The sequence below is a fragment of the Eschrichtius robustus genome, chromosome 6 (genome assembly GCF_028021215.1).
Source record: "Eschrichtius robustus isolate mEscRob2 chromosome 6, mEscRob2.pri, whole genome shotgun sequence".
Lineage (NCBI taxonomy): Eukaryota > Metazoa > Chordata > Mammalia > Artiodactyla > Eschrichtiidae > Eschrichtius > Eschrichtius robustus.
In genome coordinates this window covers 99,276,231-99,564,588 of record NC_090829.1, presented here as the reverse complement: position 1 = coordinate 99,564,588, position 288,358 = coordinate 99,276,231, and the positions used below count along the sequence as shown (strand labels likewise).

At 39.3% G+C, this 288,358-nt stretch overlaps 1 protein-coding gene and 1 pseudogene across 3 annotated transcripts; both read left to right on the top strand.

Moving 5' to 3' along the window:
- The first annotated feature begins 129,924 nt into the window (after positions 1 to 129,924).
- Positions 129,925 to 287,824, top strand: COL8A1 (collagen type VIII alpha 1 chain). 3 transcript variants are annotated; one of them, XM_068546868.1, is made up of 5 exons: positions 130,002 to 130,105; positions 167,331 to 167,385; positions 231,471 to 231,590; positions 280,060 to 280,390; positions 283,219 to 287,824. In XM_068546868.1, exons 4-5 carry the CDS (start codon positions 280,063 to 280,065, stop codon positions 285,126 to 285,128), a joined length of 2,238 nt encoding a protein of 745 aa, XP_068402969.1. In that variant the 5' UTR covers positions 130,002 to 130,105; positions 167,331 to 167,385; positions 231,471 to 231,590; positions 280,060 to 280,062; the 3' UTR covers positions 285,129 to 287,824. The 3 variants fall into 3 exon arrangements, with proteins under 3 accessions (XP_068402970.1, XP_068402968.1, XP_068402969.1); XM_068546869.1 differs by lacking the exon at positions 167,331 to 167,385 and having other exon boundaries at positions 129,925 to 130,105; positions 283,222 to 287,824; XM_068546867.1 differs by lacking the exon at positions 167,331 to 167,385 and having other exon boundaries at positions 129,925 to 130,105.
- LOC137765791 (mitochondrial fission regulator 1-like pseudogene) lies at positions 226,645 to 227,610 on the top strand (annotated as a pseudogene).
- Positions 287,825 to 288,358: the final 534 nt, after the last annotated feature.

Here is a 288,358-nt window from a genome sequence, read left to right as displayed (position 1 = left end):
AAAATGGCAGTGCCAGACCCAAAGAAAAAATAATAATGAACTGAATTAAAATTTTCTAGACTCTTTTATGCTTCTTAGCAGCACAATCACCACCATTTAGCATAACATGTGTAATATATAACACACACATATACATACACATGCATACATATTATAGACGTATATGTTTACAGATACAAAAATTTTTTTCCTGTTATTCCTTTTTCCTTTACCCTCATCACTCAAGTCTATGTTGGGAATAAAAATGTAGAATTTTCACATATCTATGTAGGTCTCAAGCAGTGAGAAAATCTCATTCATGAGTTTTTAAAGTATAAATAATACCATGACTAGGATTTTGTAGTCATATGGGCTCTGTCTGTACAGTTCAACTAAATATCCTAAAATTCCTTTTGGGGAAAATTTTTTTGGTTGTAATCAGAGTTAGTCTGACACCCAGGCAAAGGAGGCAGTTGTGACAATCGCATTTCTTCATTTATTTGACAATTACATCTAAGTGTCTTCATTATTAGACATGTTATTATTCTTTTTGGTTAAGCACAGTATTCCGCCTATAAATTTCTTTAACAAACAGAGGTCCCAGAGAAGAAGTAAGCCATTAAGTTCTAAAAGCTGAATGACAATGAGTTTGTCTGTGTCTTTCCTACCCAGCAAGAGGACAATGAGTTTGTCTGTGTCTTTCCTACCCAGCAAGAGGACAGAAGAAGAATGGAGGAACCTCAAATACACACCACAGTGGTCAAGGGGAAGAGGTGAGGGGGCCAGGAAAGGAAGGGGACAAGAAAGTGAAGTCAATAGACCACACCTCTCACAAATTCCACTTTTCTTTCCACCTTTGCTCCAGCAGACCCTGGCTTTCATAATGACCATTCCCAACGCATAATGATCAGCACAACACAACTTGGTAGAGCTGATTTTACCTCAGTGATGATCAAAATAAATCTTTTAAAAACCATTAAAAGGGATTTCCCTGGTGGCACAGTTGTTAAGAATCCGCCTGCCAATGCAGGGGACACAGGTTCAATCCCTGGTCCGGGAAGATCCTACATGCTGCAGAGCAACTAAGCCTGTGTGCCACAACTACTGAGCTTGTACTCTAGAGCCCATGAGCCACAACTACTGAGCCCATGTGCCACAACTACTGAAGCCCACACGCCTACAGCCCTTGCTCTACAACAAAAGAAGCCACTGCAATGAGAAGCCCACACACCTCCACAAAGAGTAGCCCCTGCTCACCGCAACTAGAGAAAGCCCACATGCAGCAACAAAGACCCAACGCAGCCAAATAAATAAATAAATGAGTAAGTAATAAGCAAATAAATCTTTTAAAAAAAAACATTAAAAAATGGCTTGATCTCCTCATTTCAGGTCATCTTCAGGAGAATACTAAAGAAACTCCCTCCTGTTGATCAATACGTTTGTTTTTAAAGAAAATTCTGAAAACTGCCTCTCCATTAAAGCATCTGCTATATCATAGATGTGACTCCATGTGGCTTTGTATGAGTGTCTCACAAATACCACCTCCTCCATGAAGCCTTCTCTGATTCCACAACAATGCTCCCTCATCATCACACCTTCAGGCTCTTCTAGGGCTCTGTAAGCCCTTCGCTTAGCACTTCCTTCTCTCAAATGAATCATTCAAATTCATCATCCCAGCTAGAGAGCCAACTCTTACATTCCCAGCATCTAGGCCAATACTTGGCACAATGATGGCATTTGAGAAGACTCCCACACACGAATGCTCAAATACCAAAAGACTTGTTACATTTTAAGTGTATGTTCTTTGACTATCTCTTTAGACTATGAGTTCCTTGGCAAATACATTTAATTATAGGATAAAGCTGCCCAGCAGCGATGCTTTCTTCCAAGTGTCTCCTTTTGGATTACCCGAACTTATTTTTCCTTCATAACTTAGAAAATTTTCAATCTGTTACCTAACCCTTCATAAATAGTAGGTGATGAGCCGGTACCACCAGGAAGATAGATTAGATGACTAATTTGGAATTTTCCTTCTTCACAGAACCATTTTAGAAGCATTAACAAGTAAATATTATATTAACTGGCAATTCAGACAACAGTTATAATTTTAGTCTTGTCAGCACTGCCTTCATTTCATTCTTGTGAAAATATCAGTGTGTTTGGGGAGATCTCAGGGAAATGAATCAAACCTGTTTAGCCAGAACAACTCAATCCTCCTTTCTTTTGAGTCCACATCCTTTTAGTCTGTGGACCAATGTCGAGACCATTTCCCTCCTGCAAAGGAGCCTGCCTTTGCCAAGCCAAACAGAAGTCACAAAGGCAAACAGAGCGGGTGCCCCGGCTCAGCCTCCAGGCCCTACCTTTGATGATTAGCAACAGGCATCTTCCCGGTCCTTCTGATACCTTCCACGTTATGCTCATCGACCTCCCATGGAAGTTCCAAGTTCTTCGACAAGAGCTCATGGAGACCAGTTGGATTCTCTTGAAGAGTTTAAATTTCTCCACCCTACCTAGTCAAGAAGAAATTCAGAAGTTATGAAAGTTCTGGAATCAATGGCTTCTTTTTTATGCAATCACTGATTAAAACAGCAAATATGTTAAGTGCCAATAAATGTCAACGTTCGTTTTGAGATAGTATTGTATATTTTAAGTACATGTAGTAGGACTGAAACATATATGCAATAACCCAGATATACCCTACACCTTTTGCTATTATATCTAACTCATCTCGTCTTTCTCTAGAAACCTGATTAAGTTGGTGGGGGGGGGGGAAACCTTCTCTTCCAAATTAAAATTATTTCCTTTGGGTTAATTCAGTCAACTGTAAGTTTCTCACTTTTTTAGTTCCCCCCACCTGGCTCTACCTTCCAAAGGTGGCATCTAGGTGCAGGGGAGTCTTACATGTCCTTCATTGCTGTTTTCTTCCCTCTGTAGCACATTGTGCTTGATCTCGTCTTGTCCCTAGGAATCCTCCTACAACATCTGTTGAGATGAAACTGCTCCCTGGCATGGCACCACTTTAACTTCTGCTGATTCCTTGTCCTGATTCAGTGCTTAGGTGTCTCCTCCGCAAGGCATACAGAAATATTTAGATCCCATAAAGGCCACACCTAGCCTATAGGTTACGAGCGCATCAAGTCTAACCTATCTGCCTTGATAGGCAGTACTTACCTAGTTGGCACAATAATGCTCCAATACATGGAGAAAGAAACAAATTCTCTAAGGAACTGACTTCAATGTTTCTTGTCTGGGAAGTAAGGAGCAAGCCCCCCTACACCGGGAGTTTCCCAAAACTATCTGGGTGTTTCTGCTTCTCACTTCCATTTCTTGGGGTTTTCTCCAAGAAAGGAAAACTAGCACAATAATATCTGACTTCTTGTTTCTCTTCCTCCTACCTTCCGGTCTCCATGGGAAAACAAAACAAAAGAAAACACAGAAACAAAAAACCTAAGTACCCTGGTGGGAACGTTCCTTGCAACAGACTTCAACATTTCTATACAATGACTTATAATAAAACTCTATGAAGCAAGTGTGCCAGGCTTGGTTTTTGATATTTATAGTGAGAGAGAATTAGAAATTTAATAAATTCTCTTGCTTCTCAAGAAAACTAGATTTCAAAACCATTCTATTACTATGGACTAAAAAAGTCATTTTTGAGACTCATCCCAGGGCAAAAAAAAAAAACAACTTTATAGCTAGTCTTAATGACAGATAGCCTTCAGGAAAAGATGATTTTAAAAAGAATGAAAACTACAACTGTTATATATATTCAAAATATTGATATACCTTTAGATGTTTTTCTGATAATATGAGAAACAACAGACATGTTACACTAAATCACACCGTCTCTACAATGTGGTCTATTCTAGAGAGTTGATCGACGGAAATGAGACAAAGAAAGGCATGACAAACTCCAAATAAATATAAATAATTTCCCTAAAAGCATTTGGACGTGATGTTTTAAAGCAAAACTTACAGTTTAAAAAACGAACAAACCGAACTGACGTATGTACAGCCTGCCATGTGCCACATGGTAGAGAATGAATAAAGATCACAATCGTAATCATTTTCATTTTCTTGCTTGTTCCCTGATGATACTATTCCCTTATTCCTTTTTAAAATACCTGTCTGTCTGTGTTTCTATCTATCTCATACACACATACCCATACAAAGATTTATCTATATCCTATACTAACAGCAAAGCAATGATAATACTTTGCTGTTTTCTAATTTTTTTTTTTTTTTTAGATCATAAGAGATCATTTATTCTATCAACTGATCTTACATTAGACTTCATTGTATACGTTGAGTCAGAAGAGGGCTGTTTTCTAATTCTTTTATTTATTTATTTATTTATTTATTTATTTATTTGCTGTTTCCTAATTTTTTTTTTTTTTTAGATCATAAGAGATCATTTATTCTATCAACTGATCTTACATTAGACTTCATTGTATACGTTGAGTCAGAAGAGGGCTGTTTTCTAATTCTTTTATTTATTTATTTATTTATTTATTTATTTATTTATTTGCTGTTTTCTAATTTTTTTTTTTTTAGATCATAAGAGATCATTTATTCTATCAACTGATCTTACATTAGACTTCATTGTATACGTTGAGTCAGAAGAGGGCTGTTTTCTAATTCTTTTATTTATTTATTTATTTATTTATTTATTTATTTATTTATTTTTGGCTGCATTGGGTCTTCGTTTCTGTGCGAGGGCTTTCTCCAGTCGCGGCAAGCGGGGGCCACTCTTCATCGCGGTGCGCGGGCCTCACTGTCGCGGCCTCTCCCGTTGCGGAGCACGGGCTCCAGATGCGCAGGCTCAGTAGCTGTGGCTCACGGGCTCAGTTGCTCCGCGGCATGTGGGATCCTCCCAGACCAGGGCTCGAACCCGTGTCCCCTGCATTGGCAGGCAGACTCTCAACCACTGCGCCACCAGGGAAGTCCCTCTAATTCTTCTAACAAACGTGAGAAGAAGAGAAAGCATTTGTAACCTCATATATAGATAATAAAAATGAGATTCAATAGGTTTAGGTAACCTGCCCAAAGTCACTCAACCAGCAAGCTGAGACTTAAATCTAAGTCCTTTGACACTGAGTTGGCGACTTCTTCCATGCACCATTTTACATCTCCTTGTTACCAGAATCTCTCCAAGGAATGGTCTAATTTTCCCCCAATGCTCCAGGGAACATGTGGGTCAGAACTCTGGATATGTAAGCCTAAAGGGACAAAGTTAGATACCCTATTCTAGTATATTCTGTATACTGCTGCCTACCAAGTTTGACACTTGTTCCCTAGTTTTCTTTTTTATACTAATAAAACTGTATTTTAGTTGGGGCCCTTTTCTGCAGCAACACATGAAGTGAAGGCAATCTGTCATGGACCGTGGGAACCAGGACAAGCCTAGGGATGGTGGACCGACAGGAGAGGAGGGTCCCGGAATGTCATCCTGTGGAACCATCCTGCCAGTCCGAACTGCTTAACCCTAGACTGTTAATAAACTGAGAAATAAACTTTAATCTTATTTAAGCCACTTTTATTGTTGGTCTCTCTTAGATGAGCAGAACTTGTACTTTAACTAATGTGTTTATCTTCCCAAATCACTCTTTAGCATATGTTCATATTTAGAAATCACTGACAGTTTTCCATTGCCTACAGAGTGATATCCGAGCCTGGCAGTCAAGGGTTTCACAATCAGGCCCCCACCTACCTTCCCCTCATTATTTCCACGACTTCTTTTCATTCCAGCCAGAGTGATGGACTGTTTCTTGACCATGCCTCCATTATCCCTCCTCCCCAAAGACTCTCTCCAATGAATCCTAATTTCTGTTTAAAACCCACTCTATTCTTGCAGTGCACTGTTTACAGCCCACCTTTGAATCCACAGTATTCAATGCCCAGAAAATGCTTAATAAAGATTATTTTGCTGAAAAAGAGAAGGCAGAGGAGGCTCTTAGAGGAAGGAGGAAGAAAAGGAAGATATAAGAAGAAAGAGTAGGAGAAGGTGAAAAGAATGGGGAATGGGGGATTATTGTGTTTTGTCAATGTCCATAATGATGGAGTAGTATAGGTGATGGGTTCAAAAAAGAAACTTCAAAGCTTTGAAAGCATGGAAGGAAACCCTGTGGCCATAAGCATGTTTTGTATTTTTCATGAACTTTCTCTTTATTATTTATTCCTTGGGAAAGCAATTAGGCAAATAAGAAACATTTTAAAAATTGGTTTCCATTCATTTACTGAGCTATTTTCTCCTCATGTAGAGTAATTTGAACACACCACAAATTAATTTTCTCTCAATGCTGCCAAAATGTCTTAGAACATTTTAGGATATTCAGAGGGGCTATTTGAAACTGTATTTGTTTTTCAGGGCAATCTTACTGAAAGTGAAAATCCAAGCATATTGGTATATTTAAAAGAAATGCCATTCTGTTTTCACTTAAGACTTTGGGAGTTGTTTTCCCCAAGCTGTATCTAGGCAGCATATTAAATTATCCTCCTTTTCAAGAAAAATTTATTTGGAATATTGAAAAAGGTAAGGTAGGGAGAATTAGCAAAAGAGTCCTATGAAAAAGTGTCAGTTCATTTAAAGGAAGATTACATAAGATGGTGGTTAACTAAATGTTATTAACCTCAACCAAGGTGTAAAATAATACTGAACCATTGAAATTTTTCTTCTGACTTCAGGTTTCCATATCTTTATCCCCAAACCTGTATTTATAAGTATTCCAATATTTTTGAAGAGTGTACCCTCATGGTGATTACTATACTGAACGGTGTTTCCTCCAGTATTCCCCAAGAGCAAAGGTAACAAGTGAACCTCGCGGTATCGGAGAAAAGTACTATCTGTCTCTACACACAAAGAACAGTGTTTCTCCTGTCAAGCACTGGACCCAAAGCACCTGCTTGTGCATCTCCTTGGTACCAGACAGAACTTGAGGATAAATTTAGCCTGAAGGTATTGAGAACCAGCTTGAAGGAGGGCCAGGGTGATCTTCTTGCTCTCAGTGGCCAGAAAAAGGGCAAGGCCTCTGGAGAGCAGGACTCAATCTACACGTTCTGTTATGCAGATAAAAAAGTCTGTCACAAAACCTTTAAACTGGGCTATTTGTATTCCACCCAAAGATAGTATCATCAAGAGCAGATTGAAGTCTGCTTTGGATTTGTATTTTCCAGGCCCCCTATATTGTAAAATGGTTTACTAAGATAAAAAATCAGAGATACAAATACCTGACACTCTCTTCTTTACAAGACTAAAACTAGGACTCATTTTTAAATACCAACAACTCTTGTAATGATACACAAGTTACTTTTAGAATAACATCTTACACTTGCATCACATTTTATATTTCACATTCATTATTTCCTAGTGCATTATTTCTGTGTGATTGTCTTGTTAAATATTTGGAAAATGTGTCATTCCAGGTTGCCAATATTTATATTTAATACACATTTAATTCAACAAGCACTAATTGGACACCTATTATCTTCCAAATTCATGTCACACTCTAAACACATTTACTAAAATGAGCCAAAATGTTTTTTCATCACAACCTTAGATAAATGGATCCATTATATCACAAATCTCGTGTCTATCACATTAATAAACTATACTTCCCTATATAACATTTTCAGTAAAAGAAAGGAGGTTAAGAACATACCTAAATCAAGCAAGCTTTGGATAACTAAGATTTTCTTTGGATATGGTTCTATAAACTGGGGTAAGCTTAAGTTTTCTCCTTGAAGTAGCTGCCCATTTTCAATCACCAAATATGTTCTAGAAGAGCTCTGATGTCACGTTCCATGTAGATTAGCAAAACTATATAGTAAAAAGGGATAGGCAACACTGCTTTCTTTTACACAAGGGAGTCTTCTCCCCTGATACTTTGGATGTGCATTAATCTGCAGATGGTTCCCACCGCCAGAAGCTATCCTTATGTGCCCTCAGCTTTTATAACTACTTGCTGCCCACTCTTCTTGTTCCACAGTCACGCCTTAAGGTCTTTTAGCCAACTTTTGCCTCCCAGTTGACTCTTTCCCTGGAATACACCCTAGTCTCATCTTTTTCTCCTAGATAATCTGCTCTTCTCCATAGACAGTATGTCCAAACAACTCCAGTGACTTTTCCAACAACGCACACACCCTCTTAAATGGATGTTTTACTCATACAATCATGATGCTTTTGTTTCCATCGGATTCTCTGTATTGGAGAGTTTGGAGAGCAGTGCCCTGGTTTTTAAATCATAGGCTTAAGAACTAGGATTTATTGGATGCTTGCGTTGTGCTAGATGTCATGATAGGACTCTCGTTTAAGCTCCATTACAATTTGTGGAGGCCCTTCTCAGTCTCACAATATGGATGAGGAAACATCCTCAGACAGTTAAGTGACTTGCCTAAATGGGTTGCTCATGGTGGGGCAAATGTAGCCTTTACCAATGTTTCAGCATCGTTCATGCTGCAGCCAGGAGACCAATGCCTGTACCTGGTAATTCAATAGAGGAAGCTTATCATGGGGTATTTATTCACAAAGGTGTGAGAAGAGCCCAAAAGAGTAAACATTGGAAGGGAGGCAACCAGGAATTTCCAGGTACAAGAGTCTGCTATTATCCCCAGAATTGGCTGGACAAAAGGAGGGAGTGATGTAACCAGAGTTCAGGAACTGAAGACACAGTAGAAGCTGAAGGCAGCTGGCTCAGACAGCAGAATTTGGGGCCATGGAAGAACAAGCTGTCTATCAGGAGCTGGAGCTTCACAAGGGACAGTCACTACTAAAGATATCCTTGAATCAGAGAGGTCGAGATAAGTACCCTGGATTATTCCTTCCTCTATACCCCCTGCCTCCTGCCAGTGGCTCCCAGTTCCACTACCAGGGAGTAGCTGACTGGTGAACAAGTCTTGGAAATAACAAGAATAGCATCTCTGCAACACAGAGAAGGGAGTAGAGGCAAGACAGGAAATGGTTTTGATAGTAATCAGGCAACAGTCTACCTGACTCCAAAGTCCATGCTGACTTCACTAAGACATGACTGATGCCCTCCTTTATTTGCATCCAATATTGATCACTGAGTACAGCCTGCGGCTGTAACAGACAAGCCATCCACTTATTGACTGAATACTGTCTTTTCTTCCTCCTAAGCATTGACAAGCACCTCACACAGCGACTGGAACATAATGGGCACTCAGTGACTATTGGTCTTTCATTCTCTCTCAAATTTTGACTAAGCCAATCAAATTATCTATGGTAGTGTAAAAATAAACCTAAGACAAGTATCTCAAGTAACTAAATATTAAGAAGAGACATAATCCTTTCCCACAATTCAAGGAAGGTAAGAGAACAGCATAAATTTTCAATTTTGGCCTTCAGGCGACATTATTTCATGAACTTCATTGCTAAGTGGCTCCATGGCTCAGATGACCAGAAGTTCACCACGCAAGCCAAGAAGCTGTCTAGGTAGCCTGGGAGGTCTTAGGAGAGCTGACTGTCACTCACTACTTGGCCCCCACTCGCCTCTTCCTGAAGGGAAGAAAATGCCAATGGCACTTTAACGCTGGTGAAAAGTCACTTGAGCAGCCTCTTCACTGCACCATTGATATTATGTTTGGAATTCATTACTTCTCAAGTGTCCTCTATTTGATCTATTTCACATTCATAAGGAATATGAAATCCAAAACCAGTACAGACTAAATTACACTCATTACTTGATCTTAAAAGTAATTCCCTAACATATGGAAGAGGGAACATTTTGGGAAAATGTCAGTGGGTCTGGAACATCAGAGTGACAAAGTTCCCATTGCTGGATACTCACTCAAACATATTTAATCCCTTTCATTATAAAAATTACATGAGAAATTTCACAAGAACCATCTTACTAGCAGAATTCTAGGTATTTCCTGTTCCCAAGGGCAGAGAAATACTGCAAAACCAACATTTTTTTTTAATGACATTTCAGTGCTGTCTTTCTTGGCTGAAAACAGAAAAAGCAAGAGACACATAAAAATGAAAGGGGAAAAAAAAGTTAATTAAACATTTTGAGACTTTAAATAGTTGGTTTTTATGTTAAGCCTCTAATCCAATTTGTATTATCCAAACAAGTTTGCCCATCCCTGGTGACAACATCATGAAAAAATTAAAATAAATACGTCTGCTTCGTCTAAGTTTAATTCTTCCATGATTACTATAATGAGAAATAATTATTACCATTTCAGTGGGAATTCTGAGCACCACTTGACTGAACTGTTTGGCTGTTTATACATTTCAGAATAAAATTTTATCTGCTCCTACTCATTTGGAATACAGTCTTAGATAAACTCATTCGAGCTGGTGGCAACTTCTAATATTTATTAAAGTCTGTGAAATGAATTCACGTTGAATATGATCTTTTGGTCTGAAAGCTGAGTATCAAGCCAGCATAAACTTCAAGTCTTCTGGCAGGAAAGTAAAGAACGTCTCTCAGTTTCAGACCACCATCCCCCCCAAACCCCACCCCAAGCACACACACGTGTTTTCCTCCATCATATTACCCAGAAGGCTGCTATAAGAAGAGTGAGCTGACTCTTGGTCTCTTTTGCTCTCAAATCAATTCTCCTCCTACCCTAGGCTGCTCTGAAACAAGGAGGTGCTGCCCCCTGCAGGCTGCTCCCAGGGTTCTCCGCTGGCTCTGGCTTCAGTCAAGGAGAGTAGGGAGACTGGAAAGCAGGGGAAAAGGAACAACCTGGATATTTCTACTTCAGGCTACATCTCCCGCACAGCTTCATGGCAGGAAATGCCAGCTGCAGTTCAAAGTTCCACTGCATGACCCCAACCCCTGGGATCCCATAAAAATCCTACTGTACTATATAAATGTAGCAAATCAACATGTTGCGCATACTAAACTTACACAGGTTATATATCAATTATATCTCAAGTTTTAAAGAATACTCTCCTTTTGTCTCTCATGTTATGGCTTCCTCCGTTGCTAATCTCTGGGTTGCTACTCTATCTCCTATTTGGTTTCTCCGAACTTCCATCATATATTAATCAATTTGCCCTATTCAATGCCCATTTTTTTTTCTATATTTTATTTTTACAAGAGATAAATAGACTGACACCAAGCATTGTACATGGATGACCACAACAAAAGCAACAATGATTGCAATTACCAAACATGAAACACACTCATACTATGTCATAATATTGACATTCAGTCCAGTAATCCTCCACTGTAACAGCTCCTTTACTTTGCAGTGAAAATTGATTTGTATATTCTTTGCCTCTGAGTCCTTGTTGGATTTTTTTTTTTAATTCAGACAGAAAGTCACAAAAATTATACTCATCCTCATCAGTTCACTCAGTCCCATGTAATTAATTTTTTTTTCATCTTGATCTTTTGTTAGCACTTTTATGAGTTCATCAGTTTTTCATTAGAGTTCTGAAAATTCAGTTCTGCTTATTCATTCAGTTCAGCAGTACAGTCAGTTACCAGAAACCTGTACTTGTCAGTCAATGCCCATTTTTTAAAATACTTTGAGTGGTTTCTATTTCCCTGGTTGGATACTTACTAACATAAATAGTTTAAATCAAAGCTGAAAAGAATTATAACCCACTATGTTCTATAACCCCTCACAGAGGCTTCATAGAAACCAAAACCCTGAGAGAAAGAGAGAAGAGAAGAGAAGAGGGGACAGAAAAAGAGAGGAAAGGAGGAGAGAGGAGAGGTAGGGGAGAGTGAGGAGGAGAAAGGAGAGGAGGAGAAAGGAGAGAAGTCTCTCCCCATGTGCCTCTACTGGCTTCAGTGGTGTTCTCTGTAGAGATTACTATCTAGGTCTTTTTCTTTCTTCATCATTTACTCCACAATGGAAGCAAGTCTGGCTGATATTGGCCATGATATTCCCCACTTCCATGGCAGATTCTCTATACTCTTCCTGTAATCAGAACAATCCAGGTCCCCCAGAACACAGCAAGGATAGGCATAATCCATGGCTGGCTGATCCATCCAAGGTTCTGTATCCAAAGCTATCCCCGCTCTGTCCCTCCTTCTCCTCCAAGATGGAGAAGATCTTGGAGTAGCTAAGAACTTCCCCGAAACTTCAAGGGGAAGTTCAATTGCTTAAAGTTACAGCATGATACATCCCCAGGCCTCAGAAGCCTCACTTGTGGCACTGCTAACCCTAAGAACTCCAGCATGCCTGTCAAGGCAGCTGCCTCCAGAAGCCCCCAAGCTTCCTGTCTGCAGGGCTCAAGAGAATTCCTCTCCAACTCTGCACGTCACTTTCCACCTGAGCTCCAAGGAAGCTCCACCAGCCAGAATCCCCAAAGCTTGAACAGCCAGTTCTTTGGTGCTCACTTCTCTAAGGATAGGAATTGCAAACAGTCCCCTGAACCAAAGGGGAGTAGGTCGTGCTCATCAACATTGCTTCGCTCTTCCCTTCCTCAGACCTACCTCATCTTCCTCCCACTTCAAAATGAAACAACAGTGACAGGGGATATTAAGAAATGTAAAAAGTTCCTCCGCAGCAGTGAGTAATGGAGAAGGGGGACGCTGTGGGACGTTATATACGATCCAGCCTCTGACCTCCGTATAATCCTGCATACTGAGAGAGATGAACTTGTAAATACAAGTGGTAAATGCTAATACAGCTCTACATACAGAGAGCTGTGGGCCCACATGGAAGGGAAAAGCCAGGCCAGTGCGGAGGCGGGGAGGCAGGGAGGGCACACCTCTGTCCTCACCCCCTGCTCCAGCAGACTTGTAGTGAACACTGAGGGTTCACAGAATATCAGCATGTCTAAGATTCACGTAAAGATCACATTTACTTTAGCCACAGGGATTAAAGGAATTCAATTACTGTTTCATTTTTCTCAGTTCTCTTTCAGGTTTTTGTTGTCATTGTTTTTACGTGTGTTCATTTTTCATAAAAACCCAAGTTCTATGGAGAAATTCTAAGTATATTTACTGTGAACAAATGTTCTTATTGCCAAAATTTCTTGCTGTGAGAAGAACTATAAAGTAGAAAGAGTATCTGGGAAAAGAGAAGCTAATTCTGGATTCATGGGCCTAATAATTATCTTCATACTGATCTTTTACAAGATCCTCTGATTTCCTTTTTACTGGTAGGCATTTCCACTTTTTAAAATGAAGACATTAATATTTATAACTTACTCCTGGCTGTGTTAATTAGATACAGTAGCATGAACACCCAGGCCTTATAAAGCCAACTGGCCCTAGTTTTTCACTAATCAGTTAATTGTGAGATTTAGCACTCATAGACTAGTAGCTGCACTTTGATTCAGTGAATTCTTTTTTGTTATTATTATTCCCATTGATGCTGCAAAATTCCACTGAAGGCATAATCGTTAACAAACACATAGCTAGAATGTTTTACTCCTTAGCTGCATGTACATTTAGCTTATGAGAAAGAATGATACTCATAGTAATGTGAGGAACTTCCGGAGGGGTCTCTATGAGCCTAGATTTCCATATTAGTCCTTGTTTGGGGGGAAAAACAAGTCTAGGTTGCATACTTGAAATGTTTTCAATTGGCAGCTTCACATGCCAAGCTAAATCAGCTTTCTACTTCCCTGGTCAAATCTCTGAGATTTGTAAGGACAGTGGACTTTTTCAACTGGTCAGCCCCTGTATGCAGTCAGATGTTCCTGTCCTAAGCCTTAAGTAGGCTCACTTTTACAAAATTAGCTGCCTAAACCTTGGAAGTCTTTCGTTCAGTGGGTTTATGTGGGCTCAACCTCCATCATGCAGCTTGGATTGGGGTGCTTGAAAAATCATACCAGGGTCTACTCTGGGCCTGTGAGTAAGCCCATTCTTCATATTAAGACCTGTACTACTAACAGTGTTATGAAAATTAAACATAATAAATAAGAAGTAAAAGAGTTGCTATTATCATTAATAGTAGTATATATTATGTTTCAAGTGGGAAAAATAAACAGAATTCTATTAGATAATGGTACAACTGAGAAAGGAAAATATGCAGGTGGGAACTTAAAGCAGACAATCTTGATGCTCAGGCTTCACCCAGGTACCAGCAGAAATTTTATGGCCATGTTTTGGGAAGTCTCTGACCCTCCCACGAAATGCAAAGGACACACTATTGAAACGATACATTAAAAAGGAGTTTGGGATTAAAATATACATACTACTATATATAAAATAGATAGCCAACAAGGACCTAATGTATAGCCCAGGGAACTATACTCAATACCTTGTGATAACCTATAATGGAAGAGAAGGTTAAAAAATAGGAATATATATATATGTACAACTGAATCACTTTGCTGTACACCAGAAACTAACACAACATTGTAAATCAACTGTATTCAGTAAAAATTTTTTTAAAAAGGCTCTGCAGTTGAAGAAGGTATGAATATCATGTAACTGTATACCTTTAGCCTCCAATTTGATCACGTACAACAGCAGCTTTTCACTAAAAAAGAGGAAAAAGAATCCCCCGTGTTACTGATGGAGGAAGTGAGGGCTGGCCAGGGTGTGGACAAAGAGTGGAAGGAAACACAAGGCAGCACTTACACTCCAGCTACGTCAAAACCAGGGGTCAGTCATGCAGCTCAATATCAAAAAAACAAACAACTCAATCCAAAAATGGGCAGAAGACCTAAATAGACATTTCTCCAGAGAAGATATACAGATGGCCAACAAACACATGAAAGGATGCTCAACATCACTAATCATTAGAGAAATGCAAATCAAAACTACAAGGATATATCACCTCACACCAGTCAGAATGGCCATCATCAAAAAATCTACAAACAATAAATGCTGGAGAGGGTGTGGAGAAAAGGGAACCCCCTCGCACTGTTGGTGGGAATGTAAATTGATACAGCCACTATGGAGAACAGTATGGAGGTTCCTTAAAAAACTAAAAATAGAACTACCATACGACCCAGCAATCCCACTACTGGGCATATACCCTGAGAAAACCATAAGTCAAACAGAGTCATGTACCACAATGTTCTTTGCAGCTCTATTTACAATAGCCAGGACATGGAAGCAACCTAAGTGTCCATCAACATATGAATGGATAAAGAAGATGTGGCACATATATACAATGGAATATTACTCAGCCATGAAAAGAAACGAAACTGAGTTATTTGTAGTGAGGTGAGTGGACCTAGAGTCTGTCATACAGAGTGAAGTAAGTCAGAAAGAGAAAAACAAATACTGTATGCTAACACATATATATGGAATCTAAAAAAAAAAAAAAAATGGTTCTGAAGAACCTAGGGGCAGGACAGGAATAAAGACGCAGACGTAGAGAATTGACTTGAGGACATGGGGAGGGGGAAGGGTAAGTTGGGACAAAGTGAGAGAGTGGCATGGGCATATATACACTACCAAATGTAAAATAGATAGCTAGTGGGAAGCAGCTGCATAGCACAGGGAGATGAGCTCGGTGCTTTGTGACCACCTAGAGGGGTGGGATAGGGAGGGTGGGAGGGAGATGCAAGAGGGAGGAGATATGGGGATATATGTATATGTATAGCTGATTCACTTTTTTATAAAGCAGAAACTAACACACCATTGTAAAGCAATTATACTCCAATAAAGATGTTAAAAATAAATAAATAAATAAAATTAAAATGGGCAGGCTGCTGCTCTAATGCTGAATAAATAATTAATTAATTAATTAAAAAACAAAAAAGAAAAAAAAAAACAGGGGTCAGGCCCCACAAGAACAACAATATTTTGGAAGGACTGACAGTTGTCATCTTGGTATTTAATCAACTTTTTTTTTAATTTGCTTTGGCTGATTTTTTAAGCCACCTTCCTACTTTATTCTTAATTCTTTTTCTTCTTGATCTTAATGGGTATTTCTGTAAATCATTTACATTGATATACATAGTTGTGGACTGTGTATATTAGACAAGGATTATAAAGGGAAAAAAGTGTGAAAGTGCTATGACCTCCTTGCTCTTTTGACCTTTCTGACAACCGTGCACACCTTCAAATAGCTTTCCCAGGCACATGGCTCTGAACTCAGTTTAAACTCAAAAAATGCTCCTGGAACCTCTGATGAAATTAGGACCCACTCTGCCCTCCTCCATCATTACATTTTTTTGAAAGGGGATTATAATATTTTCCAGCTTTGATGAAAGCTTCCCATTATTACAGACCGGCGTTTCTGGTGGAGATTAACAAACGCTGGAATTATCCTTCAGCTCCCAGCGCAGGTTCAGGTTTGAACTCTGTACAGCAGCTTACAGTTTGGCAGCAGAAATGACACCATTGAAAGAAGTGACCATGGACCACAAACAAAACATTAAATTATGTTCCCTGAGGCCATTTCTGAGTTTTCAAATTTTAATGAGTCATTCATTCAATTAAGATTATTACAGCTACAGAGGTTTCATTACTAACATGTAACCAAAAATCTCATTACCCATCAAACCTATAGTTTCCTCCAGATGAATCTGAATCACAGTTTCAAATGTGTCTGGGCTTTCTGCTGCATGAAATAGGGCATTTACTAGGCCAGTCTCTGTCCTATGTTGGGGGAGGGAGGGAAACTGAGACAGAGATGAAAGAGCCATCAAAATGTCAAACTTGAAAATATATTGGCCAGAGTGAAAAGCACTCAGGTGGAACAGATTTAGCTACATGGTAAAGCTCATTTCAATATGTCAAAGACCTATGGGAAAGTTCAAGACTAAAGACTATGGACAGATGTTCAGAGCCAAGAAGTGCCTGTTCATGTAGACTGTGAGCCATAAGACCATACATTAATTACATTTAGATAACTTGAGGTCAACTGGAAAATGAGCTAGCTCAATCTTGACTAAAACTGACCAGTTATCTGAAGAAAAAAAATGAACAAATATTTTAGAAAAAGAATGAACTCAGTGTTCCCACTGAGTCAATAGCCTTAAACGTTTTCAGAAAGTCCTTAGACAGCAATATCACCAAACATATACTGATTCTCTTTTTACATAAATAATTAAGCAAAATTCCAACTGAAATGGGACTTAAATATGTCTGCTATTAGGTAAGCCCAGGGATGACCATACTACTAAATAAATGGCTTAGAGGTAGGGTTAACGAAGTACAGTCCATGGTCCACCAGCATCAGCAGCGCCTGGGAACTAGTTAGAAATACAAATCCTAGGGCCTCACCCTGAACCTACTGAATCAGAAGCTCTGAGTTAGGCCCAGAAATCTGTGCATACAACATATCTGACAACCACTGGCCTACACACATACACTTAGAGATTGCAAAGTAAGGGTGCTTCTACCTCTATTCTTTTCTCTGAAACTGGCTGAAAAGAACAGTAAGGAACAAAAAGAAGGAAATTCCATTTTAAATGATAATAGTTACTGTAATATGAAACCAAAAACTATGAGGAATACAGTAAGATTTGGATTGAACTGAACATAATAGATGCATACCTTAACAGACCTCAGGCAGGACATGGAATTCTACAAAGGAAGGAGACACAGCCCTAAGGCACCTGACCAGTGATTTCTTATTTGACACAGCAAATTGTGGAGAGTGACAAGCAACGCAGGACCAAATGAGGAATAAGACAAGCACACCATGTTTGCAACTAGTAGGGTGGCAATATAGCAAAGAGAAATGGTGGGTGAAAACTGGATGCTGTTCAAAACTGGCAAAGTAAAATTAATAAACACAAATTCCCAAAACATTGCTTCACTGCACAACAGGCAAACTGAACATCCCTGAGGGAAGTAAGCAAAATTCTATTCCCTGGCAGATATTTTAGAAAGAGAATTGAGACAACATGACCATCATGAAACTATCTGCTGCCCCAGCTTACTCCTCCAGCTCCTTCTCAGACTGGCATTCAGCACACAGCTAGTCCTGAAAGAATGGCCCCATTTAAAGGTGAGAAAAATATCAGAAAGGAGCTGGCATAAAACCAATATATACAGGTAACTTAAGAAAAAAATTTTTAAGTAAAATAAAAGAGGTACACAAAAATCACATGCAACAATTATAGAAGAAATAGATGACTTCCTCAAATAATACTTTTCAGTGACACTGAAAAGTTAAAGAAAATAGAGTCTTTTTGAAAAAAAGTATTTAGAACAAGAGAGAATGGCTCAAAGAAGATAGGCAAATAGAAGGATATTACAAGTGAGCTGGCAGAATTCAGCAAGCAATTAGAAGAAATAAATATGACTTATTCAGATATAAAGACCACTTCAGAAGCAGAAATTTTCATAATAGATGCCACCAAAAATACAGACTGACTAATGGAGGTCAGACTCAAGAAAATTAAGCAAAATGAACAAGAATAAAGAATTAGAACTCATTAGAGAAAAGAATTTTAAAGAAATTAAATAGATATGGAAGACAAATAAGATCCCACATGTACATAAATGATATTCTCTATGAAGAAAAGAAAACAAATTAGAAAAAATTTAAAGTTGTATTAGAGGAAAATACATTCCTAGGTTGTGTTCATAAAGAATAAAGTTTGAATTTGGAGTAAAAAGTGTTAAATTAGTCTAAGAAAGGGATTTCATGATGAGGAAGTATACAGTCTACAGTGAAGATCTACAATCCTGAATCTTTAAGCATCAAATTATATAGCATCAAAATGCACAAGGCAAAAACTGAAAAAGTAAAAAAAAAGAAATAGACATAAAAGAAATAGACATAAATTAACGGTAATAAAAAAATGTATACACAGTCCTTAACAGATGATTTAAAATAAGTACCAATATAGAAAAAACTAAAATATAATAATAATGTGGATGTTGTATATATATACACATAAAATTGAAGGAAGTAAATTTTAAAGGCGCTTGGAAAATGTATTAAATTTGGCAGTGTAATAGTCCCAAAAGAAAATCTCAATAAGTTCCCCAATGTGATATAGCATAGGCAAGGTTTTATAACCACAATGCACAACATTAGACATTTATAATAAAAATTAATCTAGGGGCTTCCTTGGTGGCGCAGTGGTTGAGAATCCGCCTGCCGATGCAGGGGACACGGGTTCGAGCCCCGGTCTAGGAAGATCCCACATGCCGCGGAGCAACTAGGCCCGTGAGCCACAATTACTGAGCCTGCGCGTCTGGAGCCTGCGCTCCGCAACAAGAGAGTCCGCGATAGTGAGAGGCCCGCGCAGCGCGATGAAGATGAAGAGTGGCCCCCGCTTGCCACAACTAGAGAAAGCCCTCGCACAGAAACGAAGACCCAACACAGCCATAAATAAATAAATAAATAATTTTTTAAAAAAATTAATCTAAGTTGAACACCTTAAACTTATATAATGTTAGATGTCAATTATATCTCAATTAAAAAAAATAATAATAAATTAAGTTTGACACAAACAGAAAGGATATTTTCAAACACTTAAACAGGAAATCAAAACTGACATAGCCAGATCAGGAGACTGAGACCTTGAAGGTTCTTGGTTCCAATATGCAAGGCAAGGCCACCAGGTTAAAGCCTTTAGAAATCGCTTCAAAAATAAAATACGGAAATAAATAACGTTACAAATAATAACATTTATATATGAAATTAATTCCTGTCCTATGTACAAATAACAACTCACTTGAAATTATAGGAGACGGAAAATCTCATTTTCAATAGCAATTTTTTCAGGGTCCAGCTAGCAAAAATTGAGTTCTGCCATATAATCAAATACAGATAATTTAATAAAGAACAAATTGTGAAGGTATTAGAATAGCTGAAACAGCAAACAGGGGATGGTGTTGCCTAAAAATTAGTAATAGCACAAAGCTGCTAATGACCCCAGGCTGGAAGGACAAAGGGAGGGAATGGTGTTCCTAGAGTCCAGGATGTAGGCCCCCCAAGGACACAGAAACTCCGACAGGACTGCCTATTGGAAGCTAGGGCTAAAAAGGTAGCTGAAGCCACCAGGAGGAGCACAAGGATGGGAGAACCACCCTAGCTTCTTACCCGCTCCTTCCCTTCATTATCTTTCCTATGCCTCTCACTGGACAAACTTAAATGGAAGCCAACTGGCAAGATTTACATGGTCATGGTAAATCCATGGGAAGAGGGAGAAATGGACCTGAAAGCCAATAGACAAAAGACTAAGCACAGTAACCAAAATATTAAAAAAAAAAAAAAAAGATTAAGAGGAAAAAAAAATTAGCTCCATTTCCCGCACTTCACTTAAAGGCCCTTACTAGGAAATATGTTATAGGCAGTGCATGTGCTTATTTAACTATTTTTAAATATAAAAAAGGCATATTACATAAATCATTGTATAAATAATATATAATAAAAAGTGAGTTTCTCTTTCATTTTATACCTGCAGTTTCTCTCCAGAGGCCATTTTAATTATTTTGTATATACTTGTGGAAATTTTTCATACATATATATGAATATTTTTAAATACCCACAAGCGTAGTATAAATATTATTCTTCCTCTGGTTTCATTTTTACTTAACAATGTATATTGGAAGCCTGTCATAATTCATTTTTTAAAGTCTCCATTTGATGAAGAAATAAGCTGTTTCCAGGTTTTCGTTGTTATGGACAATATATTATAAATGTGAAGGAATGCTGATAAAACTTCTTGGCTATCATCTTTACACGTCTGGTATCTGATTCAGTAAGCACATGTTGGGCCAGGGGCAATACGGCTAAAAGTAGAACCTAGGTAGGATATGGGATGTAAAATTAAGTCACTGGAACACAGAGCTCATTTCATATATATCTCACAATGGATGTTACTTGTGATTCATACACACACGTATGGGAGGGTTCAGAAGGACATGCAGATGTGACCAATACGCATATCTTTACCCCCAAGGCAAGAGCACATACCAATGTTCTTATGCTCCCAAAACTAAATAAAACCTGATCCTCTCTGTTTTGGCCAAGCCAATGCACTTGCCTCTGAAAATTTTCAGGTTTTGTGGATAGCTTGGCTAGGTGACCTTGGACAAGGCCTCGATCTCTGTGGCTCTCAGTTTCCTCCTTATTAAAATGAAGGTGTCTATCCCACTCTCAAAAATTTAAAAATTCTACTCTTCTCAGCTCTTGCAGTTACATTTTCAAGAACAAAGAACAACAACAAAAAATACCGCCTTTCCTTTTTTCTTTTCTTTAAATAAGTTTCAGAGTTAAGGGGAAGAAATCTTGGGAACTCATTCCCTAATATTTTAGGATTTTTACATTGGCCTCTTTCTGTAATCCCTGTATTTTCCCTTTGATCCTTGTGAAGCACTATAGGTTCTTTAAATGTCCTCCCAGCAAAGAAATTAAAAGAATAAAATATTGGACAGAGAGCACGAGGGTGAATCTGTTGAACAATACCATAAATTTTGGGGGGGGAGTTTAAACTTTTTCTTCTATATTAGAGTATAGTTGATTAACAACGTCATGTTAGTTTCAGGTATACAACAAAGTGATTCAGATATACACATACGTGTATCTATTCTTTTTCAAATTCTTTTCGCAATTAGGTTGTTAAGAATATTGAGCAGAGTTCCCCATGCTATACAGTAGGTACTTGTTGGTTACCCATTTTAAATACAGCAGTGTGTACATGTCAATCCCAAACTCCCTAACTATCCCCCCCTACACTTCCCTCCGTGTAACTGTAAGTTCGTTCTCTAAGTCTGTGTGCCTGTTTCTGTTTTGTAAGTAAGTTCATTTGTATCATTTTCTTTTAAGATTCGTCATATAAGCGATATCATATATTTCTCTTCCTCTGCCTGACTTACGTCACACTGAGTGAAGTAAGCTAGAGACTGTCATACCATAAATTTGGATTGCCGTTGCTTCTTCAAAAAGAATAAATTATAACACAGCCTTAAAGTAAAAGTTCTATATTCAGTCAACAGTAGTCAACAGACCATGTGATTAAGGCAGTAGAAATTGCCAAATTTCAGAAAAGATCACAGAACTTTCAAAGCTAAGAGAGTTTACTGAGAATACATAGATCCCAACAGACTATCAGGAAAATTATGAACATTTGGCCTTTTAAAGCTTTCAGACAACTTCTGAAGGAAGTTGTTTAATTTCCAGTGACACGTAATTCAATTAACAATAAAACCAAAAATTTAATCAAATATGAAATTAAGATGAAATTCTGGTATTCTTCAACACATCTCAAAATATTTTTATCAATTCTAAAGGTAAAACTGCCTAAATTACCAGCATGGATTATGAAAAACAATGTTATCATGCTCTTAAACACCACTGCCAAAGGACAAAGGTAATCCTGAAGAATCTTTAGACTAAGAATGTGAAAAATGCAAAGACTCAATCTGACATGTTGAACAAAAGTGGTAATATAGATTTGCTTTTAACAATAAAATATTCTTGGTTTAAAAATTGTGTCTAGGGCTTCCCTGGTGGTGCAGTGGTTGAGAATCTGCCTGCCAATGCAGGGGACACGGGTTCGAGCCCTGGTCTGGGAAGATCCCACATGCCGCGGAGCAACTAGGCCCGTGAGCCACAGCTACTGAGCCTGCGCGTCTGGAGCCTGTGCCTCGCAACAAGAGAGGCCGCGATAGTGAGAGGCCCGCGCACCGCGATGAAGAGCGGCCCCCGCTTGCCGCAACTAGAGAAAGCCCTCACACAGAAACTAAGACCAAACACAGCCATAAATAAATAAATAATTTTAAAAAATAAAATAAAATAAAATAAAAATAAAAATTGTGTCTACGTGAAATACAGTGTTTTCCCTGGAAATAACACATTAAATAAGTATCTCCATTAAAGAAAGGTGACATTTAGCTTAGATACATTCCAATGGTATATTATTGAGCTAGAAAAGCTAGAAAAATACTGTGAGGATATAGAGTTGGCAATCCCAAAGGAACATTTCATTAATTTAGCCCAAGACAGTCAGGAAAGTTTCTACATAATATGATAAATTTTAAATAAATTTTGAAGAATAAGATGTGGACCCCGTCATAGAAGAGGGAAAGGGCATTTCAGGAAGAGAGAATGGCAGGTGCAAAGGCACTGAGGCATGTTTGGAGAAAAAAAGGGAAAGATTAGTATAATTTCTGGAATGTAACGTACATGGATAGTAAAAGGAAACCGGGCAGGAACGTAGTGTGGGACCATAATGTACTGTGAAGTTTGAGGTATGCTCATACACCCTGCATTCTTTAATAAAAAGCAACCATGCTGAACTATAGACCCATACAGCACATTAATGACCACATGTGAGAGAGGAAACTGGAAAATAACCATCAGCTATGGCAATGACTCAAACATTCTCGATTTCTGTCTGCAGAAGACCAGCATGCAAGGAGACATCAGGAAGTATACATCCTTTTTTTTTTTTTTTAAACATCTTTATTGGAGTATAATTGCTTTACAATCTTGTGTTAGTTTCTGTTGTACAACAAAGTGAATCAGCTATATGTATACGTATATCCCCATATCCCTTCCCTCTTAAGCCTCCCTCCCACCCTCCCTATCCCACCCCCCAGGTGGTCACAAAGCACCGAGCTGATCTCCCCATGCGATGCAGCTGCTTCCCACTACGGATCTATTTTACAATTGGTAGTGTATATATGTCCATGCTACTCTCACTTCGTCGCAGCTTCCCCTTCCCTCAACCCCATGTCCTCAAGTCCATTCTCTATGTCTACGTCTTTATTCCTGCCCTGTTACTAGGTTCATCAGTACCATTTTTTTTTCAGATTCCATATATGTGTGTTAGCATACGGTATTTGTTTTTCTCTTTCTGACTTACTTCACTCTGTATGACAGACTCTAGATCCATCCACCTCACTACAAATAACTCAGTTTCGTTTTTGAGTAATATTCCATTGTACATATGTGCCATCTCCTTTATCCATTCATCTGTCAATGGACATTTAGGTTGCTTCCATGTTCTGGCTATTGTAAATAGTGTTGCAATGAACATTGTGGTACATGTCTTTTTTTTTTTTTTTAAACATCTTTATTGAAGTATAATTGCCTTACAATGGTGTGTTACCTTCTGCTTTATAACAAAGTGAATCAGTTATACATATACAATATGTTCCCATATCTCTTCCCTCTTGCATCTCCCTCCCTCCCACCCTCCCCATCCCACCCCTCTAGGTGGTCACAAAGCACCAAGCTGATCTCCCTGTGCTATGCGGCTGCTTCCCACTAGCTATCTATTTTACATTTGGTAGTGTATATATGTCCATGACACTCTCTCACCCTGTCACCTCTCACCCCACCCCCTCCCCATATCCTCAAGTCCATTCTCTAGTAGGTCTGTGTCTTTATTCCCGTCTTGCCACTAGGTTCTTCATGGCTTTTTTTTTTTTTTCCTTAGATTCTGTATATATGTGTTAGCATACTGTATTTATTTTTCTCTTTCTGACTTAACTTCACTCTGTATGCATGACTATTTTTAAATTATGGTTTTCTCAGGGTATATGCCCAGTAGTGGGATTGCTGGGTCATTTGACAACTCTATTTTTAGTTTTTTAAAGAACCTCCATACTGTTCTCCATAGTGGCTGTATCAATTTACATTCCCACCAACAGTGCAGGAGGGTTCCCTTTTCACCATACCCTCTCCAGCATTTATTGTTTGTAAATTTTTTGATGATGGCCATTCTGACCGGTGTTGCCTCCTTGTACTTTTGATTTGCATTTCTCTAATAATTAGTGAAGTTGAGCATCTTTTCATGTGCCTCTTGGCCATCTGTATGTCTTCTTTGGTGAAATGTATATTTAGGTCTTCTGCCCAGTTTTTATTTGGGTTGTTTGTTTTTTTGATATTGAGCTCCTTGAGCTGTTTGTAAATTTTGGCGATTAATCCTTTGTCTGTTTTTTCATGTGCAAATATTTTCTCCCATTCTGAGGGTGGTCTTTTCATCTTGTTTATGGTTTCCTTTGCTGTGCAAAAGCTTTTAAGTTTGATTAGGTCCCATTTGTTTATTTTTGTTGTTATTTTCATTACTGTAGGAGGTGGGTCAAAAAAGATCTTGCTGTGGTTTACGTCAAAGAGTGTGTTTTCTATGTTTTCCTCAAAGAGTTTTATAGTGTCTGGTGTTGCATTTAGGTTTTTAATACATTTAGAGTTTATTTTCGTGTAGCATGTTAGGTAGTGTTCTAATTTCATTCTTTTACATGTAGCTGTCCAGTTTTCCTAACAACACTTATTGAAGAGGCTGTCTTTTCTCCATTGTATATTCTTGCCTCCTTTATCAAAAATAAGGTGACCATATGTGCGTGGGTTTATCTCTGGGCTTTCTATCCTGTTCCATATTGATCTATATTTCTGTTTCTGTGCCAGCACCATACTGTCTTGATTACTGTAGCTTTGTAGTATAGTCTGAAGTCCGGGAGCCTGCTTCCTCCAGCTCCATTTTTCTTTCTCAAGATTGCTTTGGTTATTTGGGGTCTTTTGTGTTTCCATACAAATTGTAAAATTTGTTGTTCTAATTCTGTGAAGAATGCCATTGGTAGTTTGATAGGGATTGCATTGAATCTGTAGATTGCTTTGGGTAGTATAGTCATTTTCACAATATTGATTCTTCCAATCCAAGAACATGGTATATTTCTCCGTCTGTTTATGTCATCTTTGATTTCTTTCATCAGTGTTTTATAGTTTTCTGAATACAAGTCTTTCACCTGCTTAGGTAGGTTTATTCCTAGATATTTTATTCTTTTTGTTGCGATGGTAAATGGGAATATTTCCTCAATTTCTCTTTCTGATTTTTCATTGTTAGTGTATAGGAATGCAAGAGATTTCTGTGCATTAATTTTGTATCCTGCAACCTTACCAAATTCATTGATTAGTTCTAGTAGTTTTCTGGTGGCATCTTTAGGATTCTCTATGTATAGTATCATGTCATCTGCAAACAGTGACAGTTTTACTTCTTCTTTTCCAATTTATATTCCTCTTATTTCTTTTTCTTCTCTGATTGCCATGGCTAGAACTTCCAAAACTATGTTGAATAAGAGTGGAGAGAGTGGACATCCTTGTCTTGTTCCTGATTTTTGTGGAAATGCTTTCAGTTTTTCACCATTGAGTATGATGTTTGCTGTGGGTTTGTCATATATGGCCTTAATTATGTTGAGATAGATTCCTCTATGCCCATTTCCTGGAAGTTTTTATCATAAATGGGTGTTGAATTTTGTCAAAACCTTTTTCTGCATCTATTCAGATGATCATATGGTTTTTATTCCTTAATTTGTTAATATGGTGTATCAAATTGACTGATTTGCATATATTGAAGAATCCTTGCATTCCTGGGATAAATCCCACTTGATCATGGTGTATGATCCTTTTAATATGTTGTTGGATTCGCTTTGCTAGTATTTTGTTCAGGATTTTTGCATCTATGTTCATCAGTGATATTGGTCTATAATTTTTTTGCGATATCTTTGTCTGGTTTTGGTATCAGGGTGAGGGTGGCTTCACAGAACGAATTTAGGAGTGTTTCTCCCTCTGCAGTTTTTGAGAAGGATTGGTGTTAGCTCTTCTCTAAATGTTTGATAGAATTTGCCTGTGAAGCCATCAGGTCCTGGACTTTTGTTTGCTGGAAGATTTTTAATTACAGTTTCAATTTCATTACTTGTGATAGGTCTGTTTATATTTTCTCATTCTTCCTGGTTCAGTCTTGGAAAATGGTATCTTTCCAAGAATTTGTCCATTTCTTCATGGTTGTCCATTTTATTGGCATATAGTTGTTTGTAGTAGTCTCTTAGAATCCCCTGTATTTCTGTGGTGTCTGTTGTGATTTCCCCTTTTTCATTTCTAATTTTGATGATTTGCATCCTCTCCCTTTTTTTCTTGATGAGTCTGGCTAAGAGTTTATCAATTTTTTTTATCTTCTCAAAGAACCAACTTTTAGTTTTATTGATCTTTGCTATTGTTTTCTTCATTTCTATTTCATTTATTTCTGCTCTGATCTCTATGATTTCTTTCCTTCTACTAACTTTGGGTTTTCTTTGTTCTTCTTTCTGTAGTTGCTTTAGGTGTAAGGTTAGGTTGTTTATTTGAGAGGTTTCTTGTTTCTTAAGGTAGGATTGTATTGCTATAAACTCCCCTCTTAGAACTTCTTTTGCTGTGCCACATAAGTTTTGGGTTGTAGTGTTTTCACTGTCATTTGTTTGTATGTATGTCTTTATTTCTTCTTCGATTTCTTCAGTGATCTTTTGGTTATTTAGTAGCACACTGTTTAGCCTCCATGTATTTGTGTTTTTACACTCTTTTTCCTGTAACTGATTTTCAGTCTCATAGCATTGTGGTCAGAAAAGATGCTTGATACGATTTCGATTTTCTTAAATTTTCTGAGGCTTGATTTGTGACCCAAGATGTGATCTATCCTGGAGAATGTTCCATGTGCACTTGAGAAAAAAGTGTATTCTGCCACTTTTGGGTGGAATGTTCTATAAATATCAATTAAATCTATCTGGTCTATTGTGTCATTTAAAGCTTGTATTTCCCTATTTATTTTCTGTTTGGATAATCTGTCCATTGGTGTAAGTGGGGTGTTCATGTCCCCTACTATTATTGTGTTACTGTTGATTTCCCCTTTCATGGTTGTTAGCATTTACCCAACCTATGTCAGGTGCATAAATATTTATAATTGTTATATCTTCTTCTTGGACAGATACCTTGATCATTATGTAGTGTCCTTCCTCATCTTTTGTGACATTCTTTATTTTAAAGTCTATTTTATGTGATATGAGTATTGCTACTCCAGATTTCTTTTGATTTCCATTTGCATGGAATATCTTTTTCCATCCCTTCACTTTCAGCCTGTATGTGTCCCTAGGTCTGAAGTGGGTCTCTTGTAGACAGCATATATATATGGGTCTTGTTTTTGTATCCATTCAGATAGTCTGTGTATTTTGGTTGGGGCATTTAATCCATTTACATTTAATTACATTTGTTTTTGTGTGTCTTTTTCTTCTCTTGTGTTTCCCACCTAGAGAAGTTCCTTTAGCATTTGTTGTAAAGCTGGTTTGGTGGTGCTGAATTCTCTTAGCTTTTGCTTGTCTGAAAAGCTTTTGATTTCTCCGTCAAATCTGAATGAGATCCTTGCTGGGTAGAGTAATCTTGGTTGTAGGTTTTTCTCTTTCATCACTTTAAATATATCCTGCCACTCCCCTCTGGCCTGCAGAGTTGCTGCTGAGAAATCAGCTTATAACCTTATAGGGATTACTCTGTATGCTATTTTTTGCTTTTCCCTTGCTGCTTTTAATATTTTTTCCTTTGAATTTAATTTTTGTTAGTTTGATTAATACATGTCTTGGTGTGTTTCTCCTAGGGTTTTTCCTATATGGGACTCTTTGCTCTTTCTGGACTTGGGTGACTATTTCCCTTCCCATGTTAGGGAAGTTTTCCACTATAATCTCTTCAAATATTTTCTCAGACCCTTTCTTTTACTCTTCTTCATCTGGGACCCGTATAATCTGAATGCTGGTGCATTTACTGTTGTCCCAGTGGTCTCTGAGATTGTCTTCAATTCTTTTCATTCTTTATTCTGCTCCTTGGCAGTTATTTTCACCATTCTGTCTTCCAGCTCACTTATTCCTTCTTCTGCCTCAGTTATTCTGTTATTGATTCCTTCTAGTATATTTTTCATTTCAGTTATTGTGTTGTTCATCTCTGTTTATTTGTTCTTAAGTTCTTCTAGTTCTTTGTTAAACATTTCTTGTATTTTCTCAGTCTGTCCCTCCATTCTATTTCCGAGATTCTGGATCATCTTTACTATCATTACTCTGAATTCTTTTTCAGGTAGATCGCCTATTTCCTCTTCATTTATTTGGTCTTGTAGGTTTTTACCTTGCTCCTTTATCTGTGACATAGTTTTTTTGCTGTCTCATTTTCTTTTTTTTTTTTTTGATGGGTGGGATTGTGTTCCTGTCTTACTGGTTGTTTGGCCTGAGGCTTCCAGCACTGGAGTTTGTAGGCTGTTGGGTAGAGCTGAGTCTTGGTACCAAGATGAGGACCTCCAGGAGACCTCACTGCAATGAATATTCCCTGGAGTCTGACGTTCTCTGTTAGTCCAGTGGTTCGGACTCAGAGCTCCAACCGCAGGAGCTTCAGCCCAACCCCCGGCTCCTGAACCAAGATCCCGCAAGCCGTGTGTGGTGGCGAAAAAAAAAAGAAAAAAAGGAGCAAAACGATAAGAAAGAGTAAAAAATAAAATTAGACTAGAAAAGTAACAGATATGTTAGAAAGAATATAAAAATGAAAATATAGATGAAACAACTGGAAGATAAAACAGAACCACCACAGTAAAAAAGAGGAGGAAAAAAGGGCAGAAAAGGTCTTGGCTGTGGGGGGCGGGGCTTAGGCAGGTGTGGGGTTTAGGCGGTGGGTGGACCTACGCTTAGGACCACAGGGCTGGAAAAGGCCCTGCATGGGGTGGGGGTGGGGCTTAGGCTCAACACAACATAAGGGCCCCAGGCGTGCCTCTGGCCTTGGAGGGCAGGGTACCCAGCCTGGGAGCCCAGCAGGCTTCCTGGGCTCCAGTAGAGGGGGCAAATGCCCTCCGTGCCTCTCCTGCTCCTCTGGTACTGGAGGGTCCCTCCGCCTGCCTCTCCTGTTCTCCCCCAACCTCCCTCCTACAGCCCCAGGACCCACATGGCCCAAAGGGGGCTTTGGAAGGTGGGGACCCGGCCTGGGAGCCCAGGAGGCTTCCCAGGGCTGAGTGGGTGGGGGAAATGCCCACTGCACCTTCCCCGATGGTGCAGTCCTGGAGGGTTCCTCTCCCACTGACCGCCTCTCCTCCTCTTCTCCCCCTCCTCCATCCCTCCTACAACCCTAGGACCAATGCAGCTCTGAGGGGGCCTCTAAGGGCTTAGGACCTGGCCCAGGAGCCAGGCAGGCTTCCTGGGCCGATTGGGCAAGGGAAATGCTAGGCACGCTCCCCCCTGCTCCAAGCCCTCGAGGGTCCCTCCAGGCATGGGAACCCCTCCCCCCTCCAAGCCACCCCTCAGGGGTGCTGGTCCTGTCTGGTCTCCCCTTCTCCCCCGTCTCAGTCCCCCAGCGTCCTACCCGGTCACTTGGGGGTTCCTCCCAGGAGTCAAGGTCCCCCACCAGCATCCAGCATGTGCCCGAGTTGTGGGGAGACGTGAATTCCACATCTTCCCACACCGCTACCTTGACTCCACCCCTCAGGAAGTATACTTTCTTTACATCACGTTAAAATCAGCAGAACCTCCACACTTCTGGAATCTAAAAAACACTAGATCTTGGATGAAAACTAATGGGATAAAAATGGTTTTGCTAAATTCATGTCCTGGAGAGTTACACATATTTACAACAGTTAATGAATGTGCATCCATGAAATACATAGATAACACAGTATTAGAGAATCCCAGAGCTATCAGAGTTCCAAGGCCCCTCAGTTTCTGAAACCAAAAAGCAGTTTTGACTTCTTTTAGAATCTGTGGTTTCTCCAAATATATTTCTCCCTTTCCCTACCCTACTGGTATATTTACTGTTACCCATACATATCCTGGGTTACCCATACATATCCTGTTACCCATACATATCCATTTCTGTGCTCATACCATTCTCAACATCCTCTTCATCCAATCTGCCCATTCAAATTCTACCCATTCCCTCTCCCCCAGTTCAAGCATTTCTGAGCATGTATAAAAAGCAAGAAATGTGTTTGATGGTATACGGTGGTGTTAAAACAAGAGGAATGTATCAAATATATATTGAACACCTAGAACACACCAATCACTGGGCAGAGTTTCAGATAATTAATTTTATGTAATCCTGTGTCAAGAACTATCAATGCTTAGAGTCTAGACCCAAATGCCTGTCACTTTCCTTTCTAGAGATTTCAGTCTCATGCAACCATGTTTTCTTCCTCTCCTAGCCCTAATATTATGTTTACACTGGATTTATTAATATCCTTATGTTTCCTTATTTCCTCTATAACATTTTTTTCTTCAAATACTCCTTATCCCTTACTGATACCAAACTTTCCCCCAGGTAGTCTCAAAGCCCTAAATATATATAATTAAGGAATACAAAAAAAAAAAAAGTATCATTGCCATCATTATGAAAGGCTCTTCTGACTTGGTTTTTTCACCTAACCAAAGAAGAAATTTTCAGGATCATTTATCTAGTCCTTCTCAGATATTGGGTAATAAATAATAAGAATTTTTGGCACAAAAAAGAAATATAAGGCATCAAATCAGGAAAGAGGAAGTAATGTTATCACTATTTGCAGATGATATGATTTCATATATAGAAAACCCCAAAGACTCAACCAAAAAACTGTTGGGACTGTTCAGTATAGTTTCAGACACAAAATCAACATACAGGAATCAATTGCATTTCTATACAGTAATAGTGAAACATCTGAAAAAGAAGTAGAGAAAACTAGCCATTCACAGTAGCATCAAAAACAATAAAATACCTAAGAATAAATTTAACCAAGGAAGTGAATGATCTATACAATGAAAACTACAGAACTTTGCTGGGAGAAATTGAAGAAGATACAAACAAATAAAAAGACATCCTGTGTTCATGAATCAGGAGAATTAATACTGTTAAAATGACCATACTACCCAAAGCCATCTATAGATTCAATGCAATTTCATCAAAATACCAATGGTATTCTTCACAGAACTAGGAAAAACAATCCTAAAATGTGTATGGAACCATGAAAGACCCCATATAGCCAAAGAAATCCTGAGGAAAAAGAACAAAACCAGAGGTGTTATACCTCCTGATTTCAAACTATCCTACAAAGCTATAATAATAGAGACAGTATGGTATTGGCATAAAAATAGACATATAAACCAATGGAACAGTACAGAGAGCCCAGAATTAAACTCCCACATATGCAGCCAACTAATATTCAACAAGGGAGTCAAGAACACCCAATGCGAAAAGGATGGTCTCCTCAACAAATAGTGTGGGAAAACCGTATAAATACATGCAGAATAATGAAATTGGACCCTTATCTTACACCATTCACAAAAAACTCAAAATGGTTCAAAGACTTAAACCTAAGACCTGATACTATAAAACTGCTAGAAGAAAAGATAGCAAAGAGGCTCCTTGACTTTGGTCTGGGCAATTTTTTTTTTTAAGTATGACACCAAAAGCACAAACAACAAAAGCAAAATCAACAAATGGGACTATGAAACTTAAAAGCTTCTGCATAGCAAAAGAAACAACAAAATGAAGGCAACCTACAGAATGGGAGAAATTTTTTGCAAACCATATACGTATCAGATAAGGGGTTAGTATCCAAAATTTGTAAGGAACTTATACAACTCAATAACAAAAACAAAAAGATTAAAAAATGGGCAAAGGAAATAGATGGTTTTTTCAAAGACAATATGCAAATAGCCAGCAGGTACATGAAAAGATGCTCAACATCACTAATCATCAGGGAAATGCAAATCAAAACCACAGTGAGATATCACCTCACCCCTGTTAGAATGACTATCATCAAGAAGAAAAGAAAAGAAGGATAAAAGGGAACCCTTGTACACTGTTGGTGGAAATGTAAATTGGTTCAACACTGTGGAAAACAGTATGGAGATTTCTCAAAAAATTAAAAATAGATCTACCATATGATCCAGCAATTCCACTTCTGGGTATATACTCAAAGGAAATGAAAGTGATATTTTGAGGAAATATATGCGCTCCCACATTTATTGCAGCTTTGTTCACACGAGCCTAGATATAGAAACAACCTAAAAGCTCATCAACAGATGAATAGATAAAAAAAGATGTGAGATATCCGGCCATGAGAGAGGAGAACATCCTGCCATTTACGACAACATGGATGGACCTTAAACACATTACGCCAAGTGAGACAAGTCAGTAGAGGAAGTCACATACAGTATGATATCACCTGTAGAATCTAAAAAAGCCAAACTCATAAAAACTTAGAATAAAATGGTGGTTACCAAAGGATGGTGGCATGGGGAGATAAGAGAGATGTTGTTTAAGGGTACAAACTTACAATGAGTAGTAAATAAGCCCTAGAAAGCTAATGCACAGTACAGTGAGTATAAACAATATTATAATCATCGAACTTACAAAGAGACTAGAACTTAATTATTCCAACTGCTAAAAAGAAAGCATAATTATATAACATGCTAGAGGTAGTAATTATCACTACAATGGCAATCATATTACTGTACATAAATGTATCAAATTAACATGCTGTACACCTTAAATTTACATAATGTTACATGTCAAATGTATTTCAATTAAGAAAAAAGAATTCCCCTAAAATTCAGTGTTATCAATACGTAATGACCCCAATTTCTTAGAAATGGTGACTCAGTCACTTCTTAAAGAAGGAAGAGAACACTAGCTATCTAAGAAGTGGGACACTCAAATCATGATATTAATATTACACTCCCAAGGACAAGACAGTCATTAGTTCAGGTCTTTCACACTCCAAGTATTTTCCCTGCTGGGTAAACTGACAGTCCACAGGGATTCATTCAAACTATGAATGGGACTCCAAAATATTAAAATTAACATCAAAGTTCAGCTGGTTATGGTCAAGAGCTTACTGAATATCAACTCCTGCATTTTGGATGATGAAACTGGGCCATCTCAAACTTCAAAAACGGGGTGAGTTAGGTCTTTAGAACACCAGTGTTTGCCAGACAGAATTTGTTTCAAGGACTTGATTGCAAAATCCTGTCAAAAACCAGAATCTGGTCTCTAGAAAATTATTAAACTCTGTTTATTCTAGAGTCACATGAAAGCACATTTCATGAAAAAAATATTAGTGTTAATAAAAATCAGATAACAAGTTGTTCTTTGGAGACTCTGGCGTGAACCATATGAATCTACAGTATTTCTGCAACACATTGGCTGTGGAGAGGTCCTGCCTTATTTTGGTCACTGTCATCATGACTCCTCCACTTTTCTGTATTTTTAGAGACTGAAAGATAGCTATGAGAATTTTTCCATATCAAAACCCCAAACCGGTGAAATGTAAAAATTGACTTGAAATTTATGTCAAGTTTGAAGACTGTTAGGCAACAAAAAAGATAAAGCTAATAAAAGCGAGCATTGGATTGGAAGCAAAAATGAAAAGAAAGACATTTCCACACTCTCCACAGTCTCAAGAAATGAAAGCAGCTGAAATGAGAACAATTCTCCTTTCTTACCCTTCAGAGACAAAGTGGCAGGAAATTGTGAGATTCCTCCCAGAGCCCCACTTGCGAGGAAGCCCATTTAGCAAATGGTATGAGTTGTGGGATCTGTTGTTATTGGTTTTCTTCCCTGGGAACACAGCACACTGGGATTCAGCTGTACCACAAAACGGTCTTCTAAACCCTCAGACTTGTCAAGCGCAGACTGAGCACTACTCCTTACGCATTTGCAAAGGGCCATGACTCTACTTTTTGGCTCACTCATTCCTGGCACTCTTGAATTGCTAGGAGAAAGCTTTAGAACCTATCAGTCAAGGTGTTCGGTGTTACGGGCCACCATTAACTCGGCCTCCTAACATCTGTTCTGTGGTTTCGTTGCATAGAGAAACTGAAGCCCTAAAAACAAAAGTGACAGGTCAGGAACAAAGCCATGAAGAATCTTTAGGGAGTGAAGCACCCAAAATACAGCCCCCATCTTGCTATTTACCAAAATTAGGTCACGCTTTTCATTCTTGACAAAATTTCCTCTAAATACCAAAAGGGGGGGAAAAAGACTCCAAAATAATGTACTATAACAGAAGGACAAAGAAAACACTTCCCAAATGTATCTCTCTTAGGGGAGGTAGATTTTTTTATTGTACATAATATCTAGTTTTTGTTGAGTGCCTGCTATGTGCCAAATGACTCTAAGTATTTTACATGTATTAATTTATGTCATCCCCACAATAAGCCACAATAAATCAGTTGTTAGATATCAGTAGCATCTCTATTTTACAGGTGAGAGAACCGGCATGTCATATGTCTGAGGTCCCAGAACTAAAAATAGCAGAGCTGCGACTTGAACCCATCTAGGCTGGTTCCAGCACTCAGGTTCTTAGCCATTAGATCATAGTGCCTTTCATGCTTACTAAAGCTTACAAAGCCAAACAAAGAAATAAACATCAAATTCAGAGGTTTAAAAACCTCCTGACTTTTGTGTACTGGTAATTACTCCCACAGGAATCTGTAATATCCAGTTTCTCTTCTGGACTCCATAACTGGGCACACAGGCCAACTAAAAGGTGCAGAAGGCATCTTTGGGCTCTTTCTCTTTCACAGACTCTGCATCACTGTGCCACAGCAGGCAGCAAGAATGCTCACTGTGCTTCCCAGGCGTGTGTGAAAGTGAGGAGAAAGGAGTTACTATGCCACTGGAGCAACCAATCTCCTGTTGATAATAAGCTCAGGGAGTCAGGAATTGTGTCTCTTTGGTTCACTGCTGCATTAAGGTTCTTCAGAGAAACAAAACCAATAGGAGACGTGTATGTGTATATATATACATATGTATAGTTCACATACATATATCCTATTGAAATATGTACATACATATATATGGAGATTAATTATGAGGAATTGACTTATGCAATCATGGAGGCTGAGAAGTCCCACAGTCTGCCTTCAGCAAGCTGGAGGAAAGTTGGCGATGTAATTCTAGTACAAGTCCAAAGGCCTGAAAACCAGGGGAGCCAATGGTACACATCCCAGTCCAAGGGCAGAAGACTGATATCCCCATCCAATCAGACAGACAGAAAGCAAAAGGGGTGAATTCCTCCTTCCTCAACCTTCTTGTTCTACTCAGGTCCTCAACAGTCTGGATGACGCCCACCACACTGGGGAGGGCAAGCTACTTTACTGAGCCCACCGATTCAAACACTAATTCATCCAGAAACACCCTCACAGACCCTCAGAAGTAGCGTTGACTCTGAGCACCCTGTCGTACAGCCAAGGTGGCGCATAAAATTAACCATCGCAACTGCTGTATCTCCAGTGCTAGTACAGTGCTTGACCTGGAGCAGACATTCAGTCACTATTTGATAAGTGAGTAAATTCAGTCATGTGTGTTTATGTATCACGTGATGTCCATATATGATTATCTGTGACCATATTATGCACATGTATCTTTATTTTATTATGGAGAGGATTTTCAGTGATTGTGGGTTCACAGAAAACATAAATATTACACTTGGTGAAGTGCCTAAATGGGAGCAGAGAAGATTGTGAACACTACATTTTTAAGGGAAGAAGGAATTCTGCTTCAATCTAACTGAAATAAGCCTGACACAGATTGTAGACTTAAGGGAAAATGGTAAAATGTAATATAGATGATATCTCTTTAAAGCATTTTTAATAAATTAGGGGCTCAAAATAAATTAGAGGCTCTCATTATAATTTATATCTGCCAACTATTTATTAGAAAGATTTACTTTGGTAGATATCATTTTTATGATACCATCTTTACTGCCAACACAGTTTTGAAAAATATAGTCAATTAAATAGGATAATGATTCCCATTGAAGACTGCACCAAAATAGTAAAAAATATATCAGTTGTATTTCATCCAGAACAAAAACAGATTAAATTTACCTCATCCCTGGATGTGGTATTTGGCCCAAATTGCATTTTTGCAGCAGGGTGGAGTTGAGATCAAAAACACCAGAAATATTACGCATTTAATGAAAGCCAATCTTCTGGCAACTAGGCTAAGCACTGTTCTGTCCTATTTCTGAGGAATTTTGGTCATATCCCAGATATCTAAGAAAATTCTTTATTCTTACAGAACTGTAGACTCAAGAAAGATGAACACTATACCTGCAATAATGTTACATTTAAATGCCAACTGTGTTTCTTCATTTGCTGAAATAAAAGTACCTATGAATAAACCAACAGAAAACATGATATATTTAAACCCTCCACTTTTAAAATGAACAGCATAGATGTCTTTCCGGAAAAAAGAAAGAGGGTAATTATCGCCTGTCAAAACTAGCAAATCATTAATTTTTTAGAGCTAAAAGGGGACTTTGGAAATAATCTAGTCTCATCTTCTGGTCTCACAAGCAAAGAAACTAGGATACTAAAAGGTACAATGATTGATTCATAATCTCACAGCTACTGAAGGACAAAGCTGAGACTGAGACCCAGGTCTTCTATGCATACTCCATTTTCCATTGTTCCATGCTGTCTAGCTACAATGCTGCACTGTCCCACCCTCGGTAGATCTCCTTCAGTGGCTTGCTATACCCAGCCCATGGTGAGGGTTCTGGGACTGCAGTGAAGATGCAATGCAGTGCCCTGGAAGCCTGGCACCAAGTGTCCTGGAGTCTCTTTATAGTTGTTACCAGCACCATCACCTGGCGACCTTGATGAATGTGTGGAAGTTTGGTTTTCTTACAGTTGTGCCATTCACTTGTGACACCCTGGGTCAAACACACATCATGACCATATTTATTTTGTGCTCTTATATAATACAAAGAGTTTTCTAAGACACTTACCTAAAAGGCATCTTTCAATTTAAATCATTTCAGCTTTTGGTGGTGGTGTTTTTTTTTCCTGAGTAGCAAGGTTCACTATATTCATCCAGGAAACCTCTCTTAACACACTCCCCTCTGTATACTTTTTCTGCATCCTTTTTTTTTTTTTTCTTTTTACATAATATCTCGGACTTCCCTCGTGGCACAGTGGTTAAGAATCCGCCTGCCAATTCAGGGGACACGGGTTCGAGCCCTGGTCCGGGAAGATCCCACATGCCGCAGAGCAAGTAAGCCCGTGTGCCACAACTACTGAAGACTGCGCTCTAGAGCCCGTGCTCTGCAACAAGAGAAGCCACTGCAAGAAGCCCGCGCACCGCAACGAAGAGTAGCCCCAGCTCATTGCAAATAGAGAAAGCCCGCGCGCAGCAACGAAGACCCGACACGGCGAAATAAATAAATAAATAAATTTATAAATAATATTTCGTCTAATTTTCATGGAGCTTGTCAAATCTATGATACAGCAGCACATATAAGAGGCAAAGTCAAAACTCTGGTGCGACAATGGAGCTGCAAAGGCTTGTACTGATTTCCATGGTGTACCTCATCCCGTGATCCAAACTGAACCACCAATCCCCAAACCAGGAGGGTTGATCCTCACGGTGTCAGACCGCTAAGGTAAGCTTTGTCTCCACTAATTTCCTGCCCATCTAGCCTGCAGATGCCTGGTTTCCCTTAGTGCTGGCCTGATACTAGGCATGTTCCTGTCCATGTGTATCATTCCATTGGGGTGATACACCCCATTCCCATCTGGAAAATAAATTCCTTGTAGAATAAACGTGTCCATTCACTTGATCCCCTTCATACTACAATAATTTGAAGATTAATAGGTATTAAACAATTCGCAATAATGTATGTGATTATAATGAGGAAAGTCCCGCAAGAGGTAGAAGTGAATCCCAACACTTTTATAATTGTTTATTTTCCTAGAGCTGATGGATGCACCACTTAGAGATGTAAGAGGCTGGGCAGCTGAGGTAATCATCAACATAACTGCTTCAACCCTTGGTTTTGTTTGAGCTCCAGGAGTCCAATTCTGGGAACTGAGGGACTTAGATTATGATACCAGCCTGGCTTCTGTGTGCTTTTACGCAAGTCCCTTCATGATCACATGCAATGAATATCCGCCAAGAGGACATAACATCTGCTTTCTCTCAAAAATCCCATGTAATCTTTGGAGATCAATGGGAGAAAAGTATCTGGAGCATGGTGCTATCAAGACTAGTATTGTAAATTCCTAGTTCTACCTATTGCATTTTAATAGAAATTCAAGTTTCATAAAGTACAAGTTATTGGTAAGAGAGACTGGAGTGACATTTATAAGTCCTTTATGTAATGTTTTACAGTTTTGCACATTATAATTCAGTAATAAGAGGAAAAAGAAGAAACACTGCGTATTTTCTCTCATAATATGCAGAGTAGCATATTTTCTAAATAGAATTCTTAGGAGAAATTGCCAATTTCTATTTTTATGAAATGACCTTAGCCATAACCCATTCTATAAATGTAATATTTAATTATATGATTATTTCCATATTATTAAAATTATTGACAATAATGACAAATAATTCTCCAGAATATTCTAGCAGAAAACTGTAGAACTTCACTCTCTTTTTTTATATACTCAAATCTTCATCCACTTTAGTTATTGCTCTCATAATTTACAACCCAGAATAATTATTGTGATTCTGGTTAATTCTGTACTTTTCTTCTATCAAGATCCCACACAGTAAAAATTGCCAAATCTTTTAACTTGGTAGTATATTTTCAAATTTCTAAACTGTTTACAAAAATGCAAAATAAGCACTTAATATGCAGAAATATCTCAAAAGGAATTGCAGCTAATTCAGGCCAACTCAAAAGAAGAGCCCCAGAGTATCTTTACCTGATGTGAGTTTGAGGCTAAGGAGGAGGAATTGTAGTGATTGGAGTGGAGGAGGGGAGTTGGTCTTTATAATTATCTGAAATCCTTCTTATGAAATACCATCACTACCATTTCTATAATGTGCCAAATCTTGTACTGAGCCCTGTACATGGAATTTCCTCACTAAATTTTCATAATAACTCTATGGAATAAGTTCTAAAGAAGCTCTAAGAGGTAGGTCACACAGTAAGCAGCAGAGCCAAGTGTTGAACCTAGGCTTTTGAATCCAAGATCAAGATCTTAATCTCTCAGAGAAGGTAGGTGGATAGGTAAAGGCAAAAGAGGGGGCGTATTCTATTCTTTGATAAAACTTAATTACCTGGATCTGACATCTACATGAGACAACGGAAAACTAAGTGGTCAATTTCATATAGGCAATGTCAAAAGAAGTACAAATGACTCTGAACATGAGAAAATGTGTTGAATCTCTCCCTACTAATATCAGGAAAATGCACATTTAAACAGCAATGCATTATCTATTTTTTCATCCATCACTTTTGGATGCAAGAGTTACAAACAGTAACAATACCTGGTTTAGGTGAAGAGGCTGGTAAATGGGCTTTTCTCTCAGGTGCTATTAATTGTGACTGACACCAGGTAAGACTTTTTAGAGGAAATTGACACTTTCCATTTAGAAGGACATTTGACATTTTGCATAGAAAGAAAAAATTTGAGTATGAAGGATAATATTTTTAAATGTTTACATATTTTCCCTGCATTTTCTCTCACACTTTTACTCTATGTATTTCTGTGTTATCTTAATCTTTTCTAATAAGAATATACTCAGATTATCCTTGTATAATTTAAAACATTTAGACTAATAATTAGATCATGAGGGTGCAGTCAGTTGAAATCGTAACTACTTATTTACCATATTCTTCTCTAACCATCCTGTTTTCTCTTAACTCTCAGGAGATTTGGGGAAGGTGCCAGCTTCCCCTTGTCCTGGCAATCTGGGATGATGTTATCACAGTTCCTTCACTCTGCCAACCCACAAAATCCCACAGCCTGCCCCTCCATGTGTGTTCTAAGTTGAAGGAAAACATTGATTCTGAGTTCCTTTTCTACTGAAACATAGATTTACCCACAGCAGGAGCCCCTAGCAATACTCATTTCTCTGCTGCTGTGACAAGGCTGGGGGGAATTTCAGGCTTCTGACCTACGTGGTATCCATTCAAGGTCTGGGACCACCCACGTGCTTCAGGGAAAGAGCCCTGACCCCAGATCGGCATGCACCTGTGCTGTGTAACCCTGTCTCAAAGCTGGCTTCTCGTCTACCTGCTATGCTCTGAACTTTGCAAGGCCCACTCCTTGCTGCCTGACCTCATTTCCTCTGACTTAACCTCCTTCTTGTCAAGTACCTGCTTGCTCCTCCCTTCCTTTGGCCCTCAATACCCTTGACCATGCTATCTACAGTGTCTGAAAGATCTTCCTTCTCCGCGAGCTTTCCTGGCCACACCTGCCCTTGAGAGCCTGCACACCCTTGTACTCCGGACTGGGAGTTCAGTGACCAGTAAGTTAAACAAACACAAAAACAATGTGGGAAACTGGCAGAAGGCTGCCAAGTGCCGATTTTGCCAAGTGGGCCGTCAAAAACTAGAAACACCGTCTATTATCACCATCATTTTGTTAAAGAAAGGCATTTTAACACTAAAAATGAGAAAAGGTCACAATCTCAGAAAAATAAAAATGTTTCTCAAAGAACAGCAATTAAGCAAGCTTGGGGAGAAACTTGAAGTGGAGAAGGGGCACATGACCAGAAAGAGTAGGCAAATATTAGAAAACACCTTTCCTGTTTGTCTGGTACAGACGTCCCTCTTAGAAGCCAGAGCAGCCCACCCACCACGCCTTCCCTCACATCTCAAGGTCATTTGAGTGAGTTCCCCAGGCTGCCTAAGCTGAGGAGTCATACTAGCCACTCTTCTCTCTTAGAAAACGCCATCCATCCAGAGTTGGCTGTAGGCCACACTGGGCATATCCAGCAAAATGAAGCCCACCCACGCCTGGAGTTTACTGCCCCCCCCCCCAATCCAAAGGTACCACACAGATTCTTCTTTATGTTCTATAGCCTAGGATACTGCAAGCTCCCCTCAAAAAGAGTCTGGTAGAGTTCTTGTCATGCGGAAAGGCTCTGGAGGTGTAGGGGAAAGCCCCAGCAGAAGAGCTTGGGTGAAACTAGACAGTGTATCTACAGTGCTCATTGTGTCATAGACGTGCATCTGTCCGTGGAAAGGTTTTTAGGGCAATCACTGGTATGTGCTCCAGTGTAAGACTCTAAAATCCAAAAAGTAGATATTATGTGAACATAATTCTTGAAATGCAAGTATTTTCTTATATTTATTAAAATCCATTTTAATATTCACCTTGATTACTCATGACAAATTTGTTCTAAAATAAATGGCTAGGGCTTCCCTGGTGGCGCAGTGGTTAAGAATCCGCTTGCCAGTGCAGGGGACGCGGGTTTGAGCCCTGAACCAGGAAGATCCTAGATGCCATGGAGCAACTAAGCCCGTGTGCCACAACTACTGAAGCCTGCGTGCCTAGATCCCCTGCTCTGCAACAAGAGGAGTCACTGCAATGAGAAGCCCGCACACCTCAACAAAGAGTAGTCCCTGCTCGCCGCAACTAGAGAAAGCCCACGCGCAGCAATGAAGACTCAACACAGACCAAAATAAATAAATAAATAATAAATTAAATAATTTTTTAAAAAATCAATGGCTAAGTGGCTAAATGAACTTAAAAAAAAAAAAAAACAACTAAATGTTTAGGTTCCAACTATTTTGATCTAAACTGCAGCAGTAGAAGTATCCTAACCCTCTCAGTCCTCAGGGCACCAAATCCCACAGTTCTTATCAGAAAGCAGTAAAAGGAAATAGAAGGAACGGAGTTAGGCCCATGGCCAAAGCTTTAGTTATGAGAGAGAACTGGTCAATTTCAAGCCATACTAGGGCATCCAGGAAGGGCAGATTGCACAGATGCCCAATTCCTCATGTACCAAGGAAATATGATCAGTTTTTACAGTGATATGGTTGATTTGCTCCAGTAACATTTGGTAGTCGACACATTGCCTTTCACCCAGGTTTATTGCTAAATAATACAGAAGCTAGAAGGAAATGTAACAAGAAAGTTGGGAAAGCGAAATGTGGTGAAGTCAGGACACACACACACACACACACACACACACACACACACAACACATGCCTTTGCAGTTTCTTCTATCGCTGTGAACATGACTGCCATTTCTATCACCATCATTAATTAGAATAAAGAATTCTTAAAACTTGCTGCACCATTCATCTCTAGAGCTAAGTAGGATTATTGCAAGCTTTCCGCCCAAGTTTTCTAAAAGCCTAGCTGATTAAAAGGCATTAACATTTATATTTTGCCAACACTAATTATACTCATTGCTGGTAAATGTTTATGTGATAACCAAGACCAAACAAGAGAGATGCAGAAAAGCATAGTAAATATAACATTCATACATAAGGGGTACCTGGCAGTAACTGAAGTATCTGTTTCCTCATTGGCAGAGGAAGGAAGTTAACTCATGGACTTCAAGGCACCTTCTAGATCTAATATTTTATGGCTTTGATTAGCAAACAACTTTTCAGAAGGCATCTACTGAATAACACGAAGTTCAAAATCCTTCAAAGGCTGATTATAAATTCTCAGTACTCCATATTGTGTTTTTATCTTTTTTCCTTTTTATCAGGTACTCATTTCTCATTAATACTGCTAATCAAAGAGGAAAGAAAGAGAAGTTCTCAAGTCAAATTTGATGAAATCAGAAGTTGAAGTTCTGAGATTATCCACAGAATTTTCCACATACTTAAATTCTCTGAAAATACCTCTTTCTTCAGTGGCTTTCAACAGAAAAGAGTTAGCTATAGTTAAAACTCTACTAAGCTTAAAGCTTCCTTGCAAAGGCATCTGGGAAGGAAAATGCTGGCCTAGAATGCAATGAACCTCTCTTGTTAGGGACCCCACTGCAGCTGGCAATCTGGATACTAGTGTTATTTGTGATAAGAATGAAAGAAACCAACATTTTTTTCTTTGAAAAACAAAACAAAACCAGAAGCAATGACTTGCAAGTTTATAGCAAGCTTATCTCCTTCAGTTCAGAAAGAGTTCAGTATTTGTTTGACAACTAAGTGTTACTTTTCACAACTGTAAAGTTAGATCAACAATTTTCTTGGCATTCATGACACTGTAGGTAAAAGAGCCTGTGAAATTAACTTTTCAGGTTTTGAAACTGATACATCAACATTTAGAAAGATAAAGCATTTAATGAGTGCTTTGCCAGCTCATTTAAAGTCCATTCCCAATCATTACTCTTGATTCCCCAAGTAAGGAAACAGAAAGAAAAACAGAATAGTATGTTCAGAACAGAACTGAATGCTATTGGGAATAGGGGTTAAATACACACAACATTTATTTTTACCATTATTTACCACTACCATTCCTACTATTATTCATGTTGTACATTAGAGTTAAGTAGTTCACAAAGTGCTCTCACATATTTTTTCTCATTCTTACGTGACCTCCCCAATCCTTTGATGTAGATACAATAACAAGTATTCAGATATGTTAATTTAGCATCTATTATCATTATCATCACCATCACCATCACCTCTACTATCAGTAGAGTGAGCACTTACTATTTGCCAAGGTCTACACTGAATGTTTTATGTGGATCATCTCGTTTAACCCTCACAACAACTCTATGCAATTGCTGTTATTATTATCTCAGTTTTACAGATGAGAAAACATGGTTGATTGGGGCCTAGAATCTGGGGCTTCTGAGTCCAAGTCCAGTGTTCTTTCCACATTGTTTTAATAATATAGTTAAAGAAGAACAAAGAGAATGCTAAAGTTTCCAGTTCATTTCATATCAGTTTCCTTCAGACAAAAATAAGGCAAGAAAGGGACCACGAAAAGAAAGTTAAATTTGCAGCCTCTTCCCAAAATAAATACTTACAAAAATGCAGCAGGCAAAAATATTTGCCAGACTCTGGAGCTTTTGTAAATTGCAGTAAGGTTGCAATTCCACTATACTAGCAGCTAAATGCAAAATTCTACTTTTAAACCTGCTACTGACCAAAAAACAAACAAAAAAGCTATTAAAAAAGAAAAGATAGAAGACTTTGTTGAAAAGCCTGACAGTGTGGGGTGGCCGAATGTGACTGACAAAGCTCTTGTTTCCAAACCACCCTGGTTGCAGCTTGGTTGGTCTTTGGCTCTAGCAAATTCAACTTCTACTCAGCAAGTATTTAATGAGTGCCTACTGCATGTTTGATGTTGAGGGATATGGTGGTGAACAGGACATTTATTGTTCCTGCCTTTCTGGAAATTATGAACCAGAGGCAAAGACAGATGTGAGAGATTATTTATAGTATAGTAAGTTCCACAACAAAGGATTCATCCTAGCCTTGGGAATCAGCGGAAGCTTCCCTAAAAAAAAGGACATTTAGATGAAACCCAACAGAATGTTAGAGATCATCTGATAAAGAAGTGGCGTGAGGACTCAGGGAAGAGAGAATCCAGGGAGCAGAAATGGGGGTCATTCACAAACTTGGAAGGATATTTACATCCTCCATGAGATGAGGACGGTTTCCGAGGTTTCCATAATCTACTCCAGGGCGAAGGTTCAGAGGAGTGGTTATATAGGACCCTACACACACAGACTCAGACACACACACACACACAGAATATATGTATATGAATATATATAGTCCACCTTTAAAATATTTCCCTTACTTAGCCAAGAATTCCCACATGCTTAAGAAACTAGCCTATAACTCCCTTACTCTGGAAGGAGGCTGAAGGAAACACACTGATAGTTTTTCAGCTAATTACAGCAGTGATTTTATCAATGTCAGGAAAAAAAAAAAGGTATTCATTCAAATGGATGTGAGAAGATAAAATGGCGATAGAAAAAGAAAGATGATTGGGGTAAGGATGTAAATATAGAAAAGGAAGGAATACCCTAAATGAAATAGAACCACAGTAATGAAAATAAAAATTTTAATATGATGAGCTCTCAGTTACCTGCCTCGGGCCTGAAGAATTGACAACTCATTATTCATTATTCCCAATTTATACCACACTTAGTACCACAAGAGAAGACCGTACAGTGCAGCAGATTTACTTTCCTATGTTCTGGTTAGGTTTGTTAAGTTTGTGAATGGAAAGTGAATACACTAGAACCCTTGATTCTTTTCCTTTACTTCATGTGTCAGCTCCCTGGTTCATCTGAACACTCACATAAGTGTTAGTTTTGGATTGTTAAGGACACCAGCTAACAGGATAAGAAAGCACCCCAAAGAGTACTAGGAAAGGAGGAAAATGACAGTTTTCCAGAGGTAATTCATGTGCTAAGTATTCTCTATATGTCCATCCAGATACACACATCAATCTTTTCCACCTTGCTCTGTGCTTAAGAGGTTGACCTGCATCAAGGCATCCCCTTGGGCTTCCAACTGACTGTGGTCAACAGGAGGTACCAGTAGGAGATCAGAGGATAGGAGACCAGTGAGACTGAGGTGCTTCCCCATCCCTGGTTGGTTTTTATTAACTTTGCCCACAACGTTGAAAATAGCCCCTCCGTTAATCGCTCCTTTATGGCCTAAGTTCAATGTGCCATCCCTTTCTTCACGCCGCCCGCCACCACCACCCCCGCCCCCAAAATGGAAAAAGACAACCTAGTTACCCAGAAGTGCAATTCAAGTTTAGGGCAAGCATAATTGACAAGGAAATGGTATATTCATGAGATAATATGTTAGAATAAGAAACCCAGCTGAAAACATCTTTGGGGTTATGTCCATCAATTTTTCTTTCATATCAAGGAGAGAGAGAAATAACACTGCATTGGGAGGAGATGAGAAAAGGGACAGCTAGAACCATTTTACACAGTGATTCAGGATAACCATCAAGGGATGGAACAATTGGAGGAACTATTTGGAAAGAGTTGATGAGAGGTACACTGGACTTTTCTGTAGCATCCAAAAATAGTAGAGCCTTCCAAACACTTACCTGTGCAAATCTCCAGTGCCCATTGCCCTCTTCATCCAGGCTAAGGTAAGCCCAGCCAGGATGACCTCAGTGGCCTTTTTCTAAGCCTTCTTTCCAAAAATGAATATTGTATAAGAATATCTAACAATTTGGCAACAATTTTATTAAGTTACAGACCTCAGGCTGCTAATAATATAAGGAGAAAAGAACTTCTTATCTCTTTACTACCACTGTGGTAAAGTTCTACTGGCTTTCTCTTAGCTATATGCATTAGGGGAATACAAACTTAGCTAAATGTCAGGTACTAACCAATAAATGAATATCTCTCTCTCTCTCTCTGAGAGGTTTAAACCAATCACCAAATGTTTCTCTCTGCTTCTTAGGTGAAAAAATATATATTACATTATTCCAGATAAAGCTGCTCATTTTAATTTCTGCCATCTTCCTGTGTTGCTCCTTCAGTAACAATGACAGCTAAATTATTTTTTCTCGGCTCAGGAGTAATGTGTTAGGCTTCCTTTTTAGTGACAACAATCTTTTTGTTGCCAAATGCTTCATGTCTTAAATAATGGCTTGAATCTTGGCTGCAATTATAAGATAAGATTTTTCTCATAACGTTTTCACAATGGATTTTCATCAGCTCCTTTTAAAGGAAATTAAAATTTGCATTTGACTTCAAGCTCATGTATCCAAAATTGGACACACCATTGGCACATTCAGACATGGTATTTAAAAAGGAATAAAACTTGCTTTATAGGGTTTTGTTTAATATTTTATCTCTAAAGAAAAAAAGAGAAGGGAAATCTAATTGAAGTTCATGAAGAATCAACAGAGGTTGAATGGCAGAGTGACTCAAAAGTGAAGATAATAATTTCTGTAAACATAGGGTGCTAACTTCTAAATATGCCCAAAAGAAAATCTATTTACCTTCCAAATTTTCTCAGTAACATTTGAGATCCAGACAAGATGGCTATAAGCAGATTTGATGTAAAACAGAATACAAATCACCATACAACAAAGGCCACAATAGCAATAGGTTCCATACAGTGAGTAACACCCTCATTGCTCAGCATAGACAACACAACAACAGATATGGCCTAATAAAAGCAAGATGTCCCCAGGAACTAGGAAGAAACTCCTTTCAGGCAAAGTAGTCAGCTCATTTTTTCCAGAACCCAAACTGGGATTTTGCATAACCTGAGAGTAAACATCCCTGACGCCAGAACTTGAGAAATACCAAACTCCAAACTTGTGGAGAAGTGTTTATCCCTGATTCTGGATTCCAGATCCCTGGCTTGCCCCAAATGTCTCCTTCCTTTAATGCTGAGCAAGTGCTTCCAGCTTTGATGGTAGGGGAGATTTGCCCATATGATCGTCTCAGATAGGAGAAAACGTTTAAAATGAGACAATGGTTAATTCAAAGGCAACATCTGTCGGAAATATGATTGCAAACTAGGAAAGCAAGTTGTCTATCAGGAGACAAGTGATTCATAAATGTTTCTGGCAGGGGCTCACACAGATGGAGTCGTGCACACATGCTTTTTTTTCCCAGTGGGATTTTTGCCTAACAGAGTAAGTGATTGCAGACCTGAGTATGCATTGTGATCGAAAGCAAATGTAATAAATTTTCTGATCAAATCTCCATTGAATCTCTTCCCTTGTGATATTCCCCACTCTGGCTCCTTCCCTTCAGTAGGCTTGGGGACGTTCTTGACTGAAATGTTTGTGCAGATGCAAATGTTGTGACTTCCCTCCTGGCAGGGATTTCAACCCTGACAGAATACAAGGAAAAGAAAAAGCCCATGTCTACTTCCCAGCAGCTCTAGAAAAAATGCCATCAATCCTGTTTGGGCCAAATGAGGTGTGGGAGTTGGTCTCTAGAGTGAAGACACCACGCACACAGAACCTGGAATGTTAGAATTGGGATCTTAAGGCTCACAGCCCAGACTTCTCATTATACAGAGACTAAGACCCAAGGAGGTCAAAAAGGCGCGCCAAATGTCTCATAACTAGACAATGACAGAACCAGGGTTATTAATCCAGCTCTCCTGATTCCAAGTTTAGTGGGCTTTTTCTCCAATTTAACATATGATTTTTTCATTCATGAATTCATTTATACATCAAATATTTTTTTCAAAGCCCACCATATTGCAAGCAATATTCTGAGCGCTGGAAAAAACAGGAAATAAGAAAGACAAAAATCTTTACCTTAATTAGCTTACATTCTAGGGGGAGAAAATACAATTCAGAAAAAGAAATAAATATATAGTATGTCAGGTAATGGTCAATGCTCCAAAGAAAACAGACAAAGGTCAAAGGACAGAGAGTGATAAAGGGCAGCTCTTTAAGAGAGGGTGATCAGGGCAACTCTCTGGGGTGATATTTGAGAGCCTGAATAAAGTGAGGTTGCAAACCACACAAATAGCTGAGGGAAGAACTTTCCAGGCAGAGAAGAATGAGTACAAAATCCAGGGAGCTGGAATGAACTTAGTGTGCTTTGGCGGAGGTAAGGGGAGGTTGCATGAACTAACTGAGGGGGAACAGTGGAGGTGAGGTCAGAGGAGCCACTAGAGGGCTGATCTTACTTAGATTTTTTTAAACAGATTATTCTGGCTGTTAGGTGAGGAACAGACTAAAGAGAGGGGAGAGAGAAAGAAAAGATCAGGGAAGCCAATAAGGAGGAATCTCCTTAAGACAGAAATTAAATTCGTTGAGAACAGGGATTTTTATTTGGCTTGTTCATTGCTGCAAAATCAATACCAAGAATAGTGCCTGGCACACATTGGGGGTTTAGAGGTATTTGCTAAATGAATGGATGCCTGAGAGGTAAGACCAAGGAGAAAGTTGACAGTGGCTTGGACTAAGACAACAGCAATAGAAACAGTGAAAAATGGATGGATTTAGGGGATGTTTTGAAAGTAGAAGTGACAAGAAAAGGTTCAAGATTGGATAAGTATACTTAGTAAGAAAGAACTCAAGAATGACCCCTAGGTTTTTGCTTTAAGCCCTCCGGGTAGATAGTGGTGACTTCCCAGGGAGGAACAGATTCAGTGGGGAAAATTAAAAATTCTGTCTTCATCATGTTACATTTGAGCTGTATATTGGTCTTTCAAATGGAAATGTTGGGTAAGCAGTTGAATAAAAGTGTCTGGAGCTCAGGGAAGAGATTAAGGTTGGAGATAGAAGTGGATGCGCTTAAAGCCGTTGAACAACATAAGGTCACCCAAAAGATAAGTATACATGGGGAACTGAAGGGGTCCAGGGAGCCCTAGGGCATTCCAGTGTTTCAAAGTGGATAGTGGAAGAAGAATCAGCGAAGAATTTTTTCCCAAAAAGAAGTAATACAGGCAAAGAAGTCTGAAAGAGGATAACCAGAAACTGAGGTGCCCTAGAAACCAAGTGATAAAAATGTTTCAAAAGAAAGGAGTGACGAACTGTTTCAGTTGTTCCTGAAAGGTCAAGGTGAGGACTGAGAATTACCTATGGGATCTGGCCACACTGAGGTCATTGGTGACACTAAGAAGTGCAGTTTCACTGGCATGATGGGGACAAACCCTCACTGGAGTGAGTTCAAAGGAAAGGAGAGAAAAGGAGGGGGAGACAAAAAATAGACAAATTTTCTAGGAAATTTGCTACAAAAGGAATAAAGAAATGGGGAAGAAATTGGAAGAGGATGAGGGGGTTGAAGGAGGGGTTTTTTTGGTTTTTCGGATGAGAGTCATGACAACAAGTTTGTATACCGATAGGAAGATCCAGTAGAAATGGAAGAATTCATGCAGGAGAGAAATGGGATACTTGCAAGAGAACAGTCTGAGTTAGACAAAAGAAAACGGGTCCAATGCGCAAGTGGAGGACTTAGCTTTAGAACAGAGCTGGCACAGTTAACCTGGAAGGGAGGAAAGGCAGTAAAACACTGGGGCAGATATGATGTGGTGGTAGAAAAGAGAGGAAGTCCTGCTCTGATTGCTTCTTTATTACCAGTGACATAACAAGAAAGGTCATCAGTTGAGAACATGGAGAAGGAAGGAGTGTCTGCAATTTAAAGAAAGAGAAGGTGAGGAAACAGCTGTAGGAGATTGATTCCCAGCAAGGCGCTCTATGCAGCACCAGCATAAAGTAGAATAGCCTCAGATGAATCAAATACAGTCACCGAGGTGCCAGAAATTGAGGGACACTCTAGGAGCCAGGTGTGGGCAGTTAAGGAGGAAGGGGGTGGATCCAAATAAGAAAGAGGTGCAGAAAGAGGAGGCAGGAAGTATTTTAGACAATGTTCTCCTAACTCAGAAATTTGGAAGAAAACACTAAGATGAAATAGATCAACGTTGCTCTTCGTGGAGATGCAAGTATCAAAAAGTAGTAACAGGGGCTTCGCTGGTGGCGCAGTGGTTGAGAATCCGCCTGCCAATGCAGGGGACACGGGTTCGAGCCCTGGTCTGGGAGGATCCCACATGCCGCGGAGCAACTGGGCCCGTGAGCCACAACTACTGAGCCTGCGCGTCTGGAGCCTGTGCTCCGCAACAAGAGAGGCCGCGACAGTGAGAGGCCCGCGCACCGCGATGAAGAGTGGCCCCCGCTTGCCGCAACTAGAGAAAGCCCTCGCACAGAAACGAAGACCCAACACAGCCAAAAATAAAAATAACTAAATAAATTTTTTTAAAAGTAGTAACAAATTTATTTTTGTGAATTCAGGAGGAAAACATTTTTCACTGAAAAGCTTTAGTTCTTTCATAGTTCTTTCTTGAATAACTAATCATGAAATAATTAATATAAAGCCACACTGTGAACCAGCAACCGTGTATCCATAGTATTACTCCATTTAATTATATAGTAATACATCTTGTACAGGACAAAAGATTAATAACTTGTTAAGTTGAAACAATTACCTAATAATAACAGTAATAATGACAGAATTATACGTTCTCTCAGAGTGCTTCAGTGGCTAGGAACCGGAAAGACTCATTTAATCTGAAGAGTTCTATTTATTCTCTATGGTGGTTTCTTTTTAGCTGCCTGCTTCTTTTTTTAGTGGAAGGTTTTGATTAATTCCTCCTTCTGTTTTATAAATGTCTCTCAAGTACAGTTTTAGATAGCAAAGCAGTTCAAATCTTTGAGTAGTTTGAAGGTTTTCTTTTTCCTTCAACACTTCTAAAGCACTTAAGTTCCAATGTGAGGTCCAAAAAAAGCAATATAAATAGCTTAGCAACTTTGGACCTCCTTTGGGTTAAAGGAACCACCACATTGTCATTTTCAAACTGGCTTCTCACACCACTTTGTGAGGGAGGGGATTAAAAAACAAACCACACACACACACACACACAGTCGTAGTTTTTTGGGGCTGCTTTAACAAAAATATCATAAACTGGGTGGCTTAAAGAGCAAACATTTATTTCTCAAAGTTCTGGAGACTGAGAAGTCTCAGATCAGGGTGCCAGTATTGTCAGGGACTAGTATACCTGCTGACTTCTTGCTGGGCCCTCACATGGTGGAAGGGGTGAGGGAGTTCTTTGGGGTCTCTTATAATCACATTCATGAGGGTTCCACTTTCATGACCTCATCACTGATCCCAATTACCTCCCAAAGACCTTACCTCTTAATATCATCATATTGGAGGGTAGGGTTTCAACACACGAATTGGAGGAGCAGGGGACAAAAAAACATTCAGCATGTAACACATACACATACACACGCACACGCATCTTGCAGCTTTTTTTAAAAAATTCACAGAGGTTTAGGACAAGCCTTTGCCTCTCCTTTAGATTTCATTGCAAGGAAGTGTCCTCATAATTATTTTTGTTTTTATTCTGACCTTAAAATGAAGTTTATATTTAAAACATCTTGTGCTAATTCAGGCCTTAATAGAATGTTTTCAAAGTGGTTCAATGCCTTCTACTAAGTTAAAACTCTTTTCTGCCTTTCAAAATCTCCTTCATTCCCCCTGTTTAATTTCTTTTACCTTTTTTGCTGATCCACACTCCCATTGTGTTTCTGGAGGAACATCATTACACACACAAGATGGCACCTTCATGCACCCACTTGGATTTCTTTGGGTGAAGCAGAAGCCCTCTTGTCCCATATAGTTAAGACTACATCTAGGTGACTACTCTTTTGAATGAGCTGAATTCAGCAGGAAAGAAAGACAAAAGGAATATTGTTCTATAATGTTCACTCTGCTGTGATCAATGCCCTCTATCTAAGCTACTGTAACAAAGTAAGTCACACAATATGGGGGCTAATCAGGAATCTGAGCAAACCAGGACTAGGTGATGTAAAGGCTTGAGAGTCCAACTGAGATGCAAAAATGGGCCTGGATTGGGACAATTAGCCAATACAAAGTCATGTAACATGAAGTAAAAAGCTCAGTCTTTGGAGTGAGGCTTATATGTTCAAGTCCTAGCTATACAATTTGATGGGTGTTTAATCTTTAAAATGTTATTCAATTCCTCTGACCTTAACTATAAAATGGGGATAAAAATGGCCATACCTCAGAGAGTTGTGAGCATCAAAAGAGATGATATACATAAAGCAATTAGCATATACAAACATGTGTTATGCTTTTGTTGGCCTAGTTTATAAAGAAGGAAATGGATCTCCGTTAATACTCAAAACAGTCTTATGAGGTAAGCTCTATTATTACTATCTCTATTTTATAGACAAATAAATTGAAGCACAGAGAGCTTGAGTAACTTGCTTAAGGACACACAGCTAATCAAAGCCACAGACAAAAATCTAAACCCAAGCAGTCTAGCTCTGGAGTCTGTCCTCCTAACCACTACAAAAAACTACCTTGCAAAGTTCTTTGTTTCAAAGGGTCTGTTTGAAATGGGAGTTAAATCTGTGACAGGAATTAGTCAGTAGGTGGAAAAGAAGAGGATATAGCAACAATGATGCCAGGCAGAAGTCAACATTAGGACACAGATAGGCAGTACTTGCTGTTATGGATGATATGTCCGTACAAAGACAGACACCAGAAAGTAGGCTAAGAGGCAGGAAAGACTGGAAGAATCTTTGGGGGGGACCCACGTCTATCTGGTGTCCAGTGCTCATAAGGTGAAGCTTCAAAGCAGGGAATAGACATGGAGGTAAGGCTTCAGCTACAAGATATGTGGGAAGAGATGCCGCCATATTGCCCTGAATCCTAACTCTGATTGGTGGGGAAAGTGACTTGGTACACAGAAGACAGCTATAGACCTTAAAGAAAGACAAATCAAAGCAAGGACTGGTATCATGCATTCCAGGGCACCATCCATAGGATTTGTTGAGACCACCCCCATCAACAGCAGAAGATTTTATACTTTGTTTCCAATGATTAGAACTTTATGATGATTGCAGATGTAAGATATTAGTCTGGATGTGCTTGGCTGAGTTTGCTTAATAGAAGCATGACTCATGGCTCCAATTAAGACATAAAAGATTATGCTGGTTTGGGGGTTCTTTTTTCTAAACCTCTGAGTGTCTGCATCTTTTTGTACAACCTTCACCCCTCTTCTTAAACCAAAGCAGTAGCTTGAGGTTGTGGAGATGTAACTAAACTAGTTTTACCATGGTTCTGACCTCTCTAAGAGGCTGTTTTCTTCAATGGGTTACTGGATACATGGCAAAAAATCCCAGGATCAGGTTGTATCTGGTTTCCTTCATACAGTCAAATTAGTATTGGGATTCTCTCTTGATTACCTACAAAGGGGCTAAAAAACAGCAGCCAAACAGGACATCTTTACCCAGTTCAGATTTATATCTTTATACTGTTCCTCTTCACTCCTTTCTTCTCTCTACCCGTCCCCTCCTGGTCTCTTCTCTCCTCAGGTGTCTCTAGATGGGACTCACCAAGACCACCAGCCTATTAACACACAACTTCTTCCTGTTCCCTGTAGGGCAAAGGAGCTGTGGGCAGTCAGCACCAAAACTAGGGACAGCTCCTTTCCCTGGGGCTTCCTAGCCCGGTTCCCAGTTGTGGTCTTACTGCAGGACGGTAGCTGGTAGCTAGGAGGTTCTCTGATCTCCCACCCTCATCATGGCTTTTAGTATCAGAGTCTGGCTGAACCGTTAAATTTGTCTTCTGCAATATTTTCAGATCTCTCATGGTCCAATGGTAGATAAATGGAGTCAATAGAGATTCACAGGAAACATGCAGTCTTAGCATTTGCAAATCAAAGACTCTTCACTGACATTTGTTAATCTAATAAATCTCAGATGCTGGGTACACTTAGAATTACAGAAGGGGTGGGAAAGGAATAACAACTCCACATCAGCATTTCAGAGTCCATCCTGATCTGAGTTGAACTTGCTAGGCTGGACTCCTGGAATACCTCACTGCCTCTAGGTCCTCACCAACTTCTCTTGATGCTTCCATAAACTTCCAAGAGGACAGACTGACTGTTCCAGCACAATGTGGACAAACCTTAGAAGCTTGAGCTAGCAGTTCTAGAGTTATTTGAGCATATTTCAGGACATGTTCTCTGAGATATTTTAGACTGTCTCAGGGATTACCATCTCAGGTTCAAAAGTCCTCTGTGGGCATCCAGAGGACTGAGTTGGAATGTCATTCAAAAACAAGGAATGTTACATTTTGCAGAGCCCATGTGTGGTGGGGAAGCTTAAGGAGCCAGTTAAGACTCTATAGGTACTAGAAGGTACTCTGAAAAGTATTCTTATTTGGGAACACTGGTTTCTCCAGGTATAACACAGAGTATTGAATTGTGGCAGGGCAGTCACTAGATTTTTCAAACTACCTGTCCTTGCTCACAGAGAAATTCAGGACCTGTCAAAATGGAATTCTAAGCATATATTTCTCCTTTATTAACATAATAATAAAACACTTGATTCTTCACAGACTCTCATGTTTGGGTCTAGCACATCTTTGTATATATTTTTAGGGGGAAGTAAGCAAGAGCTCAGCTGGTATGGACTTCCTAGGCTAAAAACACTTTCTACAACAAATGGCTTTCTCAGATTCAATGTGTTCAGCAGAGACTATGCAAGACAATGCTAAGTGAGCAGATTGACACTTGCCCTCAAGTGTAACAGCAGATTCAGTTAAGTGAGAGTGTTTAGAGGAATTCAGAACATGAGACTCTAGGTCCATCTGTGCAAGAGTGATAAGTGAGTATGTAGTTACAGTTGCAAGGACTCAGTGATATGAGTCCAGCTAAAAGAATGGGCCTTATTTGGCCATCTCTAGGTTGAGGGAGGAGGTCCATTTTATTAATTTCAGGGACTCCAAGAAATCTCTGGATCTGTATTTAGAAATTACTGCTACTGGTGGATCAAGGCATTTTGCAGGGACAGTACATGTTCATCTTTAAGTTCCTTGAGGGAAGGTCTTTGCTTCAGCTGTTTGCTGTTGAATCACTGGATCCTAGAACATGCCAGAACATAGTAAATGCCCAGAAATGTTTGTTGACTGATTGACGTGGCAGTCCCGAACACAATTCAAAGGCCCCATAAGCTTTGACCGATATGGTCAAAGGAGGCTTAAGGCTTCAGGTAACCCAGAAAAATAAGGCCTGTGTCTCAGGGTATTTTCTGTGCATCAAGATCATTCTGGTAGCCTGTTAAAATGCATGTTCTAGAGCCTCTATCCCCAAATTCTGATTCAATACATCTCTTAGAGTGGGGCATTAGAACTTTTTATCAAGCACCTTATGAGGTGAATCTAAAGTAGTCTGTCATCTGATAACCACTGCACTAAAACCTCCAGAGATGTAACTGAGTTGGGCTCCAGTCCTAGAGTGAGGGGCATGATTAGATTGGTCTCCATGGGAAAGGAGTACAGGGCACTGGCTTAGGTGTCTTTAGGCCATCTCTAAAACAAACTCTTCTCCCAAGAACACCCAGAAGCTTGTCTGAATGCAACCAAAGACCTTTGAAAACCTATGTTCAAGGGACTGCTTCAAGTACAGGTAGGGAATATAAATTTTTATGGGCACGTCATTTGGATGATGAGTATGACAGTGCCTTTTCCATCCTGAGTCTAAGGAACAAATTTCTCTATAATTTCCAGGCATCCATAATAATAAAATTACCCTAGTTTTATATCTTTACATTGTCTTGATGATGAGAGCTTGTTCTGGGCTCCAATATACCAAATCAAATTGAGATATAGATATTCTCCAAGTATTCAAGTGGGGCCATTGTGACTCCACGACATATCCTATCCCACCACTATACTCACTCACCTCTGTTTGATGGGAGAGCAGAGGTGAACTGTGTTCTAGAAAATGTCAGGAGCAGCCTGTCAGCTACAGAGATCTCAGGAGATGGAGAAGGACCTATGCAGGCACTTTTACTGAAGTATCATATCTGTGGCTGGATAAGATATGCATTCACACGTGAGTTCCTTTGGTGAGAAGTCATGAACTTATTATAAGGAAGGGCACAGCACAGTGATTGTGATCCTAGATTTTACTCAATAAACTCCTAGATAATTCCAGAAAGAATACTTAGGGGAAAAGTTTCTCCTGCAAGAATTGTATTAATAATTTTAACATTTTCCACATACCCAACAGTAACTCCTATACATGTCAAAGTTGCTTGAGGTAATGGTGTCTTTGAATGCTCTTATAGCTCAGCTGGATTCCAAAGTGAAGCCTCCTGTAACCTCAGGCATGGTGAGGGAGCAAAAGAAATAGTGGAAGTATGATCCTTGGAAACTGACTAACTACAGACAAAGTCTTGGCCAAAGCAGCTGAACACATATACTTTTGAATTATTAGTGTGTAGAGGTCAAGTGATACTCTGCTAGAATTGGCCTCTAGTTGAAGTCCCTAGAAGCTCCAGAAGGAGTGTATACATGGATTTAGAGCTCAAGAACAAAGCCAGAGCTTCAATTTAATTCCTTATTTAATCCACAAGGCAAAGATAAACTTCTAAAATCTGACAGGGCCAAGAGTTTTACTGAAAAACCACAAGTGGATTTAGAAGGTCTGTCAGTCAACTATTACTAAAATAATGCTGCATAACAAACATCTACAAAACATCAGTGCAATACAGTAATAAGCACTTACTTAGCTCATGCAGTGTTGGTTGACTGGAGGTTAGCTAATCCAGATTGAACTTGGCTGGATGGTTCTGTTCCACATGTCTATCAATCCTCTCCTGAGACTAACATTAGTCTGGGAATGTTTTTCTCACAAATATAGCTGAAGCACAAGAGAACAAGTGGATACACAGCAAGTCTCTTAAGGCCTAAGCTCAGAACTGGCACAGTGGACTTGCACCTGATGCTATCAGCCAAAACAAGTCTCAGTGCCAATCCCAAACTCAAGGGGTGGGAAAATAAACTGTAGACCTTTAATGGGAGAAACTGAACAAGTCATATAGCAAATTAGATGAATGCATGGAAGTTAATGTGATCTGCCACAAAGGTGATCAAGAAGCATGCCAGATGCAAAGGGGACCATGATGGGACTTCTGCACAGATGTGAAGATGACCAACAGACCCGTCGTCCTAGGTCGGGCTGCTTCTGCAAAATACATTCCCCTCACATCTTGACCTTTGTTACTACTGACTCCAGAGCAAGAATAATGAATATTGAATCAAATCTCCTCTGGTCAATGTATACCTTCTGAAATAGCTCTACAAGAATGAAACTAGTGTTCATTCTTCCCCTTAAATGTTATTCTTTAAATTCACTTAGCATATCACTAATACTTGTGAATTAGCATATCACTAATACTTTGAATAACAAATCAGTTATTATCTGGATGTAGAGGGGGCTTACTACTTATTGTACAATAATTACATGCAGAAGGAATAAACAGCCTCTCTGCCTTTGCCAGGCTTTAACGGTCTGATCATCTGGGTGTGGAGAGAATGAACTTCAAAATCTGACAGGGTAAGAGAGTGTCATGGACATATATACACTACCAAATGTAAAATAGCTAGCTAGTGGGAAGCAGCCACATAGCACAGGGAGATCAGCTCGGTGCTTTGTGACCACCTAGAGGGGTGGGATGGGGAGGGTGGGAGGGAGGGAGATGCAAGAGGGAAGAGATATGGGAACATATTGTATGTGTATAACTGATTCACTTTGTTATAAAGCAGAAGCTAACACACCATTGTAAGGCAATTATACTTCAATAAAGATGTTTAAAAAAAAAAAATCTCTTCAGAGACTTCCAAATGCGTTAAATTCTCAGTAGGTTTGGCAGTAATTGTAAAAATAATTGTGTTATGACTACCAAATGAGAAAGCTGGGTCTATCAGTTGGCTACCCAGGAATTATTATAAAATTAAAAGCAGCTCAATTGGGTCTTGGCAACTAACCATATCCTTGCATTCTGAACTGAGTATGAATCTATTCAAATTGCCTTTCTGCAGATTTCATAGAATCACAGAGGAATTAAGACACCACTTGCCATTTCTTTGATTTTTGGATCATACCTTAAAGATTGTTCTCTGTCTTCACAAACTTTCTTCTTTTTCTCTTTTATGTGTCTTATCAGAGAATTTTATCTCAGAATACTTCACCAAGTACAACTCAGCAGCTGTTCTCAGTTAATAGGTTAAGTCAGTACACAAAATGCAAACTAAAACCTGCTTTGGGTGTTTGTTTTTAAAGTCAGAAAGTACATACACAGCTTTGAGACTTGCATTTTCCTCACAGGAGTCTCCAAATCAGGATGTTCCAAAGAGATCAAATAGGTCACTGCACTTGGAAGAGTGGGTATAGTTTTCAAAGAAAAAAACGTCATTAAGGGAAAATACAATGTATATTATGTTGGTTACCTGGATAATCAATGACTATTATCAATACTAGAAAAATGGATCTGCCTGTATAACCACAGTCTCACAAAGGCATCTAGCAACATTAAATAAAATTTCATTCACTAGATAATCCTCTTTATTTTTCTAAATAAGGCATGCCATCTAGCTTCCAAGGAAAGAAGTAGTATTTCAAAGTACTCTTTCTCCAACATGGCAGTTGCAAATGTAAATTGACCATACATAAGGAAATCATATGAGGGTTCTTTATACATTTCAATACTTGTTGAAATAAGGAGTTAGATGACCAAAAACTGCCACAGATAGGACATTTGCGAATGTGCAAACAGAAGTCACAGTTATAACATAAGCTCATTACTCCATGTAGCCACTGCCTAGACCACTGGCTTTCAAACTTTTTTGACCATGACACACAGTAAAACACAAATTTAACATCACTATTCAAATACACATATTCACATCCTCAAAAACACACACATAAACTGAAATAACAGATTCAGGAAATGGGTACTTACTCTCATTACATATGGTACACGCTGATGATTTGTTTCTCCTCTATTTCATTGTGTTTCCAAATGCTGATAGCAATGCACTATAAATGATTTTATAGCCTACTAATAGGTTGTGATCCCTATTTGAATTTCGGAGAAGTTGTTGAGCCTTAGTGGGTATCAAAATCCAGGTTCCCTGGAAATCAGACCCCAAGGAAAAGCTTTAGTGCTTTGAGAGTTTTTATCTCAGGAAAGCAAGAGTGAGAGGAAAAGGAAGTGAGTCAGGGGAAAAGGAGGAACACATATAAAGTGGTACATTACTGATTTGGCCACAGCTTCATAAGAAAACACAGCTGGTTGCTTGGTCACAAAGGAGGGACATCTCCAGAATATCTGCATAGAAAAGTCCTTTGTAGAGGGTGGAGGAGAAAGGCAAGCTATTAACTGTAAACTCCTTCTCATATATAGTCTCTCATTGGTCAAAATTCACCCCATTTCAACTCCCTTACATTTCTGGATTATGTCGTCCAGTTCATCTGGGCAGAACCTCTTCCAGTAAGGTCGGACCATGTGTTAAGGCAGCTGGGTGGGGTACCTGCCCATGGACCAGATGCCAATGCCCGTATCTCATCCTTGAGGGAGGCTGAGACAACCTGAGATGAAGGGATGGTCATGGTAGCCAGTCTTTAAGACCCTGGAGACGACACAAGTTGTCACTGTTCTTTAGCCAGGAAGTGGGACAAGGCCCAGGAGCCATGTAGAGCTGAGCACACGTGGGAGGCCCCCCAAATCAGGGCCACTGTGTTGGGGAAAACACGGATCTTCGAGTTGGACAGGCCTAGGTTCATACATATCCATCTCCACTTTCCAGCATGTGATATCTATGTAAGTTGCTTTACTTTTTTGATCAATGATAATAATATCCTTATAATTTCCTCCAAAAAGGCCTTTCGTATCTTTATTATACTTATTCCTAGATAGTTATATTTTTGATGCTACTATAAACGGTACCTTTAAACTTTATTTTTGTTAATTAATGCAATTAACTTTATATATAGCAAACTTGCTAAGTTTTTATTAATGCTAATATTTTACTTGTAGTTTTTAAAATTCTCTATGCAAAGAATCATATCTGCTATTGATAATTTTGCTTACTACTTTTTAATCCCCTAATACCTTTTAATTTTTTTCAACTTTACTTTCTAGAGTCTTCAGTACAACATTGAATAGAATTGTAAAAATAGACACACTTGTCTTATTGCTAATATTGAAGAGAAAACGTTGTTTCACCTTTAACTTTGATACCTGCTGTAGGCTTTTTTCATTATAGTTGCTCTTTAACAAGTTAACAAACTCCCTTTTATTTCTAGTGTGCTAAGTTTTTTTCATGAATGGATGTTGAGTTCTATCAAACCATTTTTCAGCATCTATTGACAACAATATTTTTTTTCTTTGATCTGTTAATGTGGAGAATAAAGTTGATTTTTCTACTGCTTTTTAAAACCTTGCATTTCTAAAATAAACACAACTTGGGTATGATGTATTTTTTTTTTAGACATTGCTGGATTGGCTCTGCTAATATTTTGTTTAAGATTATTGTACATATGCTCCTGAATGAGATTCACCTGCAATTTTCCTTTCTTGTTTTGTCCACATCAGGTTTTTGGTATCAAGGTTACACTGGCCTCATAAGATGAGTTGAGAAATATTCCCTCTTTTACTCTACTTTAGAATAGTTTCTGTAAAATTGAAATTATTTGTTCCTTGAATGTTTGGTTGGACTCCATGGTGAAACCATGTAAGGCCTGGAGTTTTCTCTGTGGGAAGATCTTTATCTGTCAATTTTCTTAATGGTTAGATGACTTTGCATGTGTTTTATGTCTTCTTGAATCAGTTTTGGTAAGCTATATTTTTCTAGGAATTTGTTCACTTCATACAAATTTTCAAATTAACTGGCACGAAGCTGTTCATACTATCCTTTTATTATCTCCTTAACGTTGGCAGTTTTATCCCCTTTTTCATTCCCCATTGTTTAGTTGGGACAGGTCATTTTTTCTTGATTAATCTTGCCAAAGATTTGTCAATTTTATTAGTCTTTCCAAACAACCAAATTTTATTTTTGTTCATCCTTTTTATTCAATGCTCATTTTCTATTATGTTAATTTTAGCCCAAGTCTTCATTATTTCCTTCCTTCCATATTCTTAGGGTTTACTTTGCTGTTCTTTTCCTATCCTCTGAAGATGAATGTATCACTCATTGACTTCCAATCTTTGTTTCTGTTTTGATATAATCATTAAAACCTAAAATTTCTAATTGCTGTTCTATTTGCATCTCATAAGTTTTGATAGTAGTATTTCACAATCATTCCATTCTAAATATTTTCTACTTTTATTATGATATTTTCTTTGATTCATGATTTTCTTAGAAATATACTTCTTCATTTCTCAATATGTGGAGTGTCTTTGGTTATTGATTTCTAGCTTAACTGCACTGTGTTCAAAGAACAATACAGGACTTTAAAAATTATTGAGACTGCTCTATGGTCAATTTTTTCAAATGTCCCTTGTGTTCTTATACAGAATGCATATTCTGTTGTGGGGACATGTTACTATCCATGCCCATTAGGACATGATTATTAATCATTATTTAAAATCTTCACTTTCTTTACTGATTTTTTTTTTGTCCCATTGCTAAGTTTCTGAGAGGTACATTAAAACCTTTTATAATTGTGGACTCATTTCTCTTTTAGTTCTATCAGTTTTTGTTTTATTCCTTTTGAGATATATGAGGTACACACAAATTTTAAATTATTATATTTTCCTCATGAATTAAATATTCTATCACTAAGAAGAGTCTATCTAACTATGCTTTTTGCTTTAAAGCATATTTTGGCTGATATTAAAATAGCTACAGCATTTTTCTTTTGGCTACACTTGCCTGATACATTTTTCAATCCTCTTCCAATCTAACAATCTTTATATTTTAGCTGAAGCATTTATTTCATTTACATTTTTTGTAATTATTGACTTTCACAATTGTATCTACTATCTTAATTGGTGTTTTCTATTTATTCTGCCTTTTCCATACTCCTATTTCTTCTCATTTCTTGCCCTTTTAAAATTATTTTCCTCACTCTTATTTTCCTTTACTAGTTTTGAAGCTGTATACCCTATTTTTATCCTTATAATTGTCTTCCTATAAATTATAGCATGCATACCATAAAAATCAACATTTTTACCTACCTCTCAAACAGTACAATTTCTTTTTTTTTTACTTTGTTGCATGTATATTTTAACAGAATTAAAAAATTTTTTTATCCACACCAAAAGTTGAGTGCCAGGCTGGTTTTCTCCTGCTTCAAACAACACAATTTCAACTTCAGTTACTTTCCTCCCAACTGTAGTTCTATTGATTTCCAATATTTTAGTTTTGCCCTTTATTTCAGTATTTCAGTATTAACCTACTCCTCATTCCCATCTTTATTTAAATTTACCATTATTTTTGCCCATCATTTCTTACTGAAGCTCAGATTTTTCCATCTAGGATCACTTTCATCATTTCTGAAATACATTCTTTGGAAATACATTCTTTAGAAATCAGTTTAGTGATAATATTTTGGAAGTAAACTCAGTTCAGGCTTGCCTGAAAATGTCATTTTGCCTTTGATTTTACAGGATAGTTTTACTGGGTTTAGAATTCCTAATTGGCAATTATTTTTGCTTAGCATACTGAAGGTATCACTATACTGGCTTCTGGCTTCTATTACTGCTGTAAGAAACCAGCTGTCAACCATTCCTTTGTAGGTGGCCAGTTTATTCCTTCTGACTACTTTAAAGTTTTTTTTCGTTTTTCACGTTCTCTAGTTTCAAGCTAATGCATTTTGGTTAGGATTTCCTTTTTAATATCTGCCTTGGATTCTTTGGGGTTTATGCACCTGAGGATTTATGTCTTTCAATAATTCTGGAAAATTCTCAGCCATCATCTTTTTGGATATTGCTTCCCGTTCTCTTTATTATTTCTTTATGAAACTAAAATTACACGTCTGTGCAATATCGCATTCTCTCCTTCGTGTCTCTTAATCTTTTTCATATGTTCCCTGTATTTGCCTCTCTGAGTGGAGGGGCAGCATCTACAGTTCATCTTTATGCTGAGGGTAGAGTGCTCTTGTCCCAGCTTTTGGGAGGAGGCTCCTTTATTAGACTCCACACCTGAGTTTTGTTTCCTGTCTCATAAAACTCAATGAGGAAATTGAAGCTGAAGATTACTAGTTCAACAAATGTCCTCAGAGGGACTTCCCTGGTGGCCCAGTGGTTAAATCTCTGAGCTCCCAATGCAGGGGGCACGGGTTTGATCCCTGGTTGGGGAACTAAGATCCTACGTGCCCTATGGCACGGCCAAAAAATAATAATAATAATAAAAAGTTTAAAAAAAAAGTTTATTTTCACCAAGGGGGGAAAACCACGGTGGGGTGGGGATGGTGGTGTGCTGAATTGGGCGATTGGGATTGACATGTATACACTGATGTGTATAAAATAGATGACTAATAAGAAGCTGCAGTATAAAAAACAAAACAAAACAAAACAAAAACACAAATGTCCTCAGAATTAAAGTGAAATTTAGAGCTAGCTTAGCACTCTGGATCTCTGTCTTCACCTATCAAGATTTTAGCCTGATAATTCCTTTCTTTGTTGCTTACTCATTGATGATTTTAAGTACAGTTACATAGCATTTTTAGTAGTTTTCAATGGGAGGGTTGGACTGCATGCCTGGCCCACCATATTATCAGAAATAGAAGGTGATATTGTTCATGTAATTATCAGGCATAGACTAGGCATTCAGTAAACAGTAGCTATTATTATTGTTATAGCTTATTCTCCGAGCCTAACCAACTGTTACCTTCTTTCCCTCATGGAATCATCATACATGAAAAGAAATTAGATGTTTTTAAATCAGTAAGGAACTAATTCTTCACTGGTTTTTCTATTAACAGAATGCCAAGGCTAAGCCCTGAATTCGAGTAATTTGAACTAGAAAAGTAAAAAGCCATGGCCATACATATATTCCAAGGTTCTCTACTCATAAGACAGGAAAAGAGAACTAGCTCCCTTTATTTAGGTTTGAAAACAATACTTTAGATCATGCAAAACACAGTTAAGAACTGGAAAAAAAAAAAAGCAAAAAAAAAAAAACCAGATCAAATTATGCAGCAAAATCTTTTCCAGAAAAAGAAAATGAAAGACCCATTTTTCCACATAAGTCACTAACATCAATTGGTTAATATAAAATAAAATGTTTTTCATTGCTCTGTGGCTGCACCTGATCAAAACTCCAGTGTTTGGTGAGTGTTGCTGCCTCTGTCTGCAGGAATAGGAAAGAGGTTTGACACTATAATTTCAGAACTTCTAAACCAGACAGGGTCACTGTAAGGATACATGAAAGTCATCATAATCCTAAATCACAAAAGTAAATATGAACATGCCTAAATGCCAATACCTTCTTAGTATTATCTCTTGCCAAGTTTGTACTGACAAATCAAATTAGAGGAAAAGTGACATTTTTCTACATTTATCTCATTCATAAAATATCAACCACATGATTAGCTTTTGAACTGTCAAGATGATGGCAACATTTAACACTTCTCAAGGGAAGATGTCAAAGAGAGACCCAAGCTGTTACTTAATACTGTTGCCCCTTTTCAGATGTGAAGCAATGGTTCCAAGGACAGCAGTACTTCAAGAATGGCACATCTGTAGAAACAGAATCAATCATGATAGAATAGTTCTTTTATTTGTTTATTTGGTTTTGACCAGATATGTTATATGGATCAAAGAAACCCTAAACTTTCCCAGTTCTGAAATGTGAAATGGTCATTAGCCATCCTATCAAAATTTAAGAGTACTTGGATATTTCCTCACAAGTACAGGAATCATAAGGGACGTGAAGCTTGGGGTCATTTAGGGTGCATCCCCATTCCCAGCCTAGAGATAAGCAGTAAAAGGAAGGGAAGTAAGCCAGTCAGGAGACAGTTTGGAGTTAGTGCAAACTATACAGGACCAGTCATTTGTGGGTTCCCAGAACCAGCCCGGGGAGAGAAACTGATAACTAGGACCAGTGGAGATCAAAGGAATGAGGAGGCAGGCTTCAGACACCTGCCTGGCATAAGGGGGAACTTCACCCTAGAGTATCAAAATGCAAAGGCAGGACCAGGGCACCCTGCACAATCTCAAACAGTTACAGGGGGACAAATATTTGGTAACTGTATGTTGAACACTCATACAAGTCACTAAGGGAAAAGCACTAGTTAAGAATAGTTACATTAAATTTTTGAGAAGCAGACATAAAATAACTTCTGGGTTTGCTGATTTTTGTATCTGCTCCCAGCCTTACAACCTGGAGCATATGTTGATGGTTGGAGCATTTGAACCATGAGCCACAAAGACTCATAATTAATCTTAGTTCCAGAACCAAAATAGGAGTTACATATTTTAAAGGGAGAAAAAAAAAAAAAAAACCTAAGCATTTAAAGGATTTTTTTCATCTTCACTTATAATATAAATTGAAGGCCAAACCACGAATCAGAAAGTATTCTCTAAAGCATAACTTCCAGCCCACACTTAAGTCTTTAGTTCTTTACTTCCTAGCACTGTGTACTGTTCAGCCAAGGGCATTTTAAAGCTATTCAGCTTAGTAGGACAAATAGGAGTTAGTACCAACTGTGTGCCAGGAAGGTTTCATGAGACAGAGAGATGAATAAGACATGGTCTTAGCCATTGGAGCAAACATTCTTTATACAGAGGCCATTAAGTCTCAGTGGAACCTTGTATAATTACTTATTTTTAGTATTTATTTAGTGTTTGTGTCCATGTAGTTCTAGACATTTGGACACAAGGCAAGAGCTCCATAAATGTCACTGAATTAAAAAGTACCACTAATTTGGCTCATGTATTAGTTTTCTAAATAAACACAAACTTAGTGGCTTATAACAATACCCACTTACTATCTCGCAGTTCTGTGGGTCAGAAATTCGGGCAAAACATGTCTCAAGGTATTTCTATTCAGGGATCACAAAGCAGAAATCATGGTGTTAGCTGGGCTGGGATCTTATCTGGAAGCTCTGGGGAAGGTCCCACTTTGAGGTAGAATTCAGTTCACTGCTGTTGTAGGAATGGGATCCCCATTTCCTTGACACATGGCCTCTTCATCTTCAAGCCAACAATACACCTCAAATCTCTGACTTCCTCTTCTGCTCCAGCCAGAGAAAGATCTCTGCTTTTCAAGGGTTATGTAATTAGATCAGGCTTGACCACATAATCAAGGATAATCTCCTTAGTTTAAGGTCAGCTGATGAGTAAGCTCAATACATCTGCAAAACCCGTCATGCCATGTAACATAACATATTCACAGGAGTAACATCAGGGGGACCAAAATTCTGCCTACCACAGTTCATTTGATTGCAAGTGATATAAATCTGCCCCAAGTAGTTTAAGCCAAAAGGAAATGTACTGGCTAACTGGGAAGTTAGGAGTGATGCGGCCTTCATCACAGATGGATTCATGCCTGAAGACATTAGACCTCAGACCCCATCTCTCAGCTCTGTACCCTCCTAAGTACTGCTTCATTCTCTCCTACTGCAGGTTGATCTCCTTCAGTTCCAATTTTGTATGTTCTCAGATTACTGACCCACAGAAAAAGGGAACTACTCTATTCCGATATCCAATCAAGAGTCCCTCTTTTTGGACTTTGGATGTAAGCAGAGTGTTCCAATAATGGCGAAATCGCTGGTGCTCATTCATTCCAATACCATAATAATTCATTCTTGATACTGAGATCCACTATGTCCTCCAGAGCACTCTGGGTTTTGATCTTTTCTGAGTCTTAACCTCCTTGCCCTCCTTTAGTAGATGTTGTGGTACCCTAACCAGATCCCCTGTACCAGCCAGTGGATTCATTACCCACTTGCTATGTGTACTGCATCTAGCAGCTTTTACCTGCAACTTTCTCCACAGTGTCGCCCTTAGCTGACTGGGACACCTCACTCACAGATATCTGGGAGGTTTCAGTATCCTCTACCCCAAGGCAGCCAATAATGGACTGGTAGGGAGGTGCAAAAGTTCAGCCTCCTTGCCTTAAAATACACACTTTCAGAGTAAGAGTAGACTTTACCTGAGACCACATCCTTGCTTAGCTCCTCACCCTTACCTATACTGTTTTCCTTCTTCCTTACAAGTTTTCCTGAAGAGCAAACCCTCCATGAATCATGGGCACCTCAATCTCTATCTCAGGCTCTGCTTTTAGGGAAGCAGATACTAAGATACTTCCTATTAACTCTGCTGATTGCCTGACGCCCCACCCAAAGTCCAATTTTTGCTCACCTCAGCAAGAATTCATTTCTTTTGCTTAAAATCAAGGAACTCCAACTAATATCCTAAGAACAGATAAAGGGAGGAAAGGTGAGAGCGCTCTGTAATGACAGCCGCACGAAAGCCGCCTGGAGCAGAGAGCAAGGCTGTGATGGGAAAAGTGGTTATCTTGAGTGTCTTAAATCCTTGACTAATTCGCATGATCCAGGAAATCAAGAACCATGTTCTAGTAACCTTTATATCCTCCATAGCATGTAGCACAAAGCCTTGCACAAAGCGGATGCGTAATAAACGTGAATGCATCAGTCTCACAAAGGCAAATCCCCACCCCCCCTCAAGGGATTACTATCCAGAAGACAAAGTGGAAACAGACAAACTGAAAATGAAGAGAAGTGTTTTTCTTACATGGATCACATTAATTACAACTAATATTTACATAGTAAATTACAGTTTACAAAGTATGTCCACATTCATCATTTCATTTACTCGTTACAGCGATCGTGCAAGATGAGTTAGCGACAGGCCCGCTTTACAGATGAGCCTCAGAGAGGTAGAGACTTACCCAAAATAGTATAGCTAGTAAGCACTGAACAAGAATATCTGATCTAAATTCTCTATTTCTTCTTACACTAAACACAACCTCCCTGGAAAATGGGGTCCCCTCCCCACTTGGCCTCCTATTTATCTAGAAAGGGCACTGTGCTCAGTGGTTTTGGAACCCGGGATTAAAGAGAGAGACTGTACTGTGGTGGTGAGGAAGTGTGTTGTGCTCTGCAGTCTGTCTTTTCTTTAGAAAAGGAGATTAATAGCAGCATGAAGGAAAGACAGCAGGGGATGAAGCAGGCCAAGGGTGTATAAAGTAAGGAAGACCTCATGCCATTCAGAGCTCTCAGGGTTAAGTTATATTGTTACTCTCCTCTAATTCCTGGCATCTATTGTTTCAGCTGCTGAGCACTTTTGAGTTTCTTCCCCAAGGAAAAAAGCAAGGCCAATCCAATTTCTCTTCAATTACATAGTTTCACTCACATCCTTTAAAATGTAATTAATCAGAGTGGTGTGTGGCCACCTCCCACCCAACCAGGAGCCAAAACTTTCCCTTTAACCATTAGGAAAACATCTCCCACCCAGGGAGAAAGCTCTCCTTGCTTGTTCTCAATGCCAGAAAGCAGAGAGTGAGAACAGGTCATCTGTTTTGAATCCATAGGTATCATCTGGACCCCATGTCTGGTCTTTGAGGTCCAAGAAAACACAGAATTTCATCTAAGTAGCTCTTGAAAAATCCTCTGCAAATCTGTTTGAAATTGTCTGCTGGCTGGAGTTTTCACACTCACACCGATAGTGTCTGATTTTCCATTTTTTCCTTTAATAACGTTTTTCTACCTGAGGCCGCTGATTTCAAACCATTTTATTTTAGGGCTGTTAGGCTTCCTACCAGCTGGAAAAACAGGAAAATCCTCCTGTCTGGCACCAGGCTTCCCCTGCCCGCCCACCACCCCTGCAGGCTCAACAGGAATCATGATCTTGTCTGGCAATGTCCTCAATGTCAGCCAGATGATCCTTACCAGTGAAATCCAAGTACACATCGAAGTCAAAATTATCTGCCCCTATACATTTGTCCTTTGACCAAGAATTTTAAAGCACTCTTCCAAGAATCAAAAGATGAAATCTCCCTCCATAGACAATATTTTTTTGGCTAGTATTGCTACCGCCAAAATGGTCCCTCCCAGTCACACATTTGCCTACATTCTGATTTAAGGGTCAGAGAGGGTAAGGGATACGCCCTAAATCATCCACGCATTCAGCAATCAAGGGTTTCTTGTCCACAGTTCTCTCCCTAATGTTCAGGTTGGTTGTTTACAAACACAATTTTCTTTGAAAGAGCTTGTAAGTTTTTCTTAAATCAAACCAATTATCTTGGTGCCACATACTAAATAAAGGACTGCTTTACCACCTCTTCTTTTTTATCTTCCCTATTTAAAAGGTTATTATTTTTTTTAACTGAAATAACATGTAGTGCTCATATTTCACAGAGAAAAGGTATAGGGTTGAAGAAAGAGGGACTAAAATCCATTGGAGGTCCCAACAAGAAAGTGGAGACATACTCAAAATAGGATAATTCAGAGCAGGGCTGTATTCCAGAGGCATGATTCACAAATGTGTGGGTTTAGGGGAGTTACAAAGGCGAGTGCAATGACCTGGAGGCAGCTGAGATTTTAGCACCAGTGGGACTGAGGATAAAAGGGAGGAAGCCATATCAGGATCCAGAAGGAGAGAGAGCTGGCTGGAGTCTACCTTGTGAAGAACAGTGACTTTTGGTAGCAGCACACAGTTTGGTCTCACAGGGAAGGGGCCAAGGGAATACATCCTTGAGCTCACTGTCAACCCCCTCACACAGCTTCCTGCAAGGGCTTTCCTTTGGCCAAAGGCAAAAGAAAGCCTGAGGGCTTGGAGAACCCTCTTGATTGAATCCATACAGGTCAGCCTCTCAGGATCAATAATTTTGCTGGGTTGTGAAGCTTAGAAATTATAACAAGAACCATATATGGCATTCCTGGTATGTACCAGGCACTAGTACTTTATTTCTTCTAATCCCTTTACCACCCTCTACTGTGCATATTTTATCTCTATCTCACATATGTGAAAACTGAGGCTCAGAGACTTTCAATAACTTGCTCAATGTAGTCATACAGCTAATAAGTATCCCATCCTGATTTTGAACTCCATTCTGTTCTTTTTAGGATGTCCCACTACATATAAAGTGCCCATCATTGTGCTTAGTACACAATGAGTTCAGGCAGGTAATACTGGGTTGACCCAAAAGTTCCTTCAGTTTTTCCAAGTTATGGAAAACCCGAACGAACTTTTGGGTCAACCCAATACTATTAATGATGGTAAGAAAAGAGCTGCTTCTTATTATGCAAAACTATGTGCTATGCTAAGCCCTTTACATACATAATCTCAGTTAATCTTCATAGCCGCCAATAGATCTTATCCAAGAAAAAAAACTTCCCTTGTCACTGAAGAGATATACAAATTTTGACCAAGGACTATGTGGTGACTGAGAATCTGCCTCTCGGATTTCCCTGTGTAGGGAGTGTAACTGACTAAGAGCTCCAGGGGCCACACTCTAAAACATCAGCCCTGCCTTTGCTCCGAGATCACACTTCCCACCAGCTACTCTCAACGACTGAGTACAAGTAGGATACTAAGTCACACCATTTCCTAGAAGATGGAGAATTCCTTTGATAAGCAACTTTGGCTTCAGGACTCCCCAGTGGCCTCACCAAACTTTTCCTAGAACTGCAATTCAGTCTAACATGTTTCCACCCACCTCCCTCCCTTTCTTCTTTCCTTCCTTCCTCCCTCCTTCCCTCCATTTCTTCCTTCCTTCCTTCTCATTCTCTCTCTCGTTTGGGGTCAGACTTGCATTATACTCTGATGTCTCTCCCAGCCTTTCCCAGCTTCCTCCCCATTTTTGCTCACAGGCATTTCCTCTAAATTTTTCTTGCAAGTTTAATCCTGCCTTGGTGTCTACATTTTGGCAGACCTGCTTCTTGGAAGACCCTACTAACATGGACCATGACAGTCTCATTGAAATTTGTCTTAAATATAGTATTTTATAGATGATTATTGAGTATCTGTTGAGTATCCTTTACTGAGTTGCTAGAAAGGACAAGAGAAATCAATCAAGCACCTATCCACAAGTAGCTTACAATCTAGCAACACATTTAATATGTACAAAGATAGCTGTCAGCTAGTTACCTGATATGACAGAAGAGATCACACTGGATGGTCAGATTCCATCCTTTTGTGCATTATGCTATTATCAGTGGGAATTCCATGCATGTTCCCTGGCAATTTTTCTTTGAAAATTTGGTTCTAAATCTAATATTAAACTGTGGTTTTTGAATCCTAAGTGGAAATGGCTTGGCAAGAAGAAAAAAAATGAACGGCTGTCTTTGTCCAACTGTTTAAAAATATGTATTTTCCAAGTATCCCATTCTTTCCAATGTTTTTTTTTTTTTCAACAAAGACCCCACAAAATATGTTTGCACTCAGAAAGTCCTCCTCTCCTCTGAGGCAGATAAAGATTAGCAAAAAAGTCATTGGTCTAAGCATTCTTTTTATTTATATAACAGGCTACTATGTGCATCCCCCCAACCAAAGAAAACAAAAACTTTCCCTGATATTTTCTTATGTAAATATTTGACCAGCATTCTTTTCTTCCCTCATAATGAATTTTGGGGGTGTATGTGATATACACAGAGAGAGAGAGACACACACACACACACACGTACATACACACAGAAAGACAATTCTGGTTATCTTTGTTGTTGGGTATAAAATATATCTTGCACAAGTCAAAGAATTAAGAAATGAAAGACAATTCCAATTTTCTATTGTTTTCTCACTTGAGGGAATTCACAGTCTTTTTGTTTAAAAGAATCCTGAAGTCCTAAAAATAACCACCACCTTTTTAACATGCATGGAGTCTATAACAACTAATTAATCACTCTGGAGACAGAATGAAGTATCTAGAGGTAGATCATTTTAGTAACTTCCAGTTATGCAAAGTTAATTTACTTAGTGATTCAAGTGATTTTTCACCTTTGATGTGTTTTTGAAAAACCGAACAAAAACTTTGTCAAACTACTGGCTGAAATGAAAAGGGAGCCTCCAAAGCTTGACGTATGCCCTCATAACTTCCAGGATACCCATTTGTACTGAAAACAGCCTACAAAATGTAAGCAGGAAGTTAACAAAAAAGTCTCTGCTTTCCTAAGGGTGTCTAACTTATGTGGCCAGATGTCATCAGTTACTATACTTGGGGCATCCAGCTGATTCTGAGAATCCCAGCATGACTGTGGACAAGAACTCAATGAAACATGGGTCCTAAGGAGTTATCTCCTCAACTGTGATCACAAGTGATATCTCATCCAGCTTGACCAGAGATCACAGCAGAAGCCTCCCTCAGCTGCCTGGCATTCAGGACACCTATTCAGCTGAAGGGGCAGAATCTTCTCTACCTTCCCTTTCAGACACCCCAAAGAATTACCCTTATTTGAAAATAATTCTTGACAGAAGCAGAAGGAAAATATGGGGGGGGGTTTAAGACTCAATGAAATGAGGAAAATGGCCATCTCTGGTCAGTTTCATAAACTTCATTAGAGTTCAATAAAAGCCTATTCTTTTTATAGAAACTTGCCTCCCTTCTCCTGGTCTGTAAAATTTCACAGCCCTTAAAACAGAATTTAGTCTGAATCTGTTTTAAATCAATCTGTTTTATACTTATCTTCCTTTAATGTAGCTCCTTGAGGGTTAGAACCAGCCTGTGTCCTCCCTCCCCCTAAACCACCCCTCCCAGCAAAGTACACAGTGGTTTGCACTTAGTAGACCAATAATTAGGTAATAAAAATTGGATGACCAAGAAAAATAAATCAATTACTTTTGCCTTCATGTATATTTTAACTTTCTGCACTATTGATTCATGAGTAATTAAAAGAGAAGGGTTTCAAAAATTCATAAAGATCTTTTCTGTAAAAAAATATATATATATACACACCAATATTTGTAAACTGAACAATATTTATCTTTAAATTTCTGTGACCAAAACTATCTGTGTGACCACAGAATTGTTAACTGGTTATTTTTGTCATTTAGAGTCATTTTTTATTTTCCTTCTCTTTCCCGGCTCACTTTCCTTCATTAAGTCTTCCTGGGAAGTTTCCCTTTCAGACTGGGTCAGAAGGCTGTGGCTTTCCTACTTTCCGTGAGGCAGCCCACCAGAGGAAGATGCTAGCTGACCAGGAGGGGTAGAGATAAGATTCCTCTGAGGAATAGTTGAACTTTAAGAATTATTCTCCAATGTTATATGGAATGGCATTTTGAGGTGGTTAGGTCAGAACTGTGGTCATGGGAGGGAATCAAGATTACAGTAGGAAAGTTAAAGCAGTCAAAAGCTGAAGCAGAAATGATCAAGATTTAAGGAGCTGGGCTTCCCTGGTGGCACAGTGGTTAAGAATTTGCCTGCCAATGCAGGGGACACGGGTTCGAGCCCTGGTCCGGGAAGATCCCACATGCCGCGGAGCAACTAAGCCCGTGCGTCACAACTACTGAGCCTGCTCTCTAGAGCCCGCAAGCTACAACTGCTGAGCCCTCGTGCTACAACTACTGAAGCCCGTGCACCTAGAGCCCGTGCTCTGCAACAAGAGAAGCCACCGCAATGAGAAGCCCACACACCGCAACGAAGAGTAGCCCCCGCTCACTGCAACTAGAGAAAGCCTGCACACAGCAACGAAGACCCAACGCAGACAAAAATAAATAAATTTATTTAAAAAAAAAAAAAAAGATTTAAGGAGCTATCTGGGAAGAAATTCTGACTCCACAAGCAGCATTTACCAGTCTACCCATTTTGTTTCATGCCCAGAATTTTTGGAGAGATGATAAGAGAAGAGGCAGGGCAGGAAGAGGGGAAGTGCTTAAAGAAAGCTTGCCATGCCAAAAGCTTTTATCTTCTTTATATGTTCCCTTAACTAAGCAACAACCCATAATTCATATGAAAAATAAACACAACAGCGGCCATTTTCACCTCAGAGTTGCACTCTATAGCTGAAAGCTACCATGTGTTTTCCCAGCACATATGGTGTTACTAATGACCTGGAATATGAAGAGATTTTTCCAATCCCTCAAACAAAAGCAAAACTGGCCACATCAGTAGGCAGCACTAAAGAGAATTTTTAGCATCTTCAGTATTTAAGTAATTAAGATGGCCCAGAATATATCGGTCTGTTATTAAGCACAGATAAAAATGAAGTAGTTTCCACAATTTGAAGATGCATTCCCCTTCTTATCTTACTTGTATCCTCTAGAGCAGGGGTCCCCAACCCCTGGGCCGTGGACCAGTACTGGTTCTCGGCCCGTTAGGAACTGGGCTGCACAGCAGGAGGTGAGCGGCAGGCAAGTGAGCAAAGCTTCACCTGTATTTACAGCCACTCCCTATCGCTCAGATTACTGCCTGAACTCCACCTCCTGTCAGATCAGCAGCGGCATTATTCTCATAGGAGTGAGAACCCTACCGTGAACTGTGCATGAGAGGGATCTAGGTTGTGTGATCCTTATGAGAATCTAATGCCTGATGATCTGAGGTGGAGCTGAGGCGGTGATGCCAGCGCTGGGGAGTGGCTGCAAATACAGATTATCATTAGCAGAGAGGTTTGACTGCACAGAGACCATAATAAATCAACTGCTTGCAGACTCATATCAAAACCCTATCAGTGAGTGGCAAGTGAAAATTAAGCTGCATCTGGTGGCAGGCTTTCTAGTGGCAAGGGAGTTGATGTACTTCAATTGTACAGCTGCATCTGGTGGCAGGCTTTAAGTCAGAATCTGACACTTATTTTAGTCCTCACATAGCCCACCCATTATTTTATTTACCACTTCCATTTGAGCCTCTTTCCCACACTGTGCACTTGTCTCAGTCACAGTTTTGGTAAGCCCACAAGCTAACCCTAGCCAAAATGAGTAAAAAACAAACGTTGCTGGAGAGCTTCTTTGAAAAGGGGGAAAGACCCAATGATGAGACAGCAGAAGACTCTAAGACTGCCAACAAAAAGAAAGCTGCATTTAAGAAAATACCAAGAGTCCTACTTAAATTACGAGTTCATTGCAACAGGTGATTCACCTTCTCCAAGCCTGCTTTGTATAATATGTGGCGGCTGGCTATACAACGGAGTCATGAAACCTTCAAAACTGCTTCGCCGCCTGGAGACCTAGCACTCTGCGTTAAAAGATAAGCCTTTGGGGTTTTTCAAAAGAAAAAAACGTGAACAGAAGCAATTATTGAAGGCCACCACTTCATCAAATGTGTCTGCACTGAGAGCATAATTCTTAGTGGCTAACTGCATTACTAAAGCTAAGAGGCCCTTTACTATCGGTGAAGAGTTGATCCTGCCTGCTGCTAAGGACATTTGTTGTGAACTTTTAGGAGAGGCTGCAGTTCAAAAGGTGGCACGTGTTCCTCTTTTGGCTAGCACCATTACTAGACAAACTGATGAAGTAGCAGAGGATACTGAAGCACAATTGTTAGAGAGGATTAATGAGTCGCCGTGGTACGCAATTCAGGTTGACGAGTCTACCAACTTTGACAATAAAGCAACAATGCGTGTTTTTGTGGGATATATATTTCAGGAGGATGTGCGCGAGGATATGTTATGTGCAATTTTGTTGCCAACCAACACCACAGCTGCAGAACTATTCAAGTCCTTGAATGATTACATCTCAGGAAAACTGAATTGGTCATTTTGTGTAGGTAAGTGCACGGACGGAGCCATGACTGGACGGCTTTGTGGTTTCACTACTCGGGTCAAAGAGGTCACTTCTGAATGTGAATCTACGCACTGTGTCATCCATAGAGAAGTGCTGGCTAGCAGAAAACTGTCAACTGAACTTAATGTTTTGCAGGATGTGAGTAAAATTATCAACCACATTAAAGTACATGCCCTTAACTCACGTCTGTTTGCGCAGCTCTGTGAGGAGATGGACGCAGAAGCACACGTCTTCTCTTATACACAGAAGTGAGATGGCTTTCTAAAGGTAGGTCACTGGCCAGCGTTTTTGAGTTATGAGAGCCGCTCCAGAGATTTCTCTTAGAACAACAGTCACCACTGGCAGCACATTTCAGTGACACAGAATGGGTGGCAAAGCTTGCTTACTTGTGTGACATAATCAACCTGCTCAATGAACTCAATCTGTCACTTCAGGGGAGAACGACAACTGTGTTCAAATCGGCAGATAAAGTGGCTGCATTCAAAGCCAAACTGGAATTATGGGGGCGGCGAGTGAACATTGGGATTTTTGACATGTATCAAACATTAGCAGAGATTTTGAAAAAGACTGAGCCAGGGCCTTCTTTCTCCCAGCTGGTGCATGATCACTTATCTCAGCTTTCAAAAGAGTTTGAGCATTACTTCCCAACCACAAAAGACCCCCGAACCGGGAAGGAATGGATCCACGACTCATTTGTGAATAAGCTGGGTGAATCAACTTGTCCATGCTAGAAAAGGATCAATTGCTTGAGATCACAAATGACGGTGGCCTTAAAAGCATGTTTGAGACAACTTCAAATCTCCATGCATTCTGGGTTAAAGTCAAAGCGGAATATCCTGAGATTGCCACAAAAGCACTGAAAAGCCTGCTTCCGTTTCCAGCATTCTATCTTTGTGAAGCAGGGTTTTCTGCAGTGACAGCAAGCAAAACGAGATTACGGAGTAGACTGGACATAAGCAACACACCTTGGAGGTCACTGTCTCCCATCACCCCCAGATGGGACCATCTAGTTGCAGGAAAACAAGCTCAGGGCTCCCACTGATTCTGCATTATGGTGAGTTGTAGAATTATTTCATTATATATTACAATGTAATAATAGAAATAAAGTGTACAATAAATGTAATGCGCTTGAATCATCCCAAAACCATCCTCCCCCTCCATGGAAAAACTGTCTACGAAACCGGTCTCTGGTGCCAAAAAGGTTGGGGACTGCTGCCCTAGAGGTCAAGCCCTGGACTTAGAGTTCCAAGAACTGTAACTGAGCTCCAGTACCACTTAGTACCTTGTAACTTTGGGCAAGTTACTTAGTCTCTCTGAGCCTGAATTCCCCCACCTACAAAACTGGAATATGTTTACCTGCCTTAATTAGACAAAAGAGGCTTTGTGAGGCTCAAAAGGAGAAATGGATGCGAAAGCATTTTGTCAATTATAAAGCACTTCACAAGAAATTGTATTAAATGGATTATCTGTTGGTGGGGGCCCTCTGATGATCTTTACTTGAGTTCTACCAACTATTCAACAGTTGATCGTTCCCGACATGACCACCATCCAGTCCTCGGGCCGATCTTCCATTGCCTAAATACAGCACCAAGTAGGGTATGAATGAATTGAGACCAAAATCTGTGTTCTCCTTGTTCCTGACAGATCTCCTGGTAATTAGAATTCTAGAGTTGTTTTCAAAGATAAGTGTTGGGAGAGAAGTCATAATTACATCAGTTTAGGTCCTTAAACTGTAGGGAACTGTCTGTTTCATGTATTTTATTAAATTATTTTTGGAGAGCCCAAATTAAATTACGTAAGTTTACGTATTTCATAAGAATGTACATAAATATTCATGTTCTTTGCTCAAGTTCTAGAAAACTCTTGTGAAAAGTATTCCTTTGCCCCTTGGATTTCAGTAAAGATGTTTTATTCTTCCTTTTAAACCATTTTGAATTATGTTCCACGCCAGCAGTGTATGTTACATATCCTGCCAGTCAATAGCTAGACTGCAATGGCATTCATCCAGATTCTCATTTGTACCTAAGCTGTTCTAAAACACGTTCTCTATATTACATCCTAATCTCATTCCCAGCAAAATATACATGATTCAATATAATGCAAATAATATGATGATGAGAAAAAGTTACCAAGGAGCCAAAATGGTGTTATAAAGTCTTACTATAAAATCCATATGCTCACTCTGAAAATGTTCCAAATAAGCACTAGAAACTGACAGTTTAATGTGGTACTGAAAAGGTCAGATCAAGAAGCAGGAAGGCTCAAGAAACTGAAGCACATGCAAAAGAAATAGTCAAAAGAGTATCAGAACTCCTGTAAAGAATTCAGTATTAACATGAGGCCCAAATTTCTAGCCCCAAACTTAATATACTTCTGTTCATATCAGAGACAAAATATCCTATCTGTATTAGAAACATTGGAAAAGCAGAGTAACATAGGTATTGTATGTTTGCACTAATCCAAATCAATGAAAAATTTAGCCACAAGATTCCTTCCTTAGAATTAATAAATGTGAACAACTAGATTTTAAATTTCCCCACATATCAAGATTTTATACATCCATCTGCCGTTTAATTCACTTGTCTGATGAGAATTCTTCATGTGCATGATACTTGACTATGTTTTCTATACAGTTTGCTGCTGGCTGTTTTAGGATAATGTTTCAGGCATGGTTGTTGGCTTGTATATTCCCATGGTGCTTTTTCAGGATGAATCTCTGAAATAACTTTTTCTTACTTAAGTATAGCTTCAAATGTGCATCTTATAAAAAGGAACATGAAGGATTTTCCAAGGCCTTTTAATTATTTTAAATGTATGGTCTACTACAACACCATCCCTATATTGCACGACATTCCCATATTCCAGATGGAGAAATTGAGGCAGAAAAAGGAAACTCTGATTCAGAACATTCAGTGACTGAGTCCAGAGACAGAACTGATGTTTCCAAATTCCAAATTTACAAGAGTTTTCTGGAGCTGCCTTAGAAGACCTTCCTCCAGGCATGATCAGAACTCTGACACACAACTAACTGCTTTTAAAAACAAGACAATGGCTGCTGGAACTCCCTCTAAGTGGCATGAGTGAAATCAAAAACCAATAGAACCGAACAACCTTGGCCGAGGCCACATGACAATTCTGACAGTAAAACTCTGAAATGCAAACAGGCAACCATTTAGCAGGAAAAAATTAGACGCTTCAACATGTTTTTCAATCCAACATAAACCAAAACAAACATTCATGGAGTCATGAGTTGCTTCCAAACTGGCCTGGACAAAGCATATCACTAAGCTGCAATATAAAATAATCGAGGAGAAGCCCTCTTCCCTGAATGAGGCAGCAGACCCCAGGGTAATGTGTCCTTCCCTCTTCTAGTTTTCCCACCAGTGTAGTCAACTGACTCAGTCTGAAATGGACTGGGTCCCATGGGAAGTAGCAGCCAACCCTCAACCTCCATTTAAATGAGAACAAGAGTCAACAAAGTGTTAAATCGGATATTTTCTGTATTGAGGAAAAGCCCAAGAAAAACAAAAAGGACCAGAGAAATCATAGGGGGAAAGTAAGCTCTCCCAGCATTCTCCTACCCTGGGATGAGAAGTTGGCACAACGACAAGAGAAGATGGAATTCTGAGGATTCTTTGGTTTGCAGCTACTGCTACAAACTCTTGTGTTTTGATTCAAACTTTATTAACTCTTACAGCAACACTGCATAATTAGAAATTGGCTTTTAATTCTAAAATTGAGATACTATTTCTGCCTCAAAAAGTATCCTAATAAATTAAGAATTAGAAAAAGACATAAATAACAATGTCAAAGCAATCAACTGTAAGTCTCTAAAAATGATAGTAGTAAAAGTAAAAATCCTAACTTGCTAGCTCAGACACACTGCTCCCTCCTTTCAACAACGTTTGTTACAGCATAGGTGCAATTTTATGTCTACTTCGCAATGTGTTTCATGATAAATGCTTCCTCAGTTGAGGGGTCGTTTTGAAAATATTTTGAATGGCAAAGTGCAGAATTCAGGGCAGCGACTTCCCTGGTGGTCCAGTGGTTAAGAACACGCCTTCCAATGCAGGGGACGTAGGTTTGGTCCCTGGTCGGGAAACTAAGATCCCACATGCCATGGGGCAACTAAGCCCACATACCGCAACTACTGAGCCGGCACGCCACAACTAAGACCTGATGCAGCAAAAAAAAAAAAAAAAAAAAAAAAAATATATATATATATATATATATATATATATATATATATATATATATATATATAAGAATTCTGGGCAAACTAAAGTATGTAAAACCAAATTTTATACAGCTTCTAGATTTCTAAATGAAAAGCTATTCGAAGAAATTATCTGTTCACATATATACTAGTATTCCATCTGTTACAAATTCATGACTTTTTGAAAGGAAACGGTCCATTAGGAGCATAGAATCATAAAGCTGATAAACTAAAGGGTTTGGAGACCACCGACTACAATCCCCCCAATAGAAAAAGGAAACTGGGTTAATAAGCCAAATCCTAACCTTCAACATGACTCACTCAAATAGAAAATAAATCTATTAGCAACTTGCTTATGACCTTTTAAAACATGTCGCAGGATCTTGCTCTTCCATTAAAGGCTCATTCCATTCCTCTCCCACTAACTCCAAAAAAGAATTCAGATTTGACATCTTGTAACTTGCTCCCTTAATATAAGAAGCCATGTGTACACTCAGCAAGTTCTTTGTAATTCTGATTCTCATACATTTTTATTTCTATTTTCTCATCCCTTAAAAGATCTTTTTCAAAGTTCTGTACGGGAAATGTATGTGTGGGGAGGGGTTAGAAATATCATGAGCACAAAGGAAATCTGAGTAGATGTCTCTCTGTGGCCACTGGAAGAAAGTAATGACTAATATTCATGGCTGCATGTAAAGAATTTTCACTGCTGAAATCATTGTGACATTTCAAGGAGAAAAAGTCCCCAGATACCTAAATAGTTATAGTGAATGTATCATAAATTACACCAACTGGTTGTGTTCTCTTCCTGCAAAGAGAATGTACTAAATTCGTAAACAAGAGCCAATACATTACAATGTGCCAGCTCATGGAGTTCCTTTCACCCAAAGAAGAGACTCCATTTGATAACTATTCTTCTACGCCAAATAAATCCAGATCTGAAAAGCATACCTTTCAGTAAAGTTGAAGGGCAGATACAAAACAGCATGATTCCTGCAAATCCTTGGCAACAAGACAGAAGCTTACCTGTCAAGGAACTGCAGAATCCTAAAGGTCAAGACCATCTTGTTCAAAATCCTCACTTCAAAGATGAGAAGCCTAGAGAGGTGAAGAGCCCTGCTCAATGTCACAGACAATAAAGGGTGGTTCCTAACTAGAACTCTGAAGGCCAAGCTGCTGGAGTTCTCTAGTCGTTCTTCTGACTAGTTCTGTGAGAGGACATAGGTCAGGTGATTAATTGTCCTTCCTGAAATCAGAATGTGACCTATATGTTTACTTGAATTGACTTTTTCACCTGTGATTCTTGGTTGGGACTCACCTATCACGTTGAGCTGATACTCACATGTTTATAAAATAAGCCTAAACTCCAACTCCTCCAGACTATTACTATTAAAAATATTTATTTTGTTCCCTCAAACTCTGTAAACCTGCTCTTAAAACTTTGACATAAAAGCCCCACACAAGAGTTGTGAAAAAAAAATTTATTAGATTTATAGATAGAATAAGATTTGAGATCTAAATTTAAGATTTAAATTTAAGATTTAGTCTGAACTTAAAAGCTTAAAGAAAAAAAATACTTCATTGCTTCAATATATTGAATATCTTAGAAACCAAGTCGTTGCAATCAGTCCTTCATGAGCACAGAGGATGCCCTCAAGGACCCAGAAAACTCCTACTGCCTTCTTCTTGGGATTTGTTTGAATTGAGGCAGGGTGAGAGCCTCCCTTTCCCCACCAGGCTTGAGCTGAGAAGCTGGTTGCCCAGGGCCGTGGCGTGAAGCAGGCTTACTGCTTTGAGAGAATGAAGGGGACGTGGAGGGTGTGTTCTGGGTATTTTGATCCCGGGTTCCAGTCAGCCCTAGGGCCAGTTCTGCTCCCACCTTTATCATGAGCAGTTTAGGTGAACCAAAGCATTCTCCTTATTAGCCTTAGCTGGTTGGTTTGGGTCTTCCAACTAAAGAGTCCTAATTACTGTTGAGTAATGAACGGAGAGACCTATGTTAATGCCCTTGTGGGTAGAATTAAGCTGTATAATTTGGGGAAAAAAACCCATAACGACACATATTTAATATTTGGGTCCTCATATAGCTTCTTCCTGAGGAAAGTTTTTCTCCCATCTTCTTGCCTTTTGACAACTCTGCATGTTTGACCCCTCTCTGCCCTCTCCAGGGATTCCTCTCACCAAAGTCAAGGACCTGGTGGCACCAGGATGAGCCAGAGGGCACGGTGTGGACCATTTCCTCCTCCTTTCTTCTTCTTTTTGGTTCTGGGATATGAAGCAACCACAAGTCACTGTGGATTTTTTCTCAGCTTATTATGTGACTAGTCTCCAGATTTAAAAAGAAAATACTCTGGAAGAGTTATCAGTCTCTGATGAAGACATTAAAACTGTTTAAGCCCAACAGAGTACAGAGTTAGGATGGTGCCTGCATCCTAACTTCAACAGCTGGGGGACTATGGTGCCATTAATTGAAATTAGAAACTCAAAGGGGAAGATTTAAGGATAAAAAGGGTTCTGTTTGGTACAAAAAGAGTTTGAGGTGCTGAGTGATACCCCGTAGGTAGTGTGGTACATGGTTCTAAAGTTCAGGAAGCCAACTGGTGTTGGAGTAGCATGTTTTAAAATGATTGCCATTAAGTTGGTTTCTTATGTTTTGACTCCAAGTTGCTCGTTGTAAGGCATTTTGCTAAGTGCTGGGTAGGGCACTGTATCTATTCTAGAAATGAGTTTGGATCAAGAAATAGAAAACCAGCATAGAGTTGATCAGATAGATAGTGATTTCTTTCTTTTTAAAAAATATATATATAATTTATATTTTATTGAGATAAAATTGACATATAACACTATTAGTTTTAGGTGTACAACATAATGATGGGACATATATATCTCAAAATGATTACCACAATAAATTAACATCCATCACCAAAAAAAAAAAAAAAAGTCCCACACACTACTGTATATAAAATAGATAAACAACAAGGACCTACTGTATAGAGCAGGGAACTATATCTTGTAACTGCTTAAAATGGAAAAGAATCTAAAAAAGAATACATGTATAACTGAATCACTTTGCTGTACACCTGAAACATTGTAAATCAACTATACTTCAATAAAAAAAAACTAAAAAAATAAATTAAAATAAAAACTTAAAGTCTCACCTATAATTTAAAGAGTATCTTAAATCAATCTCCTCCATGATTTCCTGCAGTCTTCAGCTGGAAAGGGAACTTTCTAAGCCCTAGGATACCTAACTTACACCTCTTATTTAGCATTTGCTACATACTTCCTTGTATTGCTGTTATTCATATATGCCTTTCATCTGCCTTGCTGTGTCTAAAACACTTAGAGTTTAGGTCAGGACAGTGCCTCTCCCTCAATTATACTCCTAAAATACATTTGTCTTTTGGGGAAGCCCATCAGCCCTTTGGAAGTCATTATCTGATTTGTATCATAGTGAATTACTTATGGATCTGGATCCTGCAACAAATTAGGAAGTCTGCTGATTTTCCACCATTTTGTATTTTTTGTTGTCGTTGTTGTTGTTTTTAAAAGCTCCCATTGCACTTATTTTTGTATCCTACACTTAGGGAAATTAAGTACTAAAATAACATCATGCCTGGCATAAAGCATGTGCTCAAAAAATATAGCTCTACAATACTGTGGAAATCTTTCTAAGGTGCTATTATAACACTAATCCATTCTTTTAAAAGCTGTGCAGTATTCCATAGCATGAATAAACCCACTTTATCCAGTCATGTCCCTATTGAGAGTTCTTTGTTTCCATTTTTTGGCCACTACAGAAAGAAAAAAAAAAAAAATGCTGCAATAAACAGCCTTCCACACTAAGTTCTGCTATAACATGATATATGCATCGCTAAAAATCACCTGGCTATGCAAAATTGTGCAATAAAAACCACAGGGCTTCTGCAAAGTATGGGGTTAGGGAGCACAATGTACAAAAACCTTCCCCCAGAAAGCAACATATTGAAAACTAGGACCCTAAAAAATGGTAGCACAATTTCACACATGATTAATGGTTAAGAAATACATAAATACTGCAATAGATATGTCACTCAACCTTGAAAAAGACCTGAAATCTGCTTTAGGAAATGGGCATCAGAAGGGTTGTTGCTTGTGCGTTATCGTGAAGTGGTGGAAGGAGGGTTATCTGGAATCAGATGGAAAGTTATAACGCCAGATGTGGACGGGTGTAGCTCCTAACACACACAGTGAACTAAGGTAACTGGAGAAGTATGAGGTGTATTTTGTGTTTTCCCAGGCAGCTGGGTTCAGCTGGGTGCAGTTTCCTGCCATCCCTTAGTATTTTTTGCAAAGGAAATTGTGCATAAGCCAAAGCGAAACTCATGTTATGCTCAAAGTGTTCCCTAATATATCAATTTCATTGGAACAAATTCACATTTTCAGAGTAAAGTGTTATAGCAGAAGTGACTGCATAGGTATCTTTAGATGCCAGTGCTTTCATTCCTGTGGGTTAGATTTCCAAGACAGAGGTTGATGGGTTGAAGGATTTGTGCCCTATGTCGCTTTTTAGATATTGTCAGATTGCATCCTAATCAGTTTTAACAATTTTATGGTATTTTCTATTTTCATATCCTCAGAGAAAACAATTCAGTCCCAGACTCTACACCCATTTCTTCCCCAATTTGAGATAACAACTCTCCGACTTCCAAGAAGAGACCATGGACCCTGATTTGTACTAGCCAAAGCAGCCAAATGGTTAATTTAAAGGACCAGGCATTTCCTGGGAAAATCAGGGAAGAAAGCTACTCCTATTTACCTGCCCTTCACCTCTGTCTATGCTGCTAAGAAAGAGAAATAAAAGATTCTTCAGACCCACAGGTACTTTTTAAAAAATTTTTTTTAAATCTCTTTTGAAAAAGGTTGAACTACATAAAAGAGAGAAGGAAAATAACATTCACTTATGACTCTACCAAGTGGAGATAAGCATTTTTAATATACTGGTGGGCTATGTCTGTGTGTTATGACATCATGTAATATTTAGTTTATCTTGACTACCTCATGTCACCATTATCATTAAGGTGCTGCTTATTAACACTATAAACCTGCATAATTCTCCATTTTACAATGTACCATAATTTACCTGGACATTTTTCTATTGTTAAAAATTAGATTGTTTTCAAACGTATTCTCTCTCTTCCACTGGTATTTTTCTGTGTATACAAATACATATGTGATTCTTTCTTTTATATATATATATAATATAGTCATATGTAAATAATTATATGTAATTACTTCTTTAGAATAATTTCCAAGAAGAAGAATTTCTCAAACAACATAAAGAATATGTTTAAGGCTAATGACATAATTTGTAAAATTCCTTTTCAAAAAATTTACACCAATTTACAGTTCCACAAGTCCAGCCTTAACCAGATTTTAACATCATCTTTTGTGAACCTATCTTAATTTGATGTTTGAAATATTACATGTTCTCATAATTTGCATTTCTATTACTTGTAAGAATAAAATATTTTATCCTGTTTAACAGCCACTCACTATCCTCTTCTGAAAATTTTCAGGTTCTGTATCATGCCTTTTATTGATATATTCAACTTTAAAATAATGGTACTAATCCTTTGTCTATTGTATTTACTGCAAATATTTTAACAGTTTATTGTTCACCTTTTTATTTTATGAGGTTTTATAATATTAGAGAATTTTACTAAAGTTTAAAAATTTTATCTAATGAGATTTGTCAGTTTTCCCTTGGTCACTTCTATTTGTTTACAGTTTGAGGATTTCTTTTTAATTTTTCAACTTACATACAGTAAAACTCACTCTTGGTGTACAGTTCTATGGGTATTAAAAAATAAATGGAGCCCTATGATTACCATCACAATCATGATAGAGAATGGTTCCATCACAGCAAATGTTCCCTCCTGTGCCCCCTTATTGTCAGCAAATACTAAGCCTTAATTCCCAGCAAACGCTACGCCCTAATTCCCAGAAACCACTGCTCTGTTTTCCATCCATGTAGTGTTGCCTTTCCCAGATGTCATATGATGAAATCATACAAGCTGTAACCGTTGGGGTCTGGCTACTTTCACTTAGCAAAGCAAATTTGAGATCCATCCTTGTTATTGTGAATCATAGTTCATTCTTTTCATTGTTGAGTAGTAGTTCATGGTATGAATGTACTACAGTTTGTTTATCCCTTAACTAGATGAAGGACCTCTCAGTTGATTCTAGTTTGAGGCAAATATGAAGCTACTGTAAACATTTCCATACAGAAAACATAAGTTTTCATTTCTCTTGGATAAATACCTAGAATAAATTCTGGATCATGGGGTAAGTATATGTTTAACTTTATAAGAAAATATAAAACTGTTTTCCAGATAACAGTAGATTTTTGCATATCTATCAGCAGCGCCTGAGAGCTCCAGTTGCTCCAATCCTGGTGAGCACCTCGTACTGTTACTTTTCTTTTTAGTCATTCCAATAGATAAAGTAGTATCTCATTATGGTTTTAATTTGCATCTCCCTATGACTGATGAAGTTGAGCATCCTTTCTGGTGCTTATTTACCATCTGCATAATCTTCTTTGGAGAAGAGTGTGTTCAGAGGGTTGTTGTTGCCATGGTTACCCTCAGTCAACCTCAGGCTTCAAACTGAGGTTTGAAGAACTACTTTGTGTTTACGGTGGGGATAGTTTCCCCAGATGGGTTTTCTCAACATCTAATCCGCCCTCAGTCTTAGGTCTTCCCCTTGCATTAACCTTAGAGAAAGTATGGTCCCACACTCTTAAAACTCCCCCAGGAATTTTCCACTAATATTTGTTACTTGACATTTGTTGGCCTAGGGTGGGTGTGTGGGTGTGTTTGTGTGTGTGTGTGTGTTTGTGTGTGTGTGTGTGTGTGTGTGTGTGTGTGTGTGTGTGTGTGTGTGTGTGTGTGTATGTGTGTGAAGGGGTGGAAAAGGGTGGAAGCCTCTGTTCTGATAAAGAATCAGTTTTAGACATGCACTTTGACCCTGGATCTGGAGCATGTGTTATTCTCAGTGTCCCTGCCCCTCCCTCAGGGATAGAGGATATTTTTCTATTCACTTTCCCCAGATGCAAACACTTCTTTACCAGTGCCCTCCTCCCTGCCACCCACCCCCCCCCCCCACATAAATTAAGCCTTTGGAGGATATAAGAAAGAAGTGTCCTGGTGGGGTTTTGGACATTCAGCAGTGATAGAAGCTCTATCAGTCTTGGTGAGTGGGAGCCCACGTTCTCGGGCTCATACATAACGGCCAGCACTAGGAAGACCATCGTGTTTGATGCTCCCTGGTAAGAATGAATATCTGATAAAGAGATCTTTGCACTTTTTTCCCCACCGCATAGGTCTTTCCATGTGCCTCTTCCCCAGACTTCCTTCTAATATTCCAATGTTTCTCCTTTCACCACACCTACTCCACCCTAGTTCAACCACAAAACCATTAACAACTCAGGAGTCCATGTATATTCTTACCTCAAGCTGCTTCTCTTTCCACATAAAGTAGATGACTAAAGCTCTGCTCATTGAATTTTCCCTCACTACTGTCTCTCAGGGTTATCCCAAGTGGGGCTTCAGGGCAGCAGTAATCCTTTTCTAACTTGCCCCTATATATCAAGCCTACACTTACATGAAACAAACTCTTTTTTCCTCCCTCTATTGGCTGATTTTAAGGAACCCCCATGATTGGAAATTGAATGAGAGGTTCTGGTGCAAAGTTTTAGATGGCAAGTGAGTACAAAACCACTTGCTCTTGGCACTTCCTTGGTGATCCAGTGGTAAAAAAATCCACGTTCCAATGCAGGGGACGCGCATTTGATCCCTGGTTGGGGAACTAAGATCCCACATGCCAAGAGGCAACTAAGCCCACGCACCACAATACTGAGCTCACGCGCCTCAACTAGAGAAGCCGAGTGACGGCAAACTACAGACCCCACACGCTCTGGAGCCCGTGTCACAACTAGAGAAGAGAAAACCTGCACACCAAGGGTAGAGAGAAGCCCGAGTGCCAAAACAAACGCCACAATGAAAGAGCCCACATGCTGCAATGAAGAGCCTGCATGCCGCAATGAAGAGCTGATGCAGCCAAATAAATAAATAATTTAAAAAAAAAACCCTGCTCTTGCCTGACCTTAGGTGAGACACTCCCTTCTTTTAACAGATTACTGATAGCTGTCTGACCTTGTAGCTTGGCAAGTCAGACAATACTCTACTCACAATGAGCAGCTCTGGCCGCAATATCACCCTGTGTCTCAAGGTAATACACCCCACTTCCACTCACCCCTAGTAGCAAGCCAAGGGTTGTTTTCCAAACGGTTTATAGCTCATTGGCACAGATGCATTACAATATCTGATGCATTACAGTAATTGCAGATGATATGGCCCTGTTTCAAAATCAGAGAGGTCTACATTGTGATTCCCCTACTGAAGATTTTCATACTTGTCACACGCCGTCTTTTCTCACCACAGATAGTTTTATTACCAAAAGGTCTGCTGGATTGCAAGCCCGATTGGCAGGGCTGCTATACTATAGCCTAAGCTTCTACAGGGGTCTTTTCTGCTCTGGGCCTCACTCAAAGCTGGCAGTCTTTTGTGTGAGCTGGGAAATGGGTCAGAACAGTATACCCAAGAATGAATATGCTGCCTCCAGAACCAAGGAGCCCATCCAGGCATTAGGCTTCATTCCTAATAGTAGGCGTTTCCTTCACATTTGAGAGTGTCCTAGTCACCTCATTAATGTGCTGGGTCACTGAATCTTCAGAGTTTATTTCCTACTGTGTATCTTACCAAGGCCTCCAACATTCTTGTTTGTCTGGTACAATTAACATGGTATCAGCAATAGATCGATGTGATGTTTTATGGGACATCCAGGTGGCCCAGATCCTGTTGGTCCATATCATGACAGAAGGTAGGAGAGCTAACAGGGCCCTGGGGTAAGGCCACAAATGTATGCTGTTTTTTATCATGTGAATGAGACCTGCTTCTAATCCTCCTTAATAGGTATGTGAAATAATGCATTTCTTAGATCAGTGGTTACATGCTTTGTACCTGAGGTGCTTTGTTAATCTGCTCTAGCAAAGATACAGAAGCTATAATTGGAACTACCCCTTGACTGATTTGCTGCCATCCTCTGGGATCCAGTTCTTTCTTTTAGGGGCCAGACAGGTGAATTAAGTGAAGATGTGATAAGGAACTCCTCTTCTGCATTCTTTAAATCTCTAATCGTGGCATTCATACCTGTCACCACCCCTCTACCTGAGATGTGTATTGTTTTGTCTCACTGTTCTAAACCCAGGCTCAGAACCCAATATGTGTATTCTGCCATCTACCATGTGTGGCAGTTAATTCAGGGACGGGGGTAACTAACAATGGGGTGAGTCCATGGCTCTAGAGAGTCCATGTGAGCAAGACTAGGGCCAGGACTCCAGCTCTTACCAGCCCCTATATAACCCCATTCTAACAAGGTACCATGGTGATTCTCCAGACCCTTTTGTATCAGTGTCAGCTTGGGCCCTGTGTCCACTAGTCCTCAAAATGTCTGGTTATTACCCTTTTCCCAATGAAGTTATCTGAGTAAATAGTCAAGTTCCTTTGGGGAAGGACTGAGGGAATTACTGCTATATACACTTGCCATGGTGTTTCAGGGTTCTTCCTTGTAGAGACCAGGCCTCTCCCTGTGTCAGTGGGTCCAGGAAGCACAACTTTTGTTCGGGTGTCTGCTTTGGCATCTTGATCATTCATTCTTGATTTGTTTGTGTAAATTAAATAATATCCTCATTGGCTACCCATCTATTCTGCCCCTGGGAACGCTGAGTGTTTTTCAACCGGGGCCAGAGCCCTCTGCAGGTAAGGGTCCCTGGCTGCCATGCTGACTGTGATATTCATTATGGTAACTGCACCCACCTTGCTTATTATGGTTAGTGCTACCACCTGGTCTTTTTACCAGCCTCCGCTTAAAGAGGACAGCTACCAATTAGCTTCTCAAGCATGCAGATACACCTCTCACAAGCAGATGTTTCATCACCTAGGTAAATAACATGTCGTTCGGGCTATAGCCTAGCTTAGAGGTCCACCCTGCTGGCCCTGTCCTCTCCAGCCTTTTGATCCCGCCTCCTCCATTGGCCATAGAAGTCCTGACATTTCTACTTCACTTCACATGGGCCATCATTCCTCCCAAGCCTCCAAGAACCATCTTAGCAGCATATTCGCGCGCACACACACACACACACACACACACACACACACACACCCCCTCCTGGTTCCTGCCAATACATATTAGCCTGGCCAAGTAGTTCCTTGGGTTTAAGCCTCTTTGCTCCCTTAGCAGGTGCAGCACTCCTTGACCACTTTATATTGTGAATTAACCTTAGGTCTTGGGCCAGTGTCCGGAAATGAAGGTAAGGATAGCACTGAAGGGAGTGTGTGTTGTCTCTCAAAGCCTGTGTGTCATCTTCAAGCAGCAAGGGGGACTAGTATCTAACAATGTGGAGTGGGCCCAGAGTTTTAGGAAATCTGAGGACTCAAGGTTTTGGAAGACAAACACGGATGTCCCCATTTCAAGTCTCCGGTCCTACTACTTTCTAACCAGGGCCCTAATCTCAGTATACCAGATTTGCTGCGGTTGAAAATTCAACCTTCTCTGAAGTTCCACTACCCTCATAATCAACCCCTGGGCTTGATCTTCAACTTTTTCTTCCTCTAGTTGTAAGAGAGAAAATTTTATTTGTATTCTGTCAAGAAGACCCTCTGGCTTGCATACTTTACCTTAAATGAGTTATTACCTCTTAGCCCTTGCCTTTCTCCAATGCACTGCTTGCACATAGTAAAAGCCATCTGATTGCATTTGTCTGATAATTACTACTTTACCAGAACCTCTCAAAGGCCTAAGATATTGCACCTGGCAGGGCATTCCCTTCCACTGGATCCTACCCTGGTTCACCACTTGTGAAAGTTCTAAATGCACTGCTATGGCATCCCTCCACCAGGGATGGGGTTCTCATTGCCTTCCAGACAGCAGGTAATCTGGCTCCAAAATTCCACTGTACAGTCTGGTTCCTCAGACCACTCCTGATACCAACTAGTATTTAAGTTGGGTTCCCCAGAAAACAGATTCTAAGGCTGAACAACACCTGTAAAGGAGTAAGGAAGGAGGACTGAGCAAAGGGAGAAGTTGAACTTCTGCAGTGCAGTTCTAACAGGGGCCTTAGCCAATCAGGAAGCCCTGGATCTACAATGGTCCTTCAGAGTTTTCTAGAATTAAGGCAAGGAGCCCAAGTCTTTAAGGTACACCCACATAGACCAATTACTTAATTGTGAGCTGTCTCCAGGGAGTGGGTGTAACCTTGAGCAAAGAAGCTATCTTTATTCTAGAGCAGTTGCCAAAGAGATACTCAGCTGTGAGATATCTGCAGCCATTACTCCCTGCAGGTGTGGGAACAGGGGCCACAGACCTGCAGGGAGAATCTGGGTGACACACTACAACACCCACTACATACTTCCACAACAACAACAAAGTGGTAGTTGGAAAAGATGTTCATGGAGGTCAGTATAATGATCAGGTAGGAGAAAAAATGATGCTACAAATGGGGAAGTCAATAAGTTCAAGCAAAAGGGGAGTTTGAATATTAAAATTATCAGGAAAGATGTTCATAAAAATCATAATGAACAGGTAGAAGAATTAATTGTATTATAAATGGAGAAATTAATATTAGATAGCCACCAGTAAGTAAAAATAGGACCAAACAAACACTGGCCAAGAGATAAACTCTCCTAAGCACAAGATGTGTTCTGAAGTTGCACAACTGCCCCACCCCTGAATCAATCTCCCTCTTAAAGTTGCTGTGCTGCATCTACACAAATGTTCATCTGCCTTCCTTCCATGCTGCTATAAGCTGTGCTCAGCCCCACAGGCAGGAACAGCAGTAATGGTGGGAGGTCTTGGTTTCCAAATTGATATTGTTTTGTGCAATTACACCAACCAGCACTATTCAGTCAGCTCTCTGCTTTAAGTGGGATGATGAGGGCCTGGGGGATGGGGTGTGGTTTCTGGTTCTTCGTGTAAGGAGCTTGGAAGCCATAATCCCATTCTAACAATAAGTGAAAAGCTGAAAAGACAACAATCAACAACTCATCCTGTATCCATAACAGAGGAGAGGACACAGGGCAAACCACTGCCGCCAGGATTAGAGAGACAGGCAATTATAAGGAATTACCTTTGGGAACCAAGTGCAGGGCAGGAAGCCGGGAACTGTAATTGACGAACTGATGGCGGTTCAGCACGGACAAGTCTGAGAGTTAAAAATCTCCACGGAAATCCAGTAACAGGGGGATTTACCTCCAGGAACCCGACCAGATTCCCTCATAAAACATCAGAGAAAAATCCTCTCACTCTTCCAGCAGAGGGAAGGAGAAAAGGAACCATTTTGAAATATCCCACAATGCTCTGTTCTTGATAGGCTTGCCCTCAGGGGAAACTAGTTAACCAGAGCCTCACCTGCTGGGTATTAACAAAACCTAACTGACTTGGGGCAAGGGAAATACCCAACTCCAGCCCACTCTAGCCATCCTGTCCCACCAAAGGAGAAAAAAAAACTGAGAAACGCTTGTGAAGTTCACAGTGCAGAAGCATAGTCTCACCAAAAGACTAGTGATTGGACTACAGAATGCTTCCCCTCCTCCACGCCTCACCACCTCGTTACTACAGGCTTATTTACATCAGTTCCTTTTACCTGTTACAGTCATGTTCAGATACCAAGAAAAAATAACAAGACATACCAAACAGCAAGAAACACACTTTGAAGAGACAGAGCAAGCATCAGAACCAGACATGGCAGGGCTGTTGGAATTATCAGACCAGGAATTTAAAACTATGATTAATATGCTAAGGGTTCTAAGAATAAAGTAGACAACATGCAAGAACAGATGGGCAATGTAAGCAAAATCCTAAAAAAGGACCAAAAAGAAATGCTAGGGATAAAAAAAACACTGTAACAGAAATAAAGAATGCCTTTGATGGGTTTATTCAGGTAAGGAAAGAATCTCTGAGCTTGAGGATGTCTGAATAGAAGCCTCCAAAACTGAAAGCAAAGAGAACAAAGACTTAAAAAAAAGAACAGAATATCCAAGGACAATTACAAAGGGTGTAACATACGTGTAATGGGAATACCAGAAGGAGAAGAAAGAGAGAAAGGAACAGAAAAAATGTTTGAAACAATAATGATGAGAATTTCCCCCAAATTAATGCACATACCAAACCACAGATCTAGGAAGCTCAGAGAACACCAAGCTGGATCAATACCAAAGAAAAGAGATTGAAATTACTTGAGTCCTCCTCCCTCCCATCTGAGGGTTTTTTTTTTAATTGGAATATAGTTGATTTACAATGTTGTGTTAGTTTCAGATGTACAGCAAAGTGAATCAGCTATACATATACATACATCCACCATCTGAGGGTTATTAATCAGCATAGATTATTGTAGGAAGTGTTGTCGAACCAAAGTTCATGTGCCTGATGCACAGTGAGGCCAAACAAACTGAAAAGTCAGAGTTCAGAGCAGAGAAAAGTTTATTGCAAGGGCCAAGCTAGGAGAACGGGTGGCTCATGCTCAAAAAGACCCAAACAGGGAAAATTTTTTAAAGGCAAAATATGGAGTGAGAGCTGCAGGGTGTGTAACTTTCTTCTGATTGGTTGGTGGTGAGGTAACAGGGTGGTGCTCCAGGAATCTTGCACTTAGCCTGGAGTTACCATCCTCTACCTGGGTGGGAGCCTTAGTTCCTGCAGAAGAACTCAAAGATATATTGTTATGTATATTCCTTGAGGAGGAACTAGGTTTGACTGCTTTTCCTTCGTCTCTGCATTCCCTCATTTGCCTGATTAATAACTGTTTGAATCTGCCCTTTGGAACGCAGGGAAGGTCTAGGAGGGCTGAAGCCTTTTCCCTACAAACAAGAAACAGGGGACACAGAAAGGCTTTTGTACCCAGGAGGGACCCACAGGCCCTGCTTGATTTCAGAAGCATGCTTTTCAAAATTCTGCAGCCTGGGTTATTCTTACCAGTTATCTGGATCAGTCTTCTTCATCCAATTTGGCGTGTAAACTACTCTAGTTAGAGACTCTTAAGACCCACCAGTCCCACTTCTGTTTCTCCTGACAAAGAAAATTCTTAACCCCGTTAATGGTAGGAGCAACACCATTTTATACAAAAAGAGTCAAATGAGGTGGTTTCTGAACTTTATTAAAGTCACAGATAAATTATCATGCTATAAAAATTATAGAAGTTATTATATTGTAAATATAAATATTCTACTAATCCTCCCAAGTCCAACTTTCAACTCTCATGAGAACTGGTGATATTGAGACAGGAGGGAAGGAGGCAGGGCACAGCCATTAAAAGAATGTCACATCCATTGAGAAGAAAAGGATACAACAAAAACTGGTTAGAATCTACTAGGCTCCAGATGGTGAAAGATTCAAATTCAAGTAGACCTTGAGCCTCATTATACGCTTGTTGTAATGCATAAGCGTGCTCAATGACACACCCACAGGAGCCATGACAGTTCCAACACTGACCATAAAAGGCCAAACAGTGGGCAGTGGCCCAATTCCTGGAAATCTCCACCCCTTCCCCAAAATAGTTAAAATATTCCTCCCACTAGTTAGCCTATGAAATTACCCAGTTCATAAAAACTAATCATCCCATATTCCGGGGCCACCTCTCATCTTCTGAGACGGCACACAGTATCTATGGAGTGTGTATCTCTCTAAATAAACTTGCTTTCACTTTATTATGGCTTGCTCTTGAATTCTTTCCTAAGTGAAGCCAAGTCCTCCCACTTTGGCAGCCCATTCCAGGGACTCACGGAGACCGGGGCTGTGACCCTCCTCTCATGTCCCATTCTCCTGCAACAGTATGACCTAGCCTGGTCTTTGGATTTAAATAAACCTCAGTCCTGGCTCTGCTATCCTGTAACTTTGTTTTTATGGGCAAATCATTTAACTTGTCTACACTTGATTAGTCTCTTTCATAAACTAGATATATTAATGATACCCACTTCATTGAGTTGCAGTAAAGATCATTTTGCAATAGCATAAGCAAATAGCATTGGACCTGGCACAAAGAAAGCCCTTCATTAATGATACCTATACTAATTGGTATTATATTTAGTGTACGAATTACTATTACTTGTGTTACTATTAGTCACTGTGTAAGCAATCTCCTTTCTCGGTGTTCTTGGGTTGTCAGAACACAGCTTAACAGAAGCAAGAGTTCATCTTTTCGTGTTCTGAATTGTGGCCCTCCAGAGGAACAGCAACTCAACCCTGCTTGTTTAATGTGGTTTGTTCTGCACCATATGCATGTGGGCTATTAATAAATGATGTTTGTTGATGATGATGAGTTCCTAGAGACAGAGCTGTGTTCAGCAGAGTCACTACATTATGCTTGGCCTAACTTTCTGCTACTCAACTCCAGGAAGGCTCTTGTGAGCAGTACAGAAACTTCTGAAAATTTCCATTTGAGGTGAAGTACCACTGCCAGCAAGCCTTGTGAAAGGAGTCATTAACCCTCACCCTTTTTTCTTGTGGCTCCTTCCAAACTGACCCTAGAAGGACGTTCTCTGCAGGCTGCCTAGTCCTCAGCAGTCCCGTGCATTCCACAGCAGCGCTATCTGCCATGAGCTCAGTGCGCCAACTCCCAAAGTCCAAACTATGGAGAACAGTTTACCACGACTCCACCTAAAGGAAAAACAAAACTCCTTAAGGACTCACAGTCTTCAGGCCCTAATCCCTGCAAAATGAGCTTACAGTTCCAGGGTCTCAAACAGGGTTCAAACTTTTTTGAAATGTTTGCATTAAGAACAGTGACATGTTAAACACCAAGGCTGAAAACTGAGATCAAATGCAAAGACTTTTTTCCCCCCATAACTTACATTAAAGTGACTGGGAGGCAAGAAGGGTTTTTTATCCAATGGGGATCAGGCCACCTGAAAGAACACAGGCTCTTTTTCATAGGTAGCTCACTTTCCAATCCAAGAAGAGTTTTCGACTTAGTTTTGCGTTGGTAAGTTCTCCTCACTACTATAAAACTATATTTACCAGCTGTATTTGAATTAAAAGTCTCTTTTGTTTCCAACGTGTCCCCTTATTTTTAGAAGGTAAAGAATTTCTTCTAGGGTGAAACGTTAACCTTCTTACCTAGGAAACTTCTACCCTCCTGCCCAAGAGTTGTAGTTGGAAAGGGTCTAGTGACCCCTGGTACAGCCTTCCCAAGTAAGGATGCTTTGGACAGAGTGCTGTCGATGAACAATGCTTCCTTTCAGACAACCTTGGTTCTCCAAACACAGAGATAGCTGTGATGCTTTGCCAGATCTAGAGAGAGCCCGTGTTTCACGGTGACGACCTGCACTGGCTGCTGCAACGTTATGAGCTTTGCAGACAGTCTGTCTCTGCAGGCTTGGACCTGGTTTCTAAGGTTCACTGAGACTATTGCCTGAAATAGAGGGGAAGAGTGAAAAGAGATTCAAGAGAGCAGAAGAACATCAAATCACATTTGGGGGCAAAGGGGACACAGGGAGAGGCTTCAGACAACTGTGCATCGCCTTGGTAAACAACAACAAGCCTATGAGTTGAACGTTGCAAAAGTCACAGAAATGAGAAATCTTGCCTTGCTGCACCTAAGTTTATGTGTTTGCTGTTACACTCCAAGCCACTCTTTGATCCATTTGATCAAATTGTATAGCCACTCGATCAATCATTTCATCAAGCTTTTAAATTCATCCACAGAGACTTTGCAACATTATTCCAATTTTTTTCTTTTTTTCTTTTTTTTTCATTGTGGACAAGTCTGTTGTTACTGGCAATGTGTGCAGGAACTAGTCCTGGTGACCTCTCTGTGAACCCACCTAAAAGTCAAAATTTGCAATTTCTTGTGCAGTGTAAAGCTGAGCTTTGACCTTGAGGACTTTGTTGTGGTGGCTTTCCCCAGGAAATCAAAGAGACTGGTCATTTCCCAAGTCCCCAGAAGCAGCTCTGTTGTGAGAATCTCTCAGGGGCCTCTGAGTAAGAATCTTCCAACTTAAGGGTTCAAGTACCAGTTTTCATTGGTATACAGAGGCTATAAACTAAATCTCAAGTCTTTCAAGAGGTGAAAGGAAGACAAAAGGAAGAGAGAAAAAAAAAAGAAGAAAACTGTTTCTGAGAAAAAAAGAGGTGAGATAATATAAAACATAATAGGAGGGGGTAGGTTTGTGCTGCATGACCATAGCAGTATTTCCATCCTTTGGGAGTGTCTCATTTCTTTTGTCAGCCCCCTTCCATTGTTCTTGAGGCTCTTCTCATGTAGAGAGCAAATACTTTCTCTGCCAATTACAATTGAATCTCTTACACCTCTGCTGGGAACAATCTGTAGGTTGGACTTTACTCCAATTTACTTGGATGCCCTTCCTATTGGCCTTATTTCCATTGTGTATCATTTATCAGCTCTCCCTAAGAAATTAGGTACTGCAAATCTACACCTCACTCAGATGTTGACATAACTTTTTGTCACCTGCAGTTCTACTTGTAAAAAGCAATTGTGTATGCAATCAGATGTCCAGAGCCCAGCAGATCATCTTTACGATACACTTCAGCAAGATGCTCAACTTGTAGATTTATTCACCCATATCCTTCTCCTCTTGTTTATCCAACCCATGAGACCACTTCTGTCTCTTAGAACCACATGGCTTTGTGAGGGCCAGGATCAGTCAGTAAGTATTTACCTTTATTTGCCAAAACTTTGTTAGATAAACAAAATATATATCATGAACAGAGCTAAAAAAGACACTACAGGTTTAGTCTAAAAGTGTCCTGTCTCATACAAAGAAATGGAGATCTAGAGAGGTAAAATAATTTTTTCAAGTCATCCTACAATATTGTGGTAGGACTAGGATATGAAAACAGTTCTTATCACAACTGCTGAGCTTTCACATGTTCATGGGGCTTCCAACTAAGTTGCAATGACAACTTAAATTCTATAACATCATAGCCCCAAAACATTTCCATGTGAACTTACATAGTCTCCTCTAGTTAAAAACTTCTATGCTGTTTGAAAATGCTTATTGATGCCTCATCTTCCTAATATTTTCCACAAAAGCAGACTCTAAAGAGAAAGTTAATGAATTCTTATATTCTTTTCATTGTTCAAATTCTCACTCACCCCGTAGGTCCTGGGAAATCTTCCCTATCAACATGTCCCAAAAGAGTCATAAAGTAACACACAAGTCAGCAGGGACCTCAGTGAATGCAGAGCTGCATTGTACAGGAAGTCTGTGATGAGGAAGCCTCAGAATTGTTTACAAGAACTGAAAGATGGTAACCCTTATTCTGATCAGTAACAGTTCTGGTAAATTAGGCAAATAAAGCATGCAGTCAAATCCAAGCTAATCCATTCACTGCTAAACACATGTGCCTTAAGTCTGGTCCAAGGTCCCTTCAAAGCAAGCATGCACATGTGTGTGTGCATACATATGTGTGTGTGTGTGTTTCATCCACACAACTTTCACTTACTGAGAATTTGTAGAACAACTACAATGTGCAGAATAGAGGGACTTAGAGAAGAAATGAGAACACAGTCCCCGTGTTCGAAGCCATCTTGCTCAGCCCTCAAACACACCTGCCTTCATCCAGGTGTCTCATCATTTGACTTGGACTAGATATATCCCAGGTGCTGAGAAGGAAACACATGAAGAGCAGCCTCTACTTCAAATGTCTCCTTTCAATACTTATTCTATGCTGAAGTTCATTCTTGCTTCTGGTATGTGTGGTCCCACTTTTTCAGATCTATTGAGTCAGATCCTTAACCTCTTGTACAAACCTTTGGCTTGTATTACTAATACTGTATCTTCTGATACTGCCTGGACCCTTGAGCCCTTAAAGGTCTCTCATTTTCCTGGCCTGGGTTCCCTGTCTCTGTAGCCCCCGTTTCTTATTGACTTTAACACAAGACACCTTCTTGCTCTCTTTGAATTTGACATAGTGTGCTCTTGATACAATAATTGCTAGTGCCTTTCTGACTTTCCAGTATCTTCTATTTCTGATGTTTGAGAAAGAGATTAATATTGACAAACAGAAGATGTGAGTGAGGTCTTAAAGAATATCAGGCTGTGGATAAAACCCTCTGGGGCACAAGCGTGATTAAAAATCATTTATTAAGATTTAGAACAGCTAGTAAATTAGCAGAACCTGCTTAACTCTTACTTTCAAATAATCCAAACATTTTTTTAACATGTTCAGCTTTTTGTTAGAAAAGTTAACAAACTTACATAAGGAATTGGTCTAAAAATTTTCTCCCTAAATGTATGTCCTGGGTTCAGTATATATTCAGAATGAGCTCTTGCATTCTATATATTCAATTCCAGAATCTCACACCAACGGTCCTAGAGCAACGATAGTCTTTTATTCATTGATTTAAGATTAAAATGGCCACATGACCTTGTGACATAAAGTAGTAGCAGACATTGATGAGTGTTGGAATAATTTTTAATATCAAAAGTTTGGCCTCTTGGACTTCCCTGGTGGCACAGTGGTGGGGAATCTGCCTGCCAATACAAGGGACACGGGTTCGAGGCCTGGTCCAAGAAGATCCCATATGCTGTGGAGCAACTAAGCCCGTGCACCACAACTACTGAGCCCACGTGCCACAACTACTGAAGCCCGTGCTCCACAACAAGAGAAGCCACCACAATGAGAAGCCCACGCACCGCAATGAAGACCCAACGCGGCCAAAAAAAATAAACTATGACTCAATAGGAACGAACCTATAAAGTTTAAAAAAAAAAAGTTTGGCCCCTTAATTTTTCAGCAAAAACTAATTAAATGGACAACACTAACTTCTAATATTTCAATTAACTGAAATTTTAAAATATTTAAATATTTAATGTAAACACTGATTAAATATTAAAATATTTTAAATATTTTAAGATATTGAATACAGTGGAAATCTAGTATAACCTAATTTGTTAAATGACTTTTGTGTCTGAGAGCTGAATGTCAGTTCCCTAAAATATACCTGCACTGGGATGACATCACTAATCTTGCATTGACCAGTAACTATACTTAATTAAGTAATTTAAGGTCTTTAAGCCTCAATTCTCTCATGTGTAAAATAGGCTGGTAGGTGTTCAACAAAATGACACTTTAAATTCCTTCCAACTGTAAAGTTATTTGATTATGTGAATTCTGTAACACTGTTTGTGTTATATCATAAATATCACCAAAATATTAATCCTGTCCTCTGGCAATAAAAGGAAAAAAAAAACCATAAGCACAAAATAAAAGCTCATACGGTGTCTCCAGTGTGCTAAATAAAAGCCTGTAATTCTCATTGACTCTAAAAGGAGTTCTGCAGATGTGGAAGGAAGAACATAAATACTGTGCCTCTGTGAAGTGAAACTGAATGACTGTGAACCAGACAGCTGCACCAAGAATGGCTTCACTTGAGTTGGGCTTTTGTACCTGGTACTCAAACCAGCTATGCACAATCTCAGATACAATTTTATTTGCAACAAGAAAGTGTTAGGAGATGCAAGGGAGACAATTTATTTACCTGCAGGAGATTAGAGATTGAGAGATACCACAACTAACTTGCAAGTCCTTGGTGACTAAAGGAAATTTCTCAAACAGAAATATTTGCTAGGTTTTTCTGTTTTGTTTTATTTTGTTTTAAACCAATATCCACTTGAGCATCTACCAAGTACCAGGCTCTGCAGAGAAAGAAAGATAAAGAAAACAGCTCTTGCCTTCAACTCTGTAGGGGAGATAAGACATACACAAATAGATACATATACCACATAGATATAAATGATACGTATACACACGCATACACACACACACATGTTACAAGTCAAGAAGTATGACCATGGTAATTAAACATTTTAAGAAAACAATAATGAACTGGATAAACTTGGTGAAAATTCAGTGAGGCATATAATTATAACCCTAATGACTTTGTTTTATCTCATTAATAAAAGTGTTGGCACTTATTTTAGCAGAGATTAGTAAACCTGTTCAAATCATTTCATACGTATCCTTCTATTAAATAAAATATTTCTTGGAAACACTAAACTAAGAGCAAAATTGATGACTCCACCCCAACACACTGTTCCTTGGAATTTCTGACAATCTTGTTTAAAACTTAGAGGATTAAAATTTCTAATTTTGTTTTTTCATCTAAATAGTTTTTAATGAAATCTTTAATATCTTTAGTGGAAATAGCACACTAAACAGAAAATACAGAATAAACCTGAATTTCTACATACCAAGAGCTTAAATTTCCTTTTAAGGTTGGCCACATGCATATAACTCTTCTCTCCAAAAATGTGCTAAAATATCAGTAGAGGTATTACCACTGCCAGCATGGCAGTCCCTTCCTTTGCCTGCTGGTCTACTGGAATGGGGATCCCAGAATGCCATAATGTGGCCTCTGTAGTTTTAAATTAAGTTAGATTCTTATTATATTCCCAGGTGGAAGAATTCCCCTTCCAGGAACCAGGATCGCTAGACCCACAGAACCAAGAGTTTCATAGTGACGGTGAGCTGGATTTTCCATACATCCTGTAGGTCCCAGATGCTTATAGGCTACCTGCTAGGGACAATGCAACATATAAAGGTCACTGGTTTAGGACAAATACTGGATCCTAAAGGACAGTGTCCACCATATGCAGTTGTCAACAGGTCCCTAAATTGTACCAAGAGGTCATTCCAGGGACTTCCCTGGCAGTCCAGTGGTTAAGAATCCATATCCCAATGCAGGGGATGTGGGTTTGATCCCTGGTCAGGGAACTAAGATCCCACATGCCATGGGGCAACTAAGCCCATGTGCCACAACTACTGAGCCCACGTGCCTCAACTAGAGAGACTGAGCGCCACGACGAAGAACCCACGCACCACAACAAAAGATCCTGCATGCCAAAACGAAGATCCCACGTGCCACAACGAAGATCCCACGTGCCACAACTAAGACCTGATGCAGCCAAAAAATAAAAATTAAAATAAAATAAAATAGGTCATTCCAGTGCTGTATCAGGCCAGCAGCATCTAAAGAAGACTGCAGATGTAAGCCATTAACAAAATAACACCCCCTGAAGCTGGGGGATGCAAGCACCAATCTATTAAAGGGAATCTGGCATGGCACCTACAGTGTCTGCTACGGGAAGGTCAATAAGAATTGAAAATTGAGCGGATTCATGTTTCAAAAACCCCAAAAGGCTAAGGACTCCAAGGAAACAAGTAACACAGGGAACAAAAAAAAGAATCATCACAAAGTTTAAATTCTCAAAAAGGTAAGAAAGAAATGGCATTAATTCAACCAGAAAGGGAACATTAAAAAAGAAACAATCCAAAAATAATAAAGAACTCTGAGAAAGTAAAAATTTGATAGACAAAATTTTAAATTCAGTGGAAGGATTAGAAGATAAATCAAGGATATCTCTCAAAAATAAAATGAAAAACATTAAATGGGCTGAAAGTTGCTGAGAGTAAATCTTAAAATATTTTTTCTCATCACAAGAAAAAAATTTTTGTGACTATGTATGGTGACAGATGTTAACTAGATTTATTGTAGTGATCATTTTGGAATATACACAAATATTGAATCATTGTGTTGTACACCTGAAACTAAAATAATGTTGCAGGTCAATTATACCTCAATAAAAAAGAATGAAATGATTGAAGAATGAAAAATAGAATAGATAGAATGACAAGTTCAGAATATTCTAATACTTGATAAATGAGAGTTCCAGAAACACAGAACAGATTAGGGGAAAATTTATCACTGAAATAATTCAAGAAAACTTCCCCAGCAGGACATGTGTCCACAGATTAAGGAAATTCACTAAATGCTCACACATTGAAAAGATGTATAGGGCACATATCATCACAAATGTCCACAAGCATCCAGGATAAAGAGTGCAGAAACTTCCAGAGAAGAAAAGGGGGTGGGGGAGGTGCAGTACATGCAAAAGAATTAGAATTGTATTCAAATTCTCAAGCTATACATCAGATGCTGAAAGACAGTGAGAAAATGCCTTCAGAGTCCTGAGGGAAGATTACTTTCAACCCAGAATTCCACATCTAGCTGAACTGTCAATTAAGGATGAGGAAAAATAAATTCTGTCTTCCCTGCATCCTTCTTTGGGAAGCTGCTAGAGGACGTGCTCCAGCCAAGGAAAAAGCAAGGTGCAGGACATGGACATTGAACATAGAAAAACTAATATGGAGGTAAAACCCAGCATAACAGCTATGCAGAAGGCTTGAAGAATAATCAGTCTAGAATGGAACAGAAGTACAGAGACCTCAAGGAGAAAGTTCCCAAAAGAGAAAAAAAAATTACATGTTAATCAAAATGTTTCATCATTCGAGAAAATATACTGATGGGTATATGAACAATCTGATAGAACAAATGAGAAATAGAAAGAATAGGTACAAGAAGACTGTGTAGTATAAAATAAAGATACATAATTAACTTAAGGAAAAATAGAAAGATGCACAAGAAAGTAAATGAACCTACAATACATTGTAAAAGTACAGTGGAAATATTTGCATTATTTTCTGTTATTGTTATTTTGTGTTATTATTGGTATGACCACTGTCTACTGATTTAACTAAAATTGCAGGCATGTAAAAGATCTAAATCTTCCTTTATCATAAAAGAAAATCAATGGATAAAGGCTAAAATAGATAACCCTATATAAGGACTATTATTTACGAATACAGAAGCAACTACCAGAAGAAGTATCTTTTTAAGAGTTGAAAGTGTTGTCTCAGAGAGTGGTGATGATTGAGGGATAGATCAGAGAATTGCTGATGATCTTTATAAGCCTTGTCTATAAATATTGCCTTATCTAACCATGTGTATGCATTACCATGATAAAAATTTAAATATTATATTAAGAAAATGAGATAATCTGTGATAACAAAAAATATGTTTTACATTTATAACTGCCCTGTATAGGTAATACAGGTAATTCTCAACATGCTAAGAAGGAACATATGAGCAAAGTTTAGCAAGTAGAAAAACCAAAGGTAATCAAATGAGAACCTGAAAGCCTAACTTGACCCCCTACTGATTCTCTATCTGCTTAAAATAACACTAATCTTCATTTGTCTTCAGAATTATTTTTATAAGCTTAGTTTGAAGTATTATTAATTAAGTACTGTTTTATGTGTTTATAAAGTGCTTAGGACTATATTCATAACTTTACAAATCAAATTGCACAGCATATTGATAAAGCATATATCTGTTAAAGAACTTGTATCCAGAATATAGAAAGATCTCTGATCCAATTTATAAAACAACCAAATTTTTTAAAATAGGCAAAAGATTTGAACAGATACTTCACCAAGGAGATATATGGATGGCAAATAAGCACATAAAAAGATGTTTGCCATAATTAAACATTAGGGAAGTGAAAAATAACCACAATGAGATACCACTACACACCTATTACAATGGTTAAAATTAGAAAGATTGTCCATACCAAGTGTTGGTAAAGATATTGAGAAAATGCAACACCCATAAACTGTTGCTGATGAGAATGTAAAATGGTGCAATCACTTTAGAAAATAGTTTGGAAATTTCTTAAAAATTCAAAAGTATACCATATTTAAACATCATACCATAAAATATAGCCATTCTACCCCTAGGAATTTACCCAAGAGAAAAGAAAGCATACTGACCCATACAGAGACTTGTATGTAGTTCAAGTCTCATTGAACCATGTACACTGTGAACAAGATACATTGTTCATAGTATCTTTATTTGTAATAGCCAAAAGCTAGGAGCAACCCAAATCATCAATAGGTGAATAAACACACAAATTTTGGTATATCCATATAACCAAGTACTACTCAGCAATAAAAACTAGTGAATTAAAAAAGAAAAGAAATGAACTATTGACACATGCAACAACACGTCAACATGGATGAATCTCAAAATAATTATGCCAAGTGAAAAAAGCCATACAAAAAGAGTATATATTGTATGATTCCTCTCATATGAAACTCTAGAAAATGAAATTGAATTGAAAGTAACAGAAGGATTTGTGGTTGTCTGGGGAGACAGTATGTGGACAGAGGCAGGAGAAAGGGATTACAAAGGAGCACGAGGAAACGTTTTGGGTTGATGTGTATGTTCACTCTCTTGATCATGATGATGGTTTCAAGGGTGTACATGTCTAAGCTTATCAAATTATACACTATAAATATGTGCAGGCTATTGTAGTCAATTATAACTAAGTAAAGCTCTCAAAAATACACTCAAGAAAAGGGAATTTTTAAAATAAATATAGGAAATAAAGTAACCCATATTATTTAGATATAGTCATTAAATAATTCATTCAGTGGTTACCATATGGCTCCTATGTGCTAGGCATTGTGCTACATGCTGGGAGTGGAAATATTCCTAGAACATGACACCTCTTCCCAAGGACTTCATAGATTTGTGAAATAATATATACCTACCATTTTGGAAATGTATAAGCCTATCATTTATGTGGAAGATGGCCATTGCTATTTGTTTCAAAGATGGTCTTTAATGTTCCTTACATTTACTTTATATCAAAATATTGAATAAATACAATAAAAGATGTTAGCAATCCCTTTGACGTAAAGCCCTCTTTCATCAGCAGCTGTTTCTCTGCTACTCTCACTTTGTTAACCATTGCTCTTTGGGTGGCAATAGTAGCTTCCCTTTCCAACGCTAGTGTATTAATATTCCATAATCAACATTACTCATCAACCAATATTGATACAGCCAGCTCTCAATTTTGATAGTGGATTTACCAGAAGCCTCACTTTGGTCCTTGCACCCTCCTGCTACTTGCATGTGGGGGCATTTCACTATTTGTTAGCACCTGCATCAAGGGTGTTCAGTAGGAAAGAGGAGGTAAAACCAATATTCTACTGAGAATCATAAAATCTTAAAATTGGAAGTAATCTCCAAATTTATCTTTCCCAATTCCCACCCAGTGTTGGAACCTCCTCTGGCCTATCCCTGACAGATATTCATCCAAGCCAGATCTTGTTTCAATAATTTGAATAATAGAGCCAATGTTCAGTTACTCCAATAATAAATTTTATGGTCCCTGTTTTAACTCTTTTCCATGTCAGCAATTCAAAGGGTGATTGGAAACAATATTTAATCTTTGGTTAGGGAATAGTAACATGTTTTTTACTTATTACTCATACACACACAAAATATTTCTCAGTCAAAAACATTCTTCCAAAATATTATAATTACCTCACCCCCAATATTCCCTACGAGTCAGGGAGAAAGGGTGAGAGAGAGAGAGGTTCAGAGGGAGGGAAATGTTAAAGAATGAATCCATTAGTGCTATGGACTGAATTGTGTCCCCCTGCCTCCCCCATTCATATATTGAAGCTCCAACCCCCCAGGTGACTGTATCTGGAGATAGGGCTTCGGGGAGGTAACTAAGGTTAAATGATATCATAAGGGAGGGTTCCTAATCCAATAAGATTAGTGGTCTTACAAGAAGAGGAAGAAGAAAGAGATCTCTCGCTGCATCATGTGCGGACACAGCAAGAAGGCAGCCATCTGCAAACCAGAAAGAGAGCCCTCACCAGAACCTGACCATGCTGGCACCCTGATCTCAGACTTCCAGTCTCCAGAAATGCAAGAAAATAAGTTTCTATTGTTAAAGCCACCAATTCTATGATAGTTTGTTGCAGTAGCCCTAGCTGACTAATACAATTAGTCTAAGGAAGACTATTTTGAAGTCTATCAAGGAATTCAGGAGCTCAGAATACTTTCTTGCACACCTCCAATCAATTTAGAATATATTACAGATTCATTTTTGTTCAGACCACTTATTTAATTTTAACTTGTTGATTTTTTTGAAAGAGAGAAAGAAGATGTGAAAGAGAAAGGAAACCTACTGAGGGGGAGACTGAATGCCTGGATCCTGGACTCGGACTTGCCAAGATCATTTGACATAACCCATGCTCGGTTCCTCTTCTATAAAATTAAGGGTTGGCATTTTAAAAGATCCTAAAGCTTCCCTCCATCTACAGACTCCCTAAGTCTTTACATCTAAAAGGACCTTGTAACACTGGAGGCAAAGGAACAGACCTGTAGTCAGTTGGGCTAAAAGTGTAAAGAACTTTGGAACCAGGTAAGAGGGAGTGATAACTACTTGTTAACAAAGAGCGTTACAGAACTCTCCATTAGGAAGCTGAATTTTCCCCACTAAGGATTAAAGTATCTTAAAAACAAATCTTTTTATTATTGGGGGGCTCAAGTATAAAAGGAAAAATTATAGTTGAGGCGTCTAAAATGTAGTTTGTAAATTCCCCTTCTTTCTAAAATGATTCGTTCATCCAACATACACTGGGAACTGAGATGCAAAGACAAAAAAAGCCTGGTTCCACCCCAGTGTACCAAGAACTGGAAAGCACTCTATTAGTTTTTCTAATAAACTCAATAAACATTAATTACTATAGTTCTGTAAATTTTGATAAGCAATATAACCCCTCCATTTAATACAATAAAACATGTACACTGAAAGGGAAGGATGTCCTAGATTCAGGGAATTTTAATGTGGGAAGACACTTCAGAGACCCTCTTCCCTGAAGCATCTTCAGATGGCTTCGGGGACAGTCAGCTGCCCCCTTGTTGGAGCTTCCACAGTATTTGATTATCTTCCCTGTGACTGCATCCTGTTATATTGTAATATCCATTTAAATATATCTAGATGTCAAGGGGTACCATGCAGAGAAACCAAGCCTTATTCAGCTATGTTTCCCAGGACCTTGCACCATATCTGATGTATAGCTGGTGCTCATTACTGTGTGTTGCAGTTTGAGAAGAATTAACCTGGTTGAACAGGATGAGGAGGCTGAGGTTATAGCTACTTGTCCCAGGTCTCACAGACAGGTGCGGTAAAGCAGGGCTAGGTCCCAGATGTCAGGCTCACAGTTGTGTTCTTGCCTTCAATGGCTTGCAGCTAAGGAATTGGTACTTCACTCAAACACCACCTCTTTGTCCAACTGGGATCAGAAAGTCTAGCAGTATAAAGAAAAAAAGAAAATTTAAAACAAGAAGAAATGGTGTAAAAAGCAAGGAAATTGCTTTAATTAGACATTTCTCCAAAGAAGATATGCAAAAGTCAACAAGCACGGAGAAGATGCTCTACATTATTAGTCATTATGGAAATTCAAATCAAAACCACAATGAGATACCACTTCATACTCATTAGGATGGCTATAATCAGAAAGACAGACAATAAGGTTATAATAAAAAAAGGCAATAACAAGTGTTGACTAGGATTTGGAGAAATTGGAACTTTCATCCATTGTTAGTGGGAATGTAAAATAGGGCCACCACTTTGGAAAACAGTCTGGCAGTCCCTCATACAGTTAACATAGAGTTACAAAGTGACCCAGAAACTCCACTCCTAGGATATACCCAAGAGAAATGAAAACATGTTACTACACAAAACTTGTACATCAATGTTCATAGCAGCATTATTCATAACATCCAAATAGGGAAAACAACCCAAATGTTCATCAACTGATAAGTGGTAAACAAAAAGTGGTATATCTATGCAATGGAATATTATTTGGCAATAAAAAGGTAGTATGACGTACAGATATATGCTAAAACATGGATGAATCTTGAAAACATTATGATAAGTGAAAGGATCCAGAAACAAAAGGTCACATATGTACAATTACATTTATATGAAATGTCCAGAACAAGCAAGTCCACAGAGATAGAAAGTAAATTAGTGGTTTTCAGGGACCTGGAGAAGGATAAAATGGGTAGTGACTGCTAAGAGTATGTGTTTTCTTTTGGAGGTGATAAAGTGTTATAGAATTAAATAGTGGTATTGGTTGCACAACTTTGTTAATACAGTAACTATCACTGAACTGTACACTTTAAAACCATTAATTTTATGGTATGTGAATTAAACCACAATGAAAAATACAAAAAGGAAGCAAACCACATAAAATGGCAAACTTATGCAAAGTAATCTTTATAAAAACAAATTTTAATGGTGCTGTATATAACCTAATACAAAGTGAAATGAAATATTAGTACCCATTGAGTCTCATGAGGGAGATTGAAGAAAACCAGTGTTTAACAACCTCAGTGGGCCAGATACCAGCATAAGTGCATTTCCTGTTTTCTCATTAATCTTTTGAGGAATCTATTACTCATTATACAGATGAAGAAACCAAGTCTCAGAGAAGTTAAGTAATTTTCCCAAGATCACACAGTAATAGAGAACAGACCTGGGAATCCTGTTTAGAAGCCTAATTCCAAAGCATATTTTTTTCACTCTAGCACAAAACTTCCTTAGATGGTTTTCAAATTCCATAAAATTCATACTTGTAAGTTCCTTCAGAAGTTGTGAAGTAAACTAGAACAGACTTATCTTCAAAAGCCTATGCAAATGTTGGACAAAATTAATAAGCCCAATGCACTCCCTGATTTGTCCCACCTGATTTCCTGACCACCTCCTGCATGACTGCCAAAGTTGGGGAGAGCAGTTTACCCCAGAGCTTCTGCCTATAGCCAGTGGATACTGTATCCCTGCGGGAAGTCTAGTTCATCATTATAGTTCCCAAGCACTCAACTGTACTTTGCATTCAGTGGGGTTCAAGGCATGATTGTGGTGATTGAGTGAACAAACATTTTCTTCCCCTTAAAGTTCTTATAATCATTGGAGGTGTAAGCTGAGGACACAGTAAAATAAGCACTTTTCCGTTCCATGGCCAGGTGCACCCAAGAAACTTCTTTTGCAGGAGAACACAGCTGTGGACAGACTTAACAGATGTGAAGTTATTCCCGAATCCTTCTGGTAGAGGATTATAGACTGATGCCGATGGGCATTTTCCACATAAATGATAGGCTTATACTCTATAGCCCTCTTGGGTGAGGCCACATGGCTAGGCTGAAAGTCAAGGGGGCAGATGTTACCTCTGGACTAGGTGTAATTGCTGACCCCTTGTGCAGCTCCTTACCGCTGCATAGTGGTCGGCAAGTGCTGAGATGTTCCATCAGGCACACGAGGAACTGTGGAGCAGAGCTCTCAACACACGCACGTGGGTATTTTATAAGTCACTAAAATTTTGAGGGTTTTTTGTTTCTATAGCATGACCTACCCTGTCCTGACTGGTTCAAGTCTCTAAAGTCAAGATTACATGCAAAAAATAGGGAGAAGTACAATTTAACCGGAATAAGCTTGACCATGAGGAACCGGAGGAGATAGGATCAGAAAGATAGTTTGGGGTCAGATAATCCAAAGCTTTGAAACCTAGTCTAGTGTAGAAGGTCTACTGAAGGAGAAAAGTACTATAAGAGGGAAAAATAGTTAAGTCCAGAGAAACTATTGTCAGAAAGGAAACTAAAAGCTGAGGAATGCACAGTTGGTAGCAGATATCACGGCACAGATGATGTCCTCACTCTGAGATCCAAGAAGGGCTGAAGGCAGTCAACTGAGGTCAGTGTAGAGGGGCCAGTAGGCAGGAGATGCCAAAAGCCAATCTGAGAAGTACAAAAGCCCATGGCTGTGAAGGGAGCTGTATTAGTTTTCAATGCCGCCATATCAAGTTACCCCAAATTTAGTGGCTTGAAACAACCCAGATTTATTATCCTACAGACCTTAAATGAGAAGTCTGACCTGGACCTCACTGCCTAAAATCAAAGTATCAGCAGGTCCTTTCTGGGGGCTCAAGGGAATGATCCATTTCCTTGCATTTCCCAGCTTCCTGAGGCCACTTGCATTACCTGGCACATGGCCCCCGCCCTCCCTCTTCAAAGTCAGCAAGGTTGCTGCCCTCTGACCCTTCTTTTGTGACATCTCTTTCTCTGAACAAGCTAGGAAATGTTCTCTGCTTTTAGAGACTCAGGTGATTATACTGGGCCCATTCAGATAGTCCAAAATGATCTCCCCATCTCAGCTTTCGTAACTTCATCACATCTGTAAACCTCTTTTGCCACATAAGGTAACATGTTCACAGGATCTGGGGATTAAGGCATGGCCGTATTTGGAAGGCCATTATTCTGCCTACCACAGTAGCCAGCTATTAAGAATGAGGAAGAGTCAAGGTATCAAGAAACAAGAGTGTGGGACTGGGCAGGACAATGACTTCATTTTAATGTACTCTGAACTATAGCAGGCCAGCCCTGTGTCCAGTGGCTCTTGTTCTGAGACCCCTAAAGGGCAAGTTCAGTGGTCTAAATGAGAAATGATTAGGCCTGTACTTTGCTTGTGGTAGGGGATGTTGTAGACAGCAGTGCCCACGATGCCCTGAGATTAACCCTTTGCATGCACAAAGTAGAGGCTCAATAAATACAAGCTGAATGAATGGGTAGGTGAATGAAATGTTGACCAAATAAACAAGACTTGACAACAGTCTGGATGCAAAAGGTGATAAAGAGGGAGAAGAATGAAAAAAGTTGACAACCAAGGAAGCGGCCAGGAGAGGGGCAAGACTAGACATTGAGGAAAACATGGAAGAGCGTTACATGGGATTTCTTCCCAACTGTGCTCTGAAATTTCATTGTTTTTCAGGATTTCCATTACAAAGCTGCAGGGATAAACATACTGGCAAATAGATGTAAAGCTTGAGAAATTTAAGAAACTATATTAAATATATGTTTAGAAAAGGATTATTGGGCAGATATTTTTCAGGAAACCAAAAACTAGACATAATATTTGTGGAAAAGAATTGGGGAAACTTCTAATTAGGAGAGTAGGATCATTTTTAAAGGAGATTTTATATTCAAAGAGATCTAAAGAGATAGAATCATGTTTTAATTATGAAATGATGTTTTCGAACATGTGTGCCCTAGATCTCTCCAGTGAGGTATGCTGCATCTGGGTCCATTGACTTAGTAAGATGTGGTGGAAACTGAAAACTATAATAAATCACACCCCCTGTGGGCAACACCCGATTAAATTCCTTTCTGGCTTTTGCACAATGGTGGCAATGGCTGCAATCCAGAACATAAACAAAAAGCCATATGGAAGCAACAAACACATTAAAAAAAAAAAAAAAACCTTTATTATTCCCCAGTCCAGAGAACTTTTTGTCTAAGACTTTGTCTGTGACTTATTTATATTACTGAGTAACTCCACGCATGAACGTAAAGCACAGATGACTACAAAAAGGCAGAATTTACATAGTCTAATGATTCCCATATAAGGACGATAGATGTGCACGCCAAAAAGTTTGGCAATTCCGTTTTGGAAATTGATTTAATAAGATGGTGACAAGTGAAGTGTGTACATGGTCAGTCCCATGATAACCCAGACATTTCTATTCTCATCTCCAGAAAATCAAGCCATTCATTCTCCATTACCAATGTGCTTCAAAGCAACATGTAAATAACGGGCAAACTGCCACATGTTGAATTTGCTAAAATCAGTCCCATGGTATAAATAGAAACCAGAGCTATAACCACTACTAATGCAATATGATAGTTGATGAGAATGACACAAGTCTTAAACCTCCTGTTTCTTGAAGCTTACCCTAGGGACTTGACAAACATCGATAAACAAAGACCAGAAAGAATCAATTCAGCCTGCCACTTGAATTATGAGTTCTTCCAGATATCCACAATGAATATCCTACTAATGTAAATTGTCTCTGGTTAAACTTTAAATTTATGCTGGTTTTCCCTGCCATGCAATACATTCTTGCTGACAGTGGATCTGTGTATGAGAGTGCTGCTTACCTAGGAACACTATCTACACAGGAAATGAAACAAGATTTGAAATTCCCATTGGATCTTGCTACTTTTTTTTATCAGTATCTAAAGGGGTTTGCATAATTGGGGATTTTATAAACATCAGTCAGGAAGAACTGATCCCATACTGTGGAATAGTTAACAAGTATATGCCGGCACGCAATACGTCTAACATAAAACCATGAGAATGTATATCTGGAGTTTACCACCAATCCATTTAGCCTTTAATGAGGGTGGCTAGAGCCACACTCTAAACACACTCTTGGTTTCTTCCTGTTTCTGTTTCTAACGCTATGTCACTTTTAATCCATCCAAAACCTGGCACCATGAGGTTTCGTCTTTTCATCTTTAATGCCCTTTCAGACTCTTAGCACAACACCCTGATTTCCAACTTGCCTTTCCCCATCAGACTTGGTATTCTTACCTGGTGCTCTTGTCATTTTCATTCATCAATCCATATTTTCCCACAAGTATTTATTGAACCATGGTAGGCACTGAAAATATATTGGAGAGCAAGACACGAATGTTTGACCCGCAGCTTTCCCTAACAGATCAAGCTTTAGCCTGGTTCCTCCAGCTATGCCCCCTCAGTCTTGAAAGGTTCAAGAGGGCCCCTTGGCCCACTACCCTGCCACTGATTATGATGCAAGCATCATAGCCAAGCTGACCCTGATCCTCCAGCAGGGACATAGAGGAGATCTATAGAATGTCAGGGCCCCTGCCTTAGATTGGCCCTTCAGCATCCCACACTGCACTGTCTCTTTTTGGTGTCAGGGCAGATTCTACAAAGATTTGTAGGCACTCAGCCTGCAAGTGTTCAAAGGTCATTGCCTAAACTATGGTGGAAGAACTCTATTGCTCTTATGTATTTTTTCACTTTGGTTATTTTTTTTATTTCTGCTGTTAATGACTTTGCTTAAATCTGTGCCATTCAGGGACATCAGGAAATGAATCTCTTTGATACCACTCGCTGCCTTTATACAATACTAATGGCTTTTGCTTCAAAGGAAGAGGGATGTAAATGGGAAAAATGGATTAGGTATAGAGAGGAATGCCTTTTTAGAGAAATGCTGTCTGGAAGACTCACTCCCATTACTCACAAGCCCTTTTCTCTGTCTCTCTCCAAATGTCCTTTCAAAGGAAAACAAGAAACAAAAAACTCTGGTTACTAAACTAAGTCTATAGACTTAGGTAATTGCTATTTAACTATTGCTTGCCCACAACATGTTGTTTATACCCACCCAGTGAAAGTAGCTTCATGTTAGTGTCAAAAGGAGAAAATCATAAACAGTTATGGAAATTTAGTGCAGACTACACACATCAAAAATATATGAATTTCCAAATACAAATTGGGGACAGAGGGAAGTTTCTAGAGCATCCCAATGAGTGGTCTCTGTTCAGAATTTCTAACAAATCTGTATAAAATTCTCTGCTATGAATGAAATGCTTTCAACCTTTCAAATTTCCTCCAATTTTCTCCCAATTGTATTACGGTCTGTTTTACATAGGCAAATGCACTTGGCACACTGACAGTGAGTCCAACCATCTGAAGTGTATCACCCTCCACATGGGACAGTGTCTGAAATCATGTGGATATCACCTCATGAAGTAGAAGAGTTTCCTCTGGGCAGGGTGCTGAAGGGAGCAAAATGTTTGCAAAATAAAAAAACGGAGAAAAATCCGACTCTTTATAATTCCAAGGATTTTCTAGCCATGGACCTGTGTTCTCTTTACCCCTAAGCAACTCAGGAATTCTCTGACACACTACGGCAGCAACTATTGGGATAATGTGTCTCCTTTCTCATCTACTAGGTTGATAAAGTCATACTTGCCCTACCCTAATCACAGCTAATGAAAATGATGTGAGATAATACATGTGGAAATGCTCCAAAAAGCATCAAGTGCTATCTGTACTTAAGAGGGAGTGGTGATGTTGGGATGAGTGTTGGTCCTGGTGGTGCAGGTGTGGCAATTTCTCTGACAGGATTTCCCAATTTAGGGCCCACAGAGCACTAGTTCTGTGAGAAGTCCCTTGGAAACAGTGGGGAAAGAGTGGCTCAGTGTGGGTTGGTCCTGTAGTCAAATAGTCTTAGAAAACAGTATGTATAATATCTACATTTTAGAATTTGAAAAAGCACATTAGCCATGGAAGCTTGGAATAGCCCTGCTGTAAAGAACTCTATCTAATTTTAATAATCCAGAATTTCTGAAACATAAATGGATTGGAAGTATTTTTTCATACATATAACACCTATTAATATTCCAAGGCACCAGAGTCCCACAGAGCATTAGTATTATTCAGAGGGAAAAGAAAATTAGATTCTCACCTGGACCAAATGCTTACGGTATCCAGTCATCACTGTGGGTCCAAAAATAAGTGGTAATGAGTAACAGGCCAACTCTTTCCCCTCATGAGAATGTATGCTAACAGCATGAATGGAGGGATATTTTTATTTTAACATCTTTATTGGAGTATAATTGCTTTATAATGGTGTGTTAGTGTCTGCTTTATATCAAACTGAATCAGCTATACATATACATATATCACCATACCTCCTCCCTCTTGCGTCTCCCTCTCACCCTCTCTATCCCACCCCTCTAGGCGGTCACAAAGCACCGGGCTGATCTCCCTGTGCTATGTGGCTGCTTCCCACTAGCTATCTATTTTACATTTGGTAGTGTATACATGTCCATGCCACTCTCTCACTTTGTCTCAGCTTACCCTTCCCCCTCCCCGTGTCCTCAAGTCCATTCTCTACGCCTGTGTCTTTATTCCTGTCCTGCCCCTAGGTTCTTCATAACCTTTTTTTTTTTTCTTTTCAGTTCCATATATATGTGTTAGCATACAGTATTTGTTTTTCTCTTTCTGACTTATTTCACTCTGTATGACAGACTCTAGGTCCATTCACCTCACTACAAATAACTCAATTTCGTTTCTTTTTATGGCAGAGTAATATTCCATTGTATATATGTGCCACATCTTCTTTATCCATTCATCTGTCGATGGACACTTAGGTTGCTTCCATGTCCTGGCTATTGTAAATAGAGCTGCAATGAACATTGTGATACATGACTCTTTTTGAATTATGGTTCTCTCAGGGTGTATGCCCAGTAGTGGGATTGCAGGGTCATATGGTAGTTCTATTTTTAGTTTTTTAAGGAACCTCCATACTGTTCTCCATAGTGGCTGTATCAATTTACATTCCCACCAACTGTGCAAGAGGGTTCCCTTTTTTCCACACCCTCTCCAGCACTTATTTTTTGTAGATTTTTTTGATGATGGCCATTCTGACTGGTGTGAGGTGATACCTCATTGTAGTTTTGATTTGCATTGCTCTAATAATTAGTGATGTTGAGCAGTTTTTCATGTGCTTCTTGGCGATCTGTATGTCTTCTTTGGAGAAATGTCTATTTAGGTCTTCTGTCCATTTTTGGATTGGGTTGTTTGTTTTTTTGATATTGAGCTGCATGAGCTGCTTGTAAATTTTGGAGATTAATCCTTTGTCAGTTGCTTCATTTGCAAATATTTTCTCCCATTCTGAGGGTTATCTTTTCATCTTATTTATGTTTCCTTTGCTGTGCAAAAGCTTTTTAGTTTCATTAGGTCCCATTTGTTTATTTTTGTTTTTATTCCCATTTCTCTAGGAGGTGAGTCAAAAGGATCTTGCCGTGATTTATGTCATGGAGTGTTCTGCCTATGTTTTCCTCTAAGAGTTTGATAGTGTCTGGCCTTACATTTAGGTATTTAATCCATTTTGAGTTTATTTTTGTGTATGGTGTTAGGGAGTGTTCTACATTCTTTTACATGTAGCTGTCCAGTTTTCCCAGCACCACTTATTGAAGAGGCTGTCTTTTCTCCACTGTATATTCTTGCCTCTTTTATCAAAAATAGGTGACCATATATGCGTGGTTTTATCTCTGGGCTTTCTATCCTGTTCCATTGATCTATATTTCTGTTTTTATGCCAGTACCATGCTGTCTGGATTACTGTAGCTTTGTAGTTTTGTCTGAAGTCCAGGAGCCTGATTCTTCCAGCTCCGTTTTTCTTTCTCAATATTGCTTTGGCTATTCGGGGTCTTCTGTGTTTCCATTCAAATTGTGAAATTTTTTGTTCTAGTTCTCTGAAAAATGCCATTGGTAGTGTGATAGGGATTGCATTGAATCTGTAGATTGCTTTGGGTAGTATAGTCACTTTCACAATGTTGATTCTTCCAATCCAAGAACATGGTATATCTCTCCATCTGTTGGTATCATCTTTAATTTCTTTCATCAGTGTCTTACAGCTTTCTGCATACAGGTATTTTGTCTCCTTAGGTAGATTTATTCCTAGGTATTTTATTCTTTCTGTTGCAATCGTAAATGAGAGTGTTTCCTTAATTTCTCTTTCAGATGTTTCATCATTAGTGTATAGGAATGCAAGAGATTTCTGTGCATTAATTTTGTATCCTGCTACTTTACCACATTCATTGATTAGCTCTAGTAGTTTTCTGGTGGCATATTTAGGATTCTCTATGTATAGTATCATGTCATCTGCAAACAGTGACAGCTTTACTTCTTCTTTTCTGATTTGGATTCTTTTATTCCTTTTTCTTCTCTGATTGTTGTGGCTAAAACTTCCAAAATTATGTTGAATAATAGTGGTGAAAGTAGACAACCTTGTCTTGTTCCTGATCTTAGAGGAAATGGTTTCAGTTTTTCACCATTGAGAACGATGTTGGCTGTGGGTTTGTCATATATGGCCTTTATTATGTTGAGGTAAGTTCCCTCTATGCCTACTTTCTGTAGGGTTTTTAGCCAGTCTATGTCTTTTGGTTGGAACATTTAATCCATTTACATTTAAGGTAGTTATCAATATGTATGTTCCATTTTCGTAATTGTTTTGGGTTTGTTCTTGTAAGTCTTTTCCTTCTCTTGTGTTTCCTGCCTAGAGAAGTTCCTTTAGCATTTGTTTTAAAGCTGGTTTCGTGGTGCTGAATTCTCTTAGCTTTTGCTTGTCTGTAAAGATTTTAATTTCTCCGTTGAATCTGAATGAGATCCTTGCTGGGTAGAGTAATCTTGGTTGTAGGTTTTTCCCTTTCATCACTTTAAATATGTCCTGCCATTCCCTTCCACCTTGCAGAGTTTCTGCTGAAAGATCAGCTGTTAACTTAGGGGGATTCCCTTGTATGTTATTTGTTGTTTTTCCCTTGCTGCTTTTAACATTTTTTTCTTTGTATTTAATTTTTGATAGTTTGATTAATAGGTGTCTTGGCGTATTTCTCCTTGGATTTATCCTTTATGGGACTCTCTGTATTTCCTGGACTTGATTAACTATTTCCTTTCCCATATTGGGGAAGTTTTCAGCTATAATCTCTGCAAATATTTTCTCACTCCCATTCTTTTTCTCTTCTTCTGGGACCCCTATAATTCGAATGTTGGTGTGTTTAATGTTGTCACAGAGGTCTCTGAGACTGTCCTCAAGTCTTTTCATTCTTTTTTCTTTATTCTGCTCTGTGGTAGTTATTTCCACTATTTTATCTTCCAGGTCACTTATCCGTTTTTCTGCCTCAGTTATTCTGCTATTGATTCCTTCTAGAGAATTTTTAATTTCATTTATTTTGTTGTTCATCAGTGTTTGTTTGCTCTTTAGTTCTTCTAGGTCCTTGTTAAATGTTTCTTGTATTTTCTCCATTTTATTTCCAAGATGTTGGATCATCTTTACTATCATTACTCTGAATTCTTTTTCAGGTAGACTGCCTATTTCCTCTTCATTTGTTTGGTCTGGTGGGTTTTTACCTTGCTCCTTCCTCTGCTGTGTATTTCTCTGTCTTCTCATTTTGCTTAACTTACTGTGTTTGGGGTCTCCTTTTCGCAGGCTCCAGGTTCATATTTCCTGTTGTTTTTGGTATCTGTCCCAAGTGGGTAAGGTTGGTTCAGTGGGTTGTGTAGTCTTCCTGTTGGAGGTGACTGGTGCCTGTGCTCTGGTGGATGAGGCTGGATCTTGTCTTTCTGGTGGGCAGGACCTCATCCTGTTTTGTGTTTTGGGGTGCCTGTGACCCTATTATGAGGCTAGGCAGCCTCTCTGCTAATGCGTGGGGTTGTGTTCTTGCCTTGCTAGTTGTTGGCATAGGGTGTACAGCACTGTAGCTTGCTGGTCATTGAGTGGAGCTGGGTACTAGCGTTGAGATGGAGATCTCTGGGAGAGCTTTCGCCATTTGATATTACATGGAGCTGCGAGGTCTCTGGTGGACCAGTGTCCTGAACTCTGCTCTCCCACCTCAGAGGCACAGGCGTGACACCCAGCTGGAGTACCAAGACCCTGTCCGTGACACGGCCAAGGTCTACAGCTGCTCCCAAAGTCCACCGCCTCAATTTTGGGATGATTCGTTGTCTATTCAGGTATTCCACAGATGCAGGGTACATCAAGTTGATTGTGGAGATTTAATCCGCTGCTCCTGAGGCTGCTGGGAGAGATTTCCCCTTCTCTTCTTTGTTCCCACAGCTCCTGGAGTTCTGCTTTGGATTTGGATTTGCCTCCGCATGTAGGTCGCCTGAGGGCCTCTGTTCTTCGCTCAGACAGGATGGGGTTAAAGGAGCAGCTGATTCGGGGGCTCTGGCTCATTCAGGCGGGGCGGAGGGAGGGGTACGGATGCGGGGCGAGCCTGCGGCGGCAGAGGCCACTGTGACGTTGCACCAGCCTGAGGCGCGCCGTGCGTTCTCCCCGGGAAGTTGTCCCCGGATCACGGGACTCTGGCAGTGGTGGGAAGCACAGGCTCCCGGGAGGGGCGGTGTGGAGAGTGACCTGTTCTGCACACAGGCTTCTTGGTGGCGGCAGCAGCAGCCTTAGCGTCTCATGCCCGTCTCTGGGGTCCGCGCTGATAGCCGCGGCTCGCGCCCGTCTCTGGAGCTCGTTTAGGCGGCGCTCTGAATCCCCTCTCCTCGCTCACCCTGAAACAATGGTCTCTTGCCTCTTCGGCAGGTCCAGACTTTTTACCGGACTCCCTCCCGGCTAGCTGTGGCGCACTAGCCCCCTTCAGGCTGTGTTCACGCAGCCAATCCCAGTCCTCTCCCTGCGATCCGACCGAAGCCCGAGCCTCAGCTCCCAGCCCCCGCCCGCCCCGGCGGGTGAGCAGACAAGCCTCTCGGGCTGGTGAGTGCTGCTCGGCGCCGAGCCTCTGTGCGGGAACCTCTCTGCTTTGCCCTCCGCACCCCTGTGGCTGCGCTCTCCTCCGTGGCTCCGAAGCTTCCCCCCTCCGCCACCCGCAGTCTCCGCCCGCGAAGGGGCTTCCTAGTGTGTGGAAACCTTTCCTCCTTCACAGCTCCCTCCCACTGGTGCAGGTCCCGTCCCTATTCTTTTGTCTCTGTTTTTCCTTTTTCCTTTTGCCCTACCCGGGTATGTGGGGAGTTTCTTGCCTTTTGGGAGGTCTGAGGTCTTCTTCCAGCGTTCAGTAGGTGTTCTGTAGGATTTGTTCCACATGTAGATGTATTTCTGATGTATTTGTGGGGAGGAAGGGGATCTCCATTTCTTACTCCTCTGCCCTCTTGAAGGTCTCTGCGGGATTTTTTATTTATGAGTAAAGTCAGTGATACCGTTTCTCCTTCAAAAATTATGACCCAGCTTAGAACCTAAGAAGAGGGTCCCAAATACCTACAATTCATTATTTTTTAATAATATGCCTATAAATACTTTTGTCATAGAGAAATAGTCAGATGCAAAGATATTCATGGATTTTAAAGATGTGCCATCTTCAAAGTCTCAAAACGGCAATAAATCAACAAGTGTTTATTACTGCAATTAGCCCTATGCTGGTACTTTGAGCAACACAGATTTCTTTTTTTTTTTTTTTTTATGTTTATCATTTAATCAAATAATTTCACTGCTAGGAAATACTCTCATGTGTACATAAGGATATTCATTGTTTTTGATAGTGAAAAATTGGATGTAAACTAAATGCCTACAGATACATACACAATTTTATGTAAATTTTTAGAAAGGTTATTAACAGGAGTTACTTTTGAGGGAAGAACTGAAATTGGATTGGGCGTTGGGGAAGATGGGTAAAAGGTTAACAAAACCTTTCCCCTTCCTGCTTGACAATTAGACCCTTGGTTAACTTTCTAGTTCTGTTTTTCAGGCAACTTGATAAGGATAATGTGTCAACCATGCTGCTAGGCAACACTGCACATAGGATAAATGACCCCCGTTTGGTAAAATACATCTGGAGTGAGAGAACTTCTCAATCCCTAGCAGGAAGTCCTATCTTTGGATTTCCCTGAATGCTGTGACTCTAGTAATTAGAAACCTGGAAGCTATGCCTATGAAGTTGTTACAAGAGATATCAGCTCCTGTAGGGAGTGATGCCTGTAAACCAAGGCAGCTTCCATGCTTGCAGGATGGGCGCCTTGCTTCCCTGAGTCTAAGCTGCACTGCTCAGGGGTCTACCGCCAGGAATCCCAGGGGTGCTTGCCCACGCCCTGGCAGACATCTGGCAACACAGATTTCTGCTTTCAAGGAGCTCGTAGACTTTTTGACTTCTCAATTTGAGAAATTTATAATCTAGAAGGCAGAAGTGAAGAAAAGATTACACAAATTAAAATAACAAGTAATATCCATGTCTGCTGATATAAACATGGCTTATCTTCAGAAATGTCCGGTAGGAAACCCTCTTGGTCTAGTCGTAGAGAAAGTGGGGATCGGGGAAGTCTATCTGATCCTGAACAGTGTTCTTCCTGTGCCAGATGGCCAGATGTGATCTGAGTACCTACCTGAAACTCTCTGGAAAGAAATCCAGCACAGAAAGTCTAATAAAAAAATGAAGGCTCCAGAAAGGATGCAAAAGACATACAACAAAATTAAATTTAATTGAAAACTAGGAAAATGAAGAAATTGGAACATGGAAGAAATGAGGATATGAAAAATAAGATGAAACCAAGATAGCATGACACAGACACCTTCTCCAAAATCCAACAGGACCAAAACTATAAGTAACAAGTTACAAGAGTTCCATGGGACCTGGCCACTTTTTGCACAGGAATTTAAGTCTCACTTCTTAACAGGCCACTTCTCTTCCCATTCCCTTACATAGTGATCTAAAGCCCATTTACCCACATGTCAATAGCTGTGGTGTTTTTAATGTTATCTTGCAAATAGACTTGCCTATTTCCTTATACATAGAGTGAAACTCCAAGATTGTGACTTTCCTTCTAGGAAAATGAGTGGACTACCAGATACGAAGAGATCTCATATTGGCACACTGAGTGTGCTCACAAAACCAGGTTGTGGCCCTAAGCAGAAATTACAGTGGCCAACCATTATATGTCCACATTTAGGAAATAAATTCATGAATAATACAGAAGCCAGGGTAGAACTCTAAATTGTTGCCTTTGTTGTCATGGAGACTCTCTAAGGCTATCTTGGAAGATGTTTGCCTTTAAAGGAAATAGATGGGAACCAGACACCCTGAGGTGGTGTCCAGCCATCACAGAGCATCCAAAGACAAGTGGCACCAATTCTTAAGTGCATTCAGCATGAGGTGCAGCCTATTATTCCTTCATTTAGCCAGTCAAAACTCTTAGTGTGTGATGGTGTACACCAGGAGAGTGTATTCAGGTCCCCTTTTTCTTTTATTTCAAAGCAATATTGAAACACATCTACTCAAATAAGCACTGCACCTTGACTGAATTACCAGGCAGGAAGACTCAATGTTCAGGTCAACATGCAGACTAATCCTCCTGATCTCGCACCAAAAACACAAAGCATATCATTGTATTTCCCCCCAACAGGCACATAGAAGGACCAAGCTTTCCTTTTTTGTGTGCTTCTTGATGCCATCCTAGCATTCAGAGTAACCACCAAAGCTTCCCCTCATGAGCAAGGACCTTCTCTGAGCTCCTGCAGTGCCCAGAGTTTAGCTCCCGCATAGTATTGACCATGTTGCATGGAAATTGCCTAGTTATCTCTGTCTCCCCAACAAGATTGTTTAAATTCCTCAAAAATGGGAACCAAGCTATAATGGTCTTTTGAACCCCAGTTTCTATGACCCTGCCGGAAACATACTAGCAGCTCTAAAATTTTTTTTGAGTCAAATGGAGTAAAAGGGGCTAGGAATAGAGAAAGATAGGAAAGGATTTAATGATTTATTTTCAAGAAATGTCCCACAATTCACAAATATATATTGACTCCCTATGCTATGCTAGGCCTAGCATAGGTAGTCAATATATATTTCTTTTCAGGGGAAGAAAAGGTTAAGCCTTCAGGGAGGGAGCAATGAATTTGAGGAGAAAATAAGTGAGTATATGTAATAAAACAGTAAACAGTGGAAAATGTCTTAAGTACCAATTTCCCTGGGAGGTTCAGAAAAAGGATCAGAAAACATTTCCTAAAGAAGGTGGTTTTGAAGTAATAAAGGATTTGAGCAATTGTCCATATTGATCTGGGAACCGGTGCTCCATCGACCATAACATAGAAGATGAAGAGCTGAGGGCACAGATATTGTGAAAAGCAAATTTTTTCCCCTAGCTGAAGCACAGGGTATATAAATGAAATTGGAAATGAAGACTGGGCTTGAATCTTGGAGTGGGGTCTTAAATGCCAGAAGATGAGTTTGAATTTTTTTATTGAGGTATAGGTGATTTACAATATTATGTAAGTTTCAGATGTACAACATAGTGATTCACAATTTTTAAAAGTTACACTTCACTTATAGTTATCATAAAATATTAGCTATATTCCCTGTGCTGTATAATATATGGATTTCTTTATAAATAGTGTGGTGTCACTAAAGGTATCTGAATGAAGACATGACATAATCATTGCTGGGTTTAGGGTGACTGCTGTGGGAGCAACAGGCAGGTGATTTGGGGATAGGATGTGCCAGTCTAAGGTCAGGAAAACTGTTAGCCCTCTTATCTCAGACAAACATTTTTGCCTGTCAAATTGGAGTTTTTCATGAAAATCTTAGGTTGTATAAGATATAACTCTGAGCAGGAAACATGGGATTTATTAAAATTGAACATGAGGTAAATATTAATAAGAGCATAAGAGAGTAAACCACAATTAGAAAGAGTGGAGGATAAAAAATAAAGCAGGATTAAGAATTATTCAGCAAGGAAGATCTAGGATCAAGACATTCCCATTTTTTAGATAGGATCAAAGATGGCACATGGTAAGAGTGAACTACATTTCTCTAGTACATTGGAAAGCTTTTACTTTTCCACTCTTGAGTAAGAAAAAAAAAATCCCTGGACTATATTTCTCCCTCTTCATTGCACTGCCCCCGTGAGAGAATTCCTACAATGAAATTTTTCAAGAAACAGAAAAAGAATGGAGTGACTTTAGGTGTCATTGGTTATGGAGAGGGTAAGAGCTGGAAAAAGGTTCAGAGATCCTAGTAAAAGTCTATTAGTTTGAGAAACTACAAAGAACTGCAATAATTTAGTCTATATTGAAAAGGGCAATCAAATTTTTCCTAACTAAAAAATAAAGAGGTGAAGCACTAGGGAGAGGGAAGAATTCACAGTGGGAGAAGAGTAGAGAGCTTCTTAGGAAATCAAATCAATGTATTTGGACATCAAGCAAATCTGGCACAAGGAATAGAATTTTCAGAATCTGGGGCTCTATGTGGTGTGGTTACATTTACATCAATCAAAAGGAGAATTACTACTTGATTCAGAAGAAGAAAGTTAAAAGGCCTCAAGGTTTAGAGGCTGATGGCTAAATCTGAGAGACTTCTGCCAAGTCCTAGACCTAGAGAGACAATGGTTACTGTTAAGTGACAACGGTATATTCCACCTTTGGGGATTCTCTATCTAGAATACAGACAAGGTTTAATGTTGGGGTGTGATCTCCTTGTAGCAAACACTGGACTAATGTATTATGAGTTCTTATTCCTGTGCCTAAAATTGAGCACGTGTATCACTGAACATCAGGTTGGCTTCATGGGAATGTTGAGTAAGAGAAGCATCTACCAACTAGTACAGAGCAGGCATCTAAAAGGTGAAAAGAACTTTAGAGAATGTCTAGTTAAGCCTCCTTATTTTACATACAGACCCTGAATCCAAAAAGGATAAAACATCTGCCCCAAGTTTTCATGGGTAGTTGGTGGCCCAGCTGGGACTAAACCCCATATTTGCTGACTCTGTGTCCAGTGCTCTTTATAAAGCCAGCGGGAGCTGTGAGGCAGTCATCTGTGGGATCACCCGAGTCAGTCAGCTCTCCACCATCTGGGCCAACAGGGAAACAGTGACTCACAGAATCCAAAGTTCCTTTGGAATGCAAGAGAGGTGTGCCTTTCTTCTGTGCTGTGAGCCTTTTCAATTTTTGTAAATAAAACCCTACTTTAAATGTCCTAGGAGAGCTGGCAGTTGTAAGTGCCTTGCAGTCCAAGATCATATTTGGTGATACTTAACAGAAGCTTAGGCTGCTGACTGACGGGTCATTTGATAGATGGTGAGCACATTTCTGTACATCGAACTTCAAATCATCAGTGATTTTTGTTTAGCCCCAAAGCCATGTTCATTTGCATTTTGATGCACTCAGGAGTGGCAGGAAAAATTGGACGTTGAAATTTGCCAAGGGTAACACATAGGAAATAATTCAAAGTATTAAAAAAAAAACCCATAAATGTGATGGTATAGTTTTTAATGCCAGGGTCCATTGTTTCCTAATCCAGGAGCACTGAAAACGCAAGGATCTCTACATCAGACCTATTATCTCGGGACTGATACTTTTTGACAACATTAAAGCTACAACAGGTGAAGAAAAGACTGGCTTCTCTGACACACAGAGCAGCACCACCCTTCACATTAATCCCATCTATCATCCTGGCCACACCCTGGGAGAATTCTGCCTTCCCGTCTTCTTACAGTCACCCAGGACACGGTAGGGACACTCTGTTGTTTCTGACACCATTGTTTCTGCCACCTCACCCAGACCTCCAAGTCTGCAGGACACAGACACTCTGTTTCCTCTGTTTCTAAGTATGCTAATGGCCCTGGACATACTGGCAAGCATTTACATGCAAAGCTACTATAAAGAGCCTATTCAAAGAAAAGTAAATTCTTAATAATACGCCATTTCCATCATGCCATTCTACTGCTCAAAAGTCTTCAATGACTCCTCATTGCCTACAGTATACAGTTCAGACTACGAGGTGACATTTAATGCCTTCCACAGGCTGACTCCACCTCTCCTTTCCTGCTGCTTAGCTTCATTGTTCTGCTACACAGACCCTTCACTTAAGTCATGCCGGCCATTCACCATCGCCCAAATATTCCTGTGCCTTCCCTAGTTGTATACATTTCTTCCCTTGTTGTACTATTCATCACTCATCTATCCCAATGTTACTTTCCACAGTTAGCTCAAATGCCAGCTCCTCCCTGAAGTCTCTTTGCTACCCAACTCTCAGGAATTTCATGCTTTTTTTCTTCCATGAGAGTAAATCTACTTACTTGTTTTCCTCTGCTTTGAATACCCCACACTGCCTGTATCCATTCTTAATAAATATTTGTTAATTGAATAATTCTAAATAAGAAAAAAAAAGCTTCCATTTTCAAAGCTCTTTAAAATAAGGTGATCATCTGTAGTTGTTATTATATTCACACAATGGAAACTTCAGAGCCATCTAATATGTTGTCATTGGATTCCTTTCTTTCCACAGAAGACCAAACTAGGTCATTTCAAACCTAAGTCACTTTCAAGAGATTCTAGAAGGTCACTCTAAGAGTCAGCAAAGAGATCACATTCCTGGATTCCTGACTTGTGGTCCAGATCTGCTACTGAATCAGATTCAGGCAAGAGTGAACTGGAGAAAAGAACTAATCATTAGCACCATCCAAACAAAATGAAAGGAGCTCTTTTGTTATAGTGGCTGGATATTCAGGTTTGAAAGGAGGAAGTGATGGAGGAACAAAGGAAAAGAAAATACAGCCGTCAATTGCCTTCCCTTTGAACGTGCTTTTCTTGCCTTCTCTGTTTCTATTTTTCACAACTATGTGATGGAACTGGAATGTTTGGAGGCATTAAATCAGAACTGAAAAGATGATTTGTTATAAACTGATGAGGCTATCTACTAATACTTTTATCACCCAGATGTACCTCTAATTGGGTCCTATTTAGTTTGCCCAGAAAACATTTCTTTGCTAAATTATAAAGTCCCAGAAGTGGTACCTTCTCTGTAAAATCACATTTGGTTTCAGGGGTCAGCCCCAGAATAGTCAATGCAGTTTTACTTCTAGGTCCAGTTACAAGGGTTGTTCATTTCATAGACTTCCTTCAGTGGATTTAGCCACATTCTCAAAACACAAACATACTATTTCTGAAGAGGGTCTAGAGATGAAAAATTATACCTATTAAGGCAAATAATTAATGACATGAAACATCATGAGTAACATTCGAATAACTGTTCTAACATCAAATTTGTGTTTGTGACAAAGAACTTAAAACTTTCATCTCATATATCACTAATCCTCCTTCAGACCCTGGGCACATGGGACTCTACGACTCCCAGGTGTATCCAATTGAGAATAAGCTTAGTTACAAAGAAAACAATTGAGGCTTTGAAGTCTAGAGGCAGACAGATGGAAATATGAATATGTAAAAACTATGTCCAGTGTAACCTTAACACGTACGGCAGCTAATATTACTATTATCCAAATGCCACTATTGGGTGTTTTCTTAATGGATTTCTTTAAAATCCTTTTTTTATAGTCGCGAACCTTTTAAAACCAATGGTTCTTAAAGGGAGGAGGGGACTTTTGCCTCCTGCCCCCCCCCCAATTTGGCTACATGTAGGGACATTTTCAATTTTCATAACTCAGGGAGGAGGGTGCTACTGGCATCTGGTGGGCAGAGGCCAGAGGAGCTGCTCAACATCCTCTAATGCACAGGAAAGATTCCCACAAGAAAGAATTATCTGACCCAAGATGTCAACAGTACCCAGTTCAACAAATCCCACTCTTGGCCATCATTTTTCCTTCTCTTGGAGTCTGGCAAGACCCCCTCCCCCCAAACCCCCTCTCCACACACACAAAGACATCAGGACCTAACCTGAGACCAGGCTAGGTGTTCTATATGGTGGTCTGAGGTGCAGAGTGTAGGTGCTTTGCAAGCTCACCAGCTGTGGCTCCCCCTCTTGTTAGCCTGAGCTAGTCGCTTAACCCTTTGAAATTCCTTACTTAAAAAAAGAGAAAAAATAAAAAATCTACACAGTATGAATCATACCAAACCTCATAAGGTTGTGGTGAACACTGAATCCAGTTTTATATATGCATATATATAGCTATACATATTATATAGTTATATATCAATATTTTCAATAAGAGTTATTTTCCTTATTCTTTTCAGCCCCACCCATCCATCTCCCTGTCCCTCCCTTCCCCCTGTCAGTGTCCCTCATCCCCTAGGGTTCTCAGGTTCTCTGAGGGTTCTCAGCCCTCAGGTTCTCTCTTTTAAAATGCCTTAAGTCCTTTGGTGGCAAAAATCAAGCTTGGGCTAGGAAGTGAGTCACCACTCAGCAGCTAAAGGAGTTTGTTTTTCTTTCTCTGAATGTATTTCTTAAGAATTTCAGCCTGATCCTTCAGCCTCCTGTTGGTTGAATCCTCTCTTAATGTTTAAGACACACAGAGAGAGAGCTATGGCACCAAGACGTTTTCCAATGGCTAGGAATGAGAGTTTTTAAAATACCGAAAATAACCAGAGGGCAGAGAGCCCTGAAATCCTGTTACATAAGCAGATGTTGGAGGACCGGACTGGTTTTGAGGTTCCTTTCTCCAAAAGCCAGTCTCCACTGATCCTTTCCAACCTTTGCTGGATTTACCTTAATGCTGCACAGAAGTCTCAAGAGGGGCCTCTGGTTGCTCCTCACTACCGGCAGCACCAGGAGAACTTGCTCGTCAAAAAGCACAGCCAGAGAGAGCGGCGTGGACATATACACGCTACCAAACGTAAAACAGATAGCTAGTGGGAGGCAGCCGCATAGCACAGGGAGATCAGCTCGGTGCTTCATGACCACCTAGAGGGGTGGGAGGGAGGGAGATGCAAAAGGGAAGAGATATGGGGATATATGTATATGTATAGCTGATTCACTTTGTTATAAAGCAGAAACTAACACATCATTGTAAAGCAATTATACTCCAATAAAGATGTTAAAAAAAAAAAAAAAGCACAGCCAGGAGCGTTGAGTGAAGGGCCGGGTTTTACCAGCGGGTGGTGGGAGACAGGGGCTTCGGGGGCGCAGCGGGCGGCGGGATCGCGGCCGGCTGGGGAGACCTCTGCCCTGCGCCCCGCCTGCTCCGCGTCCCCCAGCGCCTGGGATGTGCTACTCCGACGGCCAGCTTCCCCGCCTTTCCCTCGCCTATGAACTCTTCAGTAGCCCTGAACCGTTATTTAGCTTTTCAAATTCACAGAAAACACCTTTTGCTATCACGATCACCCACGACTCCCCCCCCATCATCAAAAATGTCATACAAAATGGAAAATAATCCATTTCCCCTTTCCTTCTGTATCTTGCTTGTTTGACTATCTCTGTCCCCTATTCATTTTCTCCCCAGCCCTCTCCCTGTCTGTGGGCTACATCCCTTTGTCTATATCTATTTCCCTTCGTCCTCTCTCTCTGTCTCTCTCTGTGTGTCACTATCTCCCTCCCTCTCTCTCTTTCTCTTTCTCCCTCCCTCTCCCGTTTCCACTGCTTCCTCCACTCCTGCACCCCCCTCTCTCCCTCCCTCCCCGTCTCTCCTCCCTCCTTCGGGCTCCTTGCTCTGCCCTCCCCGCCCCTCCCCAGGGCAGAGCGTCCAGCTCCTCCCGGGGCTGCCGCCCGCCGCTCCTTCTCTGCCCACCTACTATGGGGCGCAGCTCCTCCCACCTGCCCATAAAAGCTAAGCGCATGTCACCAGCAGCGGAGCAGAGCACTTTCCCGGTCCTCTCCTGTGGGAGCCCCCAGCCTCTCTTCTGGATCTTACACGCTCAAGGTAAGATAACACTTCTGCAGGCATCTGACCTACTAGGGGTTGCTTCGGGGGGAATAAGTTTCCTCTGGTCAACATGCTTACTGTTTGGGTAGAGCTGACTCTTACGGATTCCAGATCAGCTGCTCCTTTAAACCAGCAACTGGTTTGAAAACAAACTTCTGTTTGAACGGTAGAATAAAAGTTCATCTGGGGCAGAAACAGCAGCATAAATATTGCAAAAACCTTTTCTCCTTCTAAATCACTTTTCCCCTTTTGCCGGCTGTTGCGGAGGTTAAAGTGTATCTGTTGAGGTGCTTTCCTGTAAGCACCCCATTTTTTTGTAAATATTTTCATTGTAAATATTTCACATATCAGTGGGGCAAGGAAAACTTTGTCCCATTGTCAAAAATGTACTTTAAAAGAACACAATGAGTTTCCTAAAAATAGCACAGTCAAAGGTCTGCTAACAATTTTGCGATGTTTTCCAAACCCCCAAGACAGCTTCTGTGAGTCCTTTAAAAAAATATCTTTCCAGGTTTAAGTGCTTGGAAAAAATGATGCGAACGGGTGCCCTTTGCACAGAGACGGTAATCAGGTGGCTGGTAGATAGGAAAGAACAAATCCAAATTGACAAGCTGGGGCACAATGTGAGAGCACATAGCTATATTTTCAAGACGTCCTAAAATGAGAATTGTGTTGGAATTAGAAAGTGTATAAAAGAACTTCATGAATTTCTAAACACACACCTGAACATAAAGCGTTTCAATGTGTTTCACAGTCAGAGAAGAATACAGGCCAGATTATCCAATACTTCTGTTTACACCAGAGGGTTGTAAAGAATGATTAGCTAAGAAGCCTTTGGAAGTTTGATCCCTGCTTGTCACCCTCTTTTCCCTCATCTAGTAAAAATTGACCTGATTGGCACCCAATTCTTGCAGAGATATCAAATCTTTAAGCTACTCTCATTTTTAAAGACTTCAGTCTCTACCTTCTGATTTCTGAAGTCTGAGAATGAGTGTTGTGCACCTGTGAAAGGAAAAACGTCTTCCGCAGCTACCTCTGGAAAACCAGACACTTGGTCCATGAAGTTTGCCATCAGGATCTGCGGGCTGTGTGGGATGAAACTCTCTCATGTGGGAGAAAAACCCTCTTCAAATATTTCCTCTGGGGAATTGCAAAAGACTGCTTAGAGACAGCAAACCAAAGCTGGCAGTCAGGAAACCAAACCACTATTCCAGCCCTCAAGGTTCTTAAAGTAAGAGAAGAAAAGTTTTACTTTTTTTTTTTTTTTTTTTGGTTTGCTTATATTGTTTCACTTGAAAGGGGAAAACTCCAAAGATGTAAAAAATTCTTCACTATTAAAGAAAAAAGAATCATTAGAAGTCTAACTGAGGGTCTTCCAAACCTTTCCTCCTTATTGTTTGCATATCAAAAGAAATAATAAAGGTATTTTAAATGCCTATTTGGCACAGAGAGGATTCAATGCTATTATTCAAATGAAAGAATTATATGTAAAACTTTCTGTCATGTGAAATTTTGCTTCATTGGAAAAAAATTATTGCTAGGAGTGTGGTTTCCTTTAAGAAAATGATATAAAATTACTATTGGCCATGATAATATGTGACCTGAGCATATTAAAATACCTTTTATCTTGAGCCACAGTGCAGACTGCTTGCTTCATATTTGCAGTAAGTGGGTAATCAACCATGACAAGAGCACAGGTATGGGACCAGGCCAAACCAAGTGTGTGGTATGTCCAAGCTAATTCCTCTTTTATGTTAGTGCCGGACTCACACCCATCATCACAAGGGTGAAAATACACTGCTTCATTCACCAGATCCCCTTGAGGAAAGTTATCTTTTCTGGGAGGAAAAACAAAGTGCTGCTAGTGTAAAAGAGCTCCCTGTTATTCCTAAATTTGGGGATGAAGAGTGTTCTCCCACGGTTTGCTTCTGCTTTTCCTGGCAGTTAATCCACTCTACCGGCCATGAACCATTTAACCGTAACTGCCTCCCCCATGTGCCATCACGTTCAACACCCTAAATAACTGGGTGAGATCATCCTAGCCTGCTTATGATCTAACTTTCCCAGGGGTCTTTACCAGACGCTCAAAGTGATGCTTTCTCCACACTTTCCTTCTTAAGTTTATAGAAAAATCAGTGGTGGGGTTTCATGGAGTTACCCCAATGTCTCTCCCTTTGCACAGGATGTGGAAGCATGAGTCTCATCTATGCCATTATATAGCTGCCCCCTGATTGAGTTCATGGCCATACCTACCCAGTACCATTCCAGCAGGCTTTGAATGACTCTTTTAATGTTTCTCATAAAAGAAAAGATAAGCAGCTGCCTGTTTCACTAGAGACACATGGAGAGCGCTCTGTTGATTTTGAGGGCCTGCCACACTTAGGGAGACACACATTTTAGATCTTCTGCTATTCCCAAAATTATAAAACAATATTCTTTCAATGATCAGAAAGTATATCCCACCTTAATTCCATTTGTGAAACAAAAATCAAGGAAGGGAGGATGGGGACGAGCAGAGAATTGAGAGAGAAGCTGGGCAGAATCACTCCTAGGAAGTACCCCAGAAGAGAAAGATCAGAATCTCTGTTACAAATGCAGCTGCTTTTTGCTCTTATTTATGCGGAATATGGGGAGACACTGAAGAGCAAAAATCCATATCTGCTCTTGTTTTTTTTCTTAAATCAGTGAGAGTATTTCCAGTAATAAGTTAAGATCCATCTCTACTATGCCCTTCTCTAACAGAAGAGAACAGCTCAGTTCTAAAGACCAAAGTGTTTCAGGTCTGCCCCACATTAAAACCCATAGAACTTTGCCAGTTATAATTTTAAAAGCTACATTATGAATATAAAAACCTCAGAACATATTTTTAACTAATGGGTGGTTCACATCAACAAATCCACCCCTAACTCTCCCAAAGGGTCCAATGTTCAGTAACTACTCACAAGCTAGAAGTTACAGGCAGCAGTTTACTCCTTCCTATCCATGGTCTTCCACTTTGATATGGCAACTTGCAGCGCTATTGAGATGCAGCCGTATTTCCCAACCTCTGGTCCTCCAAGTAACCCTCTGAAAATCAGGTCTTTCTTCAGGCCTTGGCTTTCTTCTCTTCCACCAGGCCCCCATAAACGTACATATGTGTAATTCAATGAAGGTGTAGATCTTCAGACTAGAGTGCACTCTTCTGAGAGTTTCATTGTTCTAGCTGTTGAGTGAAAAGAAAAAAAAAAAAAAGAGACAGAGAGAGAGAGGGGAAGTTAAGAGAAGAATGAACGCCCTATGGAATTTAGAGAATCTTTCACTTTAACATTGTGTAAAAAGAACCCCTTACTACCCAAAGCATCTAGAAATTTAAATTGAAAAAAAAAAGACCAATTTACAGGTTGTTACAAAATGCTAAGGATATAATGAAAAAGATCTTCCAATGACCTGGCAGTCATTGACATCAGTTTATGCCCCACAGTACTAAATTAGAGCTCTGCTAGACTTCCCCTTTGCAGAGACCCAAGGAGTGAAAACTGGGAAAGAATATTAACCACATTTCAGCACCAAGAGAAGCCACTAATTAGACATTCCACTATCGCTTTGGTAACTACATTTGCTGTTTAAGGAAGGAGGTTCTTTACAGTCTATCCTCAAGCAAATAGATTTGCAGCAAGAGGGCTAAAGAGAGTCACACACAAGGTCGGAATGTCTATAATCTGGGGGCCCTGTGAACACAAATCCACAAAGCCGTTGAAACTGCATGGAATCAGACTGAAGCGACTGAAACAAAAATGTTCCCAAGAACTGATCATAGAGTAATCAGCTAAAATAATAATGAATTCTAACTTCTCAATGTAACAAAAAGCAAAAGCACCTCAGGACACCCATAGCTGACTATGTAAAATATTAAAACACACTGATGGTCCACTTTCAATCTCCGCTATTAATTTTGGGCTCACTTCTATTGCCCTTCCTGGAAAACAAAAGCTGTCCTTCTCTCCTTCAGCACAGGGTTTGCAGATGTGGTCATGCCCCTCTGTGCTACCTCCTTTTTTTCTTTCAGTGGAAGAAATCTCTTTTGAATTCTTATAGATCAAGTTTCTGGAGTACCACTCATAGTTGTGTCATTTCTCATTATCAAAAGTCTCATACTTCTCTTAAACAGGATGTAAATTTTCACTCCAACAAATAAAAAGGCTTTACGTTTTTCTAAACCATAATTCATATACCTAGAAGAGAGGTAATTTAAACTTGCTACATGCCTCCAAACTGAAATGAAGTTTCTAAGCACTTTATTTATCTAGGTCCTATTCTAACTTCTTGGGGTTTAAAATTTTATTTAGGGAATCACACAGTATAAATGCTGGAAGGATCCTCAGAGCTAATTTTAACTAAAGTTAATTTTACAGATGAGAAATGTCGGAGAGGCTGACGTCTTGCCTAAGATCACCCAGATGTGTGTAGGAGAAGCAGGGCTGGAGTTCATATAGCCAAACTCTCTGATCAGTGCTCTATCTTGAATAACTATAATGTGTCTTCCCCACATAGTGTGTATCTAAGATGTTTCTAACTATGCCGAGAATTCTGTTGGAACATAAAATATAGGGTTCTCAGAAACCATAACCTGGTAGAGGTTTGGGGCTGCAACTATACCTCTACTACAGAATGTTTGGAAGCATCGATACAATCCCTTATGAAGAATGAAATCACTGTCACCATCACAGGGACCTTGTGTGTTTTTCTTCATTCCAGGGTCTGATACATAATAGCTGCTTGGTAAATCTGTGTTGAGTGGGTGAATGAATGAAAAAAAAAAAAAAAAAAGCCTAAGTATAAAATATCCATATTTCTTAACTCCTCCCATAAAAATCCTTATGAGTCTACAGGGACTTATAGAGACTCAAATCTCAAGTATATCAAATTTAAGATTCCCTTGTGCTTTAGGAAATGTAGGAGAGTTCATTTAGCCTTATCAGTGGCTAAGCCATTTCCCTGCCTGCAGTGCTTTCACTAGTCCTTACATTTGCCTGAGTTCTAGAAATAGTACTATTTTTTGCAGCAGGCTTAAGATCGAGTTCCAATTTCTACGTGGCAGAACAAATGTATTATTTTTATGTGATGATTTACAGCATAACCTTCCTCCTCTCCTACCACATTGACAGTGTGTTGCCAATATAACCACCTAGCATCTCCCCAGGTCTTTAATGAGAGAAAGGGCAAGATATTCATAATGGACCATCAGAGGAAACTTTGAGGGACATACTGGTTGAGGGGTGTAGGCATGAGAAGTGTTATGACACAGGGGAGGGGTCATCAAGGGGCCAAGAGTATAGAGAGAGGATAGTGCAGCTAAGAGGGTCCATTCCTCTGAAACAGAAGAGGGAGAAACTCTGGAGAGTTTTGAGGTGTTAGAAAAGAGATTTTTAATACGATCATCTGAGCTAAGACCTACTCAAATGTTTGGGAGGTGAAATCTTATTTGGGTCAGGCTTCTTTCAGTGTAACACCTGCCTCACATGGGTGAAAGCTTTATATGCTTTACATCTATTAAAACTCTTCTTAACCCTTAACTGGACTTCCAGTTAAGAAAGAAAAGAGACCTCACTGTAGACCTGACTCTGACCCAGAGTACTAACTCCATGGATGTCATGTCATCAAAATGTTCTCTGCTAAGATAGCAATACAATTTTTAGTAATACATAAAGTTACCCCAATGTGGAAAATGATAAAGGTAGAAAAGAATATTCTTGTATCTTTTCTAGAAAGAATTTACCCTGTGGATAGATGTTACCCCAGATGCTTGTTCACTTTCCTGTAAAGCATGCCTGACAATTGTGTATCTTTGAAACAGTCATTGTGTTTCTGAAATTGATTTATTGTGTGTTAAAATTTACATGGTCTATGACTAAGCATCATTGTGAAAACATACTTTTAAGTAAGTCTTTCTTGAAAACTGTCTTTCTTAAGCTCTCTTGATGTGTTTACATCTCAGGATATTTAGCCGTTGGCATCATTTGATGTGCTGAGATTAAAGACAACTAGTCACTTCATGTACTACTTTTCCAACTCTAGGCCTGGGTGTGGGTGTCAGCTGTTTGCTTCTCCAGGAAATAAAATGTCTCAGCCTGCTGGGGAGCTTCTCCAGTCCTCTCTGTTAGCTAGATAAAACAGCTGTTTTTCTGAAATTCTGGGCCATCGTTAAGGTTTCATGTATTAGGGCAACTATGGCTTGTTTATGCAGATATTCCACTACCCAGCAGCGGGTGGCTAAGCCACAGCTGCCCTCAGTTCAACAGGAGGACAGCAGACCTTCAGAGGTGGTTGAAGGGCATTGTCCAGGACAGCTGGGAGATGTTTTGTCAGCTCTCACCCCATTTAGTATGTTCCTCTATCATGTCACGTGCACGCTAAAGATAAATCTAAATTTGGTTCGTAAATTCAAAGTGATGGCTGCACGTGATTATATTTCTTTAAAGATCTGTACTTAACAATCGTCCTGTCTTAGAGTCCAAAGGTCATGGTGTTCATCAGTGCTATAAATCCAAACAAGTGGCCTCTTGTTAAAGGGCAGACACAAGATAATGCCAAGGACTACATGAAGGGAGACGCTAGTTGGAGCTAAGAATTTGTGGCTGAGGTGGCCAAGACTGTTGAGGTTGGAACAATGAGGGAAGAAAAGGGATCTGCAGTAAAAATATGCTATTGGATTCACGATCCCTAGTCTCACATCTTGTCTAGTTCCCCATCTAGCTCCCAGTTGATTCCAGTCCCCTGCTGTTCAAATGAGTGGGGAGGGAGGTTATGACCAGTAGAGGGATCCAGGGGGTTGAGTGTCTCAGAATAGAAAACTGACTCGTTCCCAGAGGGAGCCTTTAGATTTGCATTTTTCTGATAAAAGGTAGAGCAAGGTGTCCTTTTCAACCAGTGGCTAAAATGTACCACAGGGGTGTATCACATTGTTGGTTTTCTTTAAAAACAAAAATCCCAATTTAAGCCTCTACAGGTAAATCACCTGCATTTCAGCAATGCCAGAAATGTCCAGGCTTGTAGAAGTTTAGTTGAAAGAAAACCAAGGCAATCTTAGAAAACCTTCCTTCCAAGGCCACCACCAGCCAAGACTAAATGCTCAATTCAGTAATAAGTAAACCACAGCAGCTGGGAGTCAGTGAGAGACAAGTGCAGAGAGAGCAGAGAGCCGAGAAGATCTCATGGGTTCCAAAGGGAGGCCCCAGTGTCCTGCCAGGACCAGCCCGTGGTCACCAGGACAGGGGAAGGGAAATGCAAGAAAGATGGAGGCGGAAATGGGCCAAACAGGCTTCTCCAATCGAGATGGCCCAGAACCTGCACTCCAGGATCCTGGTCTCTCCAGAAGCAGCCAGAGCGTTCCCTAGACCGAAGTGAATACCCTTAGGTTGAACGTTTCCATTGCGCAGCGGTGTGGCGATGGCTTGTTAAGACTTGAGACAATTGCGTAATTCAGAACCCTCTGGAGGATAGAGATCAATTAGGACCATTAAAAAAAACCTTGGCACACCAGGGAAGGGCTGCTTGCTTTGTAAAAATTATGACATTCACAGGAAAACAGAGCAGTCCTCTCTCTAAGACTATTACTGATCTCAGTAGAAATGAAGCTGTGAAGTTCATATGCATGTGGCCTGAGAAGCCCCTGTTTCAGAAAATCTTCAGTGTTTTAATTCCCAGAACACCATGACTCATTCTGGGGCCTTGATCATCTGTGTGCCTTAATTTATTTATCTTAAATAGAAGAACAATTCTCAAATAACCACTCTCTTTACCATTTAGAGACACTAGAGGTCTTGCCAATTATTTTACAGAATGGTGCTGCTTAAGCATACATACATAGTAAATGGATTGTACTCACGATACCTGGAGATGGCTCTTGGTATTTATTTAGAACCAAGTCGAAAGGGAATACAATTCCAAATAAGCACGTAACTTGCCAAGATGTACCAAGGGCATTTTTATTTCTTAGAGTACCAAGAACAATTCTGCATGTCTCAAGGGGCCAGATAAGGTCAAGGGTAAGTAGAAAAAGGAAAAGAAACAATAATTAAACTATGAGTTAAAAAGTCTCAAGAGGCCTATATGTTCACATATCCGTATTTGACACCAGTCAACAGAGAATTCCTCATACAGAAAAAAAGGTTTTGTGATTTAAAAATTCTATTTTAACTGGAGAAAGATATTTTTAATAATGACTGTTACATTGTATAAAATCTCTGAATGCCACTTCTTCAACATTCTCCAAAGTGTGTTTCAAAAACAGTAATACCTGGGATATTAAAGCGTTTATGCAGAAAAAGGTTCTGTGGTCAAATAAATTTTAGAAATAGTCAATGAAATAATATGACCAATTTTATTCACTGCAAGATTTCACAAAGAGCTTAATATGCTCTGTATATTTTCATTCTTCAAAAAAGTTACAGTAAATAGTGTGCCCTCAACTTGTTTGATGACAAATCTTCCCAACTTAAGAGCATCTTCCTGGTATTCTATGGTACAGCTTGGGAACAGCTTGGGAATCACTGTCCTACTTCATTATTTCAAGATCTACTGGGACATGGTATTTTCAGTGTTGCTAGTTAATATGTAATACACATGGAGTGTCAGTATATATTATGTGCTATGTCAAACCATAAAATAAGAAACAATCCCAGTGTGATTTCCAACCCCAACTGAAAAGGGAACAAAAGAAACAGATGACTATGTCTTGGTCCCATGGCTCAGTTCTTTATAATAATAACCACAGAAATGTCAGAATAATTTGTTCGTTACATACAATAGGTGAGAGAGAAAAAGGGGGGTGGGGAGTGATAGGAAGAAAGAAAAATAAAGGAAGGAAGGAAGGGAGGGAGGAAAGGAGGGATGGAGAATATTGGATAGATTGAAATGATCTCTTCCTTCCCTCATCTTTCCCCATGTCTGGATATTGTTACAAATAGAGAAATGGCCAAGAATGAGCAATAAGTCAGTAAACAAGAAGCCCAGATAATTTCATGAATTAGCTCAACGATCCCTGAGCTGATAATTCTGTTTCATCATAACCACCACTAATTAACCAAGATCATTAACCAAACATCTTTCTTGAGCATTTACTTTTTCACCATCAATAGGGAGCTAGTTCCTGGAATAGGAACACACTGATATTCTAGTATATCTTGCTACATCGGAGATTATTGGTTTACCTATGACACTCAGACCTCCTGCCCCCATCAAATTGACTATTTCTCTTAGGACCCTACTCTGGGACTTCTCTTTTCCCTTTACAAAGATAATGCCTGGAGGCCAGTATCCCAAAGGCAGTGCGGTATAGCACCCTCTGCTTTAAGAAAATAAGTAGCCCACAGTCATCCAAGGGAGAAACTCAAACTCATCATTACTAGTTGTAGTAATAGATACTATCTAGTAATGTACTGCTCTCATTATCTCTGTTCCTTACATCAACCCTACAAGGGTGGAATTACATTCCCAATTTAAAGATGAGAAAAATGGAGCCTCTATTTGGTCAAGCAACTTGCCCAGGGTCACACAGCTGGAAGTGGCAGAGCCAGGACTTCCATCCAGGTCATGCTCCAAAGCTCATAGTTTTACTGCTTCTTCATGGTGCCTCTCATGAGGTCTTGTCATATCATAAAAGGAAGAAAAAATATTGACTCCCTCTGTCACTACCTCTGACTCATAAAGAAAGTGAGAGAATTCCAGTGGCTCTGTTCCTAGACACTGCCAACTGGCTCTGCTTTTTGTTTAATACTGTGATTTTAATTTCTTTTTTTTTGTATTTTTTCCTAAAAGCATGCTGCCATTTCAGAGCCAAAGAAGTAAGGGCTGTGTGACTAGAAAAATAAACAAAAAAAGCTATCAATTCTCCCTAGGGTGATTTATAAGGGCTAAGGTTTCTCCATAAATTCTCCCCAACTGATCCCAAGTTACCTGGCATGAGTCTGGGAAAAAGAGTGACAAGCTAGCATGTCATTCCTCAGGCAGGAGAAATTCCCATGATTATATGAGAAACAGACTAGAACAAAGGCACTATGGCGTGTTAAACAAACCCATATCATTCTCTTTGGCGTTACTCTTACTATATTCCATACCCAGGTGATGAGAGTGAAGACAACTTAACTGAGGTCCCAAGCCACGTGAGTCACCTAGACAGAAGTCTGTGCTGTCTACACCGGCTGCTTAACCTGTCTGAGCTTGTACAGGTGTCCCCCACTTTCTGAAAGTCCACTTTATTCCACTTCACTCCTACGAAAGACCTACATTAGTTCCTGTTTTCGCTAATGAAACCCAAGGAGGATTTTCACTTTTATGGAAAAAAGCGAAAAGCAAAAATAACATCCAGCATCCCTTTTGCAGCACCGCCAAGCTCCTTCCTCAGGAACTACACTCAGCATCAAGCCACCATGGCTTTGAACTGTATCTGGGAGCACCTGTGCTTCATCTGTATTTATATTTTGCATCCATTAACAAGATGTGTCCCAAGGTACTTGCGTCTTCGCTTTACGCCATTTTGCCTTACGAAAGGTTTCATAGGAATGCTCTGATTTCGGAGAACAGGGGAAGCTTGTATATAGAAAATAATATACTTCGAGCGCCTCCTTTGTGCTGTGCCAAAGACAAAAGAGGAAACAAGGTCTAGCTCTTTCCACGTGGTCACATTCTGATGTACTTCTTTGCTTTTGTACTTGATCTTCCCTCTCTGCCTGGAGCATTCCCCATTTGATCTACTGAATTTATTTGTACTCCTCCTCCAAGATTCAGATCAGGAAGCTCCCCCTCTGAAAAGACCTGCCTATACCGGGCCTGTCTTGTCTGCACGTGAACCTCCCCAGTCATCCTAGTACTCTGTGCACAGCCGTGTCATGGCCATGTCCACGCTGTAATGGCATTGGCTAATTTTTTGTATGAGACAGTGAGCTCCTTGCAGGATTCATGTCTTGTTTATCTCGGCGCCTTCAATGCTTAGCACACGATAGGAGCTTAATAAATGTTAAAAGGAAAAAAGAAAAAAAGGGATGCGGGAACAAAATGCAGTGATGGTAAATGAGAAGGCTCTAAATATGCTTTTCTCTATCCCCATAAATTTTTCCAAGAGATACATTCTCTTTCACACTGCTGTGCACGCACGCACACGTGGTGTTACTAGGCTCAACTCTGTAGCTAACCGTGAAGCACAGGATGAACTCCCATTGGTATGCTAATATTAACTATGAGCCACCTGTGTACCAAATTACATGAGGAAACATTATTTCCTGGGTGGTGCCACTGTCCCAGGACTGTCAGTACCCTACTCAAAAGCATCCAGCGGCATTAGGAAGCAGAATGAACACCTTAGCTTGCCAGCCAGCCCCTCTGTCTCTCTCACCCCAATCCAGCTTTCCATCTGTATCCCTCCCCAGCCTACACCAGGAATTTGACCTAAGCCAGATGGACTATTCTTCCCCTAAACATTCTTTTCTCGTTTCTCTACTGAATATCCCCTACTGTCCTTTACGCTTGTCAAAATAACCATAAATTCAAGGTCCTATTAAAGTCCTCCTAAGCATTGCCACCTGCATTGATCTTCCCCTATTCTCAACTGACAAGCAGTTATTATAAATGTCACCTATGGGTTGCCTATACCCTGTATTGAAGAAATCGGGGCTGTCTACTAGAACTTTCTGCAATAATGGAAATGTGTTATATCTAAGGTAGCCGCCAGCCATATATGGCAACCAAGCACTTGACATGTGGCTAGTGCAACTGAGGTACTGACTTTTTATTTTATGTTTTTGTAACCTCTTTAAATTTAAAATTAAATAGCCACATGTGGCTAGTGGCTACTGTACTGGAAAACACAGCATATTTAACTTTTCATGTGCTATGTCTTGTATCCTCAATGAGCATATAAACTATTGAAAAAAATTGAATAAGGTGCTTTTTTGTATCCCCAGGGAATGCCATGACAACAGTAGTATTCATTAAATGTTGTGTTCAATGCATTACTGGCTACTGGGTCTATCTCTAATAGCTATAGTTTCTTAAAGAAGTCCTCTCCCCTACATACATAATTTTAATAAAGTAGCACGGATTGTATTTGCTTTTTTTTTTAATGGTTTAAACTCACTTAGAATGGCACTATATCACTACCTGGATCCTTTAGCACTCTATAAACAAAATGAGATGAAGAATGATTTGAACTGAGTCTCTAAAGAGAAAGTTCAATTATTCATTACTATCTCATTTTTTTCCCCTTTGGGGGGAAACATGTTTTAAATGTTTTCTAAACATGTTTCAGACCTGCTGAGACATAGAATTGCTTCAATTTTCAATATGACCTTTTCTACAGAAAAAGACTGTCCCTGGGGACCTGAAACAAGTTCAGCCACCAGATTTTTGCTTTTCTCTCCCCCTGAAGCCCCATCACTTTCTGAAGGAAGGTGGTTTTCCATCATAGATTTTCCCAGAGTATTCTTGTCTCTATGTCTAGTGAACAACCTGAGCCTCTTTCAAGAAGGCTAAACCTCTACCAGCAGGTCAGTGGAGGTCACAGGTCTTTGGAATTTGAATGATGTGCCCCTGGCACTTGCTGGCTTACCAACGGCCCTTCAGGAATCATCAGGCCAACAGACCAACCACCCAATAAAATCCCATGCCTGGCAAAGCCAAGAGCAAAGTGATCAAACAGTCTGGCTGAGATTAGATTCTGACTTATTAATAAGCTTTCAGAAGATAAACCAAAATGTGTCTCTAACAGCAACAGTTTACAGGAGATGTTTAATGATTTTGGAGGTCAGCCACACCACATGCCTTCCTTCTGACTCAGTGAAGAGCAGGACAAGGGCAGAAGAGACGCACGAAGCCAGGGCAATCCGCTGTATCTTTTCCATTCACAGCTAAGTTTATTTGGACTGACTGGAAAAACCTTCAATGAAAACTTCTTTTTCTTTAACATCTTTATTGGAGTATAATTGCTTTACATTGGTGTGTTAGTTTCTGCTGTATAACAAACTGAATCAGCTATGCATATACATATATCCCCATATCCCCTCCCTCTTGCGTCTCCCTCCCACTCTCCATATCCCACCCCTCTAGGTGGACACAAAGCACTGAGCTGATCTCCCTGTGCTATGCGGCTGCTTCCCACTAGCTAGCTGTTTTACATTTGGTAGTGTACATATGTCCATGCCATTCTCTCACTTTATCCCAGCTTAGCCTTTCCCCTCCCGGTGTCCTCAACTCCATTCTCTACATCTGTGTCTTTATTCCTGTCCTGCCCCTGAATTCTTCAGATCCATTTTTTCTTTCTTTTTTTAGATTCCATATATATGTGTTAGCATACGGTATTTGTTTTTCTCTTTCTGACTTACTTCACTCTGTATGACAGACTCTAGGTCCATTCACCTCACTACAAATAACTCAATTTTGTTTCTTTTTATGGCTGAGTAATATTCCATTGTATATATGTGCCATGTCTTCTTTATCCATTCATCTGTCCATGGACACTTAGGTTGCTTCCATGTCCTGGCTATTGTAAATAGAGCTGCAATGAACATTGTGGTACATGACTCTTTTTGAATTATGGTTTTCTCAGGGTATATGCCCAGTAGTGGGGTTGCTGGGTCGTATGGTAGTTCTATTTGTAGTTTTAAAGGAACCTCCATACTGTTCTCCATAGTGGCTGTATCAATTTACATTCCCACCAACAGTGCAAGAGGGTTCCCTTTTCTCTACACCCTCTCCAGCATTTATTGTTTGTAGATTTTTTGATGATGACCATTCTGACCGGTGTGAGATGATATCTCAGTGTAGTTTTGATTTGCATTTCTCTAATGATTAATGATGTTGAGCATTCTATCATGTCTTTGTTGGCAATCTCTATATCTTCTTTGGAGAAATGTCTATTTAGGCCTTCTGCCCATTTTTGGATTGGGTTGTTTGTTTTTTTGTTATTGAGCTGTATGAGCTGCTTGTATATTTTGGAGATTAATCCTTAGTCAGTTGCTTCATTTGCAAATATTTTCTCCCATTCTGAAGGTGGTCTTTTCGTCTTATTTATGGTTTCCTTTGCTGTGCAAAAGATTGTAAGTTTCATTAGGTCCCATTTGTTTATTTTTGTTTTAATTTCCAGTTCTCTAGGAGGTGGGTCAAAAAGGATCTTGCTGTGATTTATGTCATAGAGTGTTCTTCCTATGTTCTCCTCTAAGAGTTTAATAGTGTCTGGCCTTATATTTAGGTCTTTAATCCATTTTGAGTTTATTTTTGTGTATGGTGTTAGGGAGTGTTCTAATTTCATTCCTTTACATGTAGCTGTCCAGTTTTCCCAGCATCACTTATTGAAGAGACTGTCTTTTCTCCACTGTATGTTCTTGCCTCCTTTACCAAAGATAAGGTGACCATATGTTAGTGGGTTTATCTCTGGGCTTTCTATCCTGTTCCATATTGATCTATATTTCTGTTTTTGTGCCAGCACCATACTTTCTTGATTACTGTAGCTTTGTAGTATAGTCTGAAGTCCGGGAGACTGATTCCTCCAGCTCCGTTTTTCTTTCTCAAGATTGCTTTGGCTATTCGGGGTCTTTTGTATTTCCATACAAATTGTGAAAATTTTTGTTCTAGTTCTGTGAAAAATGCCATTGGTAGTTTGATAGGGATTGCATTGAATCTGTAGATTGCTTTGCATAGTAGAGTCATTTTCACAATGTTGATTCTTCCAATCCAAGAACATGGTATATCTCTCCATCTGTTTGTATCATCTTTAATTTCTTTCATCAGTGTCTTATAGTTTTCTGCATACAGGTCTTTTCTCTCCTTAGGTAGGTTTATTCCTAGGTATTTTATTCTTTTTGTTGCAATGGTAAATGGAAGTGTTTCCTTAATTTCTCTTTCAGATATTTCATCATTAGTGTATAGGAATGCAAGAGACTTCTATGCAATAATTTTTATGTTGCTACTTTACCAGATTCATTGATTAGCTCTAGTAGTTTTCTAGTAGCATCCTTAGGGTTCTCTATGTATAGTATGATGTCCTCTGCAAACAGTGACAGCTTTACTTCTTCTTTTCCGATTTGGAGTCCTTTTATTTCTTTTTCTTCTCTGATTGCTGTGGCTAACACTTCCAAAACTATGTTGAATAATAGTGGTAAGAGTCAGCAACCTTTTCTTGTTCCTGATCTTAGAGGAAATGGTTTCAGTTTTTCACCATTGAGAACGATGTTGGCTGTGGGTTTGTCATATATGGCCATTATTATGTACAGGTAAGTTCCCTCTGTGCCTACTTTCTGGAGGGTTTTTATCATAAATGGGTGTTGAATTTTGTCAAAAGCTTTCTCTGCATCTATTGAGATGATCATATGCTTTTTCTCCTTCAATTTGTTAATATGGTTCATCACATTGATTGCTTTGCATATATTGAAGAATCCTTGCATTCCTGGGATAATCCCCACTTGATCATGGTGTATGATCCTTTTAATGTGCTGTTGGATTCTGTTTGCTAGTATTTTGTTGAGCATTTTTGTTTCTATGTTCGTCAGTGATATTGGTCTGTAGTCTTCTTTTTTTGGGGCATCTTTGCTTTTGGTATCAGGGTGATGGTGGCCTTGTAGAATGAGTATGGGAGTGTTCCTCCCTCTGCTATATATTGGAAGAGTTTGAGAAGGATAGTTGTTAGCTCTTCTCTAAATGTTTGATAGAATTTGCCTGTGAAGCCATCTGATCCTGGGCTTTTGTTTGTTGGAAGACTTTTAGTCACAGTTTCAACTTCAGTGCTTGTGATTGGTCTGTTTATATTTTCTCTTTCTTCCTGGTTCAGGCTTAGAAGGTTGTGCTTTTCTAAGAACGTGTACATTTCTTCCAGGTTGTCTATTTTATTGGCATAGAGTTGCTTGTAGTAATCTCTCATGAACCTTTGTATTTCTGCAGTGTTAGTTGTTACTTCCCCTTTTTCATTTTTGTATCTATTGATTTGAGTCTTCTCCCTTTTTCTCTTGATGAGTCTGGCTAATGGTTTATCAATTTTGATAAACTGAAAGAACCACCTTTCGGTTTTATTGATCTTTGCTATTGTTTCCTTCATTACTTTTTCATTTATTTCTGATCTGATGTTTATGATTTCTTTCCTTCTGCTAACTTTGGGGTTTTTCTGTTCTTCTTTCTCTAATTGCTTTAGGTGTAAGGTTAGGTGTTTATTTGAGATGTTTGCTGTTTCTTGAGGTAGGATTGCATTGCTATAAACTTCCTTCTTAGAACTGCTTTTGCTACATCCCATAGGTTTTTGGTCGTTGTGTTTTCATTATCATTTGTTTCTAGGTATTATTTGATTTCCTGTTTGATTTCTTCAGTGATCTCTTTGTTATTTAGTAGTGGATTGTTTAGCCTCCATGTGTTTGTATTTTTTACAGATTTTTTTCTGTAATTGATATCTAGTCTCATAGCGTTGTGGTCAGGAAAATATACTTGATACAATTTCAATTTTCTTAAATTTACCAAGGCTTGATTTGTGACCCAAGATATGATCTATCCTGGAGAATGTTCCATGAGCACTTGAGAAGAAAGTGTAATCTGCTGTTTTTGGATGGAATGTCCTATAAATACCAATTAAGTCCATCTTGTTTAATGTATTATTTAAAGCTTGTGTTTCCTTATTTATTTTCATTTTGGATGATCTGTCCATTGGTGAAAGTGGGGTGTTAAAGTCCCCTACTATGACTGTGTTGCTCTCGATTTCCCCTTTTATAGCTGTTAGCATTTGCCTTATGTATTGAGGTACTCCTGTGTTCGGTGCATAAATATTTCAATTGTTATATCTTCTTCTTGGATTGATCCCTTGATCATTATGTAGTGTCCTTCTTTGTCTCTTGTAATAGTCTTTATTGTAAAGTCTATTTTGTCTGATATGAGAATTGCTACTCCAGCTTTCTCTTGATTTCTATTCGCATGGAATATCTTTTTGCATCCCCTCATTTTCAGTCTGTGTGTGTCCCTAGGTCTGAAGTGGGTCTCTTGTAGACAGCATATATATGGGTCTTGTTTCTGTATCCATTCAGCCAGTCTATGTCTTTTGTTTGGAGCATTTAATCCATTTACATTTAAGGTAATTATCTATATGTATGTTCCTATTACCATTTTCTTAATTGTTTTGGGTTTGCTCTTGTAAATCTTTTCCTTCTCTTGTGTTTCCTGCCTAGAGAAGTTCCTTTAGCATTTGTTGTACAGCCGGTTTGATGGTGCTGAATTCTCTTAGCTTTTGCTTATTTGTAAAGGTTTTAATTTCTCCGTCAAATCTGAATGAGATCCTTGCTGGGTAGAGTAATCTTGGTTGTAGGTTTTTCCCTTTCATCACTTTAAATATGTCCTGCTACTCCCTTCTGGCTTGCAGAGTTTCTGCTGAAAGATCAGCTGTTAACCGTATGGGGATTCCTTTGTATGTTAATTGTTCCTTTTACCTTGCAGTTTTTAATATTTTTTCCTTGTATTTAATTTTTGATAGTTTGATTAATATGTGTCTTGGAGTGTTTCTCCTTGGATTTAAACTGTATGGGACTCTCTGTGCTTCCTGGACTTGATTGACTATTTCCTTACCTATATTAGGGAAGTTTTCAACTATAATCTCTTCAAATATTTTCTCAGTCCCTTTTTTTTTCTCTTCTTCTTCTGGGACCCCTGTAATTCGAATGTTGGTGCATTTAATGTTGTCCCAGAGGTCTCTGAGATTGTCCTAAATTCTTTTCATTCTTTTTTCTTTATCCTGCTCTGCAGTAGTTATTTCCACTATTTTATCTTCCAGGTCACTTATCCATTCTTCTGCCTCAGTTATTCTGCTACTGATTTCTTCTAGAGAATTTTTAATTTCATTTATTGTGCTGTTCATCATTGTTTGTTTGCTCTTTAGTTCTTCTAGGTCCTTGTTAAACGTTTCTTGTATTTTCTCCATTTTATTTCCAAGATTTTGGATCATCTTTACTATCATTACTCTGAATTCTTTTTCAGGTAGACTGCCTATTTCCTCTTCACTTGTTTGGTCTGGTGGGTTTTTACCTTGCTCCTTCCTCTGCTGTGTATTTCTCTGTCTTCTCATTTTGCTTAACTTACTGTGTTTGGGGTCTCCGTTTTGCAGGCTGCAGGTTTGCAGTTCCCATTGTTTTTGGTGTCTGCTCCCAGTGGGTAAGGTTGGTTCAGTGGGTTGTGTAGGCTTCCTGGTGGAGGGGACTGGTACCTGTGTTCTGGTGGATGAGGCTGGATCTTGTCTTTCTGGTGGGCAGGACCACGTCTGGTGGTGTGTTTTGGGATGTCTGTGACCCTATTATGATTTTAGGCAGCCTCTCTGCTAATGGGTGAGGTTGTGTTCCTTTCTTGCTAGTTGTTTGGCATAGGGTGTCCAGCACTGTAGCTTGCTTATCATTGAGTGGAGCTGGGTCTTAGCATTGAGATGGAGATCTCTGGGAGAGCTTTTGCCATTTGATATTTGTGTGGCTGGGAGCTCTCTGGTGGACCAATGTCCTGAACTCAGCTCTCCCACCTCAGAGGCTCAGGCCTGACACCCAGCCAGAGCACCAAGACCCTCTCAGCCAGATGGCTCAGAAGAAAAGGGAGAAAAAGAAAGAAAGAAAGAAAATAAATAAATAAATTTTAAAATTAAAGTTATTAAAAAGAGAATTATTAAAAATTAAAAAATGAAAAAGTAATAAAAGAAAAGAAAGATGAAGAAAAAAGAGAGCAGCCAAACCAAAAAAAAAATCCTCTAATGATAACAAGTGCTAAAAACTATACTAAGAAATAACAAACAAAAAAAAACAAAAAATGGACAGTCAGAACCCTAGGACAAATGGCAAAAGTAAAGCTATATAGACAAAATCACACAAAGAAGCATACACATACACACTCACAAAAGAGAAAAAGGAAAAAAAGAAAAAAATGTATATATATATATATATATATATAAAATAAAAAGGGAAGAGGGCAACCAAATCAATAAACAAATCTACCAATGATAATAAGCTCTAAATACTAAACTAAGATAAACATAAAACCAGAAACAAATTAGATGAAGAAAGCAAACGCCAAATCTATAGTTGTTCCCAAAGTCTACCGCCTCAATTTTGGGATGATTCATTGTCTATTCAGGTATTCCACAGATGCAAGGTACATCAAGTTGATTGTGGAGATTTAATCTGCAGCTCCTGAGACTGCATGGAGAGATTTCCCTTTCTCTTCTTTGTTCCCACAGCTCCTGGGGTTCAGCTTTGGAATTGGCCCCACCTCTGTATGTAGGTCGCCTGAGGGCCTCTGTTCTTCGCTCAGACAGGACGGGCTTAAAGGAGCAGCTCACTAGGGGGCTCTGGCTCACTCAGGCTGGGGGGAGGAGGGGTATGGAATGTGGGGCGAGCCTGCGGTGGCAGAGGCCAGAGTGATATTGCACCAGCCTGAGGCGTGCCGTGTGTTCTCCCAGGGAAGTTTTCCCTGGATCATGGGACCCTGGCAGTGGCAGTCTGCACAAATTCCCAGGAGGGGAGGTGTGGATAGTGACCTGTGCTTGCACACAGGCTTCTTGGTGGCTGCGGCAGCAGCCTTAGCGTTTCATGCCTGTCTCTGGGGTCTGCACTGATAGCCACAGGTCACCTCCATCTCTGGAGGTTGTTTAGGTGGTGCTCTGAATCCGCTGTCTTCGCACACCCCCAAAACCATGGTCTCTTGCCTCTTAGGCAGGTCCAGACTTTTTCCTGGACACACTCCCAGCTAGCCGTGGTGCACTAGCCCCCTTCAGGCTGTGTTCATAGAGCCAACCCTAGTCCTCTCCCTGGGATCCGACCTCCGAAGCCCGAGCCTCAGCTCCCAGCCCCTCCCCGCCCTGGCAGGTGATCAGACAAGCCTCTCAGGCTGGTGAGTGCTGGCCCGCACCAATCCTCTGTGCGGGAATCTCTCCGCTTTGCCCTCTGCACCCCTATTGCTGCGCCCTCCTCCGTGGCTCCGAAGCTGCCCCCCTCTGCCGCCCCCGTCTCTGCCAGTGAAGGGGCTTCCTAGTGTGTGGAAACCTTTCCTCCTTCACAGCTCCCTCCCAGAGGTGCAGGTCCCGTCCCTATTCTTTTGTCTCTATTTTTCCTTTTTTCTTTTGCCCTACCCAGGTACGTGGGGAGTTTCTTGCCTTTTGGGAGGTCTGAAGTCTTCTGCCAGCGTTCAGTAGGTGTTCTATATGAGTTGTTCCACATGTAGATGTAGTTTTTTTTTTTTTTTATGTAGAAGCATATTTTTATAATCTTAGGGGACAGAAGTATTTCTTAGACAAGAAACATGTATTGATAAACCACAAATGAAAGTATTCATAAATGTGAATGTATACAAATAAAAAAGACCCTATAAACAAAGTACAAATAAAACCCAAAAAACCTCACAATACAAAAAATTATTTTGCAATGCAGATAATTGACAAAGGACTTATCCAGACTATATAAAGAATTACAAATCAATACAGAAAAGACAACTTAATTGAAAAGTAAACACAGCAATTTGCCAAAGAGGACATCCAAATGGCCAATAAGCATATGAAAATATGGTCACCCTCACTAGTAAGGAAGGAATTGCTAATTAAATCTATAAAATACCATCTATTTCATAAGCATCAGATTGGCAAAATATCCAGTCTTCAATACCAAATATTAGTAAGGATGTAAAACAATCCTCTATATTCACCCTTATACTCCTTTTACACATTTCCAGTGTAAACTCAGATAGGTATAAACACTTTGGAGATATTAATTGTTAGATATTATCTAGCTTGATAATTAGATAGTAAGATATTGGTCATTGGGAATACATTTTTTTTTTTAATAGATGTAGTTTTGATGTATTTGTGGGGAGGAAGGTGATCTCCATGTCTCACTGCTCCGCCATCTTGAAGGTGCCCCCCCAACCTTTTTTTAAAATAATAAAATAAAAGAATTTACCCCGTGATCATCAGCCAGATAACGTCAGGAAATAATTATGGCTGTGTATTTTCCTCTGCCTTGTAAAATATTTACAAATTGCAGGATAAGCAAGCCTTAGAGTATGGTAAAGATAGCAATAACATTTCAATTGTAAATTTTTTTATATTTAGCCATAAAAGAATCACCATGTGTTTAAATCACATTTGAATACATATAAATAAAGTTCTCATATGCAGACAGAAGCCAGTGGCTACAGAAAGAATCCATGACTCCTTTGTAACAGAGCAAGAACTCTGGAGAGGTTTAGTATCTTTTTTTTTTTTTTTTTTTTTTTTTAATGTATGTTTGGTATGATGTTAACTGTTTTTTGTTTGTTTGTTTGTTTGTTTTTATTTATTTATTGATTTATGGCTGTGTTGGGTCTTCGTTTCTGTGCGAGGGCCTTCTCCAGTTGCGGCAAGCGGGGGCCACTCTTCATCGCGGTACGCGGGCCTCCCACCATCGCGGCCCCTCTTGTTGCAGAGCACAGGCTCCAGATGCGCAGGCTCAGTAATTGTGGCTCACGGGCCTAGCCGCTCCGCGGCATGTGGGATCCTCCCAGACCAGGGCTCGAACCCGAGTCCCCTGCATCGGCAGGCAGATTCTCAACCGCTGCGCCACCAGGGAAGCCCAGTATCTTATTTTTATAAACTAGAATTCATTATCACCACATGAGCGAGAGAGTGTTAGTATCTTAATTTGGGGCCTTTTAAACATGAAGATAGTGATATGATAATAATAATTAACCTTTGTAGAGAAATTTACAGTTTATGACATATATCCTATATACTTTCCTTTATTTGAATTAGAGATTTTTATCTATATTTTACCCATGAGTCTGTGGAGACTTAGAAAGATTAAGTAAATTTCACATCATTTAGATACTAAGTGTTGGAGCTGGAATATTAGCCTGAAGTCCTCTTCTTTCTACTAACCTAGGCTGAGACTTAACGGTGTCACATCCAGGAATGGTCCTGGCAGCATAAATGAGAAACTGCAGCAAAGGAAAGCAAAGTTATCTTTAAGGGTTACTTACCAGATTCAGTGATAGAGAATGTGCTTTTCAAGAAGTTAGAACCCAAACTCCCAACAATGATAGCAGTTAATGTGTATTGAAGGTTTACTCTGTGCCAGTCAGAATGCTGAAAGCTTTTTTTTCTTACGTATTATTGCATCTTATCCTGATCACTTTCCTGTGAGACAGGAAATGATGTGAGAGAGGTGTAATAACTTCCTCAAAGTTACATAGCTAGAAGTAAAGTTAACCAGGATATGTAACCAGTAGATCAGATTCCTGAGCTCTCCTCTTTAACTGCTACATCGTTGACATTTTGTGACATCAGTGACATTCACAACACCCTATTACTAATCTGGGGACAAACAGATTTGCAGTGGTAGAAGGACCAGCAACATAAGAAATGCCATTAATAATCAGCAGGGGGACTTCCTTGGTGGCGCAGTGGTTAAGACTCTGTGCTCCCAATGCAGGGGCCCGGGTTCGATCTCTGGTCTGGGAACTAGATCCCACATGCATGCCGCAACTAAGGAGCCGGCGCAACCAAATAAATAAATAAATATTTTTAAAAATAATAATAATAATAATAATAATCAGCAGGAATAGTTTTGTAGGTTGTTTTCTGTACAGCTTATGATTTTAAAGAACACCCAATTCACTTTAAACCCGCCTGTAATTTGTAAAGGGTATTTTTAAATCCCCCTTTTAATTAATGCCAAAATGCATGCCATTTACAGGAGAAAAAAACGAAACATCTTAAATCATCGATGAGAAGCCACTGTCATAAATAAAAGCACTAAATTTTGCATAAGAAGTCATGGGTCATGTACTGCCTCTGCCACCTAGTAACACAGACACCCTGGGTGAGACAGTGGGTCTCATCCAGAGTTCGTTTTCTTTGCTCTAAAATAAGTCTACCTCTCAGGATTGTTACGATGTTCAATAAGATAACATATGAGAAGTGTTTGGCACTCATTAGGTACTCAGTAAAAGTTATTTGATAATAATGACTACGAATTATTGAGGGCTTACTTAAATATTGCTTTCTACATAATGCAAATAAGGGCACTAAGGATCTCTTTGCCTTGTAATTCATTTGATGAACCCTGGACTCCTACTCCAGGGTGCTTCTTTGAGCTCATCATGGTGGCAGCATGGGCTATTTATAGGCTCATCTGTAATTCTGGTCCTCTGAGGTTTTTTTGGTTTTGGAAGGTAAGAGGGTTGTTTTTGTTTTGCTATTGTTGTTATTTGTTTGCTTGCAATAAATGGCACTACAGCAGTGTCCCCACCAGTTCCCCAATGGAGGTTTCCGTGATTGCATAATCCCGTTCCAGTTCAAGGCCACCTCCCTCCCTTCACCATGGCAATGTATATCACATATAGGCAGTTGTGGTATCATCAGAAAAAAGATGGCCATCCTGGGTGCCTCATCTAAGGTCTTAGCTCATCCCATGGGCTTCTGGAGCTTTATGCTGCTATGCCCTGTACACTCCCATTGAGGCTGCTGGCATCCCAAATGCATTTTGATCCCTTCACTTTGATGCAGTAATATACCCTTTTTTTATTGAAGTATAGTTAACTTACAATGTTGTGTTAGTTTCTGGTGTATGGCAAAGTGATTCATATATATATTCAATGTAAATATTCTTTTTCAGACGTAATATACTTTCTTAAGCCATGCCCATTCTCCCTACAATGTTTAATGTCAGCACATCAGAATCCTGTCTTACGTGAATCCCATTTTCCTATTTTAAAAAGCCCTAGCCTTTTTATCTCTGTGCCTTAATTATCAAGAAAACTTTCAATCCAGTCTCCCTCAATAAATGGCTCTAAGAAGCCCAATGTTAGAATAAGAAAAACTGCAAGCTATAGTGAAGGCATTTTAGTTCATAAAGACAAAGGAAAAGGGGCCATAAGAGTTTTAAAAGACTGTCTCTCAAGTTCAATTACCCTAGTTTTGTTTGTTTAGGACTTCAATCTCAACCTCACTTACTCATTCACTCAACATATAGCTTTTGGGGACCTACTATGTGCCGAGTCCCATGCTAGACACCATCAAGGACTGTTTCACCTGCACTTATGGTCAGCAGCTGAAAGGCATAGAAACCAATAAAAAGCCACTTGGAGCATAAATGCACAGGGAATGTGATAACTCCTTTTTTCTTTTTCTTCAAAGGGGAGGCCACTTGTTGTGCCCTTTTCATGCTGGTCATGTGTTCTGAGCCTTCCTAGGGGCCAGTGTCCTCTCACAACACACCCATCCTCACTCAGCAACAGGCTTTCACTCAACAGCTGTCAAGGATTCAAGCCCCATCCCACTTTCTAGGTGCCAAAAATGTAACAAGTCAGTACCTTAATAGACACACTTCAGACATTCAACACACATACATAAAAATGTACAAAACAGTAAACTATCTTTTTTATGGTATTCTTTCAACTAAAATTGTTATGAAATCTTCTTAATTTTGTTGCCAACAAGATAAAATGAATAGTGAGTGTCCTAGGGATGAACCCAAGACACTGAGAAATCCTAGGGCCCTGGAACAGAGTCAGGCACTTTGCTTTCCAATAAATGCTGGTTGGATGAATACTATCTGAATCACTGGGAAAAAAATAAGTTATTCCAAGCTGAGTTTCAGAATTAAAATATATTTAAGGTAACTTTTCATTTATCTAGCATTCCAATTTCTGAAAACTTCAACCCTACAGAACGCAACTGAGGACAAAAAAGTAAGTCAAAAGTGCTCAGAAGTGAAAAGATGGTGGTCATTAAGGTTCATATTCATAAGCAATTACAAGGAGTCCTCGCTTCAAGCCTATTTACTTCTACTTTGCAAATAATTCTAACAAACTTAGTTCTCTGAGTCCTGAGAACATAGCAAACTTGAAGTACCGAAGTTGAAAAGGGAAAGGAGATTCAATAAGTAAGTACACTAACAGCAGGAAGAAATAGAATCGTAGAAGCCTAGCAATACAGGAGGAGGAAAAGAAGCTATAAAATGATAAGAATTTCTAAGGTGTATAGCATTCATTGAGGAGATAAATTGTTGTATAGCCTTAGGAAGTTCCTGGGGGAACCACTGGATCACAGCTGAATATAAATATTGACATATTGAGTAGTATCTTTTAAGAATTAAGGAAATTCTATATGTCAAATATATAATATCAAAACAAGAATATTTTGGTCCTGATGGGTGTAAAACATCAGCTATTAGGAAAATTTTAATTATCCAAAATGTCTCATTCCCTAAAGACTCAGGAAAGTTGATGTTATTCTACTACGTATGAGTGTGTATGCACGCACGTATGCACACATGTATATAAATTATATGAAGTGGAATTCCTGTTACGATAGAATTCCTAACATGCAGTATAATGGATTATTAACTTTTTGGTTGTCAGCTTCCTATAAAAGCATGATCAAAGTGGTTACCTGGAATCCAAAACCTTGGGTTCATGCTTTCTTTTCATGTAATACAACTGAGATCGGGGAAATTACCTCACTGCTCAGTGACTCCATTTATCTATTTGTATAATGAGAAAAACAAAAGCTTAGCTCACAAGGGTCTGGTGGACTGTTCCTATTTCAAAACCTGGAAATGTTTAATGTAAATCCCAATAATACCCTGGTTTGGGGTTATTATTTTTTAAGCAAACGCCGTTCAAAAAAAAGATGCAAAGGAAGTCAGTCTTTCTTTCCCCACAATCTTTCCAAAGAACACAACAAAGAAACAAAGAGCCAAACACTCTGACTCATGCCTTTTTCTAATCGTGTTGTGGGCAATTTGCTCCCCCATAAAAAAGTAGTCGTGAAGCTTTGAACTCTGGGTTTTGGAAGGCCAAGAGTGGGAAAACATCTAGCAGAAAGAAGGGCACATTCCAAATCTGTCCAAATCTGTCCAGTGCTATGCGTTTGTGAGAAAAGTCCGCTTGGGCATGCAGCCCCCATTGGAGCCCTTTTCTGTTGTTAGAACTTTCTGACAAAAGAAGGGGTTGAACTTTGCCTTTCAATGAAATCTTGAGTCGAGAGTTTCTTTTTCATATCTTACTCATTCAAGCCTTAAGATGGTCTCTCAGTTTGAACTTGCCTTTAGGACAAATGGGAAAATGGTGTAGCTTTCAGCCTAGAAAAGCTGGCTCCATCCTTCTTCAGGTAAAAAAAAAAAAGTTCTACATGGTTTAGAAAGCTGAAGATTCACTGAGGGTCTTCACTTAGAGATTTCTGATATTGAAATTGGTTATTACATCCCAACGTTGAGCAGATGTCATGCTTTTTGTTTTCTTAGAGGCTGCTTTCTTAAAGTCTGTCACAATCTAACATACAACTTCATAGTATATGAAGGGCTTTCATGTATGTTAATTCATTTGTGAGACTTGGTATGCCTCTGACTTCCCAGTATTTTATAGCTGTGTTTTGTTTCTTGTTTTAATTCTTAAAGACACTCACAATCTGAAAAAGATACATATACATTTTGGTACATTTTTAAATGGCTAGTGTCATTCTTTAGCTGATAAGATTGAGCTGTTCTTCCGTATCACCCAGTTGAAGAATTTATCTCAGTACTAAAATCTCATTGCCTAAAGTGCTCTAAGGGTATCTCAAAAATGTCCCTGGGAGGAAGTTTCTATAGAAACACTCTCAGCTCACTGTACCTGCAGGCCATTCTGTCCTTTGTGCCTTCCCTTCTGTTACAGACATTTGTCTTCCTAAGTCTCTCCCCTAACATAGTCTCTAGTGCTCCTCATCCCACCTCTCCTGGCTTCTGGGGACTTCACTCTGAGCCATTTGCACCACCTGCCTATTGTAGCTATAGTGTTTTCTCAGCACAGATTGGATTGTGACTCACCCCGTTTAAAACCTGTCAGAGATATTTCATGACCCTCAAATTAGAGTCCAAACTCCATCACAGGATTTACAAGGATTATTTTCCATGGTCTCGGCCTACCCATCTTTCCAGCTCCACTCCTTTCCACACCACCTGCTGTCACCAACCCTACTCTACGCACAACCACAGTTTGCTCTGAGAGTGCCATAGCTCTTGTCTTTTAGGGCGTTCATTCACACTGTTCTGTCTTTTTGTCTGGAACACTCTGCCTTCTCATCACCTCCCAACTCCCTAAGCATTCCCAGAAGCCTTCCTTGAACCCCAGAACTGGATTCGGTGGCCCTGCTCTATGCTCAGACATTGCCCCAACATCCCTCTATGGCATCTAACACTCTCACCATAACTTTTTAATTAACTGACTATCTCTCCTGCTGGCCCCATTATAAATCCCATGATGGTCTGAATTGAGTCTGTCTTACTAAGCAGTGTGTTCCCAGCACTGAGCCTAAAACCAAGCACAGATATTCAGTATTTGTTGAATGAAAGAATGAGTGAAAGATACACAAATGATAATCAGAGAAGCACAGATATCAGAGACAAAGCAGCAGATCAAGAATCAACCAGGGTTCTAGAAAAAGTGAGTGGTCAAAAGTCTGGTCAAAGAAGTCAGAAATCAAGAAGTCTTTAACAACCAACAGTGCAAGTGGGGAAGAAAAGGTCTAAGACAGGCCCTTACCAATAACAGCAAGCAAAATCTGATAGTCACAAAGCCCAGTCAGTCCCTCTCATGCTCATCCTGGGCAAAGTTCCCCAGAGTATTAGAGTGTGGTACAAGAACTATGTGCATCATGAGTCTACATCCCCAGCTAGCCTTACTGACTCAGAATCTCGTGGGCTGGGGCCATAAATCTGCACTTTCAACCAGCATCCCAAGGGATACTTATGCACCTTAAGGTCCTAGGCTGGAAGTGGAGATAATCACAATAGCTGATTGAGTAGACAGAGCAAGAGTGAGAAGCAAACACCCTTCCCTGGTGGTGTCTAGCTCAGCATCGTGAGCCCCCAGTTGCTCTCCATGTGGTATATGACTCGTAGATAAGGATACCTTTGCCCTGGTCCATCCATAATGAGCTAATGCACAGCTGGTCCATGGTTGACCCTTGAAGTTCCAACAAGGGTCATGTGCATTGCGTGGGGGTGGTCCTCTCACGGCACTTTAGTCATAACTCCCACTTAGCGTCTCACTGTGGCCTCCCTTCTCCTATTTGGGACATGGCCCAGTATAATCCATCTCTGCATTCTGTCTGGACAGATGAATATTTAACCAACATTCAATAAAACAATATTGCTTTGTCCATGACCTGGACAAAGGGCTAATAATAATAATATCTATGAAGAATTCATTGTAAGCTATCACTCCTCTGAGGAAAACAAAAATGTCCCCTTTAGCCCCACTAAGCCTGTGGTTTTAAAACCTTTTCCAATTTTGCATTATTGTCAAAGAAAAATAATTAGATATGGATGACTGAAAAAAACATCTAGAAAGTTCTATCTGAGGAAAAGAGGTTCACCTCAAACCAAAATTTCCTGTTTTGATCTTGTGCTCCAAGCAGTCTCATTTTTTCCTTTGGGTTTTACATATAGTTTTGTCATTTATGGTCATGCCTGTAATCTGTCGTGCTCACAATGAGTTCAGGATAAACACTGATTTTTGTTACTATTCTATTATTTATAGCTTAATATTACTCTTCACCTTTCTCTCAAGACTCTGTTCTATCACAGCCATTTGACGTCAGTACAAAGCATCTTAAGTCCCCATTAAACCAACATGTATGTGATGTGGGCAGAAAAAACAATGCATCTTGACTTTCCCAAAGTCATTTGAATCAACTGTTTTAAGTGTAATTGAAAACATATTTTTGTAAGCAAATAGAGCCAATAAACTAGAAAGCTCTATGGAAACACCAGGCTCCTCTTCTCTGGTTTTTAGTAAACTGCAGTAGAGGACCCTAGGAACAGTGAGGCCATTGTGTCCCTACAGGGAATCACACAGGAGGACAAATGCTCATCCACAAGCATGGTTCATCTCTCACAAGTGCTCTAGGTAGAAAGTCTAACAGGGAAAGAAGAGGAAATATGTCAGGGCCCCAAGGCTTTGTATAACCTCCCTCCTGTCAGTGTGTGGACCTGATATGCCTTTATACAGGTGGTAAGATTAAGGGGGAGAACCTCATTGCCTTTGTGCCCCTATGACCCCAAGATCTAAAACCATGATTATCTTCCTATAATTATTTTTTTAAATATAACCACGAAGGAAATATCCTCCTGGGCCAGGTCCCTTTCTCAGTGGCAGTGACGCAACTCCCACTAAATCTGTGTGATATCATCATCTTTCTTCCTAAGGTCAAATATTCTGCTTGGTCTTTCCAGCCCCTGAAACTGGAATCCTATGCTGGTGCAGTGGGGCTGGCACTGGGAAGGATTCTGAATGATGAGATTGAATCATTGGCACACACTGAATCATTCTGGCACATTGGCTTTTCCTATAATTTCTCTAGCTATGAATTGGAGCAGATTTATTTACTCAATTTATAAAATGGCACGATTCATTAAAGTAAATCACTTGATGTAAAAGAACTAATTATAGAGCTTTTAGTAAAAATAAGTAAAATCTTTTTACCTTAGGGCTGGGGGCAGAACCAATTTCTGAATTATAGGTTTTTACTGTGTGCATGTGTTAAAGTTCCAGGGGACATGATTTGACCCAAATTTGTTTAATAGCTAAGCATGATGTAACAGGCTTTTACTTTATGAAGAACAGAATAGCTATGTAAAAAAATATCCTTTTCACTGTCTATGTCTATGTCAATTTTTAAAAATGGATCTCTTATGCAGTGCTGACAAGGGAATGGAAATGGGGAAATGATCATACACTATTGGTAAGAGTCTAAATTGGTACAACTTTTCAAAGTTGAACTAGTAACTCCACCCCAAGAATCTCTCCTACAGATATACTCACATGTTTGTTTTAAGATATAAGAATGATGATATTCATCAAAGGACAAAAATCAACAGAGTGACAAGGCAACATTTGGAATGGGAGAGAGTATTTGCAAATCATATGGTTGATAAGGGGTTAATATCCAGAGAACTCCTACAACTCAACAACAAAAAGTAAGCAACCCAATTTTAAAATGGGCATAGGATTGAATAGACATTTCTCCAAAGAAGATGCCCAAATAGCCAACAAATACATGACAAAGATGCTCAGCACCACTAATCATTAAGGAAATGCAAATCAAAACCACAGTGAGATACCATCTCACACTCATTAACATGGCTAACTATTAAAAAAAAAACAGAAAATAAGAAATGTTGGTGAGGATGTGGAGAAACTGGAACCCTGTGAACCGTTGGTGAGAATGAAAAATGGTGTCGCTACTATGGAAAACAGTATGGCAGTTCCTCAAAAAATTTAAAATAGAATTACCATACGACCCAGAAAATTCCACCTCTGAGTATATACCCAAAATAATTGAAAGCACAGTCTCACATATATATATGTTTACATTCATGTTTGTTACATAGCAGCACTTTATTCACAATAGCCAAAAGATGAAAACAACCCATGTCCACTGATGGAAGGATGAATGGATAAACAAAATGTGGTATAAACATATAATGGAATATTATTCAGTCTTAAAAAGGAAGGAAATTCTGACACATGCTACAACATAGATGAAACTTGAGGACATTATGCTAAGTGAAACAAGTCAGTCACAAAAAGACAAATATTGTATGATTCCATTTATGTACCTAAATAGATACCTAAGTAGTCAAATTCATAGAGACAGAAAATAGAATGGTGGTTGTCAGGGGCTGAGGGGAGGACAGAATGGTGAGTTATTATTTAGTGGGTATAGAACGAGAGTTTTGCAAGATGAAAAGAGTTCTGGAGATTGTCACAACAATATGAATGTACTTAACACTACTGACCTGTACAGTTAAAAGTGGTTAAGATGGTAAATTTTGTTATGTGTATTTTACCACAGTTTTTTTTTGAAAAGAATAATGGTGTTACAGTAATCATGAAAAACAGAAAACATGCAAATCCTTCAAATGGAAAACAGCTATTGAATAGAATTCCATGCAACCACTGAAAAATGTTGTCTATATAAAGTTATTAACTTAGAAGGATGTCCAGGATCTATGTTTTGAGTCAAAAAGCAATTTTCAGAGCCACATGCTTATATTGACTGTATTAGTTTGCTAGAGTTGCCATAACAAAGTACTACAAACTAGATGACTTAGAACAGTAGAAATGTATTGTCTCACAGTTCTGGAGGCCAGAAGGCTAAGACCAAGATGTCAGAAAAGTTAGCTCCTTCAGAGGACTGTGAGGAAGAATATGTTTCATGCCTCTCTACTAGTTTCTGACGGTTTACTGGCAATTTTTAGTGTTCCTTCTCTTTTAGACAATGCATTACCTGAATCTCTCCCTTCATCTTCATATAGTATTCTCCCTGTGTGCAGGTTTATCTCTATGTCCAAATTTCCCTTTTTCATAAGGACACCAGTCATATTGGATTAGGGGCCCACCCTACTCCTGTATGACCTCACCTTAACTAATTACATCTGCAGCAAACTTATTTCTAAATACGGTCACATTCTAAGGTATTGGGGGTTAGGAGTTCAATATATGAATTTTGGGGGACACAATTCAACCCATAACAAGGACCTTGTTTTTTTCTTACTAGAAAAGCTATACACATGTACATATGCATATGTGTATGTAAGTGGGTAGATGCATATATGAATATATAAAGGAGTGAATGGTACACATCAAACTGCTAACTGGGGTTACCCTCTGGAAAATGATGGGGAGTGAGGAGGGTGGGTGGGCAGTATTTATTCTTTTAATCTCCACACTTTTGAATTGATTGAAAAATGTTCAACAGGCATGTGTAACTACTGCAAATTTAAGCAAGCAACTTATAAGCTTTTAAGGCACCTTATAGGTGTTCATCAAGGTAGATAGTTAGGTTGCCTTGAAGAGAAGTGGGAACTACAACAATTAGGTGATCCAAAATTGTTGGAATACTTTTCAGCTATCAAAATGCGAAACAGTAATATTTCATATGTTCCCCCCAAAAAGGGCTTATGAGTCAGCGGCAGAGTGGAAATAGCACTGTACTTGGAGTCCAGAGAGCCAGAAGGAGCTCCATTTCCGGCACTAGCTGGCTATGTGTCCTTAGGTTCTTAACTGCACTGGCATTTGCATTTTCATCTTTAAATGTTTCTGTAAATTCCAGATATGCAGTCCCTTGGTCTATGTTTATTCCTATCTGGCTTATACATGCATGTTTTATGTCACAACAAAATTTGACCGAGCCTAAAAATAGCCAACCATCACTTCTCCTAGACAAAGATCTGAACACAGAGGCCATTGATCTGAACTGTGTGCTTGAAGGATAGCATGTAGATGATCTGTTATATAATCAGGTGGCCTGATTCTTCCACTCTGCCTCTGCAAAATGTCTATGCCACCCTTTGCTATTACTGTGGGAAGGACAGCTTCCACTGCAGACCCATGTAACAGAGTTGAACCCCACAAACCTACCTCAGTCTTTCAGAGCTTTTCTTCATTCCTCCATTCAATCAGGAAATAATTATTAAGTACCCACTGTGAGTCAGGACTATAGCAGGCCCTGGGGACTCATTGATCAGCAGAATAAACAAGGTCCCTATTCAGCTGAATGAGGTCAAGAAAACACGTAATTACAAGACAATATGGAATGTGTTTTGGTAAAGGAAGTGCAGTGTGCTCAAGGGATTCCAGTTCTCTGAGTTAGGGGCCCCTAACTCAGACTTAAAGTTTTCCAAAGACTTCTTTTCACAGAATTGCATCAGCTCAGCTTTGAAATCATGAGTTAGGTAATTTTGCCCACTACTGGCTTTCCAAGAATTCTGTCTTTCATTTGGGTCTGTGGTTGCTGGGCAGAGGCAAGGCTCAGGCAGCGAGTAACCAAGCCCCTGTTGTTCAGCTGCCCAATGAAGAGAAACAATGGCATCTCTGACTGGGAGGCATTCTTCCAACTTCCTGGATGGTGCCATGTTTTCACTCAACGTAGCAGAATCCGCTCTGCCAAGTTCAGGTGTAAAAGGGGTCAGATATTTGATTGCAAGGCCTGAACATAATGAGAAATACTTATTCCTTTCTCATCAGAGTCAACATCCATTACAGCACTCCTCACTGTTACGAACCAGTACATCAAACACAAAGTTTCCCTTTGAAAGTCTATATGACATTCTGAAAGTCTTTGGAGGGCGCATTTGCTAGTTTCCTCAGGCATAGCACACGACAAGGTGATAGGGCTCTGGTTTCTCTAAGTCCCCTCAGAATTCTTGTTTCCTGTCCCCATAAGGCTTCTCTACGTTGACCTGCAGAGCTCAAGCAAATATACGGTTGTGTTTTGTAACATTTTTTAAAAGGAATTCTGATCAAAGTGGTAGTGGTAATATTTTGTTTTGTCTTGTCACTGCAATAAGCTCTACAAATTTACTAAATCCCAATGTAAGCTGATGTCTGACTCTTTGACATCTTTATTTTCCAGAAATACCCTCTGTCATTTTTTTCCATGGAAAATCTACACTAGAGGACACAAGCTTGATAAAAAAGGGATGGAGATGATGAGGCTTTTTTCCCACAGACAAGGATATACCTGTATCCCTTATTGAAGCCAGGTTTCTTTGGATTTTTTTTTTTTTTTTTTGGTTGTGCTGGGTCTTCATTTCTGTGCGAGGGCTTTCTCTAGTTGTGGCAAGCGGGGGCCACTCTTCATCGCTGTGCGCGGGCCTCTCACTATCGCGGCCTCTCTTGTCGCGGAGCACAGGCTCCAGACGCGCAGGCTCAGTAGTTGCGGCTCACGGGCCCAGTTGCTCCGCGGCATGTGGGATCTTCCCAGACCAGGCCTCAAACCCATGTCCCCTGCATTGGCAGGCAGATTCTCAACCACTGCACCACCAGGGAAGCCCCTTCTTTGGAATTTTTAAAAATACAGACAATTTTTTTAAATTTCCTCATGCATCTAAGAAAAAACAATTGGTTAAGTTTTTTTCCTAATCCTGCCTCAATTCTATAAATTCCTGTACCGCAATTTTCTGCATACAATGGACATTTCATCACAGTTCATTGATTTGGAGGCTCCAAAATAAAAAGACCTACCTCTAATTACCAAATATTCACTGCATATAGCAGCAACCTCAGACCTGAGTCTATCCATGGGATCTATGTAGAATTCTATCACACTGAATGAGTAAGTACATCCTCCCACCATAGGAAGGATGTGGTTATGTAGAATCCAATGTGCCACTATACTATTGTCTGTTTGTTATTTATTATTTGTTTTATACCACTTGAATGTAAGCTCCAAAGAGCAGGGTCTTTATTTTGTTCCCTACCTTGTGTCTCCCCAAGGCCTGGAGCAGTGCCAGGCACAACATAGGCCCTCAACTACTATTATTGAATGAATGACTGTAACAAGGTTATTTTTCTCCAATGGCAGCTCTCAGACTGGCTCTTCTGAATCATCTTTATCCTTTGATGACATCTTGGCTAGATTCTGTAACTTCCTGGTCACTTTCAGCAATGAAAGGCTCAATCCAGTTTAAAACTTCAACCTCAAATCCAGTGCAAATCTTTCTTTCTCTGTCTCTGCTCTTCCACTCTTCTTCCCAGCTATGGATGCTGGCATGACCCAGCTCTGGTTTTAACACCCTTTTCTCACTCCCCTTTATGGAGGCCTAGCTTTTGAAGTGTTTGGGGTAGGAGGAGGGAGAAGAAATGGACCAACTTTTTTTAACTTAACCTCCTATAGTTGAAGTGCTTTTTCTATTGATTAAAGCATCTTTGCTGGGTAACAGGTACCTTCTATGAAGTCCACCTGAATCCCAAGAAACTAACACATCCTCACCACCGAAAATGGAAATGGGAGCCATTCCATGTCCTTTCGTCCTCCTCGGTATTCCCATCTCTCAGATTAGAAATCCAGGGTGCCAGGCTTCCCTTCCTGCAGGAATTCTCAACTTTTATAAGAGAGGTTCTTGAAGCCCCCCCACCTTTCTGGCCCCAGCCTCTCACTTGGCTTTGAGGAGTGGAAAGCACCCACCATTTCCCTCCCTCCCCCAGGAAGAGCTTCTCGCCATGAACGCGCTCTCCCGCACAGGCTGATGTTCTCAGTCCCCAACACTTCTCATCTTCTTATACTTTCTCAGATAGAGTTGGGTGGGTGTGTGGGGGAGGAATAAGGAATATTAAGTATGGTTGCCTTGGGGCTGGCACTTCGGGGGTCTCTCTCAGTAAAGCCACATTGAGGTGTGAGGAGAAACTGGTGAGTCTTTTTAGATTTACCACCTTTTTGTTTCCAACTGGGACCCTACACATCGACTTCAATGCAACAAGAAAAGTCCTATCAACATCTTGTTATTTCTGCTACAAAAATCACTGTCTATCTTTTACATTTACACCTCTCTCCAGGCCTGGTATATGCCTTGTTCTGTAAGCAGTTACGGAGACATTCAATAGATATTTATTAAATTCTTAATACAGGATGAGGTACTTGAGATGTTGACCAGAAATTCTAAACTTCAACCTGAAAGCTGCTGAAAAAAACTTGTGGGTATCAACGTTACAAATCCTGTTGAAACCACAGAGACTTCAGACCCATGCAGGAATTTCTAAACCCCGCTCCAAACGTTTACAGGATTCAGGGCTTGGGGTTCCCCGGATGCTCCAATCATCAGAAAATCTCCCATATGAAGAAAGAGCAGGGACAATATTTTTTTAATTAAATACATGCTTAGGGAGAAATTTAAAACAGAAACATTTGATAATGAGACAGTCTTTTATCTCTGTTTGCTGCAAGCATCTTGGGCTTCAAAATGTCTCATTGGCTACTGAAACCTAATGTCACCAGAGTCCCAAAACAGATATATTTTGCCACAAATCGCAGATGCTTAGGAATCCTCCTCCTTGAGATTCGATTCATATTGTGCGTCTTGACACTGAGTTTTCTCTCTGCCACAACTCAGAAAAAGTCGGGTGGTCTATATGGTTTTGCTTTCACATTCACAGCTTCACCAGCTTTCTTGGATCCTCAATTAACACATTAGTTGCATCCCTCTGTAATATATGCATTCAGGGAACAAAAATTCAGATCAGTGTGGAAAGTTATTGGGAAGGGTGGATTAATCTAATTTTATTGGTTTCAACTTTCCATTGAAACTTGTTTCCCATCATAATATAAACCAGTTTCCCTCTCTGTACTTTCCTTGCTCTCTCAGTAATAAGGGACATCTACTTTTCTCAAACAAATACTATGGCAATTTAATTGAAGAATAGATGTAAAACAAAACTTGCAGTTTATGGAAGAAATCTCCTTTCTTCCAGCAAAAGTTCTGTAATTAACCATACATCCTTTGGGAGGTCTTAACCTCTAATCTTCATTTTCCTCATCTGTCAGTTTAAGGCCAGGCTAACGTATTGTCCATTTATTGTCTATTCTGTACCCGGTTCTATGGAGAGCATTTATCATGTTACTATTTTATTTTGTATTCAAAATAACTCTATATAAAAGGAATTATAATCTGCATTTTGTAGATGAAGAAACAGATTCAGAAGGTTAAGTAATTTGCATAACATGTGGCTTGGCCAGTCAAAGATAGAACCTGAATCCAAACCCTCATTTCTTTAGTTCTAAAGCCCTAATTCTAATTGCTGTAATATGCTATCAACTAAATGAGTTCTGAGAGCCCTAAACTATTCCTTCAGGTTCTATGTTCTGAGCCATGGAACTATTTCATGTCATTGCAAGAGGCATTATTGGTAAATTATTATTCCTGGCTTTATATAGAATAAAAAATAGTATACCTCAATATTTTGTAACTACTTTTGTATTGTGAATGGTGGAGAAAAAAGAACTATCAGGTAGCTTCATCTTCTTTTTCTTCCAAAAATATTCTACCTAAGCAAACGTTTTTTTCTTTTTTTAAAGACTCCCTCAAATAGACATGATACAGCCTTCCTTAGAAGACCACCTATTGCTTAATATTGGGAAAAAGAGTTTTTCTCTGTCTGGTGTGGCTCCCTTCAATTCTAATTTATTGTCCGTACTTCAGAGTGAATTTGATCATTGTTTCTTATCCCTTTCTTCTGGTGGGAAATAATAGGACAGGATGTGCTTAAGGGGAGATATAAAAATATTGTATTGAGACACCACAAGGAATGTTAATTCCTTCTTGCAATCAGTGTTTTAAGGGGTGTCTGTACAGAGTAAAAATAGATGGACAGATGAAGAGTACAAGTCTTATGTAAAAGGAAAGTATTCATCTTCTACTCTTCTTTTAAATAACAAAATTTCAATATCATCCGTGCCTAGGTTTTCTGGACTTGGAGAAATAACACTTAAGGAAGAGGGTGGAGAGGAAGGAAAGGTAGGTCCAACTGACAGTTAACTGATTTCATCAAGAATTATCTAATGTGCTTAATAAGAATTATCTTCTCCATATGTGCTGGCCTAGAAAATGAAAAATGTCTTGTCCATCAGTCTTTGAAGAATTGAATCATCATTTTCCTATCAGCTAAACACTCAGTGAAAGAAAGAAACATTTGAGAAGATAATACAGCAAATTTAAAAAAAGATAGAAATGAATGAGAATTTGTAGACCTTTTTTTTCACTTTGGCAAAGCTAAAACAAAACATCTGGCTAAAACAAAACAAAGGTTTCCTGTCAGCATGGAAAAAGCCATTCCTGTCTAAAATTGTGTTATCTGTTTTTTAGTCCACTTAATTAAGAAAGCTGCTAAATGTCATGCAACATGTCATCAAATGCCCTTTATAAAACTGATTTCAATTTTTCATGGGTTCATCCAGTTTTTGTGTTCTCACTATTTAATCCTTTAGGGTTTTTTTTTAAGGCGAGTCTTCATTTCTAAGAGTCAAAGATACACTATTCTTGCTATAATTACTTTTTGCACATCACAGTTAAAAATATACCAGAATAAAAAAAATATATATATACCAGAATATAAAAATCCACTGAAGATCAAGTCATCTACTAAAATATAATATGGTCTCACACATATCATTGACACTTACTTTTAAAGAGAAAAACTGAGATATGGAAACTGCTTGAGTTGAACCGAGCTATATTAAGTCTGACCCTCTAATTTTTCACATAGAAAACCTGAGTCTCGAACTTGAATGAAATGTGGATCACAAAGTTAGTAGTGGAAAGCTGACATGAGCCTGCTTCACTACTACACTGTTCAAAAAATATTTAACTAGCTATTCTGTGCCAGGTGTAGTGTTAGGTTTTGATGATTCAAAAGTGAAAAAGACAGGGTGTTCAGTCTGAAGAATCTTATAATCCAATGGGAGAGTAAAGTAAATAAATTGATAAGTAAATTTTTGTGTAAAAAATAACTTACACACTTAGTAGCTTAACAAATTTACATTTATTATCTCACAACTTCAGTGGGTCAGAAATTGAGTATTTTAGCTGGATCCTCTGCTTCAGGATCTCTTACAAAGTTTCAATCAAGGCATCAGTCAGAGCTGAGGTCTTATCTGAAAGCTCCACTGGAGAAGGATATGTTTTCAAGCCCATGTGGTTGTTGGCAGGATTTAGTTCCTTGTGGTCTGTCAGACTGAGGTCCTCAGTGTCTTGCTGGCTTTTGTCTGAAGGCCATCCTCGATACCTTGCCACGTGGACCTCCCCAACATGGTTGCTTCTTTTATCAAAGTGTGTAAGTCAAAAAGGCAACAGTGAGAATCTGCTAACAGGATGGAGGCAGGGATAATTGGGGGCCATCTTAAAGTTTATCCACCACAGAATTTTACAGTAAAACATGACAAATGTTGTGAAAGAGAAAGGCCCAGGGACAGTGCGAGCACAGGAGATAGGATCTAAACCAGACTAAGGAGGCTGGGCTATCATTTGAGTTGAACTTTAAAGGATGAGTGGTCGTCAGATCAATGAAGAAGGAAAGATGGTCATTCCAGGCAGAAGTAGGGCCTATAAATGCATAGAGGCATTAAAAAGTACATTTTTCATGTCTTTGTAGGTAAGTTGGAATGGCACAATATTAAATAATTGGGAAGGATGCTTTTTGCTTAGGATCAGCAAATTTTAAAGTTGAAGACTCCAGATGGAACAACTAAGGCTCAGAGACATTAAGCCTAGCACATGGTAGATATTCAATAAATGTTGAACAAATTAATGAAATGTCTTTGTAGCATGCGAAATGAGCTTCCACTCTCATACCCCAAACAGTAACCACATAAGTCAACCTCCATATCTTTAAGAAAAATAGGATCTTGCACTGCTGGTGGGAATGTAAATTGATACAGCCACTATGGAGAACAGTATGGAGGTTCCTTAAAAAACTACAAATAGAACTACCATACGACCCAGCAATCCCACTACTGGGCATATACCCTGAGAAAACCATAGGTCAAAAAGAGTCATGTACCAAAATGTTCATTGCAGCTCTATTTACAATAGCCAGGACATGGAAGCAACCTAAATGTCCATCGACAGATGAATGGATAAAGAAGATGTGGCACATATATACAATGGAATATTACTCAGCCATAAAAAGAAATGAAATGGAGGTATTTGTAATGAGGTGGATGGAGTTAGAGTCTGTCATACAGAGTGAAGTAAGTCAGAAAGAGAAAAACAAATACAGTATGCTAACACATATATACGGAATCTAAGGGAAAAAAAAAAAAAAAAAAAAAGGCCATGAAGAACCTAGTGGCAAGACGGGAATAAAGACACAGACCTACTAGAGAATGGACTTGAGGATATGGGGAGGGGGTGGGGTGAGATGTGACAGGGTAAGAGAGTGTCATGGACATATATACACTACCAAATGTAAAATAGATAACTAGTGGGAAGCAGCCGCATAGCACAGGGAGATCAGCTCGGTGCTTTGTGACCACCTAGAGGGGTGGGATGGGGAGGGTGGGAGGGAGGGAGATGCAAGAGGGAAGAGAAATGGGAACATATTGTATATGTATAACTGATTCACTTTGTTATAAAGCAGAAGCTAACACACCATTGTAAGGCAATTATACTTCAATAAAGATGTTTAAAAAAATAAAAAATAAAAAAAAAATAAAAAAAAATTAAAAAAAAAGAAAAATAGGAAAGATAAAATTAGAAGTGCTGGGAGATAGATAGAAGAAAAGTATGTTTTACAGTAAAAAGAATTCTAGAGACAGCCAGAAACTACTGGAAAAGAAACAGAAAGTTAGATTTCAATTCTAATTTCTATTCATAGAAGTGAAAATAAAAGGGGAATTGCTATGGTGTGATACCAGCCAGCTCTTTGGGGAAACAAACAAACAAACAAAAAAGCTTTACAGACATATAAGGTAATAATGGAATTTTTGCAACTAATTCTTTCACTTCATTCCAAAGGAAAAAAAAGTTTTCCAGAGTCTTTTTCTTGAACTTACCAAACTGCTATACAATTTCTGACTCAAAAACAATACATCACCTCTAGGATCCAAAAAAGAGATGGCTTATATTTCACATATTTATATCAGGCTTAGCATTTTTTTTCCTCGGTCTGCAATATACACGTTTTATATTTCAGCTGAAGAGGTTATTTTCCAAATGAGGTTAAAAAAAAGCCAAGGTACTATCACTCTGACATTAGCAGCAGTTACCTAAAATATATATATATATATTTTAAGTCATAACCATTTTAGGAAGTTTTTGAACCAAAGAGGAATTTGAGTAATAATCGTCATATCTCTTGTTGCATGTCAGGTATGATTGCCTGAAATGCGTTGAATGGAACTACACATTTACGATTCTTTCATTCATATAAAGTTAGCCTAATGTTAGCCAGATTTAGTCATCCTGTTGTCCCATGCTTATGGGTAAACCCACTTGGAACCAGCTTTTGGAGAGAAAGCAGGGGACTGTTAAATCTATCAGTGAAGATACCCTCTTTTCAATGCCTCTGGAGATGCTGGATTGTTTGCCTTCTTTACTTCTCAGTGTGGCACACCCAGTCTCTCCTGTTTGTGTGTGTGTGTGTGTGTGTGTGTGTGTCTGTGTGTCTGAGTCTGTGTGACTGGTGGGGAGGGAGTGTTTAAAATGTGTAATTCCTTTTTATCAATTCTCTACAAATCTGCAACCAAAATCCTTGAGGAAAAACATTTTAAAGAATATGGAGCATGTATTAATATATTTAAAATAGATAACCAACAAGGACCTACTGCATAGCACAGGGAACTCTGCTCAATATTGTGTAATAACCTAAATGGGAAAAGAATTTGGAAAAGAATAGATACATGTATATGTATAACTGAATCACTTTGCTGAACACCTGAAACTAACAGAACATTGTTAATCAACTATACTCCAATATAAAATAAAAAACGAAAAAATAAAAAAGAATATGGAGCATGAATCAGGGGGAAGGAAGATGATTTAAAAGGAATAGGAGTAAAATTATTTTTTAAATATGAAAAAGTAAAGGTAATAATTAAGATGTATGTGATATCAAAACCTTCTTTGAGAGTATTATAGAAAAGACAATTCTTCAGATGCTTTACAGTTCAGAAACATTTTTTAATTTCTTTGATGAGAGGATGTTTTAAAGTAGAAAAGTTAAAACTCTTGATTAAGTACACCAAGTTTTATGAGGAGTAAGTACTCAATTATCTAGACCATCTCTCCCAAATCTGCTACAAAAGTAAAAAGCAGGACTTTGGGAACTTTGGCTATTCATTTGATGGTCTTCTCTATAGAACATCCTAATTGAATTATATGGAGTTATCCACTTTAGAGCCTGAGATCTCTTAAAGAGAAAAGACACGGGCCTTCCCTGGTGGCGCAGTGGTTGAGAATCTGCCTGCCAATGCAGGGGACACGGGTTCGAGCCCTGGTCTGGGAAGATCCCACATGCCACGGAGCAACTGGGCCCGTGAGCCACAACTACTGAGCCTGCGCGTCTGGAGCCTGTGCTCCGCAACAAGAGAGGCCGCGATGGTGAGAGGCCCGCGCACCGCGATGAAGAGTGGTCCCCACTTGCCACAATTAGAGAAAGCCCTCGCAGAGAAGCGAAGACCCAACACAGTCATAAATAAATAAATAAATAAATAAATAAAAGACCGTGAATCTCTTTAAAAAAAAAAAAAAGAGAAAAGACACAAGTAATCTGGAACTGTTGATACCTGAAGGGCTCCACAGAGGCAGTCAGAAAACTAATCCATAGGGAGTCTCCACAGCTCAGAGCAGGAAAAATTAATTAAACTTCCACATTTCCAGAAGAGCTATTGAAAAGAGAGGTAGAAAACCTATTCTCTATTTCAATATCTAAATTTCTTTTTTTTTAATTGAAGCATAGTTGATTTACAATGTTGTGTTCATTGCAGGTGTACAGCAAAGTGACTAAGTTATACATATATATACATATTCTTTTTCGTATTCTTTTCTATTATGGCTTATTACAGGATATTGAATATAGTTCCCTGTGCTATACAGTAGGACCTTATTGTTCATCTATTTTATATACTACTGTATCTGCTACAGTACAGATATACTATTATATATATTATAAAATTTAAATTTATATATTTAATTTATATATTAAATTTTTTTTCTATATCTGTGAGTCTGTTTCTGTTTTGTAAATAAGTTCATTTGTGTCATAGTTTAGACTCCACACATAAGTAATATCATATGGTATTTGTCTTTCTCTTTCTGACTTACTTCACTTCATATGATAATCTCTAGGTCCATCCATGTTACTGCAAATGGCGTTATTTCATTCTTTCTTAAGGCTGAATAGTTTTCCATTGTGTATACATACCACATCTTCTTTATCCATTCATCTGTCAATGGACATTTAGGTTGCTTCCACATCGTGGCTATTGTAAATAGTGCTGCGATGAACATAGGGGTGCATGTATCTTTTCAAATTAGAGTTTTCTCTTGGTATATGCCCAGGAGTGGGATTGCTGGATCATATGGCAACTGTATTTTTAGTTTTTTCAGGAAGCTCCATACTGTTTTCCTCAGTGGCTGCACCAATTTACATTCCCACCAACAGTGTAGGAGGGTTCCCTTTTCTCCACACCCTCGCCAGCATATGTTATTTGTAGATTTTTAATGATGGCCATTCTGACCAGTGTGAGGTGGTACCTCATTGTAGTTTTGATTTGCATTTTTCTAATAATTAGCTTCAATATCTAAATTTCTTATATGTAGGTGACATTGCTTCTTCTTTTATATAAAAAATAACTATTACTTTGATTTATAGGGAAGATTTTTGTACTTCTATTAGACGTATATTGGAACTACTCTTTCCTGTCTTCCATATTTTCTTAACTTCTCTGATATTTTCCAACTCTTTATCTCTCTGGTCTTCATTCTGAGTGCTTTCCTTATGCCTTCAGTTTATCTAGGTTTTGTTTAACCCATCTCTTGGGTTAGACTCTAGTTGTGTTTCTGCACTACTTGGGTTATTCAAACTCAGGTCCCACAAGAAGCCTAGATTTGGACTTCCAATTTCCACCATGGCCAGGGAGGATGATCTATTTCCAAGCCATATCCCATGCTATATCCCAAGTCTGCCTCTGGACTTCTACCTCCTTGTATGAATTAGACAGGCTATTCCCAAATATATTTCCCCATTGTACAAAGTGCTTTAGACGTTAGCTTCTAAAGCATATAACCATGCTAATACCCTTGGCCCACATGGCATCAACCACCACTCATTACAATGATTTAAGTTCCCTCTATTTCCTGCTACTTAAAAGATTTCCCTTTCTGGCTTTTGAACTTAGCTTTGTAGCTAATATTTTTTAATTTATATTATAGCTGGCATTACTACATATTTCGAGTTAGAAGATATGCTTCCTACATCTGCTTAGTCAGCCAACCTTCCCAGAAATCAATTTTGATGCAGAAATAAATAAATTAGAGGATTTTTGTAGCTAGATATCTTATTAAGGTAGTGCTTTACAAGTAAGAAACAGATTCACTTCTTTGAACGATCAAACTTTCACTTCTGCTGACGCTTCCATTTCTGGTGGACTTTTTTTCTTTTAACATTTAAGAAACGCTTTATAGTGAAAAATGGTACAAGGTCATAAGTCCATCAAAATTACTACATGTGGTTATTGAATGGGCAACACATAGTTTTGTATCACATACTTTGGCACCAAAAATTGAGGGAGAAGGGCTTGGTTGCCCTCCTTGATTAAAGAGTAAAATTCCTTGAATTTTCTAGTGAAAAAAAGGCTGAGTGAATTTTCAGATTCAGTTATTAGAGACACCCTCGTTGCCTTCAAAATCTATTATGAGACTACCACCACCCATGAATTTGCCTAAATCATTTTATATTTCTTTATAACAGTTTTTAAAACAATTTTTTGCCTTTGGTATAAATAACTTGAGTTTATTATTCATTAAATTAAAGCTTCTCTATTATTTGTCCTTAACATTTACATGAAAGTAAATTTTATACAACACTACCTGAGGAGAAGAAAATTTTTTTGTTTTTCATTATAATTTTATTTTCCTGCCTTTGTTTCACTCTTATTCTGATTCTGAGACAACTGTTGATTTTCAGGTATTTCTTTCAAAATCTATCTTATGTTCAGTTTTAAAGAAGTCGCAGAGCAGAGCATAGGTGTTAAGATTCCCAGTCAGACTGGTTGAGTTTGAATCCAGCCTCCGCCACTTACTACTAAGTGTGCAACTGTAGGCAAGCTTTTTAACCTCTGTGTACCTCACCTTCCACGTCTGGACAATAGGGATGATGATGATGATGATGATGATGATGATGATAATAGTGCCTACTACATAGTGTGTTATAAAGATTAAATGAATTAATATAGAGAGAGCATTTAGAACAGCCTTCGATGTATGTTAATTATTATTGTTATATTTCAAATTTCCATGAGGCTTTTTGCACAGGCATCTCTAAGAGAGTGTTTCTAACCATAACCTAGCCTAATGATTTCATAGTTTTATGGAAAAGTCTCAAGGCACAATATCTTGAAGCATATTTAAAACAATCTATCCTTAATGCTATCTCTTTTCATGATCACTTGCTTTTTTTCATGAATGGATGCCTTAAAGGTAATGAACCCACATAACCCTTCCTTTTTTCTATCAGAACCCTTTGTTGAGACTGTTGACAGGAAACCCCTTGGGAATGGAGGGAGTTGAGGCAAAAGAAGAACACTTCAGTTTAGTGGCCAGAGGGGGCCCTCACACTCCCCTGCTGGTGCTGTGAGCCAAGATAAACAGGCTTGGCAAGGGGTGCCTTACTCACTCCACCCTGTCAACTTGGAGGTGAAGGTTTTCAACTGTGGTATTGCTACTCCACCCAACTTCTGTTCCATTTTTAATATACCTTTGTGATAAAATGTGCTGTATCCATTAAAAAAGTCTTGAAGGTGTGGCTGACAAGAAGGAAAGCAATATCCTGCCAATGCCTCAGACTTGAAAGGCCCTCCATCCCTAGCTCATGGACCACCCTCTCTATTCTGGCTTGTACAGCACAGGCTCCACATTTTGTTCAGTAAAAGCAACAACATCCACATACCTCACCACCTGGGAAAATGCCATAAATTGTCCCTAGTCATGTGTGCCCTGGCAAACACCCAGGTAAATGATTGAGCTCACACTGGCCAGTCACAGAAAGAATATTAGCGTACCTTGCTTCCCTCAACAAATGTGTTGCTGAAACTGCATGAAAATCAAGTGTTTGCAAGTTAAATCACTTCTTGAATTCACCGGGAATTTGCTGCTTAATAAGTGCTCAGTGGGCTACTTACTGAATAATAAAAGTCCTTTGTAAAGTAATAATGACCCTTTAGTTTATCTGTTTTCACATTTGGAATTTTGGAATCTGGCTTTCCTTAAAGCAAGACACATCTGTAGCATTAGTTTCTCTACTATAGGTGTCACTTAATCTCTGAGGGCTCAGTTTTTTTTTTTAGGGGAATGTTAGGGCATCAGACTCAATGACCTCTACAGTCCCTCCCAGCTCAAAATTCACTTTCTTACAAAGGCAGTCTAGGGATAATTAGAGAAAGTCTTTTTGTTTGGTTATTCTTTCTGATTTTATCATTCCATTCACGGTCTAAGGAAGAGTGTGCTTCCACCATCAGTTTCTGGAACAGTTCCATTTGATGCTTCACAATGGCATAAATAGCTATAGCCATGGTCAACTGACATTTTGAAGTTCCTCAGAGATCTCTTTCCATTGCTACCTTTCCTGCTTTAGTTTTGGCCCAGAGAAAAATTATCAAAGATCAGAACTGCTCCCATCAACTTCATAGGCTAAGACCTTCTTTCTGGATGTTCCCTGGAGCATAAGGCACTACATACAATATTTCATTATTTGCTGTGAGCATCAGTGATACACAAAGGGAAAATCATGTCAACTCCACTTCATATCCTGGAAAAGAGTACTACAAGATACTTAGGTTACTCACCCAAGTCACCCAGTCAGTAACTAATGAAGCTAAACATGCTTAATTTTGTGACAGAATTACTAGCCTATGCTGCTTGAAGTTGAAATAACTGACACCAGAAATATTTTAGTTAAAAACTTTCCTTATCATCCCCACTGAACATCACACCTTTCATTTAGGGAATCTATGCATTTACCAACACATCCTTGGAATAATCTCAAGAACAAAAGGCAACTGAAAGGTGATATTTATGAGCTATTGGCAGTATGCCTCAGGTTATACAAGCCACAAGTCTCCAAAAACAAGTATAACTAACATTTGATTCCCCCTGTGGCTGAAGAAGTACTTTCATATTAATATAAACATTTGATGTCACAGAGATAAAAAAGAGTGTGCGATTCATGTCAGTATTATTTCACCTCATTTAATTGCGTAAATTTTTGTGATAATAGGAAATGGCTTGGCAAACTTCAAGAATTGATCATTGTATTTGGCATTATTACTGGTTGTAGAAATAGCATTGTAAACTATCAGCTAACATTTAAAAGATTATTAAAAGATATTATGAAACACTTTACGCCAGTAAATATGACTATTTATATGAAATTATTACCAGGCTGACACACAAAAAAATAGAAAACCTGAATTGTCTGATATTATGAAAGAAATCAAATCTATTTTTATAAACCTTCCCACAAAGAAAACTCTACTTTCCAGATAGTTTCACCAGTGAATTATCTCAGAATTTAAAGAATAAATAACATTAATCTAAAACAAATACTTCCAGACAGTAGAAAAAAGGGACAAGAGACACTTTTCTATTATTTAACAGCCCAGCAGAACCTTACAAGGACATTACAAGAAAGAAAAATAGCAGACACATAGATGCAAAAATCATAAACAACCTTAGCATGACCAAATGGACTTTTTTCAGGAATGCAAGGATGGTTTATGATTCAAAAATCAATCAATGAATTCACCACATTTACAGAAAAAAGGAGAAAATCACATAATAAATGTAATAGCTTCAAAAAGCATTTGATAAAATTCAACACCCATTGATAATAAAAGTACTTAGCAAACCAAGGGGACTTTTTAAATCTGATAGTGTACTTACAAAAGTCCTACAACAAACATTTTCCTTACTCGTGACTTTTGGAACAAGGCAAGGATGCCCACTATCACCATTTTTGTTCTAATTATACTGGAGGTCCCAGTGAATGCACAAGACAAGAAACAGAAATAAAAGGCATAAGAATAGGAAAGGGAAAAATATAATTTTTGTTATTCATTATTAGAATTAATAAATGCATATATCAAGCCCATTGGATACAAGGTCCAATATCCAAAAAGCGATTAACTTCTATATGCAAATATTAAACAAATAGAAAAGGAAACTTTTAAAAAGACATCATTTACAATAGCATTTAAAACATTAGCTTATCAGGTATGTGCAAAGGAATTTAGAGAATAGACATCAAGAAATTACTGTTTTAAGAGTAATAATCTGATGGGACAAGTGCTAAAAAAATAGATCCAAAATCCATGTAAATATAACTAAATTGATAGTAATTTTCTAAAACCAATCCTCAAATCTTTCTTCCTCTTTCTCTCTTTTGTTAGCTGCTACATTTCTTAAAAGCAGGATATCACAGCTATTTGAATATTCACCAGTGATTCCCTGATAACATCAGAAAATAAAAATGGACTTTAGGAAAATTTCCATTGAAATCACTGGTTTTAAATTAGTTTTATGTTTTAGAGGGAGAGTACCAAAAGGAAATAAATTAATATATAATGGTCAAAGGTCTTTCCGGCTCTCTTAAAAGCATGTAATCAGATAGCTTCCTCATGCAGAACATCTTATATCACATGAAAATATACAAGGTGTCTAAAGAAGCAGTTTTGAATGGAGGATTTCTGAATACCATCTCAGGCAAGGTCTAGAGAACTCAATATTATGTGATTTTATGATAAATTTTCTAGACAGCATGGCCGACTACAAGTCTTCCTTTGTACTTTTCTGTACAGTTCCTCACTCAGAACAGATCTAGCTGTCTATGGGAAGGTTCTGCAGGACAAAGAGCTAAGATTTGGCCACTTACACACAGACCAAAAATGAATTACCCAGGGTGTGCTAGCAGAGGGACTTGAACTTAAGGACAGGGGACAATCTGCACAGGTTGCCAATGGTTTGTCAGAGTTGTGAGAAAAGAAATGGGAAATTAAAAAATAAAATTCTTATTGGCATAATTTACATTGGACAACATGAGCACATTCCAGTCAATCTACTTCACAGACATGATCTCATTGGTCTCCCCAACATCCTTACAAGGAAATGAGGGGGACAAGTGTGACTCCACCCTTTAGGCCAAAAGCCCCATTGCTCACTCCCACTTGTGGGTAGGTGTGGGTGGAACACCTTTATACAGGGGAACAAATTACCAACTTCCTGGCTTCCCCGCAACATGTGGGTGAACAAGTTTGCCTTTCTCTCCCTGAGGCCATATAATTCCCAAAACAATTTGTCTGAAATGTTGGGGACTGAGTCACTGGCCAGTGATATTCTCAAACAACTGCTGGGTTGTTTCTCAATCATTATTTTGCCATTATGACTTGGACTCGATACATCATGTAACATAAGTGCCTGTGATGAAATTTTTCTCATTGGCCTAGAGGAGGCTTTTAAGAAAGGGAAGACTATGGTAAATATGGAAGAGGAGTCATTTTACACTTTTGCAATAGAAGGATATGTTACCAGCACTACGCTCATCTAGAATATAAGATTTGACACCAGGTAAAGTCAGAACATTGAGTATCCAGAAGTTCTCTCATATAGTAAACTAGATATCCATTGTTCTGGGTGTTTTGTTGTTGTTGTTGTTGTTGTTGTTGTTGCAACTAGATTGCCTCTCAAGACTATTTTCACTCCTCCCTTTGTGTGCTTAAAAATAATGTAACATGGGTTTCCCTGGTGGTGCAGTGGCTAAGAATGTGCCTGCCAATGCAGGGCACACGGGTTTGAGCCCTGGTCCGGGAAGATCCCGCATGCCGCGGAGCAAATAAGTCCATGCGCCACAACTAATGAGCCTGCGCTCTAGAGCCCGCGAGCCGCAACTACTGAAGCCTGTGCGCCTAGAGCCTGTGCTCCACAGCAAGAGAAGCCACCGCAATGAGAAGCCCGCGCACTGCAACGAAGAGTAGCCCCCGCTCTCCGCACTAGAGAAAGCCCGCGCGCAGCTACGAAAACCCAACGCAGCCAATAAATAAATTAATTAATTAAATCTATATATAAAAAAAAAGTGGCAGAACTGTTCAAATTCTCCATCAAAACAGTTACTAGTAATTATAATTTTGAGGAGGGCTCATTGGGAAAGAGAACATTTTAATAACAAAAATCCAGTGGAGAGTGTTTTTCACATTAGGAAACACAGGATAATTTATTCAAAAACCAGCTCCTTAGGACTCACTTGAGTGTCCTATACTTAAAGATATGTTTAGATTTTTCTTTCTCCCACTACAAATAAAGTGTTCCAAATACTGAGGGATGAAAAGCACAGGAAGTCTATCTCCATATAAATGTTGACACACAAACTCACTCTAACCACATATGGATATCTCTTACGGATATAGAACTCAGCAGCTTCTAGCAGTCATCTGAGATGAGCACCATATGTGACATAATAATGCATTATTTCACTAAAGCTTTCAGAGCTTAAGAAAATAGCCTGAGGAATAAGACTGCTCCTTTCTGAGCCAAGGTTGCAATCTTCTAAGTCTAAAACGTGCTTAAAAACAGACATTAGGTAATTGTAAAAGCCAAGGGAGATCAGTTTAAGAATATGAAATAATATTACTACCAACTGCCCTTTTCTGTGTTCAATCCAGATAGAAGCTGGACACATAGGAAGTGACATTTGTATAATAACAAAGAAAAGGAGAATGAGAGAGCAACCTTCCCACTTATATTCTTTGTAGGATTTTATTACTATCTGCTCTTTATAACCCCAGAAAATGGGAAAATTATATTTGTTCAAAACATTACGGAAAGTCTTCCTCTGTCTTTCTATGACATAGTTTCAGGTCATTATTAGGCAATTTCATTTCATATATCAATAGTAGCCTATTTGTTTATTGAAATCAACATAAAAGGCAGTTCTTGGTATCAAATAAAGAGGCTTGAAGTCAGAATACTTCACTCCCACTAACTTGGTGTATGGTCATGAGACGTGAGATAAATTATCTCAACAGGTCTTTCCAGAATTATTCTATTCTTTTTGCAAATTGGTTTATATTTGTAGAAAAGGTTCAGTCTGTTTCTGGCATGGCAATGGCCAAGTCAGAATCTCTATTTGACACAGTAAGAAAAATAGGCCAACACATTAAACATTTACAAGATGAATTATTGGAGATAAAATATACATAAACATGGATTGGTGTGTATTTTTAATATCCAGGGAAATTTTCATCCCTGAGTTATTTCATTAGCAACTGTTTCATCACATATCCCTGGCTAAGAGTTTCCAATAACTCTAGGTCAGCAATTGTAGACTCTATTTTCAAAGAAAAATCTCATATTTTCCATCTGCAAAACTTTTACACCAATGGCCTTGTTCCTTAAGGGTCCAAAGAAGACTGAAATATTAGACAGAAGAAAAAAAAAAGATTTATGTAGAAAGACTTTCTGACTGGGGGGTGTATTTAGTCTAGAAACAAAAACCCTAAAGTGTGGCTGGCTTAATAAAAGTCATCAAGAATATGAAAGACCAGCTGCTCTGAATTTCCTCAGAGACTAGAAACTGAGGAAATGGCCTTCAATTACAGCAGAAAGTGACGCTTTGTGTTAGATGCAAAGAAGAATTTCCTGGTTGGGTCTCTGAAACAGGTCACTAAGGGAGACTGTCACTGCCTCTCAAGGATATTTTGCCACTTGAGACAGATATTAGCCCATGTGTATTAAGGGCTTCTATATTCAGGCTCCACACTAAGCACGTTATATTGGTTATCTCCTTTCGTCAGTACAGCAGCTCTATGAGAGAAACGTTATTGTTGTTCTCATTCCATCGATGGGAAGGCTACCGTTTGTGAAGTAGCTAGCAAGCAGAGGAGCTGGGATTTGAACCCAAAGAGTTGGACTCCAGAGCCAGCTCTTTTCACCATTAGGATTGATGCAATGGCTATGCAACAAGAAAGGGAAGCTATTGGATTTGACCTTCAAGTGTAGGAAGACCCTTAATACAAAGAAATATAATCTGATATTCTCCATCTCCATCCACTCTGAAATCATTGGAAAAGGTTTAAGTGGCTTAGAGTTGTGTAAAGGCCACAGAACATAGAAGAACTTACCAGCTTTGTGATTTCAGGCATGTCACTTAACCTCTCTGATGCTGTTTCCTCTTTCACTTATTTAACGCTATTCATTGAGCACCTATTACACCAGAAATTCAGTGGTGAATAAAATCTCGAAAATGAGAAAAATACTAACTACCTCCCGCTGGCTGTGGTTACCACTCAGTCAGCACCAGTACCCCTCCCACTCTCCCTTCTGCACCAGGGACTCAGGCTACAGAGGAAGAACTTTCTGATGTTACGTTTTGTGAAATATGCTTCTAAGTGCAGAAAGAAAGAATAGAGAATTGTTATCTTCTGAATGAAGGATGAGTTTTCCAGAAAAAGTCCAGAGAGAAAAAGCACCAGCTTTTTAAATTATTTGTTTTCTCCTTTGTACTTTCATAGAATTTTTCATACCTCTATTATAGTGCTTATCATATTTTAATTATTCTTTCACGTGTCTTTCTCCCCAGTGAGACTCTGGATTCTAGAAGACAAAGTTTATCCTTTGCTCCTTTCCATATTTACCAAAATCATACCAAGCCCTGAGCCTAGCATATTGTAGGCACTCATAAAATATTTGTTAAATAAATAAATATTCCTGGTCGGAAAAAGGAGAATAAAATCATAGGAGAGAAAATATAAATTTAACCTTACTTCATATACTAAGATTGATAGACATTCATTGAAAATGGCAATTTCTTTTTGCTTTATTTAGATGTGGGAAGAGCTATAACTAGGCACAATACATAAGCGTCTTTCGTGATTGTTTAAAACCTCCAGAACTCCCTTCTCAGCAGCTCTTAAGGGATAGGACAAATTCTGGTTTGTGAAAGGGAGTGTGGGTGGTCCTGCTGGGAAGCAGGTGGATAGGACCACATGATTTCTTCCAGCCTGAGCTTCAGTGATGCAGTGATTCCAAACGAACCCTCAGGAATCCTTCCAATCATATGATTCCAGTTACCCTGACTGTGCCTCAAATAAGCTCATATAAAAAGAAGAGTCCAGCTATTTAACCCAATATTGTCATGTTGCAAACATTTTGTTTTTACATCATTGGCTTCTCTCAGCCAAGCCAAAGTGCTGTGAATGTTGGCTAGGAGAGTCCGTGACTTTGCCTCTATATGATCAGAAGAGTAGGCTGAAAAGTCAAACATTTCATGAAACCAGGTTTGGGGGCCGAGACCTGAAATGAGCTAAATTTTTTAAGTGGATTCACTAAGTAACCTCTTCAGAATAGTCAGGTTCAGGTTCTGGGACCCTACCACGATGTCATCAGGTCTGAAATCTCAGTGTGTCCTGCATTCACTCAGGCTTTCAGTATCAGGTGATGTAAGCCAAACATGCCATGGGGACCACACTTAGAGTATGAGTTTACAGGAAGTGCTGTCTTCTCAAGTTTAATCACTGTGCATTGAGCACCTTCTGGGTGAATACGATTGCACTAGACATTTTATATACACTATCTGTAATCCTAAAAACAATCCTGGAAGGCAAAGGTCATTATTCCCATTTCATATCTGTAGAAATAGGGCTTCAGAGAGGTTATACAAACTGCCCAGTACTGTCCAGCTACTAAGTTAGAGTCAGGATTCAGATTCAAGTGCCTCTCTCTGCTTGCCTTCCTAAAGGAGTGGGGTGGCACACGGTTGATCATTTATGAGCATCTGAGCCCAAAAGCTGTGAAAAGATAGACCAGTAGACATAAAGTATTATTGAATGGGTAGTTGTTTGTTTGGGGTTTTTTTGTTAATGAGAGTTTGTCATTTGGTTTAAACCAGTTGTACATCTTTCTCCTACTGAAATGGAGAGTTTTCAGATCTCAACAACCCATTTCCCATTGCTATCTGTGAATTGTCAGTATTATTTTAATGATAGAATCATTTCCTAAGGCAGAGTAGGGTATTTTCTTTATAATATCTGAACTTGGCACCTTGTAGAATAAGCTTCTGCACAGGAATTGTGCTTCCATTACCTAATTGCAAAAAGTTGCCAAAATTTAAAAAGGTTCTGGGAAGGGGAGACAGTGTAAGAATTCAAGTGGACCTCAAGGTCTCACTCTTAAAAGAAATGGAAATATTTTTGGACTGTATTGTCATCCTATTTGTTGGTGTAGCTACAAAAGGAAGGGAAGACTAAAAGGCAATAATTTGTTTTTCCAGTTTCACCAGTAATACCTACAGCTGAATTATGCTATTCATAAAGAAAATATTTCTGAGTATTTTGCAAATTTTACCATCTTTGAAAAAACGTTAATATACTAGTTTAATGTCTCACTCTAAGGAATAAATACATTTATTCTTAATGTAATAAAAACTCTAAGGAAAAAATGATGTCAGTCAACTACACTGAAAGCTCAATCAGTAAGAAGACAAATGCAAATAATATAATATACAGCATAAAAGGCTGACGGAAAGGGATGCACCTTAACACCATCTTACTATCATCAAAAGTGGTAAGAAGAAAGAATAAGAATTTTTTGTACCCATGGTGTGTCCAAAATATGAATATCTTTCAAATGCCACACATTTCAATCTTTCATTTTGAATTGTATTTTATATGCATAACCATGAAATAATACTTAGTCATATTCTACTGAATAAGAAATTAGTACATTATTTCCATCTTTGCTAATTTTTCTTTCTCACTTCCTCATGAACTTAAAAATCTGAAAAATAAAACTGTATCAGTATGAAGAAAAGAAATGAGACCAACCCTTCCCTGTACCGTCTATACCATACCCTATGTCACTATACATTTTTCTCCTCTTTTCTCTATGTTGTAGAATTTTCAAGTCTTAAAAAATTCTCCTGTCTTGGTTTTCCATCTATAATTCTTCTGATGGCTTTCCACGTAGAGTAAAAACTTTTATTTTCAATCCAAACATGTAGAATTTATCTCTGGATACTAAAAGCCTATGGCCAGGTCATGTTGATTTTGCTTATTTAAGTCTGTAATATGGTAATAAATAAGTTCGTAATAAGAGTGCTAATTCATCCACCAAGGCAATTTTCTGTGATTAAAAAAATATGGATATAATAGTCAGGCTACCTTAGCCACATGAGGTACTTAGCCGGGGACATGGCAACCTTTTCAACCATACAAGCTTTTTTTTTTTATATATATAAATTTATTTATTTTATTTATTTATTTTTGGCTGTGTTAGGTCTTCATTGCTGCACGTGGGCTTTCTCTAGTTGTGGCGAGCGTGGGCTACTCTTTGTTGCAGTGCGTGTGCTTCTCATTGCAGTGGCTTCTCTTATTGCGAAGTACAGGCCTTAGATTTCAGTAGTTGTGGCTCGCGGGCTCAGTAGTTGTGGCTCGCGCGCTCGAGAGCGCAGGCTCAGTAGTTGTGGCACACGGGCTTAGTTGCTCTGCGGCATATGGGATCTTCCTGGACCAGGGCTCGAACCTGTGTCACCTGCATTGGCAGGCGGATTCATAACCACTGCACCACCAGGGAAGTCCCAAGCATTTTTATTTTTGTCTTTTTGTTTTCAATATTACAGAAAATAATTTTGCCTCTAATAAATATTTTAATATTATTGCTATTCTTTATCAAACCCTGGAACAGAAATCTCCCAAAGGTAGTTACTTTTGAAAATTTCACAACCATGTAGCCCTAAATGGAGCCTAAAATTTCCCAAACAAAGCAAAATAAATTTAAACAATAGTTTAAATGCATCCTCAAAACAATAGTAGAATCAAGGGTTAACGTTTTTGACCAAAGACCTGCACTCAACTTTTAATAGAATTTACCACAATATTATGTAATATTAGTGGTGCACCTTATTCAATTTAGTACTAACCTTTTTACAATATGTGAAAATTAAGAAAAGGGAACAATGAAGTAGTTAATCATTCATTTCTCTTCATGTTAGTTTATTCAATAGATTTCAGATGGACCTAGAGATGATAATATTAAGTGAAGACAGAGAAAGACAAATATCATATGATATCACTTATATGTGGAATCTAAAAAAATGATACAAATGAACTTATTAACAAAACAGAAATAGACTCACAGACTTCAAAAACAAACTTATGGTTACCAAAAAGGAAAGGGGGGCAAAAGGGATAAGTTGGGAGTTTGGGGTTAACAGGTACATAGTACTATACATAAAATAGATAACCAACAAGAACCTACTGTATTGCACAGGGAATTATATTCAATATCTTCTAATAACCTATAAAGGAAAAGAATCTGAAGAATATATATATATCTGAATCACTTTGCTATACACCTAAAACTAACACAACTTTGTAAATCAACTATACTTCAATGTAAAAAAGTAGATTTCAGAGAGTGTAAATCCATAAAAGGGTCTAAGAAGTAAGAACCAGGGGACCCTGGAGAGAGGGTTATACTACAGCCAGGAGCCAGAGAAATACCTTCCCTCCCCCAGACTAATAAGAAGAGTGAAGTTTCAAGAGGAGGTCTCCCAAGGCCCAGAGGCAGAAAAATAAAGTCTTAAAAGGAGAACGTTGGGTGCCAGCTGACTGGGCCGCATACAGGGCACTCCTGCTATATAAGTGCTCAGCAGGATCACCACAGTGACCTTGGCCAAGCTCTATAACTGCCCAGCTCTGAAAGTCCAGATACCATGGAGCCACCTACCAGCAGGCGGACCAGTGGTTGCCAAGTCAGAGAAAGGCAATTTGAGTCCCACCTGCCTCTACTGCCTTTTTGACATTAGACAAATCACCAAAACTCCTTCAGTTCCCATTTCCTAATCTGCAAAATGTTGATAATAACAATGACTGTGCTAAGGACTGCAAGACAACGGAGGTAAAGAGCACGTGGTGAGCTATTAGGCGCTCTGCAAATGTTAGTTACCCGTATCTGTTCATGTGTCTCTGTGTGCACGTGTGTACTCTTAAATAATTCTAAAATGTTCACATTTCACAGATGGAGAGGGTAGATGAGGGAACTGCACTCAGCGTGATGAGGGTGGATGTGGGGAGCTGTGCCTGAGCTGGAGGCAGCAGCTGTGCACACAGGCGCACCAATGAATACACACACTAGGTGTTGACAGTTACAGGACTTCAGGCTGCACCCTGGATGATGCCACCTGATTGCTTACAAACATACCGGATATGGGCCAGAAAAAAACCCAATACCATTCTTATTCAGGGCTCAAACTGTAAAGCAATATTTTAGACAGGCTTCCGTGAGAAACATAATCTTATTATAACAACTAATTTAATATGGTGGTTGTAAAAATTAATAAAACCATTTGCATGAGAGCATAACAAATGTTTATAATTTTGGAGAGTTCATGAATAATTGTACAGCCACTATCATGATAGTTCCTCACACTCTGCATCTCCCAAACTACCTGATGAATTATTTTACCCATAAATTGCCTGTGAAAGAAGGCAGCATAGAGAAAGTCGGCTTATTTAAGATTTTATCAACCAGCTGTTACACCACCAGCACTTCTTCACCAGTATGATCATCTACCCTCACGCAAATCCCCAGAGGGCCTCCCACACTCTTAGAGAAAACAAGTTCCAAATAGCTATAGGTCTAACTATATTTTGTGTTCTAATACAGTAAAAATCTGAAATCTGTTTACACTATATGTGGAAATACATATCCATTCTCAAAGCACACCAAATGATAGTGTATTAGTTTCCTATTGCTGCTGTAACAAATCACCACAAATTTAGTGGTATAAAACAACACAAGTTTAATATCTTACAGTTCTGGCAGTCAGAAGTCCAAAAAAGTCTTACAGGGCTAAAATCAAGGTGTCAGCAGGATTACATTCCTTCTGAAACTAGAGGGGAAAATCCATATCCTTGCCTTTTTTAGCTTCCAGAGGCAGCCTGCATTCCTTGGCTCATGGACCCTTCTTCAATTTTCAATCATATCACTCCAACCTCTGCTTTTATCATTATATCTCCTATCTGACACTGACTCTCCTGCCTCCCTTTTTATAGATTAAAAACCCTTGCGATTAGATCAGGCCCACTCAGCCAATCCAAGATAATCTCCCCATCTCAACATCCTTAACTTAATCACACCTGGAGAATTCTCTTTGTTAAGTAAAATAATATATTCACAGGTTCTAGAGATTAAGACTTGGACATTTTTGGGGGGTCTAGTATTCAGCATACCACAGATAGTTTACTGTTTTTTTTTTTTTTTTAGTTTACTGTTTTATCAATACTTTTTCTCTGGGGAAAAAATGCATTGGGCACATTAAAAAAAAAACACACACACATTTAAATATCCCCACTGAGCCTTTGTGATTGAGTTTTGCAGTCATTATGTCCAATTCTTCCTGCCTACATCATTCTAACACAAGGTTTCTCACCCTCAGCCCTTCTAACATTTTGGGCCAGATATTTCTTTGTTGTGGGGAGCTGTCCTGAGCATTGTGGGAATTTTAGAAACATCCATGGCCTCTACCCACTAGATGCCAGTAGCACTGCCCCCATAGTTGTGACAACAAAGAGTGTGTCCACACATAGCCAAATGTCCCCTGGGTGGAAAAAAATTACCCTCAGTGGAGAACCACTCATCTAACAGAAAGCAGCCAAATTATGGCAGTTGCCTCTTTATAGGCAGTAATTCATAGAAGGCAAAAGATTTGGAGGTATAGACTGATGGCTAATTTTAAGGGGGCAAACGTGAGTCATATATCTCAGCATTGTAGGCTAAATTTACTAAGTGTATTTGTCCAAAAGACACAAAACTCAGAGCTGTCTTATTCAATGGCAGTAACTCATCTATGTGATGAGTCCAGTGTGGGTTATGAGGCTTTCAGTGCTTTGGCTATCAGGCTGAGAGTGGTGCCTTAGTACGCAGTGTCTTACAAAAGCTGTGAGCTCTTCAGCAGTGGGACCCATATCTTATTATCTTTCTTTCCACAGAGCATAATCTCAGCCTACAACCTGCAACATTTCCATTATACTATGATGGTTCTCAAAACACAGGGGTGATGGTGTTTCTGAAGGGATATAGGCCAGGCCCCAGAACTCACTTCTTGGCTAATCCCCCAGGCATTGATTCCCAAGCTTTAGTCATTTGTATACCCCTTTCACGATTTCTTTTTATCATTAATTACTCAGTATTTATCTTTAAATCAACTTATGGTTTTCAAACATAAATACTACTTTAACAATAATATATGTGAAATCATGTTTTATAATGCTATAATGCTGTAATTTTTCTAAAATGCACTAAATTAAATACGTAACTATAAAGAGTTTCATGTTTATCCACATGCCATTTAAAAGTATCTCACCATTAGATACACACACAAGACTTTTAGAAACATTGTCCTGGAGGCAACCAACATCAGCAAAAGCCTAACATTTATTTCTAGATCTAAAGAGGTTTTTCCCATCTACTCAAGTTCCTCACAGGTGAGGGACCATCTCCAAAGTACAGCAAACCAAACTGCTCACAGATGCTGAAAGCTCTCACAATCGGAGGGAAAACCTCAGGCTACTATTTACACACTCCTTCCTAAACATCTTCCTTTTCATTTTCCTTTAAAATAGATCATAGTTAAGATATATGCCCTTAAAAGACGTCATTACCAGGTAGTTTGTACTGATATGTTTAATACATGACATCAGCCAGATAACCACAGAAAAAGCAAACTCTAGGGAAAATAATCCAGACCAGGATTTCCCAAAGTGTATTTCACAGAACATTAATTCTATAGGATCTCAGTAGACATTACATGGAAAAAATGTAGTGGGGGGGGGAGGTTGGCAGAGATCTATAGTCAAATAATTGGAGGAAATGCTGTTAAACAAAATTAAAATAATTTTTTATTGTAAGACTTCTTAGAAACTTTCATATTCTACTGTGCTTTGTGAAACTTAAGAGAAATATACATTAAGCACGCAGTCCTAAAATTATTTAATGACAGAAATCCTTTTTTTCCCTAAGAGCATTTCATGGAACTGATGTTCGAAGGATCATATTTTGGGAAAGGCTGTTTCCTCTGGATTAGAGAAAATTTTATTTTCCTGAGATGAAGAACAAACTCTAGGATAATGGATATTTTTAAATGCATGCATAAATTATTTTTTTTTTAAATATCTAGAGGTGCAAGACTGTGTTTTCTGGATTAACTTTGTTAATCCCTGCCTTGCACTTCCAGAGACTCAAAAAACATTATTGGATGCGAATGACAAATAAACATAAAAGACAATGTGGAAATTCTTTTAGGGGCTATAGCATGGTTTATACTGGCTACTTCTTTGCTTTGAGAAGTAAATAACTTCTTTTTATCTTAACTCATGAAACTCCACAGAATGTGGGCCCTGATAATCTAAAACCAATCTTTGCTCAAGCTGGTATCACCTGAAGAGCATTAATAGACAGCTGTCACAGCAAACAGGATATTTTCCTTAGTGGATTCTTACTTCCTCTCCATGCACAGAACATAAACACGCAAGGGCCACTCTAAATGGAGACTAAGGCCACGAATTAGAAATTAGTTAATCTGTCAAATTTGATTTTCCTAGCAACTGCTACATATGGTTTGACATGAAATTGTGAAAGTAATGAGATAGTGTAGCCAAAACATTGAACTCAGAGTGACTCCTAAGAAATGTAAAGCCCAAATGTTATCAGAGTTTTAGCCTTGGAAGGGATACAAGAGACGTAGAAAGTGACATGGTCATCAGACCAACAATCACGACACCCGGGATTCTCAGATGGGGTGCACTACTCGATTGTTGGGTGAGCTTGGACAAATCATTCTGCCTGTTTATGACCCACTTTCATCTATAGAATGAGAAGGTTGGGAAAAATTATCATCCAGCACCTTGTAGGTATCAGTGGCATCAGTATCACCTGGATCTTGTTAGAAATGTAGAAACTTAGGCCTCGCGCCAGACCTACTGAGTCAGAATCTGCATTTTAACAAGATTCCTAGATGAACTCATGTTATACACTGGTTTTCTAACTCAGTTCCTAGCACCTCAGACCATGCCCATCCTACCCATCCTCACCACCACCCAAGCACCCTCATGGCAGAATTAACAGTAAGGACTAATTTTTTTTTTTCAGTTCTGGTATTCCAAAACCTCTCTTTTGACAGGGAAGAAAACTGAGGCCCAGGGAGATAAAGCATATTTTCTGAAACCACACAGCTAATTAGTAGCAGAACACAGACTTTTTGTTATTAGTTTTCCCAGTGCAGTTGATTGTACTGTTTCACGAGAATGTTACCAAAATGATGTGATTAAATTGCCAAGTGTTAATGTTATAACAAATGAACAGTGATGCTTTTATTCTCTTGGAAAAGACTTTTTTTTTAGTTTAAAAATGACTGCTTTTTAATGAAATTATGTTATTTCTGGAGGTTCTTAGAGAGGAATCAAGTTACAGGGTGTGTCATTCCTCTCCCAGGCGGTAGGAAGACCTCTAGACTTAGGCCAGATGCTTACTCTCCCATTTCCTCCCTCTCTCACCACTGACACCCCCGCCAGTGCACACGCACGCACGCACACACACACACATGCACACACCCAATGCCGACAATGTGTTATTCCATTACGAATGACAGCAGAAACCACGAGTCCACGATCCAGGATGCTCACAAGTCCAGTTTTAATTAGTAACCCCTTTAGCAACCAGCATTGTGCCTTGTCTAAAACAACTGAAACCTTCTGCCACTTGACAACCAAATCTATCTCAAGTAACCACAAAGAAATGGGTAGATATATAGGTGGAGAGAATAAATAATATATGGTCGCATTAAACAAATTTCACTAATTCAATATTGAGTATAGTGGGCATTTGTATGTTCTCCAGTGATGAGTGTCTCTTTTCACCTTGGGACAATCTTTCCTTTCCATTTTGTTCCCACTCCTCTTTTCACTATTCCCATTGAATGGTGACCTCGAAACAAGGGAGATTAGGACTCCAAAGTCAAGAAGAAGAGCAAATCCACCTGAAAGAACAATCGAGCACACTGTATTTGGCTGTAGAAATACTGTCAAACCGGTTTGCCTCCAGACTACTCTGGGTTTTGCCTCAAATCAAAGCCACAGGTATTATATTTAAAATGGGGAAAATATAACTGCATGGTGCCATGTTTACCCTTTGGAAACGATCTTTTCTTTGTCTTCTCCCTCATAGCATTATCATCTGAGAATTGTCAATCCAAATGCATCAAACCAAAAGTTAATTTCAGTATTTCTTTTATGCTTGATAAATCTCAAGTATCTTCCTCAATCTTTAGTTTCTTGCTGTCTGTAAATCTTTGCAAATTGGGGGAATTCTTGTTCTCAGTTTCTTTTTCTTATACAAAATTATAAGATTTTTCTTTTTTTGATAGATCAGCAGCATTCAGTGTGACAACATTAGGTGATTTACAAAGTTTAGCCAAATAATACAACTATCTAGCTTGTGGATGGGAAGCAAAGAATAGATCAAAATGCATACTCCCTCTTTTCAAGAAATTTTTGACTGCTGGCAGAAGTAAAAACTGTTCTGGATCTTTATAAAAGACAGGTGTTAGGGGATATAATTAACAAGCTCCCCAACCAAATTCTATATTTTCTTCTTTTAGTAATAATTGTTAAGGGCACACATCATGAACCACAATCCATCCAAAATAATAAACAAATTTTCACACCAAGATTCTGTAGCAGTCTTTTCAATATAAATATGAGAGCCACATAAGTAACTATAAATTTTCTGGCAGCCATATTTAAGAATTAAATAGGTAAAATGAATTTTAGTCATATATTTTATTTAACCCAATGTGTTTAAAATATTATCATTTCAACATATAACCAAAGTAAAAATTTACTAAAGAGGTATTTTACATTAATTGTAGTAGTCTCCATGTTAATCTAAAAAGATTAGGAGAAGAAAATAGGATGGTTTGTAAGCAAAAGCGTTGAAAAATTATTGAAAAAGTATTCTCAGTAATGAACTAGCATAAGCCCTAAGATAATTGAATTATAATAGCCTCCTACTTTTTGTATCAATAAATCTCAAAAGAAAACTGAAGGTTTCTCTACTTCACTACTTATTTTATGAGTGAGATTTGCAGTTAGTAGTCAAGTTTCTCCATAAAAAAATTAAAAATAAAGATAATTTAAAATCATAAGACCAGCTGGCTGTTCCCTCTCTCCCCCCCTCCCCCTATACTTGTATTTGCTTCCATCAAAGCACTACCACAATTTGTAATCATTTCATTTATTTGTTGGTTTCCTTCCTTTTCACACGTGTTCAGCAGAATATAAGCTCTGTTAGAGTAGGAACCATAGATCATGTTATGTTCACTCTTATATCCAGAGTACCTGCCCTCCTGCCTAACAATGAGAATCACTCAATATTTGTTAAAAGAATTAAAAAACAAATTAAGGAACATCAGCTAGGTCAGTATAAAAGTAAGGGTCTTTTTTCATTTATAACATACACTAGAATTCTAAATATGGTTTATCCTAACATCTGAATTGAACAAAGCAGAGAGAGTAAACATATCGAAAGTTTCAACTTCTGTAGCACATTCCTGGGCATTTAAGAATAACTTCTTCCTCCAAATGTCAAGACTAACAAGATGTAAAGCTTGTCTGAGTTCCACCCCAAGGTTAGGAAGGATCTGTGCTAGGTAGGGGCACCTACCACAAGAAGCCTGGACCAAGGAGAAAGATTCTGAGAGTTGGGGTATTTTCACCCAGAGTAGCCAACAGCAGCTCAGTCAGGGAGGACCTCTGAAACAGGATCAAAGAGGGAAACTAAACATGGAATCCACAGCAAGGCTGAGTGAATATCCAAAAATCCTTCTGAGGTCTACAAACAGGGGGCACAGTACCCTGAAGGGCTGAAGGCCTGTTTGCACGCGGCCAGCAACTCACAGACTAGACCTGGAGGGCCGCCCTGCACAGACCCTGAGCAGCCTTTCGTCCGGCCCAGGGTCACGTGGTTACCCCACCATCATAACAGAAACTAAAACCAGCCATGCTCACACCAGATTATGACTACTAGACCTTAAGGTGGTAACCAAGGTAGAAATAGGGGTATTTATTTTGGAATTCATGTGACGGATTTACGCATAACTCCTTCAGATCTATGTGTCATATTTTCACCATCCTCCTCTCAATCCCACTTTTTTAAAAGTTTTTTTCGTTTAAAAAATGTACTGTGTAGTAATTTAATCAGTTTGCTATAATCTCTGCCTGAAATAGACAAAACTTTAAAACCACACACAAAAAGCCTGAGTGCCTCTTTGAGGTATGAAATGCTTCCTGCTAACTACAGGAGATGTTAAAGGAGTAGCTGCGAAGAAAAAACCTTTGGGATAATTAGATCTGATAATAAATTTGATAGGTTTATGACTCAATTAAATTAGCCAGATTAGGAAGTTAAAAGAAAAACAAGCAAATTGTTTTAAATGCTGGCATTCCCTAAAGAGATGGGGAAGCTGAGATGAAAGCATGTTTTAGGGAGTTAACTGAAAAGGCTTTGGCACGAGAGAGGTGGTTTGAGAATCTTTCAGCACCTAGGAGTGACTCTAGCTTGAAAAATACACAATTCTAACAATAAGGGTTATAAATTCTCACTGACAACAGAGAGTCAAAGGAGATTTGAGATACTCAAGAGTCATTGCAGCTGCTTACATTTGGGAGGCCAATTTCTTTGGGAGGATTTGTGGACACACGTCTATGCAATTTGTTCTTTACTTCCTAACACATAACCCTCTTTAGACCCAACTGTATGTCCCCCCCAGATACTGATAGCACTACTGCTACCTGGCCAGCTCAGAATACAAACATTCATTTAAGGGAAATACCAGAATTGATGACAGAAGAGGATCTACAGTAAGCATTCAACAGACTGGGCATCTGGACCACATTTTGCTTACCTGGAAATCCCATGTCTACAGACATGTGGGTTGTCTTCCACTTAGAAAGTTCTAGTAGCTTCCCATGTAGAGGCTTCCTCACTCTTCTCCCCATAACTTCATGATTTTGCATCGGGTTCCGAAGTTCAGAAGGAACTCATTTATAAGAAGAAAGACAAAACAAGAGGAATATTCAGATAATAGTATAAGTTTCTTTTCCTCTGTGAGGACCAATGGACAAGCTCACTGGAGAGCATCTAAAACCGTAGCCAGGCCCTGGCTGAGGGAACTGGGAGACAGCACTCATTTTTAGTTTAGTCTGTTAAGCGAAATATCAGCCTTGAATTCATTTGGTTTCAATTTACCATTCACAAAACACATATATAGTGAAAGATCTTGTGCTTGTGTTTTCCTTGCTGCTTGCAAATTTCACCCCATTTGAAACGTAAAAGGAGAAAGATAATGGTGCTAACCAGAGCCAAGCATAATATGGGTGGACACAGTACAAACTTTCCCTTAGAAAGTTTTACCCGTAGACTTCATGGGTGAGATTTCTTCTTAACAGAAAAAGAGAAGCATATCCTCTGGCAGTAGAGCACTTCGCTGTCAGTAGGATACAACACATATCCCAAAGGATCTTCATTCTCCTTAACTTTTGGGAACCCCACCTGCTCTAGTACAGAAAAGGAAATTGGACACATTGAGGAAGCAGAAGTGATACACATTATCCTCTCAATTTTGTCCTCTTTAAATAGAAGTTTGATGATTATTCTTGAATTGCCAGATCCTTTTCACAGTCCACATCTGAATCCCACACACCGTTAACCAATAACATTCACAAAAACTTATGCCCACCCTAACTTCCCTCCCTTAAAAAAAAATCTCAGCTATCAACTTCCACTTAATTATAGAACTCTAGAAATCATTCATTTCAGATCTGAAAGACTGTGAGAAATCATATCCCATGCATGCGCGACTGAGGTCCTTCACAGTGAAATATTAATATTTCTTAATTAGAGACAGGGCCAGGACTTCTAACTCTCAATCCCATGCTCTTTTCATTATACCAGTTTTACATGAAAGAATGAAAGCACTAATTGGAAAGCACTTTGGTATTACTGGGGTCCATTATTGTCCTCTGCCCTCTCATACTTTTGTTGTTCAGAAGGAGTGCGCCTGTAAGTGAAGGATGAGGTGATCTAAGCCACTAACTATGCATGGAAGTCTTCCCCACAGTGTCATTTCAAGTGTGATGGAAAGACCTTCTCTGTCTGCCTCCCCAGCCCTACCATACACCAACAGCTTCCACCATGAGGGATTCTGAGCGTCACGCGAGGCACCACTCTATTCCCAGTGTCCTAGCTTAAAATTCAAACATTCTAAAAGGGACGATACTTTTTTTGTTGGTGAGTCTAGCTAAAGGTTTGTCAATCGTGTTTATCTTTTTAGAAAAACCAGCTCTTAGTTTCACTGATATTTGCTATTGTCTTTTTAGTCTCTATTTCATTTATTTCTGCTCTAATGTTTGTTATCTCCTTCCACATACTAACTTTGAGCTTCATTTGTTTTTCTTTTTCTAGTTCCTTGCAGCATAAAGTTAGGTCATCTATTTAATACTATTTTTGTTTCTTGAAATAGGCATTTATTGCTATGAATGTCCCTCTTAGAACTACTTTTTCTGCATCCCATAACTTTTGGTATGTTACATTTCCATTTTTGTTTGTCTCAAGGTATTTTTTGATTTCCCATTGAATTCTTCTTTGACCCATTTGTCGTTCAGTAACATGTTGGTTAATCTCCATATATTTATGAATTTTCCAGTTTTCTTCACATAATTAATTTCCAGTTTCAACAGAGCCAATATTTTGTAATAATTGTAAATGGAGTGTAACCTTTAAAAATTGTGTAAAAAAAAGAATCAACTAAAGGATAATTAAATTTTTTAAATAAATAAATAAAATTTTCTAGTTTCATACCATTGTTATTGGAAAAGATGCTTAACATGATTTCAATCCTCTGAAATTAATTCAGAGCTGTTTTGTGGCCTAACACATGATCTGTCTTGGAAAACATTCCATGTGCCCTTAAGTATATATATTCTGTTGCTTTTGGATGGAATGGTCTGTAAATATCTGTTAAGTCCATCTGGTCTAACATGTTATTAGGTCAAAGTTTCCTTATTGATTTTCTGTCTGGATGATCTATCCATTGATGTAAGTGGGATATTAAAGTCCTCTACTATTATTGTACTGGTATCTATTTCTCCATTTAAGTCTATTAATATTTGCTTTATATATTTAGGTGCTCCTATGTTGGGTGTGTAAATTTTTACAAGTGCTTTATCTTCTTTTTAGATTGACCCCGTTATCATTATGTAACATCACTTTTGTCTCTTATTACTATTTTTGTTTTAAAGTCTTTTTGTCTGATATAAGTATAGCTACTCCAGCTTTCTTTTGGTTTCCATTTGCATGGAATATCTTTTTCCAACCCTTCACTTTCAGTCTGTGTGTGTCCTTACATCTAAATTGTGTCTCTTGTAGGAGCATGTAGATGAGTGTTGTTTCTTATCCATTCAGCTGCTCTATGTCTTTTGGAGAATTTAGTTCATTTACATGTAAAGTAATTATTGATAAGTATATGCTTATTGCCATTTTGCTAATTGTTTTCTAGCTGTTTTTGTAGTTCCTCTCTGTTCCTTTCTTCTTCTCTTGCTCTCTGCCTTTGTGGTTTCATGACTTTCTTTAGTGGTATGCTTATATTCCTTTCTCTTTATCCTTTATGTATTTACTATAGGTTTTTGTTTTGTGGTTATCATGAGGCTTACATAAAACAAGTTATAACAAGTTGTATTTTTACATATAACAAATTTTATCCTTACATATAAAATAGCAATCTATTTTAAGTTGATAACAATGTAAGTTTGATCCCATTCTAATGTTCAACATTTTTACTCTCCCCCACCCCATGTTTCATGTTTTTGAAGTCACATTTTACATCTTTGTATCTTGTATATCCCTTAACTAATTCAGACATACTTTGAAGATATTGTGGTCAGTTCTAGACCACCACAATAAAGCAAATATTACAATAAAGTGAGTCACACGAATTTTTTGGCTTCCCAGTGCATATAAAAGTTATGCTTACACTATACTATAGTCTATAAAGTGTGCGATAGCATTATGTCTTTAAAAACCAATGTACATACCGTACTTTAAAAATGTCTTATTGCTAAAAAAAAAAATGCTAACCATCATCTAAGACTTAGCAAGTTGTCATCTTTTTGCAATTGTAACATCAAAGATCACTGATCAAAGATCACCATAATAAGTATTATAAAAATGAAAACATTTGAAATATCACAAGAATCACCAAGATGTGACACACAGACATGAAGTGAATGGTGCCAATAGACTTGTTCAATGCAGGGCCACAAACCTTTAATTTGTAAAAAAAAAAAAAAAATGCAGTATCTGAGAAGCACAATAAAGTGAGGCACAATAAAACAAGGTATGCATGTATTACAGTCATAGTCATTTTTTACTATAATTATATTAGCTTTTATAAGTAACTAATTCAGTGCCTTTGCTATATATTTACTTTTCCAGTGAGATTTATTCTTTCATATGTGCTCTTGTTACTAACTGGCACCGTTTGTTTTTGGCTTGAAGAAGTCCCTTTAATAGTTTTTGTAAGGACAGTTTAGTGGTGATGAACTCCTTTAGCTTATGCTTATCTGGAAAACTCTTTATCTCTCCTTCAATTCTGAAGGATAACCTTTCCACATAGAGTATTCTTGATTTTAAGGGTTGTTTTTAAAGCACTTTGAATATATTATGCAATTAGCTTCTGGCCTGCAAATTTTGTGCTGATAAATCTGTTGGTAGTCTTATGAGGGTTCCCTTGTACATAAAAATTGTTTTTCTCTTGCTGCATTTAATATTCTCTCCTTGTCTTTAACTTTTAACATTATAATTACAATGTGTCTTGTTGTGGGTCTCTTTGTGTTCATTTTATTTAGCACTTTCTGGGCTTCCTGGATCTGGATGTCTGTTTCCTTCTCCAAGTTAGGGAATAAAATTATTCAAGGAAGGAAAAATTCAGCCATTAATTTTTCAAATAAGATTTCTGCCCCTTTCTCTCTCTCTTCTCTTTCTAGGAACCCTGTAATGCGAATGTTAGTTCATTTGATGTTGTCCCATGAGCCCCTTAAGCTAGCTTCACCTTTTTTCATTCTTTTTCTTTTTGTTGTTCTGGGTGAGTTCCACTGCCTTGTGTTCAAATTGACTGATCCTTTCTTCTGCTTCATCTAGTCTGATGTTGAACCCCTCTAGTGTATTTTCAATTCAGTTATTGTATTCTTCAGCTCTGTGACTTCTATTTGGTACTTTCTTATGTTTTCCATCTCTCTCTTGAAGTTCTCACCGTGTTCATCCATTCTTTTCCCCAGTTTGGTGAGAATATTTATGACCGTTACTTTTAACTCCTTATCAGGTACTTACCTCCATTTCATTAAGTTTTTTTCTGAGGTTTTATCTTGTTCTTTCATTTGGAACATACTCCTCTGTTTGACTCTCTGTGTTGGTTTCTATACAGTAGATAAAACAACCACCTTTCCCAGTCTTGAAAGAGTAGCCTCGTGTTGAAAATGAGTTTTTTTATTCAGCCCTGCCCCAGCTCCTGGTCATCTCTCAAACATCTGTGCTTCTCAAGCAGCCTAATATATATATATATTTTTTTTTTCTTAACATCTTTATTGGAGTATAACTGCTTTACAATTATGTGTGTGTTAGTTTCTGCTTTATAACAAAGTGAATCAGCTATACCTATACACATATCCCCATATCTCTTTCCTCTTGCGTCTCCCTCCCACCCTCCCTATCCCACCCCTCTAGGTGGCCACAAAGCACTGAGCTGATCTCCCTGTGCTATGCTCAAGCAGCCTAATATATTTTTAATAGCTCCCAGTGGTTGAAGACATGCCAAGACCTTTTGGTGTCCCAAAGGGAAAGAGCTCAACATCTATATCAGGCTGACAGGAAGTCAGACCCTCAGGCAGCTGCTTTTAAGAATATGCAAATATATGCAGTTCTGAGGGACAACAAGCGTTAAGTCCTGCTGGCCACCAGAGTCAGGTGACCTGGAGGTGTTCCTTGGGCTGCAGTCACAAAAATCACACTCCACATGAGTGTGTAAGCTTCTTTCTGGGAGATACTGGTGAGCTGGAGCATGGTAGAAGGAGAGTGCCAAGATGGCATTCACAGCCTACGTTCCTTGAAAGCAGCTCCATCGGCCACTAAGTATGTGCCAAATCTAAACCCTACCCCTCAGGCTGAAGCCCCAGGATAAGAAAAGTGGTGTCCTTCACAGAAAGACTGAAAGGTAAGCCTTAGTCTGCTGTCTGAGCTGTGCCCCGGGGATCGTAAGCCTGCCAGAAACCATCCCTCTGATTGCCATAGTCCCATGGGACCCCAGAATACAAGCTCCTCCAGCCACCAGAACCAGGCAATCAACGGGTGTCCCCTGGGTGTCAGCTGCAAAAACCAGGCACCAGACACATATAAATCTCCCCTCCAGGAAACACTGGCCCTCTGGAGCACAGCAGAGAGTGAGAGTGATGATAGCACCCACCCACCAAGATCTCTAGAAAGGATTACAGTCAGCCCCTAGATACATGTTTTATTAGAAGCCTGCCCCTCTGAACACAGTCATGAAGATTAGCTAATAGACCTCCTTCACAGAAAGACTGAGCTCCTAGGTCTGTTGCCTCTTGCTGTGCCCTGTGGGTGGTAGCTATTTAAGAACTACCATAGGTTCCAATCTTGTGGGACTCACCAGCCACCAGAGCCAGGTGATATAAAGGTGTCCCCTGGCAGCAGTCACAAAACTCAGGGTGCCAGACAGGGATATGAGCTCCTTGCTGGGTGACACTGATTATTACAGTCCCATGTGACCAGGAACGCAAGCTCCCCTAGCCTCCAGAGCCAAGTGATCCAGAGACATTCCCTGCGCAGCACCCACAAAAACTGAGGCACCAGACATATGTAAAGGCTCCCTTCTGGGAGATACTGGTGCTCTAGAGCATGGCAAAGGGAGAGTGTGAAGATGGCATCTGCCAGACTCTGTCTACAGAGAGTGTTCCAGCAGGCTCATAGAAATGTGAGGTTTTAATATAGTAGATGAGCTTCCTTCACTTTAAGTCTGGGTATGATCAGCTACTTCTGAGCTGGGCCCTGGGACAGGTGAGTCCAAGTACACTCGTCCTTTAAGAGTTGTCTCCCAAATCACTACCATCTTGTGAGTCTTGGGATACAAGCCCTGTTGGTTTTTAAAATTAGGTATTTGGGGGGATCACCTTACAAGTGCATGTCTTAAAAGTTGAGTCCCTGATGTGGGATCTGAACACTTTGCTCCTCAGGGAGAAGCTTCAGGTTTTGAGTTTCCTTCTAATTGTGGGCCACTATGCCAGGGGTGGGGTTTATGGCAAAATATGTCCCAACCTCTTCTATCTGCTTTGATGTGGTTTTCTTCTCATTCGCCCAATGTATAGTTGTCACTCAGCCAGTATTTAGATTTTTTAAGAGGAAATTGTTCCATTTGTAGCTGTAGACTCAGTGTGTCTGTGGGAGGAGGTGATTTCAGGATCTTCTTATATCGCCATCTTGAACCAGACATGAAGTTGCTTTTTTATAGACATGGTCAAGGAAGGTCCCATGTGAAAGTCGCATTCAAACAAAAACCTAAAGGAAACAAATAAGTGAGCTATTAAGATTTCTAGGGAAGAGTGTTTCAAGCAGAAGGAACAGTGGGCGCAAATGTCCTAAACAGGGAGTATGATCGGTGTGTTTGAAGAACGGTGAGAAAGCCAGTGGGACTAGACTTTAGTAAGCAAGAGGAAGAATGGTAGAAGCTGAAACCACAGAGCTCCATGCAGACCCTTGTAAACCATCAGCAGGACCTTGGTTTTCACCCTAATGGAGATTGGGAGTCTATGGAAGTGTTGAGTAGAAGAGTGATAGGATCTGACTCATGTTTTTTTTGTTTTCGTTTTTTTAATTTGTTTATTTAATTTATTTATTTTTGGCTGTGTTGGGTCTTCGTCGTTGCTGCACGTGGGCCCTCTCTAGCTGTTGCGAGCGGGGGCCACTCTTAGTTGCGGTGCGCGGGTTTCTCATTGCAGTGGCCCCTCTTGTTGTGGAGCACAGGCTCTAGGGTGCGCAGGCTTCAGCCGTTGTGGCTCGCGGGCTCCAGAGCACAAGCTCAGCAGTTGTGGTGCACGGGCTTAGTTGCTCCGCGGCATGTGGGATCTTCCCGGACCAAGGCTCAAACCCGTGTCCCCTGCATTGGCAGGCGGATTCCCAACCACTGCGCCACCAGGGAAGCCCCTGACTCATGTTTTTTAAAAAATCATTCTGGCTGCTCTGTTTAGATTAGACTTTAAAGAGGTAAAAACAGATGCTTGTATTAATTCAGTTATGCATCGTGAGTTATGAGATTTTTACAATTTTCCATTTTGCATGACAAAACTGAGAGAAGTCATACAGAGGGTATATAGCAGAAGCAGGATAACAGCCCAGGCAAGCTGGCTCCAGAGGTCATCCTTTTAACGTCTACACTCTCATTTCTCAAGAAAGATGTCAAAGGCCGAGGCAAGAAAATGTTATGCAAATATCATTGGCTGGAGACCACTAGGGGTAGTCCTAATCGGCAGAAGAAGCATCATTTTGCCTCATTCGATTTTTATTATTTCATGGACTGGATTGCACTTTGTAGACAATGAGTCAGAAATACCTGGCTATGTCAATTGTTTAAAAAAAAAAAAGAAAAATATATTACAGAAATATAGGAGTTATTAGCAGAACATAATAGTAAATTTGTAGCAGGTGCCTAAACTGTCAACTCCAATACTGGAAGGGGGCCTTGCACATTTATTTGCTCGAATAGTGCAAAGTCAAGGAGAACATGAAAAGGACTGAGATTCTCTTTTGTAACCACTCTGTTGATATTACTCATCAGTGATTCTCAACCTTCATTCCCAGACAACTCGGGTTTCTCCAATTATTTAAAACTTGTAAAGAAATCCTTCACAAAATTATTATTATAATCATGTCAATTCTCCTCTACAATTCTTTTAAAAATTAAACACCTGGTTGCCAAACCTTCAAAGAGAAAGCTATCACCATGAAATATTTTCAACACCATCTTTGAACACAAAGAAACATAACTAAATTAGCTTCTTCTGTGATGTGCCAGAGTTTCAGAACTTTCACAATTAGAATTTGTAATATTAGTAAAAAGCCATCTTTTCACAAAATTATGTAAAATGTTTACATAAATAATTATGTAAAAATGTGGTGGCATATACATAAGTAATTATGTAATAAAAATTATACTTCAGGCATGGTGTTTTTTCTCATTCCTTTTTTTTAGAGATTGTCAAATCAATTAAATGAATCCCACCAAATAACCAAAACCCAATTTAGCTCAAAGAGAATCTGCTGAGTGCCTTAACATTTTGAAGGGAAAAGTAAAGAAGTAACTAGATATAGGGTATTCCTACACTCAAAGAATTTACAACCTTGTCAGAAGGACAAGGTTTATATATCTTATATCAGGAAGGAGAAAAAATGCAGATAGTAGTTAATAACAGTGCTGAATACACAGGGCAGCTGAGAGCAGTCTTGGGCTCAGCTCCCGAGCAGCCTTGGCCTGCCTCAGCTCTCACTCCCTCCGGCCAGTCGGAGTTCTTCTATTCTCTCTCGGAGCCCTCCAGACTGTCAACAACCTGGGTCATTTTACTGCATAGTATTACACTTCTGCACTCCCTATTTGAATCTTGTAAACTGCATACACACACTTTTAGGAGTGTGAAGGGGCTTTCCTCCTCTCATCCAGGTGGAAGGCCCCTACACCCATAGAGCAGGAGTTTCGATTGATTTGAGAGAAGAAAGGTTGATCCAGGCAATTCTGAACATGGATCCTATGAATAGGGTGACAGTCCAAGGCAAGGGACCCAAGAGGCAGCTTAGGACAGCAACAAGGTACTAGATGTCCAAGAGTTTGGGAAAGAAGATATTCAAATGTGGAAGAGTTGCCCGGCAAGGCATGTAGGAGGGATACGATCTTTCAGATTTGACAGGCAGGACTCAATAGAGGACAACTTTATCTACATGCTATTCTGCTTTTCCCCCACAAGACAAGTTAATGGTAAAGTTATTTGATTCCAAAACTTGGTTTTCCATTAGAATCCCGAGGTATTCTGATGTACTGACTCATTGCAAGAGCTTATTTATTCATTTAACAAGTTTATGGAGCCTCTGTTATGAATTAAGTGGGCCTCTGAGGACCAGCCCAGAGCCCAACCTCCATTGTTCCTATAGGCAATCTATGTTCTGAGTTCCTGACTACTGATTTTCGCCATTGGGAACTCTTCCCGGTAGTAAATAGAGGGTTTCTTGTATTCTTTCTGTATTGCATTTGCATGCTGCCTTTTCCTTAATTTAAGGACAGTATGAAAGTTCAGAAGAAAGGTCTGCACTGCTCGATTTTATTTACTTCTCTCCCTTTATTTGCACTTGAATTATTTGCATGCTGGGAAAAGCTCATGCGATGGCATTTTTATAAAAGTCCCAAGAGATATCTATCACTGTAGTGGTTGAGAAAACTGTAATACAAGGCAGATCACTTGATTTACATAACAGTCTGCAAATGAAGAACATGGTTTATGTTTCAAAAATTGGAAGAAGCCAAAAACTCACTTTTTTTTAAGAAGCAGGGAAACTTTGTTTTGATTTGCGGGATGAATAAACTCCTGCCCCCAGGTATGACCCTTTTGGGGGCATAATAAACAAAGTAAAAGATGAATAAAATGAATATGTATTTATTCCATTCACCCAATTTTAACATCTTCCCAGCATAGAATATGGCGATAAATAATTAGTAATACCTGTTTTTAAATGTCAATATATTTTTGTCAGCACACATTATATTTTTTATCTCTTTCTGTTCCACGTTTTGTCTTAGGCATTTTAGGAAAAAGTCCAAATTGTATGGTCATTAATCACAACTACAGTGAACTGAGTGACAAGTAAAATCAGCGTTAGGTCAGGAAAATTATGTACTGGCTTCAGAAAAGCAAAGGGCAACGTAGCCTTATCCCCCCGACAACCCCACCCCGCCTGCCTCAAAAATCACACAGGTTTGTGTTTGCACTTGCCCTCCTCAGCACTGGAAAATAGCGGCCATGTGAACTCTTGACAGTCAGAAAGGATGTTAATCTCCAGTTCAGGTCTTGCATTTTCCTAACATGATCTTATGTGAAAGAGCAGAGGAAATTGTCTCAGTGAAAACCAGCTTTGTTTCGAGAGTGGTTTTATTTTTTTTGAAGTTGAGAGTCATTTTCTAAAACATAACGTGCTCAACCATATGTGATATGGTCATTTTCCCAAGGAAAAATGGAGAAAAATTGCTGAACCCTGGATAGAATTCCCTGTTAGAATTCCAGGGTTAGAACTCCAAAACTCTAAATACATTTTCAGACAGATGGCCTTGTATTCTTACCAAATGACATTTATATTTGTCCATGATAAACAGTTCGGACTCCTTGGCTGGTTGGGTTTGGTAAATCTAGAGTTTGTCAGCTGCCTTTTCTACAGAACACAGGTTATCTCAATTCACATACCTTAATGTGCATATTTTCATGTCATTTCTAAATAATTAATTCAGACCCAACCTTTATACTTCTGCAATGGTAGATTCAGAAACTACTTAAGGAAGGTATATAGATTTTGCTGTTCACAAGTAATATTGGGTTTTCTTGGGATCACTGCCAAAGGGATATTCTTATATAAAGTATCAAGGAGGAGAGCTAAATTTAAGTAAGAGAGCTGCCAGGATCTGTAGCAATCTAGCTGAATGATCACTGCCTTGGACTGATTTATATAATATGTGTTTTTTAAATGTTCAGCTTTCCTTTTTCCAAAAGGATTTGGGTCAGCTTATAATGACACAGATAATGCAGTAAGATAAAAATAGATGAAAAATAAGTGAAAAAGATGAATCAAAGAGGAACTAAGGGTAAAAAGGTGATACGGAATATGGAGAAAGGGTGTACACCAAACATGCATCATGACATGCTATATAGTTGCTATGGGCAGGTCACAGATAGGGCCCAGATCTTTCTATCATGCCATGGGGAAAGGAAAACATGATCAGTCACACACACACACACAAAATGAACCCACTGCTCACACCCTTGTTGACACTGAGGGGTAGAGCTGGGCAGGCCTGAGGAGAAGGGTTACAACGCAGCAATCTGGGCAGAATAAGCAGGCCCTCAAGCCCCAAGACAGCACCAGGTGTTAGTTCAATTTTACATCCAACTGGAGAGCGCTTTTCACTTTATATTAGTGGTGAAACCAAAAAGCTTCAAAACTTCAGCGAGCTAGACATTCTCCTCCTTTCTTCTGCCTGTAACAACCCATCATTTTTCAGGGAAGGCAAGTGCATAACTACCTCCCTGATGACCCTAGTAAGCATGTTCAGGAAGAGGTCACTGGGCTGTCCCTTGCTTCTGTTTTATTCTGGTCCTGATGCCTTAGGCAGGGGTGTAGGAAAGTCAAAGGATCTGTGTGATTCCGCCCAGGCCCTGCCTAACTTGAGGCATTATTCCTAGAGAGAAAATTGGAGAAAAATGTCATCAAGTAAGAAAAATATAAAATAAATAAAAACACACAAGTAATTAAATTAAAAGCCTGATAGTCTACATTCATGTATACATGTTTAATAAAATAATAGTTAACATATATCAAGCAGTTCCTATGCGTAGATACCACTCCAAGAGCTTCACAATTTAATTCATTTAATCCTCCCAAGACCCTATGAGGTAGACACTGTTGCATTTTTGCAGACCTAGAAACTGAGGCACAGAGAGGTTAGGTGATTTCCCCAAACCACACAGCTAGTAAGTGGTACCGTCAGGATTTGAACGCTAAGGGTCTCACACCAGAGCTATTCTCTCATCTATGAACCCCAACATCCACCTCACCTCATCCTGCACCATTTTGAACTTCTATTCTTGGGTTATCCTGACTTCCTTTCCATTAAAAAAAAAAAAAAATGTTAAAGGAAAACCTGGAGTGTTATTTGTGCTGCCGGTCCGTCATCCCCAACCTCTTTCTCAAAGACATGGTTGCTGGTGATGTGTGGTGAGCAGACATCTGAGGAAGTTCTGAGCAAGTTCTGTCCTAGGACTGGAAACTAAAAAAGATGCCTTAACGACAGACAGTCTGCGGTCAGGAACTTAACTCCAGGGGAGCGGCTTGCCCCTAATTCCTCATTTCTCCTTCATCGCTGCGTCTCCATTGCTCTGCCTCGTATCCAAAGCTCAAATGTTTACTCCTCTCACTTGGCCCATTGACTTGCCTTGCCAGAAAATCACCAGCTTGAATTATTCTGATGATAAAACCTTCCTCCTGAAGCTAGAGCCTACTTCCTCTGCCCATCTTTGATCTCTGCAGAATTTTTCTTTTTCGGAAAAACCATACTGGCAAGCACACAAAACTCCTTCCACATGCTTGAGATTTTACAGTGGCTTTTTTGGAACTCTGCTGTATTTTACATGTCAGTTGATCTCTGCTGGAGAGAGTGCCACAAAGACCTGTTGACACCTCACGGCAGAATTTCACAAAATGTTCTAGGAAGAGATAATTTTCAAATTATACCACCAAATTCTGCTTAGGAAGGCATTTTCCAACCACTCCATTTTCAGTGGTGAGAATAGTCTGAGGGTGAAATTAGACATGGGGTATATACTTTCCTTTTCTTTCTCCCTATTTTTTTTTCCTTTTTGGTATTAGGAAGTGTTGCCTAGAAAACTGTGCCTTGCTTTCTACGTGCTCACCTGAGAAAGCAACCCTAAAGAAATGCTATTTTTCTGCGCTCAACACCCGGAAGTGAGAGAAAGAGGACTCGTTCCCTGCACCCATCGGGTTTAGGGCCCCCAGAGGAATGTGGCCCGTCATTCTGTGTCCCTTTTGTCCCATCTCTAAAACATTTCTTTCTGCTCTTGTCTGCCTGGACAGCTCTTCTTCCAACCACCAGATAGAAAGGCAAATCCCTTTCATCCTTCAGACCTTGTTTGAGCTTCGATTCTCAAGGCAGACTTTCCTGACCCACTATACAAGTGTTCTCAAAGTGTGACCTATGGACCACTTGCATTGGAATGATCAGGGCCCAGAAAACTGCATTGTAACAAAGTCCCAGGAGATTCATCTGCATGTGAAAGTTTGAGAACCTCTGCTCTATACTGAGTTAATTCCATGCTCTATCCTCCCATAGCCCCTGCCCACCCCCTCATCGTAGTGCTGACTGACTTGTTTAATATCTATCCTCTACATCGGATCATAAGCTCCATCAGGTCAGAGATATAACTGAGTTTTAAGACCTTGGCACTTTCTGGCTAATAGTAGGCACTCATTAAATATTTATTGACCTGAATTGAAGCAAATCAATTTTTCAGAACTTTTTTTTTTGTAAGGAATACTCAATTTCTTGAATTAATCTGTTTCTACTTTTAGCAGAAAGTGATAAAGCAATTAAAACAAGTTTATATGAAGAATTTAGTCAAAAACCAGAACCCACAGAATGTTCACATGTCTTTCCATATTGAATCTGACCTCACATTGGTCTGTTTGACCTGTGTGATTTCCATGAATGTAACTGAATAAAAACAGAGGCATTGTTGGTGATGAATAATTAATTACTGCCCAGAAGATGAGCCTTTTCTGCAATGTTTTTTGAAAGATTTTCAAGAACAAAGCTTAAAACACAAAGAATTTTTATATCAAAATTCAGTCAAAGAGAGACAAAATGATACATAAGGAAACCCCTTTTAATCACAGACTCAACTCCCTTCTCGTGTGAGAAAAGCCTGGTTATTTAACTCACTAAAAACATTATATCCAGAAAGAAAATTCTGGGTTATATGTTAAACTAAAAAAAAAAGAGGACTTAGGAATCCCAGAGTAAAACACTGTTATCTATGAAACTGGGATATTTCCCAGACTTCAGCTGGGCTACTCCCCAAATATTCTCTCTCCTTACCCCACCCAAAGAACAGTGGCATCCATGGGAGAGCAACAGGTTGTGAGAAGGGGAAAGCCACAGTACATATAAAATAAAACAGCTGTTACCTCCGTGTGTTCTCCAAGCACCGGTAGGAGGATTTAATACAGAAAAATAATAAAATTATAACTCTTGTAAGGAATTCAGTTATGTTCAAATAAAAGGGACATTGTTAAACTAAGTTTTCAGTGCCCCATAAACGAAATTCCAAAAAGCACTGAATGAACTGAAGCCAAGGAAATGCAAGCATTTCACTGACTTTCCAAGAGTTTAATCTACTTGGTCAGCTACTGTCAGAAGGAATGGTCAGTCTGTTGACTTTCAATAATAATGTTTGTGCCAGGTACAGGTATGATAACATTTGTACCAAGCACAGATATTATTATTATTCCTATTTTATAGGTAAGACGGTAGAGTTAGAGACATTAAATAACTAGCCCACAGTCACACAAATCACAAATGGCAAGTGGTAAAGTTAACATCAGGGCTGTATGCATCCAGGACCCAAGCTGCCTACACTGTTAAAAACCTGGAAACTTATGCTATTAAGTCATAATTTCTTAATAAACTGAGTGAATGTGAGGTAGAAAAAATATACTATATTTTCTTATGTAATTTATGGCCCCAATCCAGGGCCTTACTTCTAAGAGATGAAATTCACCATTTTGGAACTCTACCTGGGTACCAAAAGGTAAATCTGTCCTCAAACCAGAAATGATGAAGGGGAGGGTCCCAAGAAAGTTTGGCTGCCCTGGGCAATTTATTATGACAATTACAAGACTCTCTTCTGGACTTATTTTTTCCAATTTCAAATGTTTACAGTGATCCAGCATTGATTTTTCACTTCATTATCTCACATATGAAATCACTTCCTTTCCTGGTTTAGGACAAGGAAGCAATCTGAAAGCCTTCTGACTTTGAGAAACTACAACAACAAAAAAGAGAAACCAAAGAAAAGAAATTGTGACAGTTATTCAGTAGTTACATAAAAACGAAACTGAATTAACAGTCTGAAAATGCAGGGAAAGTGAGTCACTTTAATAGCAACAAGTGTAATAGTCACCATATGATTAATTGCTTTGTTTTCAGCCTTCTGAAAACACTTTCTCTTCTCCTCGCAAAACCCTTTCCCTCTTTTCTTTCTTTTTTTCAAAACTCCTGGGATTTTTTTGCACATCTGCAAAACCAATGTCAGTTCCAGGTTCCTATTCTGGTCTTGAACCAATCTGGCTTCCAGTCTCAGAAAAGGAAGCTAGTTCTCACCAGACAAACAAATTGAGGTGACCTAATACCTGGGGTGGGCGTGGGGGGCCTGACTGATAAATGACAGAGAATTTCAGGCCTGTCTGGTCTTAGGCCACTGACAAACCAAACCACGTCAGAGCTTAGAGGAAATTGATCAGGTCATGGAAAAACAGGTGAATTTTACTTTTGAGTAGAGGGAGAGACTATGGGATAGAGAGAATTGTAAGAATAAGCTAAGTAGTACGGTTCTTTTTTAACAGAATGTTTTTTAGGAAAAAATCAGCAACGTGAGGAGAATATTTTCTACCCATCTACCTTCTTAATGATGATTTATGTCTCCAAACTGAGGCTGGTTTAAAAAGAAAAAACATTTTGATGCTATCAATAAATAGAAGTAATGCTCTCAGTTTGTGACTTTCTTTCCACTAATAAAAATTCTTGAGCCTGTCAGGTTTTTGTCAACCTCTATTAAATTCATGTAAGTGTGGAAGTGAACAAAACAGAAAATCTATACTCTTTGGAAAGGGACAAAGTTATACTTTGGAATGAAAAATTTTGAAAGGTTAGGAGAGAATGCACTTAGGACCATTTGGGGCTGAAAACAGAATCAGATCTTATTATCCCCACCACAAACCATGAAGGAAAACTGAGTTATTTGTGACGATTCAATTGGTACTTTCTTGGAGGGAAAAGATCCCAAACAATTCATGGAAACTTCTCTGAGAAGATGGCATTTTTGCAAACTGAGGGTAAAGGCGTGAGTAACATATGTAGTACATTTCCCCTTATAACACTGATCTGTTTGAAGTTGAGGGAAAAACCGCTTGGCAAGGTGTACTGGCCAAGTCAATGGCAAAAGTCATTTCAGTTTACCCTGATTCCTTTCCATGGTCCACCTCCCAGCCTGCTGGACATCCAGGCCCATGATTTATAAGTCTTGATTTGAAAACCAAGCTGCTGAAGATGCCTAGAAAACCCCATTCTCCTTGGCACTGCCTTTTGCCCCATGTCTGCAGAGATGACGTAAGGGAAAAGATCTAAAGATTTTCCAGAAACAAGGTGGATTTCAAAGAGCATTGGACTGACTGTTTTTTGAAGGACTACCTAGCCTAAGGAAGACCTCATGGAACTGGGAATCAGACATGGGATCTTTCCAAAGGTAGAGTGATTCCCCAGCCTGGTTTGCACAGGTCTTTCCTGGTTTTGGCCCTGAAGGTCCAGCATCTCTGGAAGCCCATCCTTCCATGCAAACTGGGACAGTTGGTCACCCCAGTAGGAGACTTTGGATGCCTTCGTGGCACAAATGTTGAGAAAGAAAAATCCTAGCAATACTGAGAACAATTTGCTCAACGTGAGCAAGGGAGAAAATTGGAATAAAACCCCTGATAATAGCAGCTGACTTTCACAGAGCCCTTGTTTTGCACCAGGCCTCTGCTATGTGTTTTGCAAACATGATTTCAGTTAATCCCAATTACAGCCTTTGAAAGTTACTTCTTATAGTCCCCATTTTACAGATAAAGAAACTGAGGAACAGAGAAATTCAAGTAACTTGCCCAAGTTCACACAGACAGTAAGGATAGAGCCAGAATGAATATCACAGAGTACGCTGAATTTAACCAAGAGTGATCCCTTCCACTTTCCACCATTCAAAATCTTCTCAGGCCCCATGCACAGCCTCTTTAAGCTTTAAGATGGAATTAGAACAGGACATATCTTTTCTTTGTTTGTTATCCCAGGAACTTGCTAGATGCCAGATGCTCCCTCAAGAAATGGACTAAGGAAGAGAGAAAACAGTAAAGCTAACGCTCATTAAATGGCAATTGGTTTAGCACCTCCTAAAACAGAATCCATAAGCTTCTATGGAATAAAGCTATAAACTCTTACAGCAAAATTACTTGCATCCTGCATGAGTTAAGACCTTCAGTGCCTTCTCTCTAAAGCATTCTTTCAGTCATTGATCCTAGGCACTGGGCAACTTCTTGTGAGCTAAGCACCTTGCCAGACAGCTGCCCAGGAGCCCTGTTTAATCCTTCTCTCAAGGAGCAGTGGTGTTGTTTGAATAAAGTTGCCACTGTAATTGTTTGGCTTACCACTTAAGAGTATTATAGTCTCTGGGAGTGGATTTGTGGGAAAAAATTACAATTAAAAGAAATGTTAACAGTGTTCTATTGAAATACAAAGTGTATAGTTGCACAGGAGGAGACAACTTGCCCCAGACTGGTCACTAGAGGATTTATCTTATGGAGAGAAGCTGTTTTATGTAAGCTGGTTTCCTGTAGAAAAACAGAATGCTGGAGCTTGTGGCTCTGAGAGGGGAGGGGAAAAAGGCAGTCTGGATGTCTCTCCAGGTTAACACTTAAAATCAGGCAAATGGAAAACACATCCAACTGGGAGTCTAACCACTGATACATTTGGATGACAAATTCAGACGTTCACATTTTAACTGGGCGTCCCTGACATCTCTCTCCCTGGACACATCTGAAAACACATGTATCCACCACTAGAGGGCCAGAGACCGTCACTACACAGTCATGGCTGTAATGCAACTGGCGCTGTCTTTTTTTGTATCCAGACCATCTGTTTTCGACTTAGTGTTTTACTGGACTTCCTAAAACCTGACCCACCTCAAAGTAAAATGACATTCTTTTTCCCCCAAGGGCACCCTCCACCATGAAAGTAAAACATAAGCATCAGGACCAGCTGACTAGAAGGAGGCAGTTTCTAAAGCCAATCACATAAACTTTCCAGATTCTCAAGAAAACAAATGACTCATGGAGCTCTTGATGGAGGGGTCCAGTGCTTCCCAAAATTTCAATAGACATAATGAGGAAATGGAATCTATCTGAGGAACTGACCTTTGTTCTGGGGCTATTGCAACTTAAAGGCACATCTGCATCCTACTGGCCACCTGTTAAGCAGCTCCCTTTATGTTTGTTGGCAGTAGTCCCAGGGATCTCTTTCCATCCATCTATCCAGTATTCATCTCTCCCTCCATCCATCCAGTCAACAAATATTTGAGCATGATTTTAGGCTCGGGAGTACAGCACAGATCAAGACAGACAAAGTTCAAGAGTGGTCATGGAGAACATTTAAGAGACTGTTACAGTAAACAAATGAGAAATGATGGTGGCTTGGACTAGTAGTGGAGACAGTGAGAAGTGAACATATCAGTGATACATTTTAAAAAGACAGCTGACAGGTCTTATGATGGTTTAGATACGGGAAATAAAGGAAAGAGGAGAATCAAGAATGACTCTGAAGTACTGGGCTTACACCATTGGGTAGGTAGGTGGTAGAGCCATTTCCTGAGACTGAATAATCCTAATTCAGGTAGGTAGAATGAGTCCTGTTAACTGTTACTCATTTTATTCCTTGTTTTCTTGAGATGCAAGAGGCTATTTATGCTTTCAGCCCTTGGCATCTGTAATGACAGCTTTTCAATGCAAATCTTTTCTGCATGTATCTCAAAACAAGCAAAAATTTGTTGGAGCCAGAGATACGTAAACTATCAGCAAAAAGAAAATATTTCTCCTCAGTATCTGAGAAAATGAAAGAATAAACAAAGGCTTACATTCTGATTTTGCAGTCCTCCTTTGCTCCTGAAACGAGCAACTTGATTAAGTCATTAGCAAATGGGAATGCTACAAGTAGGGTTAGGGTGGGGACCTAAACTGTCTACTCCCCAGAACAACCTGCAAAGATTAGTGGATTCCTAGAGACTGCTTCTCTGAACAGCCTATTGTATTTCCATATTTCATGGAGTCTATGAGACAGAATTAAAAGGTCTTATACATTCACTCTGGGGCACTTCTCAAATTGCCTTTATTAAAATAAAAACACTTTATACTAGTATAACCCCTTTCATCTAAAGGTGGAAGAATTTGCAATCAGCAAACTGCTTATTTATTAGATGACACCCTTCAGAATCTAAATTAAACCTGGTGTGTCACATCTGTATACCATACCCTGGCATACATAGGTTGGGAATTATAGGGCCAGAAGTAGCCTGGTATAGAGTAGGGTAATAATTCTCTTAGTAGACTTATTAACTACAACTGATTGGTGCATGAACATATGCAAAAGACTTTCCTGAGAATTCTAATTCTCATGTTGGTTGGGAAGCACCCTGTTTATCTGAATTCCTTCAGCCTGTGAAAGTTTATCCATCAGACCAGCCTCTTGAATAAGCACCCAGGGAGCTGCGCTGGAAAAAATTACTTCTAAGACAAACATTCCGTCAGAATGATTAGACTAAAATCCAAATTCATTATCTCTGTGAAAATAACACATAGATTCTTCTAATCATAATGACAGTGGAGTTCTTTATGCATGCTCTAAAAGGTGCCACAAGAAGAAAGCTTATTAAATAATAAGAATTTCAGTCAGCACACCTTGTCAACAATGCTGGAAAAAATAGAGACCCAGAGAGAAAATGTATAGTAAGTAGGTGGTCTTCCTGTCATACCAGATGACACATCCTCCCCTCAGAAGCCCTCTCAATGGCACAAGCCACAGGTGCAGTCAACCCTCAGCGTTTCTTTGCGTGACATTTGAACTTAGGAAGAAAAGTATTTTGCTAACCCCTTGGTGCTGAATGTTTGACCTTAAAGCTTACCGTTTGCTCCCTTTTTGTCTCAATCCTCATGACTACAAATGCTATTACTAGTCATAAGATTGTTCAGTCCCTTTTAAATTCCAGCCTTGGTATTTGACTCTCTGGCCTAAACATAATAGGGAATACAAAAATCCTAATTATTTCTAAGGGGCCTAATTCTTTCATCTTTCCTATGAGCTCCAAATTTTCCCAGCTGTATATGGAACCAGCACCCATGTTAAGTTTTAGCAATATATGCCCCTGAATCCTTCACTGAGCAAGAAGACATTACTAGTTAAAAAAAAAAAAAAAAAAAGGCATAGATTTGTACATGGACAGCCCTGGAACTGAATCTCAGCATTGCTACTGGTGAGTTAGGTGACTTTGGGAAAGTCATCAAACCTCTGTGTTTTTCACAATAAATGGAAGATACATGAAGGGCTATTATATAAACGATACATGTATCATATAAAATTCCTGGCACAAAATAAGCATTCAGTAAGCAGCATATATTATTATCATCGACAACGTCATTCCATTTATGTAAAGGTAGGAACTGACTGAACAGTATTTTCCATTTCAGCCTATGCCCGGCAAGACTTAAAATCTTTGATCTTACGATTGGACTGTTCATGACCACACAAAGGTATGACACATCCAAGATACCTCTTAGAACAATCCATTTAAGAGAAATTCAGGCTGTTTTGAGTTTAGTCTGAAAAATCCATCCGAGTTTATCCATCATAAAAGATCACATGGGTGCAAAAATGCAAAAAGCATCATAAAGTGTCATTAGACACTCAAAGTGTCATTAGAAATGAAATGGTTCAGCTCATTCTTTACAGATGTGAAAACTGAGGCCCAACTAAGACAAGCAGCGTTTACAAGGTCATGCAACTTAGTGACGAGCTAACATCAGAAGAGGACAAAGTCTCAGTTAGGTTTATAACTTAAAACCTCTCCTACTCCAGTTATGGTTCTGATACTTTTTAACTAACAGTGGGTTTTCAGAGAGCTTGACTTGCCCAGTATTACAAACCAGTGATAAATTTGAGAGAGATCACTTTTTGTGGATGGAATTGCCCAATTCAAATATTCTCTAAAAGCTCATCTAGCTCTCAATATTTTATCATTGTTCTGCGTATTATTCAAGGAGACCCTTAACTACATGGACACATATTGTTCATCAGTCTCCAAAATGTTTCTTCTCTTCTAGCCAGACCAGTCTCTTTACAATCCCACAAACATTTATTCCATTGCCAAATCTTTCCCCATATGCACAATGATCTCCCTTTTCCTCTCTATTTATCCAATTCCTATTCACTCTGCGAGACCTAGTTTTCCATCTCTTCCGTGATGTAATCCCTCACTTGTCTGGTGTCATGAATCTCCCTTTCTTTGGAACTCCTACAGTCCCCAAGGCTAGCCCACAGTGGAGAACACAATTATTACTGGTATGATGTTCTCCCCACTGTTTCTTGTGTACATATTATCTTCCCAAATAGACTTATGGCCCCTTGAAGACAAGTACCATGACTTAGGCTTATCTAGTTGCAGTGGAGCAGAACACTATGATTGATGAACTCATAGAAAGTATTCAGTTAACACTCAGTTGATTGGGCGGGGGGCAGAGAGGAGAACAAACATTTTCTTGTTTCTTTAACCATTCTTGATTAACTTCTGTGAATCCACAAAAGCTAATACAAAAACTTCAAACCAGCAAGTTTGATTGAGGTCTTGAACTAATTAGAACTAATTAGGGAGCAGATAGGCTGCTCCTAACCCCATCCTACAATCCTTTCTTTAAAATGTGGAGAAAATCCACTTGAGACTTCCCAGGTGACTGACAGCTGTTTTTAAATGAGGTTTCCACTTCTGCAGCATCAATTTCTGGCAATAAGTCCACTCCTTAGAAGTGAAAATTTTGGGGGGATAAGAAAAGTTTTATTGAATCCATGTGATGAAAGATGAATAATATGAACCTCCATGAGCCAAAATCATTTAAAATATCAATTGCATACTTAATTGTACCAGAATGCCACAGCTTCATTATATAAACATGAAGTGACACAGGCACATCTTAGGAAAAGATTTCTTATCCTCGCTTATTTTCTTTTAGCATGTATTTATTGAGTGCATCATGACAATGATGATGATAATACTGACACAATATTAAATATTAAATAAACATAAAAAAGTTAAAAGACCAGATTCAAGAGTCAAACAGTCTGGGTTTGAATTCTAGGTTCACAACTTGGTAACCATGTGGGCAAGTCACTTAGCATGTCTATGCCTCACTTTCCTCATCCACTAAGTAGGAAAAATAATAGTATTAATTTGGAGATTTGTTGTAAGGATTAAAACAAGATAATACATGAAAATAACACTTTAAATGTGTTTTTAAACACATAGTAAACACTCAGCGAAGATTAGCTATTTACCATTACTATTACTGTCATTATTAAATACTTATAATATGTCAGGCACTGTGTCAAGCAGTTTATATATATTCTAGCAGGTATAAATTTTGTAAAAATGTGTGAGTTTGTTCACTGATATGTTTCAAACGCCAAGAGGAGTTCTTAGCCCACATAGGCACTGAGTAAATAATTTACTCTTCGCCACAGCCTTACAATGAAGCAGGCACCCAGAATATCACAGTGAGCAAGACGATGTCCTAACCTTCAGGTTGGGTGCGGAGGAAGAGGGGCCATGCAGAGAAGACAGACAAGTCAACAGGCAATTCTGATACAGGCTGATTGCTCTGATAAGATAGTACAGGGCATTTGCGAGAAGGTATGAGGAACACCTAATCCAAACTCAAGGAAACAACAAGGCTTTCCGGAAGAAATGGCATCCAGACTGAGACGTGAAGGATCTGTTAACCTGCAAATTAGAAGTCAGAGTATATGGCAAATCCAGCAGGCAAGAGAGTGTGGTCGTTCATTTTTCTGTGTATAATTCAGCACAGATGAAATGAGACGGGGAGAGAGGAGCCACAGAGGTCGACGGGGCTCTGAGTGCAGTACCAGGGATGTGGATGCCATCCTAATGGCAATGGGGCCATGCTTCCTCCATCCCGCTGGGTTCTCAGAGTTCTACCATTGGCTTTGAACTACATTAACTTTGGTATTCATTTGCCTATTTGCAAGTCCACGTTGCTAGAGTTATAATCACTTATGGTTTTCAGATCCAGGACTGTTTTTGACCATCTTTGTGACAGTGGTTTCTAAGACCAAAGCTATCTTGAATCTTCTGAACCCAAAGCCTGTGGGCGGACAGTTGTTATCAGGAATGGATCCAATAGGATCTGTTATTTTTGCCCCAGAACTTCTCATTTGGCTACCTCCCCAGTACCATACTATGATTAACCCGGTCAATCTCTCTCTGCTAAGCTTATAGCAAAAGAGGCAGGTTAACTTTTTGTGCATGGCTGACCCAACCTCAGAATGAGTGTATCTTATATTATTTTCAAATATTAAATGACAGGTGGAGAATTTTCAGTGAAGGAGATAAGTGGCAAGATGTGGAACAAAAAAAGTTTCAGAATCCTGCTGACCTTCCATTTAACATGTTCTTAACGCCAGTTTTTACTGTGCATGTATACTATATTACTCTGGACTTCCTAGGTGGTCCCCCAGCTAACCTGAATTTTTCTTTCTAGAATTCAAGGTGATAACATTACGTAAGGATAATAATGATATGTAGATCTTCAGCAGGGGATCCCAAGGGAATTTTATATTCACCAAAAAGCAGCCTTTTATATAAATGTGTCATGTCAGTTGGCATAATTACCTGAGAAAACCTAAATTCAAACAACCTTTTCCATCACTGAGCCATGTGTGAATTGGTTTATCATTGCAGAATGAACTCCTTAGTGGTTAAGGTATTAGGAAAATTTTAAAAACAGGCTATGTGTTCAAAAACTGGAACCTAGTACTAGACTATAAGCTAAGAAAAGGCAGTCGTTGTTTTTGAAATTAAAACCGGTGAGGAAGGCAGATAATTTAAGTCAAAACCTTAGAAGGATGGTGAGGAATTTCAGAGAACCAAAACAAATGGGGGGAATGACCTCATCATTATTCTCTTAGCCCTACTTTTCCGGCACTGCTTTGTTTGTGACTTCAGTGTAGTGAGAGGGATGAGGGAGGGGAAGACAGGTTAACAAGAGGCAGGAGAGGAGGAGTGGGGAGATGGACGAAAAGAAAGGGATGAAAAGATGAAAGGCGTGGTGGAGAGCATTCTCAGAGCCATTTAGAATTAGGGAGTAGCACTAAAGATAGGGGAGTGCAGGCACGCCATGCCCCTTGCTTACCACCAACTCCAACACCAAGCCAGGAGGTACGCCTATTGGGTGGAAAGTGCAAATGTTACTCAGGGACATGCAATGTGAGTTATGTGGTACAAGATGGGACAAAGACATGAAAAGAACTGTTAAAAATGTCAGCCGATTGCTAAGCTGTCCAGTCAGCCGGCCAGTGAGTCCAGGGCACTTGCTTTGTGCTCAGTTGGTATAAAAGCTGTCATCACAGCCTAGATGGAGAGGGCTGAGAGGGACAAGAAAGGGGCCTGCTGATGCCCACAGGAGGGCAAAGGAAGTGTTGCAAATCTACGTAGATTTGCTGTCTGAGGCAGAAAATAAATTGCTGACAACCTAGTAATAGAAGAAAAGTGGCTCAAGTTTATACAAATATTCATCCTATTTTGATATCTAGAATATGAATCAGACTTCCCTTGTTTAATCAGCCATGAGGTTTGATGAAGAATATTTTTCAAGTCAAGCAAGGAAAAACCAGGCTAATGCATGAAAGTACAGAAGGGCAGAAGAAAGTATCCACCTTTCTTATAAAATCCCTTAGACTATTTCAGCAGGCGCTGGGTTTCTTAAGTTAGGGCGGTGCTCTGGCTAACCCTGATATGCCTTTTGATGCTTAATTCAAAGTTCAGCAGAAGTTTAAAAGGAAATGAAGTGCAAACTGATTACTCAATATATAATCACTTGGAGAAAGGGATCCACCCCAAAAATATTTTTGCCATGGACTTTTTTCAGTGCCCTACTTTTGAAAATTCTTTCAATAATGTAAATTAAAAAAAAAAAAATTCCATGCTACTTAAGTGTTTGAAATGAAAGAATTATCTTTTACAGAGAACCCTATGTGTCATCATTTTCTCAATATGCTTGTTTTAGTATGTGCTTTAAAAGACCCCAGGGCATGGAAGATGGGAAACATGTTCATGTGGCTAGAGAAGATGGAGAATTACAGGCTCCTTTCCAGTGGGCTAAAAGCAATTTAATGAAAACAGTCATATATGATATCAGTGGCCTTGCAAAAACATTCAGGCAATAATAAACTGAAAAATGATTTAGTGTATGCAAAAACTCATACCCTTTGGCATTAAGGTATCATATAATCAGAAGCAGGTACCCAAGAGGACTTACATTAAAATATGTAAGTTATACCTCAACAAAGAAAAATGTTAAATAGAGTTTAGAGATTCTTGCTTTAGAAATCAGTCATAGGGTGACACACAGTGACACACACAGGATTGCCACTATTGTAAGAATGGTGGTAGTTAAGGGAAAATAGCTGCTCTTTTGGGCCAAAGAATACTTAGAACTTAGTCATGGAATTGCTGAACATTAAAGGTACATAAAGCCTTAAAAATATTTTGTCCATCTTCTCACTTTATAGTTGTGAAAAACAAGACATTCCCCCTCACCCATTGCGATATCTAGAGGTAAATTCTTTCCCAAGGAATTAAGAGCTAGGAAGTGGCCATTAATAGATTGAGACTATCATCTCACCCATTCCAAGAAAACATGAAATATAAATTCCAATTTCTTTTATATTTTTATGACCTAATAAATAAGACCTGACTGGAACTAGAGAAATGGGACATCTTGACATGTCAATATTTGTAGAACAAACGTCATGAAATAAATTATGGAAATTCACAATTTTAAGGGATCTAAGAAGATTATCTTACCTTGAGAAAACGTCAGAAGTCAAAGGGGAAAAAAAAAAAGTATGAATAGATGACATCTGAAATAGAAATCCTTTGTGTCCAGGAAAGAAATAAGCCTGAGGTGTGTGTTTAACAGCTGTATTCAGAAGAACGGCTATTGGGGGCAGTGCCATCCTCTCCAATGAGGAAAGAAGAGGAAATGAATTTAAATTACAACCAAAGGAATTTAAGTTAGATCGAAAGATCTTATTGGCAGTGAAGGTTTTATAAACCCTGGAAAAGATTCCTGGGGAGGTTTTTAAATTCCCTATCTGGATATATTTAATGGAAGAGAGATACCTATCAGCCTAGGATGGTTGAGGTAGAGACCTGCCTGGAATTCGCTTTCAGCTGAATTCTGTAAATCTAGATTAATTCCTGACAATGTTCGAGATGTCAAAGACAGCAAGTGCTAGACAATGGTGAAAAGTGTTGCCCCTTATTAAAAAAAAAAAAAAAAAAACTCACCCAAAGTAATCATTTCCTTGGAAAATCAATTGGCATATGCTAGCTGGTTATAAGTGGAATGTACAATTATAATAGACTCTGGTTTTTATTTTCTTTTTAGCCTGGTTTCCAGTGGAAGGAAGGCTTATGAAATCTGTCTGGCAGGCTATGCCCTGCTTAATACTTTTTACTTTTCTTCTTTAGGCTGGTTATAACCAAATCTCTTAGAAGAATCTAGACTTAAGTAGCAATACATGTCCCTTCAGAGTAATACCTGTGTTTCCCTCCTAACTGAAAGAAGGAGGATGATTCCAGCACTGCCATCACCTGCTCGCTCCTTACCCTCACACAGGCTCCAGCAAGTTCTCTGCAACTTGCAGAATTTCCCCTCACTTCCAGTGCACAGACAGAGCACTTGCACTCACAGTTCATACCAAAATTCTCTAATTTGTTGTACTTCTTTGTTTATACAGCTGTGTGTCTGTTTGCCCCAGTGAGTTCACCCCATCTATTGTCTGGTTTTTATTGTGAGCTCCTGGAGGCGAGGCATGGAGCCTGTTTAGTTTGCTTTGCATGACACCACGCGTGCACACTGTGCTTGACAGTGATGGTTCCTGGGATGACTGGATGCTCAATCAACAGACTCCATGGATTAATCAAAGCTGGAAGCAGAAGACTAAGACTCAGTTCTTAAGACTCTGCGTCATCCCATGATCCTCCTATATGCAGCACACCAAAGCCATAAGAACCGTGAGGGACCATCAGGAACCAAGCAGTATGGAGAAGGGTCTGATCAGCAACTGGAAAATCTAATGAACCAGGGTCTGAAATGCACAGAAAGTACGACTGCATTCATCTGGGAGTTTGCCCACCACCATGACCCTCCTTTCTCTCGCGTATAAGGCCAGTCTTGCAGGTGTTCTCAGTTCACAGCATCATCTGTCAGATTTCAGACACTCCACAGAAAACTATCAAGCTCACAGTCTCTCGACTTTCTTATTTCTTTATGTTTACAACCCAGATATTTTCACCAGAATTAATATTTTTCCCCTCCCACCAATCCCTCCACAATCCCCCTTCAACCTTACTTTATGCCAGCCTTTCCTCAGTGATCCAAGAGCACAGAGACAAGTCGATCCAGGTTTCTTAGCTGGGTTAAAAATTTCCAGTGCCTGTTCATCCCTGAGTGTCTTCAGAGTTACATCGAAGGACAAAATGATTGATAAAAACCCTTCCCTCAGGAAAAGCACAGGAAGTGACATTTCATTTAATTCAACAAATATTTTCTAGGTACCAGTTATGAGCCACTCATTGTGTGCTGAGGAGAGAAAGGGGAGCAAAACATAAACTCTGTCTTCAAAATGTATATATGTGTGCGTATGAGTTAATTTAAAATTTTATTAAAGGATCTTAAGTATAAGAAGATTGCTTTATTGTAGAATCATGGTAAGGATTAAATAATATAATATATATGTAAATATACTTAGCACAGAACTTGTCAAGTAAGACATCCTCAATAAGTAGTAACTATTACTATTGCTATTGGGTTATGGCTTAATTTAGGGCAATTTTTTTGTGAAGGCTTTCCCTGGAAATCCAACTTGACCTTGGATTATGGACAATATGTTTGATTGTTATGGGGGTAAGAGGAACCATCACATTCAAGTGCAAAAAAAAAAAAAACTATCATCAAAAACATTGAAGTCAATATTTTCCCATCAAAAATGGAGCTCAACCACGTTCTGATGTCCCGAGAGTCTGGCTGCAGTCTTTCCCTGCGAAGATTCTGGAGTATTTCAGAACACTGACCATATCCCAAACACACAGAGCACACACAGAGCAGGAAATCCTTCCTGCTTCCTTCTACCATGTTCTGCATCAAAGTTATTCCACAGACAAGTGACTACTAAGATACACTTGAAGTTTTTCACACTTATTTCAAAGGTACATAAAATGATTATTTGGGGGCATCATTTTAATTAGTTAGCTGTTACTGAATCAGTATCATCAGTTAGTCTTCAATAAGAATAAATCCACTTTTAACTGGAGGTGAAACCAAATCAAATTTTACTCACCCAAAGCATTTTTCTTAAACTTGCCCAGTACAAATTGCTTCACAGGTCATCTTAGATGAGGTATAGTGTTTAATTAATCAATTACTCAATTATTTAATTATATGGATGAATATACTAATGGATCATAATGCAAATGCTAAGGTGATTGAATGCAAGGATGTCAAAATATAGTCAGCCCAAACAGAGGAAATCACTTACTTTGCACTTGTTTGTTCAATTTAAACATTGCTGTATAATGCAAAATATCTGGATAACTGAAAAGAGACTCCATACTAGATTCTCCTTGAATAGATATAAAAACATAGCCTTAGTTTTTTTCCTGAACTCTGTTGTTTAGAAGACCTCTGACCACACCTTGAATCACCATTATATTCTTACTATTTTATCCTGTCTGAAAGTTTATCTAACAGTTTCATTTGAAAAGGGCTACAATTTCTCAGCAAGGATGAGGAACTTCTAGGAAACGTTTGATATATTTCTAGCAATTGGAAAAGTGTCAGGAGGATGTACCTAGAATGAAAATCTCATTGACTACTTCCTCTCAATTCTCTCTTCTTAACTTGCATTATGAAGGCCTAATTTTAGATTCCAACCATTGAAGCTTCTGCTCTCCAGTTTTCTAAACTAAAGTCACTATTTCTCAAATTTATTCGCATATTGAAGTGTTAATTAATTTCTCACTTCATCCTTCCTTATTCCAAACAGGTAGGAATTTCAGATATACTTTAGATCTTTAGATCTTTTCAATCCTTTCTTCTACCAGTTCATTTATACTTGGCTTCTTTGAACTGTGTGACCATAATATGGGTCTTAAAAATAAAGGAAAATGAGGGCTTCCCTGATGGCGCAGTGGTTAAGAATCCGCCTGCCAATGCAGGGGACACGGGTTCGAGCTTTGGTCCAGGAAGATCCCACATGCTGCGGAGCAACTAAGCCCGTGTGCCACAACTACTGAGCCTGCGCTCTAGAGCCTGCGAGCCACAACTACTGAGCCCGCGTGCTACAACTATTGAAGCCCGCATGATTAGAGCCAGTGCTCCACAACAAGAGAAGCCACCGCAACGAGAGAAGCCTGCACACCGCAACGAAGAGTAGCCCCTGCTCACCGCAACTGGAGAAAAGCCCGCACACAGCAACAAAGACCCAACACAGCCAAAAAATTTTTTTAATAAATTAAAAAATAAAGGAAAATGAGTGTCTCTCTAACTGCAATGTACTTAAAGGTAGGCCAGTTATCCACAATCCAGACCCTCAGTAGTGGCTTAGTACAACCTTAGGAGATTTTTTTCCTCTCTCCTAGTTTATCAGGATTTAGTCATTAATTCAGAATTAACCTTGTTTCAGTAGATATGGAATTTCACAATCCTAGTTTTATCTGAGACATACAACCTTAAGTTTTTATAAAAATCAGCTGAAGGATGAAGGCGTTCCTTCACATGGGTGGAGAAAGGGAGATGGCCCGCCCACCCCTTGCTTTGGCTCTCCAAACATTATTAATGAAACCAAACCAGATGCACCACTCCATGGGACTGTAAGAATAGCTTCCAGGAACCTCAAGGTACCTCACCTAACTGTCCTTCTAAAGCCCTGGCATTTCTAAACAACTCAAATGCACAGTTCCTGTGGAAATCTTGTGCCCAATTTAATAACATTGTTAAATCAATGAACATTTTCCATGCTCCAGACAACTGCCATGAATCAGTACAGTAAAATACAGTGTCCTTTGAAAAACTTGAAACCAAACCCCGGGCTAATGTCAGTGGAATAAGAATAAGCAGTTCCTTTGTTTTGCCGATTCCTAATTGACCAATCTTCTTTAATATTGTGTGAGAGAATAGGATCTGTCTTCTGATGACCTTTACTCACTTGTTGCACAGTTGTAAGGATTAAATGAGACTGTACAGATAACACAATTAGCAAAGAGACTGGCCCAAAGGATGTGTATAATAAATGTGTATTTCCCATCCCTTCAAGAATCATAAGAATGCGGCCCGCCTGGCTGCGGAGGAAGTTCACAATTGGTGGGGATAGGCTATGTTGGAACATATCAAAACTTGAGCCTGAGTGTCTGAACGTTATATCATTTTTGAAATGGTGTGGCATATCTATAAATAGCAATTCAGATTTTTCTCATGAATTTTATAGAAACAGATCTCATTACTGTAGAATCTTGCAGTCATAGTTGGCCACTGAGACCCAGCCACTAAGGTTCCTGCAGTTCCAGAGTGAATGACACCAAGAGGAACAGCTTTAACTCTCATCTACTCAGTGGGGCAGTTAAGGCATCTCCCCATTCCAGAGGTTTGTTTTAAACCAGCCTCAAAAGATGAAACCCTGTTTTCAGCACTTTCAGAGCTGAAGGGGGAGTCTTTCACTAAGGTTTGCTCCTTACCCAGTAAATAAATCACATGTTCAGCAGCACGAAAAATATTGGTGGGAGGTGCACATTCTTCAATTCAAAGCAAAGAGCCTGTTGACTGGTGGTCTAGTTTTGAAAGCATCTGATTTGACAGGGGAGCTCTCATCACACTACTGAAATAATTTTACGTTGTTGTGATTGTTTGTGGGTTTTTCTTTTTTTGAAATTGAAGCAATGTACTTTAATCAGAACCATCAAAGCTTTGAAAAATGTCCACATAACTTACAATGTCTGGTTTTGTTTCAAAAGTACAAGAAGTATTTGCAAGGCATCCAGCAAATATTTATGGATCAACTACCACTTGCCCGTCCTTGTTCCAATTGCAAGGGATGTTACAGTGAACAAAACAAACAAGTTCCCTGCTCTCGAGGAGGAGTGGGGAGATAGGAAGGGTTGGTGTTGAATGAATGTACGAATGAATGAAATGTATGATTAAGTAGGGAACGTATAAGGGCTACTGTGAGATGAAAGAGAATTAGATTAGAGATACATGAAAATGAGTGGCTGACTTTCGATCAGATGGTCAAGGAAAACCTCTCTGACGAAGTGACATGTAAGTTGAGATTTAAATAGTGAAGAGCCCAGCCATGCAGGGCTCTGGGGGAAGAGCATTCCAGGCACAGCAAGGGCAGAGGCCTGAAAGCGGGGACCAGCACGATGTTTCCCATAAGGAGAAGGCCAGCGTGGCTGGAGAATAAAGGGCAAGGGCGAGAGGGGGCAAAATCGGGAGGTAGGCAAAGTGAGAATCATATGGGGCCTGGAAGCTGGGAAAGCAATCTAGGTCCGATCTAAGTGCTATGGGGCACTATTGGACGTGAGAGCGGGGCTGTTAAGTGGGTAAATGACATGATCTGACTGACTCTTTCAAAGTTCACCGCATCTGCTGTGAGGAGAGTGGAGCAGGAGTAGATACATTCTTAATGCAACTGGAACCATGGAAGAGTTGTTAATAAGGGAATGTGGAGGGGAAGTGAGGGCGGTTGAGTCTGGGCGCCGCTGCGGTAGGAGGGGCTGTGAGGGGAGGGAGGCCAGAGCCGGGCTCTGAGGAGGAGAAGCCTGGTGTTCCTTGAGACGGCCTGAGGTGAAAGCGTCAGCCTCCAGCCTACCCGAGCCCCCAGAGCTGCCCCGTGGCCGCCTTGTCCTTCAAGTGCAGGAGCCAGCTGAAATGTGGGGAATGGAAGCCAATGTGACCGTCTCAGTCTGGCAAAACAAGCCGCAGGGGGCGGTTCGAAGCGTAGTGAGAAGGATGGGTACCAACCTGTGGCTGAAGCCATGTCCCCCGGAATCCTTGGAGGCGCTGCCCAACATCGCTGACCTGGGTCTGAGGGCTGTGCCCCGAGTCCCTACCCTGGCTCACATCGCCTGGATGCTACAGATGAAGCATAGCCTTCTGCCCGGTTCAGGAGCATACACGGCCCCTGAGGAACCCCTGGAAGCCCAGCCCTTTGATTGTCAGGCAGCGCAATGCCTCAGGGCCCAGCCTGCAGGAGATGGAGGAGAGACTCCTGCCCTCGAAGAAGCCCTGCCGGCCCTAAGCCGCCTATGGAGCTGCACGATGAGCGGCGCCACCTGCGCAGCCAGATTGCTAAAATCGTGGCGGCTGATGCGGTTTCGGCTTCATTAACAACAGATTTCTTATCTCCAGAAAGTTCAAAGGTCTCTCCCCGCTTACCTTGTTTTGGATCTTCATTGCACTCCACAACTTCCTTCGCCGTTAGTGACATCGCCGAGGAGACCCAGGTAGACTCCCTGAGCTTCCATCAGTCCTCCTGACTTGTTCTGCCAGCCCTGATATTTGCAAACCAGAACACAAAGCTACTGTGTCTGTCTGTCCCAGGCCAGCAGCTTTGCAGACATGATGGGTATCCTGAAGGACTTTCACCGGATGAAGCAAAGCCAAGATCTGAACCCGAGTTTATTGAAGGAGGAAGACCCTGCCGTCCTTATCTCTGAGTTTACTCTGAAGGAAGAAGATATCAGTAGAAAAGGGAACTGATGGCACTGAGCTCTGCAAACTCAGTCTCCTGCTCTTGGAATTCCTTCAATAGCTGCCTTCCTCACGGCAGATGTTTCTGCCTCTCAATTAGAAATCTTGTGCAACAGTCTTGCCAAAGGCTTGGACTGAAAGAGAAGAGCTGCATTATATGTTTTCCGTATTTCAAACTTAGCAGAAGCTAAGGCCTGTTTTGAGCTGAGACATGTTGCAGCTAATTGTATGGGTTGGAATGTCCCAGTTTAAAGGGTGAGATAGAAGTTTCTGTTTTTCTCTCGTCCCTGAGTGAAAACAGGTCCTAAGTGAATGACCAACTTCATTGTATTAAACTCTGGATATGTAATATTAATTTATTTTCCAGAAAGTTTGTGCAATGTATACTCCCACTTTACCCAAACCAACATTTAATACTATTTTTTTATCTTTGCCAATTTGATAACCAAAATTTTAATTCAATTGTTTAATTCACATTTCCTTTAATTCAATTGTTTAATCCTTCCTTTCCTTAATGAGGCTGAACATTTTTTACATGGTTTTTAGCCTTTTTTTCTTTTGTGAATTTTATGTTCATTTAAGTGCTCATTCTTTAATATGGTGTTAGTATTTTTTTCTTGGTGATCTGTAAGTGCTCTTTCTCTAGGAAGGGTATTAAGACTGTCTTTGTCAATTTTTGCAGACAAATTCCCAGAGTGACTTTTACATTCAATTTTTAAATTTTTATTGTAAAAATATCACACGTACAAGCAGGTATGCTCCAGTTTTCTATTTTTGCATAACAAGCCACATCAAAATGTAGTGGCTTTAAAACAACCAACATTTTACTGTATCTCACAATTTTATGGGTCTCAGCTGGGAGCTTTTTCTCTCTCATGGCTTATTCACCTGGTAGACTGGCTGACCTGAAGGGCCTCAAATGGCTTTACTCGCATGCTTAGTGCCATGGCAGGGATAGAAGGAAGGCTGAGCTCGGCTGGAATTGCCAGCTGGAGCACCTAAATGTGGCTGTTTCTGCACGGTGGCCTCAGGGTACTCAGACTTCTTAATTGGAGGCTCAGAATTCCAAAAGACAATATTCCAGAAACAAGGCAGCAACTTCCTGGCCTTTTATGACCCAGCCTCAGAAGTTACATAGTGTCACCTCCGCTGTGCTCTATGGGTTAAAGCAGTCACAAGCCCTTCCAGATTCAATGGGAGGGAACACAGAGGAGGGTCAACGAATTTGTGGCTATGTTTTCAAACTTCCATAGGGTACAAAACATTTTAAGAATAAAACAAATTCCACTTCACCTTTTAAGTTGTTTATAATGTTTTTAGTAAGCAACTGGTTTTTAAGTACTTACGTTAATCTCTTTCTTCTTCTTTGTGATTTCTTCCATTGCTTTGTAATTCATTCTTTAAAATTATTTTCAAAGTGTGTGTCTACAAACTCAAGGACATTATCAGTTACTATATTGGGAGAAATGACTCTATGGTCTTTAGATACTTTAAGTACTATGTATTCTGGCTGCATTCATTTAATATAATTCTTAATCCTTTTCATCCTTAAATTTCCATCAGTGATACATTGGAAAACTCATCTAAAAATTCAGGTTAACCATACATTTAATTATATAGTTGCTGTGTGGAGGGGAAAAAAAAAGAAGTGTGACTAAATAGTTCTTGCTTCGTACTTTGCCACATTTCTGGTTCATTCTTCCAAAATGAACTGAAATGCAATGAGCTACATTTGGTCTGTGTAGCTAGTAGTTCCCAACAGGTGTTGCTATGGTGCTCAAATATTGAAAAATTTGATTCATTTCATAAATGTGATTGTAGCACTCTTTCTTACAGTGTTCTGAATGACAAAGCAAAAAGGTGTCCTCCTATAACAGCATTTAATTAGTAATTATTTTAAAGGACATTCTTCTGGCTAATAGGAAAGGACTCCTTGTAAACATATATTGTAAAAACTCAATAAATGCTAAATGATGATGGTCATCTCATGCTCTAAAAATTTAAGTTGAGATCTTTTCAGTTATTTTCTGTTTCCAATAGTGCATTTCAAAAACTGGTTTTGTCTTCTGATTATGGAACTGTGAAAGCTGTGCAGAAAGAACTAAATTGAATAAGATGTATGACACACACATAATCGTGATCTTCAGTGTTTCTATTTATCCTGTGTATCTTTCTCCTATTTTATTTTCACCATATCCAGAAAAAAAAAAAATTGGAGGAAGAAAACATTGGAAAAAATCTTATTGTCTAATGCAGTTAATCACCATGAGGGCGGGGGTCGTATCTTTTTTGGTTTTTTTCAGCATTTTATCTCCAGCACTAAGCATTGTGCCTTGCACATAGTACTGCTCAATGAATATTTAGTGAAGAATGATTTGGGTAGAGGCACAAAAGTATTTACCAGCCTGTTCCTGTGATCTAGTCTGAATCTGGAGAGTTTCTTTTTCATGGAGGCAGCTATGTGAGTGGAGCGTCTCCTCCGTATCTGTTTCCACTACCTGCTATTCATACCACACAAGCAATGGACTGGAAAAGTCAAGCCCTTGAGTCCATTTACCATCTGAACTTTATTACGAGAGATCATTTGAGATTCCATGGCTTTCCAGAGACAAAAGGTTCTCAACTCACTTATGGTTAACCCAAACTTTATTTATGTCTGAATATCCACAAGTTGAGCCAAAGTGCAGAATGCTGCTGGGTCCACCCTTCAGGCTCGAGTACACATGTCGGAGGTTGGGCCTTGTGTTTTGAGTACACTCGTGTTTTATAGACATTCAGCAGCTAGAACCATTCAAGTAGTTCCTCATTTTGTGTTGAACACACAATACAGGTAAAGTCCAGAACTATACTCTCCAATATAGTAGCCATTACCCACAAGTGGATATTTAAATCCAAATTAATTAAAATTAAAAACTAAAAATTCAGTTCCTCAAATGTACTAGCCACATTTGAAGTGCTTAAATAGCCATTTGTGGCTAGCGGCTACCATATTGAACAGTGCAAAACGAGAACATTTCCTTTATCACAGAAAGTTTTACTGAATAGTACTGTTCTAGAATACATCACTTATATCACATTGCAGAAATTCTAAATTAGATACCCAATTCTGCACTTATTTCCTAATCGACCAATCCTGGCTTTCAAATCCTTTTATTTATCTAAGTTTCTAAAGCTTCACTGTTTAAATCTTTTTTGAACAACAAATATAAATAATATTTCCTAAACAAGTCTCTGTGAAATATACCAAAACAAAATAGAGACTATCTATTATGCAAAACACAGAGTTAAATTTCTGAAATTCGGTTTAAATGGGGAGAAGTCCCATATGACTCGTAAAAAGTCTAAATTACACATGGTTTATAAAGCATACTCAACTAAATTACATCAAAAGCTCAGACGAAAACCTGAAAGTATTGCTGAATTAAAGCTCTACCAGACCTGATTTGATACATAATAGAGAATAATTTCTAACTCGAATACTGCTGTATGCAAATTGGATGGAAATGTGTTGATGGCAGAGATCACTTCTCTTAAATAAACCTAACTTTTCTCCCTGAGGTATTACTTCCTCATAAATTTACTTCCTCTGTAGCAACTGCCCACATCCTTTCTAAATTATCTGTAACCTGTATTAATGGAAATTAAATTAATGGGCACCTAGCACATAATATAACCATGAAAAGCAATAACTGTATACTGAAAAAAAGGTTTATTTGGACAAAAGCTATATATAGTATATGTGTAAAAATAAATAAGTGCATATTTGCATACATAGAAATACAAAAAATTATTCTCTCTCCTAATCAGCATACAAAGATCTCTAATATCAACTAAATGTGCACTTACATTTCGGCCAATAACAGCAACTTTTATTGAAGTGTGTCTTTATACATTGCTGTAATGTAATTTCTCCTATGATCCCAAAACAATACACTTTGATAATAATCCAGCTTCTTGTTGTCTTTCCAATTGAGTAAAAGTATCCTCTTTTTTTTCTACTTCAGAAGCTGTTCCGGAAGTGGAGTAGCGTCGGGTGAAGAGACAGAAACCAGCCCCAGACGTGCCACAGGAAAGCACAAGCAAGGACGGTAGTCCTCGATTCCGCAGGCAGGCCGAGTCTATATGTAAGTGTGAGAAGCCATGGAGGGCGCGGTGGCCTGGTGGCCGGTGGTCCGCAGGCGCGGCGGCTGCGGCGACGGAACTCACTGTCGCTGTTCGGAAGACAGGGGCTGTTGGCAGACCCTGGGGTACCCGGCCTGCCTGCAGGTCCTATCTCCCACCTTCATCTCCACTGCAAAAGCCTTGAGACCATCGCTACTAATGCCAGGTTTTTAAATCCCTGAGAGTAAAATACATGTGCAGAGTGTGATTCGAGCTGATTTTTAAGCCCAGGCACGTTGAATAGAGTCTTAAAAGAATCATTGCCATAGGACCTGACTAGATATCCAAGTGTTCACCAGATGCTAGAAGCTAGATTTTGCAGAGGAAAATTGCTAACTTAAGCTTCTTTTCATGATTCAGCAGAGGGTTTTAAGTAATAAAAGATCTGGAGATTTGTAAAATAAATAATTCCAGTGCAAGTGGGAAAATTAAAATAATCTTATCATCTCCCAGTCATGTCTGTATGTGCTTTTCTACCATTATCAAATTTCTCTTAATTGGGCCAATTTTTTTTTCTGGCTGATACTTTACAGTTTTATGAGTTGTAATGAAGAAATGATTCCTACACTACCAAATGTAAAGTAGATAGCTAGTGGGAAGCAGCCACATAGCACAGGGAGATCAGCTCGGTGCTTTGTGACCACCTGGAGGGGTGGGATAGGGAGGGTGGCAGGGAGACGCCAAGAGGGAGGAGATATGGGGATATATGTATACATATAGCTGATTCACTTTGTTATAAAGCAGAAACTAACACACCATTGTAAAGCAATTATACTCCAATAAAGATGTTAAAAAAAAAAAGAAATGATTCCTTTCAGATGACTGAAGTGCCATGTACTAAATTTTCCTAAAGACAATCCAGGATGTATGAAACAGAGCATGATATAACGTATATGGTTTCATTCATATACAATATTGAATATATCAACAGTGAAAAATAGTAACAGCATGCCAGAATTTCTTTTATCCTTAACAGATCTCTCAGTAAAAGCAATTAAAATATAAAGTACATCATTAACTTTTGAACTTCGACAGAAAAAAATACCATCCATTTCTGACGAGTAGACATTATCTCATAGTATCCACAGCCATCTTATGCATATTACCCTTGCCTGGTCTTAAGTGTGACTTCTGGACACACAACTCAATGTTTCCTAATATTTAATAGTACAATGGCTTTTTATAGTCTATTTAATTTTATTTAGTAATTGAAAGAATGAATAGTTAAGATTCCTCAGATTTTTGTGTTCTTGCTGGAGGTACAGTTGAACAAAAAGAAAAACACAGCATCTAGCCCTATAGTTAATGCACATGACCACATCCTGTCTAGAATGAATCCATTCAGAGTTCCTGGAGAAATGCAAATACATTATTCATTTTCCTAATGTATCACATTTTACTACGGGTACCACTAATTCCATAAAGGCCAGATGTTAACCAAATGAAATATTTATAATGCAAAACCACTGAATTAAAAAAATATATGCTCATTTAAGCAACAGGTTCTAGAACTCAAGCCAATCACATATTTTGGAGAAGCTGAAGGAGGAGGCATGACGTGTGTTACATTCATAATGTCAGGGTAAGGTTCTGAACTCAATCCAGAGAAACTGTATGACTGTTGCAGCCAACTAAAGCTCAGCTGCTTCTGGATTTCTTGTAACAAAATCTTGCTGCCAAGGGCACTGATGGGCTCACCCAGTAAAAAATTACAATAATAATGTTAAACTAAATCATAAAAATGCAGAAGGTGGTTATTATAGGGCAGAGGAAAGGAATTGCTTTTAAAGTTATGATGGAAATATCAAAAATACATTTTATTGAATTTTTAAAAAATTAAACTTTGTTTTTAAACTAGGGTGCAAAAGCAAGAAAATGTAAAGGTTGTTCAATAAATGATTTCATTCAATGGTCAACAGCAATGATTCAGCAAGTGAAAATAAAAATTATATTTATTCAACATAGTCAATTCAGGCAGAACTGAAGCTTATATTCTGATAGTTTTCTAGTCAAAAATAACCAGATGAAAGTCATTTTTAAGGAGGAATTTTGACTGAAAGGGAACAAAGAACTTGAATGCATGTCTTCTCAGTGAAAATGAACTTGGCTTATGCTTAATTTCACATAGTATAAAACTAAATATTTCATGTGGTTTTTAAGTTCTAGGAAGAAATTCATTTGAAACAAATGTAGAAAATGACCCAAAAATTTAAATATGAAAACTATGATAGACTTACATTTAGGGAAATAGATCATAATAAGTAATCCTCTGTATGCCCTCCAAAAGTAAAGAATGTTAAGTTTTTAAGTTATTTTTTGGATAATCTGGAATTTCCTTTCTGATCATCTTTATACCTTCTGAAAATATAGATTCCTGAATCATATATCATAGACAGTTTGCTAGACTCCATATTTTCCTCAAGTTGAATAACATATTTCTAAGTGACATTTATCAGAGAAACAAGCTCCATTTGCTCCTTAAAATACCTGATGTGTCTTACGCACAGTAAGCACTAAATAATATGGTGAATTGAACTGAATTATTTCCACTTTCTGTTCAGAGATTAATGTGTCTCTTGGATTCACACTAGAGAGATGGTGTCTCACACATGTGGATTAATGAGCTACATCTGTAACCAAAAATATCCATGGAAAACCTGCTGAATTGATCCATATCTGTTTTATTAATCAAGCCCAGTGTGGAAGGGCTTTCTTGTGGTTGTACTATATTTTGGAGATAAATAGAGTGGGGAAACCACACTTCAATTTAGAAGTTGTTCGAAACATTGAAGAACGTAGGGTTTTGTATTATATGACAGCAATAAAGTCCAATCCTTGATGGTTGTAATGCTGATATATAAGTATATACATATCCTGTATGTATAATTTTACTGCAGAACATTATGACAGTGACCAAGAAGACCCTAACCAATTAATATGGAATTTACTTCTTGCTGCCACTCTCTTCCTTCCTCATTTTTTAAAAACAAAAACGTTTGGGTTTTATTTTTAAGCCAGCAAGTTAGGAACAGCCGATAGTTGAAGCAGATGGCTAGAAGTCAGAAGCCCCAGATTCTATCCTTGATTCTCCTACCAACTGGGAATGTGGCCTTGTACAAGTCATGAGAGTAAATCTACAATAAAAGGGGGTTATAATGCCTTACACATGCATGGTGCTTTATGATCTTACACAGCACTTTCAAATATGATATATTATTTAACCTTCCTCACAGCCTCCTAAGACCCAGAGACGCTAAATCACTTGTTCACAGTCATCTCAATATCAAATGTCAGAGCCAGGAACAGACATATATGAGGATTCCAAGCTGGTCTTTGTCTCCTTTTCTCTACGCCACAGTGCCATGCTATGGTACCTCCAAAGCTGGGCTGTCCAATATGGTAGCCATGAGCCACATGGGGTGATATAGCACTTGAAATGTGGCTAGTCCCAACTGAGATGTACTTGATTGTAAATTTACACACAGAATTTCTAAGACCTTGAACAAAAAAAATAATGTAAGCTATCTCATTAATATTTGTATATTGATTCCACATCAAAATGATAATATTTTTGATATCTTGAGTTAAACTACGTTACTAAAATTTATCTCACCTGTTTCTTTAACTTTTTTAATGTGACTACCAGAAAATGTAAAGTCACATACATGGCCCACATTGTTTCTGTTGGTCAGAGCTGGACTAGAGAATTCCATTGTTCAGAGTCCACAGTACAGATTTCACAGTCCTGGACTTCTTTATACACCTGTCCTGATGTAGCTGAGACCAATTTCCAAAGACTCTGTCAAACATAGAGCAATGTAGATTTGCAACAATAATTCAGTCATTCTTACCCATCTTTTATAGGCAGGAGAAAAGTCAGACTTTGTTAGTTGATGCCTCAAATTGCTCATTCATTAAAAGGTCTCATTTTATACTTGTAGAATGATTGAAAAGCTTAGAGTAAAAGTACCTTGGAAAGAACTATAAATTATATTTATGACTCTGTAGCACACCTTATTTTAAAATGTGTTCCTATTAAACATTATGAGTGAATGAGACATTGGACTATTAGGTGATATAGGCAATGTAACATAATAACTATATATAAATTTATTATAAAATAGAGTATATTTTATTCCCCCTACCAACTCTTTAAGATATTTTATATGTAATCCCTAAAGAAGTAGCTTATTTCTGCTTTGAAAAATTTAAGTGAAAGTCCTCAGGAGAAATGGGTTCATATTTAGGAGAAAAAATATATATAGTAAAAAACAATAATCAGGCTCCCTGACTTCAGACTATACTACAGCTACAGTAATCAAGACAGTATGGTACTGGCATAAAAACAGAAATACAGATCAATGGAACGGGATAGAAAGCCCAGAGATAAACCCACGCACATATGGTCACCTTATCTTTGATAAAGGAGGCAAGAATATACAATGGAGAAAAGACAGCCTCTTCAGTAAGTGGTGCTGGGAAAACTGGACAGCTACATATAAAAGAATGAAATTAGAACACTTCCTAACACCACACACAAAAATAAACTCCAAATGGATCAAAGACCTACATATAAGGCCAGACACTATAAAACGCTTAGAGGAAAACACAGGAAGAACACTCTATGACATACATCACAGCAAGATCCTTTTTGACCCACCTCCTAGAGAAATGGAAATAAAAACAAAAATAAACAAATGGGACCTAATGAAACCTAAAACCTTTTGCACAGCAAAAGAAACCATAAACAAGACGAAAAGACAACCCTCAGAATGGGAGAAAATATTTGCAAATGAAGCAACTGACCAAGGATTAATCTCCAAAATATACAAGCTGCTCATGCAGCTCAATAACAAAAAAACAAACAACCCAGTCCAGAAATGGGCAGAAGACCTAAATAGATATTTCTCCAAAGAAGATATACAGATTGCCAACAAACACATGAAAGGATGCTCAACATCACTAATGAGTAAAGAAATGTAAATCAAAACTACAATGAGGTATCACCTCACACCAGTCAGAATGGCCATCATCAAAAAATCTACAAACAATAAATGCTGGAGAGGGTGTGGAGAAAAGGGAACCCTCCTGCACTGTTGGTGGGAATGTAAATTGATACAGCTACTATGGAGAACAGTATGCAGGTTCTGTAAAAAAACTAAAAATAGAACTACCATACGACCCAGCAATCCCACTACTGGGCATATACCCTGAGAAAACCATACTTCAAAAAGAGTCATGTACCACAGTGTTCATTGCAGCTCTATTTACAATAGCCAGGACATGGAAGCAACCTAAGTGTCCATCGACAAATGAATGGATAAAGAAGATGTGGCACATATATACAATGGAATATTACTCAGCCATAAAAAGAAACGAAATTGAGTTATTTGTAGTGAGGTGGATGGACCTAGAGACTGTCATACAGAGTGAAATAAGTCAGAAAGAGAAAAACAAATACCATATGCTAACACATATATATGGAATCTAAAAAAAAAAAAAACGTTATGAAGAACCTAGGGGCAGGACAAGAATAAAGACGCATATCTAGAGAATGGAATTGAGGACACGGGGAGAGGGAAGGGTAAGCTGGGACGAAGTGAGAGAGTGGCATGGACATATATAAACTACCAAATGTAAAATAGATAGCTAGTGGGGAGCAGCCGCATAGCACAGGGAGATCAGCTTGGTGCTTTGTGACCACCTAGAGGGGTGGGATAGGGAGGGTGGGAGGGAGACGCAAGAGGGAGGAGATATGGGTATATATATATATACATATAGCTGACTCACTTTGTTATAAAGCAGAAACTAACACGCAATTGTAAAGCAATTATACTCAAATAAAGATGTAAAAAAAAAAAAAAAATTAGCCCAGACTACTGAAAAGTAAAATCTATTTGGCATTTATTATGTGGTCTCAGGCACTATACTGAGAGTTAGACCAAGATTATCTCATTTAGGGATTTGAAAATTAGCAACAGGGAGCAGAACCAACTTTTAATGGTTAAAAATTCTTAACCATTACGGCCTCTTAGGTCAGTGCTGTTTGAAGTCACAATGTGAGCTATGGAGACAGTATTAGAATATGAGGGAATATTGGGCAATAAGAGCAGAGCTCTGCCCTCAAAGAGGACACAAGTTGGTAGACTTGTGAGCATGTTTTTGAAAAATACATGCTTATAAACAAGATTATATGAAGGAGGAGTTACTCTTCACTTTCTAAAGGTTTCTTTATGTTACGATAGAAATCTTTATAGCAATGTTCTCCAGTGTGTTAAAACTTACCCGTTATTTATAAAGCAAAGGTCTCATGTAAAACAAAACTATATAATATGAGTTTCAGAGCTTTGTTTTCCTCTATGTATAATACCCACTTGGAGGAAAGTAGGCTGAAATTACCTTAAATATTTTCTGGAAAAAGAAGAAATGAAGCCAAATAAACAAAAAGGGGATCTAAATCAAAATGGCACTGAAAATCACAAAACAGTGAAAACTGAAGAGTTTTATAACTTTTTATACAATAAAAATAATATATTACCTTTGAAGGTTGACATTAAAAATTGTGTATGTAAGCTAATTACATATTAATATTTTTAAAGATTTCAAAATATATAACTTATTGCCAGTTTCTTAATGTTCATGCTTACCTGGAATGAAATTTAAAAAAATATTAACAATAGCCAACTCTAGGTGGCAGAATTTTAGATATTTCTTTACTTATTTATACTTTTTTGTAATAATTCCAGAATAAACAGGTATTGCTTTTATAATAAGTGAATAGAAAATTTATTGTAATCAATTCCAAAATTGATTGCAAATGAGAAAGGCAAAAATTATCTTGGGGGGAGCATAAAATGCAAATTTTGTTCTCAATCACAAAATTTTAAAATAATAATATATTTTATAGGTTCTTCTTTCCAGTCATTATTGCCCTTCCTTTGATTCAAGATAAAGCAACCTGTGGACTACTCAGTTTCTCTAGACAGTGAGGGTGAAAGCTAGATTGGGTTTTCTAGATTCTCTTGAGAAAGCAATTTACCCTCAGCTGTGAACATGAGTATAAAGATAGATCAAGGTTGTAATATGAGCTCTTAAAGCTCAAAGTTGTTATGACAGCAATCAGAAAAGCAGAGCATCATGTAAAGTGTACCTCTTCACCATAAAACAAACTGACCATAAATCATTTCTAATGGTGTCTACTTAAAACTGGCCTTAGACCTTAAGATGTGTAAAATGTCATGTGAGAATATATTATACAATCATATCTTTGAGCAGGATAGGGTCTTAGTGATGCTAAAAAGTGAAATATAGAGCTGTTTTAGGCATCTCTTTCAAATATTCATGGAGAAATAGTCTGCTAACTTCTTTTATGACAACAACACTAAAATTTTACTACAAAGAAAACTCAGAAATGAGTTCCTTGTGCCATTTAATCATTAAATCATAAATCCACAGACCATTAGAGCTGAAAGGGGCCTTCTAGACTATCTCATCCAATAACAGTATTTTACAGATGAGAAAACTAAGAAGGATAAATTATTTTCTCAGGAAAAAGTGAAACCACTGAAAAATATCCCAAAGTATCCAGGAATTCCTGTAAGCTTTCACAGGAAGGAGTAGGTATTTCAAATCCTACCAGAACTTGATAGTTTGGTTGTGGGTACTCCTCGGCAAGGAAGAAAATATACTAATATTGGCTAATATTCATATAATATATGAAAAACACATTCACAGTGAATGCCTATAAAGTAAAAACCAAAAGCATAACAAAGCCAATGATTTCAGACTAGATCACTCACTCATTACTCAGCTTCCTTTCTTCAGTGAGTCAAATAATTGAAAGGAGCTTTCTTTGCCACTTTTCAGACACAAAACATCTATTATCCTGGCTACTTCCACAGTTGCTGATAGACCAAAGAATAATGGGACATTCATTCCTTGAGTTAAAAAAGAAAGGGTGTCAAAATCTTCCTGATTTTATGCATTTATGAAAAATATGCTTATAATAAAATTATATGTATTAAAAACATATTCCTCATCCCCCCAAAATATATACTACACATTATGGAGATTGTCCTGGAACAAGTAAATATTAAGACTCTTTTTCTAAGTTTGTCTAAGAAACTGAAATAATAACACTTGATTTTAAGGAAAACAGGACAATGCATGTACTTGTACTGTCATCTATAAAATAGGAAGAAGAGTAGATTCTCGCAAAGCTGTGTAAGGATTAAATCAATAACAGTTGTAAAGTGCTTAGTTCAGTGCTTGGCACATAGTTAACATTCACTAAGTGTCAGATAGTCCTGGTAGTGATATTATTATTTAAAACACGATGACTCCTCCAAACACACCCTTCCCCTCAGTCAAACCAAACTCTTGAGATTCCCCTCACTGTTTCATGGCACATGCTGACCCCTCTTTCCAAATGTTCTTTTCCTACTTCCCCTGGTGAACCCATCAGCCAGGGTTCAGCTATGAAATTCCCTCCTCTTACTTGTCTTCCCTCATCCCTGCTCCTGACTTAGTTGCATTCACCCATTTCCCAGGGTGCCCTGCAATATGCCTCTTCTAGCAACTGACACATGACTTTTTTTTACTTGATTTCCCCCCTCTCCCATCTAACACACACACGCACGCACGCACATGCACGCATGTACACATGGAACTGAAAGTGCATCACACTCAATGCATCACACACATATTTTTGTATCTCTATAGAAACACCTATTGAAATGAATGAACTCCTATATAAAAAAATAAGTGATTTTTTTCTTCATAAGTAGTTATCAGGCTAGAATGTGTATCTAGTGGCCTCAGTTTTGAAGGGGAAAAGGGGTGAAGGATATAGTGGGAGAGCTGGGGGATACAACTTGGCAGCCCTGGGCCCTGGCTCTGCCACAGGACTAACCCTATGGTCTTCAGTGAGTCATTTAACTGCCTGGACTCACTCTCCTTCTTAGCAAAATGAATGAGTTGGGCAAAATATTCTCTGAGGACCCACTCAGTGCTAACATTTATATGATGCTAAACATTGGTTCATCTCAGTGGTTCTCAAACTTCAGCAGGGATCAGAACCATCAGGTGGGCTTGTGAAAACTGATTCCTGGTCAGCGGGTCTGAGATGTGGCCCAAGAATTTGTATTTTGTATAATTTCCCAGGTGATGCTGAGGCTGCTATGGTGGGGGGGGGGGGTGTGCACCAGACTTTGAGAACCAGTGATTAATCTTCTTAACACAGGGTATCCTGACACTGTCCTCTTGCCACCTGGCAGACAGTAAATTCACAGTAGGGTGGAGGCAAATAAACCCAGGCTTCTGTGAAGCTGCCATCAGGAAGACTGTGTGCCTTTGGGTGAGTCCCAAGAGTGGCCACAGAAGGCAGAGTTTGCTCACCCTAACAGTTCTGTTAAAGGCCCACGTTGCGGGCAAGGGACAGCCTGAGTTCACAACGCTGCAGGGCACAGAAAACAAATTCTAGGGTTTGAACCATCTGTTAAAACCTCCTGCTTCTGAAGTCACAATGGATCACAACTGCCATCTAGTGATGGCTTTGAATTACTGCATCTAGAGACTGCGGAATGAAATGATGCTTTAATTTGGAAACTACTACTTTTTACCAAACTGTTCAAGATGAGAACTTCTGAGAACAAGCTCTAAAGTATGTTGGTCTTATCTACACTTGTACCTAGGCACTGTAGAAATAAACAGGCGTATATCACTTACTATGTGCTAGGCACTGTTCTAATACTGTATCTATGTTCAGTTATTCGCAGCAACCCAATAAGACAGATACAATTATTATGCCCACTTCATAGACAGGAAATACAACTACAGATGTACAAAGAAATTAAGAAACTTGCCTGAGGTAGAGTGGTAGAGCTGGAATTGAACCTAGACAGCTCCTGGAGAGATATTCTCTTATATCAGCAATTTAAATACACAGGTAATGGAAACAATTGGTACCTGCGCAGTAGTCCCACCTTTACCATGGTTTTCTTTTCTGCAGTTTGTTACAGTCAACCACCATCTGAAAACATCAAATGGAAAATTCGAGAAATAAACAATTCATACGTTTTAAATTGCATGCCGTTCTGAGTAGCATGATGAAATCTCATGCCCTCTCGCTCTGACCCACCCAGGATATTAATCATCCCTTTGTCCCATCAGTTAGTCATTTAGTAGCTGGTTCAGTTATCAGATCGACCGTGGCAGTATCTCAGTGCTTGTGTTCAAGTCACCCTTATTTTACCTAATAATGACCTCAAAGCCCCAGAGTAGTGATGCTGGCAACTCGGATATGCCAAAGAAAAGCCATGAAGTGCTTCTTCTAAATGAAAAAGGGGAAGTTCTTGACTTAATAAGGAAAGAAAAAAATCATATGCTGAGGTTGCTAAGATCTACAGAAAGAACAAATTTTCTATCTGTGAAATTGTGAAGAAGGAAAAAGAAATCCATGCTAGTTTTGCTGTCACACCTTAAACTGCAAAAATTATGGCCACAGTGTGTGATAAGTACTTAATTAAGATGGAAAAGACATTGACTTTGTACAATAAGATATTTTGAGCAACCACATTCACGTAGCTTTCATTAAACCATATAATTGTTCTATTTTATTATTAGTTATTGTTGTTAATCTCTTACTGTGACTAATTTATAAATTAAACTTTATCATAGGTATGTAGGTATAGGAAAAAATATAATACATAGGGTTTGGTACTATCCAAGGTTTCAGGCATCCACTGGGGGTCTTGGACCATATCCCCCACAGATAAGGGATACTACTGTGAATAGTTACCAGTTCCCAGATATGGGTCTGAAAATTTTTATGAAATATATACTGAAGAATTAATTTTTTCTGATTCTTCCAAATGAAATCAGCTCATGTATAATAACTAAAGAAATGTATCTACTTACACAAAGACACCACAATGCAACAAAAACAGCACCACTTGGAATTAACTTCCAACTTGCTGTGCAACTTTGGACAGGTTGCTTAACCTCTCTGGGCCCCACTTTCTTCATCTATAAAGTAAAAAAAAATTAAAATGTAGTTCACGTGGTTTGAAGTTCTTTAAAGCCAGATTAAATTTTTGAGACCTGCTCAAGTTATCCAGTGAATGTGGTCACAAGAGCAAATAGGGAGATAATGGAAAGTAACCATACTTGTTGTTCTCAAATTGTCCTGCACATGGGAAAGGAGACAGAACAGCAGGTTAGATCTCCTGGTCTATTATGCAGACGTGCTTGTGGTAATAATAACACTCATGGTGAATGCAGAGAAGTAAAGAGCTCAATCAGGGAGATCTACGTTTCACTTCTCTTCCTGAGTGCTGCACTTGGCTTGTGCACCTGTACTCTGCACCCTTGTATATCCCTGCCTTCCAAGAGTCCTCACCAAAGCACTCCTGCAGAAAAGTCGAATCTTTGCTGGTGGATTGAGGTCCAACCCCCCTCACTCCAGACTTCTTTTATCAGAGATTTACTTGGATTTAAAAACCTGCTCACTGCTAAGCCTTTTAACTCCTTAATCTAAAGCTTCTCAGTTACCAAACCATTTCTAACCTCAATAAACCAAACACTACAGGATGGTTATCAAACCAAAATACTAGTGGTACAGAAACACAAAGGTTGGTTATTTGGTTGGAGTTCTGACTGAGTAGAAAAATGGGTATTTCCAGCACCTATTAAAGGATCTTTTGGATTGAACACATAGAATGTAATTATGTATTACAATTTACATGAGAATTTTCCTTCAAAGAGCTCAAGTTTCTATAAAGTTATTTTTAAAATAAAGATCCTCAAAATAAGGTGATGGTACCTAAATAATAGTGACTCAGGATACGTTTTTATAGAGAGATCCTAAAACTTGCTGATATGAAAAATGTTTCCTCAGTATTTAGAATAGTCAAACTCATACAAACAGGAATAGAATGGTGGTTGTCAGGGGCTGGGGGCAGGGGAAATGGGGACGTGCTGTTCAGTGGGTATAAAAGTGTCAGCTACGCGAGATGAATAAGTTCTAGAGATCTGCTGAAGGACATTTTGTTTATGGTTAATGATACTGTACTATACCTTTAAAAACTTAAGAGGGTAGATCTTACGTTATCTGTTCCTACCATGAAAGAAGGGAGGGAGGGAGGAAGGGAGGGAGGAAGGAGGAAAGACTGTTGCTGTCCAAGTAAGGTCAGACTTTAAAAACCGCAGTAACTTTGAGAAACGATTTTTTAGGGAAATAGGATTAGTTTTCAACATTATTCTTTGTGATCCATGCAATGTCATATAACCATAACTTTCCTCAAAACTTAAATTCAAAATATTATGCATTTGTCAAAATAAATATTAAATTTTAAAAGGACTATATAAGGTCTCAGAATTTTTGATGCAAAAAAAAAAAAAAAAAAGGAACATATCCTAAACTTTGAGCCTGAGCAACCAGATAGATAAGTGGTAATACCATTTTCCAAAATAGGGAAGCCTGGGGTAGAATTAGTTTTTTAAAACTTATAATCCTCTAATCATGTTAGTTAATCATTTCAGAATTAATTTTTTAAAGTGAAAGGAATTTTTAATTCAAGAGGATATGGGATATGTCACCGGCTTTTTAAGGCTGAGCCATGTTTAGCAACAGTGATATTCCACCACCATGTGGACCCCCACTCTGAGACAGAATTCTGAACCAGACAATCAGCCTGATCCAGTGTGATGTTTCAAAATATTCTTTTGTAAAATAGTTTCAAAGACCCATGACTGGAGAATTATAAAATCATGCTTTCTGTCTAGGACATGTTTATAAATATGCATAATGGAAGCCTAGCTCTCCACTCTTTCAAGAAGTAAGGTAAAAGTCCATGGTTCAGTTCAAAGGAATGTTAAATACTGGCCTGAGATTTATACTCTTGGGAAAGAATGTTACAGTGGAAACAGGGAAGAAATGTCCTTGGTTTGTGAGCCAGTGGCTCTTTTGTGGGAACCAGAGTCTTGAACTTCCAGGCAGCTGTGTTGTACTGAGTGTGGCCGCAAAGATCTGGGGACAGTGACATCACATCACCCACATATGATTGCTAAGAGCAAGAAAACCCTTTGGGGGTACAGAGACTTAGCCAAAATCACCGTAAATCTGGATAGAACCAAAACTAAGTAAACAGTATTTTAAAAATGGATACAGGAATTATTTTACTTATGTGTAGAGAAAACTGAAGGGACACCAAATTCCAAGGAAATGTGGTTCCTTTGCCAGGTTCCCCTTTTTCAGAGAATGCCTCCTTTTCAACATTTTAGTTTGTATGATGGATACTAATTAGCTACGATTTTTTATAGATGAAGACATGAAATTCTAATGGCATATAAAGACAGGGACCTTTCCATCTTCTTTATTGCTGTGTCCCCAGCAATTAGAACTGTACCTGGCACACAGTTAGCTCTCAGCAAATCTTTGTTGAATGAATGGAGAAAAGCTGGAATAAACTGCTAAGTCAAAGGAAAAAATAGAAAGTAGAAACGAATCTTCTCTTTCTAATTGTTTTTATGTAAAAAGCCACATTGTCAGCTGAAATCTAATAAAAATTACAAGAGAAAATTTTCTTTCAGGGGGAGCAGCTCTTGTATAATGCACTCTTTTTCTCTGGTGTCAGCACTGGGTTCTCATTGCCCTGCATATTTATAACATTCATTGGCACTGACTGAGCATTAACAGATCTTTATCTTGAGTTTCACCAGTTTTTACGTAGCCTACATATTTCACCCAGTCTTCATAGTCTTTGTCGAGGCATCATCAAACTGAAGAGTTAAACAAAAAATTGAATAATTGACAGGCTGGCAACCACAAAATTTGATTTCTTTTGACCACCCACTCAGTTCTAAGATTCTATGATTCTAATTTGCCTTAAATTTACATCTGTTCCGTCTTCTTAAAAAAAATTTTTTTTTTTTTTACATTAATACATTCACCCTTACCAGTTCTGACCTCAAGCTCAAGGGCAGTCTTTTTTCCATTGCTCTCATTCTATCTGGCCGTAGCTATTGAGTTGCTATGGATTGAAGCTAGTAAAGAGAGAAAAATAAGAAACAAAAAAGGAAACGTCCTTTTAGGAAAGTATTTGATGAGAAAACAGAAGCCTCACATATCTAAGGCATAGGCTTGCCTGGAATCTGTTCTGGATTTTAGAGGCTGTTATCACTCAGCCTCAAGTGGATCAGCATGAATCTGTCCTTGTATCCGGTGTTCTTTGAGACCCTTGACTCTAAGACCTTTTAGAAACGTGTATAAGTCATTCTAAAGTGAGAAAATGAATAGGATACATTCTATTAGAAAGCTAAGAGGAGAGAAAATAAATCTTTCCCATCTCCCTTTTTGGTGACATTACACTTTAAAAATAGGTATGGGGAGGAGCCCAGGGGAGGAATTTCAGTTAGGCCAATCTACTTACTAATAGAATTTCTTCCAGGGTACAAGAGCCTTTGGCAAACATTGGTTGGCACATTCTTCCTAAAAGGTAAAAGGCTTTTTTTTTTTTTTCCCTTTGGCAGGTTTTAAAAGACACTTAAGAGTGTCAGGCAAACCTTCCAAACCATGGCCAAAAGCAGGTTCATCCAAAACACACACATCCCCAGCCAGCTCAAGATCAACAAAAAAAAATTAGGTCTAGGGATTACAGGATGTTAACTGTGAAACATAATCCCATGATATTTATGGCTCCGGAGACTGGGCAGAGCTACTCTCGAGCACTATGAAGTACTCCTTACACTGGGGCAATTGCTCATATTTGATGCTATAACACGTAACGTATTGAAGAGAACCAATTAGTCACAATCTATGCAGTAGGGTCATAGTTCTCAAACTTTAGAGGGCCTAACCATCAACTGGAGCAAGCTTATAGAAAATTTGGTTTTTTAGTCCACTTCCCAAGCCTATCTAGTCAGACTCCGTGGGGAAGGAGATTGGGAACAAGGAAGGCCAATGAGTAAGATGCAGATGTTCTGCACACCACACATTGGGAATCACTGCACTGGAGTCTGGAGCAAGGTCCCTAAAGTCAGGACTGTCTCCAGCCCTAACTCCCTGCACCTAGCACTAAGGCTGGAACCTGGTAGATACTCAAGGACTATTTAAAGAATGAAAAGCAGTGAGCATTGATGGATGCCAGGGACTGTTGTAAGCACTCTACACATATTAACTCATTTAATCCTCATAATAAAGGACTATTATTAGCCTTGGCACCTGCTGGGCACTCTGCTCCCACACTGTCCAAAGTGTCACCTGACTGGTTCCTTTGTTACATTCAAATGTAAAGTAGCATCAGTTTTCCACCCATCCCATCACCAGATCCTGTTCCTTTTCTTTACGGTATTTGCCTCTAAAGTTATCTGGTTTGGTTTTTTTGTCTGACTCCCTTCACTAAAATTTAAGCTCCATGAGAATAGAAATCTTGCAAGTCTTACTTGTCACTGTATCTTTAATGCCTGACTCACAATAGACACCAAGGAAATATTTAAATATTTAACTGAATGTATGTTAAAAACGCATAGTAAATGCAAAGTAAAGAAGTTGTGTTTGCTATATAAGTTCTTCGTTCTCTCAGAACTTCCAACATTTATTATGATAAGTATAAAAAAGTGAAAGAAAGACTTCTAACCCAGAAATGTCCTGAAGCTGCTTTCCTGATCTACCTTGTCCCAAGTCAGAGACTGGACAGGAGAAAAAGGGAGAACCAAGTAAGAGTTAAAATGGAAAGTCTGGAAGATTTTTCACTCTAGGGCATCAATATTTCCTTTGAAATGAATTCTTAGGACATCAGACACACCCATGTTCAAACATAAGTAAAAAACATATTCCAAGATTAAATGTACATGATTTTTAGATTAACCAATGTTTTTGTTAGCCACATAATGCCTGCTTTACTAGTTTAAAAAGCTGTACCTACATGACACCAAAAGAGCTAGTTAAATCAATGAAACTCAAGCTGATTGCTTCAATAGTGATACCGTGCACCTCAGATTTGGACTTGAACCCCCGTAACGGGACTCGAACCCAGCCTAAACCCAGATTGGGGCTCGAACCCACGGTCCTTTAATTAGAATCACTCATCTGGTGCCTGGACTTACTGAGGCTCAGGTTCTTTTTGTCTCAGCACAGAAGGAAATCAGCAAGAGGCAAAGTGATAGGCAAGAAGTAGATTCATTAACATAGGATGCTTGTAAGAGACACAAGCGGGCAGGCAAGGGAGCTCTGCCCTGAGGATTAAGTGGGCTACAATTTTATAGTCAAAGGAAAGGGGGAAGGGAAAGAAAGACTGCCTTCTTCGAGTGGACATGAGGCTTACATCACTAGTTCCTCCTCCGTATCAGGCAGGAGAGTGTCTGACCCTATGAGGTCAAACTAGGATTATCATAGCTCTTATTCAAATCAGTAGAAGGGTGGTGACATTTTTCTTCCACCTAATGGTCTGGGGCATATCTCGTGCTTTTATTTATGGCTTTATAGTTAAGCAAGCCTGCTTCGTTCCACGACGTTCCAATAGCTTTGTTGAGCGATCATTAACTTACAGTGGTCTCCCAAAGTTTCCTAGGTTTCCCTCTCTATCTATAGTCCCCTACTGGGACTTCTACAACTACCTGTGTAACTATGCTATTCTATCCCTATCAGTAGTAAGAAGAATGGGTAGACCAGTTCACTCCAAATGGTGAATGTGTCAGGATCATTGACCATTTTACCCTGTGCCAACAAAATCAAAATCAGGAACTGAATGTAGTCTCAGGAGAGAGAAAGAAACTCATTTTTAAATGGGTTTCTCACATGGTATAGCTCAAAACCACGGGTCCTTTGAAAAAGGCCACTAGCTAGTTGATGTCATATCAATGCCAACCAAACTCTGGCAGGATTCTGACCGTGGATGACCAAATCAACCTCCCCCTCTTCATTTATGGTAGTGGGTCTCAGGCAAACAATAGCTAGGGCCAAGGGACTGCTGCTGAATGAAGCTTTTTGTTCCAAGTCATTTTTACCACTTGCACTGAAATGCCAGAAATGAATGTTGTCAGGGATGCTGTTGGATAGAACATACTCAAAATCAACTAGAAACATTTAAGAAAAAGTTTTTCTTGTTTTATTTTGAGAATATCTTTTTGCTATGATCACTCAGGGAGTTAGCCAGACCTGGGCTGGCTTCATTAGTCATCTCAGAGAATGTGGATAGATTATGGGAAAATCTTTCCATTTCTGAGAAATTGCTGATCACCAATCATATTCACTTCAGCCAGTCTTTCAGGCTTAGTACGAAACTTGGAAGTACCAAAGTAAATGTGGGAAGGGGCAGAGGAGGGCATGCAACCAACAGTGAGGTCTCTTCTTACTACAGGAAGGCGAAGATTCTTTGCAAAGACCTTCACCTCGGAAGAAGTTTGCTGCCATCCACCCCACCCACGGAGAAAGATTTAATCAGAATTTTTAAAAAGATAGAGAGAAATTTGTTTTCATTTTTAAATTTTGCAAGTTCAGTCAACAAAGATAATTTCCTTGTCCACTACCCAGGCCTTCAAAACCATCTGGGTTAACTCAAAGTCAGGTTTAGCACTTTTTGTTTCCATTTTGTGAGCAAAACATGATTTGGATTACAAATTTCTCTGAGGTTCATGCATAGAGCTGAGAGACTCTGTCATTTCCTTATCAGAAGCAACAGGAGAAATTCCAAATATGAAGACTCACAGAGATTTATTGCCTCAATTCCCAGCCTGACACTTGGCTCAGCACAGAGGGTACACAGCCAAAAAGAAGTCCTTTACTAAGGTATGAAAGGAACTGGCTGCTTGTGAAGTCCAGACTTGGGAGTGACACAAACAGGGGTTTGGGCTTTTCCAAGGCCAGCAGAACCTAGTCTGTTTGAAGTCGGATCAGTTGATTTCTTGAACATTTCAAATAAGCAAAATTCTGCAGGAAATGGGAGCCAGATGCATTTTAAACTCAGGAGTTCCTTGGAAGACAGGCAGAAAATAATCAAACGACATCCTCTAGTTTCATTTTGGCCCTTCTCCTAGACCTATACCCCAGACATGTATGTAGAGACAGTGATGGAATAAACTCCAGGAGGGGTACAGGTAGAAGAGTATTTAAATAATAATTTGAATTTATTTAGATAATAATTTAAAATTTATTTACGTAAGAGTTGTATTTAAATACAAAAAGAAACAACATGTGTCTGATATAAATGTAGACCAATTTTAAAATACTACATTATTTGGAAGAGGCTCCAAAACATTTTAGGAAGCATCTATTGTAAACTAGGCACTTTGTTGGCAGTTTTCACAATGATCCTCTAAGGTAGGTTGTCATTATTCTCATGATACACCTAAGAAACTGAGGCTTCTTGAGATTCAGTGATTTGCCAGAGGCCACAATGACTGTAAATGAAGAGGCTCATCAAAGGAGTCCCCAGGTGGTCCTCAGGATTGAAATCTAAATGGAAAGAATCTAAGACTAAGTTTCTTCTACACTAGCTTTTGCTAGTCCTCCACGTGGCCCAGGAATAAATGAGCAGCCTGTGTTGAAAATGAGTCAGGAGTGGTTGGCAGCTGTGTGCACGCCAGAAACACCACCACGCCAAGTAGGCACAGGCAACCTTCCCCCAGGAACTCAGAGGGGAGAAGATGCACTCTCCTTCTCCAAAAAGCTTTGGCTTCAGACATTTAGAGAAAACATAAGAAACATGAAAAGAAGAAAACAGACTCACTTGGCCACGCCTAGTCACTAGCTTGCTAATACCTTGTTCTTTGTTCTTGTGACTTTCACAGAAGATGAACTATTTCCTGCCTCTTAACTTCGCATATGCTGCCCAGAAGCCCCCAGGTTTCCTGGAATTAAGAATTCCAGATATTCCAGCAATAATTTTCTGACACCAAGCTTTGGCTGACAGAGAGCAGATACATACCATGTTTGGTGCAACTGATGTCTGGGGATTTTCCCTCTGCTGTCTTCTGCTTTTTGTTCCAGTGAAACTGTCCCGTTATTGGTTTTGATTTATAAATTATAATCACATTTCCCTTTCCAGAGATCTCATTTGCAAGATAAAAAAAAAAAGAAGAAAAATGGTAATGGATAGCCATCCCTGGTATTTTGTTAGTTCTCCTCGGCCTCTGCTTTTGAACAGCCTGCTCTGTTTCTTGGGCGCTTCTGTGTCAGCAAAGAAAATCATGGACATTTTAGCATGGAATTTTTTATGTGTATCCATGTTAATCAGGCCCACTCCTAACATTTGTGATGCTTTGGGCAAAAGTACAAGTGGAGGCCCTCATACCATACATTTAAGTATTTAAAAGTTATGGATCGGGACTTCCCTGGTGGTCCAGTGGTTAAGACTTCGCCTTCCAATGCAGGGAGTGCGCTTTTGACCCCGTCAGGGAGCTAAGAGCCTCATGGCGGAAAAACCAAAACATAAAACAGAAGCAATTTTGTAACAAATTCAATAAAGACTTTTAAAATGGTCCACATTAGGCTTCCCTGGTGGCACAGCGGTTAAGAATCCGCCTGCCAATGCAGGGGACACGGGTTCAAGCCCTGGTCCGGGAAGATCCCACATGCCACGGAGCAACAAAGCCTGTGCTCTAGAGCCCGCGAGCCACAACTACTGAGCCCGTATGCCACAACTACTGAAGCCCGCACGCCTAGAGCCCGTGCTCCGCAACAAGAGAAGCCACCACAATGAGAAGCCTGCGCACCGCATCGAAGAGTAGCCCCCGCTCACCACAACTAGAGAAAGCCCGCACGCAGCAATGAAGACCCAACGCAGCCTAAAACAAATAAATAATGTTTAAAAATAAATAAGGGGCTTCCCTGGTGGCGCAGTGGTTGAGAGGCTGCCTGCCAGTGCAGGGGACACGGGTTCGAGCCCTGGTCTGGGAGGATCCCACATGCCGCGGAGCAACTAAGCCCGTGAGCCACAACTACTGAGCCTGCGCGTCTGGAGCCTGTGCTCCGCAACAAGAGAGGCCGCGATAGTGAGAGGCCCGCGCGTCGCGATGAAGAGTGGCCCCCGCTTGCCGCAACTAGAGAAAGCCCTCGCACAGAAACGAAGACCCAACACAGCCAAAAATAAATAAATAAATAAATAAATAAATAAATAAAAATAAATTTTAAAAATAAATAAATAAATAAATAAAATGGTCCACATTAAAAAGAAATATATATATATATAAAGTTGTGGGTCAAGCTAACAAACTGTTAAATAGCTTATGTTTTATCCTCTGCCTTGGCAAATATACATTCATAGCAATCTGAAAGGCCACATTCAGATTTGGAATTCTCAGACTCCTTGAAGTGCTGCACAGGAATGCAGAGGCACAGGGAGGCGAGCCTACCCCTGGCTCATTTGTTCCCACCTCCAGCTCAGCCATGGACCACAAGAGGATTCACAACAGGCATGTGAAGACGCCACCTGCACAGCCAACCCCATTCACAACCACTAACAAACAGCTGCTCCCTGGCCCCATGTTGGACCCAGAGGTGTACACCCCAGGGGGACAGTCCATCTCATGAGACTGAGCCCTGAGAAGAAGCCTGTGAAGTCACTAGAAAGAACTCAAGATCATCCGGTTAGAGAATTCTAGGGTATGTGTACCCGAGCATGGTCTAGAAGAAAGTAGGCTCTGGACAGCACAATCCCTGGGGTCCTCACCCCATGGCATGTGGAGAAGGCACAGCTTCAGGAAGGTCAGAGCAGAGGCCCCTCTTGGCCTGATCCAGGTAGTACTTGGACTTAATGTCCCCTTTATTGTAACGGCTAAGTAAGAATTGACCTTATACTGGACGTGTTTTATCCATCATTTCCAAGTAACAGGGCAAGACATCTCAGAAGGATATTTAGAACTAGAGGCTCAAGATCCATGGTTTCTCATAAGGCAAGGCATCTCCACCTCAGTATCACTGAGGATTATTCAGTTCGCTCTTTGAATTGCAAGTACAGTCATCTGATTTCCCACTCCAGTTTCCATGGTCCAAAGCCAATAAAGAAACAAAATCTGTTAAATATTCAAAAGGCGACATCATTAACAATGGATTATTATCTAACATGGAAATAACTTAATTAAAAGGAGGGAGTATAAGTACATATTTTGTTGTCATAAATTTCCTTAGAAGATGAAACAAGTAAGAGCTGGAGAAATGTACTCTGGGAGATGGGAGGGAGGGAAGAGTGGGCTCCTTGGGTTTACATTTGTTTCAAGTGAGGTAGACTGTGATTCTCCCTCCTGTCTAGTGCCCTGGATCCACTTCTGCCTCTGTCAGTAATGATAACAACAATAAAAACAGCTAACACTTATATCGCACTTACTCTGTGCTAGACATTATTCTAAGAGCTTTACCTATATTTACTTATTTAATCTGCACAAAAGCCCTACAAAGTAGCTATTATTATTATCTTCATTTTATAGAGGAGGAAAGTGAGGCATAAAAAGATTTTGGAAAAAAGATAAGCCTTGCCCAAGGTCATGTAGGTAATAAGATTCAGAGCTGGGATTTGAACACTGGCACTAGAGTCTGTGCCCTAGCAACACATTCTACTACTTCTTGGGATGGTCTACCACCCAGGGACTGGCCAGCTCAGCTATTACTCACCATCTGCTCAGCCCTGCTTCACCCAGCAACCATGCATTTGCCCCTAGTAGTTGGAGGTTTGACCTGGAAGAGTGGGTGTCTCTTTGGCTGACCTGGGACTTTCTGTTTGCTGTGGGATGAGAAAAGCTTCCAATAGTTGTCACCATGAAGTGCAATGTGGAACCAAGGACTTGGTATTAAGTCCTTTTCAATTTGTGTATTAGCAGTGGTTTTTTTACCGATGCTAAAATTATTAAAGTCATTTTTAAGATAAATTGTTGAATACTGCATCATTAAAAAAAAAAAAAAAAAGGAGTTCAAGGAAACCATAACAGCCCCAAATTCTCTCAACAGCTATTGGGACTTTTTTTTTTTAAGAGGAACTTTGTATATTGAAAATTTATTTATTCTCTTGTCTTTAAGGTTCACAAAAGATTAGGGGTTTTGTCTTACTTTTCTTTATTTTCAGTTCTTATTAGAGTACCTTACATATAAGAGGTGTTCAGAAGTTTTTAAATAAATAAAGTTTTGCCATATTCTTCAATAACCCTCAGTTTTAATCTGGAAGCTCAATGAATATAAAGAGCAGAATAACATTTGCATAAAAATTCCAAATTCAACCATTGTGGGCGGGCATTCACATGGAAAGTTTATGTATGTTCCAAAGTCTATTCTATATTCAAAATTCCTATTCAAAGAGGTGATGTGGTATAATAGTTAAGTGCCTAGACCCTGGAGGCAGCCTCCCTGAGTTCAAATCCCAATCCAGCTACTTACTGTCTGTGGGGCTTTTTACTTGTTAAACTCTTTATGCCCCAGTTTCCTCACAGGTAAATAGGAATGATTTTGATAATAGTTTCTGTATCAGGGGGAATTTTCTGAGGATTAAATAAGTTAATCAACACAAGGTGGTTAAATGAATTAATATAAAATGTTTTCAGTACTGCCTGGCAAATAGTAAATTCTCCATGAATGTTAGCTGTCATGCCAAACCATCCCATAATTTAAGAACAAATATGGTTTCTTTCAGCACATAAAATAGTTGTATTTTTAGGGATTGATAAAGTAGTTAACCATATTTTTTCTTTACAGTTAAGAGAATAGTTATTGATAATAATAGTTAACAAAATAAAACCAGAAATAATAGAATGTAATACCTGCTGCATTAGCCACCAAGTGTAAGCAACATAATAAGTTATGTCATGAAAATATGGTTCAGAGACAAGGTCTTGGCTATCACAGAATCAGCTGACTCACTATCTTCCTCCCTACTCTTAGCAGGCTTCACCCTTCTAAGAATTTAAGGAGCAGGGACCACAGTCTTAGCTGTAGTCTGCCACAATTGATCAAAGTCACACCAACAAACACCAAGGGAATAAACTGCACAAGTCCCAGACCAACATCACATCCATTCAGCAAAGTGTATCTAGTGGGACAGATAGTTCAATGGGAACCCTCAAGCATGTGTTTTTTTGTTTATGCAATGAAGCCAGAGGAAATTACAGCAGGACTGCATATCCAAAATGTTCCAAAGCACACACACCAGTTTAAATCCTTTTTGGAGTCTAAATTCCTTCCTTCATGATCTTAACCTTTGCTGTAGGAACCCTTCCCAGACTCCTCCCCAGGCCATTCTTCACAGTGAAGCTTGGAGCACTCATGGTACTACTTCTAGTTACTGTTTACTTCATTGGCATGTGGGCTTCTCATTGTAATATCATTAGCATAAGGCAGGGGTTCCTGCTGGCAAAGTAACCAGAGTAATGTTCAGTTGTTCCGTTAACTCCTTTTGGTTGTATCCATGTTCTTGGCTTCCAGTCTAAGAATGTTAACATTTCATAGTTTCCTCTTATTTCTTTTGTATACTTCTCCACACAGTCTCATTGGCCTGTTATAGTTTTTCCTTAATTTATTAATATCTCATTTTATTTCTTCTACATATCCTCAATACCTTAATATCCTCAATCCAACACAACAGATTTCTCTTCTGATGCCTACTCAGAAACATCAAAATTACATTTTTGTTTCAGGAAGGTGTTTCAAACACAATTCAATGCAAGCATATGTAAATATCAGATGCTAGCTCAACAAACCCAGGGCAGATTATTTCTTTTAAGGATGGTTTTATTTATGGATGTGCCTAAGATACCAGAATTGGTTGATAAAAGATATATTAATATCCTATTGGATATTATGAACTATGGCAATAGCAAGAATGCAAAGCTATATAAATGCTTATCATGATAGCTACCCTCTTTTGAGTTTCTGCTACTTACCAAGTCACTATAAGACATTTATTATCTACTATGATCTCAATAAGAATTATTATTCCCACTTCCCAGGCTAAGAAATGGAGGTTCCTCGGTTACACAGCTGGTAAGTGGCAGAGCCAGGATCCAAATCCAGGTGGTTCAGAATCCCCAGCCCACAGGCTCTCTCTGCCTTGAAGGTCCCTCTCAGTACATGGCCCCCAGTCACTGCAATACACTTTGGAAGGAAGAACTGAAACTCAAACATCTCGACCAATCGCTGGGAAGCAAATTATCACTAGAATTAACTAAGAAGTGAAAACTAAACTTTTATATTCCTGGTTCATTGTATAATCTTTCATGGATAATACAATTTCCCCTAGTGTTTTCCTTGAGAGAGAAGATAATAAATCTTGAGGAAAAATATGGTACTACTAAAATTAATATTCACCATAATAACTGGATTTGACTTTAGGAAGCCAGTGCTACTGATAGTTAAAGATGATGTCTTCTTAGGGAGGGAGACTTTCTTATGATATCACACTGCACATTTGTGTAAAGTACTAACTTCTTTAACTCTTTCAAATATTTTTTGTGTACTAGCTCAACAATAAGTAAGGACCTTGATAACTTCAAAGAGATGGTGCCTCCTCCAAGCCTAAAATGAGCCATGGTCCATCTTTTCCCTGTGGGTTTTATACCACAGCTCAGAACTGACACCATTTACAATGCAACCCCATTCCCTTTAGAAATTTCTTTCTCTGGTGATTTGAGATCTTACCAATTTTGCCACAGTTTATAAATCCTGGAGCTCCTCAGACACAAGGTTTTCATTTAATATTTAACTTTGGCACGGAGACATTTTTAAGTTTCTCCAGCCCAAAACTTGGAAAAGAGCTAAGGAAAAGTAGCCAGGAGAACTTTACAACAATATTTTTAAAACTTCATATGTCCAGATTTAAAAATAAATACATTTATATTTTCTTCAGAAACAACAATAACTCTGAACTGACATGATTTTTAATAATGCTCTTGGTAACAGCTGGTGGACCCAACATGTATTTTTTGAGGGGGGGGGGGGAAGAGAAAGAAAGAAGAAAAGAAACCTCAAATACCTCCCATTTACCTTTGATGATCTGGCTCAGTCCTTGAAAGGATTAGGAGCGTTTCTTTCATAAAGTTACATTTCATTAGGATGAACATTTTGCTCCAACGCAAATACATTGCAGCCCATCATCACCATTTAAGTTGATTATCAAAAAGCAGATCAATGTATAACGCATCCTGCCACTGCATCTCGAATCACAACGTGCAAAGTATGGAAGTGCAAGTTACTACAAAAGACAAAGCAGATGTCCCAAAATAAAGGAGCTAGAAGCAAGATTATATTAACGATAATAATAAGACATATATCTCAGAATCAGCGTGAGAAACCAACACTAGAATAATTTCAAATTCCAGGATCTGTGAAAGGAATGTTGCCCCATTCTCCTCTTGACTGTGATATAAGGAGATTGTCATAATTTGTAAAATACAATGGAAACTCGTCTGCACATAACTAAAATTTGATTGAAATTGGCACATAACTAGTTTCATCTCAAATGAGATTAACTATTATTATTAAGTATTTCAAATAGTTGAAATTTTTCCTTTTCCCAAACTGAAAAAGTAACTGGTGACATTAAGGTAAATTAATAGTAGAGTTGCAAGGGCAAATATTAGCCAGAAATGTACTACATTCCTGGATATAAGGAACCCCACAAACCCAAACTCTAGAGAGCTAAGCAGCTCCAAAAGAGACTTTTTTTTTTTTTTTTTTTTTTTTTTACCCCAGTTGTCCCCACCATCAAGCACCAAACCATCTGGTCTGATTCTACACATACTAAAATGACCACATGAGACTCACAGTTTATAATCAGCTGATGGCAGAGTGAGGCCTTCAGGTGGCATGGGCAGTTGCACACCAAGGGCTGACATTTATGAATCACTAACTCCAGGCACTGTTCAGAGCACTGTATACGGGAAAACTTCACTTACTCTTTACAACACCCAAGTGTAATATATAACACTAGTTATCACCATTTTTTATAGGTAAAGAGTGGCAGGTGCAGAGAGGTAAGTAACTTGCCCAAGGTCACCCAGACCGTGAGTGACAGAGGGAGAATTTAACCCTAAGTATCTGGTTTAGATCCCATACATGTAACCGCCCTGCCATGCCTTGTCTCACACTTACCATCCTCCGGTCAGACCTCCCAGTAAACTGCCTTCCAAATACCTGATACAAAATGTCAGGTAGACCCAGCATGACACAGTCCTCAGACCACCACCCTTTCCCTTCTCATCGCCCAGAGACTCTCACCCCACCCACGTCTGCTCCTCCCTGAGGGGTCACCCTCTCAGAAATTCTCCAGCCCTCCATTCCAACCTGTACCTTCTCATAGGATAATGACTTCCGTTAGAGGATAGGTAAAAGTTCATCTTCTCAAAATTATTAACACAAGTATGTGAATGACTTAATTGGATAACTCTATCCGAGAGCATTTGCATTTCAGAAGAGGGCTTTATTAACCCAAATGAATCATGCAGAAGGGGACTTTGTTGCTATTTGGTTGTTTTTACGGTGCCTGTGGTACAAAGGGCGCAGCATTTGGAGTCAGAAAGAAGTTGCAATCCTAGTTCTGCCACTATCGCCTATGTAAAGTTGGGCAAGTAACTCAATATTCTGAATCTCTGGCTCCTCACCTATTTTAAAAAATAAAAGCAACTCTTCACAGTAGTGTTGTCACGATTAAGATGATATATGTCTAGCACCTAACATACTGCCTAGCACATGGTGGGCATTCAATAACTGTCAGTCTTTATCCTATTCTTCCAAAACTTCCCAGAACGTAGAACCATGGGGCGAACCCCTGATGTAGACTGCCATCATTTTGCCAGGGAAGCTGGATCGACAAGGCTTCTCAGTAAGGGCAGCCATCCTGCTATCTGCCTCCTTGGCAGGCTGCCCTCCATTCCTAGGCTCACTGGAGACGGAGAATGAGTCAGCAGGGAATTTGGAAGGCTAGTGAGACTGCAGCTTCACTAGAGACCAATGCTCATGAGGTTGGATTATATGCCAACATGGCATAGGCTGTTTTTTAAAGCGATTCATCAGCATTGCCTACAAACTTATCCATTCACTCAACAACATGAAATAACTACTATGTGCCAAACGTTGCGCTAAGCCCTAGGGAATAAAGAAATTAAAGTAGCCAATGTACTGCCACGTGCTACCTGGTAGCAGAGGTGACAACAAAAGAGAGAACAGCAAAGTGCTTCCCCCAAGAGGTGTACACATGCAGGAACACACACTCACAAGACACAGAACCATACCCTGAGAACAATGATTACCATCCATGGTATCATCCATTCAATTAGTCATTCTCCAGATTTTTATTGAGCACGAACTACGTGCCAGCCGCTGGGAAACAGCATGTTGAATGAGACAGGCCAGGTTCCTTCTCTCACAAACTTTATAGACATAGCAGGAGGAATAGACAATGAATATAATAAATGAGCAAGATAATTTCAGCTATTGAGAAATGTTATGAATGTGGCAGTGTGACAGAGAATGACCAGATCTGAACATTGCCGCGGCCAGAGTGGTCAAGGAAAGCTTTTCTGGGGGATGGCATTTAGCTGAGACTTGCATGACACGAAAAGGAGCTAGCCATGCCAGCTAGCCATGCCAGAGTTGGGAAAAGACCATTCAGGCAGAAGGAACAGCTTGTGCATAGGCCCTGGCAGAAGCAAATTGGTGAATTCAATGAATGGAGGAGGTCAGCGTGTCTGGCCCATAGTCAACAGGTAGAGGTGGAATGAGGGACGGGCAGGGACCAGATGAGATCAAGGTCTGAAAGCAGGGAAGGGAGTTTGGATTTTGTGCAAAGAATAATAGGAAGACATTGGAGGGATTTCAGCAGAAGAGTACTGTGCTCTGATTTACATCTTTTTCAATGATAATATTTATAGAATCACACTCTAATAAGGTTAAATGGAGTCAGAAGAAGAATTCCTTTCTCACATTATACATACAATGATCATCAACTTTAAAATAATTATAACATAATACACTAATTCTAACTAGAAGTATAGTTTCAGCATCACCAGGCTAAATGTAATGATTCAGCCGTTCAGAAACATTCAGTAGCTCAGGAGTCCATAATGACCGTCATTACCCAGGTGAGGCAAAAAAAAAAAAGTATCCTTTAATAAATTCTGAACAAATAGATACCAGGCAAAGTAAACTCTATTTGAAATTAACACTCCTCCAGCCTAGGGTGCATTCTACAAAACAGGCATATTTGAGCTATAACCTTCCTAGCTCGTCAAGCTGGGTTTGTGATTTATGTTAATCCTGCACAGCGGCGAGTGAGCCAGGTCCTCTTCTGTGTTTTCCAGTCGTGAATCCCAGCATGCTAACTGTGAAGGTGCTAATGGTCCAAAGTGTGGCATTAGGCTGGTGTTCAAGGAATCTTAGCTTGCCCCTTCTCTGGGGATGAGGTGCCCTTCTGGTGTGATCCGAGAGGCATCCAGAGGCCGCCTTGCCCCAAAGATCTCCCTAGTGATTCTCACGCTCCTGGACTTCCTCGTCACAGACTCCTCCTTGAGGTGATGGGAACTTTATTAAAAGACAAATGTCTTATCCAGGAAGAGTAACCCAATGACACCACTGTCAGTCATGAATACCCTCCGATACTGGTTTCTTAAATTACCTGATTGCTGCTAGCAGAGTCCATTTACAGTTTAAGTCAGGGGAGAAGTTTGGAAAGTCAAAAATGTGGTTTTAAAAGGAGCACACTGAACTCTATAACAACCTATGTGGGAAAAGAATCTCAAAAAGAATGGATATATGTATATGTATAATTAAATCACATTGCTGTACATCTGAAACTAGCACAACATTGTAAATCAAATATATTCCAATATAAAATAAAAATTTTTTTCTAAAAGGAGAACATTGATAAATAAACTGGTATATTCAGTGGTATTCAGCAGTTAAAAAGAAATGTACTATCAGTCTTATTTACAAAAGCCAAGATACAAAAGATTAAATATAACATATATATGTGTGTGTGTATATATATATATACACACATATATATGTGTGTATACATATATACACACATATATATACATATATATGTGTGTATACATATATACACACATATATATACATATATATGTGTGTATATATGTATACACACATATATATGTGTGTGTATATATATATATATATCTTACACACACACACACACACACACACTCTGCCTCTTTGGGCACTCATTTCCATGCCTGCAAAATAAATATAATAGCACCTACCTCCCATAGTTTTTGTATTAAATGGGATAATTTATGTAAAGCACCTAGCACAGTGTCTGGCACTTGGTAAACATTTATTCAAGTTTTTTCACTCTTAATATTTTTATTAATAATAGAATTGGCAGTGCCTAAAACATTCTCAGCCATTACAAAATATGTGTTCAATGAATTAATGACAAGACTTCAATTAACCCCTGGTAGTGCCAGTGTCGGAACAAAGAATAATGTCTGGTTTCCATTTCACAGTGAGACTATTCCAGATGTTAAGGTCACTGGTAGCCAGGAGTTAGTCAAACCCTCCTCTAACAGGATTCTGCTGAGCTTTAGTATATTGTTTCTGCTCTGATTGTTGTCTATACCTGTATGTTTCATGAATCTGACAGGACACAAAGTAAATTAAAATTCAGGCTACCTATTATAATTTCTAGTCACAAAAGATCTTTATTTTGAGGATCTTTATTTTAAATTAACTTTATAGTAACTTGAGCTCTTTGAAGGAAAATTCTCATGTAAATTGTAATACATAATTACATTTTTTATGTTCAATCCAAAAGTTCCTTTAACAGGTCCTGGAAATACCCGTTTCTCTACCCAGTCAGAACTCAGAACCAAGCAAATAGCCAGGCTTTGTGTCTCTGTACCACTATGTCCACATCGAAAACTACAGGTGGATGGAGAGAGAAATGATAGATTGGAAGATGAATGGGTAGGTGGGTAGATGATAAACATATATAAAAAGGAATTTTCTTCACATGTTTGTGAAAATGTTTTATCATTTGATTTTGGTGGCAGCTGGAACAAGTAGAGTTCAGCAGTGAGAATCAGATTACTCTAAAAAAATTCAGAATATATTATTATATGCTAAATAATATGTAGGTTTAGGAATTCTTCGCCTGACTCAGACTTCTCATGGATAACTCATTTTTTAAATATGCTTCTGTATAAGGCCAGATGCTCATAGAGATAATTCAAAAGTTATGTTCGCTATGCAATGTCTTCCACTTGCATTCTTTGCAAGTCTTGTTGAGACTGATATTAAAATAAGTTTGTTTTTTGTGGATACACATCAAGGACTGGAGTGCAGAAAAAGCCCAATCACACACTGGAAGATGGAGGGAAGCCAGCATGAGATTGTAAAAATGCTGGCAACTATCCTCCAAGTGAGTTGGTCAGCCCAACACACATGAACAGGAGTTGAACGTTTCCCTGTGACTAATTCCACCGAGATGGAAACCGACCCAGGGAAGAAGTCTGAGCAGTCAACTGCTCAGCTGGCCAACCCCTCTAGACGATGAGTCATTCCAGGACAGGGACCTCATTCTCCACTCAGTGTTGTGTCTACAGAACCTGGCACTTGCTAAGCACTGAACAATGTTGAATGGATGGATCAATGAATTAAGTAATTAATGGATGAAAGCATTTCTCTGCCTTCCTTATATCTTAGAATTCCAATTCCCAAGTGGAGCACTGGGGGAGGATCTGCAGGTTGTTGTACAAACAAAGGCAAATGACCAAGCAGTGTTTATAGGGAAATTTTACAGAGGGAGGAGCAGTAGCAGGTGTGAGGGTTCCCCCTTGTCCTTGGCACGTTCCAGGCAAGGGTCATGCACAAAGATCCAGCAGGCCTGGAAGTCAGACTCCAGGAGAGGAAGCTGCCTGTGAGGCTTTTAAACTGTGTGACTAGGGAAGCACCAGCCCTTCCTCTGGTGTGATCAGAGGCTGAGATCAAATAGCTCAACAACGTGGCAGAACTTTGGCTTCAATCCCCTTCCTGGATACTGAGGGGAGCACTAGCACCTCTCCTATCTGGGAGATGGGGTGCTAGCCTTGCACCTCCAGATAAATAATGCAGTGAGCTGGTGGCAGGATTTGCCCCATCCATGTGCGTGTTTGAGAAGCATCGGTCCCTCCCCTGGCATGATGGGGCGAGGGAGGGCTGGGGTCTGAGTCTTGCAGATGACCAAGATTGTTCATCTCAAGCACGTTAGGGCTGGGCTATAGTCAGTTTCCATGGAGCTTTACTGGAGGGGACCCTTCTTGAATACATGAGCTCTTGCCTCTCAGTGGGGATGTGGTAGACAAAAATTCATCATGCCATCATGACCAGCCCTTCTCCCCAGGAGCTGCTAGAGATTCTTCGTGGCAAGGCTAAGCTTCATGCCTCCACCTCATGCCTCTGACTTCCCTAAGATACCTATTACCTTGTACCTCCATCTTACTATCTACCGATTCCCAGCCAGGGCAACCCACCCAGAGCCCCTAAACTGCCCCAGGCCCCATTCTTCTCAATTGCCTGAGTCCCAGTGCGTTGGGTCCTGTTCTACATTATAGATCAGTCATTTGTCATAAAAACCTCTGGAATGTATTAGCTTTCCCAGATTCTGGAACTTTAACAGAAATTGTGGGCATTTAGCAGACCTATGGAGGAGGTATTTTGGTTCCAGGTAGGGATGGGTGCTTTTCAACACCGCCCTAGTCATCCCACATGGCACTTCCTCCTTGCTTATAAAGACCCTGCCCTTGAATCCAGTGAAGAGGGAAAATGATTTGATTCATGTGTCCCACTCTGGCCCTTGAAGACACTGGCTTTTATTCAGACTCAGGTTTGAAATGGGCTGATGAGGTTGTAAATACCAGGTAGGAATCAGAAACCTGGAAAAGAGAAAAGGAATTAGGGAAAGAGTTGGGAAAGGACAAGGGAAAGGGAAGAAGCAAGTATAAGAGAAAAGGCGATAAACAGGAAACGGGATCAAGACAGGAAGCAAGACCGGTTTCTTTGCATTTTTTTCAGACTTTGTCTTTGCCTTGGGGTGCCATTGAGGTGGAAGTGACATCTTAGTTGTGCTTGAATCCTTCATGGTTCCTAGCATGGTGGCTCACAAAATGTTTGTTGAATGGGATAAATAAGAAAATTAAAGTGGTATGTGGTAATAAGCTCAGTGAAATGGGTCATGGGTCATGGTGACACTACCCCAACATCCTCACTGCATGTTGTCTGGTCAGCTTTGCTTCTCAAGCAAACAAAAGAAGGAAAAAAATGAAAATATTTTATTTTAATGGTAATTTCCATGACAGTAGCTGAAACCCCCTCTCTTTGGAGATTTTTTTCCCCTCAATATCCAGATTCTATTACTCTTACAGCAGAGAAGCTAGAAGCCTAGAAAAGCTGAATGGCTTACCCAAGGCCACACAGAGGCAAGTGTCGAGCTCAGGACAGACACTCCTGTTTTCCAACTCTCAGGGCTAGGACGGTGAGAAGGGGAAACTGAACCCCATAGGATGTTCTGTTCCAGAGCAGACACAGATTAAGTATAAGATTCAGGTGAATTAATAAAATATAAAACAAAACGTGGGGAAAGTAAAAATAAATTGTAGACTACACAAAGCTGAAATGGGATCATGACACCCAATCCTTAATCTGTTTGCTATTAGGGTGGAGAACAAGATAGTGCTTTGCTTTCTGGAATTCAGACAAACTTTCTATTTATTATTTATAAATTTGAATATTTAAAGGAATACAAGGAAAACTCACACAAGCCAGGCTGGGCCTCTTTATAATGTAAATACCTTTCCAATGGGGAAAAAAAATACTGAAAGATGGTGAGTTTGTCTTCTGACAGTATTTCCCAGACACTTTTTTATTGTTAGCAAAGCTCCCTTGGAGTGTAACTAAGAGTTTCAGAGCAGTGGTAATGTTAAAGCAAAGGGAAGGAAAATTTCAATAAGAACCAAGCTGCCCCAACTCCCCCTTTATTTTTAAGCAGAACCTTCAAAGGGCAGCTAATGGAACTATACTTAAGTGGCATTAATTCATCCCTAAGAGGACTCTCCAAGAGTTTTATTGCTACATAAGGGAAAGCCATAAACCAGCAGGAGGAGAAAGCAAAGAAAATAAGTCTGGGGAGTCATCTTGTGTAAGAAAGTGAGCAGGTGGTCCGTAGTGTGTCCTTGGCTGGTTTCCACAGTGAGGAGACAGAAATTCATGGCAAGGATGTGGCCCACAAAACAGTCAATCACAGAGAAAAGAATTGTGGGACTCTGCAAAGTGTTGTTGAAGAGTTCACATGAGTATGAAATCATCACATGTTCATCTCTCCTCCTCCTTCTCACCCTCCATCCAATTTCATGTTAATACTTGATTCCACAGCCTATTGCCTGACTCTTTCCAGTGTCTGGCATAATTAGGACAGAACAAAAAAGGACTAGACTGGGTAGAGCCAAGGACGGTGAGTTTTTAGACTTGAAAGGAACATTGAGGATTCATTTAATCTGACACTCTCGGTTTTACAAACAAGGAAATGGAGTCTCAGAGGCTACCTTTATGGAGGATGAGAACTTCAGAGATTTTTCACTTGAGGTCTAGAGTCCTAACTTGAATATTAAGACTGGGGATTTAGAAAAATGCCTCCGTGATACTGTTATTCAGCTCAGGCCAAGTCTAAGACCTTTAGAGCAGCCATAGAGACTACTACAAGCATCCTGCGATGAATGACAATTATCACCAATCTCAAGATTATGTTACCTTCAATCAAGCCTTCCCTGTCTTTACAAAGTTTGTTATTTTTAAAGCAAAAAGAGCACTCGATTTCTAAGGAAGCAAGGCTAATATGTAGGATTTTTCCTTCTTGTGAGTTGGCAGGGGACACTAGAACACAAAATCAGGAGTGAGAATGGAAACAGTGGACAGAGAGAAGAGGCACGTTGATCCAGTATTCAGAAACCGTAATGTTCTCTCAGCCTTCCCACCACCCAAGATCACATTTAGAAAAGGCGGGAGAAGATGGGATAAAAATACGGTGCCATTCATTTATTGGCTTGGCCAAAAAGTTCGCTCGGGTCTTTCTGTGCGATGTTACGAAAAACCCAAACGAACTTTTTGGCCAACCCAATGTTTGTCCAACAATCAATTATAAAGCCTATTTTGTACACAGTTATGAACCAGGTGCAGAGAATTCCCAAAGATAAAGGTCTGACCTCAGGGCTCAAGACACTTGAGAGAGCTCTTCTATGGAGCTTCCTGCCCCCCCATAGCCAGTTGGTAGATTTTATGACCATTGTTCAAAATAAAATACATTACAAATTTGCTTCACTTGGGGGAAAATTAATATTTTCTATTTAAATAAATGCTTGTGGCTAAAAAAGATTTGGGATTTATTTGGTATTTTGGATTTGAGGTTACTACTTTGCACTTACTATAAAAGAAGCATATGTTGAATTGAGTCTGTGTTTTTTCAGATACAAAACTCAATGTAGTTTTTGTTTGTTTGTTTGTTTTTAAATTTATTTATTTATTTATTTATGGCTGTGTTGGGTCTTCGTTTCTGTGCGAGGGCTTTCTCTAGTTGCGGCAAGTGGGGGCCACTCTTCATCGCGGTGCGCGGGCCTCTCACTATCGCGGCCTCTCTTGTTGCAGAGCACAGGCTCCAGACGCGCAGGCTCAGCAACTGTGGCTCACGGGCCTAGTCGCTCCGCGGCATGTGGGATCTTCCCAGACCAGGGCTTGAACCCGTGTCCCCTGCATTGGCAGGCAGATTTTCAACCACTGCGCCACCAGGGAAGCCCCTCAATGTAGTTTTGAATTAAGCAAGGATCTATGGTGGGGGGGAGGGGGACATGAATCTTTCAGACACAAGTCTTGGAATATGGTAAACACTAAATAAATGTGAACTATCCAATATTATCATTATTCCTCAAGTTCCTGAAAATAGTACGAAAAGATCAAGCTTCTAAAAAATGTGATCTTAAGCTGATTATTTTTCTGACCTAAACGTATAGCTATTATTACTCGTGGATCTTACTTCCTTCAACAGTAAAATATAGCCTAAGTCCTGCAGCCACTCCCACAAGGCCAACCTGCTGCCATCAACGCCTAGAAATGTCTTTGGTTCTCTGAATGTTAAAGCCAAAGCCCTTCGCAGTCAATACAAAGACAGGCTGCAGTGGCCAGTTCTCTACGGAAAGGGGAGTGAGAAGAGACGGAGCATTTGAACCGAGTGCTCGAGCGTGACAAGCAGGTGGGGCAAGGGCTGAGGGGTGGGAACTCAGACACTACACTTGTTATCTGCCTAGTAGGAACTATCTATACCTGACCTGTCTTTGGCATCTCAGGCAAGGGGACAATTGGGCAGCCTAGTTTTCATAATAGGTCTGGAGCAAAGTGAAGACAAAAAATCATTATCTTCCAAATTCTTCAAAAACAGGACTGCAGTTAAGTGTGGTGGAATAGGTGCCCATAATCGCCTCCACTGCTACTGCTTCTCCTCATCCTCCTTCTCCCTCTTTAAATAATAGCTAACACCTACCTATACAGCCCTTACTATATCTAAAAACTGTTCTCAGCATTTTACCTGTATTAATTCCCTTCATATCCTCCATAACCTCGTAAGACGGACAGTGTTACCATCATCCCCGACTTATCTTGAGGAAATGGAAGCACAGAGAGGTTAAGTGACTTAACCCTAACTAGGTCTGAGATCACAGACCTAGTACCTGATAGAATCAGGATTTAATGCAGGCAGGTTAGCTCAGAGTTGCTGATCTTAACCATCACCCCCTACAGCTGCCCTTTAACTGTTGTAGCTGCCAATGTCTGCTTCTAGATAACACCTTCCACTTCCCTCCTTACTCTGCTGAACAATTACCATTTATTCTTCAAACCTTAGTTCTAACACTGTCCTTCGAGGACCTTGTGTCTCACCAACCTGCCACCCACACACCCCGTCCAGGTTAAAGTCTGTTTTGTCTTTATTGAAGCACTTACACCAGATTAAGATCTAACTTTCAATAGCTGACTGGAAACTTCTTGAGAGTAGGTCCTTGTTTTTCACTTATTTTTATATATAGCCAGCCACTAACATAGTAGTGCCTAAAAATTCCGTATAAGATTGTTGAATTTAATAATTAAACGAATCAACTGACACAGTAGAGAGAAACAATGCCAGGAGTTAGAAATTTAAGCAAATAAAGGCAGGGGAATTCCCCCAAGAAATTTAAGCAAATAAAGGCAGGGGAATTCCCCCATACAATGTTTTAGCGCAAGAGAGATGTTAGAAACCATCTGATACCAAGGCACCCAGCAGCCTAAATGTTGGATTCTGCCCGCAGGGAGGCGTTTGTTTTTTCTACCAGACACTATTTTTAAAGAAATCAACATGAAGTGTCAAGATGAAGAGGTTTCACAAAATGTCCCAATGTGTGGCCTCTCTTGAAAAATTGGAAAACCTGCCCAAACCAGGCAAACAAGTGAGTAGTTCAACTACCGCCCCATTGGATAGGGTAGCGCTCTCTAGTTCACTGCAAACTCTGGCCAGCCAACTCCACTCACTCCCTGGTCTCCCTGCTTCCTGCAGGTATTTAGGCTCTTTCCCCCTCTAATTCATTCCCCTCATCTTATAGTTTAGGAAGAGGAGGCCCTGAAAAGTACAGGAGTGTATCATGACAGAGAGGCAGCTACATACACCCCAGGTCTCTCACCTCCAATTCAGTTTCCTATCCCCACTAAGTCCTAAGAAATAGCATTTATAAAGCATGCTTATCAGTGCAATTCCTCATTTTTGTGAATTCTTTGTACCCTGTAGCAAGGTTTGCTGAAAAAAAGGAAAGTCTCTTCCACACTCCCAGCCTCCTTCACTTAGGCATCTCCAAGAACTGGCATTTATTACATAATTCTTTGTCCTTTCCTTTCTCCACTTCCATTTTCTCTAAAAAATGTTCAGTGGATTAACTGTGAAAGCCTTATGATTTTCCTCCCAGACAGCACATCCATCTCTTTCTCCCTCAAAATAAATTCCACCCCTGAAAGAAGCAGAACTTCCAATACCAAGATAGCTGTGGTTTGGTTGCTTTCAGTGCTTTGCCTGTGTTCAAAGGGCAGGATGTTACCACGCGGGCTAATTATCTATATGGAGCTGTGGTTGAAAAGTGGTGGATTTAGAGACTGCCCTCTCTGTGGCTGACAGTTTATCACAACTTGGCATTTTAGGCTTAGCCCCAGCTTAAGAGCTAAAGTTTTTTTGTATTTAAATTCATTTTTGGGAACAGTCCTGTGGAATGATCTCTGCTACTCTTAAACCGTGCAACAGAGAAAGAACAAATACACATTTTTACTGACCAAGAAATTGTTGAGATTTTTTTTTTAGTTCTTATATAATTCAGAAATTTTCAGGGGTACATATTGTAACTTTAGTAGGATTGCTGTTCTGACTGGAGATTAGCCATATGAGTGTGTGTGGGCAGGGGGAGGGGAGAGCAATTATGGAGGAAATTTATTAATTATTTTTATTTCCAAGTGCTGTTGATTTAATATTTTGCCCATGTGTGATAGTAACTCTAGAGCTTGACTTTTAACATCAAGTCATTCAAGGTTATGTGGCTCAAAGTAATCTTAGCTAAATAAAACTTCAACACCTGAATTCCCCAAGTCACCAGTTCAAAAGTGAGAAAAAAAAGTCAGTTGGCAGCCTCGTGTCCTCTACCTCTCGCCTTTCAATCCACAAAGACACATATGCATCCATACAGTAATTTCATTAATAAATATCTTAGTATTATGGAAGATGGAAAAGGCTAGGATTTCTTGCTTGGTTTAGGGAATTTTGGTTTGTTTCACAGTTTCCTATAAAAATACCAAAATGAAGAGTCTACCACCATAATAGCCAGCTAATTAGAAGAAAATGCTAGCTCAGGAAGTTGGCTTGCTTGCTTAATCTTCTGGATATACTGATAGAGTAAATACTAAGTGCCAATCAGAATGGGACAGAGAAGAGAGACCTTCCTGTGCTTTTCAGTCCTTCCTTGCCACCATCCTAGGAAAATATTGGGAGAAACATCCCTGGTGGCAAAGGGCTCTCCATCCTGCTTCCAGGAAGTGCCCAGGCTGGCTGGGAACTGCGCCTGCTGTATTTTATATTTCAACTTTCTCAATTTTCAAAACTTTGACCAGAACTAACTCATTTGAGGGTCACCTAATCTCTCAACTTTTCTTGCGTAAGATGCTGAGCAATAGTGAAGCATCTAGAAGACACAGAGAATTGCAGAAAAGTAGAAAAGGCAAGAGCTTCTAATATGACAGCCTTCCTCAGGAAAAGTTGGAGTCCAAAGGCAAGCCATCTCCTCCTCCTTATCACTCCCTCCCACATCTAGAGGCTACCCTAGGACCCCAAGTTCTTCAAGTTCAGGACCTGGATAAAGGTCATTCAGGAAACAAGTTATGTGCTTTTTGTCTTTTTACCTAACTTGGTTTAAACTTTCTAGTCTCTGCAACCTTAGATATTTTGGGAATGAGTGTGATTTTTTCATTTTACTTTATTCAATTCATTCATGTTATTTACTAAGAACAACTTCTACCACAACTACCAAATTTCAGCTATGCATATGACAAGGAAATTGCTGAATTTTGTTTGGTTGAAATTCACTTGTAATCCCATTGGTCTGCACAGAGTTCAGGATTAAATAAAAGTGTTTGCAGTGAACAAATGTTCCATGAAATTTATATTTCTCTTTCCTTCCAGTTTTATCGAGATATAACTGACATATGGCACTGTATAAATTTAAGGTGTACAGCGTAATGATGTGACTTACATGCATCATGAAATGATGACCACAAGAAGCTGAGTGAACATTCATCTTCTCCTACAGACACAAAACAAAAGAAAGAGAAAAGATTGTTTTCCTTGTGATGAGAACTCTTAGGATTTACTCTCTTAACGACTTTTCATAGTTACTGTACAGCAGTGTTAATTGCATTTATCATGTTGTGCATTACATCCCAAGCATTTATTTGTCTTATAACTGAAAGTCTATATTTCCATGTCCATGATATTTATATTTTACAAAATACATTATAGTTAGTTGCTCTAAACAAATATTTTTACAACGTCCAGTTCAGTGATTTACATTAGATGAGACTTCCTCACACGTCTCTCTCCCTTGTAAAGGCCTGAAAACACCGTTATTTTACACTGTGTCATTTACAAGCTGTAGTAGTGCCAAGAAGGCAGAAAGACGCTCATGTGAATGGTAGAGTTCTCTCCAGCCCTTCTCAGTCACACCATGAAGGAATCTGCCTTGCTGCACATCGCTGGGCCCATGGAATGGGGAGGGCCTTATTCTTGGGAAGCCCTCATCTTTGCCTGCTTTACTATAGAGCTGCCTCTAAATTTTGGATCTTCCATTTTTCTTAAAAAATGAACATTATAGCTCCAAAAAACGACTACATCATCCTATTCACTTCCTACTTAGCCTTCCCAAGGTGCATACCTTGTATTCATTTGTCATTCCTATGACCGGAGGCATGCATCGATACTTGCTGAATGACTCTGGGGGACATTTTGAGCCTATACATTGTAGGGAGGTTTTATCATTTGCAGCCACTTTTTAAAGATTTCTCAATAAGCTTCAATTTTTAGTCAATCTTCGAATATGGTATAAAAGAGGTTATAAATCACGTTTTTGTCTGTAAATTTTTTCTTATTTAGGTTCTTTCTTTGGTTTCTTGTCAGGTACAGCTTCTTTCATCAGAGGGGTACTTGCAGGGGGGCTGTTCAGACCCTTCTCCCTCCATCTCCACCTGTAGAAGGTGGGGGGAGTGAAATGCTGAAAAGTAACTGGAAGTGTGAGATGACGTCCAAAAGGCTTAAGCATGTACATTCATGAAATCATTTGTCCATGAAGTGTGGATTTGTTGTTCATGTTCACAGCTACCATAGAGTTTTAGAACTAGAGGGGACCTTGAGGTCATTTAGCCAATGTCCCTGTTCTGCAGATGAGGAAACTGATGCCCACTCAGAGTAGGTGACTTGCTTAGGTCAGAACCAGCACTTAGGTGCTCTGTGCTCTGCAAACAATGATGCCTTCATATTATGGGAAGAAAAGCTAAAAATGAAAAAAGGGTTCCACTTTAGAACTTTCCTTTTAGGGGTTCTCTCAAGTGTTTTATCAACTCTCTGGCAGCTGACATGATTCCAGTTAGAGAAACAAAAGGAGTTAATTGCAGACTTCAAGTATGTGAACTATTATTTTAAGAAAAATATTCTCCAGATGTTTCCCACCTCCTTTGAGACTAGAAAAGAGGAAATGAGCTTAAATTTCAGCAAGAAAGATTCAGATTAGATATTAGGAAATGTAGTCTGTGAATCCTGCAGTTGGTTACCAGGGAATGTTGTGAAATCTCCTCTTCTGGAGAACTTTTGGAATGTGGCAGTTGGCCATCCATTTCAGAGGGGTTACGTGGGTGGCCCATTTCTAGAGCTGAGGACACAACCTAATTGACATCTCAAGTTCTGTAGGTCCCAAGAGGTCATGCTCTGCCCATAGCTAAGTGGTGGGGCTGTTGGCTCCTCTTAACTATAGAAAAATTCAGGATTCATCAGTGAAGCACATGGTCAAGTTCAGTTTTATACATGTATCAGTCCTAATAGGTGTAATTGGGTAGACTGACTAAAATGAATGAATGCTTATTGGATATTTTTGCCCACTGCCTTCACTGGATTGATTGACTAATATCTGATGGTTTAATTTCTTTGGGGTCCATCTTAGCATATTCACCTTGACTTCCTTAATACCTTCCAAGTTTGTGTCCCTAGTCCACAAAGCACAAAGTAAGGGATCCAGTCCAGGATCTTCTCCCATATACAGGGAAATTCTTTATTTCAATGAAAAAGGCAGCCTTGGAATTTGGAGGACAAGATGGAGAAAAGTGGACGTATAATTAGATCTGTACCTTGTTATCTAATGTATTGATGATATCTCCTAACAATAATCAAATGAGAATTACTTTTTTAAAATTTTTATTGAAATATAGTTGATTTACAATGTGTTAGTTTCAGGGATAGAGCAAAGTGATTCAGTTTATATACATATATAAAATTTATACATGTAACTTATATATATTTATATATATATTCTTTCTCAGATTCTTTTCCATTATAGGTTATTACAAGATATTTAGTATAGTTCCCTGTGCTATACAGTAGGTCCTTGTTGGTTATCTATTTTATGTATAGTAGTATGTATATTTTAATCCCAAACTCCTAACTTATCCCCTCCCCCCCTTTCCCCTTTGGTAACCATAAGTTTGATTTCTATGTCTGTGAGTCCATTTCTGTTTTGTAAATAAGCTTACTTGTGTCAGTTTTTAGATTCCACAAATAAGTGATATCGTATGATTTTTGTCTTTTCAAATAAGAATTTAAACTTTCTAACTTGGAATGTAACAGTCTTGAATTTCAGTAAAATAATCAATTGTATAAATACAGGAATGGGGAGATATCATTTGAGAGTTTAGTGTCAAAAAAAAAAAAAAAAAAAGACCTAGTAAGTGGACAAAGGATTAATCATATGTATTTGAAGTATGTTCATGGTGCTGGCAGAAAGTAAGTGCTCAAAAATGTAGCTAATATTATTATAATTTTGATGTTTATTGCCTTTCCTCCCCTAGCCATCCTCTGGTTCTGGTTTTCTAAATACAGTCACTGATTTTGCCCAATGCTAATATGGAACAGCACTAAACCATTCTTCTACCTACCCCCAAAAAATCCATTCCCCCCAAAGAATTAGGTTTTCTGAAGGTATCATCAGAAGAATTAGAGTTTCTTCATCTCTGAGGAAATGAAGGAGGGAACTTACAATATGTATCCTATTATAAACACAAAAAGTTCAATTGAAAAGACTTTTTCCTTTCTTGACTGCTCCTCCATTGGAGATCTCTTCTCTGACTCTTTGCCACGCGGCAATCACACTTAATCTCCTCCGGAATCCCCCAGAAGGCCAACTTTCCATACCCTCTATTATTTAGAGTTGTTTCTATCTTCCTTTAAAACCCAGGTGCCAGCCCATCCAAACGCAGAAGGCTCAGTTTCTACAGTAAAGTGGGTTTCAAAGAGCACCACCTCAACATCCTTACCCACCCTCTCCTTTGTTTTTCTCCATATCATCCAGCACACCGTACATTTATGATTTTATTTAGTTTGTGTCCCCATCAAAGCATAATCCTCAAAATGTTAAAAACACAATTCTCATTTGTAAGTGAACATGTCAAAGTTTTAAATGATGACAAAGCCAATTTGAAATAAAATATTAAAAATCTGGGTTTTTCATTGTAATGAGCAGATAAAAAAGTATGCTGAGATAATGCTAAGTTTGATACAAAACTGGTTAACAATCTAAAGGGCAATAAAACCGTAACCTGAGTGAGGTTAATCAACATAGTTTATAGAGCTGTTAATGTCCTGTAATACTAATAAATTATGCAACAAAGTTACATATCCCTAGTTCGATGACCCTAAGGTGGGCTTATTTGCATGGCAATAAAAGATCATGTGACCATCTATCTTTTGCCTTAGCCAAGTTGGGGGATATATTTCTTAATACCCCCTTCCCCCACCCCCCACTAAAAGTAACCTACATGTGCACTGCCATTTATGAATCAAAAAAGTGGGTCTCCCCTACAAGCTGCTCAGATAACAAAAATAGCAACAAAAGTTGCACAAGAAGGTCGTAAGTTGCCTTACGAATGTTTCCATCATTATTAATATTCAGGTAGGAAATATGAAGGCCTTCTGTCAACAACTGTTGTAGGAAGGATTCCAAATGGGGAATGAGGCTGAATTTGATATTTTCTAAAGCCCCTATCAACACTGCACGTTTAGACTGTAAGGGTTCATCAATAAATGCTGAGGAAGTCAAAAGAATATCACACATTTTCCTGGTTCTCAGGAAACTTACGATTATGTTGAGGTCTAATGGACAAAAAACAATAGGAGAAAAACATAAGGTTGATTAGAATCATATTTAACTTTGTGTTAAACTTTCAGTAGTACTAGCAGAATAATGATGTTTGAGGAGGTAGGTAGGGAAGACTTTACAGAAGAGGTAGGAATTCAGTTGGTCTGGAGGAACGGTAGGTGTTACGGGCTGAGCTGTGTCCCCCCAAATCATATGTTGAAGTCCCAATTCCCCGTACTTCAGAATGTGACTGCATTTGGAGATAGGGTCTTTAAGGAGGAAATTAACGGTAGGCCCTAATCTAATATGACTGGTGTCCTTATAAGAAGGGGAGATTAGGACACAGACATGCAGAGGAAAGACCATGTGAAGATGCAGGGAGTAGATGGCCATCTACAAGCCAAGGAGAGAGGCCTCAGAAGGAACCCACCCTACCAATACATTTATCTTGGACTTCTAGCCTCCAGAATTGTGAGGAAATAAATTTCTGTTGTTTGAGCCACTCAGTTTGGGGGTACTTTTTTATTGCAGCCCCAGCAAACCAATACAGTAGGGTTGAAATATGGAGAGGGGTTTAAAAAGAATAAGAATCCTCCAGAAAAAAAAGAATACCATGAAAAAAGAGGTCAAAATGAGGACTGACATAGATGAGGAATAGAGTCTTGAAACAGGGGTTTACATTAATGAATGGTACATACAGCTACCGTTGTCATTAATAAGACTCTTTCTTTTTTCCAGTATTGTGTCTTGAGAGAGATAAATAAACCTTTCAACCTCCGCACCTCTATCCAAAATTAACTTCCTCAGAGAGGTCTTCCCCCACCATCCTTCCAAAACAGCATCTGCCACCCCAAGCCATTTTCAAGCCCTTTCCCCTGCTTTATTTTCTTCACAGCACTTAAATCTGAGATTACAAAATTTATTTTTAACTTGTTAATTACATGTCTTCCCACACTAGAATGTGAGTTCAATGAGATCAGGGACTTACCTCTCTAATTCACCTCTTTCTCTAATCCCCAGAACAGTTTGTAACAGTTAGCAGGTATACCATAAATATCTGTATCTAGTGAATGAATTTCCCTGAGAAAAGCAATCAATCGGGAGAGAATTTTCTTTGAGAGGCATGGAAAAGCCAAGAAAACAATTCTGGTGAATATTGGAGGAGTAGGATACTGCGTGACTTTCCCTTGTTTTAGGTGTGGTGAATCTGAAGCCTTGAGAAACTACAAACTCTGTGTGAGGGGGCAAGTAGGGGGCACAGAGCAGGGCCACCCGGCAGCAGATGAGAGAGGCTTGTCCACACCACACACAACATGGACACACATGCACACACATACACAAATACAGACATGCTGGGAAAGGGAAAGGGAAAGCTGTCCCATGTGAAAGGGAAAGTTGGATTTAGGGCAAGGATTGAAGGTTTAAATACTTAAACATTCTTTCAGACAGTAAGCCAAAATCTCATGAGGATCAACATACAAATAAAATGCTGAGGAGCGTCTAAAATAATATATATCACATTACTCTGTTATATACATTATAGATCACACGAGGAAACAAACTCTCTGCAGCCCTGCCCAAATATAGGGAACCATTTAGGGCTGTTCAAAATGATTAGGACTGGCGACTCTGACCCCAGAATGAATAACTGCCTTGGTTCAGCTGTTCTTTTTTGCCATTTTTAACAAGTACATTTGAATGGCCATTATTGTTTTATTCATGTTAGGTTTATCATTATTGCAGTTAACCTCACATTTACTTTGGCTAGTATCCTTCTTTGAAAAGTCTTTGACATTTCAGTTGGTTTTGATTTGTCTTTTTGGTCACACTCCATTAATAATAACAAATGTGAGGAGTGCTTTTCAGCTTACAAAGAATTCATAGTATCATTTGTGCCCTTGAACAGCACTGTGGGAGAGTCAGAGATTAAAATTTCTGTTTTATAAGCAAGGAAACTGAGGCTCAGTGAAGATAAGGGACTTGCAGAAAGTCATAAACATAGTGAATGGCAGAGCTACAACGCAACTCCTGCCTTTTGGTTTCTTCTACAGTGCGCTTCCTGTATGACATGACACCCATCACTAAGCTAGCCTGGCTGGCAAAGATCCAGTGTTCACACACAGTATGTATGTTTATGTTCACATGTACTCAAGCACACACACACCACATACTGGTTATCAAATAGAAATCCAAGAACACATCAAATAGAACTCACAGCATTATTGTGTTCTACATCCTTAGAAAAAGAAAAAAGAGGCAAGAAAACCCACTACCACCATTTCTCCCCAGCAGGAATTCTGAGGCTCCTTCTTCCCACCAGGTGTTTGTACAGTGTTACACAAATCTGATGTTCTTTTGAGTGATTTGGGGAGAATCTCCACACCACTTTGATCACCAAAAATGTCCTCAGGGACAAGAGGGAAATGAGTAAGGATAAGTCAAGTGGTAAATTCTAACCAGGGCCCCTACATAAATATTCAAGCTAAAACTGAATGAAGTTTATTTAAATAAAGATCCAGAGAAACGGCAGATGGCAGACTGAAAGAGGTAGTTTTCAGGAGAGAAAGGCCAAGCCTATGAGAGGAAATAATTGTAGTAGAGCAGAATCCCAGTGAGCCTTTGGTATTCAACTGGTCTTCTTCCAAGCATTTCGCCCCCTTCCAATTTCCCAGTGTTTCATTAGACTGTCCTGGTTTGAAGATTATTAAGTAAATCCAACACAGCCACTGAATTGAAGGAAGGGTGAAGGACCAAGCATGCTGTCTATTATCACTCCAAGTTCAGGGTTTAATAGTGAAACTCATTAACCCCCAAAGATAGAATTAAATCCCAGGCTACACATCACCAGATATTACCACTGTCAGCTCTCTCGTGACTGCCTTAGACATTGAATGTTAGAGTCAGATGGGGCTTAGAGAACAACTGAGTCTTATTTTTAACAAATAAAGAAGTTGAAGGGATCTGTTCAGATACACAAAATTAAGATGAAGTTCTGGTCTTATGAGTAAAAAAAGTAAGGAACAGTGGTATGTAGAACAGGCTGTAATTTGTCTTAAATGGGTGTGCATATTCAGAGAATATCTCTGGGAAAATATGAAGGAAAATGGGAAATGTTGTTACTTCAAAGGGAAAGGATTTTAGATACTAAAGAACAGAAGTGAGAGGAAAATTTACTTTTTCCCCCCCGATATCCTCTGCTACTCATTAATAGTTTACACATCTGTCACTCCTACTAAAGAAGTGTAAGCTCCTTGAGGGCAGGGCCTATTGACCATATTATAGTCATCTTTGTAATCCCTGGGTGGGTCTCTCATTGTGTCTCGTAAGTACTCAATAAACTACTGTTGAGTACTTACAACAGATGTTCTTTTTCCATCTAAAATAAATTTGACTATTGAGTATAAATCAATATTAACTTTGTGGCTCTTTCCAAATGGTTTATAACAATTAATCATTCATATAAGGACATAAAATAACAGCTTTCTATCTTCTCCCATTTAGAGTACACTTGAAACAAATAGTTCTCGAAGACTACTCTGATTTATGAAATAGAGAAAGTTTTATAAATCATTTTGCTGACAGATGTTTCTTCATTTTCACCCCAAAGGGGAAAAAATGATTAGTTAGTATATTTAGAAAAATTGTAATGCAGTGAATTTCATGGTGGAGATTTTTACTAAATATTTTCTTAGGTGCTTTTTATTAACCAATTCTTCTGTAGCCTGTTCACACTCTTGGCATTACTCTTGAATACGATGTTGCAAAGTCAACCCACATTTTCTAAGAAGTGGAAAACGATGATCCAGAATTAAGTAAGGCAGAAGCAAAGAAAACAAACTCTTAGGAGAATGGAACTTAAATTATTTACTCAGTTAGTTACTGAATTAAATTATTTACTCAAGTTTACTCAAAGTTTTCCAGAAGACATTTACATTAAAAGTTGTGAGAAACTTGCCACTTCTTTCTCCATACCCCCAATTCCCCCCCTCCCCCCACCCCGCCACGTCCCATCTCTCTCTCTGCAGCATTATGATGACACTCCATTTAGGATTCAGATTTTCGTTAAGTCCCTCTATAATATGTGGGAGCAAAGCCTTATGTGTAGTTTTAGGACCTCCGGGTGATTGAGCAGACGTCGATGTGTACCGCACTTGCCCTCTAGCGGGAATTTGTGAAAACTGCAGTTCCCTGGGCTGTTGGGTCTTCAACCCTGCGCGTTTCCAAACACCCATCTCAAGCTGTTTTTTATAAACAGATAGACCTCATTTTTATTTATTCTACTAATTACTAACTTGCAAAGGGTGCTATTAAAAGGCTTAAAAACAGCTTATTCTTGTGAGCAAACATCTCTATCTTATTTATACAACAAATTTGCTTTGTAAATTCCTTTCTTCATAATAGTACAAAGATAAACTTTAATGATCTCCAGGTCCAATTAACCTAATTCTGAACAAATGACTTCATAGTACATAATTAGAAGAAAGAAATGGTATCCCTGTATGTACATAATTATGATGGTGATTTTTTTTTTAAATGACATTTTGGGGCTGTCACATGAAGTACCTTCTTTACAATTCAGAAGATATCTTCGGTTTTTATTGTTGTTGTTGTTTGTTCTTTAACCTTTATACGTTTATGACCACACCAAAGCAGCCAAAGGACATCTGACATATGAAAAACTACTGCTCCTGGCATAAAGCCTATAAATTATTAACTGTTTCCATTTACAATAGAATATAGAATTTCAGCACTTACTAACAAAGTATGACTTGCCACTAAGTTTGTTTCATTTTGGAGAATCTATTCTATCTGTTAGGATTAAGTTCAGTGCAAACGTATGGCACCCAAAATAACAATGGCTTAAAGAAGGTAAATCTTTATTTCTCTCTTGTGTAAACAAATTCCAGACTTAAGGATTAATATCAATATATGGCGCCCCCAAGTTCAACCAAGGCTCAGGTTTCTTCTAGCTTGTTGCTCTACCATCCTCAATGCACAGCTTTCACTCCATGGTTCATGGTGTCTGGCCCGTTTCCGGGTAATATATATCCACGTTCCAGCCAGTGGGAAGAAGCAAGAGGAAGAACATGCTCACTCCCCTTAAGGAGCATTCTTGGAAGTTGCACCCATTACAACTACACCCAACAGACCAGAACTTTGTCACATGGCCACATCTAAATGAAATGTCTTCATTCTAGGCTTGCTCTGTTCCAGCTGAAAGTCAGGGGTGCCAATACTATGGAAGAGGGCAGAGTTCATGTTCAGGGACAACCAGCAGTCTCCCCATAGCTTACAATCCCACCAGCTGCCTTCATTTGATAGATCCTACTCTTTCCTGGGCTTTGTCTGTTTGTTTTCCATTGAAAGGTGACATCTTCCCTTCCATTTGTCTTCCACTCATGAAGTTCTGCTAATAAAGACCATGATTCCTTTTCTTTTTTTCTCCCTTCTTTCTCTAAGTAAACTCCGGTCACCTGGCCTGCTGGTTTTCACCATGTTGGTGCGTACCTTCCTCCACAGGTGATGGCTGGTCCACCTGCCCTTCTGCAGCTGCTGGGAGTACTGCTTACCATTTCCCTGGGTTCCGTCCGGCTCATCCAAGCTGGTGCCTACTATGGCATCAAGCCGCTGCCACCTCAAATTCCTCCTCAGATTCCACCACAAATTCCGCAATACCAGCCCCTGGGCCAGCAAGTACCTCACATGCCTTTGGGTAAAGATGGCCTTAACGTGGGCAAGGAGCTGCCCCACATGCAGTATGGCAAAGAGTATCCACATCTACCCCAATATATGAAGGAAATTCAGCCGGCACCAAGAATGGGCAAGGAAGCAGCACCCAAGAAAGGCAAAGGTAACATACTTCGGCTCTGCTGTAAGACAGCAGCTTTCCAAAACCCTAAACAATACGCTGCGGGTGGGGAGAGCTAAATTTTAGACATTTTTCTTTTAGCATGTGTGACTGACATTCATTAACTGCCTACTGTGTTCTAAACCCTATCCTTGAAAAGTTCAGGTCTTGAAGAAAGACAAAATTATTGTATGTTGTGCTTTCTTATTTCAACAGCATCAAACGACAAAAAACATACTTAATAACAAATAAGTTTAGTCCCTTACTCATTCTTTATTCAAACATACAGCAACTAATGAGCATCTCTTTTTGTGTCAGGCTCTGAGCCAAAATGCTAAGGGATATAGCAGTGGAAAAAAAAAAAAAAAAGAAGTGATGTCAGTCTTCAGAACTAGGAGAGCAATGTTATAAGAACCTGCTGTGTTAAAAAAAAAAAATCATATGAAAGCACTTTGTAAACTAGGTGCCAGATGAATGTGTTTTTAAGACTGCTCTAATTAAGTTGTTACACATGTCAATCAATAAATCTACAGAAGGAGCCTGAAGAGTACAGACTATATACCTACCTAGAGATGATGATACCTGAAAATCTCTCCATTACTTTCTAGGCATATTCATTAGTTATTCAACACCAGCAAAATGCCTATCACTGTGAGAGACATTTTCTTTTTTTAAAATTGTTTTGTCTTCTTTTTTGTTTTTGTTTTTTGGCCACACCGCGTGGCTTGTGGAATCTTAGCTCCCCGACCAGGGATTGAACCCGGGCCCTTGGCAGTGAGAGCACAGAGTTTTAACCACTGGGCCACCAGGGAATTCCCGAGAGACATTTTCTTATAAACTCAGTTGGTTTATAAGAAACGTAGGAAACCTAGCACTTGCAGGAAAGGAATTGCAATCAGAGTAGCAATTCCCTTTGAGGCGGTGGAGGCCATTCCCAATGGTCCCTCCAAAAGCAGGAAGCTCTGCTTCTGGGGAACTACTGGATTTGGTGCTAATAGGCCTGAGTGCCTAGAGGCCAGAGAGGAGAGAAACCTAGTCGTTTAACCTCTTTGAAACTACTTTTCTTCGTTTGTAAAGTAGGATTATTGAGAGAGTCTATGACATAAGGTAAGTACTAAATAAATGCTAAAGTACCATAAAAACTTTGAGTTGCTACAGTTCAACAAAACCTAAGGAAGAACAGAATATACTCCAGGCACGTGCTAGACATTAGGGATTCCTGATGAATGTGATGTGACCCTGCCCCAGACGCTCTCTTGATATAGGAGCTACACAGTTCCTGCTTAGAAAGAGCACACCCTAATTGTACAGTAGTAATCCTATTAGCATAAAAGAAGTATTTCCAGTTTTCTTCCCTTTAGGAGCTGATATTCCACTTAGGGCATTATCTCAGTCATTTGTTTTCCTTCCTTTCTTGAATGGCCGGCCTGGATTTGGAAACTTCCTGTACTTATTCAGATGGGTACCAGATTGCAACTGAGGAATTTGGAAAATATATGAGTTCTGTGGTTCTATTTTGTTCCCTGACAGTAGCTCAGTGAAAAATACAATGGTCAGGATTAAGATGCAACTAATGGTTGGGACAATGAATTTCCTTTCTTTATGTTATTCCTTACTCCCAGTAGCATGAGAGATCCAGAGTTGTGTTTCTCTGAAAGGCATAGCATAATCAATATAATTACATGTGCTTTGTATTTTGATAACAATTCGAGAAAGCATAACGCCTTTCACATCTATTTTCTAATCTTGTAGTGTGGGTGTATTATTCTTGCTGTACAGACAGGCAAGCAGGGATGCTGATGGCTTAAGTGACCCAGTCAAGATCTCATTTCAAGGCCAGAAAGAGAAGCTGAGCTTCCTGCTCCTAATCCCAGCTTAACTCCTTTTCTGCACTGTTTATCATCCTAAAATACTTTATTCAACTACTCCTGTTTAAAAACCAAATTTGCAAGTGAGAAGTAACTTATTAAATTGAAGAATTAATATTTGAGGCTTAGGAAATCCTACAGCATATTAAAGAAATTAAACACATCGATTTGACTCTAGAGGACAGATGTTTAAGATGTTATTAAACCACATACAAAATAAAAATAAAATGCTTCTATTCTTCCCTGAGTCTACATGATAATGACCGTCATCCTGTACATCATAGTATATTTCAGCAAAAGAGGAAACATTATTTTTCCATATATTATATTTAAAATTCAAGGACATAGAAAAATAGAGTATAACATTAAATAGGGAAAAAATAGAAAAAATAAAAATGACTCCAACATTGTTTAAAATACACACACACACACACACATATATATACACACACACATATATATACATACATACGTACATATATATAGAACACATGAGATGGAAATACAGATAAATGTCAAGCGATTATCTCTGAGTAGTGGGCTTATAGGCAACTTTGATTTTTCTTTGTCCTTCTTTGAACTCTTCATAGTGAATACACCATAATATCTCCAAGTTTGTACTAGGAAGAATGTTTTCTTCATTACTTTTTAGCTTTTTTACTTAACTAACGCTGATAAAAGCAGCCACAGATATCACTTCCCAAAACAGTATCTCAAATATGACAAAGAAATTATCAGCCTGATTGTCCATTAAGTACTGATAATACAGTCCTGGAACACGAGCACATTATTCCTAGTCTTTCCTCTTGATAAGTAATAGGCAAATGTGTCAGAACTAAATAATGATTGAAGTGAAGGATGATCAATATTAATCTCTCTCTCTCTCTCACTCTCTCTCTCTCTCTCTCTCTCTCTCTCTCCCTCCCTCCCTCCCTCCCTCTCTCTCTCTCCCCCCTTTCCCAGCAGAAATACCATTAGCCAGTTTACGGGGGGAGCAAGGTCCCCGTGGAGAGCCCGGCCCAAGAGGACCACCTGGGCCCCCTGGTTTACCAGGTCAAGGGATACCTGGAATCAAAGGAAAACCAGGGCCACAGGGATATCCAGGAATTGGAAAGCCAGGTATGCCTGGAATGCCAGGAAAGCCAGGAGCCATGGGAATGCCCGGGGCCAAAGGTGAAATTGGACCCAAAGGGGAGATCGGACGCATGGGGATCCCAGGACCTCAAGGACCTCCAGGGCCTCACGGACTTCCTGGCATTGGGAAGCCAGGTGGGCCAGGGTTACCAGGGCAACCAGGTGCCAAAGGTGAGCGAGGACCCAGAGGACCACCAGGACCTCCAGGCCTTCAGGGTCCTAAAGGAGAGAAGGGCTTCGGGATGCCAGGTCTGCCAGGCCTGAAGGGTCCTCCAGGGATGCATGGCCCTCCCGGCCCTGTAGGACTTCCAGGAGTGGGCAAACCAGGAGTGACAGGCTTCCCTGGGCCCCAGGGCCCCCTGGGAAAGCCAGGCCCTCCAGGCGAACCTGGGCCACAAGGCCCTATAGGGGTCCCAGGGTTTCAAGGACCTCCTGGGATGCCTGGAATTGGAAAACCAGGCCAGGATGGGATCCCTGGGCAGCCAGGATTTCCAGGTGGCAAAGGGGAGCAAGGACTGCCAGGACTGCCAGGACCCCCAGGCCCTCCAGGGATCGGGAAACCCGGCTTCCCAGGCCCCAAAGGCGACAGGGGCATAGGGGGTCTTCCTGGGGCTCTGGGACCAAGAGGGGAGAAAGGACCAACAGGTGCCCCTGGACTCGGGGGCCCCCCAGGAGAGCCAGGCCTGCCTGGAATCCCAGGTCCCATGGGCCCTCCAGGGGCTATCGGTTTCCCCGGACCCAAAGGAGAAGGTGGGGCTGTGGGGCCACAGGGGCCACTAGGTCCCAAGGGTGAGCCAGGGCTTCAAGGCTTCCCAGGAAAGCCAGGTTTCCTTGGTGAAGCGGGGCCCCCCGGCATGAGGGGTTTGCCAGGTCCCATAGGGCCCAAGGGGGAAGCTGGGCATAAAGGTTTGCCAGGGCTCCCTGGTGCCCCAGGGCTGCTTGGACCAAAGGGACAGCCAGGAATCCCAGGAGACCAGGGCTTACAGGGGCCCCCAGGTATCCCAGGGATTTCAGGCCCGAGTGGCCCCATTGGGCCGCCTGGAATTCCTGGCCCCAAAGGGGAACCGGGTCTCCCAGGGCCCCCTGGCTTCCCTGGAGTAGGGAAGCCCGGAGTAGCAGGACTTCATGGCGCCCCAGGGAAGCCTGGTGCCCTTGGTCCCCAAGGCCAGCCTGGCCTTCCAGGGCCCCCAGGCCCTCCAGGGCCCCCGGGACTCCCAGCTGTGATGCCCCCGACACCACCACCCCATGCAGAGTATCTACCAGATATGGGGCTGGGAATTGACGGAGTGAAACCCCCCCACGCCTATGGGGCTAAGAAAGGCAAGAACGGAGGGCCAGCCTACGAGATGCCTGCATTTACCGCTGAGCTGACTGCGCCTTTCCCACCCGTGGGGGCCCCAGTGAAGTTTGACAAACTGCTCTATAACGGCAGACAGAACTACAACCCGCAGACGGGCATCTTCACCTGCGAGGTCCCTGGGGTCTACTACTTTGCATACCACGTTCACTGCAAGGGGGGCAACGTGTGGGTTGCTCTGTTCAAGAACAACGAGCCCATGATGTACACGTATGACGAGTACAAGAAGGGCTTCCTGGACCAGGCGTCCGGGAGCGCGGTGCTGCGGCTCCGGCCCGGAGACCGGGTGTTCCTCCAGATGCCCTCTGAACAGGCTGCGGGACTGTACGCCGGGCAGTACGTCCATTCCTCTTTTTCAGGGTATTTATTGTATCCCATGTAAGCAAGAAAAAAAGAGAGAAATTTAATAGAAGAAAAGAAAAGGATGCACCAAAAAATCCAAATGGGAAACATAATTGCTTCAAAACATTTATATAGTTGGCAAGTTATATTTAAGTGAAAGTCTGAACCATCGTGTACAAATAAAAACTAAGATGCATGTTTAGTGCTCTGCACAGCAGCTTGTGATTGAAAATGATGGGATAGATTTAGGTATCAAGTACTGACACTTGTGTTGTACCCACTGGAATCGTATTAGCTGTTTATGTTATGTGCTTCCATGATAACCTGCTTATTCAGATCAAAGTGTTCCAGTATGAAAGAGCATAGCTAATGAAAGTCACTCGCTCGTACTGTTTACTTTAAAATATTTATAAATATGGCTTAAAGAAATGTCAATGATAACAATTACATACCGTATTTACTTGCATAATTTCCTCTGTATTTGTGCAGACACTTTGCCATGGGATGTGGAAGAGCTCTGCAGTGCTCTTCCCCAGCGAGGCGTGGACAGAGAACCAGGGTAGAGCTTTACTCCAAGGGATGTTTCTCCCCTGTCGGAGGCTGTCTTTTAAAACAAGAGTTCTACTCAGAATTGTGTGTCTAGTGTCCCTAGAAGAACAACTGTAGTGTATTTACTCGTGCCTTCTGTGTGCCTAGCACTGGATGAGACACTTCTGTGGGGCCTAAGACAGTGCCCCATAGGGAGCTACCAAACCAGATGGGAGACATGAGCAGGAAGTAACTCATTTATTCCTTACGGGTTCTTTTTGCTTGTTTTTTTTTTCCTGTGATTTTTTTTTTCTCTCTTGTTGTCTCCATGTAATTTCCATTATGACCCAACTAATATAAACACCTGGAAGTCATAAGAAAAAAAGTAACCCTCTCCCCTCATAACTTTCCAGTTTTGCGGAATGTTCATTATAAACAGCAGTTCTTAATTGTGTTTACACGCGTATAATAATCCCCCTCCTTTGCCTACACACACAAATGACTACAACGAGGTTTCACCCACGAAGGGGATATCAGTACTTTTTAGTAGCTACTGAATTTCAAAGAAATTTCCCTGTGTAGTATACATACAAATCGGTGTGTCATCTGAAGTTCCAAAGTGAATTTCCTAAGTCCAAGCTGTCCTTTGTTTGGGGAAAGAGGGGGCAGTTTCAGAATTACATAGGAAAATAAATTTTTTTGAAAAAATAATTTCTGAAGTTTTAAATTAAAAAATAGATGTATTACTTCCTGCTGTAGGTACTAAAAATGCAGGAAGCAACCTGTGGAAGAGCCACATGTCAGAGGGCAATGACAGCCCATGCTTTTTATGTCACCCCACAAGTACAGGAATCAATACAAATTTAAAAAGAAAAGTAAATTTTTTTCCAGGCTTTCATTTAGGTGCATACTAACTGCTTTGCACATTCAGATCTGGTCTCAAAACACAGACAAAGCATTTCAAGTTGGCTATGAGTCTGCTGCCGACACTATAAGCCACTGGGGGTAATAATGTGGGGCTATGGTGGTGGAGTCTTGTATCTACACCTCAAAGTTAAGAGCGATGAAATGAGGGGATAGGTACAGATGGGAAGACACACAAATAAATATGGTATAAACACACATGGAATTGTGTCTATGTCAAATCTGAATCATTTTAACCATCAAGAATATTCTCCTCAGCCTAATATCTGTCTTTTCCCTATATGGTATACAAGCACCATTTCTTCTCAATTTCTTAAAAAGAGAAATGAGTTCATTACCACGTGGTTTCTTACTCATGGCTAATTATATGACAAACGTTTCCCATCAAAAACATATCCCACCCAACCTTCAATTTCAAAGCAGCCAGCATTTATGTGGCCAAATATTCTTTGGGTTGGTCTTGAGGATGCTGGTTTTGGGCTGATGGCTATGAGAGCCACATGGATCCACTGGGCTCTGTCTGCTGAAAAGCTGCACTGAAATGGCTTGGAGGCAAGTCAGATCAGCTGATTTATAAAACTGTATTTATCTGTACATGTATGGCCTTTTTATTTCCACCAAGAGAGAAAGTAGCTCTTTAGTCAAAACCAAATTTCACTTTTCAAATACCTTCCAACTTATTTATTGGTTGTTACTCAATTGCGTGTGTGTGTGCGTGTGTGTGCGCGCGTGCATGCGCGCATGTGTTTATTATCAGGCATATGCTTCTAACTTTTAGACAGGGGAGGAGCAAAATCTATGCCAGATACTGTATATTCTACAATGGTGCTAATCTCAGAGCTAAATGAATTACTCCATTTAATTTAAAAAGAGTTTTAAATAATTATCTATGTATCTCTGTTTCCCTTTTGAATGTTGCACATCATGTTAACACATTTAGTGTAAAAGCAGATGAAACAACCACATGTTCTAAAGTCTAGGGATAGTGCTACAATCCCTATTTAATTCAAAATTAACTAGAACTTATCCATGTGAAATGGACCAAACTGACAATATTGTTATTTAAATACAGAGTTTTAATGCAGGATGACATCCCACAGGGGAAAAGAATGTCTGTAGTGGGTGACTGTTCTCAAATATTTTCCAGAATACCATGAACGGTGAACAGACTGGTAACTTTGAGTTTCCATGATAGATTTGAGACATGTCAATAGCAAATCATTTTTGTATTTAAATTTTTGTACTGATTTGAAAAAAAAGTCTTATTAAATACCTTTAAAAGTATGTTTCTCATCTTGTTCATATCACTCAGCTGACACTGTTTGAACTTCATAACTGTTTATCCCCCAACGTGTTAATTAGCTGCTGACACAGAGACCTAACATAATCCTAGCTTAACGGGGACAATTCTTTCTCTTTGACATAACAGCTGCAAGCATAAACAGGCTGGGGCTCATGTGGCAGCCCCAGTCAGGGCCCCAGCTTCCTTCTATCTTGTTGCTCTTCCACCGTGAGGGCGTGGCCCGCATCTCCAGGGTCCAGGAGAGCTAACCACCACAGGCACATTCCAGTCGGTGGGAAGGAGGAAAAATCAGGAAGGGGAGAGCATGCTTCCTTCTTAAAGAACTCAACCTAGTGGTTGCTTAGATCACCCTCCCACATACCACCCTCTGAATTTAGTCACACTGGCACAACCAGCTGCAAGGGAGTGTGGGAAATGGAATATTTACTGCGGGCAAGCATATGTCCAGCTAAAAATCAGAGGTTCTATTAATACAGAAGAAAGGAGAACAGATATTAGGGAACAATTAGCTGCTG

What these genes read in the sequence shown, in the direction of transcription:
- COL8A1 (XM_068546867.1), top strand. Translation starts at nt 280,063, where the DNA reads ATGGCTGGTCCACCTGCCCTTCTGCAGCTGCTGGGAGTACTGCTTACC. An exon ending in AGCACCCAAGAAAGGCAAAG is followed by an intron (nt 280,391 to 283,218) that starts GTAACATACTTC and finishes CCCCTTTCCCAG; the next exon opens with CAGAAATACCATTAGCCAGT.